The following is a 288,358-nucleotide window of genomic DNA, read 5'->3' as shown; positions in this document are numbered from 1 at the left end:
GAAGTCAGTTTCACATCAAATGACCCTCTCCGTGACATTAAAGGACACTCTCCCCTTCCTGAGACTTTATTCAGTCAGAGAGCAAGTGGACATCAAGACGGATATAACAATCTCCAGCCAACGGGTGGGAGCTGAAACTCACCTCTCCAACAGAAAAGCCGCTAGATGGAATGCAACCTGAGGCCACACGGTGGCATTTCTAGAGATGTCTTAAAAAGCCTTCCACTCAGGTAAGGAGGAAAGCCACAGCCTGAGAGGCAACATTCCCTGCTCTCAGTCTTTTCAAAATTGTGGCAAAGAAGTGTGATCGTTTCAGACCACTCTGGGGCAAAATGGTCCATTAGGCTTCATTTGCAGCACAGTAGGTGTCCAGTAAAAGCCAAGAAAGAAAGCACAAAGCAGACACCTCGAAAACGCAAAAGTGTTGCCCTCCAAAAAGAGGAGAAGGAAAGTCATTTAGCTAAAGTCTCTGTACCGGAGCCATTTAGAAACTTCTGCCCTCTTACCTGCACTAATACTTCTTTGGTTTCCATCAGGCTTTTTAAAACTGAAGCTAGATCTAAGAGTTATTCTCTAAAATAAGTTGGTAGTTCTTTCCAGGGTTCAGTAAAACAGTGAGGTTTGGGATGTTAATTGGAAAATGGCCCTCCACCCAGCTTTGTTTCTTAACTACCTGCCTTGGATTCACACCCCTCTCACTGCGGATCCCGGCATCGTGATGTGACTTGAAAGTAGCCTCTCTCTTCTGCCTGTTCTCCAGCCCCACACCAGAATGGTTAGGAGATGACAGTATCAGTAACCATGATACTTTACAACAAGTGCTGTGCCGGGTGCACTTACCAGCCTTCGTGCTCAGTCACTTCAGTTGTGTTCAACTCTTTTCAAGCCTGTGGACTGTAGCCAGTCAGGCTCCTCTGTCCATGGGATTCTCCAGGCAAGAATACTGGAGTGGGTTGCCATGCCCTTCTCCAGGGGATCTTCCCAACCCAGGTATCGAACCTGAGTCTCCTGCGTTGCAGGCAGATTGTTTACACCTTGAGCCACCTGGAAGCCCGCACTTAACCTAGCTAGTTAACCTCCATTAACTCCATGAAGTAGATACTGTTCCCATTTCACAGATGACATGACTGAGGCTCAGGTCAATTACCCAAGGTAGTCTTGGTTACAAATTGAAAGACTGGGGCTTCACGACAGGTGACCTCTCTCCTTTGTTGGGATGATCAATAGATATGATATATGTAAACCACTGAGCACAGTCTCTGCTCAATGAACAGTGTGATTACTATTTCTAATATTATCGCTGCAAGAAGTGGATTGCCCCAGGATCCATCTCCTCGTCCCCTTACATTTTCTAACAGAGTCATCCTACCGGGGGCATCCTCGAGGACCAGGGGAGGCACCGTGCTCTGATGAGGAGGGGCCAGTCCTGCAGAGCGTGCTGTGAGAGAGCAGGATGTTGTGGGGGGGAATCGGACCTTCAGCCACTGCCACGTGGCACATAGGCCCCCAGGGAGCACACACATGCACATGCATGCACACACACACACACACACACACACACTTGTCTATGTGCTTTCCTTTCGATATGCTTGAAAAGACATTTGAAACTTGCTTACACTGTTCACAATTGGCGCACTAGCTAGACTTTCGCCTACACCGCATTGTAACCCAGAGTTGTGGTTTATGGTATTTAACAATGCTCAACACTTTGTTAACCATGCTTAGCATCGGGCTTCCCTCATGCCTCAGTGGTTAAGAAATCTGCCTGCAATGTAGGAGACACAGGAGATGTGGGTTCGATCCCTGGGTGGGGAAGATCCCCTGGAGAAGGAAATGGCAACCCGTTCCAGTATTCTTGCCTGGAGAATCTCATCGACAGGTTATAGCCCCTGGGGTCACAAAGAAACAGACACGACTGAGAACAAGGCACTTAACACTTTGAAATGCCGCTTTTGAGAAATGAAGATGGTATAACATACTTGATTATGTGTGATACTAACCTTTTAAAAATAAAATATAAATTATAAATATATAGGAAATAGATATATACATATAAAAGCAGGCATCACGGGATTATGGAGTCCAAGAAGCCCTATGATCTGCCTTCTGTAACCTGGAGACCCAGGATAGCTGGTATGAGGCTCCAATCTGAGTCTGGAGACCTGAGAACCATGGGACCAATGCCCCTGTCTGAACAAAAAAGACCCATTTCCTGGCTTAAGCAGTCAGACAGAGAGAGCAAACTTTCCCTCTGTTCTCTGTTCTTTTCAGGCCCTCTAAAGATTGGACGAGGCCCACCCATGCCTCTGTGTGTGCTAAGTTGCTTCAGTTGTGTCCGACTCTTTGTGACCCTATGGATCGCAGCCCGCCAGACTCCCCTGTCCGTGGGGTTTACCAGGCAAGAACACTGGAGTGGGTTGCCATGCCCTCCTCCAGGGGATCTTCCCAACCCAGGGACTGAAAATGCATCTCCGGCATTGGCAGGTGGATTCTCTACCACTGAGCCATGCGGGAAGCCCCGGGCCTACCCGTATTTGGGTGCTTTATTTAGTCTATCAGTTCAGATCCTGATCTCTTCCGCAAACACCTTCACAGACACAGAAATAACGTTTAACCAGATATCTGGCTATCCAGTGGCCTAGTCAAGCTGACACATAGCATTAACCATCACAAGGTCCTAGTCTGATGAGTCACAAACGCACTGTAGGGAATTCCCTCACCATCCAGTGGTTAGGACTCCGAGCATCCATTGCAAGGGCCATGGGTTTGAACCCTGGTCACAGAACTAAGATCCCACAGGCCACACCGTGTGGCCAAAAATTTAAAAAATAAAATAGCTTTTAAAAAAGTGCACAGTAAGTACTCTTGCCTGGGGAATCCCATGGACGGAGGAGCCTGGTAGGCTACAGTCCATAGGGTCTCTAAGAGTCGGACACGACTGAGCGACTTCACTTTCACTTTTCACTTTCATGCATTGGAGAAGGAAATGGCAACCCACTCCAGGGTTCTTGCCTGGAGAATCCCAGGGACGGGGGAGCCTGGTGGGCTGCCGTCTATGGGGTTGCACAGAGTCAGACACGACTGAAGTGACTTAGCAGCAGCAGCAGCGGCAAACACAAGCAGGGACCACATGAGAGGAGAAAGCTTTTGCCATCACTGTCTTAATAATGGCATCATCTCAGTTATATCTGGACGTCCATATTCTTTTTTTAATGTTTATTATTTATTCATCTGCACCAGGCCTCAGCTGTGGCACACATGATCTCTGATCTTCGTTGTACGGTGGGAACTCCCAGTTGCAGCATGTGGGATCTAGTTCCCTGACCAGGGATTGAACTTGGTCTCCCTGCATTGGGAGCATGGAATCTTAACCTCTGAACCTCCAGAGAAATCCCTGGATGTCCATATTGTTTAACACACTAACTTAAACTGAGGACCCTTCAGGGTTCAAGGGATTCAAGCAGCTCCTTTGTGGACAATTAGGTTCCATAGCACTTATTGCAAATGATTACAGGGTATTCCAGATAAAGGAGACATTGGTTTCTGTAGTTTCTTCTCCTCTGACACTAACAAATTATATTACTAATTTCAGAAAAATACTTCAAATAAAAACACATAACATTTTCATAATAAATTTAATAAAAATACTACTTAGAGACTATAGAAAGAAATAGGTATTGAAACAGAAGTTGTTATACTTCCTTGTCGAATACTTGCAAAATTATAGACTTAAGGAAATTCATTCAGGAATAGAAAAAAATGGGATATAAGCAAGATGTAAAAGACAGAAGATGAGAAAACAAAGGAGAATTTATTTTCTTTCCATATTTTTAAATATTTATTTAATATTTTATTTTTAGGTAGAGCAATGCTTATCATCCCTTCTTTTTTAAAATTAATTAATTTACTTTAATTGAAGGCTAATTACTTTACAATATTGTGGTGCTTCTTGCCATACATCAACATGAATCTGTCATGGGTGTACATGTGTCCCACCATCCTGAACATAGAAAACCTTAAAGACACCACCAGAAAATTACTAGGCCTAATCAATGAATATAGTAAAGTTGCAGGATATAAAATGAGATAATTTCTTTTTAAAAATCTAAATTCCGTGCATTTTACAACAACGCTAAGTAATTGTGATAATAAGGTATTTCAAGAAATAACTTTGGAAGCAATGGTGCTGGTGGTTGAATAGAAAAAGAGAAAGAAGGTTGAGAGAAGAGAGAACACTGTGATCCAAAAGGGCGTTTCGAGTAAGGACTGGATGCAGTAAACCTTTTCAGAAAACAGAACAGAGCATCTCCTGTGCCTTTCGGACATCCTCCAGTAAACCATGGGAGGGAGGAAGCGTCTGCAGTGGATTGACAGGTTGATACAATAAGCAGAGGGACAGGCAATCCTGGGACATGTTTATGGTAGGTAAGTTTTTGTGGTTTTTGTTCTGGGTTTTTTGTGGGGAACCCCTGCCTTTTCTAAAATTAGTTTTTGCTGGAACATAGTTGCTTTACAATGTTGTGTTGGTCTCTACTGTACAGCAGAATAAATCAGCTGTACATACACATATGTCCCCTCCTTTTTGGATTTCCTTCCCACTTAAGAGTCACCGCAGAGCACTGGCTAGAGTTCCCTGTGCTATACAGCAAGTTCTCGTCGATTATCTGTGTTATATGTAATAATAATAGTGTATGCATGTCAATCCCAACTCCAGTGCATCCCACCCTTCCTTCCCCCTCTTAGGGTCTGTATATTTGCTCTCTACCACTGTGTCTCTATTTTTGTTTTGCAAATAAGATCATCTATACCATTTGCCAGACATGACTCAGGGACTAAGCAATGAAACAACATACCATTTTTCTAGATCGCACACAAATGCTTTAATAGACGATATTTGTTTTTCTCTTTCTGACTTACTTTACTCTGGATGACAGCCTCTGGGTTCCTCCACATCTCTAAAATGTAACCTTTCTACAGTATTTAGCAAATTATCAACCATCCTGGTGCCTCCCATTTTAAAGCTATTCACACACAGGAACAGAGAAGGAGCTGATCTTTTAATGCTCCAGAGAAAGATGTCCTGAGAGTTTTCATAAATAATGGGGTTGATTAAAAATAGGTCATCCAAATCAATCTAATTGCCTTCTATTTTTAATGCAAGTTCTTTTCATTGATTTTTAAAATGGATAGCCCATTAAAACACATTAATCATGACCCTAAGAATGTATTTCTACTTCAAAAAGCCTAAAGTGAAGAATAAAAAGCAATTTCCCACCACATGAAACTGAGGCAGGACCAGCACAAAAGAGGAGTTGGAGCCCTACTTTTCCCAGGAAAATCATCTCTGGGGATGTGAGGGATCATCATGATAAAACACTGTCCAGCTTTCCAAGAGCAGGTTTGGAAGGTCTGGAGCATGTGTGTCTTCTTTGGATAAATGGTCTCTCATTTTGTAGAGCCAAGGTGAAAACACATTATCAGTTCTGCTGGGATTTTATTATATGAGCAATGCATGCTCACAGTCGCAGAATACAGGTTTAGTCTAGAGAATGCAGCTAAGGGAAACAAGTGCTTAAAATAATCCACAATTCCATCATCCTGAGATAACACTGGGAACATTTTGAGATATACACACTCAAAATTTTTAAATATACAATGCATATATTTTAAATGCAGATATATGATCCATGCTTGTAAACTTCTGTACTAAAAGTCATACACATTTTAGATGCCAATAAAAACATTTCTCCAAAATTACAGGTCGTGGAACATAGATATGTGTGTGTGTATCACCATTTACTCGGAGAAGGCAATGGCACCCCACTCTAGTACTCTTGCCTGGAAAATCCCATGGACGGAGGAACCTGGTAGGCTGCAATCCATGGGGTCGCTAAGAGTCGGACACGACTGAGTGACTTCGCTTTTACTTTTCACTTTCATGCATTGGAGAAGGAAATGGCAACCCACTCCGATGTTCTTGCCTGGAGAATCCCAAGGACGGCAGAGCCTGATGGGCTGCCGTCTATGGGGTCGCACAGAGTCGGACACGACTGAAGTGACTTAGCATAGCATAGCATCACCATTCACTAAAAACTGTCCTTCTAGTGGCATAAAAACATGCCACCAAACTGCCTTCATGAGAAACTGTACAAATTAATGTTCTCTCAGAATATAAGAAAATATTCCTCTGTTCTATGCTGAACTATTTTTTTCTCTTGACTTCTTTTCTTTGTTTCCACATACCCTCATTTCCCTAATTAGTAACTGATTGAATCTGTTCTTTGGAAATCAAGGAAGGCCTAGGAGACTCCTTTTCCTACAAACAAGAAACAGGATACACAGAGGGGCTTTTGTATCTACGAGGGACCCAAAGGGTCCTTCTCAGTGGGGACTTTTCTTTGATCCTCTTTGATCCTCCTCAATCCAGAGGGGAACAGGAGAAGGACAAGAAGGGGAATAAAGGATTGTATAAAGAGGTTCATCATAAACTCAGCAGGGGTACTCGATTTTAGGAGGACTGGGTTTCAAAGCTTAGAAAACTAGAGAATGCTATGTACTCATTTCAACCAATAAACTTGTCAAAATGGATGATCACTTTTTTTAATTTCCATTACTCTAGGAGGTAGGTCACAGAGGATCTTGCTGTGATGTATATCAAAGAGTGCACTGTCTATGTTTTCCTGTAAGACCTTTATAGTTTCTGAATTTACATTTAAGTCTTTAATCCATTTTGAGTTTATTTTTGTGTATGATATTACAAAGTGTTCTAGTTTCACTGTTTTGCATGTAGCTATCCAGTTTTCCTAGCACAACTTATTGATGGGGCTATCTTTTCTCGATTGTATATTCTTGCCTTCTTTGCCAAAAATAAGGTGTCCATAGGTGCATAGTTTTACTTCTGGGCTTTCTATCTTGTTCCATTGTTCTATATTTCTGTTTTTGCCAGGACCATACTGTTTTGATGACTATAGCTTGGTAGTATAGCCTGAAGTCAGGAAGGTTGATCCCTCCAGCTCTGTTTTTCTTTGTCAAGATTGCTTTGGCTATTTGGAGTCTTTTGTATTTTCACACAAATTGTGAAATTTTTTGTTCTAGTTCTATGATTATTGGTTTGTATTGTTGTGTGGCAGAACCAACAGAACATTGTAATTTTTTAAATTTAAATTAAAATAATATAAAAAACAAAAGCATCTTTCATTTGTAAAAAAATGGATGATTACTTAGAGAAATATTTATTCTATAAACTGGTTCCTCCCCAAAGTATGTATTCCTGATTGTGCAACTGACAATTCCAAGGATGATAATTTAGCCTATAAATTTATTATACATCATATATTGATATATTTTAGGCATATTTTAAACTATATAGACTTTAGTCTTATTTAGTCTCTGTTACAATAAGAGAAAACACAAAAGATATAGACTTTTCTACTATCTTAACTATAAAGAAACTATCTTAACTATAGTCCTATAGTTTATAGGACTATAAAGAAAGCTGAACACCAAAGAACTGATGCTTTTGAACTGTGGTGTTGGAGAAGACTCTTGAGAGTCCCTTGGGCTACCAGGAGATCGAACCAATCAACCCTAAAGGAAATAAGTGCTGAATATTCATTGGAAGCACTGATGCTGAAGCTGAAACTCCAATTCTTTGGCCACCTGATGTGAAGAGCTGACTCATTTGAAAAGACCCTGATGGTGGGAAAGATTGAAGGCTGGAGGAAAAGGGGATGACAGAGGATGAGATGGTTGGATGGCATCACTGACTCAATGGACATGAGTTTGAGCAAGCTCTGGGAGTTGGTGATGGACAGGGAAGCCTGGTGTGCTGCAGTCCATGGGGTCACAAAGAGTCGGACATGACTGAGAGACTGAACTGAACTGAACTGAACTATCTTAACAGAAAGAACACTAGAGACAAAAGTTCCCATTATGGCTTCAGCATGGTAAAATAGGAAAATGTCAGTACTTTGAAAGGATAACACCTGGAGAAGGAAATGGCAACCCACTCCAGTATTCTTGCCTGGAGAATCCCAGGGACGACGGATCCTGGTGGGTTGCCGTCTATGGGGTCGCACAGAGTCAGACACGACTGAAGCGACTTAGCATTGGATCATCAAAAAAGCAAGAGGGTTCAAACATCTACTTCTGCTTTACTGACTATGCCAAAGCCTTTGACTGTGTGGATCACAACAAACTAGAAAATTCTTAAAGAGATGGGAATGCCTGACCACCTGACCTGCCTCCTGAGAAATCTGTATGCAGGTCAAGAAGCAACAGTTAGAACTGGACATGGAACAACAGATTGGTTCCAAGTTGGGAAAGGAGTACTTCAAGGCTGTATATTGTCACCCTGATTAATTAACTTATATGCAGAGTACATCATGAGAACTCTGGGCTGGATGAAGCACAAGCTGGAAACAAGATTGCTGGGAGAAATATCAATGACCTCAGATATGCAGATGACACCATCCTTATGGCAGAAAGTGAAGAAAGACAAAAGAGCCTCTTGTTGAAAGTGAAAGAAGAGAGTGAAAAAGTTGGCTTAAAGCTCAACATTCAGAAAACCAAGATCATGGCCTCTGGTTCCATTACTTCATGGCAAATAGATGGGGAAACAATGGACACAGTGACAGACTTTATTTTTTGGCCTCCAAAATCACTTCAGATGGTGACTGCAGCCATAAAATTAAAAGACTCTTGCTCCTTGGAAGAAAAGTTATGACGAACCTAGACAGCATACTGAAAAGCAGACATGTTGTTTTGCCAACAAAAGTCCATCTAGTCAAAGCTATGGTTTTTCCATCAGTCATATATGGATGTGAGAGTTGGACTATAAAGAAGGCCGAGCACTGAATAATTGATGCTTTTGAACTGTGATGTTGGAGAAGACTCTTGAGAGTCCCTTGGACTGCAAGGAGATCCAACCAGTCCATCCTAAAGGAAATAAGTCCTAAATATTCACTGGACTGATGCTGAAGCTCCAGTACTTTGACCACCTGATATGAAGAAGGGACTCATTGGAAAAGCCCCTGATGCTGGGAAAGATTGAAAGCGGGAGGAGAAAGGGATGACGGAATTTCATTCCCAAGCACTCCACCCTCATGTCTTAACCATCTCCCCACAGTTTCATCTTCAGATACTATTATATTGGGAATTAAGCTTCAACATTTGGATCTGAGGGGACACAATCAGTCTAGTCCTAACCTATCTGAAAGAAATATTAAAGACTATGTTGAATTCATTCATACAACCTATGTACATTCAGTACATCAGTTGTTATATAAGTATTCAGGTAGGTACTGTGGATTCTCAAGCATTCCTGCTGTTATGGAGGAGTTTCTTGAGGAAATCTGTATCTTTATAATATTCTTTTTTAAAAAGTCTTTATTTATTAAAAAAAAAAAAAAAAAAAAGGATAACACCAATACGGATGAAAAATAAAGAGACAGGGCCAAGGTCCAAAAGGTCCAAAGATCTGATACAAAGACCTAGATTGAATTACTCTAAACAAAGACTTAATTGGTTACAAACCCTAGTGAAAGTGAAAGAAAGTGAAAATGAAGTCGCTTAGTCGTGTCCTACTCTTTGTGACCCCATGGACAGTAGCCTACCAGGCTCCGCCATCCATGGGATTTTCCAGGCAAGAATACTGGAGTGGGCTGCCATTTTCTTCTCCAGGGGATCTTCCCAAACCAGGGATCGAACCTGGGTCTCCTGCATCACAGACAGACGCTTTGCCGTCTGAGCCACCAGGGAAGCCCTAGGATATTCATTTAAAGGGCTGGTGCTAAATCTAAAAATACTTTGGCCTTCTGATGTGAAAAGCTAACTCACTGGAAAAGACCCTGATGTTGGGAAAGACTGAAGTCAAGAGGAGAAGGGGCAAGAGGGGATGAGATGGTTGGATGGCATCACTAACTCAAAGGACATGAGTTTGAGCAAACTCCAGGAGATAGTGAAGGACAAGGAAGGCTGGCATGCAGCAGTTCACAGGGTCGCAAAGAGTTGGACACGACGTAGCGACTGAACAACAAACAACCTAGGATAAATTCAGGAACAAGAGCTCAAGGAAATTAGTTAGAACTCAGATCACTGCTGAGGAGAATCATCTGGCCCCAGGGATGAAGAACAAACGGAGTTTTGGCTCAAGGGGTCCAGTGAGTGTCCACATTGGTCCAAGGATGCCCTAGAATGTTTCCAAGTGAGGAAACATTGGAACCTTGGAACCATCTCAGTAGAAACTCCAGAGGTGTCATAGAACAGGACCGCCCTCAACAGCTGAACCAAGGGGAGTGTGTTGCTGTCAGCCCTGCATTGTACCAGCTGCAGGACAGCAGTTTTACAGTGTTTGAAGTCTTACCTGGGTGAATAATTTTGTAGAATCAAGAAAAACATACGATGGTTCTGCTGTGGTTTTTTTTTTTTTTTTATCACATGAGTAATCATGCTCATAATAGCAGAAACAATGTTCAATATAGAAAATGCAGCTAAGGAAAACTAGTATTAAAAATAATCTGTAACACCATCATCGAGAAATAACACTAGAAACATTTTGATATATTCATGCTCAAATTTTTTATAATATGTCATGTATACTTTTTACTTTTTTTGAAGTACAAAATTATCTTTTTGAAATATTTTTGAACTTTCAGTGTTCATGTTTCTATTTTTATTGATGTATAATTGATTTATAATGCTGTGTTAGTTTCAGGGTACTCAGTTTTATATATATATATGTGTGTGTGTATATATAATATATTCTTTTCAGATTCTTTTCCCTTATAAGTTATTACAAAATATTAAATATAGTTCCCCACACTACACAGTAGGTCCTTGTTGGTTATTTTATATATAGTAAAGAATCCACCTGCAATGTGGGAGACCTGGGTTTGATCCTTGGGTTGGGAAGATCCCCTGGAGAAGGACATGGCAGCCTACTCCAGTATTCTTGCCTGGAGAATCCGCATGGACAGAGGAGCCTGGTGGGCTGCAGTCCATGGTCGCAAAGAGTCAGACACAACTAAGCCACTAAGCACAGTACAATGTGTATACGTTAATCACAAACTCCTAATATATATTTTTAAATGCAAGTATATAGTACATACGTTTGTAACGTCCAAAAGGTAACATTTTAGGTGCCAATATACACAGTTATTCAAAATTGTTAAATGGAGCACAGTCACATATCTGTTAATATCACCATCCATCACTCAACTATCCTTCTGTTATTGGACTTGATAAACAGTGTTTCACTAGAGATTCTACAGCTAAATCCTTGCCAACCACCTTGGATTATTTAGACTAGGTCTCAAAAAGTAAGTTTATGACTTAAAAATATGTGGGCTATTTTCAAATATCTTTTGATTTTGATTTCTAACATCATGCCACAGTGAAAAGAGAACAGACTCTGTATGATCTCAATACCTCTATACCATGAAAATTTTGCACCTTGTTTTCTGTTCCTGGATATATTCCAGTGTCTCCTGGCTCATAATCTATGGAAACTTGAATAGAATGTGTACCCTGCCATTGTGTGAAAATTGTATAAACCTTAGGAATCAGTGAACTAAAATGGACTGGAATGGGTGAATTTAACTCAGACGACCATAATATCTACTACTACAGGCAGGAATCCCTTAGAAGAAATGGAGTAGCCATCATTGTCAACAAAAGAGTCCGAAATGCAGTACTTGGGTGCGATCTCAAAAACGGCAGAATGATCTCTGTTCATTTCCAGGGCAAACCATTCAATATCACAGTAATCCAAGTCTATGCCACGACCAGTAACGCTGAAGAAGCTGAAGTTGAACGGTTCTATGAAGACCTACAAGACCTTTTAGAACTAACACCCCCAAAAGATGTCCTTTTCATTATAGGGGACTGGAATGCAAAAGTAGGAAGTCAAGAAACACCTGAGTTCATTTCAGTTCAATTCAGTTCAGTCGCTCAGTCGTGTCCGACTCTTTGTGACTCCATGAGTTGTAGGACACCAGGCCTCCCTGTCCATCACCAACTCCCAGAGTTTATTCAAACTCAAGTCCATCGAGTCGGTGATGCCATCCAGCCATCTCATCCTCTGTCGTCCCCTTCTCCTCCTGCCCCCAATCCCTCCCAGCATCAGAGTCTTTTCCAATGAGTCAACTCTTCTCATGAGGTAGCCAAAGTACTGCAGTTTCAGCTTTAGCATCATTCCTTCCAAAGAACACCCAGGACTAATCTCCTTTAGAATGGACTGGTTGGATCTCCTTGCAGTCCAAGGGACTCTCAAGAGTCTTCTCCAACACCACAGTTCAAAAGCATCAATTCTTTGGTGCTCAGCTTTCTTCACAGTCCAACTCTCACATCCATACATGACCACTGGAAAAACCATAGGTTTGACTAGATGGACCTTTGTTGGCAAAGTAATGTCTCTGCTTTTCCATATGCTATCTAGGTTGGTCATAACTTTCCTTCCAAGGAGTAAGCATCTTTTAATTTCATGGCTGCAATTCATTATAGGGGACTGGAATGCAAAAGTAGGAAGTCAAGAAACACCTGGAGTAACAGGCAAATTTGGCCTTGGAATACTGAATGAAGCAGGGCAAGGGCTAATAGAGTTTTGCCAAGAGAACGCACTGGTCATAGCAAACACCCTCTTCCAACAACACAAGAGAAAACTCTACACATGGACATCACCAGATGGTCAACATCGAAATCAGATTGATTATATTCTTTGCAGCCAAAGATGGAGAACCTCTATACAGTCAGCAAAAACAAGACCGGGAGCTGACTGTGGCTCAGATCATGAGCTCCTTATTGCCAAATTCAGACTTAATTGAAGAAAGTAGGAAAAACCACTAGACCATTCAGGTGTGCTTCTGCTGCTGCTAAGTCGCTTCAGTAGTGTCTGACTCTGTGCAACCCCATAGACGGCAGCCCACCAGGCTCCCCCAACCCTGGGATTCTCCAGGCAAGAACATTGGAGTGGGTTGCCATTTCCTTCTCCAATGCATGAAAGTGAAAAGTGAAAGTGAAGTCGCTCAGTCATGTCTGACTCTTAGTGACCCCATGGACTGAAGCCTACCAGGCTCCTCTGCCCATGGGATTTTCCAGGCAAGAGTACTGGAGTGAGCTGCCATTGCCTTCTTCGATTCAGGTATGCTGCTGCTGCTGCTGCTAAGTCACTTCAGTCGTTTCCGACTCTGTGTGACCCCATGGACTGTAGCCTACCAGGCTCCTCCGTCCATGGGATTTTCCAGGCAAGAACATTGGAGTGGGGTGCCATTGCCTTCTCCGGATTCTGGTATGACCTAAATCAAATCCCTTATGATTATACAGTGGAAGTGAGAAATAGATTTAAGGGACTAGATCTGATAGTAGAGTGCCTGATGAACTATGGACAGAGGTTCGTGACACTGTACAGGAGACAGGGATCAAGACCATTCCCAAGAAAAAGAAATGCAAAAAAGCAAAATGGCTGTCTGAGGAGGCCTTACAAGTAGCTGTGAAAAGAAGAGAAGCAAAAAGCAAAGGAGAAAAGGAAAGATATAAGCATCTGAATGCAGAGTTCCAAAGAATAGCAAGGAGAGATAAGAAAGCCTTCCTCAGTGATTGATGCAAAGAAATAGAGGAAAACAACAGAACGGGAAAGACTAGAGATCTCTTCAAGAAAATTAGAAATACGAAGGGAACACTTCATGCAAAGATGGGCTAGATAAAAGACAGAAATGGTATGGACCTAACAGAAGCAGAAGATATTAAGAAGAAGTGGCAAGAATACACAGAAGAACTGTACAAAAAAGATCTTCATGACCCAGATAATCACGATGGTGTGATCATTCACCTAGAGCCAGACATCCTGGAATGTGAAGTCAAGTGGGCCTTAGAAAACATCACTACAAACAAAGCTAGTGGAGGTGATGGAATTCCAGTTGAGCTATTTCAAATCCTGAAAGATGATGCTATGAAAGTGCTGCACTCAATGTGCCAGCAAATTTGGAAATCTCAGCAGTGGCCACAGGACTGGAAAAGGTCGTTTTCATTCCAATCCCAAAGAAAGGCAATGCCAAAGAATGCTCAAACTACCCCACAATTGCACTCATCTCACACGTTAGTAAAGTAATGCTCGAAATTCTCCAAGCCAGGCTTCAGCAATATGTGAACTGTGAACTTCCAGATGCTCACGCTGGATTTAGAAAAGGCAGAGGAACCAGAGATCAAATTGCCAACATCCACTGGATCATGGAAAAAGCAAGAGAGTTCCAGAAAACCATCTATTTCTGTTTTATTGACTATGCCAAAGCCTTTGACTGTGTGAATCACAATAAACTGGAAAATTCTTCAAGAGATGGGCATACCAGACCACCTGACCTGCCTCTTGAGAAACCTATATGCAAGTCAGGAAGCAACAGTTAGAACTGGACATGGAACAACAGACTGGTTCCAAATAGGAAAACGAGTATGTCAAAGCTGTATATTGTCACCCTGCTTATTTAACTTCTATGCAGAGTACATCATGAGAACGGCTGGGCTGGAAGAAACACAAGCTGGAATCAAGATTGCCGGGAGAAATATCAATAACCTCAGATATGCAGATGACACCACCCTTATGGCAGAAAGTGAAGAGGAACTAAAGAGCCTCTTGATGAAAGTGAAAGAGGAGAGTGAAAAAAGTTGGCTTAAAGCTCAACATTCAGAAAACGAAGATCATGGCATCTGGTCCCATCACTTCATGGGAAATAGATGGGGAAACACTGGACACAGTGTCAGACTTTATTTATGGGGGCTCCAAAATCACTGCAGATGGTGACTGCAGCCATGAAATTAAAAGATGCTTACTCCTTGGAAGGAAAGTTATGACCAACCTAGATAGCATATTATAAAGCAATGACATTACTTTGCCAACAAAGGTCCATCTAGTCAAACCTATGGTTTTTCCAGTGGTCATGTATGGATGTGAGAGTTGGACTGTGAAGAAAGCTGAGCACCAAAGAATTGATGCTTTTGAACTCTGGTGTTGGAGAAGACTCTTGAGAATCCCTTGGTCTGCAAGGAGATCCAACCAGTCCATTCTGAAGGAGATCAGCCCTGGGTGTTCTTTGGAAGGAATGATGCTAAAGCTGAAACTGCAGTACTTTGGCTACCTCATGCGAAGAGTTGACTCATTGGAAAAGACTCTGATGCTGGGAGGGATTGGGGGCAGGAGGAGAAGGGGACGACAGAGGATGAGATGGCTGGATGGCATCACCGACTTGATGGACGTGAGTTTGAGTGAACTCCGGGAGTTGGTGATGGACAGGGAGGCCTGGCGTGCTGCGATTCCTGGGGTCGAAAAGAGTCGGACACGACTGAGCAACTGAAATGAACTGAACTGAACTGAACTATTCATGTTGATTGAGTTCAGAGTGCTTTTCAGGTCTACTCTATCCTTCTGCTTTCCTGTCCATTCTATTAATTTTTGATTGATATTGAAATTCCAGCTAAAAACCTTAATTTATCTACTTTAAAAATAATTGTAAATATGGTGGAGCTATATGTAACTTTGTTCCATATTTTCCAAGTCTTCTGTAAATGTGTTATTATACACTCATAATTTTAAAAAAATAAAAAAGAAGGGACAAAATAGGCTCATTAAATTAAAGAATAAACAACCCTTGTGAACTTCGACTGACACCTTTTGGAAAGTCAGTTTGCTGCTGGCTATTTGCAGTCTCTGCTTCCAACAGCTCTGGTAACAGCAAAGGAAAGTAAACCCTTTTCTTGGCAGCCGAGGGCATCAGCTTGATGCTATGGTTGGTAAATTTATCTCCGGCGACGATTTCACTGTTAGATAGCAGTTTCTGTGTCAACAAAGGGACCAGCCAAAAGCTGCACCTCTCAACCACAGAAAAAAGAGGTGGTGACATTTCCATCCCTTTCCAACATAAAACTATGTACATGGCAGCTCTGCGAAGAATAAATTTCCATTTATTATATGAATTGTTTTTAAAAATTGTGGCACATTTTATGAAAGCTGACGTGCAACCATTCAAATGAGAATTGTTTCCTTTGTCTAAATGTCATTTTAACAGCACTTCGAGGATGAAAATTCTGGCTAGGCCAGCAGAGGGCGCAGTGCAAGTGCAACCACGGGCGGAGATGCGGCGGCAGAGCTGAGCACCGCTGACTTCTTTGCCACCTACCAAAAAACCCCGGGGAGACGCCGAGGCGCGGCAACCAGCCACTTCTGCTACCTGACTTATCATCCGTCCTGGGCGTTGGGGAGTGTGGGGAAAGAGTTTGCATACCAGTCTGTTTCCTGAGGCCACATGTTTAGGTTACTAGGGTGGGATTGGTGTTCGGAGAAAGTGAAAGTCGCTCAGTCGTGTCCGACTCTTCGTGACCCCATGGACTATAAAGTCCATGCAATTCTCCAGGCCAGAATACTAGAGTGGGTTGCCATTCCCTTCTCCAGCGGATCTTCCCAACCCAGGGATCGAACCCAGGTGTCCTGCATGGCAGGCAGATTTTTTACCAGCTGAGCTACCAGGGAAGCCCTGGTGTTTGGAGCAATGGTGTCAAATTAGGAGCATCGTGGGGGTGCAGGTTGGTGGGGGGGGGGGTGCTGGGAGGGTCCGTCTTCCTTAGCTGGGCCACCATTTTGGATTGTGGCACGTGGGAAGCTGTCATAGAGGACGGAGACCAGCAGGGTCAATGCACATGCTTCAGCTGGTTCAGAGGGGTGTGGCCAAAGTGGGTATGTTCCATTAAAGGTACCAGTTTGAGATTGAGACGCTGTCCAGGAGCCCCTGGGGTAGAAGCAGATCCTTGGATAAGACCGTGAAGTGAGGGAGGGAAGCCCAGTACTCTGGGAGTGGTTTCCTAGGAGTGAGGACCAAGTCCTAGGAGAGGTCAGTTTGGACCTCTCGAGTCTCTAAATGTGATGAGTTAAATGTCCCAAGCGAATTTATACGGAAACACAGCACGCTAAACTTATGAGCGCTCCCAAGGGAAGAAGGGACAGAAAACTGATACTATTTGTGAAAATTGGGAAAGCTACAAAGGGGTGCATAGATTCAGTGGCCACTTGCAGCAAGGTGCTTGTTACAGGTGGGAATCTCCTGGGAGCAGATGGGGAGAAGGAGTTAACGGTGAAGGATCTTTGCTAGGGAGTATCCTCCAGATTGCGGCTGTGGAAGGAAGGGAAAGACCAGTCCGTTTGTCTCAGGCAAACTAATAGGATGGCCCATAAGATCGATCTTTGTTGGCTGAAAAGACCAACCTGGAGCCCTTCAGGTTCCCACTTGGAGCCCTTATTGGATTTAAGCCGCCTTGGAGTTGCAGGATCTTGGGTGAGGGGCTCTCTACAACTGAGGCAATCTTTGAAGACAGCAGCAGGTGCCCAGGAAAAACTCTCCTGGCCTCTGGGGCCTGGCGCGGAAGGGGGCAGAAGGAATTAGGCAGCATATCTCTGGGTCCATTGCAATATATTTCCTACATGGGCCCCGGATGTTCTCATTCCCACTTCTCCCCTAATATCTGCTGGATCGCATGATAGCATGGGGGTGCAGGCTGAGAGGAGGTGAAGAGCCCCACCTAAGAGTCCTGATCGTGCTCCAAGTTATACTCATTTTTATCCCATATTATGGTATAATCACGGAGAAGGCAATGGCAACCCACTCCAGTACTCTTGCCTGGAAAATCCCATGGACAGAGGAGCCTGGTAGGCTGCAATCCATGGGGTCGCTAGGAGTCGGACACGACTGAGCGACTTCACTTTCACTTTTCACTTTCATGCATTGGAGAAGGAAATGGCAACCCAGTCTAGTGTTCTTGCCTGGAGAATCCCAGGGACGGGGGAGCCTGGTGGGCTGCCGTCTATGGGGTCGCACAGAGTCAGACACGACTGGAGTGACTTAGCAGTAGCAGCAGCATAGTATAATCAGCACAAACACATAAATACGGGCTCTGTGATGGCGCTGAATTATCCATTCTCTAGAGAAAACACTACAAAATTAATACCAATGGAGTCGAGTATGCAATAAAAACCATGTACGAAAATTATGTGCCAGGGGTTAATAAAAATACCGTATGAGAGTTTCCTGGATCGTGGGACGTTTATTTTCTAAAGGCATGTCCACTCTCCTGCCTCCTTGCGCGTTTGTAATCCCGTGATGTCTTTTTCAGCTCTCGTTAACGAGGACCCGAGGCGGGAGGGGCGAGGAAGCCGGCCCACCCGGCAGGGTCTATGGCCACGTTGAGGTGAAGGGCTGGTCCCCCGCAACAGGCGGCGAGTCCCAGAGCAAGTCGCTTGGACATCGCCGGTGCACGACGGGGGAAATCTTACTCGTCTGGCTCTATACTGATGAACAGGCAGAGGACTCGCCCAGGTAACACCAGGCCACCAAACTCCCAGCGAGCCGCTGCAGACCGCTTCCCACACCCCCACCCCTCCTCCTCCCCTAACCGCTCCCGGGGCACTCCCCGGGCAGGGCGGGGTCGGAAACGAGGGCACGGATTGGCCGGGAGGGAGAGACGCCACCTGTTTGAAAGGCCCAATCAGAGGTCGATATTTCAAGAAACAGCCAATGGGAGACTTGAGGGGCGTGTCGGAAGGGCTATTTGAATCGCTACGCGGGCCGATGTTCCTAGTTCGGCTTCCTGCTGGGGTGGGGCTCTGGTCTGCGCGCCATGGAGGGCGAGGTCCTGTCGGAGGACGAGCTGCTGATGAAGCTCCGGGACAGCCGCTGCCGCTTCCAGAGGCGCATGCAGCAGCTGATAGAGAAGGTGCGTCCCCTCCCGCTGGCGGGATGGAGGGGGAAGGAGGAGGGGCGGGAGGAGGAGGCAGGGACCGTGGGGCAGAGGGACTGGTCGGGGTGGGGGACCGAGGGGTTGGGGTGGGGGTGGGGGGGGTGCTTCGGGGCTCCGTAGACTTACAGCCTCGCGCTGGCGCCTTCTCAGCCCGGGTCAGGGGTTCCTCTCCGCCCTCCCATATGATGGGATGCCCCTTCTTCCTCTCCCGCAGTACAACCAGCCCTTCGAGGACGGCCCGGTGATTCAGATGTCCACGCTGACCTACCAGACGCCCCAGGGTACGAATCAGCACCCCCACCCCAGCCTTTCTGAATTATTTATGGTTAAGTGTGTAACTGGAATAGTGTCTTAATAGAGTTTGGAATGCTGTCCCTGCTCTTTTGAAAATAAACCTGTTCACCTAATAAGCATTAATACATCTCTAGTTCCCTTGAACCTATCAATCACTTAAATTACTTATTTCCAATAGTTATTTATGAAGACAGAATTCCGATGACACATAGATGCATCCTGGTTAAAAATGCCCTTGTCTGGGTTTAGCATCCCGGCTGGTCATTTAATAGCCATCTCAGCTTGGGCTATTGCTTTAGCCAGGTTGTGAGTTGGTTTCTTCATCTGTAAAGTGGAAAGATAGTGACAGTAACAGCTGCTTGGCTAGATATTGTGACATTTACAGGAGATGGAGCCTGGCACTAGTGAACACTCTATTGACTGTTATTTGACCTGTTTAACTTGAGGTTCTGAGTACTTTGGAATTTGACCTGCATCCAAGGAGAAGGAGCCATCCTGTTTAATGCTTGATGTTGCAAACAGACTTAAATCATGGATTCTTTTGGGTAAATACCTGGGAAAATTTGCACTGGGTGAGGTCAGTGTCTATCATTCAGCCTTGTGCGTGCGTGCTGAGTCACTTCAGCCATGTCCGACTCTTTGAAACCCTGTGGACTGTAGCCCGCCAGGTTTCTTTGTCCATGGGATTCTCCAGGCAAGAATACTGGAATGGGTTGCCATGCCATCCTCCAGGGGATCTTCCCGACCCAGGGACTGAACCCACGTCTCCTGTGTCGCCTGCATTGTGGGCAGATTCATTACCGCTGAGCCACCCAGGAAGCCCTTCAGCCTTATTACTGACTCAATTTTACCTACTAATGAAAGCAAATCTCAGACCCAGTTCTGCTGTACACTGGACAGACAGACACAAATCAGTTCCTAATGAAATGGAATCCTGGCTCTGCTTTCTTAGCTGGACCAGCCACACCCTAAGTGAAAAGTTTTTATAGACAAGCTAATGTATTCCAACAGAAAGTTTTTTTGTTCATCTGGCCTGTGTCTAACCTTAAGGCTGGACACAGGAGTATGTAGAAATCATCCCTAAGTGTGCTATCAATAGGCTTTAGTGTGTTCTCTTGACTTGTTTATGGAAAGATGGGCAGTGTCTGAAATATTTTGGTCAATCCACGAATCTTAAACATCACTAATTTCACCAGTGAAAACTCATTTCCAACTCCAGTTAGATAAGAACAAGAACAGTAGCCAAAGCAGGAAGCACTTATGTGGAAGACCTCCTGGAGAGCTTGTACAGATTCACTGACAGTAATGCTAAATGTGGATTCCGTGGTTCTTTGTTCCTACAACCTTCTTGCTGATGGGAGCACAGGTCCCCTGACCTGTAGCTTTCCCTGAAGAGGTACTCAGGGAGTGGTCTTCCTGATTACGTGCTAGCTCACCACCCTTGCAGGGCGAATTCCTGTAATTTAAAGCAAGTTCCAATCTACACAGTAGGGTAGGCTTCTAACAGTCACAGGTTTTTGATTCTCAACAACCCTGCAGGGTAGGCACTATTAGGATCGTTGTTTCATAGAAGAGAGTCCAGCAGAGAGAAATCAAGGAACTTGCACGTGTCACTCAGCCAAAGTAGCAAAGATCTGATTTGAGTCCATGCATCTCTGCCAGGGGTCACTCTGTTCTGGAAAGGCCAAAAGGCATAGTAGAGAGTCACTCCTCCCGGGTTCCCAGCCGGGCCATACCATGCGGGCTAATAGCCTGGGCTGGTTATTTCACTTTCTCCTTGCCTCTGTCTCCATCTATACAGTGAACTTGGTGAGTGTCTATCCAAAGGAATTAGGAGTAGCATACAAGGCATGTGTCTGTGAGTTGTGAATGCTGAATGTGGTGTACTTGGAGAAGATTTAGATTAGAGCCTGGACCAGTAAGCACCAAGTGAATCTTTGCTGCTGTTATCAACAACCATCTCAAGCCTTGCAACTCAATGATCCATTCTTTATTCATTTGAATTTACCTAGGAGCCTGTGGAGGTCTGGGGAGTATCTTGCCCAGATTCTGCTGGCTAGTGAGTGCAGGGCTCCAAAACTCGGTGTTTACTCCTGTGCCTGTGACTTGTTCTACAATGTGTAGGTCGCCCCAAGAAAGCACTTATTCTGTCCATGGAGTAGAAAGTTTGCCCTTGGAAAGTGCCTTCAGTATCTCTCTCTCTGTAGTATATAGATTGCTCTCAGTACATGTGTTCTGAGGACAGTGCTTGGCATACATACGTTCCTTGTTTCTGTTTCATTTCTGGCTTAATCCTGGGTTCAACGAGCTGCTCCCTACAGGCAGGAGAGATTTTTGTTCATGATAAATTTGTCTGGTGTGGATTTTTGAAATCTCACAGAGATGAGATTTTCCTCTTTGAGACTTTCAACCTCATGAAGATGAGAAACAAGAGAATGTCAGTAATGTGGTTTGGTTAGATCTCCGTCTAATTAGATCTTTCCTTTGCCTGTCCCTTAGGTTTTCTTTGAGTACAAATTAAGCTGAAGCTCAGTGTTCATGATGACTTAAATGGTAATTACTATTTGTTTTTTTAAGGATTGCGAATTTGGGGTGGAGGACTAGTGAAGAGAAGCACAGGACACATGCAGGTATTTAATGTCAAGTTTTATTGCCAGCATGCCTTGCTGGAGAGGACGGTTGATGTGAATAAAGGTGGAGATGAGCTGGAGCTGCACCCAGGGGCCACTGGGGTGCGTTGTTCCATGGTTTCCCCACCTTGTGTTTTCAGTCGCTCAGTTGTGTCCGACTCTTTGCAACCCTGTGGACTGTAGCCCCCCAGGCTCCTCCACCCATGGGGATTCTCCAGGCAAGAATACTGGAGTGGGTAGCCTATCCCTTCTGCAAGGGAACTTCCCAACCCAGGAACTGAACTGGGGTTTCCTGCATTGCCGGCGGACTCTTTTAGGGTCTGAGCCACCACGGAAGCCCCTTTCTCATGTTAACCACCCTGATTTCTTGTGTGTAAGGATTTACTGAGACGCATGTCTTCTGCTGCAACTGTGACGCTTCCAGACACAGGACAGCTCCGGAAACTCCATCAGGTCCCATTTCTCCCGGAGCAAAGGCAGTGACCTCCCCAGACAGGGTTCACAGACATCGAGGAGGTGATGCCCCAGGGCCGCCCTTAAAGGGACAGGCCTCGCCATGTTCTCACTCCTGCCCTTGCAAGGCTAGGTGGCCTAAAAGATTTTAGCCAATCTGGCATCTTGAATTCTCAAATTTCCCTAACAAGAGCCCATCCATGGCATTAGTTATGGTTACTAGAAAGGCTTGGAGAAAGGGATGGCAATCCACTCCAGTATTCTTGCCTGGAGAATCCCATGGACAGAAGTCTGGCAGGCTACAGTCCATGGGCTCACAAAAAGTTGGACACGGCTGAGCGACTAATGCAATGCAATACAACTACCAAGGCTGGTGGGCAGATCAGGCTCTCGGGGGTGGGTGGGGAGTGTACCACCTCCTTCCAAAAAAAAGGACTTCCACCCTGCAGGCTGGGTCCTGGTCAGGACAGCTGACCGCCCTGTAGCTGGAGTTCAGCTGGAAGGTGGCTCCATATGCCAGGGTCCCACCCACGCTGAAGCTTTTAAATGAATTGTAGGTCTCACGACGTGGAGGTCAAGCCACTGTTAAGATTAAAAGTCACAGAAAGTCCCCCAGGGGCCTCTGGAATTTCCAGCTTCTACCTGAGGGTCTGGGGACCGTGCTATCCTGTTTGGTTTGGGCCCTGAGCTCACCGCCATGCCAGGGCCGAGCTGGACCTGGTCACTCTCACTTTCCTGCTCCCATCAGTCACCATCCAAGTGGTTTCTGAGACAGCAGCCCTGGGTACCACCAGAGGAAGACAGCTCTGTTCCTTCTCCAAGGGGAAGCTCAACTATCTGCTAGGAGTCTTGAGGCCTTAGATGCTGGAATGTTCTAAAAGAGAAGCCCCCGAAAAGCTGCCTTTTCTCTCATACACTAAAGGTGGGGATCGGAGGTGTTTTACTTGACATTTGCTTTGAAATACGTTATGTCTGAACCAAGCTTATCTTATTAAGGGCTCTCCGGTGAAGATGGATGGCAGGACAGATGGGTCCGTGCGAGTCCCAGCCGGAGATCTTGAGCTTCCCCCTCCTGACACACCAGCCGACGGTGAGTGGTCCTGGTGCTGGAAAGCTGTATTGGGGTGTGGGGGCTGATGGGGGGATGTGTCTCTGTCTGCCTCCACCTCCAAGTCTAGGCTCCTCACTCCAAGTCTATTTGAAAAACTAAAACCTCTGAAAAGTCCCTTGGTTCCTTTTCAACTCACCTAGGGAGCCGTCTCACTCACAGTTACGTCACGCTGCTGGACGCAGAAAGACTCCAGAGATGTTTGCTCGTGGGTGTCATTGCTTTACCAGCATTAATCCAGATTTCAACTCCGTAAAGCCTTAGGTCCGTGAATTCCCTGGGCTCCTTAATATAATTAGGTTCTTAAGTTGAACTGTCCAGGTGTCCAGCCACCCATGACTATTAGAATTCATTTAAAATGAAGTCAAATTTAAAATGCAGTTCCCAGCCTCACTAGCCATATTCCAAGTGTTCAGCCGCCACGTGTGGCTCGTGGCTGCCATACTGGACAGCAGGGGGGACTTTTCCATCATTGCAGAAAGTTCTATTAGACGGTGCTGGCCTACAGGCACTCAACTTTCAGGATGAGAGGCCATCGAAAGAGCAGAGGTTTTACAAAAAGCTGCTTTCCCTGGTGTCCCTGACTCGGGGCATATTCCTCTTCTGATGGCTTCTCTGCGTGGCCACAGATGACTGCGTCCCTGTTACAAGGGGCCGCTTGAAGCAACAGGAGTTTTCACAGCAGTATATACTCAAGTAATGCCAAAACTATCCTTAGGAGAAAATATACATGCTTTCTTAAGACATTCTGATGGAAATTTCCTCTTTTGCTTCTAGATTCAAAAAGCAGTGATGCTGATACAACTTTCTTCCAGGGAGAAGTGATTGCTGGGAACTTAATGGTGAGCCCTGTCTTTTGTTAACGAAGGGACGGAGTTGGGGCTTAGGGACAGGTGAACATTCTAGTGACCCGCATGTTCCTCCAGGCCCGCTTCTGAGGCTCACTCTTTGCTAACGCCACCCCTCAAGTCTCAGCACCCCCCATGCAGATCCCCTAAGGCAGCAAGTTGCCCCTTCTCAGGTTAGCACTTACGGCCCAGGATCGAGCCTGTCTTACCGGGCCTTTGTCAATGTTGAGTGCTGCTCTGCACACAGAACAAGCCCAGCTGTGGTTCCCAGCACGCCTTTGGCCTGGACAAACCTCGCCGTGTGGAGAGCTGGGTTCTAGGTCGGTCGTACCCCGTAGAGATGCTGTCACAGGGGAGGTGCTCTGTGGACTGTTTCCGGGTCAGCCCTCGGGATAGACGAGACGCACAGGACAGAATCCACCCAAGTCTCTAACCTGCCCTCCGGGTCAGATGCTAGAACAGCTGGCGTGTGGCTTTCCTCTAAACTCACTCCTTTTGAGAGGTTTCCCATGCACCCAGGTGTGACCTGTCATGTCTAACTAGAATCGGGGGGTGGCCCTGGGCGAGGAGAGGGCTGCTTTTAGAGGTATTTTGTCGGAGTGGTAGTGAAGGGGAGTAGGCAGTCGAGGTGCCAGCCTTTCCCTGGGGTATTAATGTTCCCCCCACACCAGCTGCAGCCCCGGCCCTGACTCCTCACCCCTGCCCCCGCCCCCGGTGCACATCAGAGACCGAGGCCCCTATTTCCAATGCACAGCAGGTGAGGGGCAGGAGAGGCCACCGTCCCTGTCCCCTGAGTCGGACAGTGAACTTCTTTTGTTGTTGTTTTTTCTTTTCTGATTTTGTATTTTGGATGTGGCACATGGGATCTTAGTTCCCTGACCAGGGATCGAACCCATACCCCGTGCAGTGGAAGCACAGAGTCTTAACCACTGGACTGCGGGGAAGCCACTGAACTTCTTGTCTGGTAGACGCAGCAGCTGGGATTGGCCCTAGCAGTTGTGTCCAAAACTCACCTAAGATTATTGATTCTTTTTTTTTTTCTGATGCTAGTCATATTGTCAAAAACTTCTCCAAACTGGTATGTTTTGTTTTTCTATTTCCTTTTGAATTGGTCCCACTGGGTAAATTCCCTAAAGCTGGATCCCAGGTCAGGTAGATTTTCAGAGGGGCTGGAACACTCTGTACTGATAACAGCGGGAAGTGCAGAAGTGACTTTGAGGAACTCCATGTAAACACATATACATTGCTGACTGTGCCAGTACATTCCCGAATCCCAGAGCTCAGCCATGCCCAACAGCACTCACAGATACTGACTTCTGTCTCGGTGTCAGCCTGCAGTGCCCTGGAGCCCTTCGAAAAATGAGCTGAGAAGGAAGTACTTGACGCAAGTGGATATCCTACTGCAGGATGAAGGGTGTTTGGAGGTAATGTGTCCCTGAGTGTGTCCTCAGAGCAAACTGTAGGCTAGAGACCCAGTGAGGTGTGATTATGTCTGGTTTACTCCAGAGCCTGTAAAGACCATCTCAGTTTCCAAACTCTTTGGCTCACAGCCTCCCCGACGCCTGCTCTTCCTGAGTAGACACTCCGGGTCCCCTCAGGCAGCGGAATCGGCTGCCCACCATGTTCTGGGCTGCTCACAGGGTCCACTAGGGCCCCAGCCCTTGGGCAGAGGGTTTTGAAGCTGCACAATTCATCCCGGTTCGGTCATGCTCCATCTGTGGTTGGGGAGCAGTTCCTGTGGGCTTGATACTGGGGGATGGGGCGGCCAGAGCTGACGCTTCGCAAAGCCTTTGTTAAAGTCATTTGCTTTGGCTTCCCTGGTAGCTCAGATGGTAAAGCATCTGCCTCCAATGTGGGAGAGCTGGGTTCGATCCCTGGGTCAGGAAGATCCCCTGGAGAAGGAAATGGCAACCTACTCCAGTACTCTTGCCTGGAAATATCCCATGGACAGAGGAGCCTGGTAGGCTACAGTCTGTGGGGTCGCAAAGAATCAGACACGACTGAGCGACTTTTCTGTTTTCTTTTTGTTAAAGTCATTTGCTTTAGTTTCAGTGTGCTGGTTACGGAGAGGGAAAGGACACCCATGTGACCCTGGCCCCATCATTGGCCTTGCCCACCAGACCTGCCCAGGGTAAGTGCGACATAGAAGCAGACCATTCACTTTCAGAAGCTTGACAGCGCCTTAGCTGGGCACCATCCGCCACCCCACCCCCGTGTTTGCTGGGCACGTTTCATCACCGTGAACTGTCAGAGACACGTGCGCGTCGTAGGTGCATTATTACCAAGAAAGGAAGGCCCCTTTGCTGGCATTCTTCTATAAAACAGGCTGAACTCTGTCCCTTCTGTTTCCTTTTTTCCCCTTACTTTATTCTTCCCAACATGCTTTTCCTTCTAACTTTTCCAGAATCAGTAAGAACTCATGGACTTTTTTTTAATTCACATATTGGAATCTATTCTCCATTTTCAACTCACGTTCAGCCTGGAGGAGCCCCTTCCACTCTGGCTTTGGATCTTCTGACCTGTCCCCAGGGGTTCTGAGCCCTTCATCCCCCACCCTGACTCCAGAGTGGCCTCCCTCCTCCTTGACAGTGGTGCTCATTTGGTTGGTCACAAAGCACCAAGCAGCTTCAGAATCACAGCACCTGGTATAGACTCTACTCGACAATGAGCCAAAGAAGGTTCTGGATCTCCAAGCAGCATTTTTATCCTCAGACCTTGTCCCACAGGGGGACCATGTTCAGGGTTATTTGGATTCTATTTTCTCTTCTGATTGTTGTCAGTTTGACAGAGAGATAGGGTCATTTTTCCCTCCTATGTTCATCTTTAGAGTTATCCTCATCTTTGTTGGTTTGATTTCACTTTTTTAATATATAAAACATTTAACATGATGCAAAAGTCAAAGCTGTGCGAAGAGCTGTATTCAGGAGGCCTGTGTTTTTCTCTGGCTTTCCCACTGACTCAGCTGTAAAGAATCTGCCTGCCGATGCAGGAGATGTGGGTTCAGTCCCTGGGTCGGGAAGATGCCCTGGAGAAGGAAATGGCTACCCATGCCAGTATTCTTGCCTGGGAAATCCCATGGACAGAGGAGTTTAGTGGGTTACAGCCCATGGGGCCACAAAGAGGCAGGCACGACTGAGCGACTAAGCAACAACAAATCCCTTCCCCACACACTCCTGTCGGCAGGCAAGGTCAAGAAAACCATTTCTAAACCGTCATACAGGGAAGAAAGACTCCTTTTAGGAAGGTCAATGGACAGTGAATTGTTTTGATAGCTAGAAAAAAAATCTCTGAGAAGAATCTATTCCCAAATATTTGTGAAATTTTGTTGCTTTTATTTTTTTTGTATTGCTTTAAAAAAAAAATCACAATGTTATACTCCTGAAACTAACATAATGTTATATGTGAATTATATCTCAGTTAAAACTAATAACTTTTTTAAAAAACCCATGCTGGTCATGATCCAGCCTTCATTTCCCTGATCTCTGTGTGTGAAAGTGTCAGTCGCTCAGTCGTGGCCAAGTCTCTGTGACCCCATGGACTATAGCCCGCCAGGCTCCTCTGTCCATGAGATTCTCCAGGCAAGAATACCAGAGTGGGTTGCCACGCCCTCCTCCACAGGATCTTGCTGACCCCAGGCTTGAACCCTGGGTCTCCAGCGTTGCAGGCAGATTCTTTGTCACGGGAGCCACCCAGGGAAACTGATCTCTGCATGTGGATGGCTGTGAGTGGTCATGCGGCTTTGCCTTGTGTGTGTGTTTCTCCAGGATACTGCAAGGACATCTCTGAAGACCGCCCTGGTGGTCCACTCCAGCCACCTCCATCACCCAGGGAGGGTGACGCCTCTCACTCCTGCTCAGCAGGCCAGGCCATGATGCCGAGGGGTGACGGCATCCCCTTACACGGGACCGGTGGCGGCAGCTTCTCAAGCAGCCCCTGCTCCAAGGGGGAGGACGTGTGCAACGCGACGCTCAGCGACCTGTACGCAGGCATGCTGCACTCCATGAGCCGGCTGCTGGGCGCCAGGCCCTCCTGCATCATCTCCACCAAGACGCTCATCGGCCAGAACTGGAGCTTCAGGCGGAGGCACCGGTGTAAGGGCAGAATGAACAGAACAAGCTGCCGAGGAGGGGGGCGCTCTCGGCGGAGCCCCCGGGAGAGACGTCCACCCTGCTCCGAGCCCCTGGAGGATGCAGGGACCTTAAGAGATCGTGGGAACTTGCCCGATGTTTCTGCGCCTAAGACAGATTTAAAATCAGGAAGGGCTCTTCTCAAAGTAAACAAACCCCAGATCCATACATTCACTCCACCTTGGAAGGAGCTTCAGGGAATGCCCCAGAAGCATTCATCATTGACTTACTTAGACTCCAAAGTGCTGTCTCCTCTTGATCAGGAAAACAGATTCGTGACCTTAAAGTGGTTGATTTCTCCTGTAAAAATAGCTTCCAGACCCAGAATCCTACGGGGCCAGGCGGGGAGTCGTTTTAAGGAAATTGAGATCAAATTTGACAAGCTTCATCAGGAGTATTGCTTGAGTCCTGGGAAGCAGCTCAGCCTGACTTACCCACCTGGCTCGGCTGTGGATGTGTACCGAGGTGGTCCCACGAGCCCTGGTAGCCCCCAAGGCTTAGAAGCCCACAGGCTGAGCAGCCCTCTCTGCAAATCAAAAGCTAAGAGGTTGAGTGAGGCCTCTGAAGGCCTGGGCAGAAGATCCATCAGAGTGGGTAGCTGCCTGCCGAAGAGTGAGTCCTTCCCCTCACTTTCAAAGACCAACCCCACCTGCAGCGCGGGCCGCCCAGAGCAGACTGTTGACCTTGTTTGTCTAGGAAGTGATTCGGGAAAGTTTCAGGAATCGGTATCACTCAGCAAAGCCATTTCAGTACCCAGGGTACAACCTCTAGGCTTTGCCAGGGATCGCTACGATGATATTAAAGAAAAATTTGACAAGCTTCATCGGCAGTATTGCCAAAAGTCGCCTCAGCAGACACAGGCGCCTTCAGATAAAGCACGTGCGGGAGTTCGATATCAAAAAGAAGGCTTCTCAGTGAAGTTCAACCCAGACTCTGGCTGTCGGGGTCCCCCAAGCCTGTCATCCTCACCCCAGCAGAGTGTAAAAAGCCCCCTGGCTTCCAACACAGTTGGGGCCCCTCCATCCATGGATGTTGCTCTTGCTGCTGGGTCGGGCCATCAGGTCCCCACAAAGCGATGCCGATTATCAGACCCTCAGGTGTGCGGAGAGGGGGCCAGACCCTGGAGTTTCTCACCTGTGGGCAGAGCCATGCCAAGGCCCGGGGAGGAGGTCGACTCTTAAAGCCCAAATGGGAAGAGAAGAAGGTGTGTTTCCCTTTGCTGAATGTGGGTGTTTGACAACTCTTAGGTGTTAATTTTCCAAATGTTCTCCCAAATTCTTTTCCTTCCTCTAACATCAGCATTTTTACACATTTCCCACTGGAATGCACTTTGGGGGTATTTCTAAAAAGTGTCCCTTAAGACGCTATCCGTCCACGGCAAACTGTCATTTCCAGCTTCTTTATCTCACACTCAGAAAATTGCTGTTGGGCGTGAAACGGATCTGGGAGTTGATGCCTCTCTGCTCACATGTCACTGCTTTGTGAGAACAGAGTAGGAGCCAGCCCGCAGAGAGCCCGCAGCCTCCTGCCCTCCACATCGAAGCCCGTCTGAGCCCCTACCTCGGCCTCGGTTTAGCTTGTGCACGTCCCTTAAGCTGAAGCTTTCTGCTGTCTGCACCATTTTCTCCAGAGACAAGCTGGGGTGGGGGTGGACAGGCTGCTGTGAGTTCCTAAACTTCCTCAGGTGGGAGCCACCTTCCCCAGAGAGCATTCCAGTGCACCACACGTGGGGTCCTGACAACGCATCTAAGTCCGCGTCGCTCCGCAGGCTGATGGGACCTGACTGGGTTTGGTTTGGCAGCTCCTTCCAGAACTATGATACAAACATGCTTAACTGTTTTCTGTATTTTCTTCTTCTTTCAGTTCAGTTCAGTTGCTCAGTCATGTCCAACTCTTTGTGACCCACATGTACTGCAGCAAGCCAGGTTTCCCTGTCCATCACCAATTCCTGGAACTTGTTTAAACTCATCTCCATCGACTCAGTGATGCCATCCAACCATCTCATCCTCTGTCATCCCCTTCTCCTCCCACCTTCAGTCTTTCGCAGCATCAGGGTCTTTTCAGGGCCATGAGTCAGTTCTTCACATCAGGTGGCCAGTCTTGGAGCTTCAACTTCAGCATCAGTCCTCCAATGAGTATTTAGGACTGATTTCGATTGACTGGTTGGATCTCCTTGCAGTCCAGGGGACTCCCTACTTAATATTCTCTGCTAAATATTATATATTTATTGAGGAAAAGGACCAAATCTTCCTGAGCTGTGAGCCCAAACTCCATGCACCAGGCTGTGTTGATCCCTTTTTACACCTTCTTTCTTTAAGCCCCACTTGAACCCTTTGTTTAGATAAGCTCTGTCCAATGGGCGGTGCTAGTTCATCTTTTTATAAATAAGGAAATGTGGTCTTGAGTGTGTGTGTTCCAGCTGTGCCAGGTCTTATTTGCAGCATGAGAGTACTTACTTGCGGCACATGGAATCTTAGCCCCCCCCACCAGGGATTGAACTGGGTCTCCAGCATTGGGAGTGTGGAGTCGTAGCCTCTGGGCCACCAAGGAAGTCCCCAAGGAAACGTAGCGTTAACTTCTGAATCCGTGCAGGCATGCATGGCTGGGCCAGGATTTGAAAGCCCATGGTCTTAACCGCCAGTTTGCGTTGCCTGCTTGAGGAACTACCGTTACTATTGTTCCTTTACATTCCTTCAGGTATTTATAATGACTCAAATATTCATGTACATTCAATGGAGTAAATATATCTTCCCCTGGAAAAGAGAATGGCTACCCACTCCAGGATTCTTGTTTGGAGAATCCCATGGGCAAAGGAGCCTGGTGGGTTCCATGGTTTTGCAAAGTTGAACACAACTGAATGACTAACACAAATAACAGTTAAGTTTTGGGGGGCTGGCATTGGGAATTCTAGTGAAATTGAACTGAATTTTTTTTTTCCCCTAGAGGAAAGAATGACACATCTTTCAGGATGGAAGAGACAAATGATTTCGTGTCAGAAAAACTCAAAGCTGAAAATCTATTGCCAAGTTATTTTGGAGTATTCCCTCTGCACTAACTGATTTTTGTGTATTTTTTAATTCTCAAGAAAATCCGAGAACTTGCTTCACTTATCTGTCCTTCAAAGCAAATTTCAATGAAATTGGTTCCATTGACGTGACTCTGGATTTTTGGAAATTATTTGAATAAAGTTGCTCAAATAAAGTTTTAATGTTATTGTTTACAGGCCTATTTTTCTCATATTTTCTTTGTTAAATTTACACGTGACCAGAAATCCTCCTTTACCTTTCCTATTTCCTCAGAGAAGTTTTTTCTGAAACCTAGTTTTAAGCCATAGAAAGAAAGTCCAGCTGCTTAGCCTTTTAAATTCAGGCCAGCAGGACTTGGCATCTTCCGTATTTGTTATTGCTATTCAGTCGCTAAGTCATGCCCAACTCTTTGCAACCCCATGGACTGCAGCACAGCAGCCTTCCCTGTCCCCCACTGTCTCCCAGTGGAAGTCGCTCAGTGGTGTGCAACTCTTTGCGACCCCATGGACTATACAGTCCATAGCATTCTCCAGGCCAAGAAACTGTCTCCCAGAGTTTGCTCAAATTCATATCCATTGAGTCAGTGATGCTATCTAACCATCTCATCCTCTGCCACCCACTTATCTTGCCTTCAATCTTTCTCCAGCATCAAGGTCTTTTCCAATGAGTCGGCTCTTTGCATCAGGTGGCCAAAGTACTGGAGCTTCGGCTTCAGCATCAGACCTTCCAATATTAGGAGGTAGCAGATTGAATCACTGTTCAACTCACCCATGAAAGTAACGCAAACAGCTTAATATTTTTAGGTGAAAACATAAACGGTCCTGTGATGTCCCAAAACACCTGCAGCCACTTAACACCTATGACAGCTCATGATTTTTATTAGAGCTGTTTATAATAGAGTATCACAGTGACTTTTTTTTTAACTTGTGTACCCTTTAATTTTGTTTACTTTTTTGATACACATAGTATTTTAAAAATTTAATAAATGCAAATATCCCTTTTTAAAATACTTATATATTTATTTGGCTGTACCTGTTGTTACTTGCAGCATGCGGGATCTTCAGTCTTCCTTGTGGTACGTAGGATCTAGCTCCCTGACCCCAGCCCCCTGCATCAGGAGCAGAGTCTTAGCCGCTGGACCACCAGAGACATCCCAACATTTAAAAGTTTTAATTCTTGTTTTAATTTTTTTCAGTTGTAAAGACAGTTTCTCATCTAGGTCATCATAAGATACAGACGGTTAAAATTTATTTATTTTTAATTGGCAGATAATTGCTTTACAATACTGTGCTGTTTTCTGCCTTATATTAGCGTGAAATCAGCCATAGGTGTATATATGTCCCCTCCCTCTTGAACCTCCCTTCCACCTCCCACCCCATCCCACCCCCTCTAGGTTATCACAGAATGTTGGATTTGAGCTCCCACATCGTACGACACATTTTGACTGGCCATCTATGGCAATGTGTGTGTTTCAATGCTACTCTCTCAATCCATCCCACCCACTCCTTCCCCTCTGTGTCCACAAGTTTCTCCTCTGTGTTTGCATCTCTACTGCTGCCCTGCAGATAAGTTCACAAGTACCATCTTTCTAGGTTCCATATATATGTGTTAATATGTGATATTTGTCTTTCTCTTCTTGACCGACTTCATACTGTATGACAGGCTCTCGGTTCATCCACCTCATTAGAACGGACTCAAATGCATTCCTTTTTATAGTTGGGTAATATTCCATTGTGTGTATGTACCACAGCTTCTTTATCCATTCATCTGTCAATGGACATCTACATTGCTTCCGTGTCCTCGCTATTGTAAATAGCGCTGCAGTGAACACGGGTACACGTGTCCTTTTCAGGTAAGGTTTTCTCAGGGTATACGCCCAGTAGTGGGATTGTTGGGTCATATGGTAGTTTTATCCCTAGTATTTTAAGCAGTCTCCATACTGTTCTCCATAGTGGCTATATCAAGTTGCATTTCTGCTAACAGTGCAGGAGGGTTCCCATTTTTCCACACATTCTCCAGCATTTATTGTTTGTGGATTTTTCTGATGATGGCCATTCTGACCTCAGTGTGGTGATACCTCATTGTAGTTTTGATTTGCATTTCTCTACTAATGAGCGATGTTGAGCATCTTTTCACGTGTTTATTAGTCATCAATGGGTCTTCTTTGGAGAAATGTCTGATTAGATCCTCTGCCCACTTTTTGATTGAGTTGTTTTCCTGGTTTTGAGCTGAAGGAGCTGCTTGTATGTTTTGGAGATTAATCCTTCATCAGTTGTTTCGTTTGCTAAATTTTCTCCAATTCTGAAGGTTGTTTTTTCATCTTGTTTATAGTTTCCTTAGTTGTGCAAAAGCTTTTTAGTTTACTTAATGGACAGTAACTTTTAAATAGGAGAAGGCAATGGCACCCCACTCCAGTACTCTTGCCTGGAAAATCCCATGGACAGAGGAGTCTGGTGGGCTACAGTCCATGGGGTCGCTAAGATTCGGACACGACTGAGTGACTTCACTTTCACTTTTCACTTTCACACATTGGAGAAGGAAATGGAAACCCACTCTGGTGTTCTTGCCTGGAATCCCAGGGACAGGGGAGCCTGGTGGGCTGCCATCTATGGGGTCGCACAGAGTCAGACATGACTGAAGCGACTTAGCAGCAGCAGCAGCAACTTTTAAATAAAATCTTGCAAATATTCACAATACAGTGACAAAACCCATGTACCAACATCCTGAGTAAATGGTTGTCAATACATTGCTGTGTATAATGGTGTTTTAAGTTGATTAAAGATTAAGTTGCACACCTTTCCTTCCCATCCCCCTACCGGAGGTGACGCTCTCCCTGTATGGATGTGCCCTTTCCGCCCACATCTTTACACTGCAACATCACCTGCGGCCATCACAAAACACCAGAGTCCGGGTACTTAAACAACAAAACTTTGCTTCTGGAGATGAAGGCTGAGATCCAGGAGAGGGCACAGCTGGACTCTGGGAGGACCCACTTCCTGGCCTGAAGACGGCTTCCTTCTCATGTCACGTGGAGAAAGAAGGAGCTACCTAGTGTCTTTTATAAAGGGCACCAATCTTGTCTCGGAGGCCCCACCCTCAGGACCTCATTCAAGCCCAGTCACCTCCCAAACCAGCCTCCTACTGGCTTTTCAAGCATCCTCTTGTGACACTGTTTTTTTTAATTTGCTGTATTACTGATTTGGGTATATTCTGTTTACCAATCTGGTTATATGAACCAACCTAGTTTTATATAAATTGCAAGTAACTTCTTCCAACTGTGACTTACTTAACTTTATGATATTTTATTGTACAGAAGATAAATTTATTTTTAACTTTTATGTTGATATGTTATATTTTCATTTTTATTCAAGAATTTTTTTTTTAATTGCACTGCATGGCATGAGGCTCTTAGTTCCCCAACCAGGGACAGAACCTGAGCTCCCTGCAGTGGAAGCATGGAGTTTTAATCACTAAATCACCAGGGAAGTCCCAGAAGATATATTATAACTTAGGAAAGTTAATCCTTTATTTTTAACTGGTTTCTCTTATTACTTTTAAAAGACATCCTACCCTACTCTCATGATCAAAATGACTATATTGTCTTAAATTTTTGCTTTCTGAGTTTAGATCTATAAACCATCTGGAGATGTTTTCCACAGGCATGAATGGAATTGATCAGAGACCTGACTGTGCAATCGTACGGCTTCCCCCAGGACCTATAGTGAAGGGCACATTCCTTTCCGGCTGTGTCACTGGGACTTGAGTCTTCCAGCAGCCACCATCTTCATCACTTGGCAGGAAGTAACTTCACTGTCTATTCCGTGGCATGACCAAGAGTGTGAGACCAGTCTGCCCGGAAGCCTCCGATGCAGGTTGGTTTTCTGGACGGCTTTGCAATCCTCCCACCCATGGGCCCAGGGTGGTGACCGCCTTGGGCTGTTACAGGGGGACTGGTTTGGAAATCCCACCTTCATCTGCTCTGGGGACAACCCAAGACTGTCCTGCTGGCAGCATGAGTATAGGAAGAGTTTCCCTGCCCTTCTCCCCCTGCCTGTTTCTTGGACTTGGAGGTAATTCCTCCCTTTGGCCCTTCATGGGTTCTGCTCCAGGCCTCACTGGGTCCCTTCCCATCCTGGCCCAGTGGACCCTGATATGAAAGAGACGAGGGTGGACGGTGTGGTGTCACTTCCTCCCTGAGGCCCCCCTGAGTGACACCCTGTGGACGGGCACCAGCACTGCCCCCACTGGAGGCCACCCTCCCTCACCCTGGGTGCATCATGGTCGCTGGGAGACGTCTCCTTTCCCTTTAAGAGCGGGGCTCCTGGAAGCAGGGCTGGACAGCAGCAGGGCTCCCCTGGCCACCCCAGCACAGAGCCTGGCAGTGGACACACCATCCATGTGGGAGGAACTGAAATGCAGTGAAGACACAAAGGGGACCCAGATCCTCTGGCCGCACACACACACACACACACACACACACTCAGGGGACACAAGAATGAAATCCCCGCTAGGACTGGAATTTCCCTTCACCCCACTGTCTCAGCTCTGGGGTGTCATCTCCTTGCAGTCAGGAATCTGCTCCCCAAATAGCAAGGGAGGTTTATTTCAAAGGGAGAAAAGAAAGGCGCACTGATTATTTAAGTACAGTACTTTTTCTTACAAACAGAATTAACAGTGGTTTGCGGTGCTGTGGTGGGGTTTGCCCCCAGGAGAAATGTAGGTACGTTTTGCACTTAGACCATCTAGGAGATTCCTTCAGGTGAAGCCAAAAGCCGCTGCTGACTGCAGGTATCCAAGATGTTGAGCGTCTCCAGAGCTGCCCTCCAAACCCCAGGATCTGAGTCCAGCTGTAGCTCCTGGAGCGCTGAGAGTGAGTGTACGAGGAGGGTGGGGACCCTGCAGCCAGGCCCTCATCCTCCGCCCACCCTGAGTGGTGCGTGCTGATGAGAGCTGACTGAGGGGCGAGGGGCTCATGGGGGTTTGAACTTCATCCCTGCCCTGAGCGTGAATTCGGAAGATGGCAGGTACAGTCGTGTCTCCACATGCATCTCCCATTCCTTGGGCCTTCCATCACGTCAACAGGGACAGGAAGATGACCCCCAGGCCCCAGCTGCTACAGGGAGCAGGCAGAAAGCACAAGGAACCATGAGAGCTGTCTTCCTAGAAAGCCCCCTGCAGGTTCATCCACCTCTGTGTGCCCTGGCCACCCACGCCTCCCATCCCAAATACAACCAGGGTCAGCTGACTCTCCCCTCGGGCGGTTTCACCAAGCTCCCAAATTAACAGGGTGGACTCATTTTTGACTCACACTTGAAGCTCCACTATTTACAATTCCGTAATGCTGGAAAATCCAGCTTTTTCAAGTAATGCAAAGACATCTGCTTCATAATCATTCCTAAAATGACAGTCAGAAATGCCCATCACATGAATATTAGGTCGGCGAGAGATTGGACTGCAAGGAGATCCAACCAGTCCATTCTGAAGGAGATCAGCCCTGGGATTTCTTTGGAAGGAATGATGCTAAAGCTGAAACTCCAGTACTTTGGCCACCTCATGTGAAGAGTTGACTCATTGGAAAAGACTCTGATGCTGGGAGGGATTGGGGGCAAGAGGAGAAGGGGACGACAGAGGCTGAGATGGCTGGTTGGCATCACTGACTCGATAGACGTGAGTCTGAGTGAACTCCGGGAGTTGGTGAAGGACAGGGAGGCCTGGCGTGCTTCGATTCATGGGGTCACAAAGAGTCGGACACGACTGAGCGACTGAACTGAACTGAACTGAGAGATTTGGTTTCACCTGATGAGAGTTTCTGTTAAGGGTTTAGTTCCAGACGTCTAGTTCAGCATCAGGCAGGTATGAAGCACCATGGGACACACGGGGGACTTCTGCCCAAGCATGACTCCCAACACCTGTCCCCACTCCAGACCTGGGTCTGACCAGATGGTCTTCAAGGTCCCTCCTGCATCAGGAGACCTGCCTGCTCACCTGCCAAGTTACATGCAGCAATTCTGATCCGTGACAAGTTGCTTTTAACATAGGTCATTGTTTCTAGCAAGAAGTTGTAGAGAACAGCAGGCTTTTTCTGAGTCTGCAAAAAGAGATCCTGCAGACTGGCTACTCACAGATGGCGGTCATCTGCTCACAGATGCCTATCCATCTGATGCTAGAGGGTCTGCCCAGAGAGGACAAGTGCTCATCTCAAAGTCACCCAGGAGAGTAGCAGGTAGGCAACTTAAGGACCTTCAGGTTTCCGTTACTCTTCTCTGGCCCAGAGAGATCACACTCGCCCACAGTATGCACTGTCCGATAGGGTAGCCACTGGCCACACGTGGGCCTTGAGCACCTGAAGCGTGGCTTGCTGTTGTTCAGCCGCTCAGTTGTGTCCAACTCCCTGGGACCCCATGGACTGCAGCACGCCAGGCTTCCCTGCCCTTCACTATCTCCGGAGTTTGCTCAAACTCAAGTCCATGGATTTGATGATTCCATCCAATCAACGAGGCTAGTCTGAATTAAGTGTAAAGTGCCTCCTGGATACTGAAGACGTTATCCCAAACAGCTAAACTATTACATTAATAATTGTCTATTGATTGCCTGTTGAAATGGCAATGATTTGGAACTACTGGGTTAAATAAAATCTATTATTAAATTTGGTTTAACCTCTTTTCATGTTTTTCAACATAAATCTTAAAGATGGGTGTTTGGTTTGCATTCTCTTTCTGTCGGACAGAGCTGGTCTCGACACCTCATGTCTAGCAGGATCACAGGATGAAGCCCCAAGCCCCTGGGGCTGGGCCCTGTCTCAGCTTCCTCACCAGGACGGAGCACAGGGTCATCTGGAAACCGGTCATCTCCTTGGGGGCAGCGACATCACTGTGGTCCGTGGAGCTCTCCAGGGCCTTCCAGCCCCAGAAGTGCACACACTGAAACATGGTAGCCATGCAGGCCTGGAGGACACAGGACAGGATGGCAGGAGAGGCGGCAGGCGGCCCGGGGGGGCCACACGAGGGGTGGGGCTGGGGGCTGGCACTCCATCAGTAAGCTAGGGGGCAGCCCCCCAAAGGCCTCAGGAAGCCAAAGAAGGGCGGGCTGATGAGCCCCAGGGGGCTGCCTGGGACTCAAACCCTACTGGCCCGTGTGACACCTTGGACACGTTTACTGAGAAGCCCCATGGGCGCAGGTGCAGCCCCAGTGCCCCCTCAGCCATTGGCCAGCACTGGGTGCCCTCAGCAGCCCTGCCGGGACCTACCACCTCCAGGAGCCTGGGGTTTGGGGCCTGGCTGCAACTCCCCCAGATCCCCTCTCCCCAGATCTCCCTCGCCCCATCCCCTGCAGTAACCAGGTCACTGGTCTCTGGCCTCTGCTGAGGTTGGGCCACAGGAAGGTACTGGAATGGAGGGCAGGGAAGGAGGTTGGGGTGTCTGCTCCCCCAGGAGCAGGAGAGGCAACAGCACCCATGGGGGCCCCGGCCGTGCTGGCCTCTCCTCTTTGTGGCTCCTTCATTAAGGCCTTTCATCCCCTTTGGGGGTAGGCAGTCACTTTCTTCCCTGAAGCCCTGCCTCCAGGAAAGTTGCTGATAAAACACTAAAGGATTGTGAACTTTTGATAGAGGCAGTGAGGATAATGAAAGTCATGTCCGACTCTGAGACTCCATGGACTGTACCTCTGTCCATGGGATTCTCCAGGCAAGAATACTAGAGTGAGTAGCCATTCCTTCTCCAGGGGAACTTCTTAATCCAGGGATCGAACATGAGTCTCCTGAATTGAAGGCAGATTATTTTGGGGGACTCCAAAATCACTGCAGATGGTGATTGCAGCCATGAAATTAAAAGACTCTTACTCCTTGGAAGGAAAGTTATGACCAACCTAGAGAGCATATTAAAAAGCAGACACATTACTTTGTCAACAAAGGTCCGTTTAGTCAAGGCTATTGTTTCTCCAGTAGTCATGTATGGATGTGAGAGTTGAACTATAAAGAAAGCTAAAAGCCAAAGAATTGATGCTTTTGAACTGTGGTGTTGGAGAAGACCCTTGAGAGTACCTGGACTGCAAGGAGATCCAACCAGTCCATCCTAAATGAGATCAGTCCTGAGTGTTCATTGGAAGGACTAATGCTGAAGCTGAAACTCCAATACTTTGGCCACCTGATGTGAAGAACTGACCCATTTGAAAAGACCCTGATCCTGGGAAAGATTGAGGGCAGGAGGAGAAGGGGACGACAGAGGATGAGATGGTTGGATGGCATCACCAACTCAATGGTCATGATCAGGTAAACTCCAGGAGTTGGTGATGCACAGGGAGGCGTGGCTGTTGCAGTCCATGGGGTCACAAAGAATTGGACGTGACTGGGCGACTGAACTGAACTGAACTGAAGAGCCTTGGTTGGGGGGCTGAGAGCACCATTCTAAGAGGCTTCCAGAGAGCTGAAGATGGAGCAAGGGCACCTCACCTGCCAGGCACCGATCTGCCAGAACTGCTCCGACTCCTGGATCCTCTCTTCAAAGTCATGGAGCATGCCCAGCACCGTCTTCGCCTGGCCCCGGGCACACAGGCCAAAGCACAGGATGACGCCCTGTGGGGAGACCCAGCAGGCAGGTTGAGGGTGGGGATGCTGGGGAGCACCCCGCCCTCACACAGATAAACGCACAGGTGCGCACACAGCACATTCTCCTGAGAGAGTCATTTCCTAGGCAGGTTGATAGGGAGTCTAGGGGTCCCCAAGGAGAGAGGGGTCTGGAATTCTCAAGGAGGAAGAAAGGACAAACTCTTTTTCTTTCTCCACAGTCCTTAGGATTATATAACAATAATGTATCCTGCCTAAGGACAGTCTTTGGATTCAACCTTCTGTTATCTTAAAATGTTAATTATGGGAGTAGACCTCGTCTTTACAAGGATGTATCTTGCCTGAGGACAGTGTTATCTTAAAATGTAAATTATGGGAGTAGGTCTGATGAGGTCTTTACAACCTCCAGATATTCTCTGGATTATATAACTTCACTGTTAACACTAGCAAGCGGGTACTCTTTCTGCCCCCTTCTGATGCCTATGTCAGAAGCTTTTTTATCTCCTTTATACTTTAATAAAACTTTATTACACAAAAGCTCTGAGCAATCAAGCCTCGTCTCTGGCCCCGGATTGAATTCTCCTCCGGGGGCCAAGAATCCCGGTGTATTCGCGTGATTCAACAACAACCTTTCATCTTGGGAGCTCATCCGGGATCCTTCAAGACAAGGTAAGGATACTTGGAGCTTTAGTTCTTCGTTCTCTTAGCGAACACGTTTTCTGCCGTGCTTTACTAACTCTACGGTGTGCTTGTGTGAATGAATGACATGCCCTGCGTGAAGCAAGTAAGGAGCCCTGCTCTGAGGTTCCACGGTGATCTCATACGGCTTATGGCAGAAACCTGTCAGGCGTTATACCGACCTGCCAATGCCGAGAGGCACCCAATGTCTCCTTCAGGAGCCGACCAGAAATGGGCAAAGCATGTGGACCAAACTCTCCTTTCTCGGTCAAACTTTTTGGTCTCTTTGACCATTTCATAACTCCTTGGGAATTAGAAGTTCTAACCTAATCTATCGGATCATAGACTTTCAAGGGACTTGTGATCTATACTGTTATTGTGTACTGCCGCTTAGGTCCCAAACTTAGATTGGTAGTCAAGAAAGCGCCTAGCCTTGCTAGGAATCGAAACTTCGGAAGCTAGATGGAGCTCTAGCTCCCAGAACATCTCTGAGGTTAAAGGTTACTCAGATTGGGACTACAATGGGTTTTTTTCCTTTGGTAACGCTGGCTCTTAGTAGATCAGAGGAGGCTGTTATACTGATGTGGTGATGCTTGGAAAGAACATCTCAGTTTTATGTTAGTGTCAGTCTTATTGTAGTCAGGAAATACTCAGGGTTGTGCACAGGCACTCAGGTGACAAATGTTTCCCACAGCGGTCTTAGCTTGAGAGGCATTCCGGAAGGTTACTCTGATTCACCCCGGGTGACATCAGAGGCAAGCAAGGTTAAGGGTGAAGAGCTGGACGTCAAGTAGGGATGCTATCAAGTCTACCCCTGGTACATCCCCACCCCATCCCGGTGGTAGAACCGGGAGGGACGAGTACGGCGCCTGCGTCGGTAAGGGACAGACTAAGTCCGACCAGGAAGGAAAAGCTTTTGGTGTAACGTCTGTCTACACCCCCACCTAGAGCAGGGAGGGACGCCTCCGGTAGAAAAATGGCGCTGGTCGCTTTTTTCTCTCTTACAGATGGGAGCTAACAATTCCAGCCTCACTCCTTTGAACTGTATCCTGAAAAACTGGGATAGATTTGATCCCCAGGGCTTAAAGAAGACACACCTGGTCTTCCTATGTGATACTACATGGCCACGGTATCCATTGGAGGATGGCGAACGGTGGCCAGTTGGAGGGTCTCTTAAGTATAATACTGTTCTACAATTAGACTGGTTCTGTAAGGAACAAGGGAAATGGGTAGAAGTAGCATATGTGTTGCCCTTTTTCTCTCTGCGAAATATGCCAGACTTATGTCCTAAGGGTATAGATTTGGGCGTGAAATCTTCAGCTCCCTCCTGTCCTCTTACTTTGCCCCCATACCTGGGACTCCAAACTGGGATTCAAACTGCCCACATGGAGGTCCAAACAACTCCTGTCTCAGTACGACCTCAGACTACTCTGGTTTCAGTAGAAACTCAGACCATCGAAGTAAGAGATGAGATGGAGGACAGGAGACAAAGAGAAGAGGAGAAACAGGTTTCTCCAATCTATCCCTGGGATCATATGCGCAGAGCGGCCAGAGAGACTGAGGAAAAGCCACACAAGCTGTTGCCTCTTTATGAAACACCCACCGGGAGAAAGTCTGTGAGAGTTAATAAGCCTTTCTCTTATTAAGAAATACAAATTATCAAGGAGGATCTGGGAGACTATTTAGAGGACCCAGAAAAATATATCAGAGCTTTTAAAGGTGTTACTCTGCTTTATGACCTCACTTGGAAGGATGTGATGTATATCTTGGGACAAACGCTGACTCCTGAGTCAAAGACTCGAGTTTTGGGAAAAGCGGTTGCTTATGGAGATGAATGGCTTGGTAATGAATCAGTAGGGAAGAGGGAGAACGAGATAGCGGCCCTCCCCACTGGGAATCAGGCGGTCCCAACTATAGAACCAGACTGGGACTACAACACAGCTAAAGGAAGATGGGATCAGAGTCATTTTGTTAGATGTATTCTTGAAGGACTTAGGCAGGCGCGTTCTAAGCCTTTAAACTATGGCAAATTGGCAGACATAGAACAGGAGAAGGAAGCTCCTGGTAAATTCCTAGATAGACTGAGAGAAGGCCTTCGCAGATTCACTGAGATTGATCCCGAAAGTGAAGAGGGAAAAGTGATCTTAAAGGATAGATTTCTCACTCAGTCGGCTCCAGATAGCCGCCGTAAGCTATTAAAGCAGGCGTATGGACCAAATCAGTCTTTAGATACTCTGTTACAACTGGCTCAGACAGTCTATTATGGTAGGGAATATGAGGAAAAGAAAGAAAGGCAAAAAAGGACAAAGAAAAAGGCAGAAGCCTTCGCCATGACTATGAAAAACGTTCTTAAACAGCCTGAGAAAAATGCCCAGAGGGACCCAGGTAAAAAGGGATGGGCTTGGTATTACTGTGGAAAGGAGGGACATCTCAAGCGGGATTGCCCTCAGGCATTTAAGCCACCCCCAGCTGCATGTCCGGTCTGCAAAGGACCACACTGGAAGAGAGAATGCCCCCAAAGGCGTAGGTCTCCGGGGTCAGACTCTCAAGACAATCAGGACTGAAGGTGCCCGGGGGTCCCCACACAAGCTCCCATCCTAATTACACCTGAGGAACCCCGGGTATTAATAAATTGTGGGGGGCCAATCCATCGATTTCCTTTTAGATACTGGGGCAACTTATTCTGTGCTTACTGAAGCCCCTGGCCCACTTTCTTCCCGATCCGCTTCCCTAATGGGTCTGTCTGGACGAGCCAAAAGATATTATTTCAGTTATTCTTTATCTTGCAACTGGGATTCTGTGCTGTTTTTACACGAGTTTCTGATCGTGCCAGAACCTCCCTCACCCCTTTTGGGAAGGGATATACTGAGCAAGGCCCATGCCTCTGTTTTCATGAATATGGAGCCCTTCCTTTCTCTCCCTTTAGTTGAACAAAATGTAAATTCTAGAGTACGGGCTGATGGAAAATCTGTGGGTCGAGCACAAAATGCTATTCCTGTAGTTGTTAAGCTCAAAGACCCACATGTATTTCCACATAAGAAGCAGTATCCACTGAAACCTAGTTAAGGAAGGGTTAAAACCCATCATCGAAAATTTCAAGGAGCAGAGACTATTAATTCCCTGCAACAGTCCTTGCAACACTCCTATTTTGGGTATAAAGAAATCGAATGGTAAATGGAGACTAGTTCAAGATTTAAGAATAATAAATGAGGATGTAATTCCTTTACACCCCGTGGTGCCTAATCCTTATACTCTTATACTCTATTGTCTGAAATTCCTGAACGGGCCAAATATTTCTCAGTAATTGATTTAAAGGATGCCTTCTATTCAGTGCCTTTGGCGGAAGAAAGTCAATTCCTATTTGCCTTTGAAGACCCTACGCAGCCAGCTTCTCAGTTAACCTGGACAGTTTTGCCCCAGGGATTTCGTGACAGTCCTCACTTATTCGGACAAAGTTTGTCACGAGATTTACAAAACTTTAATAGCTCTGAAGCAGTGGTGTTACAATATGTAGATGATATTTTGCTCTGTGCTGAGACAGAGGAAGCTTGTTCGCGAGCCTCAGAAGATCTTAAACTTTCTGGCAGGCTGTGGTTACAAGGCATCAAGAGAAAAGGCTCAGCTTTGTCAACCATCGGCTAGATATCTGGGCCTAATCATATCAGAAGGGACTAGGGCCATAGGCCCTGAGAGAATTAAACCTATACTAAATCATCCCCTACCTATGACTTTAAGACGATTGAGAGGATTTTGGGGAATCACAGGTTACTGTCGCATTTGGATTCTGGGTTATGGGGAACTTGCCCAGCCTTTATATAAACTTATAGCTGAAACTCAGCAGGCCCAAACCGACAAACTGGTTTGGTCTCCAGAAACTCAAAAGGCTTTTAAGGTTCTTCAGACTGCTCTCCTGCAAGCTCCAGCTCTGAGCTTACCCACAGGGTCAGAATTTGTTTGTCACTGAAAGAAAAGGTGTGGCATTGGGAGTTTTGACACAACCCCAAGGGCCTCACCAGCAACCTATTGCTTATCTAAGCAGAGAATTAGATGTAGTTTGCAGTGGGTGGCCCCACTGCCTAAAAATAATTGGGGCAGCGGCTTTATTAGCACCTGAAGCTTTAAAAATAATTAATGGACGAAACCTTACTGTACTGACTTCTCACGATGTGAGTGGAATCTTAAATTCTAAGGTTAATATTTGGATGACAGACAGTAGGCTTCTTAAGTATCAGTCATTGTTATTAGAAGGACCAATAACTAAGCTTAAAGTTTGTGGAAATTTAAATCCTGCCACTTTCCTTCCTGAGAAGGAAAATGAAACGCCTGATCACAATTGTTCTCAATTCCTAACTTTAAACTATGCAGCTCGGGAGGATCTAAAGGATACCCCATTAGACAATCCTGACATGGAAATATTTACAGATGGCAGTTCTTTTGTTCAGGATGGAAAGCGTAAAACAGGTTACGCCGTGGTGACTGCTGAACAGGTTTTGGAAGCAAAATCTCTCCCCCAGGAAACCAGTGCTCAGTTAGTGGAGCTTGCAGCTCTGACCCAAGCTCTAGAGTTAAGCAAAGGGCAGTGGATGGGCCTGATAACCAATGTGAGCTTACTTCTGCTGACTCCAAATATCCTGAGTCTGCCGTTGGATCCTCAAGACAATGTCTTCCTGTCCTGGGCTCACTCCTATGCTGCATTCCACAATCGGTCTAACTGCTGGGTCTGCGGAGAGCTCCCCTCTTCATCAGTGGAAGGCTTCCAGAGGTAGACATCTCCACTTCAAGGAAAAGACTTTCTCCAAGTCTATGAATATCTTCGACAACAATCACATGCGATGCCTCTTCTTCATCTGATGACATCTACCAACCCTAAAATGGACTGGTGCAACACGTTGCACTTTAACTATGGACATAATGTGACTTTTAATTTCTATTTTAACTTGTTTTAATGACTATGTTGCCTGCATCTGTAACTGTATAACTGGATTTGTTTCTAGCCGCATGAAAGCTTTTAAGTTACAAATGGTTGCTCAAACTCCTGCTACTGCTGTAGCTTTCCCCAGATATCCTCAATATGAGGATTAGGAGAATATGTTGCCTCACCAATTTAGGAAAAACGCCCCTTGTCAGCTCGGAAGTAGTTATGGAACGAGAACGGTGCCCCTTTTCCCTAGGCAACATAATTCTCCTAAAAGAAAAGGGGGGAATGAGTCATTTCCTAGGCAGGTTGATAGGGAGTCTAGGGGTCCCCAAGGAGAGAGGGGTCTGGAATTCTCAAACAGGAAGAAAGGACAAACTTTTTTTCTTTCTCCACAGTCCTTAGGATTATATAACAATAATGTATCCTGCCTAAGGACAGTCTTTGGATTCAACCTTCTGTTATCTTAAAATGTTAATTATGGGAGTAGACCTGGTCTTCACAAGGATGTATCTTGCCTGAGGACAGTGTTATCTAAAAATGTAAATTATGGGAGTAGGTCTGATGAGGTCTTTACAACCTCCAGATATTCTTTGGATTATATAACTTCATTGTTAACACTAGCAAGCAGGTACTCTTTCTGCCCCCTTCTGATGCCTATGTCAGAAGCTTTTTCTATCTCCTTTATACTTTAATAAAACTTTATTACACAAAAGCTCTGAGCGATCAAGCCTCGTCTCTGGCCCCGGATTGAATTCTTCTCCTCCGGGGGCCAAGAATCCCGGTGTATTCGCGTGATTCAACAACAACCTTTCACTCCCAAGGCCCGGAGGGGACCCCGGGGCACCCTCACCTCCCGGTCGAAGTCGTTGCTGTAGTCCGTCTTGTACAGCAGCTCCAGCAGCAGCACCTCCACCTTGTCGGCCTCCAGGCCTGTGGCCAGGGTGAAGCTCAAGGCCCGGTACAGAAAGCCCTGGCGAGGCGGAAGGGACAGAGGGAGCTTCAAGCCGCCAACCCGGCCCTCTGGGGTCACTGCCAAGGGGAGGTCTCTACTCGTCCCTCCAGATTTTTAAAAAATACGTTTGTATATTTTCAAAAACAAGCATCCAGGTTAGTCTGAGAGGTTAGGCTGTAGCAGGGCAGGCATGTTACCAAGAGAGGGGGCCAAGTTTCTCTCCTATATAAACTGAGAGGTGGGATGTTTGCATCTTGGTGAGTCATCTTTGCATCTCCTCACTGTCCAATTTTGGTACTTCTGCCTCTATTCTTTCCCCATTGTTGGATTACTTCTCTCATTTTTTGTTTAAAAGGACATTGTGTGTACATTTGGGAAAAAATAGCAAGAACAGACATCAGTTCAGTTCAGTTCAGTCACTCAGTCGTGTCCGACTCTGCAACCCCATGAACAGCAGCACGCCAGGCCTCCCTGTCCATCACCAACTCCCAGAGTCCACCCAAACCCATGTCCATTGAGTCAGTGATGCCATCCAACCATCTCATCCTCCATCGTCCCCTTCTTCTTCTGCCCTCAATCTTTCCCAGCATCAGGGTCTTTTCAAATGAGTCAGCTTTTTGTATCAGGTGACAAAAGTATTGGAGTTTCAGCTTCAACATCGGTCCTTCCAATGAACATTCAAGACTGATCTCCTTTAGGATGGACTGGTTGGATCTCCTTGCAGTCCAAGGGACGCTCAAGAGTCTTCTCCAGCACCACAGTTCAAAAGCATCAATTCTTCGGCGCTCAGCTTTCTTTAGAGTCCAACTCTCACATCCATACATGACTACTGGAAAAACCATAGCCTTGACTAGACAGACCTTTGTCCATCTAAAAAGCAGGACTGTCTCTGCTTTTTAATATGCTGTCTAGGTTGGTCATAACTTTCCTTCCAAGGAGTAAGCATCTTTTAATTTCATGACTGCAATCACCATCTGCAGTGATATGGGAGCCCAGAAAAATAAAGTCAGCTACTGTTTCCCCATCTATTTGCCATAAAGTGATGGGAGGAGGCCATGATCTTAGTTTTCTGAATGTTGAGCTTTAAGCCAACTTTTTCACTTTCCTCTTTCACTTTCATCAATAGGCTCTTTAGTTCTTCAATATTATCGCATTTCATCTGCACATCAACTTTAAATGCAAATAGGTATTTTGAGACAAGCAAACTAGCAGGAATTAGTAGGACCGGGGCTTAAAATCAAGCAGTCAAAAGGCCAAAACATAATACAGAAACAATACCATCACAAATCAAAAAAGACTTCTAAAAAATGGTCCACATTAAAAAAGAATCTTAAAAAAAGAATAAAACCAAGCATAGCCTGAGGCTGTGCTTGGTTCACTCCAAGCATAGCATGGATCACTCCTGTGGTCCATTTCCCCAGTGTCTCATTTCTCTTTTGATTTTATTCATAGTGATTTCATTTGGTCATGCAGACAATTTTCATTTTCACAGAGTACAGTCTCTTTCTTTTCCTTTGTCTTTCTAAAAGATTCTTTTTATGCATATGAAGGTCTGTTCTATTCCATGGTAAGTCTATAAAAATATTCATCAGTATATTCTTCCCGTCACTCCATGGTTGTATTTCATTTCATTCACTTACATCTTTGTTCTGGGAGAATAAATCCTTCTCTGATGAGCTTTTTAAAAAACATGCTCTTAGCTATTATTCTCTTACATTTTTTTCATTAGGGCAAACGTGGAAATAATCTCGTCAAATAAAACTGTCAGATTTCCACAAATTTCCCTTTTGGGAAAATTAGAAGTAAATTGCATTGCAGATTTTTTTTTTTTTTTTTGGCCGCATCACTTGCTGAGCAGGATCTTAGTTCCCTGACGAGGGATCAAACCCTTCCCTGCTGCAGTGGAAGCACGGAGTCCTTACAGTGGACGCCAGGGAAGTCCCTGCATTGCAGGTTAACTTGAGAAAAAAGGACACCTGAGCACACTGAGCCTTCCTGTCCAAGAAGCAGAGAGTGTACGTTTGGTCAGGCTTTCTCCCAGCCTCTCTGCCCCTTCTGTAGTTTGGGGTCCCCACCTTGGTCCCACGTGTTTCATACACTCACTATTTTATTTGCTTACATATTTTATATTGTGTTGCTGCTTTGAATAGGGTCTCTTTTCATTACGCCATATTTTTGTTTTGTTTGTTTATAGGAGAGATGATGGTTTTGCCTGTTACTTTTGGGGAAAGAATGACTCTATCTACCGGAATTACAAATCTGGAGGCTTCAGCAGCCTTGCTCCCCGTACCCCCAGAGGATGCCTGTCTGAGTGATGAAGAGTCTGGGAGAGTCCTGAGGAAATTCCTTAAGACACTGTATCCAGTCGTGACTTTTTAAGCTATCTGAGCCAATGAAACCGTATTTATTTGTTTACTTTCCTTTAAGCTAGGTGAGTTATTGTAATAAGGTTGAATTATATGCATTGGCTTACTAAATACTACATACAAGTTAACTGACATCTGATAAAATCTTGTACCCATAAATCTATAGCATTTAACTACAGAAGATATACATTGCTGTGTATATTTTACATATGGTATTATGAAGGGTGCATATTTGAACAAATGAAAACTTAAGTTGATACTTTTAAAAATCTTTTTTAAACATTTTTCAGTTCAGTTCAGTCACTCAGTCGTGTCCGACTCTTTGTGACCCCATGAATCGCAGCACGCCAGGCCTCCCTGTCCATCACCAACTCCCAGAGTTCACTCAGACTCACGTCCATCGAGTTGGTAATGCCATCCAGCAATCTCATCCTCTGTCGTCCCCTTCTCCTCCTGCCTCCAATCCCTCCCAGCATCAGAGTCTTTTCCAATGAGTCAACTCTTCACACGAGGTGGCCAAAGTATTGGAGTTTCAGCTTTAGCATCATTCCCTCCAAAGAACACCCAGGGCTGATCTCCTTCACAATGGACTGGTTGGATCTCCTTGCAGTCCAAGGGACTCTCAAGAGTCTTCTCCAACACCACAGTTCAAAAGCATCAATTCTTCGGCGCTCAGCTTTCTTTAAACATCTTTATTGAAGTATAAATCACATACCGCTAAATGAGCCCATTTAAGTTTTACAAATTTTAAGCTCACACATTCACCAAGTTGTGCGATGGCCATCACAGCCAAGGTTAGGACATTTTCATCACCCCCCAAAAAGAAATCCTGTACACACTGGCAATCACCCCACATTCCCCTCATCCGTGACAACCACCCGTCTAATTTTCTTTCTCATTAGATTTGCCTGCTCTGGATATTTCAAATAAGTAGAACCATATCATTCATGGGCCTTTGCATCTGGCTCCTTCACTTAGTGTAATGCTTTCAAGGATCATCCTTTCTGTAGCAGATGTAAGCACTTCACTCCTTTTCATGGCTGAATAATACTCTGTTGTATGGATAGAGCACATTTTGTTTACTCATCATCGACTGATGAACACTTGAGTTTTTTCCACGTTTTGGCTATCCGAATGATGTTTCTCTGAATATTTACATACAAGCTTTTGTGTGGACATATGTTTTCATTTCTTCTTGGCATATATAATTAAGAGCATAATTGCCAGGTCATAGGTAGCTCCAGATTTAACATTTCAAGGAAATGGCAATCTGTTTTTCAAAAACACTGTACCATTTTGTATTTATACCAGCAATATATCAAAGTTCCAGTTTTTCCATACTCTTGTCAATATTTGTTATTATCTGTGTTTTTGATTTCAGCCATCCTTGTGAGTGTGGAGTAATGTCTTGCGGTTTTGATTTGCATTTCCCTAATGGTAATGATCTTGAATATGTTTTCATGTGATTACTTTCCATTTGTATATCTTTCCTTCACCCATTTTTAAATTGGCTTATTTGTCATTGTATTAATGAGTTCTAAGAGTTCTTTATATATTCTAGACACAAGTCCCTTCTCAAGGACTAGATTTGCAAATATTTTCTCTCATTCATTGGGTTGTCTTTTCACTTTCTTGATGGTACTATTTTTAGCACAAAACTTTTTAGCTTTGATAATGTCCAGTTTATCTATTTTTTCTTTCATCACTTTTGCTTTTGGGTGTTATTTCTCAGAAGACTTTGCTCAAGCCAAGATCATGAAGATTTATATTTATGTTTCACTCTAAAATTTTTATAGTTTTACCTTTTGTATTTACATATATGGTCCATTTTGAGTTAATTTTTGTGTATGGTATGAGGAAGGGGCCCAACTTCATTCTTTTGTAAGTGGCTATGCAGTCTTCCCAGCATCATTTGTTGCAAGGACTACTCCTTCCCCACTGAATTGTCTTGGCACTCTTGTTGAAAATCAATTGACAGTGAATGTGAAGTCTGTTTCCAGACCCTCGATTCGATTCCATCAACCTGTTACCTGTCCTGATGCCAGGATCGCCCTGTCTTGTTTACTGTAATTCTGCAAGAAGTCTTGAAATTGCAAAATCCGAGTCTTCCAACTTTGTTCGTTTTTAAATCATAACGGTGTTGGCTATTCTGTGCCCCTTATATTTTGACAGGAATTTTAGGATCACCTTGTCAGTCTCTGGGGGTGGGGGCGGGAAGCCAGCTGGGATTATAGTGGGGGTCGTGTTGAATCTATAGATAAATTGGCAAGTGTCACCATCTTAAATATATTGTCCTCCAATCTGTGAACATGAAATGCTTTCCACTGGTGAAGACCTTCTCTGATTGTCAGCAATGTTTATAGTTTTGTAAAGACCCCTTAACAATGAAATACACACATGTGGTGGTCATGAGCCAACAGCTGGATGAGACAGGGAGGAGAAACTGGTGTGTGGGGAGGGGTGGGGGTGGGTGTGCAGCAGGTCTGAGAGAAGGTGTTCTGCTCTTCCCCCCCGTCTGCCAAAGGTGGAGGCCCACCACCAGGCCCCAGCTCTGTCCCCCTGCAGCCTTGTCCTCCCCTTTGGCATCCTGTGGTTCGGCGTCACCTTCATCCTTTGCACTATTTACCAAAACACGTTCAGACATCTCATTCCTTGCCTTGGACTCTGCAGGGGCGACGCTGCCAGGTGGGGGGCGAGGTGAGAGGAATGGGGAAGCGGGTGACTGGAGGGGAAATGCCCCCCAGCTCCAACAAAGCAGATTCTTGAGGGAAAAACAAGACAGAGCAAAACACTACAGGCCTCGGGCCCAGGACAGCCAGCCGTCTCCCCTCCCCGGGCGCTGTGGACAGCCGCAGGCGTACTGGTCTCACACGCGCTGTCCCGGAGTCCCCTCCCTGTCTGAACAGCCCTGCCTCTGGGAACCAACCTTCTCCAGGGAGGGGCTGTCGAAGCTCTCGATCTGGTTGTTCAGCTCTTTGCTCAGACGCAGGCTCCAGTTGGAACCCCGAGTCTTCTTGAGGGAGTTTCTCAGAAACTGGGGGTGGGGGAAGAAGGCACAGGTGCGCAGTGCTCCAGAGGGCGGTGTGACCTTGAGCAGTGACTTTCCCTCCCTAGCGCCTTCCCTGGTCTCTAGATGGCTTCACCCTTTCAGCCCCGACCCAGCGCTAGTGCTGTGTGGGCTTGTGGGCTGCCGGGAGGGGGTCCCCTGGGCCGCCTCGGGGCTCTTGGTTTCCAGGGTGGGGTCTCCTGCTGTAGCTGCTTGTGCTCCCCAAGTCTTCTGACAGGAGGGGAACATGTTCCCTAGGGGCTCCTAAACTCCCCACACGCCAAACCCACCAAGAGCTGCCCCCACCGCCCCCCACCCTGGCCTCAGGCGGCGGGATCGCCTCTACCTGAATCAGCTTGTCCTCCCACGTCTTCTGGTTCCACGTAAACTCGGTGTGTTCTGCAGAGAGAAGGCCACCCGTGCTCCTCTCTCCCACTGCTCCTCCATGCCGCCTCCTAAATACAGCAGCTGGGTCCTCCGTGGACGGGCTCCCCACACGCCGTACTTCCCTCCCCACCCTCCCAAGGACCAGAGTAGGCTGTGCCGGCCACCTGGAGCCTGGGCGCCTTGGCTCAGGCCACGTGACTTGTACACGGCATGTACACTGCTTGGGGGTGGCTCACACACCCCGCTCCTTTGCTCAGACCAGGTGGTTAGTACATTGCATGTACACTATGGGTGTGTGTGAAGACATCACACGCGCATCTGAGCTCCTTTGCTCAGGCCACAGGACTAGCACCCAGTGGGTACCCTGAAGGCGGGGGAGTGACCCACACAAGCACCGCAGGCTCCTTTGCTCAGGCCACAGGACTAGCACCCAGTGGGTACCCTGAAGGCGGGGGAGTGACCCACACAAGCACCACAGGCTCCTTTGCTCAGGCCACGTGTTTAGTACCCAGCGTGTATACTAATGGGGTGGGGTTGCTGGCTTGCGAACTCACCTTGGGCTCCTTTGCTCAGAGCCAGGTGATTAGTACACAGCATGTACACTAGGGGTGTTTGTGGGGTATCACACATGCACTCTGGGCTCCTTTGCTCAGTTCACATGAGTAGCACCCAGCAGGTACACTGCAGGGCCGGGGGGTGACTCACACAAGCACCGCAGGCTCCTTTGCTCAGGCCACATGACTATACCCAGTATGTACACTTAGCGGGTAGCTTACACACACACCCCGGACATCTCACCTTCCAGGTACTTGACCAGCAGGGGGATCTCCAGCTCCCACATGTTGGCCATGGAGGGGGCGATGCTCTGGCTCAGGGTCTTCAGAAGGTTGAGCATGGCAATCCCATGGCCCTCGTCCTTGTAGGGGGATGACATCAGTACCTGGGGAACACCGAGACTTCAGTGGGGCCTCTCCTGGGCTGGGCAGCCCCAAGCCTCGTGCACCTCAACCTGGGGTCTCGCTGTCAGAGCCCTTAAAGGGAGAGTTGGACAGGATGGGGCCTTTCAAGCAGAGCTCCAAGGATTCCCAGGATCAGAGTATCCCTGCAGAGGATGCTGAAGGGAGGAAAGGAGACGCGAGAACTCAGGCTCCCTCCCCACCCAGGGTTCCATGGACCTCGGAGCAGGGTCAATACAAGGAGGAAGATGCATGGGTGCAGGGCGGAGCTGACCCCCAGGGAAGGGCAGGCTGCTGACAGTGTCCTGCGGATGCTTGGGGCCATTCAAAGGGCCAGCAGAGAAATCTGGGCGCCTGCTGCCCTTGCCGCACCTCCCCAGAGGGACGACGGGAGCCTGGAAAGCTCTGTCCTGCCAAGCATCCAGCTCCAAGCTCCCCCTGGAGGCCCTGGGGATTAGGAACCCATGGGAGGGGCACCGCAGGACACAGCGGGGGCCAGGCCAGTGCACGGCCCCCGTGAGCCACTCACCAGGAGACGGGCCAGCAGCTTCTGTGGTGCGGGCAGGTCCACTGGGGAGAGAAAGATACAGGATACTGAGGCTGCCCCTCTCCTGTGCCCCGGGGGAGCTTCTCCCTGCACGGTGCTGCCCCAACAGCATCCCAGCGCCCCCCAGGATGCAGGAGGGGTCAAGACAGGGGCTTTCCCACAAAGAACATCATTACAACTGGCCATCCTGGGAAGGAGGAGCCTGGTGCTACAGGCTGGGGCTGAGAAGATGCTCTTTTTTTTTTTTTTTTTTTAATTAATATTTATTTTAATTGGAGTCTTTACAATATTGTGGTGGTTTTTGCCATACATTGACATAAATCAGCAATGGGTATATGTGTGTTCCCCATCCTGACCCTCCCTCCCACCTCCCTTCCCATCCCATCCCTCAGGGTCATCCCAATGCACTGGCCCTGAGCACCCTGTCTCATGCATGGAACCTGGATTGGCAATCTATTTCACATATGATAATATACATGTTTCAATGCTATTTTCTCAAATCATCCCACCCTCGCCTTCTCCCACCGAGTCCAAAAGTCTGTTCTTACATCTGCATCTCTTTTGCTGTCTCACATATAGGGTCATCGTTACCATCTTTCTAAATTCCTTATATATGCGTTAATATATTGTACTCTTTTCAGGACTTGCCCACTTGGGAGTGCACACCAGGCCAGTGTGAGAATGTTTCTCTCCTACTGTGAATCTCGGCCTTGTTGAGCCAACAGTAACTAGAGACCCCTCCACTCCCCTCCCCTCCCCCTGCAGGCTTTGGGAGGCTGTGAGCCCAGGAGTAGCAGTAACTCATAGCATTTGGACCAGCAGGCGAGAGAGGGGCAGGCCTGCTAAGAAGCTGCAGGGAGGGGCAGCACCCAGGAGGGAGCCAGCCCCAGACTCAGGGTTGGGGCAGGAGGCAGACCAGGGGGTGGTCTAGCCAGATGCTCAGAGCTGGCTCTGCCCTTCACCATGGCTCGGTCCTGTGAGGCTCGCAGTCACCTCCTGTCACCAGCCACATCCATCCTCAAAGCCCCAGGACCATGACAGCAGCCCCCTTGGACAGCAGGGTCCCCTGTAAGTAGGTCAGTCTCGTCCCTTTCTTGAGGGTCTGGTGCTAACAAGTGTATCATCAGGGGCGAGTGGGAGGGCCTGGTGGGGGTGGTTCCAGAGGACTCGGATGGGATATACAGTCCTTCCAGAGGGCTCCTGGGGGCCAGAGAGCTCACACCTGGGGGAAGCCTGAGCCAGGACCCCTGCCCCGAGGTCTGGGCCAGGGTTGGGGGGAGGTGGGGAGGAGAGGAGTGGGCTGCCAGAGGAAGAATGTATGATTTTAACCTCCTCAGATTTCGGCAAGGGCAGCCTCTTTGGCAAGGCCTGGCTCTCTGAGCTCCGGGCTGCTTCCTGGAGAGGGAAGCCTGCTCTTGCTTGCATTGGCCTCCTCTTCCTTGGCATGCAGCTAGCATTCGGCCAGGTTGGTGAGGCTGACGCAGATGGGGGTCAAGGCCTCTGTGTAGTCCGTGTCCATGATGTAGCACAGGAGCCTCACCCAAAATTCCTGGGGCGGGCAGTAAGGGGGAGCTGGGATCAGCCATCCTGGGCATTGCACAGCCTTGTGATGAGATGGTTGGCCCCCCCACCCCTGCCATTGCCACAACAGCATTGTCTCAGCCTCGCTACTCCAGAACCACACTCCGACCCGCTGACTGACTGCCTCAGCCCTGCCTGGCTCCACTGCCCAGCCTGGATCTCTGCCAATGCCATCTAAGCCACACCCACCTGACATGGCCGAGGGGGTCAGCTAGTCCTGGGCCCTTGACCGCTGTGCCCGCTGGCCTCACTCCAACCCCTGCATCCAGCACATCCTCTTTGACCAGCCCTCCCTAGAATGGCAACCCACTCCAGTATTCTTGCTTGAAGAATCCCATGGACAGAGGAGCCTGGCAGGCTGCAGTCCATGGAGTCTCAAAGATCTGGACACGACTTAGCTACTGAAACAATAACAAATGCATTACAGGTCAACAAAGCAAGGCCCAAGGCTTTTAATTAAAATTCCCACTCAGTGTCTGCCCACACTGCCCCAGCCTCTGCCTCTTGCACCAGTGAGCCCATAACCCGCAGCAGTCCGTTTCTCCTTCACTGAATCCAGGTGGTCAGAAAACAAGGATCCTCACGTAGTGCCCCACACTCACCCCCACAAAATTCTCTCATCATTCCCCAGTGCCTTCTGTGGACCTGCTAACCAGTACGGAGCAGATCCCAGAAGGCACTTATCACATGCCCCTTCTTTCACAGCCCACATTTGCTCTACCTTCCACTCTCCTCTGTCTTTTTCTTTCAAAGATTATTCAAGTGACATGATTGCAATCTGATCCCAAAGACCCTGACTGTGTGCCTGCTGGGTGCAACTATGGCTCTCCATGTGGTGGATACAGAGACCGGTGGTTGTTGCTCATTCGGGTCTGACTCTTTGTGACCCAACGGTAGCCCGCCAGGCTCCTCTGTCCATGGGATTCCCCAGGCAAGAATACTGGTGTGGGTTACCATTTTCTTCTCCAGGGGATCTTCCCAACCCAGGGATCAAAGCTGCATCTCTTATGTCTCCTGCATTAGCAGGCAGGTTCTTTACCACTTGCTCCATCTTGGAAGCCCACACTCTCTTGTAGCATTCTGTATTTCAGAAAGGTCACAGGTCAATAACTTTAGGGACACCAGACCCAGTGGCTGAGTTGCCTGATACCAGCTGTGGCCATTCTGAAACTCTGAGGAAGAAAAAAAAAAGCATGACCTTCTAGAAGATATAAAACGTCTTTCTATTCCCAAGGGAGGGGCACAGCTCTCAAGGTGCTAGCCTGCTGTTTCCCTTTTGCCTGGAAAAAATAATTTACTCTTTTCTATTTCTTCCAAACTCTGTTTCCGTATTTCTATTTGGCATCTGTTGACCAGGAGCCAAGATTTTGGGAACATAACTGGTGTGAACAGCTTGTGTTCCCAAAGCCACCTAGGGAAGGATTAAAGAGGGCTGGGGTCAGGAGCAATCCTAGCTAGTATGACCCCAGCTCCAATTAGAAACCCACATATTTGAAACTTCTATGTGTAACACAAAGAAGAAAACAAGCCAACAAAGGTGTGGACAAAATTAAAGAACAAGTGGAGAAAAAGATGCACATGGATAGAAGGGTATTTTCAGCAACAACAGTTCAGTTCAATCGCTCAGTCGTGTCCGACTCTTTGTGGCCCCATGAACCGCAGCACGCCAGGCCTCCCTGTCCATCACCAACTCCTGGAGTTTACCCAACCTCATGTCCATTGAGTCGGTGATGCCATCCAACCATCTCATCCTCTGTTGTCCCCTTCTCCTTTTGCCTTCAGTCATTCCCAGCATCAGGGTCTTTTCTAATGAGTCAGCTCTTTACATTAGGTGGCCAAAGTATTGGAGCTTCAGCTTCAGCATCAGTCCTTCCAATGAAGATTCAGGGTTGATTTCCTTTAGGATTGACTGGTTTGATCTGTAATGGATAGAACTTCATCATTTTATTGCTCAAACTGCTGATCAGGGCTCTCTCTCAGCTAAAAATGACAAGGACATTCTTCAAGCCTGACTTTTGATTCAGGGTCCTTTCACTTGTCTTTGAAATTCTTTATATTCTACTTATTCTGTCAGTGGGACCACCCTGTCCCATCCTGCAAGCTGTCCAGTCCTTGGAGAAGAGGACTCTTCTTCTCAGGACCCCTCTTGTCCACCCATCTCCTCCAACTGCCCAGACCACACCTCCCCACCCTGGGCTCCTATGCCTATATCCTCAGGGGTTTTGGCTGTGAATACCCACCCCACCAATTTTCCTTTCCCCCAAAAGGCCACCATACCTCACTACACATGTGGGTGACAGAAATATTGAGTAACAAAGTAATGTGAGTGTTTAATCACCGGGACCTGTGCACTCCTCCAAGAGTGGGTTCACAGAGCTCAGGGAGGCAGTTGGATCTGAGAGTTCCAAGGCTCTGGGACCCAACGGTGATGGTTCCAGTGAAACCCACCCCCCACCCTGCCAGGGGAGCTGCTCCCCACTGAGTCATGACTGAGGACCCCAAAGGGCTCCTCCTTTGTCAACCCATCCTGCCGAATCCACATTACCGTTGATGTGTATCGGGCAGAGAACAGAGCCTTTTCTTGTGGTGTATTTTTGTTCTGTCCAGGAGAGAAGTTGGAGGAAAGGTCAGTATATAGGTCCCAGGCTTACTCCTTACAGGACTCCCAAGAGGAAGGGAGCACAGGATAGTGAAAGATGCTGAGATGGAGTTTGAGAAACTTGGGATGGGAGGAAAAAGGATCGGGAGGTTTTAATCCTCTGTGTTAACATCTGTGTTGGGGTTTGTCAGCAATTCAGAAGCTGCTGGTGTGGAGGGAGCCCCTTGAGAGGTGCAATGGGTGCAGCTCAGGGGGATTCCTCACTAGTCATTAGTTTTCTGTGTCCAGAAGAGAGGGAGCAAAGGCCCTTCCTCAGCAGGGGTGGTGATCTGTCACTGCGTGGCAAATCACCTAAATGTAATGGCTTAAAATGACACTGTTTATTATCTCACAGTTTCTCTAGTCAGGAGTCCATGGTTCAGCGGGGTCATTCGCCTGGGGTCTCACAGGCTGCACTCAGGATGTCACCTGGGCTACAACCTTTCTGAAGCCCAGTCATCTTCCATGTGGTTGTTGCCAGAATCCAGTTCCTTTTGGTTGTAGGACTGAGGCCCTTGGCTCCCTGTGACGCAGGCAGTTTACATCACTGCTGTTTGCTTTTCAAAGACAGCATGAGAATTTCCAGTCTGCTAAGATGGAGTTGTGTGAGACATAATGTAATCATGGGAGTGAGACCATCACGGGAGGTTCCCCTCACCTTTGCCATATACTATTGGATAGTGTGTGTGTGTGTGTGTGTGTGTGCGCGTGTGCACACACGCACGCGTGTATGTTCAGTCATGTCCGACTCTTTGCAACCCTTTGAACTGTAGCCCACTAGGCTCCCTTGTCAATAGGATTTTTCAGGCAAGAACACTGGAGTGGTTGCCATTTCCCCCTCCAGGGGATCTTCCTGAACCAGGGCTCGAACACGAGTCTCCTGCATCTCTTGCCTTGCCGTCAGATTCTTTACCCACTGAGCCATCACTAGAATATGGGTCCAACCAAGTTACAGGTTCCTCCCACACTCTAGGGAAGGGGTTATGCAGGGTGGGACTCACTGGGGGTTGTCCTAGAATGGGTGACATGCCAAGTATTTTATCAATCTTACTTCCAAAGACCTTGAAGAAGAGATGGCAGAAGCAGCAACAGAGTCACATGAGGACCCATCAGACGAAACAGAGGACTTGGGGCCTCTGGAACCAGATGACAGCGGTAAGAAAACCGCCCCTCTCCCTGCACTTCTGCCTCATGTTCTCTACTAACTCCTTGAGGGTAAGCCCCAACCAAGGTCTCAGTTGTCCCCATCTATACAGTGGGCAGGAAGGTCCCACCCATGCCCCAGGTGGAGCTAGGGCTGGGCTGGTGTCAGGGAGACTGGGACACCAGGGACACCCCTGTAACAGTCATCTTGCCATCACATCGACCACCTTTGTCTCAGGTACCTTCCAGCAAGTCACAAACCTCCTCAACATCATGGAGAGCGAGTCGACCAAAACGGACACCGAAGGGGCAGGTTTTGACATGAGGAAGAGGCTGGCCTCGGTGATTATCACAGAGAAGGCCACCACCGAGCCTTCCGTGGTGATGAATGCTCTTATCCGCTGCCTGCAGGTGCCAGAGGTAGGGCCTCCTCCCCCAGGTGCTTCTCTGAGCTTGGCCACCTGCTTGCACATCCATCCACTGCTCAGCACACATTTACTGACTGTTGTCAGGGCAGGGCTAGGTGCTGGGGCCCCTGAGGACCAACTGGGCCCTGGGGTGCTCACAATTTTTCAAAGCTCCTCTGTATTCTGATTCGGTGGGTTTGGGAGTCGTCATCTTAGAGCAGGTGAGCCAAGTGACAAAGATATTGAGTAGCAGTGAAGCAGGTAGGTGTGGGGGAGCAGAGACACAGCAGACGCAGGGCAGCAGGGTGCTTGCCAGTGGGGAGGTTGTTTCGTGGGGCAGAGGGTGTTGATAGGAGTATTGGGGAATGTGCCCAAGATCACACTGGGGCTGGTACAACAGGACCAGAGCATCAGCATCCTCTGAGTGCTTGGTACAACTCAGATTTCTGGGGCCCATCGTGAGAGCTTCTGATTCAGTGGATGTATGGAGTGGAACCCAAGACTTAGCATTTTTAGCAAGTTCCCAAGTGATGTGTCTACTGGTCTGCAGAGCACACTTAGAGAGTTGCTGGATTTTAGACTATCCTTGAGCTTTTGAGGGTGGGTAGCAAAGGAGTTGTTCCTTATAGGAGTTCTTGTGTGTGTGTGTGTGTGTATTTTAGCCCCGTCACGTCACTGTCATGCAGGAAGTTTCCCTGACCGGGGACTGAACCTGGGCCTGTGTAGTGAAAGTGCTAAGTCCTAACCACTAGGCCACCAGGGCATTCCTTTTAGGAGTTCCTTCCTCCTCCTCCTGGTTTTTTTTTTTTTTTTTGGCCACTCTGAGCAGCACGTGGGAGCTTAGTTCCCCATCCAAGGATTGAACCTGGATCCTTCCATCAGAAGCTCGGAGTCTTAATCACTGGACAGCCAGGGAAGTCCCTAGGAATTCTCCATAGCAAGCTTATTTTACAGAAAGACACGTGGCAGCCGTGAGGAAGGCGTGCCAGGGTCCAGGAGCATAGGAAAGAGATTTGCAAAACAGATTTTAAAATCTAGGTTTTATTATTACTCAGGCATAGGAGACCCCGGTTCAATTCCTGGATCAAAGATCCCCTGGAAAAGGGAACGGCTACCAACTCCAGTATCCTGGCCTGGAGAATTCCATGGACAGAGGAGGCTGGCAGGCTAGAGTCCACAGGGTCACGAAGAGTCAGACAGGACTTAGCAACTTTCACTTTCATAGTGAGCCCAACAGCTCAGGAGAGGATAATCTTGAAAAACTAGTCTGTTACGCACAGATCCCCAGAGACAGGGGTGTGCCATGCCATGCAGTCCCACAGGAAAGCACCAGCTTGGGCAGGAGGCAGAGGGACCATGGGGGAAATGTGTGCAGGTGTGGCTTCTCTAGGGGAGAAGCCCTAGATTAGCTAGTCAGCTCCGGGGTGTTGGGACTCCCTGAGTGGTCTGGTCCCTGGCCCCAGGGTGATTAGAGCAGGTGTTGCTTTATTGACTATGCCAAAGCCTTTGACTGTGTGGATCACAATAAACTGGAAAATTCTGAAAGAGATGGGAATACCAGACCACCTGCCTTGCCTCTTGAGAAACCTGTACGCAGATCAGGAAGCAACAGTTAGAAGTGGACATGGAACAACAGACTGGTTCTAAATAGGAAAAGGAGTATGTCAAGGCTGTATATTGTCACCCTGCTTATTTAACTTATATGCAGAGTACATTATGAGAAACGCTGGGCTGGACAAAACACAAGCTGGAATCAAGATTGCTGGGAGAAATATCAATAACCTCAGATATGCAGATGACACCACCCTTATGGCAGAAAGTGAAGAGGAACTAAAAGCCTCTTGATGAAAGTGAAAGAGGAGAGTGAAAAAGTTGGCTTAAAGCTCAACATTCAGAAAATGAAGATCATGGCATCTGGTCCCATCACTTCATGGGAAATAGATGGAGAAACAGTGGAAACAGTGTCAGACTTTATTTTTCTGGGCTCCAAAACCTGCAGATGGTGACTGCAGCCATGAAATTAAAAGACGCTTACTCCTTGGAAGAAAAGTTATGACTAACCTAGACAGCATATTAAAAAGCAGAGACATTACTTTGTCAACAAAGGTCCATCTAGTCAAGGCTATGGTTTTTCCAGTGATTATGTATGGATGTGAGAGTTGGACTGTGAAGAAGGCTGAGCGCCAAAGAATTCATGCTTTTGAACTGTGGTGTTGGAGAAGACTCTTGAGAGTCCCTTGGACTGCAAGGAGATCCAACCAGTCCATTCTGAAAGAGATCAGCCCTGGGATTTCTTTGGAAGGAATGATGCTAAAGCTGAAACTGCAGTACTTTGGCCACCTCATGTGAAGAGTTGACTCATTGGAAAAGACTCTGATGCTGGGAGGGATTGGGAGCAGGAGGAGAAGGGGACGACAGAGGATGAGATGGCTGGATGGCATCACTGACTCAATGGACGTGAGTCTGAGTGAACTCCAGGAGTTGGTGATGGACAGGGAGGCCTGGCGTGCTGCGATTCATGGGGTCACAAAGAGTCGGACACGACTGAGCAACTGAACTGATAGTGGTCCAGTGCTTCCCAAATGAGGCTCCATGGAGAGAAGCATCCACCTTTCTTTCTTGGTGGTGTACCATCCCTGGTTGAATGAGAGTCATTGTCAAATCTGACTCTCCAGGAGTGATCAGGTTGCAAAACCTATTTGTCAAATCCCATCCTCATTCGGGTCACTTAAAATGGTGACCAGAGCTATGTAGGAAGCAAAATAGAGCATGTTGTCTTGAACTTTGCAAGAGGGTCAGTGCCAAGTCTGTGGAGGACCCTGTATGCTGACCGTTTGACCCCTGTCTTGCTGAGTAGCGAGGACAGATGCAGGCCATGGGGGCAGGGCCAGTTGGATGAGTCTGATGGGGGAGGGGAGAGGGGTGTGAGACAGGCTGGAGGTGGGGGCAGAGCTGGGGCGGTTTGAGGATCATGGGTTCATCGACCAGCTGGAGTGTTAATCATACGGCATCCAATTTCAGTGTATGGATTCCCCGCCTCAAGCCAATCTGCTGACACCAGCTGGGGGTGGGGGTCCTACAGTTTTACTCAATTCTGACAATGTCTGCCTGGAGATAGTGTCAGATTCCATGGGTTAAGGGCTCAGTCCCATTAAGGTAGCATTAGTGGTAAAGAACCTGCCCACCAATGCAGGAGACATAAGAGACATAGGTTCAGTCCCTGGGTTGGGAAGATCCCCTGGAGGAGGGCATGGCAACCCACTCCAGTATTCTTGCCTGGAGAATCCCATGGACAGAGGGGCCTGGCGGGCTATATATAGTCCATAGGGTCACAAAGAGTTGGACACAACTGAAGTGACTCAGCATGCACGCATGCACCCATAAGACCACCCCAGCCTGGCCCGTGCTTCAGATACCAGTGGTAAGTTTGGCCAGTTGGCTATAGACTGGAGGTTCCCATGACCCCCTCCTCAAGTTTAATGAATTTGCTAGAAGGGCTCACAAAATCCAGAGAAATCTTTTAGTTACCAGTTTCTTATAACTCAGGACCAGATAGATGGAAGAGATGCATAGGGTAAGGGTATGGGAAAGGGCATGAAGTTTCCATGTCCTCTCTGGGCCTCCCGTCCCCTCTAAATCTCTGTGTGTTCACCAGTCTAAAGCTCTCTGAACCCTGTCATTTTGGATTTTTATGGAGGCTTCACTATCTAGGCATGGTTGATCAAATCACTAGCCATTGGCAATTGATTCAACTTCCAGCCCCACTCTCCTCCTGGGGGTCCGAGTGGTTGGGACTGAAAGTGCTAGTGCTCTAGTCAGATGATGGGTTCTCCTGCCAACCATTCCCCAGCCTTCAAGTGAAAGGGAAAGTCGCTCAGTCTTGTCTGCCTCTTTGCAACCCTGTGGACTACAGTCCACGGAATTCTCCTGGCCAGAATACCGAAGTGGGTAGCCATTCACTTCTCCAGGGGATCCTCCCAGCCAGCCCAGGGATCGAGCCCAGGTCTCCCACATGGCAGGCGGATTCTTTACCAGGAGCCACCAGGGAAACCCTCCCCATCCTTAGGTGTGGACCAAAAATCATCTCAATAATACAACAAAAAAAGACATCTTTGTCACTCTCATTGCTTAGGAAATTCCAAGGATTTCAGGCTTCTGTGCTTGGGTGAAGACCAAACACACGTCTTATTATAAATCACAGTCTCCTAGGTATTAGGGGGAGGGCCAGCAGGAGGGAGACCGCAGTGGATCTGTGGGCTCCCAGGCCCCACTGCCTGGTCCTGGACCTCCCCACCCGCCACACTTGTTCCCCAGATTTCCACTCAGCGCAAAGTCAACATCTACAACATCCTCCAGGAGATCATCCAGCAGGAGGGAGAGCTGGAGGAGCGCTGTGTCCAGAGGCTGGTCACCATCGCCTCCAAGGAGATGAGGGACATGTTGGAGGTAGTGGATGTCCTGCCCCCGCCCGCCTGGCCGCCACCCCAGGGGGCTGGGCTCTGGTGGGCGAGGCATGGGAGGCCCGAGGCCCTTGTCCGGTTATCTCACGGGAACAACAGTAGGCTGAGGGGGCCCATGGGACCCCAGCAGGGCTGGAGTAGGTGAGGGGCAGGAATGCTGGTGAAGCCACGTATTCTCCCGTGCCCTGCAGATGGAGGGCTACATGAGGGCAGAGGTGGCCAGCGACACCCTGGTGGCCCTGTCCCGAAACCACTTCAGCTTGGTCATGTACGAGCTGCAGCACCATCTCAAACCCCTCAACCTCACGGAAGAATTTGTCATCGTCACCCTGGCCAAGCTGGCCAACGGCAATGGTAGGGCTCGTGGGGACTGGGCCCCGGCATCTGCCCGTCTGGCCACCCCTGTGCCTCTGCCCTGGTCCCTGCCCCCACGCCCTCCCATTTCTCCCTCTTCTTGCCTTCCTCTGGCGTTCCTCCGTTTCACTTCTGGTGTCTCTCCCTCCCTCTCAGCTGCTGAGATCCCCTCCCCGTGCCTCCCATCCTGTGTCTTTTCTCCTGCCCGCCCTTCTCTCACACACCTCTCTTTCCTCGCCCCCCACCTCTGGCCCCGTTCTCTCCCTCGCTCCCTCCCCTTTTCCCTTTTCAGTCTGCGCACACGTACTGAGCATCCGCTCCACGCAGATCTTGTGGGGCAGTGGGCCGCGGATGAGTGAGGCACTGGGAACCAGTACACGAGAAAACGGAGTGTCACAATGGGAGAGGGCACGCGGCTGTCCTCCTCCTAACCGCCATCTCACTCAGTGTCTGGGTCATCATTCTAGAATGTTTCAGTTCAGTTCAGTCACTCAGTCATGTCCGACTCTTTGTGACCCCATGAATCGCAGCACGCCAAGCCTCCCTGTCCATCGCCATCTCCCAGAGTTCACCCAAACTCATGTCCATCGAGTCAGTGATGCCATCCAGCCATCTCATCCTCTGTCGTCCCCTTCTCCTCCTGCCCCCAATCCCTCCCAGCATCAGTCTTTTCCAGTGAGTCAACTCTTCACATGAGGTGGCCAAAGTACTGCAGTTTCAGCTTTAGCATCATTCCTTCCAAAGAAATCCCAGGGCTGATCTCCTTCAGAATGGACTGGTTGGGTCTCCTTGCAGTCCAAGGGACTCTCAAGAGTCTTCTCCAACACCACACTTCAAAAGCATCAATTCTTCGGCACTGAGCTTTCTTCAGAGTCCAACTCTCACATCCATACATGACCACAGGAAAAACCATAGCCTTAACTAGACGAACCTTTGTTGGCAAAGTAATGACTCTGCTTTTCAATATGCTATCTGGGTTGGTCATAACTTTCCTTCAAAGGAGTAAGCGTCTTTTAATTTCATGGCTGCAGTCACCATCTGCAGTGATTTTGGAGCCCCCAAAAATAGTCTGACACTGTGTCCAGTGTTTCCCCATCTATTTCCCATGAAGTGATGGGACCAGATGCCATGATCTTAGTTTTCTGAATGTTGAGCTTTAAGCCAACTTTTTCACTCTCCTCTTTCACTTTCATCAAGAGGCTTTTGAGTTCCTCTTCACTCTCTGCCATAAGGGTGGTGTCATTGGCATATCTGAGATTATTGATATGTTTAGGAGACAACAAGGAGTGGCGGCTTGGGAGGCCCACGCCCTGCCTCCTCTCTGTTCCCTGGGGCCCCAGGAAGAGCAGGGCTCTTCCTTCTTTTCCTCCGCCCCTCCCCTTCCCCCATCACCTATCCCCGCCCCTCCCCCATCTCCCCTCCCTCACCTCCCTTTTCCTCCCCATTTTCCTCTTCCCTCCTTCTCTCCTCCCCCCTTCTCCCCTCCCCCCATCTCCCCTCCCCTTCACCTGCTCCCAGCTCACACTTCTTACCTCGCCTGACTCCTACCATCTCCTGTGGCCCAGCCCATGCAAAGGGGCTCCCTGGCCTTGTTCTGGGCACTCACTGGAAGTGTGGGTGGTGGTGGTGTCCTTTCTGCTGACCCTTCTCCTCCAACTCCTGAGACCTCTGCCCACACCTCGCAGTGTTTGAGTTCATGCCATACATGGGCATCACCCTGGCCACCATGTTCACCATGCTGAGGCTCGCCAATGAAGCCAAGATGCGCCAGGTGATCTGTGGTGGTAAGTGTCCCACCTGGGCCTGCAGGTCTGCCCTGATCAGGGTGCGGAAGGAAGGCAGTGGTAGACAGGTAGAGACGAAAGGGCAGTGGGAATTGCAGGAGAGGGAGACCAGGGAAATGGTCCCAGCTTGGGCTTGACCTGGGCCATGTATATCTGATCACCTTGCCCCAGGTTTTAATTATGTCATGGTTTTGTGAGCCCCAATCCCCAGTACCTGAGAAAAGTAGGACAAAACGCGTTTACCACTCTTTGCTTTGGAGTCCCCAGGATCTGAGTGAAAAGTCTTCTTCCAGGTCTCACCCTTGACCTTGCCACATGAACCTCAGGGCTGGGGGCCCAGTCACACCTGTGTGCTCCACCCCTCAGGGGAGTCTTTCACCATCAGTCAAGGAGGGGCTTCATGCAGGACAAAACAGGGAGCTGGGAGGGGGGTTGGAAAGGCAGACAGACAGGGACGCAGGAGATTTTTCAAGCAGCATCTTTGACCGTCTCAGTAACCTGCTGGTTATGGAAGTGTGAGGGCTCCTCCTGAGGAGGCAGCCCTGGAAGGCTTTGTTCTGCGTCCTGCCCCCTGGGGCTCACTGCACGTCCCCCAGCAGCCATGGAGACCTTCTGCGAGACGGTGCAGTTTTACCTGAGGCACCTGGAGGACAGCGTGTACCCCGTGATGACTGAGGACCAGTTTGCGGTGAAGCTGTTCCCCATGTATCGCTACTTCGTGACGGTGTGGCTGCGGAACAACAACCCGGAGGTGAGACAGGCCCTGCTGGGTGGGGGTGGGAGCCCGTGGTCCTCGGGTCATCGCTCTCCAGCCTGTGCAGCTGGTGGAGTTGAGACACCATGGGGTCCAAGGAGGTGGAGACCTGATTAATGGCAGAGTGATGGGGGCCCTGGAGGTGTCTTGATAAAGGTCCCTGGAGTTGCTGGACCAGGGTCCCTGTTACACGTGTGCCGGGCCCTCTCCAAGCGGTTCACTTGTAGGAGCCACTTCCACACCAACTCTGGGCCACAGGACTGTTTTACAAATGAGGAAACGCAGACACAGAGAGGTTGAATACCTGTCCAAGGCTACCTGAGTGACAGATTAGGACTTGGGGGACAGGCTTCACACTTGCGGGGCCTGGGGGAGGCCTGGACTCTACTCCAAGGTCCCCTCTGTCACCTGTCCTTGATTTGAGGCTGGGGCTGATGTCACAGGGGGTCCTGGCTGAGGCGTCTAGAGACCCGGCTCCTGTGCTAGGTGAAGCTGGGGGTCATCAAGTCCCTGAAGCCCATGCTGAGCCTCCTCCTGCCCAATGATGACCTGCGGGAGCAGGTGTACGACTACATCCCCCTGCTGCTGGCGGAGTACCAGGGCAGCCTGGAGGCGCTCTTCATCACGCAGGTGAGGGGCCTGGGCTGGGGGCTCCGGGTATTTAGGGCTCCTGAGTGTCCCATGGGGTGTCGTCCGGGTGGGAGATGGAGCCACGGGACCTGGCACTTGTCCGATTTCCGAGAAACAGATGCTGCTGTTCCACGTATGTTAGTCACTCAGTCACGTCTGACTCTTTGCAACCCTGTGGACTGTATCCCACCAGGATTCTCTGTCCATGGGACTTCCCAGGCAAGAATACTGGAGTGGGTTGCCTGTTCCTTCTCAAGGGGATCTTCCCGGACCAGAAATCAAAGCCAGGTCTTTCATGTTGCAGGCAGATTCTTTACTCTCTGAGCCACCAGGGAAGCCAGGCAGAAAGGATGATACCTCAAAGGGTTCTGGGACCCACAGTGAGGTCACAACTTTCATATCGGTTTCCTAAGGCTGTTGTAACAAAGAACCAGGAGGCAGGTGGCTTAAAACAACAGAAATGTGTTCTGTCATGGTCCTGGAGGCCGGCACTCTGAAATCAAGGTGTTGGCAGTCTGTACTCCTGCAGGTTCTAGGGGAGAATCTTGCCCTTCCAGCTTCTGGTGGCCCACGCACTGCATCACTCCAGTGTCCTCCTCCGTCGTCACATGGCCATCTCTGTGTCTCTCTCTCTGTGTCTTCTCTTCTCATAAGGACAGCGGTGCTTGGATCTAAGGGGTTGTCAGGGTGATCTCATCTTGAAAGCCCTAACTAATTACGTCTGCAAAGACCCTATTTCCAAGTGACCTCACATTCTGAGGTTCTGGGTGGACATGGATTCTCGGGGGGAACACCATTCAACCTCTTACCAGCCTTGAACGTGTGCGAGATGGAGTTTTTGCAAGATTCTGAGCTGAGTTGTGACCTGGGCTGGTGTATATTGTGAAGGGGGTCACTCATTCACAGATGAGGCGAGACCGTTCGCCTCGTGAAAGCTGGGAACAGAAATGAACGTGCCAGATTTGGGGAGCCACCAGCAGATCTTCTGTCTAAAAGTTGGAATGCACCTCCCGGTGACTAGAAAAGAGAGGGAAAGAAGGCCTTGAACGCCCACGCTCAGTGGCCTAGAGCAGCCCTGCCGAGCTGAAGTGTCCACCGCAATCCTCAGAGGCGGCTGGAAACAGAGTCGGACTCAGGGGTCTGGGCGGAGCTTGAGAAGTGGCCTCTCTGCCCAACTCCCAGGGGATACTGATACCTTCAGAGGAGGGAGAAAGTCAAGGAGCAAAGGTCTGGCGAGTGACCTGAGTCGGTCGAAGGTCACCTGCCACCGTTTCCCGCCCGCGACAGGTCTTGAGGCAGATCCTGGAAATGTCCGTCATCACCAACAGCCCCGTCCCGCAGATGCAGCTCCACACCATCTTCACGGAGCTCCACGTCCAGGTGAGCCCCAGGGCCGCGCGGGGCGGGGCCTTCTCCGGGGCGGGTCAGAGGAGGCTGGGGACGGTCAGGGAGGCGGGCTGGGGGCGGGTCAGGGAGGCGGACTGGGGGCGGGTCAGGGAGGCGGACTGGGGGCGGGTCAGGGAGGCGGGCTGGGGCGGGTCAGGGGAGGTGCGCTGGGGCGGGTCAGGGGAGGCGGACTCAGGGCGGGTCAGGGGAGGCGGGCTGGGGGCGGGTCAGGGAGGTGCGCTGGGGCGGGTCAGGGGGGCGGACTCAGGGCGGGTCAGGGAGGCGGGCTGGGGAGGGTCAGGGAGGCGCGCTGGCGGCGGGTCAGGGAGGCGGGCTGGGGGCGGGTCAGGGAGGCGGGCTGGGGGCGGGTCAGGGGAGGTGCGCTGGGGCGGGTCAGGGGAGGCGGACTCAGGGCGGGTCAGGGAGGCGGGCTGGGGCGGGTCAGGGGAGGCGGGCTGGGGGCGGGTCAGGGGAGGCGGGCTGGGGGCGGGTCAGGGGCGGGCTGGGGCGGGTCAGGGAGGCGGGCTGGGGGCGGGTCAGGGGAGGCGCGCTGGGGGCGGGTCAGGGGAGGCGCGCTGGCGGCGGGTCAGGGGAGGCGGGCTGGCGGCGGGTCAGGGGAGGTGCGCTGGGGCGGGTCAGGGGAGGCGCGCTGGCGGCGGGTCAGGGGAGGCGGGCTGGGGGCGGGTCAGGGGAGGTGCGCTGGGGCGGGTCAGGGGAGGCGGACTCGGGGCGGGTCAGGGGAGGCGGGTTGGGGGAGGGTCAGGGGAGGTGCGCTGGGGGCGGGTCAGGGGAGGCGTGCTGGGGGCGGGTGGTGTGCCGACCAGAGCTCCGGGTGGCAGGGTGGCGGTGGGGCCCACGTCCCGATGCCAAAGGCCTCCTGCCTCCTGCCGGGGGCGAGGCACAGGTGGGGCTCCTGCTCGTGTGCCCCTCTGCGGGGCTTACCTCTCCATCCCCTGCCCGCCCCGCCCTAGGTGTGCTCCAGGGCCCCCGCCCAGCAGCAGTACAGCAGCCAGAACCTGATGGAGATCGTGCACTGCTTCATAGCCCTTGGTGAGGCGTCCCCGGGCCCCCGGGAGCCCTCGGGAGTGCCGGCCCCCTCTGAGCGCCGGGTCCCGGGGCTGCCTTGTAGCGCTGCTGCTCTTGACTCGGGGCACGACTAAAGACGTCCTTCCCCCCAACCCCCTGCAGCCCGCTCCTACCCCAAGGAGCTGATGAAGTTCTTCCTCAGCCAGATGGAGATGAGCAAGGAGGCCGTCCGCGTGGGGACCCTGGCCCTGATCAGGGCAGTGGTGAGCGCAGATGGTGAGCACTCACGCCGCAGGAAGACGGGGCAGGAGCTAGGGTGGCAGGTGTCACTCATATCTGGCCTTTTTTTTTTTTCTTAAACTTTTGGCCGCACCCTGCGGCGGCATGTGGGATCTTAGTGCCCTGCCCGGGGATCGAACCCGTAACCCCTGCGTTGGAAGCACAGAGTCTTAAGCACTGGACTTCCAGGGAAGTCCCTGGATCATTTCCTCTCTTACAGACCCTGCTGGGTGGGCCACAGAGTCAGGGCTCTCCGTAGCTTCATGTTTCCTATCCTTGAACCTACACCGGCCTGTGTCCCACCCTCCACACCCTCGTCCCTCTCCTTCAACCCTGAACCCCAGCTTCTACCTGAGCCTGAATTTCAAACTGTTTGCCCCAATCCTAGTATAACTCCCAAAGCTAAATGAAAGGCTGCAGATAAAGCCTAGATACACAGTATAGATGTAGCCCTAAAGCACCATTGACCCAGAGTCAAAACTTAGTCTGAAACCCTGCTTCCGAATCCCTAAGCCCAAACCCTAAACCTGGCCTTGCTATCCACAGGGAATCACGGTTCCCAAGAGCACCGGCTCAGAGCATCCGCTTGAATTTGAATAAGGTGCCCTCTGCTGGCAGCATTTGTTTTTGCATGATTTGAGAACCACACGCGCTGTGCTCAGTTGCTTCAGTCCTGTCCCATTGTTTGCCAGGCGACGGACTGTAGCCCGCCAGGCTCCTCTGTCCATGGGATTCTCCAGGCAAGAATACTGGAGTGGGTTGCCATTTCCTCCTCCAGGGAATCTTCCTGACCCAGGGATCAAATCCACATCTCTAATGTCTCCTGCATTGGCAGGCGAGTTTTTTTCCACTAGCACCACCTTGAAAGCCCTGAGAAGTGCATGGTTGGCTTCAGTTCAGCCTTTCAGCTGCATATCCTTGTGCAGTACACAAACTGAGCAACTGTATGTGAAAGACCTTCTCCTGACAGTAAACCCATCTCTTACAGAAATGAAAATTTAAGCAACAGTGAAAGTGAAAGTTGCTCAGTCGTGTCTGAGTCTTTGTGACCCCACGAACTGCACAGTCCTTGGAATTCTCCAGGCCCCAATACTGGTGTGCCACAGTGAGACTCCTTTTTACCTATCTGATGGGCAGAGATGATAATGACTAGAGTTGGCCTACCCATTTTTCTGCAGAAGGGCAGATAGCAAAAATATTTTCAGCTTTGCAGACCACACAGTCTGTGACAATTATGCAAATTGGCCATTGTAGAGCAGAAGCAGTTATAACTTCAGAGCATGGCTGTGTTCCAATAAAGCTGTGTCTACAAACACAGACTTTGGGCTGGAATTAAACTTAGGGCTAGACTTTGCTAGTCCCTGGTCTAGAATACAAGAAACAAGCCACCGATACTTCCTTGTCAGGGGTGTAAACTGATAAACCATTTTGGATGCTCACTTGGATAGGGCCCAAAACACGGGCTCAAAATCTAACATTTTATCAGCTGCCTGAAGAAATTAATTGCCCAAAGGCAATTGGATAAAGATGTTCCTTATAACACTGTGCATAGAAGCAAAACATTAAAAACAATCTACAGGTTTTTCTACAAGAAATTTGTGGACTTAGTGATAGTATAGCCTTATGTGGGCTTCCCAGGTAGCACTAGTGGTAAAGAACCTGCCTGCCAATGCAGGAGACGGAAGAGATGCAAGTTCAGTCCCTGGGCTGGGAAGGTTCCTGGAGGAGGGCATGGCAACCCACTCCACTATTCTTGCCTGGAGAATCCCCATGGACAGATAAGCCTCGAGGGCTACAGTCCACTGGGTCGCAGAGAGTTGGAAATGACTGATGCAACTTCACATACAGGCATGCATAGCCACATATGGAATATTATACCATCTTTTTCATGGAAAAGCCGCTCTTTGTATATTAAGTATAGCAGTACAGTGTGGGACAGTTATATATAGCATGACCTCGGTTCAGTTCAGTTCCGTTCAGTCACTCAGTCATGTCCAACTCTTTGTGACCCCATGAACTGCAGCATGCCAGGCCTCCTTGTCCATGACCAACTCCTGGAAGTTACCCAAACTCATGTCCGTTGAGTCGGTGATGCCATCCAACCATCTCATCCTCTGTCATCCCCTTCTTCTGCCCCCAATCCCTCCCAGCATCAGAGTCTTTTCAGGTGAGTCTGCTCTTCGAATCAGGTGGCCAAAGTATTGAAGTTTCAGCTTCAACATCAGTCCTTCCAATGAACACCCAGGACTGATCTCCTTTAGAATGGACTGGTTGGATCTCCTTGCAGTCCAAGGGACTCTCGAGAGTCTTCTCCATCACCACGGTTCAAAAGCATCAATTCTTTGGCGCTCAGCTTTCTTCACAGTCCAACTCTCACATCTATACATGACCACTGGAAAAACCGTAGCCTTGACTAGACGGACCTTTGTTGACAAAGTAATGTCTCTGCTTTTGAATATGCTGTCTAGGTTGGTCATAACTTCCCTTCCAAGGAGTAAGCGTCTTTTAATTTCATGGCTGCAATCACCATCTGCAGTGATTTTGGAGCCCCCAAAAATAAAGTCAACCACTGTTTCCAGTGTTTCCCCATCTATTTCCCATAAAGTGTTGGGACCGGATGCCATGATCTTGTTTTCTGAATGTTGAGCTTTAAGCCAACTTTTTCACTCTCCTCTTTCACTTTCATCAAGAGGCTCTTCAGTTCTTCTTCACTTTCTGCCATAAGGGTGGTGTCATCTGCATATCTGAGGTTATTGATATTTCTCCCGACAATCTTGATTCCAGCTTGTGCTTCTTCCAGCCCAGTGTTTCTCGTGATGTACTCTGCATATAAGTTAAATAAGCAGGGTGACAATATATAGCATTAACTTACTCCTTTTCCTATTTGGAACCAGTCTGTTGTTCCATGTCAAATTATAACTATTGCTTCCTGACCTGCATACAGGTTTCTCAAGAGGCAGGTCAGATGGTCTGGTATTCCCATCTCTTGAAGAATTTTCCACAGTTTATTGTAATCCACACAGTCAAAGGCTTTGGCATAGTCAATAAAGCAGAAATAGATATTTTTCTGGAACTCTTTTGCTTTTTCGATGACCCATCAGATGTTGGCAATTTGATCTCTGGTTCCTCTGCCTTTTCTAAAACCAGCTTGAATATCTGAAAGTTCACTGTTCACGTATTGCTGAAGCCTGGCTTGGAGAATTTTGAGAATTACTTTACTAGCGTGTGAGATGAGTGCAATTGTGTGGTAGTTTGAGCATTCTTTGGCATTGCTTTTCTTTGGGATTGAAATGAAGACTGACCTTTTCCAGTCCTGTGGCCACTGCTGAGTTTTCCAAATTTGCTGGCATATTGAGTGCAGCACTTTCAAAGCATCATCTTCCAGGATTTGAAATAGCTCAACTGGAATTCCATCACCTCCACCTCCATGACCTCGGTCATGTGAAAGAAATCTAGGTGCTCATTTATGCATAAATGAGTTTAGAAGGATACACCTAAACTGTGAAGACTGGTTGTCTTTTATTTTAATTTCTCAGTGAACACAGACTTTTTATAATCAGAAAAAAAGGTTTCCATTTTAGAGATGAAAAACTCTTAAGTGTAACATCGTCCCTTGGTGCCTGAATTCCCGCCATCTTCCACCCTGACCTCCTTTCCTCTTATTCCTCCTCCTGCAGTGATGTCTAGTAACACCTAGACTTGAGTGTAACAACACTCTGAGTGCCTGACTGTGCTTCTGTCCAGGCCAACCTCTCAAGAGCCTTCTCCAGGCTCTTTCTCACCTCCCTGATCTTCCCCATCAGCCTTCCCTCCAGCACACACAGAGCACTCTTGCACACCAGGCCCTGTGTGTTTTAACTTGTGTCACTGCTCACAGAGATTTGGTGAGGGACGTGCTCTCAGGGTCTACCTTTTATAGGGAAGGAAGCTGAGGCTCAGAGGGGCTGAGTAAGTCCCCGAGGTCACACAGCTGGGATGCGGTGGGGCCAGAGACTGAGCGTAGCAGCCTGGCCCCAGAGCCCCGGCCTCCGCAGCTGGGCGCCATGGTCTCCGTGTGTCCACTGTGTGTCTGGCCCTGTGTGTCCCACTAAGGGAACCACCAAGCTCTTAGGAGGAGACCCTGCCCTCAAGGAGAGTCCACTAGTTTCCAAAGAAACCCACACGATGCAAAGGCCAAGGGAGTGAGGCATGAAGACGACGGCCCCTGGGCTGCAGGGCGGGCACTGAGAGCACCGGGTGGCTTCTGAGGGTAGCGGCCCTGAGCTTGTAGGGGGTCAGAGGCTCTCAGGAGGCATGGCATGGACGAGTCCCCGGACCCCTGTTTCCCATGGAAGGTGGCAGGTGAGGCCTCACCACTTCTGGGTATCTCCTCAGAGCCCAGCCCTGAGGCCAGTGGACCTCCAGATGGGTTTCTCTCTTTCAGAGCCCAAAATGAACATCAGAACCATCTACCTGGCCGTCCGGGTGGTCAAGAACACACTCTCTGACACCCGGTCCAAGGTAACAGGGTGGAGGGACCCAGAAAGGGGGTGTGTGCTGGGCCTCTGCGGGGCAAGTGGAGGGAAGTCAGGGCGCCTTCTTCATCAGCTGCAGCCTGCTTGCCCACCCCTCCCCTCCAGCTCTGTGTGTGGAAGTGGGGCTGCCTTCTCAAGGAAGGCCCTTTGATCGAAAACCTACCTTCCCAGCCAGTCCTGAGTGGGGCTAGAGAAGAAAGTCTCCTCGAAGCTGTGGCCCTCCCTCCAAGACCCTCCCTGTCATCAAGAACCTGGAGTTTTCCTGTAAAGGGGCTCCGACACCACCCTGGGCAGAGGAGAGGCCAAACACACCCAACGTCAGCCCAAGCTGCTTGGCTAGCTAGGTGTTTTGTAAGGTCATTACCACATTTGAGAAAAGCAACTCTGCAAATAAAGGTTAAAAAAAAAAACCCACCATCTTGGCCACTGCAGCCTTGGCCCCCTGGAGAATAGCTTGGCTTCTGGACATGGCCCCTGCGGCTGACCCCTCATGTCCTGGGGGTGCAGTTCAGGACAGTGAGGGTTTGCACAAACCAGGGAGGGAACAGGGGCACTCGGTCTAGAGCCTGAGGCAGAGCCATCTTCAATACCTAGAGGATGGCAGGAGTAGAGGGAATAGGCTTGTTCTGTGTCATCCCCATGTATGAGCCCTGGGGAGCCCAGGAGAAGAATCAGGTGGTTCTCACTAGGGCTTCCTGAGGATGGAGCAACTCTACAGAGAAAGCACTGTGCTCATGTCTCAGGGGCTTAGATGAGGCTCCTGGGTAGGGTTGCTGCTGAGCGGGGTCCCCTGGATGAGGCAGGCGGAGTCACCTGGATGAGGTGGTGGACAGAGTGGGCAGCAGCCAGGTAGCCCCGGAAACCCCTTCCAGACCACCGCACCCTCAGATCCTAGCTGTCTCATGTCACGGGGTTGGGTGCAGGAGGCGGAACCTCTAGCGCCAAGCACGTCTGTGCTCTGTCCTCTCAGGTGAGGATGGCCATTCTCCGTATCATTGGGCAGCTGGCCCTGTCCGGCTTCCAGGACAGGATCAAAGGTTGGGGCCTGAAGTACGTGTCTGTGCAGCTGACCTTGTCCACCTACAAACTGGTGAGTGACGGTGGAGCAGCTGGGCTTTGGAAATGGTTTCCACTGCATTGAGGAAAGAGCACTGCTCGAGGAACCTGCACGCATGTACATGCGCACAGACACACACAGCAAGCTGCCAGGGGTCTAGAAAATAGTGAAACATGTGCACAGCTCTGGGCATCTGGGAGACTCAGTGTCTGGGAGTCAAGCCTCTTGCAGGAGAGGAAACCACAGCTGAGACCATGGCAAGCCCCTGCCGGCCCACAAGCAGGCACTCCTTGGTTCTGTCTTCCAGACCAACCGCAGGGACAACTTTTACCAGAGGGACCTGGAGGAGAAGATGGTCCACAAGGTCACCATGGACACCGTGAGGATCATAACGTCTTCTGTCAGTGGGATGACCAATGTGAGCTGGCACACTGGGCTGGCACACTGGGGCTGATGGCTCAGGTCTGTGCGGTGCTAGGCTGTGAGGGGACGATAGCACAGGTCCAGAATTCTGCACTGTCGCTTCTCCCATTCCCACTACTTGAGAGGATGGGGAGCCCCAGATCTTCCAATTACCTGAGCTTATTTTTCAAGATTCACTTCCTTGGGCCCTTATTACCTTCACCAGGGCAGTGCTTGGCACATAGCAGGCCTAACACATGTCACTTGACTTATTGCTGGAAATGCATCCGTCACCTTCCAGCCCCTCACTCCAGGCGTGTGCATGTGTGTGCACATGTGTGCGTGTATTCAGTCGCTCAGTTATGTCTGATTGATTGTGGCCCCATGGATTGTAGCCCACCGGGCTCCTCTGCCCATAGAATTTCCCAGGCAAGAATACTGGAGTGGGGTGCCATTTCCTACTCCAGAAGATCTTTCTGACCCAAAGATCAAACCTATGTCTTCTGCATTGGCAGGCAGATTCTTCACCACGAGGGCCACTTGGGAAGCAAATGCATATGCATGGAAGTGTGTATATGTGTGAGTGTGCAAATAAATGATTCTAAGGATTATATTTCACAAACATTCATGAGTTCCAACTATGTGTAAGTCATCAGGGCATACACAGGAAGGCTCAGTATGACCCCCAAGTTGTTCACAGGCTTTAGGGGGAAAATATGTGTCAATTTTTAATTGCATTACAATGTGACATAGAAATAAGATAGGAAAAGTTTATCATCACTGCATATGGAGGGAATCATTGTCTGTTAATTGAGGCCATGGGCCAGATGCTCCCCATCCAGTGGCAGCTTCTCTTAATTACAGAAATAATAGTTATAGTAATAATAATGGTTACAATTCATTGATCACACGTGGCAGGTACTGTACTAGATGTGTAACATCTAGAGTCTTATTTAATTATCCCAACCACCCTGTAAGGTAAGGTCTGTTGTTATTATTACCTAGCTTTTATAAATGAGGAAACTGAGGCTCAGAGGGACTCATTAATTTGCTCAAGGAGTCTAAGCTGGTAAAGAGTGGAGCCAGGATAAAAATGCTCTTTCCTGTTCATTATGCTGCATCCCTGGGGGAGCCCAGTAGCCAGGGATTCTAGTCCTGATCGCTAGAACACATCAAGCAACTTCACTTGTTAGTAGCACAGGAGCTCACCCCAAACTCCTAGGGGTGGGAGTGGGGCTAAAGGGAATCAGGGTCACTGGGGGTGTTCAGTGATCATCTGGTGAGATGGGAGATGGCAGAGTGAAGCTGGAAGGCTAGAGTCACGGCTCTAAGAATCTGTAGAGAAATAGAACTAGTAGGAGATATGTGTGTGTGTGTGTATCTCAAAAATATCAATAAATTCAGATATGCAGATGACACCACCCGTATGGCAGAAAGCAAAGAGGAACTAAAGAGCCTCTTGATGAAGCTGCAAGAAGAAAGTGAAAAGGCTGCCTTAAAACTGAACATTTAGAAAATGAAGATCATGGCATCCGGTCCCATCACTTCACAGCAAGTAGATGGGGAAACAATGGACACAGTGACAGATTTTATTTTCTTGGGCTCCAAAATCACTACAGATGGTGACTGCAGCCATGAAATTAAAAGATTCTTGCTCCTTGGAAGAAAAGCTATGACAGACCTAGACAGCATATTAAAAAGCTGAGACATTACTTTGCAGACAAAGATCTGTATAGTCAAAGCTATGGTTTTTCCAGGAGTCATGTACAAATGAGACAGTTGGACCATAAAAAAGAGGGAGTGCCAAAGAACTGATGCTTTAGAATTGTGGTGTTGGAGAAGACTCTGGAGAGTCCCTTGGACAGCAAGAAGGTCAAAACAGTCAATGCAAAAGGAAATCAACTCTGAATATTCATTGGAAGGAATGATGGTGAAGTTGAAGCTCCAGTACTTTGGCCACCTGATGGGAAGAGCCAACTCATTGGAAAAGACCCTGGTGCTGGGAAAGATTGAAGGCAGGAGGAGAAGGAGACAACAGAGGATGAGATGGTTGGATGGCATCACCGACTCTCTGGACATGAGTTTGAGCAAACTCCAGGAGATGGTGAAGGACAGGGAGGCCTGCCGTACTGCAGTCCATGGGGTCTCAAAGAGTCAGACATGACTGAGCGACTGAACAACAACATATATATCGTACAGCTGTGAAGGCTGGCAAGTCTGAAATTTAGGGGGTAGGCCGGCAGGCTGAAGACTCATGCAGTAGCTGAGGCTGCAACCTTGAGGCAAGCTCTCTTCTTCCTCAGGGAAACCTGTTTTTTACCCTCAACTGATTTGATGAAGTCCACTCATATTATCCAGAGTAACCTCCTATATAGATTATGGACTTTCATCCGATTGCATCAAAATACCTTCATTGCCACACCTAGATTAGTGCCTGATTGAATAACTGTGTGCGTTCACTCGCCAAGTTGACACATAGAAACTGATCATCACAATTGGCAAGGTTGTACACCCAGTGTGCCTCTCTAGGGGATCGGGGGTTAGAGGGAGGGCTGGTCAGAGAGGATGTGCTGGATGCGGGGTGGAGGAGGCCAGTGGGCACAGCGTCGCAGGCTGATCCCAGCACCCCCTTCCTGCCCGCCCCCAGGAATTTTGGGTGAGGCTCCTGTGCTACATCATGGAGACGGACTACACGGAGGCCTTGACCCCCATCTGCGTCAGCCTCACCAACCTGGCCGAACGCCAGCTGCACGCCAAGGACGAGGAGGCCAACGCAAGCAAGAGCAGGCACGGTGGGCAGCCCCCCTGTGCCAGCTGGAGGGACTGGGCAGGTGGGCCGCCTCGTGACTCGGACTGTTCCCCCTTCTCCAGGAAGCACCCTGGAGCCCAGAGAGCCAGGCCTTCCCAAAGAGGCTGCCCTTGCTGAAATCTGAGGAGGTTAAAATCGTACACTCTTCCTCTGGCAGCCCATTCCTCTCGTCCCCACCTCCCCACAACCCTCGCCCAGACCTCAGGGCAGGGGTCCTGGCTCAGGCTTCCCCCAGGTGTGAGCTCTTTGACCCCCAGGAGCCCTCTGGAAGGACTGTATATCCCATCCGAGTCCTCTGGAACCACCCCCACCAGGCCCTCCCACTCGCCCCTGATGATGCACTTGTTAGCACCAGACCCTCAAGAAAGGGACAACACCGACCTACTTACAGGGGACCCTGCCGTCCAAGGGGGCTGCTGTCATGGTCCTGGGGCTTTGAGGATGGATGTGGCTGGTGACAGGAGGTGACTGCGAGCCTCACAGGACCCAGTGATGGTGAAGGGCAGAGCCAGCTCTGGGCATCCGGCTAGACCATCCCCTGGTCTACCTCCTGCCCCAACCCTGAGTCTGGGGCTGGCTCCCTCCTGGGTGCTGCCCCTCCCTGCAGCTTCTTAGCAGGCCTGCCCCTCCCTCGCCCGCTGGTCCAAATGCTATGAGTTCCTGCTACTCCTGGGCTCACAGCCTCCCAAAGCCTGCAGAGGGAGGGGAGGGGAGTGGGCGGGTGTCTAGTTACTGTTTGCTCAACAAGGCAGAGACTCACAGTAGGAGAGAAACACTCTCACACTGGCCTGGTGTGCACTCCCAAGTGGGCACGTCCTGAAAAGAGCACAGTATATTAATGCATATATAAGGAATTTAGAAAGATGGTAACGAAGACCCTATATGTGAGACAGCAAAAGAGACACAGATGTAAAGAACAGACTTTTGGACTCTGTGGGAGAAGGTGAGGGTGGGATGATTTGAGAGAATAGCATTGAAACATGTATATTAGCATACGTAAAACAGATCGCCAGTCCAGGTTCCATGCATGAGACAGGGTGCTCAGGGACAGTGCATTGGGATGACCCTGAGGGATGGGATGGGGAGGGAGGTGGGAGGGAGGGTCAGGATGGGGACACATGTCCACCCATTGCTGATTCATGTCAATGTATGGCAAAACCCACCACAATATTGTAAAGTAATTAGCCTCCAATTGAAATAAATAAATAAATTGAAAAAAAAAAAAAAAAGAGCATCTTCTCAGCCCCAGCCTGTAGCACCAGGCTCCTCCTTCCCAGGATGGCCAGTTGTAATGATGTTCTTTGTGGGAAAGCCCCTGTCTTGACCCCTCCTGCATTCTGGGGGGCGCTGGGATGCTGTTGGGGCGTGCGGGGAGAAGCTCCCCCGGGGCACAGGAGCGGGGCAGCCTCAGTATCCTGTATCTTTCTCTCCCCAGTGGACCTGCCCGCGCCACAGAAGCTGCTGGCCCGTCTCCTGGTGAGTGGCTCACGGGGGCCGTGCACTGGCCTGGCCCCCGCTGTGTCCTGCGGTGCCCCTCCCATGAGCTCCTAATCCCCAGGGCCTCCAGGGGGAGCTTGGAGCTGGATGCTTGGCAGGACAGAGCTTTCCAGGCTCCCGTCGTCCCTCTGGGGAGGTGCGGCAAGGGCAGCAGGCGCCCAGATTTCTCTGCTGGCCCTTTGAATGGCCCCAAGCATCCGCAGGACACTGTCAGCAGCCTGCCCTTCCCTGGGGGTCAGCTCTGCCCTGCACCCATGCATCTTCCTCCTTGTGTTGACCCTGCTCCGAGGTCCATGGAACCCTGGGTGGGGAGGGAGCCTGAATTCTCGCGTCTCCTTTCCTCCCTTCAGCATCCTCTGCAGGGATGCTCTGATCCTGGGAATCCTCGGAGCTCTGCTTGAAAGGCCCCATCCTGTCCAACTCTCCCTTTAAGGGCTCTGACAGCGAGACCCCAGGTTGGGGTGCACGAGGCCTGGGGCTGCCCAGCCCAGGAGAGGCCCCGCTGGAGTCTCGGTGTTCCCCAGGTACTGATGTCATCCCCCTACAAGGGGGAGGGCCGTGGGATCGCCATGCTCAACCTTCTGAAGACCCTGAGCCAGAGCATTGCCCCCTCCATGGCCGACATGTGGGAGCTGGAGATCCCGCTGCTGGTCAAGTACCTGGAAGGTGAGATGTCCAGGGTGCCTGTGCAAGCTACCTGCTAAGTGTACATACCGGGTATAGTCATGTGGCCTGAGCAAAGGAGCCTGCGGTGCTTGTGTGGGTCACTCCCCTGCCTTCAGGGTACCCACTGGGTGCTAGTCCTGTGGCCTGAGCAAAGGAGCTCAGATGCGCGTGTGATGTCTTCACACACACCCATAGTGTACATGCAGTGTACTAACCACCTGGTCTGAGCAAAGGAGCGGGGTGTGTGAGCCACCCCCAAGCAGTGTACATGCCGTGTACAAGTCACGTGGCCTGAGCCAAGGCGCCCAGGCTCCAGGTCCTTGGGAGGGTGGGGAGGGAAGTGCGGTGTGTTCACGGAGGACCCCAGCTGCTGCATTTAGGAGGCGGCATGAAGGAGCAGCGGGAGCGAGGAGCACGGGTGGCCTTCTCTCTGCAGAACACACCGAGTTTACATGGAACCAGAAGACGTGGGAGGACAAGCTGATTCAGGTAGAGGCAATCCCACCGCCTGAGGCCGGGGTGGGGGGCGGTGGGGGCAGCTCTCGGTGGGTTTGGCGTGTGGGGAGTTTAGGAGCCCCTAGGGAACACGTTCCCCTCTTGCCAGAAGACTTGGAGAGCACAAGCAGCTACAGCAGGAGACCCCACCCTGGAAACCAAGAGCCCCAGAGGCGGCCCAGGGGACCCCCTCCCGGCAGCCCCCAAGCCCACACAGCACTAGCGCTGGGTCGGGGCTGAAAGGGTGAAGCCATCTAGAGACCAGGGAAGGCGCTAGGGAGGGAAAGTCACTGCTCAAGGTCACACCGCCCTCTGGAGCACTGCGCACCTGTGCCTTCTTCCCCCACCCCCAGTTTCTGAGAAACTCGCTCAAGAAGACTCGGGGTTCCAACTGGAGCCTGCGTCTGAGCAAAGAGCTGAACAACCAGATCGAGAGCTTCGACAGCCCCTCCCTGGAGAAGGTTGGTTCCCAGAGGCAGGGCTGTTCAGACAGGGAGGGGACTCCGGGACAGCACGTGAGACCAGTACGCCTGCGGCTGTCCACAGCACCCGGGGAGGGGAGACGGCTGGCTGCTCTGGGCCCGAGGCCTGTAGTGCTTTGCTCTGTCTTGTTTTTCCCTCAAGAATCTGCTTTGTTGGAGCTGGGGGGCATTTCCCCTCCAGTCACCCGCTTCCCCATTCCTCTCACCTCGCCCCCCACCTGCAGCGTCGCCCCTGCAGAGTCCATGGCAAGGAATGAGATGTCTGAACGTGTTTTGGTAAATAGTGCAAAGGATGAAGGTGACGCCGAACCACAGGATGCCAAAGGGGAGGACAAGGCTGCAGGGGGACAGAGCTGGGGCCTGGTGGTGGGCCTCCACCTTTGGCAGACGGGGGGGAAGAGCAGAACACCTTCTCTCAGACCTGCTGCACACCCACCCCCACCCCTCCCCACACACCAGTTTGTCCTCCCTGTCTCATCCAGCTGTTGGCTCATGACCACCGCATGTGTGTATTTCATTGTTAAGGGGTCTTTACAAAACTATAAACATTGCTGACAATCAGAGAAGGTCTTCACCAGTGGAAAGCATTTCATGTTCACAGATTGGAGGACAATATATTTAAGATGGTGACACTTGCCAATTTATCTATAGATTCAACACGACCCCCACTATAATCCCAGCTGGCTTCCCGCCCCCACCCCCAGAGACTGACAAGGTGATCCTAAAATTCCTGTCAAAATATAAGGGGCACAGAATAGCCAACACCGTTATGATTTAAAAACGAACAAAGTTGGAAGACTCGGATTTTGCAATTTCAAGACTTCTTGCAGAATTACAGTAAACAAGACAGGGCGATCCTGGCATCAGGACAGGTAACAGGTTGATGGAATCGAATCGAGGGTCTGGAAACAGACCTCACATTCACTGTCAATTGATTTTCAACAAGAGTGCCAAGACAATTCAGTGGGGAAGGAGTAGTCCTTGCAACAAATGATGCTGGGAAGACTGCATAGCTACTTCATAAAAGAAAAGCTGCATTCATAAAAGAATGAAGCTGGGCCCCTTCCTCATACCATACACAAAAATTAACTCAAAATGGACCATATATGTAAATATAAATTTAAAACATGAAATTCTTAGAATGAAACATAAATCTTCATGATCTGGGCTTGAGCAAAGTCTTCTGAGAAATAACACCCCAAAGCACAAGTGATGAAAGGAAAAATAGACAAACTGGACATCATCAAAGCTAAGAAGTTTTGTGCTGAAAATGGTACCGTCAAGAAAGTGAAAAATCAACCCACCGACTGAGAGAAAATACTTGTAAGTCTAGACCCTGAGAAGGGACTTGTGTCTAGAATATATAAATAACTCTTATAACTCAATAATACAATGACAAATAAGCCAATTTAAAAATGGGTGAAGGAAAGATATATAAATGGCAAGTAATCACATGAGAAATTTTTCAAGATCATTTCCATTCAGTTCAGTTCAGTTCAGTCGCTCAGTCGTGTCCAACTCTTTTCGACCCCATGAATCGAGCACGCCAGGCCTCCCTGTCCATCACCAACTCCCAGAGTTCACTCAGACTTACATCCATCGAGTCCGTGATGCCATCCAGCCATCTCATCCTCTGTCGTCCCCTTCTCCTCCTGCCCCCAATCCCTCCCAGCATCAGAGTCTTTTCCAATGAGTCAACTCTTCGCATGAGGTGGCCAAAGTACTGCAGTTTCAGCTTTAGCATCATTCCTTCCAAAGAACACCCAGGGCTGATCTCCTTCACAATGGACTGGTTGGATCTCCTTGCAGTCCAAGGGACTCTCAAGAGTCTTCTCCAACACCACAGTTCAACAGCATCAATTCTTCGGCACTCAGCTTTCTTCACAGTCCAACTCTCACATCCATACATGACAACTGGAAAAACCATAGCCTTGACAAGATGGACCTTTGTTGGCAAAGGAATGTCTCTGCTTTTTAATATGCTATCTAGGTTGGTCATAACTTTCCTCCCAAGGAGTAAGCGTCTTTTAATTTCATGGCTGCACTCACCATCTGCAGTGATTTTGGAGCCCAAAAAAATGAAGTCTGACACTGTTTCCACTGTTTCCCCATCTATTTCCCATGAAGTGATGGGACCAGATGCCATGATCTTCATTTTCTGAATGTTGAGCTTTAAGCCAACTTTTTCACTCTCCTCTTTCACTTTCATCAAGAGGCTTTTTAGTTCCTCTTCACTGTCTGCCATAAGGGTGGTATCATCTGCATATCTGAAGTTATTGATATTTCTCCCGGCAATCTTGATTCCAGCTTGTTCTTCTTCCAGCCCAGCGTTTCTCATGATGCACTCTGCATAGAAGTTAAATAAGCAGGGTGACAATATACAGCCTTGATGTACTCCTTTTCCTATTTGGAACCAGTCTGTTGTTCCATGTCCACTTCTAACTGTTGCTTCCTGACCTGCGTATAGATTTCTCAAGAGGCAGGTCAGGTGGTCTGGGATTCCCATCTCTTTCAGAATTTTCCACAGTTTATTGTGATCCACACAGTCAAAGGCTTTGGTGTAGTCAATAAAGCAGAAATAGATGTTTTTCTGGAACTCTCTTGCTTTTCCCATGATCCAGTGGATATTGGCAATTTGATCTCTGGTTCCTCTGCCTTTTCTAAAACCAGCTTGAACATCAGGAAGTTCACGGTTCACATATTGCTGAAGCCTGGCTTGGAGAATTTTGAGCATCACTTTACTAGCATGTGAGATGAGTGCAATTGTGCGGTAGTTTGAGCTTTCTTTGGCATTGCCTTTCTTTGGGATTGGAATGAAAACTGACCTTTTCCAGTCCTGTGGCCACTGCTGAGTTTTCCAAATTTGCTGGCATATTGAGTCCAGCACTTTAAGAGCATCATCTTTCAGGATTTGGAATAGCTCAAGTGGAATTCCATCACCTCCACTAGCTATGTTCGTAGTGATGCTTTCTAAGGCCCACTTGACTTCACATTCCAGGATGTCTAAGGAAATGAAATCAAAACCGCAAGACTTTACTCCACATTCACAAGGATGGCTGTAATCAAAAACACAGATAATAACAAATATTGACAAGAGTATGGAAAAATTGGGACTGACATATTGCTGGTATAAATACAAAATGGTACAGTGTTTTTGAAAAACAGATTGCCATTTCCTTGAAATGTTAAATCTGGAGCTACCTATGACCTGGCAATTATGCTCTTAATTATATATGCCAAGAAGAAATGAAAACATATGTCCACACAAAAGCTTGTATGTAAATATTCAGAGAAACATCATTCAGATAGCCAAAAAGTGGAAAAAACTCAAGTGTTCATCAGTCGATGATGAGTAAACAAAATGTGCTCTATCCATACAACAGAGTATTATTCAGCCATGAAAAGGAGTGAAGTGCTTACATCTGCTACAGAAAGGATGATCCTTGAAAGCATTACACTAAGTGAAGGAGCCAGATGCAAAGGCCCATGAATGATATGGTTTTACTTATTTGAAATATCCAGAGCAGGCAAATCTAATGAGACAGAAAATTAGACCGGTGGTTGTCATGGATGAGGGGAATGTGGGGTGATTGGCAATGTGTACAAGCTATGGTTTTTCCAGTGGTCATGTATGGATGTGAGAGTTGGACTGTGAAGAAAGCTGAGTGCTGAAGAATTGATGCTTTTGAACTGCGATGTTGGAAAAGAGTCATCAGAGTCCCTTGGACTGCAAGGAGATCCAACCAGTCCATTCTAAAGGAGATCAGCCCTGGGATTTCTTTGGAAGGAATGATGCTAAAGCTGCAACTCCAGTACTTTGGCCACCTCATGCGAAGAGTGGATTCATTGGGAAGACTCTGATGATGGGAGGGATTGGGGGAAGGAGGAGAAGGGGATGACAGAGGATGAGATGGCTGGATGGCATCACCGACTCAATGGATGTGAGTCTGAGTGAACTCTGGGAGTTGGTGATGGACAGGGAGGCCTGGCGTGCTGCGATTCATGGGGTCTCAAAGAGTCGGACACGACTGAGCAACTGAACTGAACTGAACTGAACTGAAAGATGTTTAAAAAGACTTTTTGGAGAAGTCAACTAAAGTTTTCATTTGTTCAAATATGCACCCTTCATAATAGCAGATGTAAAATATACACAGCAATGTCTATCTTCTGTAGCTAAATGGTATAGATTTGTGGGTACAAGATCTTATCAGATGTCACTTCAGGGCCAGATGCCCATTTGAAAGAAACTTGTATATAGTATTTAATACGCCAATGCATATAATTCAACCTTATTACAATAACTCACCTAGCTTAAAGGAAAGTAAACAAATAAATACGGTTTCATTGGCTCAGATAGCTTAAAAAGTCACGACTGGATACAGTGCCTTAAGGAATTTCATCAGGACTCTCCCAGACTCTTCATCACTCAGACAGACATCCTCTGGGGGTAGGGGGCGCAAGGCTGCTGAACCCTCCAGATTTGTAATTCCGGTAGATAGAGTCATTCTTACCCCAAAAGTAACAGGCAAAACCATCATCTCTCCTATAAACAAACAAAACAAAAATATGGCATAATGAAGAGAGACCCATTCAAAGCAGCAGCACAAGGTAAAATGTGTAAGCAAGTAAAACAGTGAGTGCATGAAACACGTGGGACCAAGGTGGAGAACCCCAAACTACAAGGGGCAGAGAGGCTGGGAGAAAGCCTGACCAAACGTACACTCTCTGCTTCTTGGACAGGAAGGCTCAGTGTGCTCAGGTGTCCTTTTTTCTCAAGTTAACCTGCAATGCAGGGACTTCCCTGGTGTCCACTGTAAGGACTCCGTGCTTCCACTGCAGCAGGGAAGGGTTTGATCCCTCGTCAGGGAACTAAGATCCTGCTCAGCAAGTGATGCGGCCAAAAAAAAAAAAAAAAATCTGCAATGCAATTTACTTCTAATTTTCCCAAAAGGGAAATTTGTGGAAATCTGACAGTTTTATTTGACGAGATTATTTCCACGTTTGCCCTAATGAAAAAAATGTAAGAGAATAATAGCTAAGAGCATATTTTTTAAAAAGCTCATTAGAGAAGGATTTATTCTCCCAGAACAAAGATGTAAGTGAATGAAATGAAATACAACCATGGGGTGACGGGAAGAATATACTGATGAATATTTTTATAGTCTTACCATGGAATAGAACAGACCTTCATATGCATAAAAAGAATCTTTTAGAAAGACAAAGGAAAAGAAAGAGACTGTACTCTGTGAAAATGAAAATTGTCTGCATGACCAAATGAAATAGGTATGAATAAAATCAAAAGAGAAATGAGACACTGGGGAAATATGGACAACAAGAGTGATCACTTAAGAAGTGAGCCTCGGGCTATGCTTGCTTTTATTCTTTCCTTTAAGATTTTTTTTTTTTTATGTGGACCATTTTTTTAGAAGTCTTTTTTGAATTTGTGATGGTATTGTTTCTGTATTATGTTTTGGCTTTTTGACTGCTTGATTTTAAACCCCGGTTCTACTACTTTCTGCTAATTTTCTTGTCTCAAAATATGCATTTGCCTTTCAGAGTTGTTGTACAGATTAAGTGAGATAATATATGTCCGTTCTCGTTATTTTTTCCCAAATGTACACACAACATTCTTGTAAACAAAAAATGCGAGAAATAATCCAACAGTGGGGAAAGAATAGAGGCAGGAATTCCAAGGTTGGACGATGAGAAGATGCAAAGATGACTCACCAAGGTGCAAACATTCCACCTCTCGTGGATGATATCCTAAGGCAGAGAGAGGGCAGGAGGATAAGTGCTCCTAGGTTTGTTGGTGGGAGTGTAGATTGATTCAGTTTATATAGGAGAGAAACTTGGCCCCCACTCTTGCTAATATGCCTGCCCTGCTACAGCCTAACCTCTCAGATTAGCCTGGATCAGATCAGATTAGTCTCTCAGTCATGTCCGACTCTTTGCGACCCCATGAATCGCAGCACGCCAGGCCCCCCTGTCCATCACCAACTCCCTGGATACTTGTTTTTAAAAATATACAAAAGGCATATTTTTAAATCTGGAGGAACAAGTAGGGACCTGCCCTTGGCAGTGACCCCAGAGGGCCGGGTTGGAGGCTTGAGGCTCCCTCTGTCCCTTCCGCCTCGCCAGGGCTTTCTGTACCGGGCCTTGGGCTTCACCCTGGCTACGGGCCTGGAGGCCGACAAGGTGGAGGTGCTGCTGCTGGAGCTGCTGTACAAGACAGACTACAGCAACGACTTCGACCGGGAGGTGAGGGTGCCCCGGGGTCCCCTCCGGGCCTTGGGAGGACATGCTGTGTGCGTGCCCGTGTGTGTGTGCGTGCCTGTGTGTTTATCCGTGTGTGGGGGGGCAGCGGACAGGGTGTTCCCCAGCACCCCCGCCCTCAGCCTGCCCACGGGGTCTCCCTGCAGGGCGTGATCCTGTGCTTTGGCCTGTGTGCCCGGGGCCAGGCGAAGACGGTGCTGGGCGTGCTCCATGACTTTGAAGAGAGGATCCAGGAGTCGGAGCAGTCCTGGCAGATCGGCGCCTGGCGGGTGAGGCACCCTTGCTCCATTGTGAGCTCTCTGGAGGCCTCTTAGAATGGTGCTCTCAGCACCCAACCAAGGCTCTTCAGTTCAGCTCAGTTTAGTTCAGTCGCTCAGTCATGTCCAGTTCTTTGCGACCCATGAACCACTGCACACCAGGCCTCCCTGTCCATCACCAACTCCCAGAGTTTACTCAAACTCATGTCCATTGAGTCGGTGATGCCATCCAACCATCTCATCCTCTGTCGTCCCCTTCTCCTCCTGCCCTCAATCTTTCCCAGCATCAGGGTCTTTTCAGATGAGTCAGCTCTTCGCATCAGGTGGCCAAAGTATTGGAGTTTCAGCTTCAACATCAGTCCTTCCAATGACTATTCAGGACTGATCTCCTTTAGGGTGCACTGGTTGGCTCTCCTTGCCATCTTACTGGATCTCAATAAGAAACTCCCCTCTGTGTCTCCTTCACCAAAGTGGAGTGGGGAATTGGACCGAGGCAGCCAAGGGCTGGTCTCTGGAGGCTGTCCATTCCATCCGCAGGGCACAGTACCCCGGGCTGGCTGAGCCCCCAGGGGGCCACCAGCTGAGTCACTGATGCCTCAAGTTTTGGCCTTGACCTTGGACCCTTGCCCTGGGGATCTGCTAGTTTAGAGAGAGAGAATTGGGAGTGTCCCAGCTTCTCCACAAAGTGGTGCCTGAAACCTGGATTTCTATTCAAAGCCTGGAGAATGTGGGCTCCCCTGCCCCTCCTTCCATGGTGGGTTGGGTGGCCTCCAACACCTCCTCCTGGAAGAGCTAGTCTGAGGCTCTCTGTTCCCAGTGAATCACCAGTGACTCAGGAGTCCCTGGCCCAGAGCAGGTGCTCAGTAGGTGAAGGCATGAAGGCACGCACAGCTGCCTCTGGTTGGGGTGTCTGCACAAAACCCCTGCAACCGGGCGGGCAGTCATGGCCAAGTCTGACTTGCTCACCACACTACAGCCAGGGCACAGCGTATAGCAGGAGGTCAATAAAGGTGTGCCCAATGATTGAATACATGACTGAGCACTTCAGGTGCCCAGGAGACACCTGAAGGAATAGATCCCCTCCCCAATGGCCACAGTGGTTTCTTCCCCTTCTCATTGACCTCACAGAAGGACCATCCCTGGAGGCGGGAGACGGTGAAGGGCGCGCTCATGGTGATGTACAGCTGCGTGGCCTCGTACTGCCACCCGCAGATGCTTCTCATCCACGTGGACAACCCCATCACCGCCAAGATCATCCACCACTACTCCAGCAGCTGCCAGGTAACCCCGGGATCCCACCGACACGCCTGCCCTGGCGATGCCCTCCTTGAGCTCCAGGCTGGGGCAGGGGGAGAGCCACCCTGCATCATTATCTGGGCACTGCCAGCCCCACCCAGGAGATTCGAGTCCTGGAGTCCTGTCGGTCACTCAGCATTTGGGGAGATCATTGCCCCAATCTCTGCTGTTCTCTGCTGCAGGGGCGGGGGGAGTGTGGGGTATCAGCGGTGGGGAGCAGCCCTTCCCCCATTACTGAGTAGGGGTAATTGTGGGTTGCTGAAGTCATAGGACAAGCCCTTGCCCAGCCCTCGCACATGCCTTCTCTCACCTCTGCCCCTATCCTGACATCTGACCCCAGGCCCTTTCATAAGGGTCAAGAAAGGGGCTGTCTTCAGAGAGGCAAAGGGACTGGCTGCTTTCTTGGAAAGGCAAGGAGGAGAAAATCAGGGAATAAAGGAGAAATGACTTTATTATTACTGTTTTGAAAACTGTGGTGAAGTACAAGATGTGAAATTTGTCATTGTAACCACTTTTAAGCATGCAGTTCATTGGTTCAGTTCAGTTACTCAGCCGTGTCCGACTCTTTGAGACCCCATGGACTGCAGCACACCAGGCCTCCCTGTCCATCACCAACTTCTGGAGTTTACACAAACTCATGTCCATTGAGTCGGTGATGCCATCCAACCATCTCATCCTCTGTCGTCCCCTTCTCCTCCTGCCTTCAATCTTTCCCAGCATCAGAGTCTTTTCCAATGAGTCAGTTCTTCACTTCATGTGGCCAAAGTATTAGAGTTTCAGCTTCAGCATCAGTCCTCCCAATGAATATTCAGGACTGATTTCCTTTAAGATGGACTGATTGGATCTCCTTGAAGTCCAAGGGATTCTCAAGAGTCTTCTCCAAAAGCATCAATTTTTTGGCACTCAGCTTTCTTTACAGTTCAACTCTCACATCCATTCATGGCCACTGGAAAAACCATAGCTTTGACTAGACAGACCTTTGTTGGCAAAGTAATGTCTCTGCTTTTCAATATGCTGTCTAGTTTGGTCATAACTTTCCTTCCAAGGAACAAGTGTCTTTTAATTTCATGGCTGCAGTCACCATCTACAGTGATTTTGAAGCCCCCCCAAAATAAAGTCTGTCACTGTTTCCACTGTTTCCCTATCTATTTGCCATAAAGTGATGAGACCAGATGCCATGATCTTAGTTTTCTGAATGTTGAGCTTTAACCTACTCTTTCACTCTCCTCTTTCACTTTCATCAAGAGGCTCTTTAGTTCTTCTTCGCTTTCTGCTGAGGGTGGTGTCATCTACTTTTCTTAGGTTATTGATATTTCTCCTGGCAATCTTGATTCTAGCTTGTGCTTCATCCAGCCCAGCGTTTCTCATGATGTATTCTGCATATAAGTTAAATACACAGGGTGACAATATACAGCCTTGATGTACTCCTTTTCCTATTTGGAACCAGTCTGTTGTTCCATGTCCACTTCTAACTGTTGCTTCCTGACCTGCATACAGATTTCTCAAGAGGCAGGTCAGGTGGTCTGGATTTCCCATCTCTTTCAGAATTTTCCACAGTTTGTTCTGATCCACACAGTCAAAGGCTTTGGCATAGTCAATAAACGAGAAGTAGATGTTTTTCTGGAACTCTCTTGCTTTTAGATGATCAAATGGATGTTGGAAATTTGATGTCTGACTCCTCTGCCTTTTCTAAATCCAGCTTGAACATCTGGAAGTTCACGGTTCACGTACCGTTGAAGCCTGGCTTGGAGAATTTTGAGCATTACTAGTGTGGCATTAAGTGCATTCAAACTGTTGAGCAGCCATCGCCATTATTCATCTCCAGACCTTCATCTTCCTAAACTGAGACTCTGTCCCCACTAGCATCAACTCCCCAGTCCCCCACCCCTAGCTCCTGGCATCCACCCTTCTACTTCCTGTCTCTATGATGGTGATGCTCCAGGCATCTCATATAATCTGAAATCACAGTGCTTGTCCTTTTGAGATTGGCTGATCTCATTTCGCACGATGTCTTGTGCATGCCTTAAAAGCAAAACTGATTTGACCTCCATAACTTGCTCTGCCCCTACAGTGATGCACAGGGCTCAGATCCTCTGGTCAGTGAAGGTGCCCCTGACTGGCATTGCTGTACTCGGGCTCAGGATGGAGGGGTTTTAGGATGCAGCACCTTCTGGGGGGCCACTGGGGGGCTGTGCCCTGTCCAGCGCGTGGCCCATGTCCCCACCAGGTTGCTGAAGGGCAGAACGGGGCGGCCGTCTCTCAGCATGCCCCTGATACTGATACTTTCCCAGCAGGGGAGAGGGTGTTCTATGTGGCCCCAGGGTCCGGGAGCAGGGGCTTGGTCTTGGGGTCTTTGGGGGCTCACCCACACAAGGTCCTCCCTGCCCCTCATCATGGTCACAGGACATCTGCCTCAAACTGGCCTTCATGAAGAGCGTGGTGCAGGTCACGGATGCCATCAAGAACATCAAGGACCTGGAAGACTTCCAATTTGCCCAAAAGGCAACTCTGACTGGCATTATCATGGTAAGCCATCTGGGGGCTTCCTCCATCCTGGGCAGTTTGGGAGATCTCACTCTGCTGACCTGAGGCCATCTGAAGCCCAAGCGGTGACAGGGGTCTCCGAGGCACCGCCTGTCTCTCTGTTTGGCTTTGACCTGACTGTAGGTGTTCTGCATGTGACATTCTTATATCTGATAAAGGTTTTCATGGCCAGGAAACATTCTAGAAGCTGGGGCTGAAGACCCCTGCCCTCAAGCCTGGTAATGCCCCTGAGGTGTCTGGTTCAGGGCTGGGAGACAAGCCCCATGGGTCAGCCCTAGCTAACCCAACATTTCTCCATAGTCAGGACCAAGAGGTCGGGCTCTGCCGTAGGCAGGACTTATAGCTACTTTTGCCCAGAACTTTGTTAAGATCTAGAAAGTACCAGCTGTCCAAAGGCAAGAGGCAGTGACAGAGGCTGCTGAGGCTGTGGGTCAGCCCCTGTCCCTCATCCCCAGACCTCTCCACTCCCTGCAATGGAAACCCTGGCCCCTGGACACCCTCTGGCTGCATTGGCAGCAGCCTGGAGGGAAGGGAGATGCAGATGGAACAGGAGGCCCTGAGAAAGAATCCGACATTCATTAGGTTCCCGCTCGGGGTCGAGAGCGACACGTATGTAATTTCACACCAGCCTGGCACAGCCCTGTGGACCAGGCCCCAAGTCCTCATGTCACACCTGAGCAAGGGCCCAGGCTGAGGAAGTGATTTGCCCAAGGACACACAGTAACTGGCAGAAATGAGCTAGAGGCACCGGCCCATCTTAGCTCCACTCCTCCCCTGAGATTTTGCTGCTTCCCCTGGGCTTCCCTCATAGCTCAGCTGGTAAGGAATCTGCCTGCAAAGCGGGAAACCTGAGTCGATCCCTGGGTTGGGAAGATCCCCCGATGAAGGGAAAGGCTACCCACTCCAGTATTCTGGCCTGGAGAATTCCAGGGACTGTATAGTCCTTGGATCACAAAGAGCTGGACACGACTGAGCAACTTCGCCTAAAACGTCAAAGGCCAACTGATCATGAAAAGAATGAAAGTGCATGCGGTATCGGAGCCCATCGCACAACGTCAGGCCCTCCTGGCTGTAACCCAGGGAATGCCCCTGCCATCGTGGTCACTGTGCGCCCGAGGCCCTCCCTGGCCATTGCGGGACTCCGGCTGGCCTGGCGGCTCACTGCCCTGCCATCCCGGCAGGCAATCATCAAAGCAGAACCGACTGACAGCCTGGTTTCTCCCGTGCGGACCATGGCCATGGATGCCCTCTCATACTTGAGGTGAGCCGGGCCCTGACCAGGCCCCAAGTGCCGCCCTGGGCTGGAGACAAGGTCTGAGGCCCCCTCTCAGAGCCTCTGGGGAGGTTGCACCTCCTTCAGGGCTTTCCTGATGGCTCGGACAGTAAAGAATCTGCCTGCAATCAGAAGACACAGGTTCGATCCCTTGGTCGGGAAGACCCCCTGGAGATGGGAATGGCAACCCACTCCAGATTCTTGCTTGCAGAACTCCATGGACGGGCTATAGTCCATGGTGTCAAAAAGAGTCGGATACAAACACTTTCACTTTAAACAAAATTACTGGATTTGGGTAGGAGCAGAAGGTTCCTAGAAAGGTGAAACACAGGACCCCTTTGGAAGGCAGGAGTTTGAAGTTCAAGAAGGAGGTGGCTCTCCCTTCTGAAGGCAAAACAGAGCCAATGAGGAACTTGTAACAATTCTGATACCCTGCCCCACCAAAGACTTAAATAAGGATCCCTGGAGCTGGGCATGGCCCCTGGGGCCCTTCGAAAGCTCTCCTGTGATTCTAGTATGCAACTAGGCTTGAGATCCACCTATGAAGGGGACAGAAAGAGAATCAGCTAGCGTGCATCACGCAACTAGCTACTACCACCAAAGGTTTATTAAAACACAGATGGCCTCCAATCCAGAAGTTTTTTGGGTTTTTTTTAAGATTTTTTTTTTAAAATGTGGACCATTTTAAAAAAAGTTTTGTTGAATTTGTTACAGTATTGCCTCTGTTTTATGTTTTGGCTTTTTGGCCACAAGACATGTGGGATCGAACCTGCACCTTTGGCACTGTATGGCAAAGCCTTAACCACTGGACTGCCAGGGAAGTCCACTACAGAGTTTTTGATTCAGCAGCTCTGAGGTGGAGACGTAGAGTTTGCATTTTCTAATAAACTCCAAGGGGATGCTGCTGCTGCTCCTGGTCCAGGTATTACATTTGAAAACTCCTGGGCCAGGACCAACCAGAAGCAAAGTCTGCGGATGCGATCAGGGAGGACCAATGGAATGTTTCTGAACAGGAGAGAGAGACTCAGAGCAGGCAGTGATAGGAGAGGCAGCTGTGGACACCTGAGTCTCCCCTTCAGTCACAGACAGACAGTGGACACCAGTGGGTGGAGCCAGGGCCCTTGTGGGGGGACAGACACCTGAACCCCCAAACAGAGAAGCTGGCCCCTTCCTTATTCTGTGATATGGCTCCTCCCACCACCCCCCAGACTGGGCAGAGCAGGTCTCAGTTCCCCACTGATCACTCCTCTTATCATTTCTTTCTCTAGCAAACTGAAGCCTTTCTACGCCACAGAGGAAAGCAGTGAGCTGATGGATATTAGTATACACTCTGTAATTTCTCTCCAACCCCCAGGAGACAGCAATGAGTCCATTAAGGTAGTTCCCTCCTGGCCACCTCATTTTCTGGATCAGTACTTGGAAGTTGATGTTAACTTCCAAGTTAACAGTGCTGGGAGCCCACCGTCCTGGACCATCTGGGAGTGGTCGGGGCAGCAAAGTACAGCAGCCTCTGTCAGTAATGTAAGGTGATGCTAGCTGCTGTAACATATACACTGAAATCTTCATGGTTTAACATGATTGTTTTCTTACTCAAATGATGTCCAGTTGGCAGCAGAGGTGGAGAGGGGGCTGCTTCCTGCAGTTGTTCAGGAATGTGGACTGACAGAGGCCCCATGGCTCCTCAGGTGGGCAGACCCAGCTCCAGAGAGAGTCTGGAGGATTTATGAGCCATTTGGCCCTCCTTATTGGCCAGAACTTGGTCACATGGCTCCACCTAGCTGCAAGGAATCCTGGGAAATGTAGTCCCTGACTGGATGACCGTTTCCCAACAGTCATCTGTGCCTCCAGGTCCTGGCCCTGGATGCCAGGGGTCAGGAGAGCTGGGCTCTAGGAGTCCAGTTTCCTGCTTTGCAAAATGGGTTCCTCTTGAGGTTGTCTTATATGTCACATAAGGAGCATAAAGAACTCAGTCTGAGCAGAAGTCAAAAGGAAGTTATCAGACCATCTCACAATATATGATCCTGGCATGGGCCACCCAGAGTCCTGGCAGGTGGCTCTTCCCCGACTGCTGCCGAGCTCTCCCTTCTCTTGGCCACAGACCCTGTATACGAACGCCCTGCATGCCCTGGAGCAGCTGATGGAGGGCCTCATGCAGAGACACCTAGACCCCAAGGGGCTTCAGGAGATGGTGCATGTGAGTTACCTGGAGGAGGGCCAGGAGCCAGTGGTGGCCCAGAATGCTGGTCCGAGGGCCAGACTCTCAGTGGGAAACAGGCATGCGTTAAGAATTGATTTGGTAATTTTCTTTAGACAAAGCTTCAAGCTGGCTGAAAAGTTGCAAGGACCAGTACAAAGAAGTCCTGTATGCCTTTCACCCAGATCCACAATTCTTAATATTTTGTGACATTTCAATATCACAAAATGTTCTTAAAAGTTGAAGTTAAATTCTTAAAAGCTGAAAAGTTGCAAGAACAGTACAAAGAACTCCTGCATGCCTTTCACCCAGATCCACAACACAATTCTTAATATTTTGTGACATGTTCTTTTTCCCTTTTTTTTTCCTCTTTACATTACACACCCACACACACACACACCCCTTTTGAATCATGGAGAGTTAGCTCTATACATCAACAACAAGAATCTTCTCTTATATAACAATATACTGTTCAAAATCACGGAATTTAACACTGATACCAGCTGTAGTCAATCAATTTTCCATATTCATATTTCACAAATTGCCCAATAATGACCTTCATAGTTATTTCCTCCCAGAACCAGGATCTAATCTGGATTATGAATTGCATTTAATTGTCTTCTCTCTCTTGTCTCTCTCCTTCAATTTGGAACAATTTATCAGTTTTTGTCTTTCATAATTTTGGTATTTTTGAATATAGTATTGCTAGTGCAGTCCATGGGGTCGCTAAGAGTTGGACACGACTAAGCAACTTCGCTTTCGCTTTTCACTTTCATGCATTGGAGAAGGAAATGGCAACCCACTCTAGTGTTCTTGCCTGGAGAATCCCAGGGACGGGGGAGCCTGGTGGGCTGTCGTCTGTGGGGTCTCACAGAGTCGGACATGACTGAAGCAACTTAGCAGCAGCAGCAGCAGCAGGGCTTTTTTAAAACTTGGATTGTTTGCTTTCTTATTATTGATTTTTTGGAGGTTGTATATATTCTAGAAGTAAATCCTTTATCAGATATGTGATTTGCAAATATTTTCTCCTGGTCTGTGACTTGCCTTTTCATTAATTTCACAGATTCTCCTGAAGAGAAAAAGTTTTTAACCTTGATGAAGTCTAATTTATTATTTTTTCTTTTATGTATCGTGTTTTTGGTATCATGACTAAGAAATCTTTACTAACCAAGGTCACAAAGATTTTCTCCTAGATTTTCTTCTAGAACTTGACAGTTTCAGGCTTTACATTGAAGTCTATGATGTATTTTGAGCTCAGTTTTCAAATATGGATCAAAGTTTAATTTATTTTAATTTTTTTGCACATGGTTAACTGTTTCAGCACCTTTGATGGAAAGACTATCTTTTCTCCACTGAATTACCTTTGCATATTTGTCAGAAATCAATTGACTGCATATTCGTGGGTCTATTTCTAGATACCTGTTCTGCTCTACTGATGTTTTTACCCTTCTTTACACCACTGCCATCCTGTCTTCATTATAACACTGTCAACATTTTAGTAAGTCTTGAAATCAGGACCAGATAGTATAAGTCCACTGACTTTGTTCTTTGAAGCTATACCCCACAAATATCCATATGTTCTGTTCTAATTTTAGTTCCAAGATGCATTTTCATTTCTCTTTTGACTTCTCCTTTGACCCATGGGTCATCAAGAAATTTCCAAATATTTGAGAGTTTTCCAGAGACCTTTTTGGTTTTGATTCTAGTTTAACTCCACTGTAGTCTGAGGACATACTTTGTACAATTCAAAGCCTTTTAAATCCATCGAGACTTAATTTGTTGCCCACGTATGATCTATCTTGGCGAACGTTCTGTGTGTGCTTGGGAAGTGTTCTGCTGCACTGAATGATATGTTCCCAAATATCACTTAAGCCAGGTATGGTTGGAAGTGTTGTCCAAGTTTTCTATATCCTTCCTGCTTTTGTCTTCTCTGCATCAGTTACAGAGATGGAGGTCGGAAATCTCTGTCACTGTGGATTTGTCCACTTCTCCCTTCAGTTCTATCAGTTTTTGCTCCCTGTTTTGCTAAGCCGTGTTGTTAGGTGCAGGGGCACGCAGGTGCTGGAGCGCAGGATGGACTGAGCTAGTGGCGTTTTCCCCTACAGTCCAACACTCGCAACAAAGCCAAACTCTTCAGCCAAGCGCCAGCTTGCTGAGGATGTTGGCCTTGTTCTCCGTTTGCTCGTGGCCTCATCTCCCTAGTGTCAGGGGCGGGGGAACCTGGGAACCTCCCAGAGCTTTGAAAATCAGGCTCTGAGTGGGAGAGAGGAGGAGAGCAGCAGCTGGCGAGGAAAGGCTGGCCTCGGGATTTTGAAGGCCCCTCTGTGTTCTGGGCTATCCCCATAGCTCCTGGAGAAGTGGATCTTGTCGGAGAAAGAATGGGAGCGGGAAAAAGCAGTGAACCTCCATCTCCATCTCATGAAAATCTATGTCCAAAGCGTCGGCGTCTGCGTGAGTCCCAGAGACCGGCCCCGCACCCCCACAGCCTGCCCCGCTGACACCCACAGGGAAAAGCCAGTCTCTATCCCAGGAGAGGAAACACCTCTGAAATCCAGTTCTGCCCCTGGAGAGACCCTTGGGAAGAGGCTGCATCACTGGGGAATGTTGAAGGTGACCCAGGGGGAGCTGGCCCTGGGCCTCTGGGGTCGTGAGAGAGGATGGGCAGGGTGTGGTGTGGATCTGGGTTTCGAGGGGCCTGAGGTTCACACAGTGTGAGGGCCCTCTTTAAGAGAATGGGGCACATGATTATGAATATCACATTGATTAGGAAAGTATTTACTTAGAATGAGAAAATGAATCCCTACAAAATGACAAATTTTACAAAGCTTAACAAATACCATCAACATCGCAAAATCTAGAAAAGCAATGAGGTTTTTTTGGTGATGGAGCCTCTGACACGGCTCCACAAGACCTCTCTTCCTTCCTTTGTTATCCTCCTACTCTTCGACTGTCTGGTCTTCAGGGATGGCCTTGGGAGGAGGACAAGCTGGGGGGCCTGGGGATGGAAGCTTGGGCTCGGGCAGATGGTAGCATCCTCTCCCTTCCCAAATAGGGGTGCTTTCAGAGCAGGGATCACTCTCTTTGGCCCCTGGTTGCACTGCCCTTGGGCATCACCAGGTGAGCTTGGCCAGACAGAGGATGTGAACTCTGAGGTCTCCCATCCCTCAGATCCCACTGAAGCTGGGGCAGTTTGGCGGCCTGGTGGGACTCATTGCACCAGGCACCTGCGACTCGCACAGAAAAACCCGCCTGGCCTCCATGGATGTCCTGGCCAGCCTGCTGGATCTTCACGGTACAGGAAGGGTGGTGTGGGTGGGCAGGACTGGGGCTCTCCAGGCCCAGAGGGAGGACCAATATCAGGGAGTTGGCTGTGGGGCTGTCCTGGGGGTCGGCAGGGATTGTGGCCTCTCTGTAGACAAGCAAGGGTGACCAGCGGGGACAGGGGTGCAGAGTTCACTGAGAGATCATGGAAGCTTCTAGAAGGAGAGGCTCATTGTGTCAGCACGACTCGCTGAGGGCACATGAAGGGCCCCACTGGACAGGGTTGCCTCACAGATACTAAGGATGCGGCAGAACTGGCCAGAAACGAGCTCAGAGGGGAAGGCAGTTGGGGCACCTTCAAGGTGGGTTGCCTCTGGCTCGGCAGCTGGCAGAATGCCCATCTGAGCTGTGCACAGAGATGGTTCCCGGGGCCAAGCAAGAGAGGTGGGAATGTAGATGCTGGAGAGCTGTCCAGGCCCAGGGAACCAAGGCAACCCAAGGGGCGGGGAGGTGGGAGCGTTGGGGGCGGGGGTGGGAAAGGGGGCCACCACGATGTGGGCCCTTGGTTCTGGACCGTCGTGCCTGACATTGTATCCCAACAGCAAGCCAGACCTGCTCCTCCTGGGGCGCCTCCAAAGAGCTGGAGCTTGAGAAATGTAAGGAGGACCTGCAGGGCTCAGACATGGAGAAGATTTTCAGCATATCCTCCAGAATCTCCAAGGTGATGAGCGGGAAGGCTGTGTGGGAGTAGCCTCCGGGTGCCTGGGCCATCTCTGGGGGGCGGGACCGGCTCCTCCTGGTCTTCCACAGACCTTGGTCCAACTCAAGTCATGTGTATTTAAGTGACCTGTGATATGTACAGTCCCCACCGTGGTGCCTGGCACACAGTAGGTGCATCACAGACCCCAGCTGTCTTCTCTTTTCCATATCATATGCTACACTGCGGGGGTCCTGGAAAGAACTGAACAGGGGCCCTGCACACATGTGTCAGCCCATGGGCAGGCTGACGGCACCCGGTGACTGCAAGTGTCCAGGGCCGCCCAAACCCTCAGGGCTGCAGAGAGGCGAGGCCTATTCTGCCTCAGGGGCCAGAGGACACTCCCAGGGAAGGCTGCAGGGCCGTAGAGGCAGGACTGGGAGGGTCTGGGGAGAAGCTCCCTGTGCGGGATTCGGAGGGGTGGGGGCAGGTGATGGGGTGAGGGAGGAGTTGGCCAGCGTCCTCCAGGCTTTTACACTGAGTGATCTCCAAGCCGGCCCGTGGTTGACAGGGCCAGAGGCTGGGTGAGGGGGCGAGAGGAGGCTCAGGATGGTTTGCGGGAGGATGGGGCTGGGCTGAGCTGGGCTGGGCTGGGACACTGAGCAGAGCAGGGCAGGCAGGGGAGCCCCTGGGCTTAGAGTCGGACCCAGGAACAGCCTGCTCTGGCTGTAGGTGGCCTGCTTGCAGTTCAACTGCGACGAGGTGGTCTCGCTGGTCCAGAAGCTCTGCGAGAACTTCGGGGCCATGGACCTCCAACATGACAAGGCCTCTGTCACCTGGATATGCACCTTCCTCCAGATGCGGGTCAAGGAGCTGGAGGACAAGGTGACAGCTTGTGGCCCAGCCCACCAGGGCCTGGGGCTGCCTGTGCATCCAGCCTAGAGGGCCAGGCAGAGGGGCCCAGCCTCGCTTGCTAAGGGCTCCTCACCATCCCCGAGTCCGTGATTATAAAGAGTGGGAGGAAGTCGGGTTCTGGAAGGGGAAAGAACCTATTGAAGGAGGCTTGGTCAGTGAGTGGACGCTGGGCTGGAGGCCTGAGGCTGGCCCTCCTGAAGCGCGGCACCTCCCACGTTAAAATGTGATAAAATCTCCGAAGAGACCAGAGGATGCTCTGGAAGGGCCGAGCTGTGCCTGGCCCCCGGTGGACTAGCCTGCCCAGCGTCCACCTGGGCAGGAGGAGGGGTGTGCGGCAGGGGGAGGGCAGGAGCCCCCCGAGGGCCGGGCTGCCTGGTGACGCCCCGCCCCCACCCCAGGTGCCCGAGATCCTGGGCGCCATCCTGGCGCACCTGCCCACGGTGGACCACCGGGAGGTGCGGCGCCTCCTGATCGAGGGCCTCCTCCTGCTGGCCCACTACCACCAGGAGACCGTGCTCACGGCGCTCCTGCGGCAGCCCCTGCCCATGGAGAGGTGGGTTCCCAGGTGCGGGGCCTCTGCCTCCCGTGCCCCTCAGACGGCCACCACGGACATGTCCCAGGAGCCCGGGGCCTTGAGCAGTGCCTCGTCTGACCTGTGTCAGGGGAAGGGGGTGGTCGGACCCTCCCACTTGCATCTCTGTGGCTGGTACAGCCTCTGAGAACCTCGGACCTGGAGCCTTGAAGCTCCAGCTCCCTCCTATCAAGCTGGAGCCCGGAGCCCACATCTCACAGGTCCTGGCCGCCCCCTCTGGGCTCTCCCCTCGATGGCCCTCTCCTCCCTGCAGAGTATAGAGCTCCAGGCCGGACAGACCACAGGACGTGGTCCCCAGGGCCCGAGCAGGCCTCTGGAGAAGCTCCCTTCCCCCTTTCCAAATGGGGCCCTGAGAGGGAAGTGACCCAGGTGCCTGAGGGGTGAAATGACAGACCCCCCAGGCTCTCAGGTGGCCTCACAGGGAAGCAGGGCAAGCCTTCCTCTTCCTGTTATCTTGAACTGTGCCCAGCCCCCTTGTCTGTGTCACGGCATCACGCAGGCAGCCGGTAGGAGCTCACCAGTTTGACGAGTGAGTGTGCTGGGATCGAACTGGTATATACTGGGGAAGGCCCAGAAAGAGGGGAGCAGGCGTCCCCAAAGCAGCAGAGACCAAGGAGCAAAGGGCAGCCTTGAGGCTTGGTGAAGAGAGATGTGGCCGATGCTGGGAGCAGACAAAGGAGAGTTTCGAGCACAGGTGTCAGACACGTGAAATGCAGGCCTGGCCCCACTTCACAGGGAGCTGCTCCTCCAGAGGGCAGCCCTTCCCTGGGTGCAGGTAGGGCAGTGCCATGCAGGTGGCGTGCTTTAACGAGGTTTAGCCCCTCTCAGAGCAGTGCTGGGCTGGGGCCTCTGGCAGGCTGGCTTTCGCTGTATTAGTTAGCTATTCCTGCATAACAAATCGCTTCCAGCTCAGGAGCTTGGAACAGCAACCCGGTTATCATCTGGTTTGTGTGGTCAGGAGCTTGGGTTGGCCAAGCTGGGGCTTTGGCTCAGGGTCTCAGACACATCAAGGTGTCAGCCAGTCTGCATTGTTTCCTGGAGCCCAGGGCCGCCTTCAAACTCATTCAGGTGTTTCTTGAGTTATAGGGCTGAGGTCCCCACGCCCTGGTTTCCTTGCACTCCTGTGGCTTCTTTCTGAGTTGATTTTAATGAGCATGCTGTGCCCACCCTTCTATTCAGTTCCTGCCACTGGGCCCCCTGCCACATTTTCCCCATCCTCGACAAAACTCACTTATCTGCACTTACGTGTTTGGTTTTGTGGATTCGAATAGGCAGGCTGATCCTGTTGGAGTCATGGCTTTAGCCCTTTAGTGCCCCCCAGACCCCACGTGCCTGTACCTGCGTGTGTGCAGAGGCTCGTTAAGTCACTGTCCCTCCCCTTCTCAGCAGGGCTGCAGGCTTGGACTTGGGGTCAAGAAGGCTGCTCCAAGCTGTAGTCTGGCAGCTTCCCTGACCTTCTTGGGCAGAATTTCCTCTTCTGTGGAATGGAGATGAAGGCTCCTTCCACATAGATGTGTTGGGAGGAGGAAGTGATAGGTATCAGCAAGCTGCCTGGTGCTGGCCTGATACACCAAGCACTGGGAGGCTATGACCCGACATGTCCATGAAGTCATCACACAGTCGGCCCGGTGGGGATTCCTGGGTCCCCTAGCAGCAGAGCTGGACCTTCCGTGAGAGAGACAGAGAGGGCCGTGGTTTCCCAGGAGGACCGTGGGCAGAGGTGCGGGGCGGGACTCGGCCTCTGGCTGTGCAGCCTTGGTGGCTCTCCCACCTCCCTGAGACCCCGCCTCCAGGCTCCAGCCCCTACTCTGGGGGCTGCCCGGGAGTCCCCAGGGGGCTTTGACTTGCCAGGGCACATGACCCCAAACCCACAGTCCTTGTCCCCTGTCTCTGGCTAGCCACCTGACAGAGGTGTGGCTGGCTGTGGCTGAGAACGTGCCCTTTGCCCGGACGATGCTCCACGCGCTGATGGGCCGGCTGCAGGCGAGGTTCACGCCCAGGGCCAACGCTGCCTCCAAAGCTGACATCTGGCGCCTGGCCGCGGTGGACCCTCTGATGGTGAGGCAGGGGGAAGGCCCGCCTCGGGGGCTCGGTGGGACCCCTGCCGCCTCCGGCTCTCCTCTCCGCAGACCCTGTGCACCATCCACCTGCTCGTTGAGAGGATGGACTGGGACAACAGGCTCCTGGATCTCTTCCCGGACCTTGTCTACACGCTCCTCCTGCAGCTGGGCAGCAGCCAGGGCCCAGAGGCCGTGTCGCCCGTCCTAAAGACATGGAGACTCATCCACACGGGGACTCTGCCTGAGGAGGTCAACCTGCAGAGGTGTGCTCGAGGGTGGGAAGGTGCGGTGTGGTGAGGCTGTGGTCCTGGGCTGGATGCAGTCCCTCGACTGGGGACTTGCCTGGTGGTCCAGTGGCTAAGACTCCAAGGTCCTAATGTAGAGGGCCCAGGTTCAACCCCCGGTCAGGGAACTAGATCCCATGTGCTGAAACTAAGACCCTGTGAAAGTGAAAGTGTTCATTGCTCAGTAGTGACCAACTCTTTGCAACCCCATGGACTGAATGTAGCCCACCAGACACCTCTGTCCATGGGCTTCTCCAGGCAAGAATACTGAAGTGGGTAGCCATTCCCTTCTCCAGGAGATCTTCCTGACCCAGGGATTGAACCTGGGTCTCCCACATTGCAGGCAGATTCTCTACTGTAAGACCCTGTACAGCCAAATAAATAAATGTTCTTAAAAAGAAGAAGAAGAAGAAGTCACTGGACTACAAGTGTCACCTCCACTGAGAGGTCCTCGTTTTCCCTTCCTGGTGGGGAGGAGAAATTTCTGGAAGCTCAGCTTACAACCCTCCCTTGTGTGGGTCCAGCACTTTGTGGTTTTCAGAGTTTGCAGACCCACTGTCTCCCACGGCTGCTCTTGGGTCCTGAGCAAGTCTCCCCGCCTGTGTTGGGCACCCCTTCACGGGCCTGGGTGCGGAGCTTACCCAAGAGCTTATTGAAGGCAGGGCAGGTGCTCCCAGTAGGGCAGCCTCAGCCTCACGCGGCCCCACCTTCTTCCAGGGTCACGATCAGATCCATGCAGCTCTTGTTCAGGAGACTCAACAGTGAGTCTCTGCTTTGCACCCTGGAGGAGCAAGGCGTGTGGACACTTCTGGAGAGCAGCTCGACGTTCCTGCAGGGAGTCAGCCAGCTGGCCAGGTGGGTGCCCGGCTCCCCAGGGCTCCACTGTCTGGCTGGAAGGTCTGGGCCTGATGGCTAAATGCCTCGCTCCAGGGTGTGCATGTCAGGGGGTGGGGGTGGGCGCAGATTGCCATGTTGACCCACATCCCAGACTCTGAGTGGCAGGAGGGTCCAGGGCAAAGGAAATCTTTTCTTCCAGCCCTTCCTGCTCCAAGGCAAGAAAGCGAGGTCCCAGGTGGGTGGGGTGTGCCCAGGGTCACAAAGGGCTTCCGAGCCAGGCCAGGACGGCAGGACCGAGAGTTCCTTCCTGGGTCTAGACCCTCATTCTGGTCCCCTTTTTATAAAAAGGAGACCTGGGTTCGATCCCTGGGTTGGGAAGATTCCCCTGGAGAAGGGAGTGGCTCCCCACCCCAGTCTTCTTGCCTGGGGAATTCCATGGACAAAGAAGCCGGGCAGGCTACCGTCCATGGGGTCGCAGAGTCGGACACGACTTGCACTTTCACCTTTTATAAAGAGGAGGTGGAGGGTCCGTACTTCAGTGACCCCCTGACCTGGGAACCCCGCCCCGGGCACCCTGCTGCAGAGTGGCTGTGCCGGGCAGGAGCTGAGAAGCCCCTTCGGTGGTGCTGTCCCTGCAGGCTGTGCGTGCAGAGCCCCCAGGGCTATTACAGGCAGAGGCTGTCGGAGCTGGTGCTCAGGGGCATGGCCTCGGAGGCCCTGAGTTGCCGCATCAGCAGCACGGCGGTCTGCATGGAAGTGAGGCCACAGAGGGGGCTGGGCGGGCGGTGGGCGTGGGCTGGGCGTGGGGCGTGTTGGGGGCTGGGCGGGGGGCGGGCAGGGATGTGGGTGGGTGCTGGGTGACCCCCCTGGCTGTCCTGGGGGCTCATCTCAGGGCAGGCACGCGTGCTCTGAGTCCGGGGTTGGAGGAACAGGCAAACGTCCCTCATGCCCTCTTCCACTCATTCACTCATCAAGCACATGATTCAGGGCAGCACTGAGGGGAAACGGGTTGAGACCCGTCCTGTGCCCTGTAGTACGGCCGCCAAGGGCTGCGTGATGTGGTGAGCACCAGCATCACGGGCCAGAAGAGGGCTTTCCTGGGAAGGCCAGGCAGAGGGCTCTGAGAGGCGAGCCAGGCTGAGCCAGGCAGGAAGGCCCCAAATGGGGGTCAGAGCCACTGATGCCCAGCCACCCTTCCTTATGTGGTCCTGAGGGGATTGGCCAGAAAACTTTTGGGGGGAAATCCTGATGGCTGTCTGACACCCAGAGTGTCATTGGAACCAATCATTGCCCAAGGGAGGGCTGGCAGACTTGCTCTGTAGAAGGCTGAAGAATCAGTTTTCCATTCCGGGGTCACCTACTGGGTACTTAGTTTTCTTCTGGGTCAGGAAGATCTCCTGGAGACGGAAATGGTAACCCACTCCAGTATTCTTGCCTGGAAAATCCCATGGATGGAGAAGCCTGGTAGGCTACAGTCCATGGGGTCGCAAAGTGTCGGACACGACTGAGCAACTTCACTTTCTAAGTTTTATAACGGGGCTTCCCTTGTAGCTCAGTCGGTAAAGAATCCACCTGCACTGCAGGAGACCGGGGTTCAACCCCTGGGTCAGGTAGATCCCCTGCAGGAGGGCATGGCAACCCACTCCAGTATTCTTGCCTGGAGAATCCCATGGACAGAAGAGCCTGGCGGGCTACACTCCATGGGGTTGCGAGAGTCAGACACGACTTAGCGACTAAACCACCACCACCAAGGTTTATAAAACACACGTGCACCCAGGCACGCCACAGGGCGCCGCATCATCCCGAGGGCCCAGCGTTTTGGGTGGGAGCCCAGAATTGACCCTCGGAGGCCCAGGGGAGTGGAATCCGTGCATTTTGTGCATTTCTGCTCTGACTCAGTGGGCATGGCTCTTGCACACCATGGCCGCTCCCATCACGTGAACGGAAGGAACAGATGATGAACGGATGCGTTCCTTTAGATAACGACCCAGAGGGAGGGTATGGGGACGGAGGAGGGAGGAGGGTTCAGGATGGGGAATACAGGTATACCTGTGGCGGATTCATTTCGATATTTGGCAAAACTAATACAATATTGTAAAGTTTAAAAATAAAATAAAATTAAAAGACAAAAAAAAAAACCACTCAACTAGAATTTCCCCACGTATGTCTGCATCGGAGCCTCACAGCGACCCCATGAGGCAGGTACTGCTGTTGCCCTTTTTACAGGTGAGGAAGCTGAGGTTCCGAGGGGTCCAGGGACTTGTCGGGGTCCCACAGCTGGCGGCGGAGGACCCCATAGCCGGTCCTGGGAGGTGGAGCTCCGAATCCTCTCCTGTTCCCAGGGACGCCGCTCCGGGCACCGAGTCGTATCACCTGTCCCGTTTTGAGGCAGAGGAACGAGAGCCTCTCTCGGGGATGACTGTGAACAGTTCTCCTTTCCAGTTCATGAGTGACCCGATCCTGCACCAGGAGAAGCTGCTGAAGCGGGCAGTGCTGATGCTGGAGAAGGGCGCAGAGCAGGAGGACGAGGTCCTGCGGGTGCTCTCCCTGCGCGCCCTCGGCAACATGGCCCTCGGCGCCCCAAGGAAGGTCCGCGGGGGCCAAGGCAGGGATTGGGGGTGGGGGGCCCATGCCGGCCTGTTCCGGGCAGCCAGGCGGGGCCTGAAAGCCCTGTGCCCCGCAGGTGAGGCAGTACCGGAAGCTCTTACTGGAGAAGTGCCTGTGTTCCCTGCGGGGGCCAGGCGTGAGCACCAGCGTGACCTCTGAGGGCCTGGAGGTCCTGGCCAAGGTCTTGGTCGAGCTGCGGGAAGGGGACCTGGGGTCCACCTTCAACGCCATCTCCGAGCAGTGCAGAGCCTTCTTTGACAACGTGAGTGCACACTGGCGCCCTGCTTGGCCCTGGCCCTCGTGGGGGTCCCCACGAATGGCTGCTCGGTAGGAGGTGGCCACTGCTCACCCCCTAAAGGAGAGAGGTGCTCTGGAATGAAAAGGGCTGCAGTTCGCACTTGGGTGCTGATGTACCGATTGGCTGATCACGGGACCTGGTTAAAAAATTAAAATCTTGTTCTGCCTTGTATGGGATCACACAGAGTCGGACACGACTGAAGTGACTTAGCAGCAGCAGGGCCCACAGGACCCTTCTCCCCTGACTTTAATTCATCGCAGCCGCAAATGCTCTTTGGACACCTGTGATGTGTGGGCTGGGGACTCTGCTAGGTTGGGTTGGTAGGCGATCAGATCCAGCACAGCCCCCATCTAGGCAAGAGAAGGTCACAAACCCCAGAATACTGCCCAGTCCCCAGAGCCCTGCAGGAGACACTCCATCATGATGGAATGATCCAGAAGGCTTTGCAGGCACCAAGGCGTTTAAGAAGGTCCACAGCAAATGGCTGGGGTTTTGTTGGGCTTCTTGCTTCCCATGTTTCAGAAATAGCTTGTGTGTTCTGGCTGCAGGAGAGCGAGCTGCTGCGTTTAAAAGCCTTCATCGTCTTCGGGAAGCTGGCACAGGTGGTCAGGATTTCCAAGAAGCATTTCTTCAAGCAGGAAGTGAAGAAAGCCTGGGTCCCCCTCATGCTACATTGCCAGGACCCCTGCTCCGATGCCGCCCAGGTGAGACACACCTGGGCTATGTGCGCGATGCCCAGGGCCTGCTGTCCCCACAAGGAACACGTGCTTCGGGGCTGCCGCCCTGGCTAGCTGGGGTGTCCCCCACCTCGCTCAGTCTTCCTGGGACCCCAGAAGCCACCATCTTCTGGTTCCTCCCACCAGGCTGAGAAAGGGACCAGTCAAGACACCCCACACACTGGCTGATTGAGGAGTCTCGGCTCTGTGAGGGGAAACATGGCGTACTTTCCTTCTTCTCCGATGCCTTCACCAGCCACCCTTTCTTCTGCCTTTCAGTCACTAGGTCGTGTCCCACCCTGTGACCACAAGGACTGCAGCACACCAGGCTTCCCTAGCCTTCACTGTCTCCCGGAGTTTGCTCAGACTCACATCCATTGAGTCGATGCTGCCATTTAACCATCTCATCCTCTTCACCCCCTTCTCCTGTCCTCAGTCTTTCCTGGCATCAGAGTCTTTTCCAATGAGTCAGTCTTCACATCAGATGGCCAAAATATTGGAGCTTCAGCTTCAGCATCAGTCTTTCCAATGAATATTCAGGGTTGATTTCCTCCTTTAGGATTGACTGGTTTGATCTCTTTGCAGTCCAAGGGACTTTCAAGGATCTTGCCCAGGACCACACTTTGAAAGCATCAATTCTTCACTCAGCCTTCATTATGGTCCAGCTTTCCCAATGGACTGGAAAAACCATAGTTTGATTATACAGACCTTTGTTGGCAAAGGGATTTGTCTCTGCTTTTTAATATGCTGTTTAGGTTTGGCATAGCTTTTCTTCCAAGGAGTAGGCATCTTTTAATTTCATGGCTGCAGTCATTGTCTGCAGTGATTTTGGAACTCAAGAAAATAAAATCAGGCACTGTTTCTACTTTGCCCCCATCTATCTGCCATGAAGTGATGGGAACAGATGCCATGATCTTAGTTTTTTGAATGCTAAGTTTTAAGACAGATTTTTCACTCTCCTCTTTCACCCTCATCGAGTGGCTCTTTAGTTCCTCTTCACTTTCTGCCAATAGAGTGATATCAGCTGCATATCTGAGGTTGTTGATATTTCTCCTAGCAATCTTGATTCCAGCTTGTGATTCATCCATCCCAGAATTCCACATGATGTACTCTGCATATAAGTTATTTAACAGGGTGACAATATACAGCCTTGACGCACTCCTTTCCCAATTTTCAACCAGTCTGTAGTTCCATATCTGGTTCTGTTGCTTCTTCTCTGCATACAGGTTTCTCAGGAAACAGGTAAGGTGGTCTGGTATTCCCATCTCTTTAAGAATTTTCCACAGTTTTTGTGATCCACAGTCAAAGGCTTCCCGCATGGCTCAGACAGTAAAGAACCTGCCTTCAATGCAGGAAACTCATGTTCAATCCCTGGATTGAGAAGACCCCCTGGAGAAGGGAATGGCTACACACTCTAGAATTCTTGCCTGGAGTATTCCATGGACAGAGGAGCCTGGCGGGTTACAGTCCATGGAGTCTCAAAGAGTTGGACATGACTGAAGCAATTAACACTTTCATTATCCTCACTACCTCTATCAGAAGTTCACAGTCCTTTCATGTTTTAACAGCAACTCTGCTGGAGGCAGGGCTTCAGGGAAGAAAGTGACCACCTACCCCCAAAGGGGATGAGAGGCCTTAATGAAGGAGCCACAAAGAGGAGAGGCCAGCACAGCCTGGGCCCCCATGGGTGCTGTTGCCTCTCCTGCTCCTGGGGGAGCAGACACCCCAACCTCCTTCCCTGCCCTCCATTCCAGTACCTTCCTGTGGCCCAACCTCAGCAGAGGCCAGAGACCAGTGGCCTGGTTACTGCAGGGGATGGGGCGAGGGAGATCTGGGGAGAGGGGATCTGGGGGGGGTTGCAGCCAGGCCCCAAACCCCAGGCTCCTGGAGGTGGTAGGTCCCGGCAGGGCTGCTGAGGGCATCCAGTGCTGGCCAATGGCTGAGGGGGCACTGGGGCTGCACCTGCGCCCATGGGGCTTCTCAGTAAACATGCCCAAGGTGTCACACGGGCCAGTAGGGTTTGAGTCCCAGGCAGCCCCCTGGGGCTCATCAGCCCGCCCTTCTTTGGCTTCCTGAGGCCTTTGGGGGGCTGCCCCCTAGCTTACTGATGGAGTGCCAGCCCCCAGCCCCACCCCTTGTGTGGCCCCCCAGGGCCGCCTGCCTCCTCTCCTGCCATCCTGTCCTGTGTCCTCCAGGCCTGCGTGGCTACCATGTTTCAGTGTGTGCACTTCTGGGGCTGGAGGGCCCTGCAGAGCTCTGCGGACCACAGTGACGCCGCTGCCCCCAAGGAGATGATCGGTTTCCAGATGACCCTGTGTTCCGTCCTGGTGAGGAAGCTGAGGCAGGGGCCAGCCCCAGGGGCTTGGGGCTTCATCCTGTGATCCTGCTAGACATGAAGTGTTGAGACCAGCTCTGTCCAACAGAAAGCAAATGCAAACCACACACCCATCTTTAAGATTTATGTTGAAAAACGTGAAAAGAGGTGAAACCAAATTTAATAATAGGTTTTATTTAACCCAGTAGTTCCAAATCATTGCCATTTCAACAGGCAATCAATGGACAATTATTAATGTAATAGTTTACCTGTTTGGGATAACATCTTCAGTATCCAGGAGGCACTTTACACTTAATTCAGACTAGCCTTGTTGGTTGGGTGGCATCATCAAATCCATGGACATGAGTTTGAGCAAACTCCGGGAGATAATGAAGGGCAGGGAAGCCTGGTGCGCTGCAGTCCATGAGGTCCCAGAGAGTCGGACACAACTGAGCGACTGAACAACAGCAAGCCACGCTTCAGGTGCTCAAGGCCCATGTGTGGCCAGTGGCTACGCTATTGGACAGTGCAGGCTGTGGGCGAGTGTGATCTCTCTGGGCCAGAGAAGAGTAACAGAAACCTGAAGGTCCTTAGGTTGCCCATCTGCTACTCTGCTGTGTGACTTTGAGATGAGCACTTGCCCTCTCTGGTCAGACCCTCTAGCATCAGATGGATGGGCATCTGTGAGCAGCCAGTCTGCAGGACCTCCTCTTCCATGGCACTGGATGTCACTTGTTTTTTGCAGACTCAGAAAAAGCCTGCCGTTCTCTACAATTTCTTGCTAGAAACAATGACGTATGTTAAAAGCAACTTGTCACGGATCAGAATTGCTGCATGTAACTTGGCAGGTGAGCAGGCAGGTCTCCTGATGCAGGAGGGACCTTGAAGACCATCTGGTCAGACCTAGGTCTGGAGTGGGGACAGGTGTTGGGAGTCATGCTTGGGCAGAAGTCCCCCGTGTGTGTCCCTTGGCGCTTCATACCTGCCCAATGCTGAACTTGACGTCCTGAACTAAACCCTTAACAGAAACTCTCATCAGGCAAAACCAAATCTCTTGCTGACCTAATATTCATGTGATGGACATTTCTGACTGTCATTTTAGGAATCATTATGAAGCAGATGTCTGCGCATTACTTGAAAAAGCTGGATTTTCCAGCATTACGAAATTGTAAGTAGTGGAGATTCAAGTGTGAGTCAAATGAGTCCACTCTGCTCATTTGGGAGCTTAGTGAAACTGCCTGAGGGGAGAGTCAGCTGACCCTGGTTGTATTTGGGATGGGAGGCGTGGGTGGCCAGGGCACAGAGAGGTGGATGAACCTGCGGGGGGCTTTCTAGGAAGACAGCTCTAATGGATCCCTGTGCTTTCTGCCTGCTCCCTGTAGCAGCTGGGGCCTGGGGGTCATCTTCCTGTCCCTGTTGATATGACGGAAGACCCCAGGGATGGGAGATGCATGTGGAGACATGACTGCACCTGCCATCTTCCGAATTCACACTCTGGGTGGGGATGAAGTTCAAACCCCCATGAGCCCCTCGTCCCTCAGTCAGCTCTCATCAGCTCGCACCACCCAGGGCGGGCAGAGGATGAGGGCCTGGCTGCAGGGTCCCCACCCTCCTCGTACACTCACTGTCAGCGCTCCAGGAGCTACAGCTGGACTCAGATCCTGGGGTTTGGAGGGCAGCTCTGGAGACGCTCAACATCTTGGATACCTGCAGTCAGCAGCGGCTTTTGGCTTCACCTGAAGGAATCTCCTAGATGGTCTAAGTGCAAAACGTACCTGCCTTTCTTCTGGGGGCAAACCCCACCACAGCACCGCAAACCACTGTTAATTCCGTTTGTAAGAAAAAGCATTTTACTTAAATAATCAGTGCCCCTTTCTTTCCTCCCCTTGAAATAAACCTCCCTTGCTATTTGGGGAGCAGATTCCTGACTGCAAGGAGATGACACCCCAGAGCTGAGACAGTGGGGTGAAGGGAAATTCCAGTCCTAGCGGGGATTTCATTCCTGTGTCCCCTGAGTGTGTGTGTGTGTGTGTGTGTGTGTGAGGCCAGAGGATCTGGGTCCCCTTTGTGTCTTCACTGCATTTCAGTTCCTCCCACATGGATGGTGTGTCCACTGCCAGGCTCTGTGCTGGGGTGGCCAGGGGAGCCCTGCTGCTGTCCAGCCCTGCTTCCAGGAGCCCCGCTCTTAAAGGGAAAGGAGACGTCTCCCAGCGACCATGATGCACCCAGGGTGAGGGAGGGCGGCCTCCAGTGGGGGCAGTGCTGGTGCCCGTCCACAGGGTGTCACTCAGGGGGGCCTCAGGGAGGAAGTGACACCACACCGTCCACCCTCGTCTCTTTCATATCAGGGTCCACTGGGCCAGGATGGGAAGGGACCCAGTGAGGCCTGGAGCAGAACCCATGAAGGGCCAAAGGGAGGAATTACCTCCAAGTCCAAGAAACAGGCAGGGGAGAGAAGGCAGGGAAACTCTTCCTATACTCATGCTGCCAGCAGGACAGTCTTGGGTTGTCCCCAGAGCAGATGAAGGTGGGATTTCCAAACCAGTCCCCCTGTAACAGCCCAAGGCGGTCACCACCCTGGGCCCATGGGTGGGAGGATTGCAAAGCCGTCCAGAAAACCAACCTGCATCGGAGGCTTCCGGGCAGACTGGTCTCACACTCTTGGTCATGCCCACGGAATAGACAGTGAAGTTACTTCCTGCCAAGTGATGAAGATGGTGGCTGCTGGAAGACTCAAGTCCCAGTGACACAGCCGGAAAGGAATGTGCCCTTCACTATAGGTCCTGGGGGGAGCCGTACGATTGCAATTAGGTCTCTGATCAATTCCATTCATGCCTGTGCAAAACATCTCCAGATGGTTTATAGACCTAAACTCAGAAAGCAAAAATTTAAGACAATATAGTCATTTTGATCCTGAGGGTAGGGTAGGATAGCCTTTAAAAGTAATAAGAAAAACCAATTAAAAATAAAGGATTAACTTTCCTAAGTTAAAATATATCTTCTGGGACTTCCCTGGTGGTCCAGTGATTAAAACTCCACGCTTCCACTGCAGGTCCCCTGGAGGGAGCTTAGGTTCTGTCCCTGGTTGGGGAACTAAGAGCCTCATGGCATACAATGCAATGAAAAAGAAAAAAAAAGAAGACAATTTCTTGAATGAAAATGAAAGTACAACATATAAACATAAAAATTAAAAATAAATTTATCTTCTGTACAATAAAATATGGTAAAGTTAAGTCACAGATGGAAGAAGTTACTTGCAATTGATATAAACTAGGTTGGTTCATATAAGCAGATTGGCAAACAGAATATGCCCAAATCAGTAATACAGCAAATTAAAAAAATCAGTGTCACAAGAGGATGCTTGAAAAGCCAGTAGGAAGCTGGTTTGGGAGGTGACTGGGCTTGAATGAGGTCCTGAGGGTGGGGCCCCCGTGACAAGATTGGTGCCCTTTATAAAAGACACTAGGTAGCTCCTTCTCTCTCCACGTGACATGAGAAGGAAGCCATCTGCAGGCCAGGAAGTGGGTCCTGCCAGAGCCCAACTGTGCTGGCTCCTGGATCTCAGCCTTCATCTCCAGAAGCAAAGTTCTGTTGTTTAAGTACCCAGTCTCTGGTGTCTTGTTATGGCAGCAGAGCTGGCTAAAACACTCAGGTGATGTTGCAGTGTAAAGCTGTGGGTGGAAAGGGAACATCCATACAGGGAGAGCATCACCTTGGGTAGGGAGATGGGAAGGAAAGGTGTGCAACTTAATCTTTTATCAACTTAAAACACCATTACACACAGCAACATATTAACAACCATTTACTCAGGATGTTGGTACATGGGTTTTGTCACTGTATTGTGAATATTTGTAAGATTTTATTTAAAAGTTACTGTCCATTAAGTAAACTAAAAAGCTTTTGCACAACGAAGGAAACTATAAACAAGATGAAAAAACAACCTTCAGAATTGGAGAAAATATAGCAAATGAAACAACTGACGAAGGATTAATCTCCAAAACATACAAGCAGCTCCTTCAGCTCAAAACCAGGAAAACAACTCAATCAAAAAGTGGGCAGAGGATCTAATCAGACATTTCTCCAAAGAAGACCCATTGATGACTAATAAACACGTGAAAAGATGCTCAACATCGCTCATTAGTAGAGAAATGCAAATCAAAACTACAATGAGGTATCACCACACTGAGGTCAGAATGGCCATCATCAGAAAAATCCACAAACAATAAATGCTGGAGAATGTGTGGAAAAATGGGAACCCTCCTGCACTGTTAGCAGAAATGCAACTTGATATAGCCACTATGGAGAACAGTATGGAGACTGCTTAAAATACTAGGGATAAAACTACCATATGACCCAACAATCCCACTACTGGGCATATACCCTGAGGAAACCTTACCTGAAAAGGACACGTGTACCCCAGTGTTCACTGCAGTGCTATTTACAATAGCGAGGACACGGTAGCAATGTAGATGTCCATTGACAGATGAATGGATAAAGAAGCTGTGGTACATACACACAATGGAATATTACTCAACTATAAAAAGGAATGCATTTGAGTCCGTTCTAATGAGGTGGATGAACCGAGAGCCTGTTATACAGTGAAGTCAGTCAAAAAGAGAAAGACAAACACCACATATTAACACATATTTGGAAAACTCAGCAGTGGCCACAGGACTGGAAAAGGTCAGTTTTCATTCCAATCCCAAAGAAAGGCAATGCCAAAGAATGCTCAAACTACCGCACAATTGCACTCATCTCACACGCTAGTAAAGTAATGCTCAAAATTCTCCAAGCCAGGCTTCAGCAATATGTGAACTGTGAACTTCCTGATGTTCAAGCTGGTTTTAGAAAAGGCAGAGGAACCAGAGATCAAATTGCCAATATCCACTGGATCATGGAAAAAGCAAGAGAGTTCCAGAAAAACATCTATTTCTGCTTTATTGACTATGCCAAAGCCCTTGACTGTGTGGATCACAATAAACTGTGGAAAATTCTGAAAGACCTGGGAATACCAGACCACCTGATCTGCCTCTTGAGAAATTTGTATGCAGGTCAGGAAACAATAGTTAGAAGTGGACATGGAACAACAGACTGGTTCCAAATAGAAAAAGGAGTACGTCAAGGCTGTATATTGTCACCCTGCTTATTTAACTTCTATGCAGAGTACATCATGAGAAACGCTGGACTGGAAGAAACACAAGCTGGAATCAAGATTGCAGGGAGAAATATCCATAACCTCAGATATAGAGATGACACCACCCTTATGACAGAAAGTGAAGAGGAACTCAAAAGCCTCTTGATGAAAGTGAAAGAGGAGAGTGAAAAAGTTGGCTTAAAGCTCAACATTCAGAAAACGAAGATCATGGCATCTGGTCCCATCACTTCATGGGAAATAGATGGGGAAACAGTGGAAACAGTGTCAGACTTCATTTTTTGGGGCTCCAAAATCACTGCAGATGGTGACTGCAGCCATGAAATTAAAAGACGCTTACTCCTTGGAAGGAAAGTTATGACCAACCTAGATAGCATATTGAAAAGCAGAGACATTACTTTGCCAACAAAGGTCTGTCTAGTCAAGGCTATTGTTTTTCCTGTGGTCATGTATGGATGTGAGAGTTGGACTGTGAAGAAGGCTGAGCACTGAAGAATTGATGCTGTTGAACTGTGGTGTTGGAGAAGACTCTTGAGAGTCCCTTGGACTGCAAGGAGATCCAACCAGTCCATTGTGAAGAAGATCAGCCCTGGGATTTCTTTGGAAGGAATGATGCTAAAGCTGAAACTCCAGTACTTTGGCCACCTCATGCGAAGTGTTGACTCATTGGAAAAGACTCTGATGCTGGGAGGGATTGGGGGCAGGAGGAGAAGGGGACGACAGAGGATGAGATGGCTGGATGGCATCACTGACTCGATGGACGTGAGTCTGGGTGAACTCTGGGAGTTGGTGATGGACAGGGAGGCCTGGCGTGCTGCAATTCATGGGGTCGCAAAGAGTCGGACCTGATTGAGCGACTAAACTGAACTGAACTGATGGAACCTAGAAAGATGGTACTTGTGAACTTATGTGCAGGGCAGCAATGGAGATGCAAACATGTCCAAAAGTTTGTCCATACAAACTTGTGGACACAGAGGGGAAGGAGTGGGCGGGATGGATTGAGAGAGTAGCACTGAAACACACACTTTACCATAGATGGCCAGTGAAAACGTGCTGTATGACACTGCTCAAATCCAGTGCTCTGTGACAACATAGAGGGGTGGGATGGGGTGGCAGGCGGAAGGGAGGTTCAAGAGGGAGGGGACATACATACACCTATGGCTGATTTCATGTTAATATAAGGCAGAAAACAGCACAGTATTGTAAAGCAATTATCTGCCAATTAAAAATAAATAAATTTTAACCGTCTGTATCTTATGATGACCTAGATGAGAAACTGTCTTTACAACTGAAAAAAATTAAAACAAGAATTAAAACTTTTAAATGTTGGGATGTCTCTGGTGGTCCAGCGGCTAAGACTCTGCTCCTGATGCAGGGGGCTGGGGTCAGGGAGCTAGATCCTACGTACCACAACGAAGACTGAAGATCCCGCACGCTGCAACTAACAACAGGAGCAGCCAAATAAATACATAAGTATTTTAAAAAGGGATATTTGCATTTATTAAATTTTTTAAATACTATGTGTATCCAAAAAGTAAACAAAATTAAAGGGTACACAAGTTAAAAAAAAAGTCACTGTGATACTCTATTATATATAAACTCTATTATAAACAGCTCTAATAAAAATCATGAGCTGTCACAGGTGTTAAGTGGCTGCAGGTGTTTTGGGACATCACAGGACCGTTTATGTTTTCACCTAAAAATATTAAGCTGTTTGCATTACTTTCATGGGTGAGTTGAACAGTGATTCAATCTGCTACCTCCTAATATTGGAAGGTCTGATGCTGAAGCCGAAGCTCCATCACTTTGGCCACCTGATGCAAAGAGCCGACTCATTGGAAAAGACCCTGATGCTGGAGAAAGATTGAAGCCAAGAGAAGAGGGTGGCAGAGGATGAGATGGTTAGATAGCATCACTGACTCAATGGATATGAATTTGAGCGAACTCTGGGAGACAGTTTCCTGGCCTGGAGAATTCTATGGACTGTATAGTCCATGGGGTCGAAAAGAGTTGCACACCACTGAGCGACTTCCACTGGGAGACAGTGGGGGACAGGGAAGGCTGCTGTGCTGCAGCCCATTGGGTTGCAAAGAGTTGGGCATGACTTAGCGACTGAATAGCAATAACAAATACGGAAGATGCCAAGTCCTGCTGGCCTGAATTTAAAAGGCTAAGCAGCTGGACTTTCTTTCTAGGGCTTAAAACTAGGTTTCAGAAAAAACAACTTCTCTAAAGGAATAGGAAACGTAAAGGAGGATTTCTGGTCACGTGTAAATTTAACAAAGAAAATATGAGAAAAATAGGCCTGTAAAGGATAACGTTAAAAATTTTAATTGAGCAACTTTATTCAAATAATTTCCAAAAATCCAGAGTCACGTCAATGGAAACAATTTCATTGAAATTTGCTTTGAAGGACAGATAAGTGAAGCAAATTCTCACATGTTCTTGACTATTAAAAAATACACAAAAATCAGTTAGTGCAAAGAGGGAATACTCCAAAATAACTTGGCAATAGATTTTCAGTTTTGAATTTTTCTGACACAAAATCATTTGTCTCCTCCATTCTGAAAGATGTGTCATTCTTTCCTCTAGGGGGAAAAAAATTCAGTACAATTTCGCTAGAATTCCCAATGCCAGCCCCCCAAAGCTTAACTGTTATTTATTTGTGTTAGTCATTCAGTCGTGTCCAACTTTGCAAAACCATGGAACCCACCAGGCTCCTTTGCCCATGAGATTCTCCAAACAAGAATCCTGGAGTGGGTAGCCATTCTGTTTTCCAGAGGAAGATATATTTACCCCCATTGAATATACATGAATATTTGAGTCATTATAAATACCCGAAGGAATGTAAAGGAACAATAGTAACAGTAGTTCCTCAAGCAGGCAGCGCAAACTGGCGGTTAAGACCATGGGCTTTCAAATCCTGGCCCAGCCATGCATGCCTGCATGGATTCAGGAGTTAACGCTACGTTTCCTTGGGGACTTCCTTGGTGGCCCAGTGGCCAAGACTCCACACTCCCAATGCTGGGGACCCAGTTCAATCCCTGGTGGGAGAACTAAGACCCCATGTGCCACAACTAAGAATTCCCATGCTGCAAATAAGACCCAGGACAGCTGGAACACACACACATACGCACACACACACACACACACACACACACTGTGCTGCAACTAAGAACTCCCATGCTGACTGTCTAGGATCTCATGAGCTTCTCAGAAGTGACTTTGTGCTTAATTTCCCGAGGCCCATCATGCCCAACATAGTTTTTGTTGGTGGGATCAACTGCGCTAGCAAAAAGCCACTCTCTCAGGTGTGCATTCGAGTGGGAACTTTATATACCTGTATTCTAGCAAGAACTTTGAGTGGATGAACTTGTCATGGATCTGCTGAGATAGCCTCATTGATAAAAAGAACTAGCACCGCCCATTGGACAGAACCTATCTAATCAAAGGATTCAAGTGGGGCTTAAAGAAGGAAGGTGCGAAAAGGGGTCAACACAGCCTGGTGCATGGAGCTTGGGCTCACAGCTCAGGAAGATTTGGTCCTTTTGCTCAATAAATATATAACATTAGGTGGAGAATATTAAGTAGAGAGTCCCCTAGACTGCAAGGAGATCCAACCAGTCCATCCTAAAGGAAATCAGTCCTATACATTCACTGGAAGGACTGATGCTGAAGCTGAAGCTTTGGCCACCTGATGTGAAGAGCTGACTCATTGAAAAAGACCCTGATTCTGGGAAAGATTGAAGGCAGAAGGAGAAGGGGATGACAGAGGATGAGATGGTTGGATGGCATCACCGACTCAATGGACACGAATTTAAGCAAGCTAAGTACTGGAGTTTCAACTTTAGCATCAGTCCTTCCAATGAATATTCAGGACTGATTTCCTTTAGGATGGACTGGTTGGATCTCCTTGCTGTTCAAGGATGGTAAATACCACATGAGAACGGACAGAAGACATTCTCCAAAAAAAGAAATACAAAATGGCTCATAGGCTTGGGAAAAAAACAGCCTTTAATAATAATGTTACTGACTAGGATTTTGCCTTCCCCAATCAAGAGAAATTGACTAGATGCCAGACAAGAAACTCAAGCAAGGCTTTACTGGGGCCCCTGCTGCAGCAAGGTGGGGGAGTGAAAACAGACAACTGTTTCCCTTGCTGGCTCCCAGCTGCCGGCATAGCTTATCCCTTACATGGGGCAAGGGTAGGGGTGTCCTGCCCACCTCTTAGGCAGTGCTGTGTGCAGGGGGCATTCACAGTACCTACTTTTACTCCCAATCCCCTTCTTTCCATGGTGGCTCAGGTGGTAAAGAATCTGTCTGCAATGCAGGAGACGGGTTCGATCCCTGGGTCGGGAAGATCCCATGGAGAAGGGAATGGCTACCCATTCCAGTATTCTTGTTCCAAGAATTCCAAAGACAGAGGAGCCTGGCTTGACTGGCAACTAACACTTTCACTTCACTTTCCCTGCTTTTGCTCCAGGCTCTTCAAAAGTGGCATTTAGGGTGGGTTTTTTTTTTTTTTTCATCTTTTGGGGCCAGAATTTGCCACAACTGCTGCATGCAGGCAGTTATTTTTAGTTCCATACAATTTCTTTGTATTTGGTTACTCAGAGAAGAGGCGTGTCCAAGTGCAAGCATTGCTACACTGCAGCAAGGTCCCAGGTCCCAGCCTGTCTCCATAATAATAATAATAAAGCAAATTTAAAACAAAATCCCACTTTTGCCTATCAAACTGATACTGTCTTTTTTTCAAGATTATACTTTAGACCGAAGATGGTGAGATCCTGGCTCTCTCAAGACCGACCGAACCTCTCTGGACACACTTTGGGACTGTCTCAAACCATTTACTGGAGGGAACCATGCATCAGTGCCCCACCCAGATCCCTGTGTTCCTATATCTTAGTGCACAGGGCCTGATCTCCAACACGGCATCTGCATTTCTCTCCCGTGGGTCCTCTCTGGATTTTAAAGCCCTCTTACCTGCCCTTGTGGACCCCCGGAAGTACAGGGAAATGAATGCCACCTGGGAGCAGCCAATCACCAACAAGAACAAGTGCCGGGATCCCCAAGGGCCTTCTGCCTCCAGTGGGGTAAATCCACCGTGTTTTCTGCACTGGCTGCCCACGGCAAGCAGCAGGATTGAGCTCCAGCTGCCCACAGAGAGCTGCCTTCTTGATGGTCATCACTCCCCACCCTACTCCCCACTCCTCTTCAGGCTTTCCTTCCCTTTGCAAATAAACTGCTTGCCCATGAATCCTCACATTAATGGAGCCAAAACAAACAACCATTGATCTGTTGGAAGGCCCTTTCCCATGGAAACAGTCATGGATATGTATGTACAAAGACTCAGCTACTGGAATATTTAGTGATGTCTTTTTTATAAAGGAAAATAAAAATGAATATACCTGGGGGTTGTGGTTATATAAATTTTGGTATATTCATGCAATAGAGTATTCCTTGGCCACTTAAAACAAATTAAATGTTATATAAAGACCTGGAGAAAGCATTCACAATAGGGTAAGGTGAAGGAAGAATGTGTTTTCTAAATTCTTCCTTCACTTTACCAATATACCAAATACGGTAGCGTTCTTTCAATATACTAAGTATGGTGTATTTGCAGTATTTTATAACTACACATATTTGCCAAAAAAATAAGTGTGGTTATTTTGGCAAACATGAGGGAACATGAGTAATGGTGACTTTAATCTCCTTGCACGTGTGTGTGTACACCTTTTTCAAATTTTCTGTCAGAATCACGTATTACTTTTGTAGTTAAAACATGTAGTTTAATAATAAATAAATGCAACACCCATAAAGAGAACACCTAACCAATATAATTAACGTAAATTTATTAATGTATTTTTAGTTATCACATCAGAAAAAAATATACTTTCCAGTCACTATAATTTAGGCATCTGTCAAATTCAGATCTGTTTGGGACAAGCAATGATTATCTACTCAGGCATATCACCCACCAATTTTATACATCATTCTTCCCCCAGTAAAGTCAGAAATCATACACTGTCTCAGAAGAACTCTATACCATTCATTCACATCACATCAAGGACAAGGAAGAGACATCTTCTTTAGATGCATAGTGGTATCTGTGAAACATGAGCATAATTGAGAACCAGCCATAACTGGTAACCGAATGAATCTACCGATGCTGGACACATTCCTGGGGGAGGGGGAGGAAGACACGCTTCCCAGACAGGTCCCATTTCTGGGCAGGAACAGTATTGTAGGTTGAGGAAGGACCTACCAGTTCTCTTAAGTCAATTGAAAGATGACAAGTGAATTCCAGATTAAGGTACTGGAGGAAACAGCAAAGAGACTCAAATATCTCTACCTGTGTGTGTGACTAGGGATTGGGTCATTTTTACTTTTCAAAACGCACTCTGGGGCGTCATTTTCTGGCAAAGTAGTTCTTGAGTGAGCATAACATGAATTTAACCTTTCTCTAAAGTTTCCAACCCCGTTCTCAGTGTGTCTTGGATTTATGAGATTTCTTCACTCGCTCTTTCTTCCCAAAGCATTTCCGGAAGGCGAAGGCACAGGCCTTAAAGGTGATGAAGATGACCGTCAGCGTGACCGCCAGGAGGAAGCCAATCACATCCAGAGAGTGGTACTGGTACCAGGTGAGGTCATGGGCTGCAGGGCGCAGGTGGGATGCCCCCTTGTGCCTCATCACAAACTCCACCCAGAACACAGCCAGGTCCAGAGGCTCTATGGGGCGGTCCTTGTGAAGTCTGGAGAGGCGCATGATGTTTTCCTTATAGCTGAACACAAAGACAGTTATGTGAATGCCTGGAACACCAGCAGTAGTGAACCATCCTCCCTCTATCCTTGCTTCCAGATTTTCCAAACGTGGTAGAGTTTCTATTGTAATCAGAAACACACACACACACACACACACACTAAATATTTTTTCTCTTAAAACTGGAAGCCAAAATTTTAAGTTATTTGAAACTTGCTTCCTACTCTTCTTCTTCTCTTTTTAGTGATATCCTTATAGGAAATTAGTCATACTTTGTGGTAACAAGATAAAGAAATAAAGGAACAGGTCATCTCAGAAATTATTAATGATTTCCCATTCAATGAGATTGCAAATAATCACTTCTAGCCACCGTAAAAGACAGTTTAAAGTGCCGTATCCAGGACAGTGATATACTTTCAACTACTGAGGCATCAGACCATCCAAGTGCTAAATTCTGCATGAGGGAGTGTCTATGCAGCCTGTTAAGGAAAAAATGGGTTCCTGTTTATTTTGGACTGTGTGAACAGCTGAGTCAATATCCAAATCCAAAATGGGTTGGATACTTCCTCCCTTAGTATGGGTGCACTAGAAGAAGGAAGAGAAGGAAGAGAAGGGGAAGGAGGAGGTGGCAAGGGGAAGAGAAGGGGAGAGACGGAAAAGCAAGACACTTATTCAGGAGTGATTATGGTCATATCTGACCTTAAACATGACCATCATCTCATATGGGTACATTATTATAATGTACTACTAATATTTGGCCATAAATTCTGTTAAACACCTTCTTTTTATATAAATTGTCTCATACAAAATAGATTTTCTTGGACTTTCACTCATTAATTTATTAAGCACCTGTTATGGCCTGGTTTTATAACCCGATGTTGGAAACTTTTTCACTTCTCTTTATCTTCTCTTTATCTCTTTATCTTTCCACTTCTCTAAACTGGGTGTCGTCCCAGTTTAGAGTTTTGGGAACACGGAGATTCACATGCGATGGGTCAGAAAGGAATAAAATTAGTAACTTGAAATGACTGATTAGTGTGGGTTTTTTTTAGATAGTAATGTACTAGAGAACTTCTACCAAGTCACTTTTGGATTACAAGTAGTTGTCCATACCACTGAACGAAAGGTCAAAGTTACGTTACTAATACGAACCTCAAGAATAAGTTACCAGCATATGGAAAGAAGTCAGGCTTTAATTGTAGTGATGCATGAGCAGCATGACCTAATGCTGACAAGTTGGGCTGCCAGAAGCCAATTGAAATGATGGATAAGAATCACATCAACTGCTGTGTCCAAACACTGTGGGCACTTTACCCTGGGGTTATGTAGATAATTCTTTTTCAATCAGAAGCATCACATACATGTGAGCACCATCATTTCTTGCCCATTTTCCCTTGTCTAGGCTTGGTTGTTCCCCTGTGTAGTGTCTCTTCCTATGTGAACACATTCCAGTCTTTTTACATCTGTCTTCCTGACTGATGTCTCCTTCAAAATGAAGAAACTATGTGTAAAGGTTCCTGATACTCTCGTAGATACACACACATACACACACATGCACATATGTGCACATACATAGCTGACTGTTGGATGAAGTCCACGCCTGTCCATAATTTCTTCCTAGAAGATTCTGATCAGCCTATTACTTGTAGCAATTGACAGCAATACAATAAAGTTCACGCAGAGATAATTTGATCTAATGGCTTTTGCCTATTGATTTGCTTTCAGAGCCACATTTGAACAACCTTGACTTTGCTATTATCATGAGCCTTTGTCATAGCACATCACACACACACACAGATTTTTAAACCCCCATGGACAAAATTTCTCACAGGTTTCAGTGCTGAGAAAAACCATACCTTAAGTAACTGATTTGTTTTTATCTTGGACACTATGCTTCTTCTGTTTCTTTCTTTGCAGGAACTTAGAGATCAGACATTTATTATATTGACATTTTTTAAATAAATGGAAATTTTAAGTACACCAGGGGAAATAATATTTAAAATCATTTTTATGATAAATTCTATAGAAATTAAAGCACGTTTGTGTAAAATGAGTGGTAATAACCCCAAGTCATCTTACTTATAAACTAGATCTTGGGGTATTTGTTTTTGCATCTGAACGGTTATTGTGAGGCGATGGCCAAAATACAAGTAGCAAGTATTCCTGGGTAGTTTTTCTCTTACGTCTTTTCATTGATGACAGCTTTCAAGGCTTTTTCTAAATCTTCTGAACTCATTTCCAGGACATTCAAAGTCACTCCAGCTCCCCGGGTCTCCATGCGCTTTGCATTGTCCATCTGATCACCAAACAAGGGCATCATCACCATGGGAACGCCATTGCATATTCCTTCATAAATGCCATGGGAGCCGGAATGTGTGATAAAGGCCCGAGTCTTTGGGTGACCTGAGGAGAAAAGCAGGGGGTGATGCCACCAGTCAAGCCACCGAGTTTCACCATCTGACATCGTCTGGGTCCTCCAAGCGTGCTCAGGGCCCAGTGCCATCCACACATGGCCCCTGCAGAAATGTGCAGAAGCGCACGTGGGTTGAGATATCCTACCAGGTAAAAGGCAATGTGGGATATGTTGACAATAATCCTTTCCAGCTAAATAATGCTTTAGAATAGCCCTGCCTGAGCCACTTTCTTAACTTAACCTTGGTTAGACCCTACATGCTAAGTCCTCCCCACGTACCGAGCAGATCGTTCTGGGGCAGCCACTTGACGAGCTTTGTGTTCTTCGCAAGGTTTGGTGGTGGAGTCCCAGTGTATCGCCACAGGACCTTGCAGAAGGAAAAAAACAAAACAAAACAAAAAAAACCCCCGAGTTTAAGAACGTACACATACCATTTTTATTTTTTTCAATAAATACCTGCTTTTTGTCTTTATCCACCTCCTAGTGACCTGACACAACAGCCTGAAAGGAAGTACCCATTCCATCCCTAGCTGGGACCTGGGAGTGCTGGGCTGTGGGACCTCAAGTCAGGTCCCAGAACTGAGCAGGTATGCAGGCCTAGAACTCAAGAGGGAACCAGCCCTACTATGGCCCCCTGTTGAGAACTGGGGAGTCAGAGGCCTGAGACCTGTCTTGGCCCTGATCCGGGTCTTCAGCCGTCAAGGCTCGGAATCACCTCCAGTCACCAGCAGGGATCCTGGAGTCCTTCCACGCTCCGCAGACCCAGGCGAGCGCTGCATCCTCACTCCATGGTGACGGGAACATCTTCTACATCTCGGGGGACGGCACTCTGCAACTCACGCCTGATCTCCGGGGACAGCTGGGGGTGGGGCTGCAGCCGGAGCAGTTCCAGGAGGGCCTCCTTCTGCTCCGTGGCTAGGTCGGCCTTGTAGCGCTGGACCAAAGTCAACAGGCACTGGTGCCAGAGCACGGGCAGCTCACGCTTCTCTGTCCAGAAGCCCAGGAAGTGGAAGACCAGGGCGTCCAGCACTCGGTAGGGCAGTGCGTACTTCTTGTCCAGCAGCAGCCACAGGAAGATGCTGTTGGCCCCGCTGTACTCCATCTCTGCAATTTTCAGCATGGCCGCACTGGAGTGCAGCACGGGGATGGAGCACTTGGTGATGATGCTGCCCACGATGATGGCTTCCAGGAGGGTACAGGTGCCCGACTCGCACAGCGGGATCAGGATGCCTTTAAACCAGGCTCCAGGCTTGAACAGGGCCTTCTTCAGGGCCATGTAGAGGTGGAAGTTGAGTCGTTTGTACTCAGCAATGTCATCTCATACCCGGGGGAGCAGAACCAGGTTATAGAAGCGCTGGGCCATCCGTTCCTTTAGGTTAGAGGCAAAAATCCTTGTGGCTTGGTACATGGCAGCAGCGGTCCTGGCCTCAGGCTCTGTGACGTAGAGGATCTGCTCCCAGTTGGAGAGAGCAGGGATGATCTTAAATGCCTTGGGCAGTTTCCCACTGCGGTACTTAGACAACACCTCCTGAACCCCTCTGTAGACCTCTAGGACGCGGGGGTCCAGCTGGGGCACAGGGAAGCCTGAGACCTCGGACATGACCGTTTCGACTTCCGTCTGCTTCTCAGTTAACTGCTCCATGATGATGTCAGCCAGGGTGCGCCTGGCAGGAGGGTTCTGGTTCATGAACATCTCAAGGGCACACTCATCCTCGGGGTCCACGACCACCTCCGCCTGATAGCCCGGCCCTGCCATTGTGGCAGCCTTCTCCAGGGTGGGCCACTCCTCGTCATCTGATCCATCCTGCGGCACTCCTGGACCAAGCCGCGTAGCGCGCTCCCACGGCACCGCGGGTCTGTCCCCGCTCCCATGCTCTGCCTTGAGCTCCTCTTGCTGCTGCCGCGCTTGCTGCAAAATCCGTCGGGTCAGCCGGGGCCCCACGTACTCTTCCTCCTCGTCTCCGGTTCCGCGACCCTGCCCTTTTTCTCGGGTTCCTGCCCGCACCGCGTCCCCAGCCAGGATCTGCTCGGCCAGCGGCGCATGCTTTTCCTGACCCCCGGCCCCGCGGGCCGCCTTGAACTTGGGCATTTTTCTAGAAAACCGGGCCGTGAATTTTCCCACGTGGGTATGGACGGAAAAAGGCCCCGAGTGCGACATATACAATTTTTAAAACAAGACAAGACATCAGCTATAGTAGCTAGAAACTGGAGTCTCTGAATGAATATAACCTTGGAAAAGGTAGGAGGTATGATGATTAAGAAGGCTTTTGGGGACAGGTAACATTCTGTGTCTCGTTCCAGAGGCTTGATTCCATGGGTGTGTTCACTTCGTGAATCTGTGAAAATTCAGCAAGTTGTATATCTATGATTTTTGCACTTTTCTGAACTTCAAGGGAAATTACTTAATAAAATGAGTGGGCATGGAACTATAAAAGCAGAAATATAAGAAATGAATCCAGTGTCCTAACCAACTGCTTTCTGGAGAAATATTCTTATGCAATATGAAGAAACACTATCCTGCTCATTTTATTTTAAAAAAATAAATTCTCTTTAATACACTTTTGAGTCAGTTAAGTGAGAAAGAGTCCTCCTCGTGCAGTGGATCATGGTTTAACAGTGTAGTTGAGAATGAAATAGCAAAAAAAAAAACCTTTGGATTACTAGTAATAATTGGGAAGTGAAAGGGAAATCCAAATTTAAAGCCCAACTCATAAATTAATTTAGTTATTGCAAGTCTGGGGTTAGAACTCTTGTGAAGATAGATATTAAAAAAATCATATAGAATCTTCTTACTGTTTGAGGTATTTTGCCCAAAGCATCAGCAATTTCCATAGCTTTCTGCTCCGGAATCTCCGAGACCATTGAGCCCAAAGAGAAAACCACAATTCCGTGTTCTCCAGAAGCATTTACATAGGCTTCAAATTCCTAGAAGCAGAAGAGAAATTTCCAGTTAATTTTTTCTCATATTTTTTGATGACTATATGCATTCAGCTCTGAATAAGGTATCTTCCTCATAAGAAAGTGATTACAGGAGTGTGTATTTGTGTGTGTGTGTGTGTGTGTGTGTGTGTGATAGAGACACAAAGTATTAATGTGTGTTGTAACACCCTCCCTCCCCAAGTCCTTTCCATCCCCAAGGAGGAATGTTTCCTGCTTACAGAGTTATCACCCAGGTTCTCCTCTGAAATGTAGATTCCAAGTCATGTGTCAAGTTTCTGAGAGAAAAGTGATCAGAGGTAAAGCCAGATCCTTTTCCCCAGGGCTTCATGCAGCTGGGAAAGTTTGGAAGAAAGCAGGCTTTGGGGAGGAGGGCTGAACGAAAGAGCTGAAGGCAGTAGTAAGAAGGGAGGAAAGGGGAAGGAGCCTCCTGGAGAGAGGAGTGAGGTTTCAGCAGATTCCGTGAAAGGAAACATGGGAGGAGAGAAACACTGTCCAAATAGAATTTCAGCAAACTCTCTCCGGCACTTCCTCTCTAAGAAAATCTATGTAAAGACCCGTATTACTTTTCAAGACTTCTAGAATATTCTTTTTATGCTGAAAGAATGAATGGAGTCAAAGCACAAAGCTACAGAGGGCATTAAGAATTAGACTCATGATTAAGGAAAAACCTCAAATAGCAAAAAATCCTTCCACAACAAAAATCCTTCTGGCTTCCCTGCAGCCTGTGGCAGTCAATACACTTGAACGAGTAAAGCTCATATCCGTGTCAACTCCATGCTGAAATGTAACCAGTTAACCATGCATTTTCCCAACCTTTTCCTGGATAAGAGTTTCTAAGGTGTTTAAGTCAACGTGCCTGCTTTAGCATAAAGAATATACAGAAACGTATTTTAATCTTTCTCTGCTGATTCCGTACGTACTGTAAAATGTAAACTGTTCCTCCCTAGGTATGAAAAACACAAAATAAGGGACAGAAACCCTTGCCAAGTGTGTCCCAGCGACCTGAGCCCCTTCTGTGGGGTTCAGAGAAGGTGAAGGGCATGTGAGTAAACCTTGACCACCAAAGCCTCTTGGTAGGAAGGAGAAACAGGCATAGTTTTCACCCACGCAGCATATGACCCTTACCTAGAGCCCGCTTCCTATTCTTAGTTCACTATGGCCCTCACGGTCATCCAAGGAAGGCTGCACGTGCAAGGCTGCTCCATTGTCTCAGGAAGCATCCAGCAAAGATCACCAGCAGGCAGACAGCCTTGGCTACTTAAGGACACAGTTCAAGACAAGGCAACGAGACTTTCAGAAGAAACTTCAGGGCCAGATGACCCAAGGAATAAGGAATGGAGAACAGAGACAGGGTGGCATGCCGACCCCTGTGTGGATTACACCAGCTTGTTCTCCTCTGCATGTGAGACAGGATCATCCGAAAACTAGGGCCTGAGTGCATTCAAAGTCCTTCCCTTTACTAACGGCATCCTATTGTCATTATGATGACTTTTTAAGTCAAGGAGTAATTGGGGGGGGGGGGCATGCCATGTAGCTTGTGGGTTCCTGACCAAGGACTGAACCCATCAAGTGAGTTTTGGTGTATTTGAGCTATCAACTATGATTGATTTGCCAGTTAACAATGACTCTTACAACTACTAGAACCCGAGTAATCTGTGGTTCCTTGAATGAAGCAGAAAGTTGGATATTAGAAAATGTCTGTGTGTGTAGGGTGAGAATCAGACATGGCAGGGATCCCAGCTAGTAAGTACAGGTTAGTTTACGACCTGGCAAAGGCCTATCCCTTAAGGAATAATGGATAGACTTAGAGATCAATGTCAAATGAAAGCTCTGAAAATGATAGGGATAGAATGAAGGGACATAATAGATGATTACATAGTTAATCCCACTAGCAGATTATAAGTAGAAAAACATAGGAGACCCCTGTAAGTTCATGATTACTTGAGAAAGCAGGTTTCCTTAACCACAAAACCAAGCAGGCTTGCGTAACAACAAAACCAGGCAGCAAAAGCATGGTGTGTCCCAAAACACTAAAACAATGGTAGCGTGAGACCAACGTCCTGCCCAGTGAGTTCAGTAAGTTAATGATTCCTAGGACTTGCTGTCTGCACACATAACCGTGACCCTAGCTTGACCATATAGGGACAAGAAAACGCTCCTGGAGGAGGAGCCGATGATGGAAGCATGACGTCTACTCAAGAAAGACAAAGGTCTTCTCCCCCTCCCTGCTTTTCCTTTGATCATAAAGCTGTAGCACATTAAGTTCTCAGGTGTGGCATTTCTCACCCGCCCTCTTGTAAGCCTCAAGTGTGTGTGCTTAGTCACTTCAGTCATGTCCAGTTCTGTGAGACACTATGGACTGTAGCCTGCAGACTCCTCTATCCATGGGATTCTCCAGGCAAGAATACTGGAGTGGGTTGCCATACCCTCCTCCAAGGGATCTTCCTAACCCAGGGATCAAACCTGCAGTGTCTCCTCCATCTTCTGCATTGCAGGTATATTTTTCTTTACCACTGAGCCACCCAGGAAGCCCCATGTAAGCCCCACAAGCATCCTACCCTAATAAATCACTCTGCCTCTCACTGGATTCTTCTCTATACTGATACATAAAGAACTATGGTACCAGAACTCTTTGGAGTCCTCCTGAAATGATGCCAAACTTTTCAGCAAGATGCAACAGGAATAATGCAATCAGAAGAATAGCAGCATTAGTCACAGCGTTGAAACTAGAACCTGGAGATGAATGGTGGGTGTATCTCAGGAAGAAAGGAAGGAAACCCCTAGATTTAGCCTTGGGCAATAATCTTAGCATGGCGTGATCTGTTCCCAAACTTCAGAGCCAACTCCAGAGCGCTCCAGGCTTCAAGACACACACACACTACCCGTGCACGCACACACACGCAGTGGTAATCTACTTGAAGGAAACAGAGCAAGGCACAAGTAGGGCAATTTTCCCTGAACTGTTGGTTATTAATGATCTAATTCACTCCCTGAGAGTCTCCAGATGGTTTTATATGTCTCCAAAGAATGCCACGGAGAAGGTGATAGCACCCAACTCCAGTACTCTTGCCTGGACACCCTGAGAGCTGGTGTCCAGAGGTAAAGAAGCTGGGTACCAAGTGCCATTGCGATGGGACACGGACCCCTGCCTCCATCACTGCCGTGTCTCAGGTGACTGAGAACCATGGCATTTAGTGTAGTATTGTTGACCTTTCTAGGTTCAAAAGCAGTTGTAGTGTTATCAGGCATCCTGGGCCTTGTTAATCTCCTGTTTGTCAAGTGTACTGACTTCGAAACCCAGGAGGCTTTTACTAGAAGTCCTGACTTTGGCTGTGAGTTTAGTATTTTGAGTTCTAGGCTTTTATTAGATTTTTCCTTCCCAAATGCCTTTCATTTTGCAAGGAGACTCATGAAACAGTATGTTGGAAATGTGTTGCTGTCTCATTGTACATTCAGAGCCACTTAGGAACACTTTGAGCTTCCTTGTCACCACTCTCTTCTCTTCATCATCTTCAAGTCTGTTCTTACTGATCCTCTGTTTGACTGTTTTCCTTACAACCATTGTGGATGTGTGGACACCATCTCTGGACCTCTGTGTATTCTGAGATGTTCTCAGCCTGAGAGGGGACTGACATCTTGGAATTCTTGAGTGTCATGCCTTTTCTCTCAGCATTGCTCTACCATCTTCATTCTTTGATGGCATCCCGAAGGTATGCCCAACACCAAGCTGTGCTTTCTCTAGGGACTCTCATTAACAAAGATTTCATCTTTATACTTGAAAAGTTCAGGACTTTTACCAAGAGCATTGGGAATAGTATGATCCCCAATAGAAGGAAGGAAGTGCAGAGCAGCACTCTCTAACTAACCAAGGGGAAAAAAGATAACAGCAATGTGACAGACCAGCATAAATCAAGAAAAAGGGAAATGACAAAGCAAAGTAAAAATAAACTGCAAGAGTTATAATCATATCTGTTGATTGTTAAGTGCAAACAGGTGAAATTCAACTGTTAAAGGAATCTGCCTGACTAGGTTAACAATATTGGCTCTGTAGAGCTTTCGGGTTTATTTTGTTGTGTTTATCTTTTGCAGCACAGTATGTGGGGTCTTAGTTCCCTGACCAAGAATCAAACCCACGCCCCCTTCATTGGTAGCACAGAATCTTAACCACTGGACTGCCGGGGAAGTCCGTGCTTCATGTTGTTTAAAGAGAAGGAAGAAGGTTGAAGACCTGGAGTATTAAGGAGGCACTAGAGAAATGTAAACAAAAGCAGTGCAGGAATGGTGATATTAGCATCTAAAAATGGAATTTCAAATTAAAAGCATTTCAGTAAGACAATGGGAACTGCTATCAGGCACAATTTACAGAAATATTCTCACATCGAAGCTCACTTGCAAAAAACAAGGCAGCAACCAACACACATCCAATACAATTTACCACTTAAGGGGAAAATATGTCAATAAATGATATAAAGATGTGATGTCAAGAAAGACCTTTGATAAAGTTCTGCAGTCTCTCCCATGAAACATCCTAAATAAAGAAGAAAATCACTTAAATAAATAAGAGCTGTTTTCCAAATGCAACAGCAAACATGCAAAAATATCTTGCTCGGACCTGCTGGCTAACTTTCTTTCCTTTGATCTGAGATATGACTGTTGGTTTCATGACATTTCACCCCTTTCTTTTTCTCTGTCTGAAAAAGAACCATTAACGGATTTCTACACTCCTGGATTTTCTCATCTTGCTTTCAGAAAATCCACAGCACACCTTCTTTCTTCACCAGACCACCCCACTAGACACAAATGTGTCCAGCAGACCATGGGGGTCTCAGAATCTTATTGCCAGGGGTCTTCGAGGGCTTACGAGATCTCTCCTCACATTACAGGGGTGGAATCAGAGCCCCATTCAGGAGCCCCTGTTTTGCAGCAGTGGGATGGAGGTATCCAGGTAGCACCCGACTCCTCACCTGGTATTGCTCCTGCTGCCAGAAGTTTCAGCTGGCTATGACAATTATATAATCATTTAAAACATGAGGGCTGCTCTGCTGGCTCAGCGATAAAGAACCTGCCTGCTGGTGCAGGAGACTCGGGTTCAATCCCTGATCTGGCCGAGGAGCAACTAAGCCCGTGTGCCACAAGTACTGAGCCTGTGCTCTAGAGCCCAGGAGTTACAACTACTGAAGCCAGGCCTCCCTAGAGCCCGTGCTTCTCAACAAGAGAAGCCACCGTCATGAGAAGCCTGTGCACCGCAATGAAGAGTAAGCCTCTCTCGCTGCAACCAGAGAAAAGCCTGGGCAGCAACAAAGACCCAAGGTCAAAAATTATTATTTTTAAAATATTATAAAATACGAATGTCAGAAGCTCACTGGAAATAAGATTCATCACTCTATGAGGGTGATAGTAGCCCCTCGTAGGAGCCAGACTCAGCATCTGGAAAGTACTTGGGCTACCAGCAGATCCCAAACCAATACTTGAATAAATGAAGGAACGCCCACTGAACTGTCACCTACTTGAAGAATCTTTCCCAAATCCCCATTAGAAGGAAACTCTCCTGCTATTCTCTATCCTCTCTGTCGAGATTTGGAAGAGAATGTGAATGCTACTTTTGTTTTTTTTCTGCAAACTTCCAGTTGCAGAGGGTGAAAACATTAATATATAAGCATTTAAGAGAGTGAGATGCATGAGCTTTGAATCCAGCATCAGAACCTGGCTGTCTAGTGATTTGCTTTATTATAGGAAATGGAACTGCCGTATTCAGCTTCTTATTATCTAGAAACTGGACTTTTAACCAGGAACATAAAGGCAATTTTCCCTGCCACGCAGGATCTATCTATTGATGCCAAAGAATTATTTCAGCAATCTTGACTTTTGTGAGCCTGACCTGACCATGGGCAAAGTGCACGCTGCACAATTTTGTTCTCTGCAAGGAACCCTGGACCCAGGGCCCTGTGTTTATGGCATTTAACCCATGTCACATCTAATCAATTACTATCCACTGGAGTGCACAGAATAAAATGGCCAAAGTACACTTTCCTAAAATCTCCGATTAAAAAAAAACAAAAAACAAAAAAACCTAGAAGAAGATGCCAAAGAGTTATAAATTACAACTCACTCCTAAGAGACTGGTGAAATAGAAATGAACAAGAGAAGGCATTTGAGGCTGTCTCAGCAGATCCATGACAAGTTCACCCACTCAAAGTTCTTGCTAGAATACAGGTATACAAAGTTCCCACTCAAATGCACACCTGAGAGAGTGGCTTTTTGCTAGCGCAGTTGATCCCACCAACAAAAACTATGTTGGGCATGATGGGTCTTGGGAAATTAAACACAAAGTCACTTCTGAGAATCCAGACAGACCCAAAACTCATGAGATCCCGAACAGTCATGTCTTTCTGAAGGATTTCCGAGGCAAGCAGCCCGTATGGGGAATAAACCATATCGCACAGCAAACTCTCTGACAAGGTGATGAACATGTTCTTCACCCGCTGCAGGAAGGTCATGTGATCTGAGTTAAAGGACAGATACCTGGGCACGTAGGATGGTGGACTGGGGCTCTGGGTACCCTGAAAGTCCAGGCTGCATGGCAGTCCATTCAAGAAGAACACGGCAGGCACAGACAGGTACTGGGCCACGATGGGGCCGCAGGGAAGGAAAGGGTCTGTCAACACGGCATCGAAGCTACTTGCCGTCAGGGAGGCCATCAGTTCCTTGTTGTGCAGTAAGTGGGAGCAGGCGGATAAGAGCAGAGCCGAGTCCTTTTTGATTTTCTGGTAGGTTTTGATCACGCGCTTCAGGAAAGGATCATCCTCAAAAACAGTACGCCCAAGGCTGATAAAAGTCTCTTCCAAGTCCTCCCTTCGGAATGGCACAGGGTACCTCTTCAAGGTGTAAAATGCTTCCTCTTTAATGTATATGGAGGCGTCAGGTGCCAGGACCACTATGTCATGTCCCTTCTGCTGCAATGGCTGGAGGGGTCCGACCAAACTCAGCCAGTGGCTGCCATCTACCGGGACCACCAGCAGCTTCCCACCCTGGGACACGGAGGGGCCGAGTGCCCACAGCAGCAGGAGCAGGATGACTGGGCGATCCCCCTGGGACCCTGCTGTCATGCTTGCTCTGCTGTTACTACCGAGACAGCCACCTGCCGGAGGTCTGCCCCCTCTCACTTACATAACTCAGGAACCAAACTAAACACCAAGTTAGTGTTTGCTTGTGTCATGTGACCATAGCTGTCAGTCAGCTACAGACTGCTGGGCGTTTACTTTTAGAGATAAAGAGGGCAGGACTTTCTAGGTCTCGCCACAGGCAACAGTTTAACTGTCTGGAAGCCCCTAAGCACGCAAATTCTTTTTTTATCTTTTCAATTGAACTATACCATACTGTGTTAGTTTCAGGTGTAGAAGTGATTTAGGCATATGCATGCTCACGCTTCTGCACTCTTAAGCTCCCTCCCCACCCTCCCCTGCCCAGGAGTTCACCAAGATCAAGATTCTAGGTGAGAAGAAAAAAGGTGGCAAGGGTTTGGCTCATAGGTGTGTGCTTATCTGTCATTCTGAAATTCATAGTCCAATTTAAACAATAAGGGCAGTCGTTCTTCTAAAGTCTCAATGTCACAAGCGTTCATCTGTAGATTACATAGAGCAAAGGGGCTGTAAAACACATAGTCACCACGTTAATGATTTTATGACTTTACTGCATCAGGCAGAGCCTCAGAACTTTTTGAGGCCGCTGTGCACTTGAATGGTTTAAGAGTGTGACTCTGTCCAAGACCAGAAATTGTTCTTTACCAAAATGAATAGCAGGCAGTCCACACCCACTCTCAAAAATTATGACCAAGAACCATGACTAAGCAATCCAATAAAACTTCTTCCCTGCAGCCTGTGGAGACCTGACCCTCAGAATCCACTGTGAATTCCCCCACTCATCAAAGATTTATGGCAAGTGTTGGCCCTCCCAGCATGATGCGAAGAGCCAGGGCCCGAAATCCAAGTTAGACACGGTCTGTGCCTGTCAAGAGGGCTCTGGCAGACAAACAACAAGGCAATTACAGGGCAGGCTGAGATGTGCTGGGGTCGGGGAGCATGGGTAGCCAAGGAAACCGAGCAGGGCAGTGATGTAGTCTTGCTCTGGTGTCTACTAAAGAGTGGGGTGTCTGCAAGAGCGTTCCTAGACTCCCTGGAAGGTGATTTCTTTTAAAGCTGAAGCCATGCTGAAGTGAAGAAACTCACCGTCCCAACTACTCTTAGCTCTTTTGATGGAATCAAACCGGAGCTGCTTGTTACTAAACTGAAAAGGGCTACATAAACAGGTCCACTGCCTCTGGATAATCTGTGGGGCCCTCCAGGGGAAACAAAGTCACCTTCATTGACTTTCCATAGCATTTTGCTTTATTCTGCCTTGTCACTGTCGCCATTTACTCAGTCAGTCGTGTCCAATTCTTTTGCGACCCCGTGGACTGTAGCCTGCCAGGCTCCTCTGTCCATGAGATTTCCCAGGCAAGAAAACCAGAGTAGGTTGTCATTTCTTTCTCTGGGAGAGCTTCCCAACCCAAGGATCGAACCCACGTCTCCTGCATTGACAGGTGGACTTTTTTTTTTTAACCATCGAGCCTCCAGGGAAGCCCCCATTCTGCCTTGTATCCTTCAGCAATTTGCCTGAGTTCCCTACTAGACTCCCTCTCTGCCTCTATCTCTACCTATCCACGGCTTTGCAGACAGTAAGACTCAGTAAATGTTTCTGTTTGGATGTGATGCCCCTTCTCCCTTTGCTCTAGGCCCTCTATTCAACCCAGCAAGTGCCAAATCGGGATCATTCTACCACTGGTTCTCAGACCCAGCTGCCATGGTTTTGTTTCTAGGCCTCAACCTCCAAGGCTCTTAGTCCCTACCTCTCTTTTGATTCCCTGCATCGGCCATCCATCGCACAGTCCCAGCCGCCACCATCCCTGAAACCTTGGTCAGCACATTCCTAGGGTCCAGAATAAATGCAGACTCCACAGCTTTGCCTTCAAAACGCCCTGGAATGGACTCCATTTCATTCCACTTCTCTAGCCTTTCTGCTTAACTGCTCTCTCTGCCCCTTTCCTTCCTGCCATTTTGAATCACTTAACCTACCCCAAACACACCTTGTACTTTTCCATATTGCTTTGTTCACAGTGGACTCTATTACCAATCTCTACTTTCTACTATTGTTTATTGCATGCTTCCCAAGTGCCAGGTTGGCTTGAGTTTCTCAAGGTGATATGGAATCAGCAGTTTGTTCTGGTGAAAAGGTGAACCCTTTTGGATCTATTACCTTTTATGATGAAATATTGAGTTCATTGGTTAATCATTTCCTCTTAGAACTAAGTGAACTTCATTGGTGTTGCCTCACCATTTATCAAGGAAATTAATATAGTGTCATAGAAAGAAAAAGGAGGGAGTGGAAAAGTCAAATATCAAAAAGAAAAGCATGGTGATACAGCAGTTTTAGCAGAAATAATCACGAAATCCCAAGTTTACATGCAGCACTTAAACATGGCCAGCAGTTTTCATCATTTTGATATACTGGGTCAGGAGTTAACAGACTATGAGCCAGAGCACCCTGGGGATCCCCAAAAAATGTTCAGAGAATTTTTCAAAGTTAAAATTGTTTCTAAGATAATGATATTTGACTTTTGAATACACTGGAGTTTCCCAGTGGCTACATGACACGTGATATAGCAATACATTGAATGCAGAAGCAGATATAAAAGTCGAGCTCTTCTGTTAATCCAGAGAGATGTTAAAAAAAATAGAAAATAATGGCACTGTTTGTTAATGTTTTGAAAAAGTTATTTTCCATAAATATATGATTTATATTAGCATGTAATGGGTTTATCGTTATTAAATTGACCTTGTTTTAATTTTTGCTGGAGCAAGTACTGATAGATATAACTCACATAAACAAAAGCAAAAGGGTCCTGAGGAAAAAAAAGTTGGAGAAATGCTGTTCTAGACAAATGGTAAGAGTGTTTGTTTCTCAGACAAGGATCAGACTAAACTTACTCTGATTACTCTACTCTACCCCCAACTTAGATATATCAATAACCTCAGAAATGCAGATGACACCACCCTCATCTCAGGAAGCGAAGAGGACCAAAGAGCCTCTTGATGAAGGTGAGTGAAAGAGGAGAGTGAAAAAGGTAACTTAAAACTCAACAGTCAAAAAACAAAGATCAAGGCAGAGATCCCATCACCTCAAGGCAAATAGATGGGGAAACAATGGAAACAGTGAGAGACTTTATTTTCTTGGGCTCCAAAATCTCTGCAGATGGTGACTACAACCATGAAATGAAAAGATGCTTGCTCCTTGGAAGAAAAGTTATGATCAGAGACAGCATATTAAAAAGCAGAGATGTTACTTTGCCAACAAAAGTCCATCTAGTCAAAGCTATGATTTTTCCAGTAGTCATGTATGGATGTGAAAGCTGGACTATAAAGAAAACTGAGCACCGAAGAAATTGATGCTTTTGAACTGTGGTGTTGGAGAAGACTCTTGAGAGTCCCTTGGACTGCAAGGAGATCCAAGCAGTCCATCCTAAAGGAAATCAGTCCTTAATATTCATTAGAAGGACTGATGCTGACAGAAGCTCCAATACTTTGGCCACCTGATGCAAACTTATTGGGAAAGACCCTGATGCTGGGAAAGACAGCAGGCAGAAGAAGGAGAGGATAAAGGATGAGATGGTTGGATGGCAATGGACATGAGTTTGAGCAAACTCTGGGGGATGGTGAAGGACAGGAAAGCCTGGCTGCAGTCCACGGAGTCGCAACAAGTTGGACACGACTGAGCGACTGAACAACAGGACAACACCCCTCACCTCCAGCCAAGCGGAAGCCTGATGTCAAGCCTACTTTAAGAAAATGACTTTCTTGTTTTGGGTTCGAGTTTATACACCATTTTTGTGTTTCCTGTCTAGAGAATATCCTTTAGTATTTGTTGGAGAGCTGGTTTGGTGGTGCAGAATTCTCTCAGCTTTTGCTTGTCTGAAAAGCTTTTGATTTCTCCTTCATACTTGAATGAGATCCTTGCTGGGTACAATAATCTGGGCTGTAGGTTATTTTCTTTCATCATTTTAAGTATGTCTTGCCATTCCCTCCTGGCTTGAAGAGTTTCTATTGAAAGATCAGCTGTTATCCTTATGGGAATCCCCTTGTGTGTTATTTGTTGTTTTTCCCTTGCTGCTTTTAATATTTGTTCTTTGTGTTTGATCTTTGTTAATTTGATTAATATGTGTCTTGGGGTGTTTCTCCTTGGGTTTATCCTGTTTGGGACTCTCTGGGTTTCTTGGACTTGGGTGATTATTTCCTTCCCCATTTTAGGGAAGTTTTCAACTATTATCTCCTCAAGTATTTTCTCATGGTCTTTCTTTTTGTCTTCTTCTTCTGGAACCCCTATGATTCGAACCCAAAACAATAAAGTAAATGGCAACGGGATCATATTTATTAGTAATTACCTTAAACGTAAATGGGTTGAATGCCCCAACCAAAAGACAAAGACTGGCTGAATGGATACAAAAACAAGACCCTTACATATGTTGTCTACAAGAGACCCACCTCAAAACAGGGGACACATACAGACTGAAAGTGAAGGGCTGCAAAAAGATTTTCCATGCAAATTGGGACCAAAAGAAAGCAGGAGTCACAATACTCGTATCAGATAAATTAGACTTTAAAACAAAGGCTGTGAAAAGAGACAAAGAAGGTCACTACATAATGATCAAAGGATCAATCCAAGAAGAAGATATAACAATTATAAATACATATCCACCCAACATGGGAGCACCGCAGTATGTAAGACAAATCCTAACAAGTATGAAAGGAGAAATTAACAATAACACAATAATAGTGGGAGACTTTAATACCCCACTCACACTTATGGATAGATCAACTAAACAGAAAATTAACAAGGAAAAAAAAAAAAAACATGTATCTATAAAGCTCACTAAAGCAAAGCACAGTAAAATGAGGTATGGCAATAAAAGGCATTAAATTTATCAAATAAAAAATAAATAAAGTGCTGAAAAATTAAAGCTGTCAATTCTGTAATAGATATTCATTGAAAGTATCTTTTGAAATGGGAGTGAAAACACCTTCAGAGAAATGAAAGCTAAGGAAGCATGCACGAGCTATAAAAAATGATAAAGTCCTTTATGAATGATGATAATATCAAAACAAAACTGGGAAATACAGGAAGGAGTAAAGAGCACTACGAACAGTCAATACATGGATAAACATTAGAAACTATTCTCTTTTCTTAATTTCTTCATGGTAAACTATCAACATTATATTGTGAAATTTTTCAGAAAAAAAAAAAAAAAAAGAATATGGTATGACATAGTTCTGTCTTAGATATTATGCAAGTGGGATGAATACTGAAAATAACTAAAGTACCTCATGGTAAAAAATAAAAATAAAAATAAAAATAAAAAAATAAAGACAGAGATAAACTATAAAAAAAAAAAAAAGAATTTCTACTAAATTAAAAGTTTTTCTTTCAAAGTTGTGAAATTGCAATGTTGTGGTTAAAATAGACCAAGTCGGGAATTAAAAAAATAAAATAAAAAAAAAAAAAAAAAATAAAAAGTAATGTCAACTAAAAAAAAAAAAAAAAAAGAAAATGACTTTCTTTCTTGATCCAAGACCTTGATTTCCTGACCAGAGATGGAACCAGTGCTCCCTGCATTGAGAGAACAGGGTCATAACCACAGGACCATCAGAGAGATACCTGTGAGAACTATCTGCTAAGGTAGTCAGAGCCACATCTCCCCATTTGGTGATAACCGCTCAGTGGAGGTCGGGTGGGCGGAACAAATGAGTGGGCGGGGCCTCTGCGGCTGCGTGAAACCGGTCACAGAGCACCGCGTGAGCAATGCATTCTGGGCTCGCCCAATGAGACGCGGCATCATCACAAGGGGCGCCCACTCTGGGCAGCCTGGCCTGGTGGGCACTCGGGTCCGCGCCCCGGGGGCTGCCAGCCAGCACCTGTCCTTGGCCCGCGGGGCCGTTCCCGGCCTTCCAATATGGTAGACTACTACGAGGTGCTGGGCGTGCCCCGCCAGGCCTCGTCGGAAGCCATCAAGAAGGCGTACCGCAAACTGGCGCTCAAGTGGCACCCGGACAAAAACCCCGAGAACAAGGAGGAGGCGGAGAGGCGATTCAAACAAGTGGCCCAGGCCTACGAGGTGTTGTCCGACGCCAAGAAAAGAGACGTGTACGACCGCTACGGCGAGGCGGGAGTGGAGGGCGGCGGCGGTGGCCGCGCCGGCGGCGGCAGGCCATTCGAGGACCCCTTCGAGTGCATCTTCACCTTCCGGGACCCGGCCGACGTCTTCAGAGAGTTTTTCGGCAGCCGGGATCCATTTTCGTTTGACTTCTTTGGAGACCCGCTGGAGAACTTTGTGGGGGGTCGGAGGAGATCCCGGGGAAGCCGAAGCAGGGGGTCCGCGTCGCTCTTCTCCGCCTTCAGTGAATTTCCACCATTTGGAAGTGGTTTTTCTCCTTTTGATACAGGGTTTACCTCATTTGGTTCCATTGGGAATGGGGGCCTCTCTTCCGTCTCCATGTCCCGTGGTAGTGGGGGGACGGGCAACTTTAAATCCATGTCGACTTCCACCGAAATCATGAACGGCAAAATGATCACCACCAAGAGAATCGTGGAGAATGGCCAAGAAAGGATAGAAGTGGAAGAAGATGGGGAGCTGAAGTCCCTGATAATAAATGGCAAAGAGCAGTTGTTAAGCACTGACACCAAGTGATCCTGGTCCACGTTGAACTTAGAGCACAACTTGAGGAATAGCAGGGCGTTCTTTGTTTGTTTTTTTAAGATTGCAAGCGAGCTCTACTTGCAAAACAACTGTACTCAAGAATTTATGAACAGTTCGTGCCAACGCCTATTTGTTGCTGCTGTTGGGCCACAGAATAGGACCCCTGTTTTTCTTTAAAACTGTTGTAAATATCTGTATGCACTTTGCTATTTATTAAACATAACCCCAGGGCAGACGCTGCTTATTTCGTGTTACTGAGACAGAATGTTCACCAGGGCACCTTCAACCTGGCTTTTCTACTTTATTTGCAATGTGAACCTAGTGGTTTGCTCTGATGTTAATGTTGCCAAGATAAATCAGTTTACTTCCATTTTTTAGCACAAAGTAGTAAGAGATATGAATATATTAATAATACTTTTGGTTTAAAGACGGCATTTAGTTCCACATATTGCTGGTGACCCACTGAGAGTTAACTGTTTAAATAAAACATTAAGCCTAGGCTTTTTAAAAACAGTTAAACCTGGTTTCCCTGGTGGCTCAGAGGTAAAGCGTCTGCCTGCAGTCCAGGAGACCCAGGTTTGATCCCTGGGTCGGGAAGATCCCCTGGAGAAGGAAATGGCAACCCACTCCAGTACTCTTGCCTGGAAAATCCCATGGACGGAGAAGCCTGGTGGGCTACAGTCCATGGGGTCCCAAAGAGTCGGACATGACTGACTGACATCACTTAAGCCTGGTAAAGGTAATGTATTTAGTTTCTCATGCTTGCGCTAACAATTTACAATTTACCACAAATTCAGTGACTTGGAACAATGTGTATTTATTCTCTTAAAGATCTGGAGGTCAGAAATCTGAAGTTGGTTTTGTAGGAATGAAGTCACTACTAACAGGGAACACAGGTGGGCGGGCTGTAGTCCAAATAGTTGCAGAGTCTAATATAGCTGAGTGACTACACACACACGCACATACACATTGTCTCTCTCCGCACCCCCCCCCCAACTCATTCTCCCTTCAGTGCTATGCTAAGTCACTTCAGTTGTGTCTGACTCTGTGCGACCCCATAGACGGCAGCCCACCAGGCTCCCCCGTCCCTGGGATTCTCCAGGCAAGAACACTGGAGTGGGCTGCCATTTCCTTCTCCAATTTCCTTCTCCCTTCAAAGGCTAGGGCGAAACACTTAAGTGAATTCCTCACAGTTACACAATTGATTATGAGCAGCCTCAGGACAGTATTCAGATCGCTTGGCTTAAGCAATAATGAAAAAAAAGAACAGTGGTGGTAATGACCAAAAACAATGAAAATCTCATTGCTAGCTTTTGATTGGTTCTGCAACTAGGACGGCTGGAAATGTACAAAGCATTTCCGTAAGGCTAAACACAATTTTCCCATTGCCACATGCACAGTGTATCTCATCTCAGGTTGACAAAAGCCAGAAATTTTGGAAAGCTTTGAATAGTGGAAAATTTGGAATATTGATTGAGTGGTGCAACATACACAGATCTGAGAGGTAGCTTTCTGTTGGCACATTTTCTGCTCTCAAAATCTTTTTGGGCATAGTTGCTTGAGGATATTCCATTACAAAGTGTGCGACCCCCATCCGTTGCTGCTGCTGCTAAGTCACTTCAGTGGTGTCCGACTCTGTGTGACCCCATAGACGGCAGCCCACCAGGCTCCCCGGTCCCTGAGATTCTCCAGGCAAGAACACTGGAGTGGGTTGCCATTTCCTTCTCCAATGCATGAAAGTGAAAAGTGAAAGGGAAGTCGCTTGGTCGTGCTCGACTCTTAGAGACCCCATGGACTGCAGCCCACCAGGCTCCTCCGTCCATGGGATTTTCCAGGCAAGAGTACTGGAGTGGGGTGCCGTTGCCCCCACCCGTTGGTCATCTCCAAAGAAAGGTTTGCATAAGGCATGAGAGTGAAAAGATATCTGAACTGGACAGGCTAAAAATGCAGCTTGTTCTCTCATCTGAAATTATAATCACTCTATTTGTGAGTCTACCACCTAGGGTACGGGTCTTGATTATACTGTATCTTCATCTCTCCTACACATCTCATTGTGGTTCCTTCTTTATATCTTTAATTATAGACTTGTCTTTTCTGCTAGTTTTCAGGCCTTTCACATCAGTATTCTATAAATGGTAATACTGGTGTTCCCTGGTATCAGCTGGTAAAAAATCTGCCTGCAGTGCAGTAGACCCTGGTTCCATTCCTGGGTCGGTAGCTCAGCTGGTAAAAAAAATCCACCTGCAATACAGGAGACCCCAGTTCAATTCCTGGGCCAGGAAGATCCCCTGGAGAAGGGATAGGTTATCCACTCCAGTATTCTTGGGCTTCCCTGATGGCTCAGATGGTAAAGAATCCACTTGCAATGCAGGAGACCTGGGTTTGACCCCTGGCTTGGGAAGATCCCGTGGAGGAGGGCATGGCAACCCACTCCAGTATTCTTGCCTGGAGAATCTGCATGGACAGAGGAGACTGGTGGGCTACAGTCCATGGAATCACAAAGAATTGGACACGACTGAATAACTACAGCACGGGAGGGTGTGAATTTGAGTTCTTCCTTCAACATATTGGCCACTGCCCTCAATATAAAATTAATGAGATGTTTCACATTAAGTCTTCAAATCATGCTATGTATTTTACACTTACACCTATGTCAGTTTGGACTATCCTCATTTTAAGTGCCCAGTAGTCATATGTAGTTAGTGGCTACTTCATCAGATAACATATGATCAATGTTTGTAAATGTTCCATTAATCCATCTAAAAATGCATATTTTTGATTTTCTAATTAAAAAGCTCAACACACCTAATTCTGAAAGTGATGTCTTAAAATATTTCCCCATTTAACTGAATTTTGCTCAATTTACATTTGTAATATTTAATAGTTTTTACTTTAAACATATAGCTGCTGAATTGGCACACATAGGTTTGACTGTTTCCTCATAAAGTTTGCCTTTTAAAAATGTTTAATCATGATAAAATACCCCAACATAAGATTTAGCATCTTAACCATTTTTTAAGTGTACAGTTTGGTAGTGTTCATTACAGTCATATTGTTGTGCAACCAGTCTCCAGACTGTTCATCTTGAAAAGCTGAAACTGTATACCCCTTAACATCTCCACAGTTTCCCCCACTTCATAGTCCCTAGCAACCTCCATTTTACTTTCTGTCTCTATGAATTTGACTACTCTAGGTTCCTCATATTAGTGGAGTCATACAGTATGTGTCTTTATGATACTGACTTATTTCACTCAGCATCATGTCCTCTAGGTTCATTCATGTGGTCATATATGTTGTCAGAATTTCCTTCATTTTTAAGGCTAAATAATATTCTATTGTATAGATGGACCACATTTTGCTTATCTGTTCATCTGCCAATGGACATGGGTTTCTCTCACCTTCTGGCTGTTGTGAATAATGCTGCTATGATGGGTATACAAATATCTCTTCGAGATGCTCCTTTCAATTATTTTGGGTATATACCCAGAAGTGGAGTTGCTGGATCATCTGGTAATTCTATTTTTAATTTTTTGAGGAGTTGACATACTGTTTTCCACAATGACTGTACCATTTTACACTCCCACCAACAGCACTATGAGGGTTCCAGTGAAGGAACCCTGTGGTGAGGGATCTGAGCCCCATATCAGGTATCCCAGACCAGGGTTCTGCATCAGGAAGAAGAACTTCCAGAATATCTGGCTTTGAAGGTCAGTGGGGCTCACTTTTGGGAGAACCAGAGGGCTGTAGGAAATCGAGACTTTACTTTTCAAGGATTCACACAAAATCTCATACACTCTGGGGCCCAGAGCAAAAGCAGGAATCCGCTAGTCTTGGAGAACCTTCCAGAGAGGCAGGAGGCAGCAGAGATCATCCTGGGGATGTGGACACTGACAGCAGCTCTTTGGAGCGCTCCATTCTCTCATGATGACACTGAGTTGGCAATGGCCATTTGGGGATCAACCCTCTAGCTTATTAGTACCAGGACCCAGCCCCACTCTCCTTGCTTATAGGCACCAGTACTATGATGCTTCAGGTCAAGCAGCTAGCCAAGTGGGGACAGAGGCCCACTTGCTAACAGGCCAGCTGCCTAAGACCCCCTGAGTTCTCAGCCACCCAGCACCTGGACCCATTCACCAGAGGGCCCAGGACCTGGACTCCTACCAGTGCACCAGCACTAGCCCAAGGATGCCTAGGGCCCAGGCCCCATCCTCCAGTGGGACAACACCAAATCCAGGACCCCCAGGCCCTGCAGCCAGAGACCCTGGGTCACAACTCCACCCACCAATGAGCCAGCACTAACCCTTGGATTACCTGGACCCTGACCCTATCCTCCAGCAAGCTGACACCAGATCATGGACCCCTGGGCCATTCAATCAGAGATTCCAGGACCCAGCTCCACCTACAAGTGGGCCAGCATTAGCCCCAAGACTCAACCCACCCACAAGCAGGCTGGTACAAGCCTCAGGACTCCCTGGGCCCTGGCTCCATGTACCAGCAGGCCAAAACAAGTTTTGTGACACTCCAGACCCCACAGCCAACCCATCAGATTATAAGCTGACTTTGCAGCAGAAATTCTGCAGGCTGGAAGGAAATGGCATGATATATTTAAAGTGATGAAAAACAACCAGAAGTGCCCTACTTGACACAGCTTTCATTCCGATTCAAAGGAGAGGTCAAAAGTTTTACAGACAAGCAAAACTCACAGTCTAGCACCATGAAACCAGGTTTACAAGAATTTTTAAAGAGTGTTCTCTAAGTGGAAAAGTAAAGGCCACAATTAGAAATATGAAAATTACAAAAGAAAAATTTTCTTTGGTAAAGATAAATATACAATAAAGGTAGTACATCAACCACATATAAGGCTAGCAGGAAGGTTAAAAGACAAAAGTGGTAAAATCATCCGCAGTGAGTAGCTAAGGGATACACAAAACAAAAAGGTGTGAAATATGTCAAAAATAGTAAATGTGGAGGGAGTTTGAAAACAGAGTTGTTAAAATGCTTTTGAACTTCAAATATTAACAATTTAAAATAATCACATATATATAGAGACTGCTACCAAGAAACCACATGGTAACCACCAACCAAACATCTATAACACACAAAAAAATCCAAATTAGAAAGGAAGAAGTAAAACTGTCACTGTTTTCAGATGACATGACACTACACATAGAAAACCCTAAAGACGCCACTAAAAAAACTATTAGAACTCATTAATGAATTTGGTAAAGCTGCAGGATATACAATTATTAACAGAAACCTGTTGCATTTCTATATACTGACAATGAACTATCATAAAGAGAAATTAAGGAAACAATCTATTTCCAGTAACATCAAAATAATAAAACACCTAGGAATAAATATAGGAAGATAAAAGACCTATACTGAGAAATTTATAAGGCACTGATAAAAGTAATTGAAGACAACACAAACAGATGGAAAGATGTACCATATTCATGGATTGGAATAGTTAATATTGTTAAAACGACTGTACTACTTAAGGCAATCTATAGATTTAATAAAATACTTAATACAAATGGCATTTTTCAAAGAACTGTTACATGTACATGGTGATTAAGCAAATAACAAAAGATGATGAGATAAAACATTTTAAAAACACAGGTTGGTAAGAATGTAAAGAAAAGGGAACTGTAGTGCACTGCTGGAGGCAGTGTAAATTGGCACACCCACAATGGAAAACCGTACAACTGCCGCATGGTGCAGCAACTCTACTCCCGAGTATTTACACAAAGAAGACAAAAACAGGAATTAGAAAATACATACGCACCCCGAGGTTCATCGCAGCACTATCTACAATAACCAAAAATATTGGCTATTGAATATTCAGTTCAGTTCAGTCACTCAGTCGTGTCCGACTCTTTGCAACCCTATGAATTGCAGCACGCCAGGCCTCCCTGTCCATCACCAACTCCCAGAGTTCACTCAGACTCATGTCCATCGAGTCAGTGATGCCATCCAGCCATCTCATCCTCTGTCGTCCCCTTCTCCTCCCTCCCCCAATCCCTCCCAGCATCAGGGTGTTTTCCAATGAGTCAACTCTTAGCATGAGGTGGCCAAAGTATTGGAGTTTCAGCTTTAGCATCAGTCCTTCCAATGAACACCCATTACTGAGCCATAAAAAAGGATGAAATCTTGCCATTGCGACAACATGGATGGACCTCATGGGTATTACACTTAGTGAAGTAAGACATATAAAGATAAATATGTATGATTTCACTTACATGTGGAAAATAAAAGGCAATGAAAATGAACAACCATAACAAAACAGAAACAGACTCACAGATACAGAGAACAAACAGGCTATTGACAGGGGATCAGAGCAGGGAAAGGAGAGTAAAGGGTGAGGGGGATTAAGATCCAAGCTTCCAGTTGCAAAATAAGTGTCATAGGTATGAAATGAGTGTGAGATACAGTCAATAGTTACATAATACATTTCTGTGATGGATATCATAGCTGGATTTATGGTGATTATTTTGAAGTGTGTAGAAGGACTGAATCACCATGTTGTGTAATAGGAACAAGCATAGTGCTGCAGACCAATCATACTTTGAAAACTAAGAAGCAAACTCATAGAAATAGAAATCAGCTTTGTGGCTACCAGAGGCAGGGAATGGGAGGAGGGGGAGCAATGAAGAATCTGCCTGCAATGCAGGAGATAGAGATTCGATCTCTGGGTTTGGAAGACCAGCCCCTGGTGGAGGGCAAGGCAACCCACTCCAGTACTCTTGCCAGGAAAATCCCATGGACAGAGGGGCCTGGGAGGCTACAGTCCATAGGGTTGCAGAGAATCGGACATGACTAAAGCGGCTGAGCACACAAGCAGTCTATGTACTAATTTCCGGTCATCAGTTCAGTTGCTCAGCCATGTCCAACTCTTTGCGACCCCATGGAGTGCAGCACGCCAGGCTTCCCTGTCCATCACCAGCTCCCAGAGCATGCCCAAACTCATGTCCATAATTTCCAGTTATAAGAGAAATAAATACCAGGACTGTAGTTAACAACATTAATTCCTTTAATTTTGTACTTATATGAGATGATGCGTGATCACTAAACTTGTGGTAAAAGTCTCATGATCTAGAAAGTCAGATCACTCTGCTATCCACCTTAAGTTTAACCAAGGTTGCCTGTCAATTATGTCTCAATAAAACTGGAAGAAACCATGGCAAACAAGCACCTGAACACAATTTTATATTGAGCATATGTTTAAAGGATAATATTTTAATATATTTGATTCAATAAAATATATTATGAAAATTAACTGCAATCCTCTTTTTACTTTTTTTTTAATATACATACTAAAAAGCCTTCAATTACATATATGACTTACATTAGATTCCTATTGGACAATTCTGTACTAGACCATAAAGAAAACATATTAAGAAATTTTTAAAAATAGTGACTCACAAGAAACATTCTCTGATTATAATTCAAAATAATTAGAAAAAAATAAGGGAAAAATGACTGCAATAATCTTAATTATATGGGAATTAAGAAACAATCTTCTTTAAAATAAATAGAAGCCACTGACAAAGAGCAAATCAAAAACATAAATTAAAGTAAAAAAAATGAGAGCAATTTATGCAAGATTCTAAGGGATTGAGAAAAATGTTTTATTTATGAATAAAGAAACTTCAGTTCCTCATTATTAAGAAAACATAAAAGAACTTAATGCTTACCTAAGGAAATTAGAAAAGCAGCTATAAATTAAACCAAAGGAAACAAGGATGATACCATTAGCAAAAACAATAAAACAACAAGCTACAATTAATGAAATAGTAAACAAAAAGAGTAAAACGAAAGAGCAAATCCAAAAGCTATTTCTTTGAGAAGACCAATAACGTAACTCAACATATCATAAATTATAAGAAGGAGAGGAACAAAAATATTAAAAATTTAAACTTTAATCTTTCATATTTTGATGAAAATTTCCATAAACATTTAAAGGAGTCACATCTAAGGGTAAACCAAATCAAATAAATGAGAATGACAAAAATTTCAAAATAAAAATTTAACGGAACAAAAATGATAACTCTTGAGAATTACAGGGTAAATGTTCTTACATGTACCAAATAAATTGGCACAAACATATCTAAATGCTTCCAGATGACATAACTTGTCATGCTGGGCACCCTTTAATAATGATACTAGATACTATTTGCATGTTCACAGTGACAACATTAAGGTCAGAAGGGTTAGGTCTGCCACCCATGGACATTCAACTACAAAAATGAGGGTGAAGATGTGAGCAAATACTATTAACTCTAGAGAATATATTCACACCGGAAAACTAAAAGGAAAACAGCAGCATTTGCTCTTCAAACTCTTCCCTCATTTTCACTATTTACAAATCTAATAGATACATACATATTTTATAATTGAACAAATGCATTGCACGAAAAAAGAAGAAAACAAAGTAGAATAAATCTTTTGTGGTGTGGGCAAAAAAAAAAGAAAACTGAAGTTAGAGTCCTGTGCAATAATGAATGCATTCATATAAAGAGATACAAAAATATGACTACAAAAACTCTAAGAGATCTAAAGTCATGGAAATTAATATAAATCCAGTATATGTCATATAAATGGGCAAAAAAAAAAAAAAGAGGGCTAACTAAGTAGATTAAAAAACAAATCCTGCTCCAAGAGTCCTATTTTGATTAAACCCAAATATTCAGGGTTAACATAGGAAGACTCTGAAACCATGAAGAAAGTGGTAGTTTCCATCATGGAAATTTGGGGTGCAGTGACCAGGGCTGGGGTAGGTGTGGTGATGCGGTCAAACGCTTCCTCTTTGAGACTCAGTTCTCAACCTCACTGCCTTCCTCCCGTCCACTGTGTTCAAAGCCTCAGATCGACCTCCTCTCCAGCCCCCACCACCAGCCTTTGATGACTTCAGCGTCCCGTGAAGGAGAACTACCTGACATGGAATCCAACTGTGCACATCCCCACATTTTACTCCAGACCCCAACTCCTGGTCAAAAGACTTCCGGTCAGCACAGCTCCATCTCTGAGGAGCTGGACTCAGCTATTTCTTTCTCTGATCACAGAGACCGCAACTTCTCTCTCTGGTATGGTCTCACTTCCACTTGATTTATTCAGTCCCTCTGAAACTTCTGCTTCCTTTCGGGATCTAGGTCTCCTGTGACCACACCTCAGCGGCTTCCAAGCCAAAACCCATTAAAACGATCAGGTCAACCAATGCAATCTGTCAGTTCTTCCTTTTGAAGTGGAGTCAGACCCCATGGTCCTTACTGGCCATGTCCTCTGTCTACCTTTTGTCTGTGGAAAAACCTTTAGTCAAAGAATGAGTATAGTCAGAGAAATGAGAAAATGCAAAAACAAAGGAAAACAGTCCAACAAAACTAAATAGTCGGTAAGCAAAGTCAAGGACCTTTAGATATAGATAGATAGATATAGATATGCTATAGATAATGCTCTGAGCCATATCCCATGAGCTGTCATAGATACTGAAACCCCCATGAGGTGGAAGAAGTTAACCCCGTGATAACCAGACTGTAGCCACGACATAGAAGCTGCCACTATTCTGAGAACTGGCCTCAAGAAAATGGGAACAAACTGGCCCTGGGACAGATTAACTGTACTGAAAGCAATCAAAATGATGGTGGTCAGACCACTGATTTTGAGATGACTGTCAGAGCTGACTGTGCTGTTTCTACACAGAGCCCCCTCCCCTCTGTCAATAAAAGCTCTTGCCCCTGATTGTCCAAGGAGGGAATAAGTGTTTGGACAGGACTCGCCTCTCTGCATCCCCATCCCGGGAACATTCATCCAAGCAAACTTTCACATCCACCAGTCTTGCTTCTTTATTGTCTTTTGAGCCGCAAGCAACCAGACTCCACTTTGCTTACACGTCTATTGAACACCCTCAGGCAAAATCCCCTGAAGGATAAATTCACAGCTCAAGTTCCTGCTCCTACTCCGCTGGAGAAAACCGCACAATAGTTAAACCGATGCCTTTACAAAAGGGCAATCATGGTGGAATCACACCACTGCCTGTGGATCCTATCACACACCCTCAACCCTGCCTCCCACTCCTCTCAGAGATCATTGGAAGCCTTTACTGCCCTCCTGGAGGCACGTTAACAATGCATCTCACCACAGATGGTGAGCAGGAGAATGAGAAGGGGAAATCATCAGAAAAACCAGTACATAACAAAACACCCTGAACTATTATTGTTTTTTAAAAAATAAAACGTGCTCCACTGGGAACACTGATTGAACAAAAGCAGCAGTACACACCTGAGATAAAGGTTTCTTGTTGGCACAGTTGATGCCCCCAATGAACACCATGTTGGGCATGATCGGCCGCGGGTAGTCCATCACAAAGTCTCCTCTGAACAGCCACACCGATCCAGAGGCAAGAATCTCCACCAGTGACACCTCTCTCTGAAGAAGCTCAGAGGCCATACGTTCATAAGGAGTGAGAGAAACCTGGCAAATGTACTTCAAGCCCAAAGGGTAGAGCATGTTCTTGACCCTTTGGAAGAATGTCATGCGGTCTGAATTCATTGTTAACAACCTAGGAATGTATGAGAAAGGGTTTGGGCATGCTGTGCTCTCAACATCTAAGTCACAGGGAAGGAAACGCAAGAAAAACACAGCAGGAATGGACAGGTACTTAGCCAGCACTGCCCCACAGGGGTAAACAGGGTCTGTTAAAACCACGTCGAAGGAACTGGCATTCAGGTCTCTGATCAGGTCCTTGTTATACAATAGTGCCTCACAAGACCTTGCAAAGAACAAAGACACATTTTTCAATGTTGCCATAGTTTCCAAAAACCATGTTAGAAAACGTGCTCTTTCAAAAAACTCATCAGGACGGCCCTTCATGATGGAATCAAACTCGTCCCGGGTGTACGGAATGGCATAGGTTTTCATGGTGAAAAAGTCGTCTGCCTTGATGTGCAGGTTCACCTCCGGAGCAACGACCACTGCCTGGTGACCTCTGGCGTGGAGCTCCCGCACAGCCTCCCGCATGCTGAGCCAGTGGCTGCCCTCCATGGGGACCACCAGCACCTTCCCAGCCTCAGCCCATCGCCCGACGCACAGACAGAGCAGGAGTCCAGCCAGCACCTGCCGCCGAAGCTGCAGTCCCAGGGCCATCTCCGCACAAACCAGAAGCTACTGAGTCTCTGGTTGGGCTGTGCCACTTATATGTGTTCCCTTATCTTTATTTTATCATCAAGTCACTTAAGCAAAATGGCATGTCATTGGAAGGCAAGGATTGATGATTACACCATATATTACAGGATACGTCTATGCCTGTGTCTTATCACCTCTGCTTTCACCCAGAAAGAACACTCCCCCTTATCTTGGAAAAACTCCTCTGACTCTGCTGCTCCCTCTGGGGAACATTCTAGTTCACTCTCTTGTTCTTCATCCAAGACCCATAGCAAGACTGTGCCTGTCCTTTCCCTTGGTCACCTCCTACCTCTCTGCTAACCGTGTTGTCTGGGGCTGGACTGAACGCTGAGGAGTCACCTCTGCCCCAGTCCCCATCCAGAACCTCTTCTGGATGTGACCTTATCTGAGAACTCTTGAATCTCTTTCCCCGCCCATTCATGGGTGAACACAGAACACATCCAGGGAAACATATAACATTGCTAAGACAGCTTTCTCTCAGCCAAAAGGGGATGGTGGCTCTCTGGTTTGTTCCTGTTCCACACTGGACACCTCTTGTACTATGCAGGAGACAGTCATTGGAGCAGCCATCAGATATGGAAACATCTGAAAAGATCTTTGATGGAGACAGCAGAAGGATTGGTTAAGAATTCTTTATCTGTCATATGGAATACATGTTGCTGTTACCTAAAGCATTGGTTTTTCCAGTAGTCATGTTCAGATGTGAGAGTGGACCATAAAGAAGGCTGAGCACCAAAGAGTTGATGCTTTCTAACTGTGGTGCTGGAGAAGACTCTTGAGAGTCCCTTGGACTGCAAAGAGATCAAACCAGTCCATCCTAAAGGAAATCAACCCTGAATATTCATTGGAAGGACTGATGCTGAAGTTGAAACTCCAAGACTTTGGCCAGCTGATGTGAACAGCCGACTCATTGGAAAAGACCCTGATTCTGGGAAGGATAGAGGGGAAAAGGAGAAGGAGGTGACAAAGGATGAGATGGTTGGAAGACATCACTGACTCAATGGACATGCGTTTGCGCAAACTGCAGAAGATAGTGAAGGACAAAGAAGCCTGCCATGCTGCAGTTCATGGGGTCACAAAGAGTTGGACAATACTTGGCAACTGAAGAAGAACAACAAAGCATCAGTGGGCAAGCAGACCTTAGTAATGACACAGCAGGGTTCAAAGGGTGCTGGCCCCCGAGGTCTGGTCACCCTGGGATAGGAGGGTTTCCCCTGGCTTCAGAACAGGCTCTCTGAACTCCTCTTCTGATGCTGAAGGGGCCAGTTTTCCACTACAGTGTTTAGGGACTGAAGTGGACATTAACCTGGGCCTTCATTACACCTTACAGCTTATGTTCAGATAACAGATATCCATCTCTATATATAAAATAGATAAATAGCAAGTTCCTACTGTATATCATGGGAAGTTATTCAATACCTTGTAATAATCTATAATGGAAAAGAATCTGAAAAAGAATACATATCTGAATCACTTTACTGAACAACAGAGACTAACACAAGATTGCAAATTAATTATGCTTCAAGTTAAAAGAAGGAACAGAACTAGAGGCATCATGCTTCCTGGTTTCAAACTGTACTACAAAGTAAAGTGATCAAAACAGTATGGTACCGATGCTAAAACAGACACAGAGTCAACGGAACAGAATATAGAGGAGAGATAACTCCACACTTATACAGGCAATCAATCCGTGACAAAGCATGTAAGACAATACAGTGGGGAAAGACATTCTCTTGAATACATGTGTTGGGAAAATTTGACAGCTACATGCCAAAGAATCAAACTGGATTAATCTCTCATGCCATGAGCAAAAACAAATTCAAAATAGAGTAAAGACTTAAATGTAAGACCTAAAATCATAAAATTTCTAGTAGAAAACATAGGCAGTATGCTCTTTAACTTCAATATTAGTAATACATATTTTGGGAGGATATGACTCCTCAGACAAGAGAAATAAAAGTAAAATAAACAAATGGACTTTATCAAACTAAAATCTTTTGATCAGCAAAGAAAATTACAAGCAAAAGGGAAAGGCCACTTACCGAATGGAAGAAGATATTTGCAAATGATATATCTAATAATAGGCTAATATCCAAAGTACACAGAGAATTCATACAAGTCAACAACAACAAAATATGATTAAAAATGGGCAGAAGACTCAAACACACATTTTTCCAGAGAAGACATACAGAAGGACAACAGGCACATAAAAACATGCTTACCATCACTAATCATAAGAGAAATACAGACCAAATCATAAAGAACTATTGCCTCACACCTGTCAAAATGACTATTATCAAAAAGACAATAAATAACAAGTGCTGGCAAGAATGTAGGAAAAAGGGAACTCTAGGGCATTGTTGGTGTCAATGCAAACTGGGAGAGCCACTACGGAAAACACTACGAAGATTCTCAAAAAGGTAAAAATAGGACTACCATATGATCCAGAAATTCTACTCCTGGGTATTCCTACAAAGAAATGGAAAGCACTAATTAGAAAAGCTATATACACCCCTGTGTTTGTTGTATTGCTGTTTGCAATAGCCAAGACATATTGGCTATTGAATATTACTCAGCCATAAGAAAGAAAGAAATCTTATCACTTGCAACAACATGGATGCACCTAGAGGGTATTATGCTAGTGAAGTAAGAGAAAGACAAATGCTGTATGATTTCACTTACATGTGGGGAAAAAGACAAAGCAAATGAACAAGCATGACAAAACAAATGGACTCATCGATACAGAGAGCAAAGAAGCAGCTGACAGAGGGGTGGGGAGGGGAAAGGAGAGAGAAGGGTAAGGGGGGTGAAAATGCAAACTGCCTTGTGGTATATGCACAATGGAATATTACACAGCCATAGAAAAGGACACATTTGAGTCAGCCCTAATGAGGTAGATGAACCCAGAGCCTGTTATACAGAGTGAAGAGGTCAGAAAGAGAAAACAAATATATATTAATGCATATATTGGAGAAGGACATGGTAACCCACTCCAGTATTCTTGCCCAGAGAATTCCACGGACAGAGGAACCTGGTGAGCTACAGTCCATGGAGTCACAAAGAGTGAGACATGACTGACTGCCACTTTCTTTCAATGCATGTACATGGCATCTAGAAAGCCGGTACTGATGAGCCTATCTGCAGGGCAGTGATGGAGACGCAGACACAGAGAACAGACTTGTGGACACAGTGAGGGAAGGAGAGGGGCCTGAATTGAGAGAGTAGCAGGGAAACATATAAATTACCATATGTGAAATACATAGCCAGTGGAACTTTGCTGTATGATGCAGGGAGCTCAAATCAGGCACAACCCAGAGGGGTGACAACCTAGAGGGGTGGGGTGGTGTGGGAGATGGGGAGGGGTTCAGAAGAGAGGAGTCATACGTATACCTATGGCTGATTCATGTTGATGTATGGCAGAAACCAACACAATTTTGTAAAGCAATTATTCTCAAATTAAAAAGTTTTTTAAAGGATCCAAACTTCCAGTTGCAAAATAAATGTCACAGGTATGAAATAAGAGTGTATGAAATAGAGTCAAAAGTTATGTAATACCTTTCTACTGTGAATATCATAACTGGGTTTATCATGGTGATTCTTTTGACGGGTATGGAAGTACTGAATCACTATGTTGTCTAACAGAACTAACATAGCACTGTGGTCAATTATATTTCAAAAATCAACAAATGCATAGAAATGGAAATCAAATTTGTGGCTACCAGAGGCAGAGAGCAGGGGCAAAGGGGAGTTGGATGAAGGCAGTCTAAGCGGACAAGCTTCAATTATGAGAGAAACAAGGACAGGGGTGTAATGTATAACATGATAGATATATTTAACACTGTTGTATGTTACATATGAACATCATTAAGAGAATATTCTAATAATTCTCATCACAAGGTAAAAAATTTTTTCTGCTCCTTTAATTTTGTATCTATATAAGATGATGAGCGATCACTAAACTTGTTATAGCAATCACCTCATGATCTAGAAAAGTCAAATCACTCTGCCATCCACTTTAAGCTTATTCAGGGCTGCCTGTCAATTATATCTCAGTAAAACTGAAAGAAATAATAGTAAACGAACACCTTAAAATTTTTTACACTGAGTATATCTTTAAAGGACAATATTATATATATATATATATATATATCTGATTTAATAAAATATACTATTAAAATTAATGTAACCCTCTTTTTGCTTTTCTAAATATGCCAACTACAAAGCTTTCAGTTACACATGTGGTATGCATTATACTTCTATTGGATAATTCTGTAATAGATCAGAAAGAAGACCTATTAAGAAATTTTTATAGCAATGACTTCACACGGAGAAGGCAATGGCACCCCACTCCAGTACTCTTGCCTGGAAAATCCCACGGACCGAGGAGCCTGGTAGGAGGCCGTCTATGGGATCGCACAGAGTCGGACACAACTGAAGTGACTTAGCAGCAGCAGTGACTTCACAAGAAACGTTCTCTGATTACAATCCAAAATAAATAGAAAAAATAGGAGAAAGGTAACCACAATAAATCTTAACCACATGGGAACTAAGAAGCAACCTTGTTAACACCAGCAACAACAAACGGCAGGGCTCCCCTAGTGGCTCAGTGGTTAAGAATCCACCTGCAATTGCAGGAGACCCAGGTTCAATCGCTGATCTGGGAAGATCCCACATGCCTCAGAGCAGCGGAGCCCGAGGGCCACACCTACTGAGCCTGTGCTCTAGAGCCTGGGAACCACAACTGATGAACCCATGTCCCACAGCTACTGAAGCCGGCACGCCCTGGAGCCTGTGCTCCCCGACAAGAGAAGCCACCACAATGAGAAGCCTGAACATTGCAACAAAGAGTAGACCCTGCTTGCGGCAACTAGAGAAAGCCTGAGCAGCAACAGAGGTTCAGCGCAGCCAAAAATAAATAAACAACTAATAAAATTATTTTTCAAAAGCAGATAGTCACTGACTCAAAGAGGAAATCAAAAACAAAAGTTTGAGTTAAGAAATAGAAAGAATATGAGAACAATTTATTTCAAAATCTAAGGGATCTAAGAAATGCTTTATTTATGACCATCAATTCTTTATTATTAGGAAAACAAAAGAAAATTAATGCTTACCTAAGGAAAGCAGAAAAACAGCTATAAAATTAACTAAGCAAGGATGACATCATCAATAAAAAAATAAGTGGCAATCAATGAAATAGAAAACAAAAATAGTAAAAAGAACAAGCAAACCCAAAAGCGATTTCTTTGAGAAGACCAGTAAAATAATTCAACGTGTCATAAATCTTAAGAAGGAGAAGAAACAAAAATGCAAAAGATTTAGATTTTAATATTTCATATTTTGAAAAAATTGTCCATTAACATTCAAAGCCATCACCTCTAAGGGTAAAGTGAAAGTCGTTCAGTCATGTCCGATTCTTTGTAACCCCATGGACTGTAGCCCACCAGGCTCCTCTGTGCATGGGATTCTCCAGGCAAGAACACTGGAGCGGGCAGCCATTCTCTTCTCCAGGGGACATTTCAGACCCAGGAATGAAACCGGGGTCTCCTGCATTGCAGGCGGATTCTTTACCATCTGAGCTACCAGGGAAGCCCACCTCCAAAGGTAAACTTCTAAGTGTAAACACACTACATAAATGAGTGACAAAATCTCAAAGTAAAAACAACAGTTTAGTGGAGCAAAAGTAATTAACAGTGTGTGTACCGTGGTAACACTTGGAAATTTCAGTGTACATGATTTTTCACGTACCAAAGAAATCGGCACAAACATATCCAAATGCCTTCAGATGATACACCATGTCTGCTGGGCACGTTATAATAATGATAATAGATACTATTTGTGTGTTTACAATGACAGTATAAAGTCAGAATAGTTAGGTCACACGGCCAAGGTAATTCAGCTAGAAAAACGGGAGTGAGGATTTGAACCAATGCAGTTACCTCTAGAGAACATATTCACACAGAAAAACTAGAAAGAACGGAGTGGCAAATGCTTTTTAAATGCTTCCGTACTTTCCACCTTTTACAAATCTAGTCGATACATACATATTTTACAATTGGACAAATGCATTGCATACAGGAAGAAAACCAAGTATAATAGATTGTGGTGTGAGCAAAAATGAAATGTGAAGATAGAGCCCTTTGCCATAATAAATACAGTAATGTAAAGGGATATAAAAGTAAGAATACAAAAACCATAAGAGATCCAAAGTCATGGAAATTAATACAAACTCAGTACAAGTCATATAAGTGGGCAAAAAAAAAAGGGGGCTAAGTAGATTAAAAGACAAACCCTGCCCCTATGAGTCCTATTTCAATTAAACCCAAATATTCAGGGTTAACATGGGAAGACTCTGAAACCATGAGGAAAGTGGTAGTTTCCATCATGGAAACTTGGGGTGCAGTGACCTGGGCTGGGGTAGGTGTGGTGATGTGGTCAAAAACTTCCTCTTTGAGACCCACTTCTCAACATCACTGCTCAGTCTTCCCTGCTCTCCAGGCCTCATCACTAGTCTTTGATGACGTCCCACCTTAAACACCTACCTAACATGCCATTCAGCTATGTATATCCCCACATCTTACTCCAGACCCCAACTCCTGCTCAGAGACTTATGGCAGGCACAGCTTCATCTCTGAAAAGTTGGACCCAATTATTTCTTTCTCCAATCACAGAAACCCAGACTTTTCTCTCCACTATGGTCCCACTTCCACTTAATTTATTCAAAAACTTCTCCTTCCATTTGGCATTTAATTCTCCTGTAACCACACCTCAATCTCTTCCAAGACAAAACCACTAAGAACTATCAGGTCAACAGATGCAATCTACCAATTCTTTCTTGGTTTTGATGGTGCCAGACCCCATGGTCCTTACTGGCCATGTCCTCTGTCTGCCTTCTGTCTGTGGAAAACCTTTAGCCCAAGAATGACGTTAGTCAACGAAGTGAGAAAATGCAAAAACAAAGGAAAACAGTCCAACAAAACTAAATAGTCAGTAATCAAAGTCAAGGACCTTTAGTTCCTCCTCAGGGGCCATAGATAATGCTCTGAGCCGTATCCCGTGAGCTGTCATAGACACTGAAACCCCCATGAGGTGGAAGAAGTTAACCCCATGGTGACCAGATGTAGCCATGACATAGAGGCTGCCACCATTCTGAGAACTGGCCTCAAGGAAATGGGAACAAACCGGCCCTGGGACTGAAGATTAACTGTACTCAAAGCAATTAAACCTGGAGAAGGAAATGGCCACCCACTCCAGTATTCTTGCCTGGAAAATTCCATGGAAAGAAGAGCCTGGCAAGCTACCATCAATGGGGTCACAAAGAATTGGCCACAACTGATCGACTGAGCACCAAAAATTAACATGATGGTGGTCAGACCACTGACACCAATTTCAAGATGACTGTCAGAGCTGACTGTGCTGTTTCTACACAGAGGCCCCTTCCCTCTGTCAATAAAAGCTCTTGCCTCTGATTGTCCAAGGAGGAAATAAGTGTTTGGACAGGACTCTCCTCTCTCCATCCGCTTCCCGGAAACATTCATCCAAGCAAACTTTCACATCCACCAGTCTTGCTTCTTTACTGTCTTTTGAGCTACAAGCAACCAGACTCCACTTTGCTTACACTTCTGTTGAACACCCTCAGACAAAATCCTCTGAAGGATAAATTCACAGCTCAAGCACCTGCTCCTACTCCGCTGGAGAAAACCGCACAACAGTTATACCGATGCCTTTATTAAGGGGCAATCACGGTGGAATCACACCACTGCCTGTCAATCCTATCACACACCCTCAACCCTGCCTCCCACTCCTCTCAGAGATCATTGGAAGCCTTTACTGCCCTCCTGGAGGCACGTTAACAATGCATCTCACCACAGATGGTGAGGAGGAGGAGGAGAGGTAGAAATCATCAGAAAAACCAGTACATAACAAAACACCGTGAACTGTTGTTTTTTAAAAAATAAAATGCACTCCACTGGGAGCACTGATTGAACAAAAGCAGCAGTACACACCTGAGATAAAGGTTTCCTGTTGGCACAGTTGATGCCCCCAATGAACACCATGTTGGGCATGATTGGCCACGGGTACTCCACCACAAAGTCTTCTCTGAACAGCCACACGGATCCAGAGGCAAGAATCTCCCCCAGTGACACCTCTCTCTGAAGAAGCTCAGAGGCCATACGTGCATAAGGAGTGAAGGTAATCAGGCAAATGTACTTCAGGGCCAGAGGGTAGAGCATGTTCTTGACCCTTTGGAAGAATGTCATGTGGTCTGGATTCGTTGTTAATATCCTAGGAACACATGAGAAAGGGTTTGGGCACACTGTGCCCTCAGCATCTAAGTCGCAGGGAATAGACGCAAAAAAATACACATCAGGAATGGACAGGTACTTAGCCAGCACTGCCCCACAGGCATAAATAGGGTCCATTAAAACCACATCAGAGGAACTGGCATTCAGGTCCTTGTTACACAGAAGCCCTTTACAAGACCTTTGAAAGAGCAAAGACACATTTTCAAAGCCCCCATAGTTTGCAACATCATCGTTACAAAATGTACTCTTTCAAAACTCAGAATAAAATGGCCCTACATGAGGAAATCAAATTCATTCTGGGTATACAGAACGGTGTAGCTTTTCGTGATGAAAAAGTCCTCTGCTTTGATGTGCACATTGACCTCCAGAGACAGGACCACTGCCGGTGACCCCTGGCGTGGAGCTCCCGCACGGCCTCCCGCATGCTGAGCCAGTGGCTGCCCTCCATGGGGACCACCAGCATCTTCCCAGCCTCGGCCCATCGCCCGGCGCACAGACAGAGCAGGAGTCCAGCCAGCACCTGCCGCCGAAGCTGCCATCCCAGGGCCATCCCTGCACAAGCCAGACTGTCTGGTCTGTGCCATCTGTATTTGTTGCCTTTATCTTATCACCAAGTCACTTAGGCAAAATGGCATGTCATTGGAAGGCAGCGTGCCCTCCTTACATTAATCATTACAGGATAAGTCCATGCCTGGGTTTCATCACCTCTGATTTCACCCAGGGAAAGGTTACCCACCTTATCTTGGAAAAACTCTTCTGACCTGCTGCTCCCAATGGGGAGCATTCTAGTTCACGCTCTTGTTCTTCATCCAATTTCTAAAGCAAGACTGTGTCTGCCCTATTCCCTTGGTCACCTCCTACCTGTCTGCTAACCCTGTTCTCTGGGGCTGGACTGAACGCTGAGGAGTCACCTCTGCCCCAGTCCCCACCCAGAACCTCTGCTGCATGTGACCTTATCTGAGAACTCTTTAAACTCTTTCCCCCATCATGGGTGAATATGGAGCACATCCAGGGAAACATATAACATCCCAAGAACAGCCTTCTCTCAGCAGGGAGGGGATGGTGGCTCTCTGATTTGCTCTGGTTCCAAACTGGACACCTCGTGCACTCCCCAGAGAGAGTCTGTTGGAGCAGCTGCCCGATATGGAAACATCTGGAAGGATCCTTGAGGACAACAGCAGAAGGGCTGCTTGAGAATTCTTTCTCTGCCTCATGGAGTAGAACTTCCTGTTACCTAAACCATCAGTGGGCAAGGCAGCTTTTTGTAATGACAGTGGGGTTCAGAGGGTGCCAGGCTCCAGGACCTGCTGCACTTTGGACAGGAAGGACGGCCCCATGCCTCCGTGCAGGCTCTGTGAATCCTCTTCTGATGCGGACCCCACTAGGCTTCCGCTGCTCTGTGTAGGGACTGAAGTGCGCATTATTCTGGATCTTTATTACATCTTGAAGTTTATGTTCAGGGCTTCCCACGTGGCACAGTGGTAAAGAATCCTCCTACAAATGCAGGAGACACAGGACATGTGGGTTCAATCCCGAGGTTGGATGTAGGAAGATCCCCTAGAATAGGAAATGGTAACCCACAATAGTATTCTTGCCTGGAAAATTCCACAGACAGAGGAGTCTACACAAACTGTACAAAAAAGGTTTTAATGACCCAGACAACAATGAAGGTGTGCTCACTCACCAAAGCCAGACATCACAGAGTGTGAAGTCAAGAGGGCCTTAGGAAGCATTACTACAAAAAAAGCCAGTGGAGGTGAAACAATTCCAGCTGATCTGTTTAAAATCCTAAAATTGAGGCTGTTAAAGTGCTCTACTCAATACCCCAGCATATTTGGAAAACTCAGCAGTGGCCACAGGACTAGAAAAGGACAGTTTTCATTCTCATCTCAAAGAATGGCAATGCCAAAGAATGTTCCAACTACTGGACAATTGGGCTTACTTCACACGCTAGCAAAGTAATGTTCAAAATTCTTCAAGCCAGGCTTCAACAATACATGAACCATGAACTTCCAAATGTTCAACCTGGTTTTAAAAAAGGCAGAGGAACCAGAGATCAAGTTGCCAACATCTGCTGGATCATCAAAAAAGCAAGAGAATTCCAGAAAAACATCTATTTCTGCTTTATTGACTATGCCAAAGCCTTTGACTGTGTGGATCACAATAAACTGTGGAAAATTCTGAAAGAGATGGGAATACCAGACCACCTGACCTGCCTCCTGAGAAATCTGTGTAGCTCAAGAAGTAACAGTTAGAAGTAGACATGGAACAACAGACTGGTTCCAAATAGGAAAAGGAGTACGTCAAGGCTGTGTATTGTCACCCTGTTTATTTAACTTATACGCAGAGTACATCATGAGAAATGCTGGGCTGGAAGAAGCACAAGCTGGAATCAATTGCCCGGAGAAATATCAATAACCTCAGATATGCAGATGACACCACCCTTATGGCAGAAAGTGAAGAAGAACTAAAGAGCCTCTTGATGAAAGTGAAAGAGGAGAGTGAAAAAGTTGACTTAAACTCAATATTCAGAAAACAAAGACTGTGGTAATCCGGTCCCATCACTTCATGGCAAATAGATGGAGAAACAGTGGAAACAGTGGCAGACTTTATTTATTTGGAGCTTCAAAATCACTGCAGATGGTGACTGCAGCCATGAAATAAAAAGACACTTACTCCTTAGAAGAAAAGTTATGACCAACCTAGACAGCATATTACAAAGCAGAGACATTACTTTGCCAACAAAGGTCCGTCTAGTCAAGGCTATGGTTTTTCCAGTGGTCATGTATGGATGTGAGAGTTGGACTATAAAGAAAGCTGAGAGCCAAAGAATTGATGCTTTTAAACTGTGGTGTTGGAGAAGACTCTTGAGAGTCCCTTGGACTGCAAGGAGATCCAACCAGTCCATCCTAAAGGAGATCAGTCCTGGGTATTCATTGGAAGGATTGATGTTGAAGCTGAAACTCCAATACTTTGGCCACCTGATGCGAAGAGCTGACTCATCTGAAAAGACCCTGATGCTGGGAAGGATTGAAGGCAGGAGAAGGGGACAACAGAGGATGAGATGGTTGGATGGCATCACCAACTTAATGGACATGAGTTTGGGTGAACCCTGGGAGTTGGTGATGGACAGGGAGGCCTGGCGTGCTGCGGTTCATGGGGCTGCAAAGAGTCAGACACGACTGAGTGACTGAACTGAACTGAGGCTTCAACACTATGTGAACCAAAAACTCCAGATGTGCAAGCTGAATTTAGAAAAGGTAGAATAAGAGATCCAATTGCCAACATCTGTTCGATCATAGAGAAAGCAAGGGAATTCCAGAAAAACATCTATTTCTGCTTCATTGACTACGCAAAAAAGCCTTTGACTGGATCACGACAAACTGAAAAATTCTAAAAGAGATGGGAATACTAAACCACGTTACCTGCCTCCCAAGAAACCTGTATGCATCTCAGGAAGCAACAGTTAGAACTGGACATGGAACAACAGACCTGTTTCAAATTGGGAAAGGAATACATCAAGGCAGTATAATGTCATCCTTCTTATTTAACTTAGATGAAAATACATCATGCAAAATGCAAAGGCTGGATGAATCACAACCTAGAATCAAGATTTCTAGGAGCAATGTCAACAACCTCAGATATGCAGATGATACCACTCTAATGGCAGAAAACAAAGAATACTAAAGAGCCTCTTGATGAGAGTTAAAGAAGACAATGAAAAAGCTGGCTTAAAACTCAACATTCATAAAACTAAGACCATGGCATCCAGTCCCATTACTTCATGGCAAATAGATAGGGAAAAATTGGAAACAGTGACATGTTATTTTCTTGCATTCCAAAATCATTGTGGATGTTGACTAAAGCTTCAAAAATAAAAGACACATGTTCCCTGGAAGAAAAGCTATGACAAACCTAAACAGAGTATTAAAAAGCAGAGACATTACTTTGCCAACAAAATTCAACAGAGTCAAGCTATAATTTTTACAGCGGTCATGTATGGATGTGAGTGCTGGAGCATAAAGAAGACTAAGTACCGAAGAATTGATTGTGCTGGAGAAGACTCTTAAGAGTCCTTTGGACTGCATGGAGATCAAATCAATCAATCCTAAAGAAAAGCAATCCTGAATATTCAATGGAAGGACTGAGCTGAAGCTGAAGCTCCAATACTTTAGCCACCTGAGGTGAACACCTGACTCATCGGAAAAGACACTGATGTTGGGCAAGATTGAAGGCAGGACGAGAAGGGGACGACAGAAGATGAGATGGTTGGATGGCATCACCAAGTTAATAAACATGATTTGAGCAAGCTCCATGAGATAGTGAAGGACGGGGAAGCCTGCTGTGCTGAAGTCCATGGGGTAACTTAGCAATGGAACAACAGCAACAATTCAGGATTAATATAAGAAGACTTTGAAATGATGAGGAACACAGTAGTTCCCACCATGGAAATGTGGGGTGTGATGACGGGGCTGGGGTAGGTGTGGTGATGAGGTCAAACCCTTCCTCTCTGAAACTCAGTTTTCTTCATTACTGTGCCCTCTGCTACTGTGTTCATAGGCTCAGTTTTTCCTCCTCTCCAGCTGCCCCCCCAGGCCTTTTACGATCTCAGTGTCCCAAGTTGGTGACCCATCTCGCATGCATCTAACTATGTAACTCCCCGCCACCCCTCCAGACCCCAACTCCTGGTCAGAAGATTTCTGGTCAGCACAGGTCCATCTCTGAAAAGTTGGACTCAATTATTTCTTTCTCTCATAAGAGAGAGCCCAACTTCTGTCTCCAATATTGTCTCACTTCCACTTAATTTATTCAACCTCTCTGAAACTTCTGCTTCCTTTCAGTGTTTAGATTTCCAGTGACCACACCTAAGACCTTTCCAAGACAAAACCACGATAAACTATCAGAACAACAAATGCAGTTTGCCAGTTCTTTCCTCCTCCTATTGAACACCCTCAAGCAAAACCCATGATGGATGGATTCACAGCTCAAGCTCTTGGCTCCTACTAGATTGAGAAAACTGCACGACCATCACAACAGTGCCTTTACAAAAAGGCAGTCACAGTTGAGCCACACAATTCTTTCTCAGACCGAATACGGACCCTCAGCCCTGCCTCTCAATCCTCTCAAAGATCATCACAAGCCTACACTACCCTCCTGGAGCACTTTAACAATGGATCTCACCAAAGAGTGTTGGAAGGAGAATGGGAGGTAGCAATCTTTAGAAAGATCAGTAGATAAGTGAGCATGTGCAAGTAGGTTATTTTTTAAAAATATGTTCCACTTGGGAATTCCCTGTCAGTCTAGTGATTAGGACCCACCATTTCACCGCAAGGGCCTTAGGTTGCAGTGTGGTGAAAAAGTTTTTAAAATTTTTTTATGAAAAGATCGTGCTCCACTGGGAGCACTGATTGAGCAAAAGCAGCAGTACACACCTGAGAACCTGAGGTTTCCTGTTGGCACAGTTGATGTCCCCAATGAACACCATGTTGGGCATGATCGGCCGCGGGTAGTCCGTCACAAAGTCTCCTCTGAACAGCCACACGGATCCAGAGGCAAGAATCTCCCCCAGGGACACCTCTCCCTGAAGAAGCTCAGAGGCCATACGTGCATAAGGAGTGAAGGTAACCAGGCAAATGTACTTCAGGCCCAGAGGGTAAAGCATGTTCTTGACCCTTTGGAAGAATGTCATGTGGTCTGGATTCATTGTTAATAACCGAGGAACATATGAGAAAGGGTTTGGGCATGCTGTGCCCTCAGCATCTAAGTCACAGGGAACAGAACGCAAAAAAAACACAGCAGGAATGGACAGGTATTTAGCCATCACTGCCCCAAAATAGGGTCTGTTAAAACCATATCAAAGGAACTGGCATTCAGGTCTCTGATCAAGTCCTCGTTATACAACAGTGCCTCACAAGACCTTGCAAAGAGCAAAGACACATTTTTCAAAGATGCTATAGTTTCCAGAAACATTGTTACAAAGTGTACTTTTTTAAAAAGTAGACGTACATGAGTCTTCAGGAAGGAATCATATTTGTCCTGTGTGTAGGGAACGGCGTACGTTTTTGTGGTGAAAAAGTCCTCTGCCTTGACGCACACATTGATCTCCGGAACAACAACCACTGTTTGGTGACTTCTGGCGTGGAGCTCCCGTACGGCCTCCCGCATGCTGAGCCACTGGCTGCCCTCCATGGGGGCCACCAGCACCCAACGCCCGGCGCACAGACAGAGCAGGAGTCCAGCCAGCACCTGCCACCGAAGCCGCAGTCCCAGGGCCATCTCCACACAAACCAGAAGCTACTGAGTCTCTGGTCAGGCTGTGCTGCCTATATTTGTTCCCTTATCTTATTGTATCATCAAATCACTTAAGCAAAATGGCATGTCATTGGAAGGCAGCATGCCCTCCGAACATTAATCATTACAGGATAAGACTATGCCTGTGTTTCATCACCTTTGATTTTACCCAGGGAAAGATCACATCCCCTTACCTTGGAAAATCTCCTCTGACTCTGCTGCTGTCTCTGGAGAACATTCTAGTTCACTCTCTTGTTCATCCAAGACTCGAAGCAAGACTGTGCCTGTCCATTCCCTTGGTCACCTCCTACCTCTCTGCTAGGGTTCCCTGGGGCTGGACTGAATGCTGAGGAGTCACCTATGCCCTGTTTTCTTGTGTTCCAAAATCACTGCAGATGGTGACTGCAGCCAAGAAATTAAGGACATTTGCTCCTTGGAAGAAAAGGTATGACAAACCTAGACAGCATATTAAAAAGTAGAGACATTAATTTGTTGACAAAGGTCCATCTAGTCAAAGCTATAGCTTTTCCAGTAGTCATATATGGATAAGTTGGACCATAAAGGAGGCTGAGCACCAGAGAATTGATACTTTTCAACAGTGGTGTTGGAGAAGGCTCATGAGGGTTTCTTGTACTACAAGTAGATCAAACCAGTCAATCCTAGAGGAAATCAGTTCTGAATATTCATTGGAAAGACTGATGCTGAAGCTGAAGCTCCAATACTTTGTCCACTTGAAGAGCCAACTCATTGGAAAAGACCCTGATGCTGGAAAAGATTGAGGGCAGGAGGAGAAGAGGACGACAGAAGATGAGATGGTTGGGTGGCATCACTGACTCAATGGACATGAATTTGAGCACACTCCAGCATATGGTGAAGAACAGGGAAGCCTGGTGTGCTGCTGTCCATGGAGTCCCAAAGATTTGGTCACAAATGAGCAACAAATGGCTGATTCCTGTGGAGGTATGGCAGAAACCACCCAATATTGTAAAGCAATTATCCTCCAAATAAAAATAAAATAAAAAATTTTTAAACTACAATGAAAAGTCACCTCACACCATTAGGATGACTATCATAAAAAAAAAGAAAAAAAGCCAACACCCAGAAAACAAGTCTTGAAGAGGATGTGGAGAAACTGGAACCCTGGTGTACTGTTGGTGGGAATGTAAAATGGTACAGCCACTGTTGAAAATATATCCAGCCCCTCAAAAAATAAATAATAGAAATACCAAATGATCCAGCCATTCCTCTTATGGGTATATACCCAAAAGAATTGAAAGCATGGTCTCAAGAGGTATTTGTACATCCAGGTTCATAGCAACATTATTCACAACAGCAGAAGGTAAAAGTAACCCATGTTCATTGGCAGATGAATAGATAAGCCAAATGTGCTCTATCTGTAAAATGGAATACTATGCAGTCTTTTAAAAGAAGGAAATTTTGACAACATTGCTGAACCTAGAGGAAAGGAAAGTGAAAGTCGCTCAGTCGTGTCCGACTCTTTGCGACCCCATGGACTATACAATCCATGGAATTCTTTAGGTCAGAATACTGGAGTGGGTAGCCTTTCCCTTCTCCAGGGGATCTTCCCAACTCAAGGATCGAACCCAGGTCTCCTGCATTGCAGGTGGATTCTTTACCAGCTCAGCCACAAGGAAAGCCCTAACACAGATACCATAAGCTAAGTAAGGAAACACAGTTCACTTAGGGGATTGGAAATGGTGGTGTTTTTTCTGCTATAGCTAGGGATATAAATCTAGACTAGGATAAAATAAATGTAGAGGCATGCAACATCATGCATGGGAAGATTTAACTCTCTAACACTCTTGATTTTGCCCCATGCTAAGCTACACATGTAGTGACAGACCAAGTACAATGTCACTGGGGTTTGTAATATTACAAAAAAAAATTTTTCAATCCACCTAGAAGCATGTGAGGCTTCTGATAGGAGTAATTCCTATCAGACCAATACTACCAAACATATGTGTCAGCCAATGTTTGGATAAATTTTTCAAGTTAAAAGAGATAGACTTCATATATATGGTAAGTTATTTTTGGAAAATTGCAAATAATATTCAATAGAGAAGGTCTTTTCAACAAATGGTGCTTGGAAAACTAGATGTCTGAATGCAAACAGTGCATTTGGACACTTACAAATGACATATAAAAGTTGAACTCAAAATGGATCAAAAACATAAATGTAAGACTGAACACTATAAAACTCTTAGACAAAGACATATGACAACATTTCACTATCTTGTATTTGGTGAAGATTTCTTGAAAATTACAACAAAGCATAGCTCATAAAAAAACAACACATTGGACTTTGAAAAATTTTAAGTGCATGTATTAAAAGATATTATCAACAGAGTACAAAGGCAAACCATAGAATGGAAGAAAATATTTACAAATCATATATCTGATAAGGGATTAATATATCCAGAATATATAGAGAACTCCTATAACTCAACAACAACAAAAAGACTTGATTCAAAAATGGACAAAGGACTTAGACATTTCTTGAGAGAATATGTGCAAATGACTAATGAGCAATGAAAAAGATGCTCAATATCATTAATCACTAGGGAAATCAGATATCACCTTACACCATTAGGAAACTGATCATTTAAAAAAAAAAAAAAACAGAAAACAGGTCTTGAAGAAAATGTGGAAAAATTAGAACCCTCATGTACTGGGAATGTTATGGTGATGGGAATGTAAATGGTGTAGCACTGGTACATCAATGTAATGTACAAGTGTAATGTACAATGTGTAATGTACAATGTAATGTACATCCCATCTGTGTAATGATGATGGGAATGTAAAGGGTGTAGCCACTGTGGACATAGTATGGAAGGTCCTCAAAAAATTAAGAACAGAAATACCAGGTGATCCATCCATTCCACTTCTAGGTATACACAGAAAAAAAACATTGAAAAAAGTCTCAAAAAGATATTTGTACATCCATATTCATAGCAGCATTATGCACAACTATAGAAGGGAAAGCAACCCTTTCATTGGCAGATAAACAGATAACAAGTTTGGTCTAGCTATATAATGGAATATTATTTGGCCTTAAAAAGGAAAGAAATTCTGACAACATGATTGAACCTACAGGACAAGATACTAACGGAAATATGTCAGTATCAAATATGAAAATATTGTATGACTCCACTAATATGAGGTACCTAGAGAAGTCAAACTTATAGAGACAGGAAGTAAAATGGTGGTTACTACAGACTATGGAGTGTGGGAAACTGCAGAGATGTTGTTTAAGGGGTATACAGTTCCAGCTTTTCAAGATGAAGAGTTCTGGAAAATGGTTGTACAACAATATGACTGTAATTAACACTACTAAACTGTACACTTGAAAATGGTTAACAGGGCAAATCTTATGTTAGAGGTATTTTATCACAATTTAACATTGTTAAAAAGCAAATTTTATGAGGAAACACAGCAGGCATAAACCTGTGTGCAACAACCCAGCAGCTATATGTTAAAGTAAAAACTATTAAAAATTCCAAAAGCAAATTGAACAAAATTCAGTTAAATGAAGATATATTTTAAGACATGATTTTCAGAATTGGGCACATTGAGCTTTCTTTAATAAAAAAAATTGAAAATGTACATCTTTGGACTTATCTATGAAACATTGTGTGTGTGTGTGTGTGTGTGCACACGCTAAGTCACTCACTTGTGTCTGACTCTTTGCAACCCCATGGACTGTAGCCTGCCAGGCTCCTCCATCTATGGGATTTTCCAGGCAAGAGTGCTGGAGTGGATTGCCATTTCCTTCTCCAGGGGATCTTCCCGACCCAGGAATTGAACCTGGGTCTCCCGCATTGTGGGCAGACGCTTTACCGTCTGAGCCACCAGGGAAGCCCTAATATGCCATAGATATGATTCAAAAGTGGCACTTTCCAGTGCAGTGTTTTGGGGTAAAATGTAGCTTCCCAAAAAGGCTACTGTCAGTATCTATATCACCATGATGATCTCTATTTGCCTTCTGCCTCTCTGGGATGCTCTTCTAAATCATCAGGTGGGTCTGATCCAGGCTCCTTTCAGAATATTGTTTATTCCCTGGGTCTTAGAGTGTGTGAGATTTTGTGTGCACCCTTTGAAAGTGGAGTCTCTATATCCTATAGTTCCTTGGCTCTCCAAGCGGAGGAGGCACAGTATAATCAAGACCAATACACCTGGGCAGATGATCCACATATAGAGGATAATTATAATTGCTGAGGCTTTCCCTAAGGAGTAAAGCCTATGAACCCACACTGAGCCTCCCAGCTTGGGGTCCAGAACCAGGAAGAAGAGCTCCCAGAATACTGGGCTTGGAAGGCCAGTGGGGCTTACTTTTACTTTCAGGAGAGTCATATATGACTGAGCGACTTCACTTATGCCATATTAGCCTTAGGACCCAGCCCCACCCATCAGCCTGTCAACACCAGTACTGTGTTGCCTCAAGTATAGGAGATAGTTGAGTGGAGACACAAACTGGCTCACTAACAGGACGACTGTCTTAAGACTTGCTGAGATCCCAGCTACCTGGGACATGGACTCATCCACCAGAAGCCCCAGGACCTGGCCCTGTCCTCCAGGGGGCCCAGGGTGTGGAATCACCTACTAGTGCACTAGCTCCAGCCCAGGGAACTCTGGGCCGCAATCCACCCTCCAGCATGCTGACACCAGGTCCATCCCCCAGGCCTTACAGCAAGACACTCCGGGACCCAGTAACCAGCGTGTCACCATTAGATATATATGGAGAGACAGATACGGCCACAACAGAGGAGCACCCGAATGCAAAAAGCAAGCATTAACAGACATAGAAAGAGAAGTTGACAGCAAACAACCATATTGGTGTACTTTAAAATTCCACATACATTAATAGACACGTCATTCAGATAGAAAATCAATAAGGGAACACTGGCCTTAAACAACACATTAGATCACTTAGATTTAATCAACATACATAGACCATTCCATCCAAAAGCAGCAGTAAACACATTCTTTTCAAGGGAACATGGAACGTCCCCTGGGATAGATCACATGTAAGGCCACAAAACAAGTCTCAGCAGATTTAAGAAGACTGAGATCACATCAAGCACATTTTCCAATCATGACGTTATGAAACCAAAACTCAACTACAAAGAAAAAACTGGAAAAACACAAACACATGGAGGGTAACCCATGTACAACAACTTATCAATGGGTCACTGAAGAAATAACAAAGGAAATTAAAAATAACCCATGTACAACAACCAATCAATGGGTCACTGAAGCAATAACAAGGGAAATTAAAAATAACCCATGTACAACAACCAACCAATGGGTCACTGAAGAAATAACAAGGGAAATTAAAAATAACCCATGTACAACAACCAACCAATGGGTCACTGAAGAAATAACAAGGGAAATTAAAAATACTTGGAAACAAATGAAATTGAAAACTCAATAGTCCAAAATCTGTGGGAAACAACAAAAGCAGTTCTAAGAAGGAGGTTTATAGCAATACAAGTGTACATCCAGAAATAAGAGAAATCACAAATACATAACCTAACCTTATACCAAAAGTAAATAAAAGAATATATGAAATCCAAGACAGTATACAGAAAAAAATACAAATAAGAGCTGAAATATAAAAGCTAAGTGAATGAAGAACTCTTTCTTTGAAGAAATAAATAAAATTGATACACCTCAATTTTCTGAAACTTCATCCAGATTTATCAGGAGAAAAAGAGAGACGGTCAAAGTAAATCAAATCAGAAATGAAACAGAGAAGGCACAACCAACACCACAAAAATGTAAAGGATCATAAGATCTTTTTGTGAATAACAACAAACCAAAAAATGAACAAGTAGCAGACATGGACAGATTCCTAGAAATGCACAATCTCCCAAAGCTGAACCAGGAAGAAACAGAAAATAGCAACAGTCTAATTATTGTTCAATTAGTATAAAAAGATTCAACAAAAAATGAAAAAAACCAAAAACATTAAGAGACCAAAAGTCGTGAAAGTTAATATAAATTCACTGCGTGTGACATAGATGGGCAAAATCATGATTAACTTGGTGGGTTAAGAAACAACTGCCCCCAAGAGTCTTATTTCAATTAAACCCAAATATTCAGAGTTAACATAAGAAGACTCAGAAACTATGGGGAAAGCAGTAATTCCCATAATGGAAACTTGGGGTAGGGCGGACTGAGCTGGGGTAAGTTTGGTGATGTGGTCAGAATGCTTCCTCTTTGAGACTCGGTTCTTGGCATCACTGTCGCCAGCGCCACTGTGCTCTTAGGCTCAGCTTTACCTCCTCTCCAGCCCCCACCACTAGCCTTGATGACCCCAGTGTCACAACTGAAGATCTACATGACATGCAATCCAACGCTGTATGACACCACGGTTTTCTCCAGACACCAATACCTAGTCAGAAGACTTCTGGTGAGCACAGCTCCATCTCTGCAAAGCTGGGTCTATTATTCCTTTCTGTGATCACAGAGAGCCCAAATTCTCTATCCAGCATTGTCTCACTTCCACTTAATTTATCTGACCTCTCTGAAACTTCTGTCTCCTTTGGGTGTCAGGTCTCCTGTGATCACACCTGTCTCTTCCGAGACAAAACCACTAAGGATTATCAGGTCAGTAAGTGCAGGTGGCCAGTTCTCTCATCCTTCAGTTGAATACCTCAGTGAAAAATCCCTGGTGGATGGATTCACAGCTCAAGTTCTCTGCTTCTACTCATCCGGATAAAATTTCACACAGTTATAACAGTACCTTTACAAAGGACAATCATGGTTGAGTCACACCATTTCTTACCAACCTATTATTGCCATTACCTCTGCCTCTCATTCCTCTCAAAGACTATTACAAACTTTTACTACACTACTGGACATACTTTAACAACTTATCTCACCAAAAATTGCTAGAAGGACATTGAAAGTTAGAAATCTTTAGAAAGATCAGTAGATAAGAAAGAACCTGGAAGTAAGTTTTTTTAAAAATATATGTATTTCACTAGGGAATTCTCTGCTGGACCAGGTTTGCATTCCAAGCGCTCACTGCCAAGGGCTTGAGTTCAATCCCTGGCAGGTGAACTAGAATCCCACAAGACGCGTGGCAAGGCATAAAAAGTTTTCTTAATTTTTTTCATTAAAAATAATGTGTTCCACTTGAAACATTGATTGAATAAAAGCAGCAGTACAGACCTGAGATAACTGTTTCCTGTTGCCACAGTTGATGCCCCCAATGAACACCATGTTGGGCATGATCGGCCGTGGGTAGTCCATCACAAAGTCTCCTCTGAACAGCTACACAGACGCAGAGCCAAAAATCTCCACCAGCGACACATGTCTCTGAAGAAGCTCAGAGGCCATACGAGCATAAGGAGCGAAAGAAAAATGGCAAAGGTACTTCAGGGTCAGAGGATAGAGCATGTTCTTGACCCTTTGGAAGAATGTCATGTGGTCTGAATTCCTTGTTAAAAACTTAGGAACATAAGAGAAAGGGTTTGGGCATGCTGCGCCCTCAACATCTAAGTCACAGGGAAGGAAACGCAAGAAAAACACAGCAGGAATGGACAGGTACTTAGCCAGCACTGCTCCGCAGGGGTAAACAGGGTCCGTTAAAACCACATCGAAGGAACTGGCATTTAGGTCTCTGATCAGGTCCTTGTTATACAGCAGTGCCTCACAAGACCTTGCAAAGACCACAGATGCATTTTTGGTAGCTTCAATAGTTTTCCAAAACATGGTTAGAAAATTCACTCTTTCAAAAAACATATTAAAACTGCCCATCAGGAAGTAATTAAAATCATCCTGGGTGTATGGAATGGCATAGGTTTTCTTGATGAAAAAGTCCTCTGCCTTGACGAGCACATTGACCTCTGGAGCAACGACCACTGCTTGGTGACCTCTGGCATGGAGCTCCCGCACGGCCTCCCGCATGCTGAGCCAGTGGCTGCCCTCCATGGGGGCCACCAGCACCTTCCCAGCCTCGGTCCAACGCCCGGCGCACAGACAGAGCAGGAGTCCAGCCAGCACCTGCCGCTGAAGCTGCAGTCCCAGGGCCATCTCCACACAAACCAGAAGTTACTGATTCTCTGGTGGGGCTGTGCTGCCTATATTTGTTCCCTTATCTTTATTTTATCATCAAGTCACTTAAGCAAATTGCATGTCATTGGAAGGTGGTGTGCCCTCTATACATTAATCATTATAAGGTAAGTCTATGCCTTTTTTTCATCACCTCTGGTTACACCTTGTGGGAAAGATCCCTTCCCCTTATCTTGGAAAAAGTCCTATGACTCTGCTACTTGCTCTGGGGAGCATTCTAGTTCACTCGCTCGCTCTTCATCCAAGACCCAGAGCAAGGCTGTGTCGGCAGAATCCCTTGGTCACCTCCAACCTTTCTTCTAATCAACTTCTGTTGGGCTGGACTGAACTCTAAGCGGTTACCTGCGCCCCAGCCCCCACCCAGATCTTCTGCTGATTTTGACCTTATCTGAGAATTCTTTAAACTCTTTTACCCCAATTCATTGGTGAATTTGGAGCACATCCAGGGAAATACATGATATTCCTAAGACAGCTTTCTCTCAGTAGGGAGGGGACACTGGCTGTCAATTTTTCTCCTGGTCCACCCTGGGATACCTACTGCAATGTTCGAGGGAGAGTCTTTTGATTGGAGCAGATGTCAAATATAGAAACACCTGCAGTATAATGGCTGTTGGACAATTTTGTAGCTACTTCATGGAATAAGAGCTACTGTAATCTAAAAGTATCAGTGGGCAAGATAACCCTTAGCAATGACACACGGGGGTCAGAGAGGGCCAGCCCCCAGTGTCAGCTCACCCTAGGACAGGAGCGAGCACTCTCCCGGCCTCAGAGAAGGCTCTCTGAGTTTCTCTTATGATGCTGCTATGTTAATCTTCCAACACTCTATTTAGGAACTGGGGTGTACATGAATCTGGACCCCAGTACACCATATACTCTGTGTTCAGATTTTTCTCCAAGGTCATTTACAGACCTAAGTCCTGATAAGGATAGATTCTTCAGAACTGAGGGGCTCCTGAATTTGTGGGAGCCTTCTCAGGTGGGGCCTGTGCAACAGATTGTGTCTCAGGCCCATGATGTAGCCCTGCTACAGAGACTGATGCCCACATGTGCTCAGCAGGACACGACATCTCCGTGTCCTGTCCACCCTGGGGATGATAGGGGCAGGCTCCCTGTGCTGCCCAGTGATCTCTCTCACTGAGCACCCTCTTATGCATACATCAGTTCAGATCAGTTCAGTCGCTCAGTCGTGTCCAACTCTTTGCGACCCCATGAACCACAGCACGCCAGGCCTCCCTGTCCATCACCAACTCTCAGAGTCCACCCAAACCCATGTCCATTGAGTTGGTGATGCCATCCAATCATCTCATTCTCTGTCAGCACCTTCTCCTCCTGCCCTCAATCTTTCCCAGCATCAGGGTCTTTTCAAATGAGTCAGCACTTTGCATTAGGTGGCCAAAGTACTGAAGTTTCAGCTTCAGCATCAGTCCTTCCAATGAATATTCAGGACTGATTTTCTTTAGGATTGACTGGTTGGATCTCCTTGCATTCCAAGGGACTCTCAAGAGTCTTCTCCAACACCACAGTTGAGAAGCATCAATTCTTCAGTGCTCAGCTTTCTTTATGGTACAACTCTCCCATCCATACATGACTATTTCAAATACCATAGCTTTGACTAGACGGACCTTTGTTGACAAAGTTATGTCTCTGCTTTTTAATATGCTGTCTAGGTTGATCATAGCTTTTCTTCCAAGAAGCGAGCGTCTTTTAATTTCATGGCTGTAGTCAACATCTGCAGTGATTTTGGAGCCCAGAAAAATAAAGTCAGCCACTGTTTCCATTGTTTCCCCATCCATTTGCCATGAAGTGATGGGGCTAGATGCCATGACCTTAGTTTTCTGAATGTTGAGCTTTAAGCCAACTCTTTCACTCTTTTCTTTCACTTTCATCATGAGACTTTTCAGTTCCTCTTTGTTTTCTGTCATAAGGGTGGTGTCATCTGCATATCTGAGGTAATTGATATTTCTCCTGGCAATCTTGATTCTAGCTTGTGCTTCATCCAGCCCAGCGTTTCTCATGATGTACTCTGTACCTAAGTTAAATGAGCAGGGTGACAATATACAGCCTTGACATACTCTTTTCCCTATTTGGAACAAATCAGCTGTTCCATGTCCAGTCCTAACTGTTGCTTCTTGACCCGCATACAGATTTCTCAAGAGGCAGGTCAGGTAGTCTGGTATTCCCATCTCTTGAAGAGTTTTCCACAGTTTATTGTGATTCACACAAAGTCTTTGGCATAGTCAATAAAGCAGAAGTAGATGTTTTTCTGGAACTTTCTTGCTTTTTCAATGATCCAACAGATGTTGGCAATTTGATCTCTGGTTCCTCTGCTTTTTCTAAATCTAGCTTGAACATCTAGAAGTTTATGGTTCATGTACTACTGAAGCCTTGCTTGCAGAATTTTGAGCATTACTTTGCTAGGATGTGAGATGAGTGCAATTGTGCGGTAGTGTGAACATTCTTTGGTATTGCCTTTCTTTGGGATTGGAATGAAAACTGATTTTTTCCTGTTACGCCCACTACTGAGTTTTCCAAATTTGCTGGCATATGGAGAGCAACACTTTCATAGCATCATCTTTTAGGATTTGAAATAGCTCAACTGGAAATCCATCACCTCCTGTAGCTTTGTTAGTAGTGATGCTTCCTAAGGCTCATTTGACTTCGCATCCAGGATCTCTGGCTCTAGGTGAGTGATCACACCATCATGGTTATCTGGGTGATTAAGATCTTTTTTGTGTAGTTCTTCTGTGTATTCTTGCCACCTTTTCTTAATATCTTCTGCTTCTGTTAGGTCCATACCATTTCTGCCCTTTATTGAGCCCATCTTTGCATGAAATGTTCTCTTGATATCTCTAGTTTTCTTGAAGATATCTTTAGTCTTTCCCATTCTATTCTTTCCCTCTATTTCTTTGCATTGATTGCTGCAGAAGGCTTGCTATTCTTTGAAACTCAGCATTCAGATGGATATATCTTTCCTTTTCTCCTTTTCCTTTAGCTTCTCTTCTTTTCTCAGTCCATGGAATTCCCCAGGCCAGAAAACTGGAGTGGGTAGCCTTTCCCTTCTCCCAGGGATCTTCCCAATCTTGGGATCAAACCGAGGTCTCCCACATTGCAGGTGGATTCTTTACCAGCTGAGCCACTAGAAAAGCCCAATCTAGCTCTGTACACCCCCACATTTTTCTCCAGACACCAACTCCTGGTCAGAAGACTTCTGGTCAGCACAGCTCCATCTCAGAAAAGCTGGATCTGTTATTCCTTTCTCTGATCATAGAGAGCCCAACTTCTCTGTCCAGCATTATTTCATTTCCACTTAATTTATTTGACCTCTCTGAAACTTGTTTCCTCTGGGTGTTAGGTTTCCTGTGATCACACCTCAATCCCTTCCAAGACAAAACCACTAAGAATTATCAGGTCAATAAATATATTTTGCCAGTTCTCTCATCCTTCATTTGAAGACCTCAATGTAAAATCCCTTATGGATGGATTCATAGCTCAAGTTCTCTGCTCCTACTAAGCTGAAGAAAGTTGCACAACAGTTACAACAGTACCTTTACAAGGGACAATCATGGTGGAATCACACCATTTCTTGTCAACCTGTTACTGAACATAATCTCTGCCTCTCCTTCCTCTCAAAGTGAAAGGAAAGTGAAATTAGCTCAGTCGTGTCCAACTCTTTGCACCCCATGGATTTTCAGGACTGTAGCCTGTCCATGGACATCTCCAGGCCAGAATACTGAAGTAGGTGGCCGTTCCCTTCTCCAGACGGTATTCCCAACCCAGGGATCAAACCCAGGTCTCCCACATTGCAGGCAGATTCTTTACCATCTGATCCACCAGGGAAGCCCCAGAATACTAGAGTGGGTAGCCTATCCCTTCTCCATCAGATCTTCCTGACCCAGGAATCAAACTGGAGTCTCCTGCATTGCAGGTGGATTCTTTACCAGCTGAACTAACAGGGAAGCCCCCTCAAAGACCATCACAAACTTTTACTACACTACTTGAGGCATTTTAACAACTTATGTCACCAAAGACTACCAGAAGGAATTTGAAGGTTAGACTCTTTAGAAAGAACAGTAGATAAGAAAGAAGCTGGAAATAAGTTGTTTCCTAAAAATACATTTCACTTGGGAATTCCCTGGTTGACAAGTGGTTAGGACTCCAAGTGTTTACTGCCAAGGGCTTGGGTTAAATCTCTGGTGGGTGAACTAGGATCCCATAAGATGTGAAGCATGGCATAAAATTTTTTTTAATTTTTTCATTGAAAATAATGTGTTCCACTTGGAACACTGATTGAACAAAAGCAGCAGTACAGACCTGAGATAATGGTTTCCTGTTGCCACAGTTGAAACCCCCAATGAACACCATATTGGGCATGATCTGCCATGGGTTGTCCATCACAAAGTCTCCTCTGTACAGCCACGCAGATGCAGAGCCAAAAATCTCCCCCAACAACACCTCTCTCTGAAGAAGCTCAGAGGCCATATGTGCATAAGGAGTGAAAGAAAAATGGCAAAGGTACTTCAGGGTCAGAGGGTAGAGCAAGTTCTTGACCCTTTGGAAGAACGTCAAGTGGTCTGAATTCCTTGTTAACAACTTAGGAACATAAGAGAAAGGGTTTGGGCATGCTGCGCCCTCAACATCTAAGTCACAGGGAAGGAAACGCAGGAAAGACACAGTAGGAATGGACAGATACTTAGCCAGCACTGCCCCGCAGGGGTAAATAGGGTCCGTTAAAACCTCATCGAAGGAACTGGCATTCAGGTCTCTGATCAGGTCCTTGTTATAAAACAGTGCCTCACAAGACCTTTCAAAGGCCAAAGACAGATTTTTTGTAGCTGTCATAGTTTTCCAAAACAGTGTTAAAAAAGGCACTCTCTCAAAAAACATATTAAAACTGCCCATCAGGAAGTAATCAAAATCATCTGGGTGTATGGAATGGCATAGGTTTTCATGGTGAAAAAGTCCTCTGCCTTGATGTGAACGTTGACCTCCGGAGATAGGACCACTGCCTGGTGACCTCTGGCGTGGAGCTCCTGCACGGCCTCCTGCATGCTGAGCCAGTGGCTGCCCTCCATGGGGACCACCAGCACCTTCCCAGCCTCGGCCCATTGCCCGACACACAGACAGAGCAGGAGTCCAGCCAGCACCTGCCACCGAAGCTGCAGTCCCAGGGCCATCTCTACACAAACCAGAAGGTGCTCCGTCGCTGGTGGGGCTGTGCCACCTATATTTATTCCCATATATTTATCTTATCATCAAGTCACTTAAGCAAAATGGCATGTCATTGGAAGGCGCTGAGCCCTCTGAACATTAATCATTACAAGATAAATCTATGCCCAGGTTTCATCACCTCTGGTTTCACCCAAAAAAAGATCACTCCCCCTTATCTTGGAAAAACTCCTCTGACCTACTGCTTCCTCTGGGGAACATTCTAGTTCACTCTCTTGTTCTTCATCCAAGACCCAAAGTAAGGCTGTGCCTGCCCATTCCCTTGATCACCTCCTACCTCTCTGCTAACCATTTCTCTGGGGCTGGACTGAACACTGAGGAGTCACCTCTGCCCCAGTCCCCACCCAGAACCTCTGCTGAATGTGACCTTATCTGGGAACTCTTTAAACTCTTTCTCCCTATTCATGAGTGAACTCAGAGCACCTCCAGGGAGATATTAATACATGACATTGCTATGATAGCTTTCTCTTAGCAGATAGGGGATGCTCACTGTCCATTTTTTCCTGTTCAACACTGAGATACCTCTTGCAATGTTCAGGGAAGAGTCTATTGGGACAGCTGTCAAACATCCAAATATCTGGAGAGATCCTTAAGAAAGAGAGCTGAAGAGTTGGTTAATTCTGTTTCCACTTCATGGAATTAGAATTGCTGTTATCTAAAGTGTCAGTGATTAGATTGCTTAGTTTCTGTGATTATGGTTTCAGTCTGTCTGCCCGCTGATGCCCTCTCTCAGTGCCTACCATCTTACTGGGGTATCTCTTAACTTGGATGTGGGGTGTCTCTTCATGGCTGCTCCAGCAAAGTGCAGCCACTGCTCCTTACCTTGGAGGTGGGGGACGTGGAGAATCTCTTCTCAAGATTATCTCCAATCTAATCACATGGACCACAGCCTTGTCTAACTCAATGAAAACTAAGCCATGCCTTGTAGAGCCACCCAAGATGGATGGGTCTTGGTGGAGAGTTGTGACAAAATATGGTCCACTGGAGAAGGGAATGGCAAACCACTTCAGTATTCTTGCCTTGAGAACCCCATAAACAGTATGAAAAGGCAAAATGATAGGACACTGAAAGAGGAACTCCCCAGGTCAGTAGGCACCCAATATGCTACTGGAGATCAGTGGAGAAATAACTCCAGAAAGAATGAAGAGACGGAGCCAAAGCAAAAACAACACCCAGTTGTGGATGGGACTGGAGATAGAAGCAAGGTCCGATGCTGTAAAGAGCAATATTGCATAGGAGCCTGGAATGTTCAGTTAAGTTCAGTTCAGTCACTCAGTCGTGTCCAAATCTTTGCAACCCCATGAACCGCAGCGAGCCAGGCCTCCCTGACCATCGCCAACTCCCGGAGTCCACCCAAAGCCATGTCCATAGAGTCAGTGATGCCATCCAACCATCTCATCCTCTGTTGTCCCCTTCTCCTCCCGCCTTCAAACTTTCTCAGCATCAGGGTGTTTTCCAATGAGTCAGCTCTGTGCATCAGGTGGCCAAAATATTGGAGTTTCAGCTTCAACATCAGTCCTACCAAAGAACACCCAGGACTGATCTCCTTTAGGATGGACTGGTTAGATCTCCTTGCAGTCCAAGGGACTCTCAAGAGTCTTCTCCAACACCACAGTTCAAAAGCATCAATTCTGCTCTCAGTTTTCTTTGTAGTCCAACTCTCACATCCATACATGACCACTGGAAAAACCATAGCATTGACTAGATGGACCTTGGTTGACAAAGTAATGTCTCTGCTTTTTAATATGCTGTCTAGGTTGGTCATAACTTTCCTTCCTAGGAGTAAGCGTCTTTTAATTTCATGGCTGCAGTCACCATCTACAGTGATTTTGGAGCCCAGAAAAATAGCCACTGTTTCCCCATCTATTTGCCATGAAGTGATGGGACAGGATGCCATGATCTTAGTTTTCTGAATGTTGAGCTTTAAAGCCAACTTTTTCACTCTCTTCTTTCGCTTTCATCAAGAAGCTCTTTAGTTCTTCACTTTCTGCCGTAAGGGTGGTGTCATCTGCATGTCTGAGGTTATTGATATTTCTCCCAGCAACCTAGATTCCAGCTTGTTCTTCCTCCAGCCCAGCGTTTCTCATGATGTACTCTGCATATAAGGTAAATAAGCAGGGTGACAATATATACAGCCTTGACATACTCCTTTCCTATTTGTAACCAGTCTGTTGTTCCATGTCCACTTCTAACTGTTGCTTCCTGACCTGCATATAGGTTTCTCAAGAGGCAGGTCAGGTGGTCTGGGATCCCATCTCTTTCAGAATTTTCCAAAGTTTATTGTCATCCACACAGTCAAAGGCTTTGCCATAGTCATAAAGCAGAAATAGATGTTTTTCTGGAACTCTCTTGCTTTTTCTATGATCCAGCAGATGTTGGCAATTTGATCTCTGGTTCCTCTGCCTTTTCTAAAACCAGCTTGAACATCTGGAAGTTCATGTCCATGAATCAAGGCAAATTGAAAGTGATCAAACAGGAGATGGCAAGAGTGAACGTCAACATTTTTTGGAATCAGCGAACTAAAATGGACTGGAATGGGTGAATTTAACTCAGATGACCATTATGTCTACTACTATGGGCAGGAATCCCTTAGAAGAGATGGAGTATCCATCACAGTCAACAAAAGAGTCTGAAATGCAGTACTTGGATGCAATCTCAAAAATGACAGAATGATCTCTGTTCATTTCCAAGGCAAACCATGCAATATCACAGTAATCCAAGCCTATGTTCCAACCAGTAACACTGAAGAAGCTGAAGTTGAATGGTTCTATGAAGACCTACAAGACCTTCTAGGACTAAAACCCAAAAAAGATGTCCTTTTCATTATAGGGGACTGGAATGCAAAAGTAGGAAGTCAAGAAACACCTGGAGTAACAGGCAAATTTGGCCTTGGAGTACAGAATGAAGCAGGGCAAAGGCTAATAGAGCTCTGCCAAGAGAACACACTGGTTATAGCAAACACCCTCTTCCAGCAACACAAGAGAAGACTCAACACATGGACATCACCAGATGGCCAACACTAAAATCAGATTGATTATATTCTTTGCAGCCAAAGATGGAGAAGCTCTATATAGTCAGAAAAAACAAGACTGGGAACTGACTGTGGCTCAGATCATGAACTCCTTATTGCCAAATTCAGACTGAAATTTAAGAAAGTGGGGGAAACCACTAAACCATTCAGGTATGACCTAAATCAAATCCCTTATGATTATAAAGTGGAAGTGAGAAATAGATTTAAGGGATTAGATCTGATAGGTAGAGTGCCCATGAACTATGGATGGAAGTTCGTGACATTGTACAGGAGATAGGGAGCAAGACCATCCCCAAGAAAAAGAAATGCAAAAAAGCAAAATGGCTGTCTGGGGAGGCCTTACAAATAGCTGTGAAAAGAAGAGAAGTGAAAAGCAAAGGAGAAAAGGAAAGATATAAGCATCTGAATGCAGAATTCCAAAGAATAGCAAGGAGAGATAAGAAAGCCTTCCTCAGCGATCAGTGCAAAGAAATAGAGGAAAACAATAGAATGGGAAAGACTAGAGATCTCTTCAAGAAAATTAGAGATACAAAGGGAACATTTCATGCAAAGATGGGCTCGATAAAGGACAGAAATGGTATGGACCTAACAGAAGCAGAAGATATTAAGAAGAGGTGGCAAGAATACACAGAAGAACTATACAAAAAAGATCTTCACGACCCAGATAATCACGATGGTGTGATCACTGACCTAGAGCCAGACATCCTGGAATGTGAAGTCAAGTGGGCCTTAGAAAGCATCACTACGAACAAAGCTAGTGGAGGTGATGGAATTCCAGTTGAGCTATTTCAAATCCTGAAAGATGATGCTGTGAAAGTGTTGCTCTCAATATGCCAGCAAATTTGGAAAACTCAGCAGTGGCCACAGGACTGGAAAAGGTCAGTTTTCATTCCAATCCCAAAGAAAGGCAAAGCCAAAGAATGCTCAAACTACCACACAGTTGCACTCATCTCACATCCTAGCAAAGTAATACTCAAAATTCTCCAAGCCAAGCTTCAGCAATACGTGAACCGTGAACTTCCAGATGCTCACACTGGATTTAGAAAAGGCAGAGGAACCAGAGATCAAATTGTCAACATCTGCTGCATCATCAAAAAAGCAAAAAAGTTCCAGAAAAACATCTATTTCTGCTTTATTGACTATGCCAAAGCCTTTGACTGTGTGGATCACAAAAAACTTTGGAAAATTCTGAAAGAGATGGGAATCCCAGACCACCTGACCTGCCTCTTGAGAAACCTATATGCAGGTCAGGAAGCAACTGTTAGAACTGGACATGGAACAACAGACTGGTTACAAATAGGAAAAGGAGTACATCAAGGCTGTATGTTGTCATCCTGCTTATTCAACTTATATGCAGAGTATATTATGAGAAACGCTGGGCTGGAGGAAGCACAAGCTGGAATCTAGGTTGCTGGGAGAAATATCAATAACCTCAGATATGCAGATGACACCACCCTTATGGCAGAAAGTGAAGAACTAAAAAGCCTCTTGATGAAAGTGAAAGAGGAGAGTGAAAAAGTTGGCTTTAAAGCTCAACATTCAGAAAACTAAGATCATGGCATCCTGTCCCATCACTTCATGGCAAATAGATGGGAAAACAGTGAAAACAGTGGCTGACTTTATTTTACTGGGCTCCAAAATCACTGCAGATGGTGACTGCAGCCGTGAAATTAAAAGATGCTTACTCCTAGGAAGGAAAGTTATGACCAGCCTAGACAGCATATTAAAAAACAGACACATTACTTTGTCAACCAAGGTCTGTCTAGTCAAGGCTATGGTTTTTCCAGTGGTCATGTATGGATGTGAGAGTTGGACTATAAAGAAAGCTGAGAGCAGAAGAATTGATGCTTTTGAACTGTGGTGTTGGGGAAGACTCTTGAGAGTCTGCAAGGACATCCAACCAGTCCAGCCTAAAGGAGATCAGTCCTGAGTGTTCATTGGAAGGACTGATGTTGAAGCTGAAACTCCAATACTTTGGCCACCTGATAAGAACTGACTCACTAAGAACTCAGTGACCCCTGTTATTGTCTGGCTCTTAACTGCATGTCATACAGATTACAGGACAACTTTCTGGCTTCCCTCACTGTGATAAGCTGCCCTGTGTTTGGCACTCAACCTACATGGATACTATGAACCAAGTGAGGGTACACAGTGCACTTACGGGATTGGCAAGGAGTGTGGTGTTTTCTCTGCTACAGTTAGAAATACACATCTAGACTAGAATAAAATAATTGCTGGGAAGATTGAAGGCAGGAGGAGAAGGGGACAACAGAGGATGAGATGGTTGGACGGCATCACCCACTCAATGGAGATGAGTTTGAGTAAACTCCGGGAGTTGGTAATAGACAGGGAGGCCTAGAGTGCTGTGGCCCATGGGCTCATGAAGATTCTGACATGACTGAGCAACTGAACTGAACTGAAAGTTCCAGTGGGCAAGAGAACTCTTAGCGATGACACAGTGGCGTCAGTTAGGGCCAGCCCTCACGATCTACACGCCATAGGACAGGAGGGAGCCATCCCCTGGCCTCAGAGGAGGGTCTCTGAATTCCTTTTATGCTGCTAAAGGTGCCAGTCTTTCACTACTCTATTTAGGGACTGGGGCCTTTACTTATCTGGGCCTTTATTACATCTTGGAGTTTATGTTCAGATTTTTCTCCAAGGTCAGTTACAGACCTAAGTCCTGTTCTGGATGGATTCCTCTAAAGCCAATGGGCAATTCTGGAGAGCTTCAGTCACGATGATACTGTGCCAGCAAGTGCCGTTTGGATCATCCTCTACCTTATTAACATCGGGACACAGCCTCACCCATCAGTTAGTCAGCACTAGTACTAGGATACTCCAGGCCAAGTAGCTAGTTAAGTGGAGACACAGAGCCATCCATTAGTAGGCAGCTGCATTAACCCTCTAAGAACAAGCCACCTGGGACCTGGCCCCATCCACCAGAAGGCCCAGGACCAGGCCCCGTGCACCACAGTGCCCAGGACCTGGACTTACCTACCAGTGCACCAGCACGAGCTCAGGACACCCCTGGACCTCACCCCACCCTCCAGCAGACTGACACCAGCTCCAGGAAACCTGGGCTCTACAGACAGGGACTCCAGGATCCGGATTAACCTACCAGTGGGCCACCATTAGATACATATGCAGACATATGTGGCCTCAACATAGGAGCACTTAAATACAAATGGCAAGTATTAACAGACATAAAAAGACAAGGTGACAGTAAACAACAATATTAGGGTGATTTAAAATCCCACATACATCAATGGACACAGCATTCAGACAGAAAACCAATACAGAAACACTGGTCCTAAACAACACATTAGACCAGTTAGGCTTAATAGATATATGCAAAACATTCCATCAAAAGCAGCAAAACACACATTCTTTTCAAGTGTATATGGTATATCAGTCTCGGTAAATCACACAGATCAAGTGTCACTAAACTCAAGAATACTGAAATCACATCAAACATCTTTTCCAACCATGATGTTATGAAACTAAAACTGAACTACAAAAAAAGCTGCAGAAACGCATGGAGGCAAAACAATGTGTCACAGTCAGTGGGTCATTGAAGAAATTAAACAAATACCTCAAGACAAATAAAAATGAAAACGTGATAATCCAAAATCTATGGGAAACAGTAAAAGTAGTTCTAAAAGGAACGTTTTTAGCCATACAAGCATAGATCATGAAATAAGAAAAATCTGAAATAACCTAAACTTACACCCAAAGTAACTAAAAAGAATAACCAAAATCCAGAAGAATATAAAGAAAAAAAAATCATAAAGCTTAAGCCAGAAATTTAAAAGATCAATGAAACAAAGAACTGATTCTTTGAAAAAATAAAGTTGATAAACTTTCAGTCAGAGTCATCAAAAAGAAAGGAAGTCCAGGTAAATAAAAGCCAAAATGAGAAAGACGAAGTCCCAAGAAACACACAAAACATATAAAGGATCATAAGAGATTACTGTGAACAGTTATATGCCAATAAAATGAACAATTAGAAGACATGGACAGTTTCTTAGAAATGGACTACATCCCAAGACTGAACCAGGAAGAAATAGAAAATATTAACAAACCAATTACCAGTAATGACACTGAATCAGCAATAAAAAGATCTCCCACAATTGAAGAATACAAAAGCTATAAGAGACCTAAAGTCATGGAAGTTAATATAAATTAAGTACATGAGACACAAGGTCAGCAAAAAAACAAACAAACGGCTAACTCAGTGGATTAAGAAACAAATCCTGCCCCCAAGAGTCCTATTTCAATTAAACCCAAATATCCAGAGTTAACATGAGAAGACTGTGAAACTGTGAGGAAAGCCGTAGTTCCCATGATGGAAACTTGGGGTGGAGTGGTCAGGGCCGGGGCAGATTTGGAGGTGAGGTCAAATCTTTCCACTTTGAGACTCAGTTCTCAGCATCACTGCCCCCACCTTCACTGCATTCACAGTTTACCTCCTTCCAGCCCCCACCACTACTTTTTGATGACCTCAGTGTCCCACCTTGAAGACCTATATGACACGCAATCCAGCCCCGTACATCACCACATTTTACTCCAGACACCAAGTCCTGGCCAGAAGACTTCTGGTCAGCACAGCTCCATCTCTGAGAAGTTGGGCTCAATTATTCCTTTCTCTGATCACGGAGACCTCGACTTCTCTCTCCGGTATTATCTCACTTCCACTTACCCTACCTCTCTGAAATTTCAGATTCTTTTTGGTGTTTAGGTCTCCTGCAACCACAATCCTTTCCAAGACAAAACCAGTATCAGTTCAACAAATGCCATCTGCTATTCTTTCCTCCTTCTATGGAACACTCTCAGGCAAAAACTCCTGATGGATGGATTCTCAGCTCAACAAACGTGCTCCTTCCTACTCAGCTGGAGAAAATCGGACAATGGCTACAACAGTGCCTACAAAAAAGGGCAATCACAGGCGAATAACAAACACCATCGCTTATCAGTCCTATTGCAGACCCTCATCCCTGACTGTCACTCCTCTCAAAGACCATCACAAACTTTACCACACTACTGCAGGCACTTTAACAATTCACAACAGAGACTGTTAGAAGGAGAATGTGAGGTAGGAACTTTTAGAAAGATCAATATATATTAAGCACCTGGAAGTAAGATATTTATAAAAAGTATGTTTCACTTGGGAACTCCCAGGCAAGCCAGTGGTTAGGACTCAAGCCATCGTTGCCAAGGGCCCAGGTTCAAATCCTGGTTGAGGAACTAGGATCCCACAGGCACTGCAACATGGCAAAAAAAAAAAAAAAAAAAAAGTAATTAATTAATTAATTTTAAAAACATGTGCTCCACTTGGAACACTGATTGAATAAAAGCAGCAGTACAGACCTGAGATAATGGTTTCCTGTTGGCACAGTTGATGCCCCCAGTGAACACCATGTTGGGCATGATGGGCCGTGGATAGTCCATCACAAAGTCTTCTCTGAACAGCCACACGGATCCAGAGGCAAGAATCTCCCCCCGTGACACCTCTCTCTGAAGAAGCTCAGAGGCCATACGTGCATAAGGAATGACAGAAACCTGGCAAATGTACTTCAGGCTCAGAGGGTAGAGCATGCTCTTGACCCTTTGGAAGAATGTCATGCGGTCTGAATTCATTGTTAACAACCTAGGAATGCATGAGAAAGGGTTTGGGCATGCTGTGCCCTCAACATCTAAGTCACACAGAGGGAACACGATAAATGAATAAATAAATACAGCAGAAATCAACAGGTACTTAGCCAGCCCCTGTGGGGAAAACAGCTAATCAGCCAGGATGGCACGTTCAGGAAGGACTGCTGCTGAAGCTGAAACTCCAATACTTTGGCCACCTGGTACAAAGAGGTGACTCACTGGAAAAGACCCTGATGCTGGGAAAGATTGAGGGCAAGAGAAGGGGGAGACAGAGGATGAGATGGTTGGCTGGCATCACCGACCTGATGGACACGAGTTTGAGTAAGCTCCGGGAGTTGGTGATGGACAGGGAGGCCTGGCCTGCTGCAGTCCGTGGGGTCGCAAAGAATCGGACATGACTGAGCGAGAGAACTGAACTGAACTGAACAGCTAAGCGCGTTGTCTAGCACTGAGCATGCGCCTCAGGAGGTACTTGCTTGGTCCTGGGCTACTTTGTGCGGTGTACCTGACTGAGCTCCACCTAAAGCCTCATGGCTGTGTCCGTCGGGTCAGCCACGAGAGGAGACAATATACTGTGTCTGCTGCTACGGCTGCTGTGCCAGCCAGGAGAGAAGAAACGTGTCTGCAGTTTCCACGGCTTCTTGAGTCTTATTCCAGCCTCTTAGCTCACGCCTTGCCTACCACAGGTTCAACAAACATTGCGCAAGTGAGATACAGCAGAACAGTTCTTGCTGTGAACTGGATCGGCAAGACAGCCCCGCGGCAGTACATAGGGTCCCTTAAAACTGCATCAAAGGGACTGGCATTCGAGTGCCTGATCAGGTCCTTGGAATACCTTAAAAGACCTTACAGAGAGCAAACAGTCGTTACAGACACCGTAGCCCCCAGAAACAGTGCTAAAAAACATCCTCTTTCAAAAAGCAGATGAACATGACCCCTCATGAGAGAATCATATTCTTCCTGTGTGTCAGGAATCGCATAGATTTTCGTGGTGAAAAAGCGCTCCGCCTGGGTGTGTATATTCACCTGCAGAGGAACAACCACTGCTCGGTGGCCTTCGGCCTGGAGCTCATTAATGGCCTCCCTGCATGCTTAAGCGAGTGGCTGCCCTCCATGGGGACCACCAGCATATTCTGAGACTTGGTTATCGCTTGATGCACAGACAGAGCAGGAGTCCAGCCAGCACCTGCCACGGAAGCTGCAGTCCCAGGGCCATCTCCACACAAACCAAAAGCTACTGAGTCTCCGGTTGAGCTATGCCACCTATATTTGTTCCCTTTATCTTATCATCAGGTCACTTAAGCAAAATGGCATGGCATTGGAGGGCAGTTTGCCATCCATACATTAATCATTACAGGATAAGTCCATGCCTGGGTTTCATCACCTCTGATTTCACCCTAGGAAAGTCCCTTCCTCCCTTCTCTTGGAAAATCTCCTCTGACTCTGCTGCTTCCGGTAGGGAGCATTCTAGGTCACTGAAATGTTTGTCATCCAATCTCCAAAGCAAGGCTGCGTGGGCACATTCCCTTTGATCACCTTCTGCCTCTCTGCTAAGCACACTCTACAGGGCTGGACTGAACTCTCAGAAGGCACCTCTGTCCCAGTCCCCACCCAAAACCTCTGGTGCATGTGACCTTATCTGAGAACTCTTTAAACTCTTTCCCCTGATTGATGGGCGAACAAGGAGCCCTTCATTGTTCACTTCCAGGGAAACGTACAACATCGCTGAGACAGCTTTCTCTCAGCAGGAGGGAACCTGGTTGTCTTTTTGTTCCTCTTCCACACTGAGACACCTCTTCCACTGTTTAGGGGGAGAGTCTGTTGGAGGAGCTGTCGTATATGGAAATATCTGATGACATTCCTGATGAAGACAACAGAAGTGATGTTTGAAACATCTGTATTAACTTCCTGGAATAAGAGTTGCTGTTAAGCATCGATGGGCAAGGCAACACTTAGCAATGACACAGTGGGGTCAGAAAGCACAAGTCCTGAAGATCTGCACACCCTGGACATCAGGGAGCTGTCCCTTGCCCCCAACCTGTCTCTCTGAATCCTCTTCTGATGCTGAAGGCATCAGTCTTCTGCTACTCTGTTTAGGGACTGGGGTGTACCTTAATCTGGGCTTTTATTATATCTTATTGTTTATGTTCACATTTTTCTCCAAGGTCAGTTACAGTGTTGAGTCCTGATAAGGATAGATTCCTCCAAAACAGAGGGGCTCCTGAATTTGTGGGACCCTTCTGAGGCGGGGCCTGTGCAACTGCTTGCATCGCGGGCCCACGAGGCGGCCCTGCTACAGAGACTGATGCTCACGTGTGCTCAGCAGGATACAGCATCTCCGTGTCCCGTCTGCCCTGGGGACGATGTGGGAGGGCTTCTTTGGCTGCCCAGCCCTAGACCAGCAAAAATGTGATCGGCTGTCCCATCCTTGCCATTCAAAGTAACACATATACTAAGCCAACTAAGGCACAGTGCACTTGGGGGATTGGAAACTGATGGTATTTTCTCTGGTCCAGTTAGAGCTTTAAATCTATACTAGAATAAAATAAATGAAGAGGCATACAACATCATTCCTGGGAAGAATGAACACTCTAACTCTTGATTTTGCACCAAATTAAGGTATAGATAAAAACGATAGACCAAGTCAAATCTCACTGAAATTTGTAATATGACCCAAAAAATTCACCTAGAAGCATTTCTGTTTTCTAATAGGAGTGACTCCTATCAGATCAATGCTCTCAAACAACTTTTAAATCCAGATAGACTTCACATATATGGTCAAGTTATTTTGGGCAAGGCTGCACAATATTCAATGCTGCTGCTGCTAAGTCACTTTGGTCGTGTCCAACTCTGCAACCCCATAGACGGCAGTGCACCACTGCCTGGGATTCTCCGGGCAAGAACACTGGAGTGGGTTGCCATTTCCTTCTCCAATGCATGAAGGTGAAAAGTGAAAGTGAAGTTGCTCAGTCGTGTCTGACCCTCAGTGACCCCATGGACTGCAGCCCTCCAGGCTCCTCCGCCCATGGGATTTTCCAGGCAAGAGTACTGGAGTGAGGTGCCATTGCCTTCTCCCCAGTATTCAGTAGGGACCATCTTTTCAACAAATGGTGCTGGGAAAACTGGGTGTCTGAATGTAAGCAATGAAATTGGACTCTTACTAACGCCATATATTATTTTATATTTGTTTAATTGCTAATTCGTGTCGGACTCTTGAAACCCCACCAGGCTCTTCTGTCCATGGAATTTCCTAGGGAAGAATACTAGAGTGGGTTGCCATTTCCTTCTCCAGGGATCTTCCTGACCCAGAGATTGAACCTGTGTCTGCTGCATTGACAGGCATATCCTTTACCACTGAGCCACAAGGGAAGCCCAATGCCATATATAAGTTCAACTCAAAATCAAAGGCCTAAATGTAAGACCAAAGCTATAAAACTCTTCAAACTAGACATATGAGAAAACAACACAACATTTGGCAAAGATTTCTTGAAATTACACCAAAGAATAGCTAATAAAAAATTAAAAACTGGACTTCATGAAAAAATTTTAAATGTGTGCATCAAATGATATTAACAACAGAGTGAAAGCACAGAGTTGCTAGAATACATTCAAACTTAAGATACAGATATAAGCATTTATGTATGAACTTCTTGTGTTAGTCGCTCAGTCATGTCCGACTCTTTGCGACCCCATGGATGGTAGCCCACCAGGCTCCTCTGTCCAGGGGATTCTCCAGGCAAGAATACTGGAGTGGGTTGCCATTCCCTTCCCCAGGGGATCTTTCCAACCCAGGGATTGAATCCCAGTGTCCCGCATTGCAGGCAGATTCTTTACTATCTGAGCCACCAGAGAAGCCAAAACCAAAAAGGCACACCATAGAGTGAAAGAAAACATTTACAAATATGTTTGATACAGGATTAACATCCAGAATATATGGAGAACTCATGGAACTCAACATGGGCAAAAAGACCTGATTCAAAATAAACAAACAACTTAGACATTTCTCAAAAGAATATGTGCAAATAACCAATAAGCATTGAAAAGACGCTTAACATAATCATTAGGGAAATGCAGATCAAAGCTACAATGAGATGTCTCCTCACACCATTATGATGGCAATCATAAAACAAACAAAACAGAAAACAAGGAAAAAAATGTGGAAAAATTGGAACCCTCGTGTACTGTTGATGGGAAAGTAAATTGCTGTAGCCACTGTCAAAACAGAATGGCAGCTCCTCAAAAACTTAAATACCAGATGATCCAGCCATTCCACTTCTTAGTACATGCACAAAAGCATCGAAAACAGAGTCTTAAAGAGGGATTTGTACATCCATGTTCAGCAGCATTATCCCCAATAGCCTAAAGGTGAAAGCCAACCATGTTCATTGGCAGATAAACAGATAAGCAAACTGTGCCTCATTTATACAATGAAATATATTTCAGCCTTAAAAAGGAAAGAAATTCTAAGAATATATATGACAACATGAATGAATCCAGAGAACATGATGCCAAGTGAAAAGGCCAGTAGCAAAAAGAAAAATATTGTACAATTCCACTTATATTAGGTATCTAGAGCACTCAAATTCATAGACACAGAAAGTAAAATGGTGGTTTCCAGGGACTGTGAGGTGGGAGAAATGGAGAGATGTAGTTTAAGGGGTAGAGAGTTTCAGTTTTTCAAGACGAAGAGTTATGGAAATTGGTTGCACAACAATATGACTGTAATTAACACTACTAAACTGCACACTCGGAGAAGGCAATGGCACCCCACTCCAGTACTCTTGCTTGGAAAGTCCCATGGATGGAGGAGCCTAGTGGGCTGCAGTCCATGGGGTCGCTAAGAGTCAGACACGACTGAGCGACTTCGCTTTCACTTTTCACTTTCATGCACTGGAGAAGGAAATGGCAACCCACTCCAGTGTTCTTGCCCGGAGAATCCCAGGGACAGGGGAGCCTGGTGGGCTGCCGTACTGGGGTCGCACAGAGTCGGACATGACTGAAGTGACTTAGCGGCAGCAGCAGCAAACTGTACACTTAAATGTGGTTAAAATGGTAAATCTTATGTTAGGGATGTTTTACCACAATTAAGCATTAAAAAGAAAATTTTATGAAGAAAACACAACAGTCATAAACCTATGTGCAACAATCTAAAAGCTATATATTTAAAGGAAAACTAGTAAAACTTCCAAATGTAATTTGAGAAAAATTCAGTTAAATGGGGGGATATTTTTAGGTATTATTTTCTGAATTGGGCACACTGAGCTTTTCTTAATAGAAAAATTTAAATATACCTCTTTAGGTTTACATATGGAATGTTTACAAACACTGATCGTATGCTGTCTCACATAGTAGCCACTGACTATGTACGAGTATTGAGTACTTGGAATGTGTAGAGTCCAAATTGCTATGTGCTGTATGTATAAAAGACATACCAGGTCTTGAGGACTTAGTATGAAATTTTTAATTCTGAAGTATCTCAATAATTTTATATTGAGGAAACTGGCCAAGATGTTGGACTGGGAAGACCTTGGGCTCATTTCCTCTTACAGGCTCACCAATATTACAACTTATAGAGCAAATACTGATGTGAAACACCAAAGACTAGCTGAAAAGATCTTCCACAACTAAGTATATAAAGAAGGAACCACAAGATTTGTAGAGACTCTGGTTCAATTCCAGGGTTCAGAAGACCCACTGGAGAAGGGATAGGCTACCCACTCCAGTATTCTTGGGCTTCCCTGGTGGCTCAGCTGATAAAGAATCCGCCTGCAATGCAGGAGACCTGGATTCGATCCCTGGGTTGGGAAGATCCCCTGAAGAAGGGAAAGGCTACCCACGCAGTATTCTGGCCTGGAGAATTCCATGAACTGTATAGTCCATGGGGTCACAAAGAGTTGGACATAACTGAGTGACTTTCACTTTCACTTCATGGCAAATAGATGGGGAAACAGCGGCTGACTTTATTTTTCTGGGCTCCAAAATCACTGCAGATGATGACTGCAGCCATGAAATTAAAAGATGCTTACTCCTTGGAAGGAAAATTATGACCAACCTATGCTAGGTCACTTCAGTCATTTCCGACTCTGTGCGACCCCATAGACAGCAGCCAACCAGGCTCCCCCGTCCCTGGGATTCTCCAGGCAAGAACACTGGAGTGGGCTGCCATTTCCTTCTCCAACCTAGACAGCATATTAAAAAGCAGAGATGTTACTTTTCCAAAAAAGGTCCGTCTAGTCAAGGCTATGGTTTTTCCAGTAGCCATGTATGGTTGTGAGAGTTGGACTATAAAGAAAGCTGAGAGCCGAAGAATTGATGCTTTTGAACTGCGGTGTTGGAGAAGACTCTTGAGAGTCCCTTGGACTGAAAGGAGATCCAACCAGTCCATCCTAAAGGAGATCAGTCCTGAGTGTTCATTGGAAGGACTGATGTTGAAGTCGAAACTCCAATACTTTGGCCACCTGATATGAAGAACTCATTGAAAAAAACTTTGATGCTGGGGAAGATTGAAGGCAAGAGGAGAAGGGGACAACAGAGGATGAGATGGTTGGATGTCATCACCGACTCAATGGACACAAGTTTGGATAAACTCTGGGGGTTGGTGATGGACAGGGAGGCCTGGCATGCTGCAGTCCATGGGGTCACAAAGAGTCGGACATAACTGAGTGACTGAACTGAACTGAAGATATGGTATAATCAAGACCCACACCCCACGGTGGATGATCCACAAATGGGAGTTAATTAGTATTGCAGAGGTTCTCCCTCAGGAGTGAGGGATATGAGCCCACATTGGGCTTCCTAGCCTGGGGGTCCTGAAATGGGAAGAAGGGTTTCCAGAATGTTGGGCTTGGAAGGCCAGTGGGGCTTACTTTCAGGAGAGCCAGGGGCTGTAGGATATACAGACTCCACTCTCAAAGCGTGCACACAAAATCTCACATACTCTAGGGACCAGGGAAGAAGCAGCAATCAGAAAGGAGCCTGGTCAGACCCACCTGCTGATCTTAAACAGCCTCTCAGAGAGGCAGGAGACAGAGGTCATTCTGGGATATAAATATGGCCGCCAACTGTTTTGGGGGAGCTCAGTTCTAACGATGCCACTGTGCTGGCTAGTGCCATTTTGAAATCCTCTCTCTCTAGATCAATAGTATCAGGACCCAGCCCCACCCATCACCCTGTCAACACCAGTACAAGGATGCCTCATGTAAAAGGGCTGATTGAGTGGAGACACAGACCCATCCACTAGTGACCAGCTACCTTAGAATCTCCTGAGCTCTCAGCCACCTGGGACCTAGAATTGCCTACCAGTGCTCCTGGGCCTCACCCACCCTCCAGCAGGATGACATGAGCTCCACGATTGGTGTTGACAGAATGAAGTAAAATTGTCACTTTTCACAGATTACATGATATGCACTACACATAGAAAATCCTAAAATCACCACCAAAAACTACTAGAACTCATCAGTGAATTCAGTAATGTTAAGGCCAAAATCACTGCAGATGGTGATGGCAGCCATGAAATTAAAAGACGCTTACTCCTTGGACAGAAAGTTATGACAAACCTAGATAGCATATTCAAAAGCAGAGACATTACTTTGCCAACAAAAGTCCGTCTAGTCAAGGCTATGGTTTTTCCAGTGGTCATATATGGATGTGAGAGTTGGACTGTGAAGAAAGCTGAGTGTTGAAGAATTGATGCTTTTGAACTGTGGTGTTGGAGAAGACTCTTGAGAGTCCCATGGACTGCAAGGAGATCCAACCACTCCATTCTGAAGGAGATCAGCCCTGGGATTTCTTTGGAAGGAATGATGCTAAAGCTGAAACTCCAGTACTTTGGCCACCTCATGCAAAGAGTTGACTCATTGGAAAAGACTCTGATGCTGGGAGGGATTGGGGGCAGGAGGAGAAGGGGACGACAGAGGATGAGATGGCTGGATGGCATCACCGACTCGATGGACATGAGTCTGAGTGAACTCCGGGAGTTGGTGATGGACAGGGAGGCCTGGTGTGCTGTGATTCATGAGGTGGCAAAGAGTCGGAGACTACTGAGCAACTGAACTGAACTGAACTGACTGAAGGCATACAAAATTATTATACAGAAATCTACTGCATTTCTATACACTGAGAGTGAACTATCAGGAAAAGAAATTATTAATAATATTACCATTCTATTTTCAATCATATCAAAAAGAATGTAACACCTAGGAATAAATATAAGAAGGTTAAAGAGCTATACTCTGGGAACTATAAGACACTGATGAAAGACATTGAAGATGACACAAACAAATAGAAAGATACACTGTGGATACATGGATTAAAAGAATTAACATTATTAAAGTGACCATACTACCCAAGGCAAGCTATAGATTCAACACAGTATCTATCAAAACACCAATGGCATTTTTCAAAGAACAAGAAAAAATAATTCTAAAATTTTTATGGAAGCATAAAAGACTGAATAACCAAAAAAATCTTGAGAAAAAAGAACAGAACTGGAGCAGCAACATGGATAGGCCTTAGAGATTATCATACTAAGTGAAACAATCAGATAAAGACACATATCATGTGGTATCACTTATACATGGACTCTAAAAAAATGATACAAATAAACTTATTTTTCAAAAGAAACAGACTCACAGGCATAGAAAAGAAGTTTTTGGTTACCAAAAGGGAAAGAGAGGGGAGAGTTAAATTAGGATCTTGAGATTAACAGCTACATATCACTATACATAAAAGAGATAAATAGCAAGTTCCTATGTACAGAATCCCAGGGATGGGGGAGCCTGGTGGGCTGCCATCTATGGGGTCGCACAGAGTCGGACACAACTGAAGTGACTTAGCATGTACAGCAAAGGGAGCTATATTCAATACCTTGTAATAATCTGTAATGAAAAAGAATATATATCTCAATAACTTTGCTGTATGACAGAAACTAACACAACATTGTTCAAATTAACTATACTTCAGTTTTTTCAAAAAGAGTCAAACTGAAGGAATCACACTTCCTGGTTTAAAACTATGCTACAAAACTACAGTGATCCAAGCAGTAAGGTCCTACAGAAACACACATGTATCAGTGGAACAGAATATACGGCAGAAATAACTTCAGATCTATACTGCAGCTGATCTACGACAAAGGAGGTAATAATATACAATGGGGGAAAGAGCCTCTTCAGTAAATGGTATTGGGAAAACTTGGCAGCTGCATGCAAAAGAATCAAACTGGATTGCTCTCTCACACTATGAACAAAAATAAATTCAAAATAGATTAAAGACTTAAAGCCATAAAACTTCGGGTAGAAGACATAAGGCAGTAACCTCTTTAACTTTTTAAATATTACTATTAATATTACTGTTACATTTTTTTGGATATGATTCCTCAGACAAGAGATACAAAAGTAAAATAAACGAATGGGACTTTATCAAACTAAAATCTTTTGAACAGCAAAGAAAATTACTAACAAAAGGGAAAGGCCACTTTCTGAATGGAAGAAGACATTTGCAAATAATATATCTGATAATAGGTTAATATCCAAAAGACACAAAGAACTCCAAGTCAATACCAACCAAAAAAAAAAAAAAAAAACACAACATGATTAAAAATGGACTGAGACTTAAAGAGACATGTTTCCAGAGAAGACATACAAATGGCCAACAGGCACGTGCAAGGATGCTCAACATCACTAATCATGAGAGAAATGCAAATCAAACAACAATGAACTATCACCTCACACCTGTCAGAATGGCTATTATCAAAAAGACAATAAATAACAAAGGTTGGCGAGGATGTCGAGAAAGGGGAACTCTAGGGCAGTATTGTGGGCAATGTAAATTGTTGCAGTCACTATGGAAAACAGTACAGGGTTTCTCAAAAAGTTAAAAACAAAACTGTCATATCATCCAGCAACTCCACTCCTGGGTATTTATCCAAAACATACCCCAAAAAACATTAATTAGAAAAGATATATACACCCCTATGTTCATTGCAGCCTCGTTTACTACAGTCGAAAATACTGGCTACTGAATATTGCTCGGCCATAAGAAAGAAAGGAATCTTGTCATTTGTGACAACATGAATGGACCCAGAGGGTATCACGCTTAGTGAAGTAAGTCAGGGAAAGACAAATACTGCATGATTTCACTTATACAAGAAAAATAAAAGGCAAAGCAAGTGAACAGAAACAGACTCATAGAGAACAAACAGGTAGTTGACAAAAAGCAGGAGAGTGAGAGGAGAGAGAAGGCTGAGGGGGATTAAAATACAAACTTTCGGCTGCAAAATAAATGTCACAGGTATGAAAGGAGTGTGTGAAATACAGTCAGTAGTTATGTAATACATTTCTATGATGAATATCATAGCTGGGTTTATTGTGGTGATTATTTTAACTGTATCAAAGTATTGAAACTCTAAGTTGCATAATAGGAGCAAACAGTGCTGCAGGCCAACCATACTACAAAAACAAGCAAGAAACTCAGAGAGAGAGAAACCAGATCTGTGGCTACCAGAGGCAGGAGACGCGGGGAGGGGGACTGGGTGAAGGCAGTCTAAGGGTGCAGATGTGGAGCTATAAGAGAAATAAACACTAGGGATGTAATTAACAACATTCACTTTCACTTTTCACTTTCATGCATTGGAGAAGGAAATGGCAACCGACTCCAGTGTTCTTGCCTGGAGAATCCCAGGGACAGGGGAGCCTGGTGAGCTGCCGTCTATGGGGTCGCACAGAGTCGGACACGACTGAAGCGACTTAGCAGCAGCAGCAGCAGCAGTATCAGTTCAGTCGCTCAGTCATGTCTGACTCTTTGCGACCCCATGAACCACAGCATGCCAGGCCTCCTTGTCCATCACCAGCTCCCAGAGTCTACCCAAGCCATGTCCATTGAGTCAGTGATGCCATCCAACCATTTCATCCTCTGTCGTCCCCTTCTCCTCCTGCCCTCAATCTTTCCCAGAATCAGGGTCTTTTCCAATGAGTCAGCTCTTCCCATCAGGTGGCCAAAGTATTAGAGTTTCAGCTTCAACATCAGTCCTTCCAATGAACATCCAGGACTGATCTCCTTTAGGATGGACTGGTTGGATCTCCTTGCAGTCCAAGGGATTCTCAAGAGTATTCTCAACACTACAGTTCAAAACCATCAATTCTTCGGCACTCAGCTTTCTTTATAGTCCAACTCTCACATCCATATGTGACTACTGGAAAAACCATAGCCTTGACTAGATGGACCTTTGTTGGCAAAGTTATGTCTCTGCTTTTTAATATGCTGTCTAGGTTGGTCATAACTTTCCTTCCAAGGAGTAAGGTGTCTTTTAATTTCATGGCTGCAATCACCATCTTCAATGATTTTGGAAGCCCCCCCAAAATAAGGTAAGCCATTGTTTCCACTGTTTCCCCATCTGTTTGCCATGAAGTGATGGGAGAATGCCGTGATCTTAGTTTTCTGAATGTTGAGCGCAGGAGCAGCTGCGAGGAGCTACCCCGCATCCAAGGTCAGGGGAGGCAGCTGTGCTTTGTTGGAGCAGCCGTGAAGAGATACCCCATGTCCAAGGTAAGAGAAACCCAAGTAAGACAGTAGGCGCTGAGAGAGGACATCAGAGGGCAGACAGACTGAAACCACAATCACAGACAACTAGCCAATCTGATCACATGGACCACAGCCTTGTCTGACTCAGTGAAACTAAGCCATGCTGTGTGGGGCCACCCAAGACTGCGGGTCATGGTGGAGAGGTTGGACAGAATGTGGTCCACTGGAGAGGGGAATGGCAAACCACTTCAGTATTCTTGCCTTGAGAACCCCATGAACAGTATGAAAAGGCAAAAAGATAGGACACTGAAAGATGAACTCCTCAGGTTGGTAGGTGCCCAATATGCTACTGGAGATCACTGGAGAAATAACTCCAGAAAGAATTAACAACATTAACTCCTTTAATTTTTTGTCTATGTGAGATAACGGGTGATCACTAAATTTGTTTTAGTAAACGTCTCATGATCTAGGTAAGTCAAATCATTCTGCTGTCCACCGTAAGCTTCTACAGGAAAATGACAAGCAAAAGTGTGAGTTGTTCACTCATGTCTGACTCTTTGCAGCCCCATGGACTGTAGCCCACCAGGCTTCTTTGTGCATGGAATTCACCAGGCAAGAATACTGGAGCGGGTAGCCATTTCCTTCTCCAAGGGATTTTCCCGACCCACGGATGGAACTCGGGTCTCCTGCACTGCAGGAGGAGTCTTTACCATCTGAACCTCCAGGGAAGCATGTCAACTATATCTCAATAAAACTGAAAGAAACAAAGACAAACAAGTACCTGAAAATTTTTTATATTGAGTATATGTTTAAAGGTTAGTATTTTTATATATTTGATTCAGTAAAATATATAATTAAAATTAATTTTAACCCTCTTTTTGCTTTTTTTTAATATATCTACTAAAAAAGCTTTCAGTTACGTATGTGACTTGCACTGGACTATTCTGTACTAGACTATAAAGGAACCTATTAACATTTTTTAAAGTAGTGACTCCACAAGAAACATTCTCTGATTATAATTCAAAATAATTGCAAAAGATAACAGAAAGATGGATGCAACAAATGTTAACTATATGGGAGTTTGGAAACAATCTCATTTTTAAAAACTACTCACTGACTCAAAGAAGAAATAAAAAACATGCATTTAAGTTAAAAAAAAGAAAATGAGAGCAGTTTATACCAAAATCTAAGGAATGGGGAGAATGTTTTATCTATAACCTTCAGTTCTTCATTATTAAGAAAACATAAAGGAACTTAATGCTTACATAAGAAATTAGAAAAACAACTATAAAGTAAAACAAAGGAAACAAGATGATATCATCAACAAAAACAATAAGCTGCAATTAATGTAACAGAAAACAAAAATAGTAAAAAGAATGAGCAAATCCAAAAGTTATTTCTTTGAGGGGACCCATAAAATATTTCAACCCATCATAAACCTTAAGAAGGAGAAGGAACAAAAATATTACAAATTTTATCTTTCCTATTGTGAAAAAAATTTCCATAAACATTTAAAGGAGTCACATCTAAGGATAAAACATACCAAATAAATAAGACTGACAAAATCTCAAAGCAAAATCAATTTAGTTGGAACAAAAATGATAAGAGTGTGCTTACCATGTATAACGTTTGAGAATTTCAGGGTAAGTGATCTTTCATTTGGCAGAAACATACCTAAATGCCTCCAAATGACACAACTTTTCCTGCTGCGCATATTTTAAGTAATGATAATAGACAATATTTGTGTGCTCACAGTGACAATATTAAGGTCAGAATGGTTAACTCTGGGCTTCCCTTTTGTGGCTCAGCTGGTAAAGAATCTGCTTGCAATGCAGGAGACCTAGGTTCAATCCCTGGGTTGGGAAGATCCCCTGGAGAAGGGAATGGCTGCCCACTCCAGTATTCTGGCCTGGAAAATTCCATGGACTGTACAGTCAGTCCATGGGGTCACAAAGAGTCGAACATGACTGAGCGACTTTCACTTTCTTCATGGTTAACTCACCCAGTCAAGGTCATTCAGCTAGGAAAATGGGAGTGAAGATTTGAGCCAATGCAGTTAATTCTAGAAAATACACTTGCCGGGAGCCAGCATATTGCATATTGAGTGCATATTGCATATTGAGTGCAGCACTTTCCACAGCATCATCTTTCAGGATCTGGAATAGCTCAACTGGAATTCTATCACTGCCAGGAGCCAGCGTGAGGAGCTCCACCCATGACAAAGGTCATGAGGAAGGAGGCTCGGCATACGCAGGCGGGATCAAGCCTCAGGAGTCCCCCTGGAAATTCTCAAGCATCTACCCCCAAAACCAGAGTCTGCCTACTTTCTGCTTTGTGCTTTCACCTACACCTCTGACTTTACGGGGGGCTGTCCCCCACTACCTCTCTCTGAAAAAAAGAGTTAGCTTACAGTTCCAGTTAATAATTCCTGGGTGTGACAGTGTTTCAACCTACAAACTCCTTTGGAAATCCTCTAGCCTGCCTGAATAGGTTTTTCCGGCCACATGTGATTGTTCAGAGCCTCCCAACTGTGAGAGGCAGGAGATGTTCTAAACTGTCTAAACACAGATTCCTTTGAGTAGTTAAAAGACTGATTAGAAATTGTTTTGGTGAAAGGTTTTTTCACTTATTGGGCCAATGTTTGCTGCTAAGTCTCCATACTCCTTACCTACTGTGTCCTTGGCAGTGTATTGACTGATATAATGGGTGTATAGAAATGTAAGTAGTAGCCTCAGTGTTTGTAACCTTGGACCCTTGAGTTAATTCTTTTCTTGATTGAGCCCACCTCACCTTTGCACTATAGGAATGCAGCTTTGTCCAATGCCTTTTTGGAGGCTGGTGCCTGACTTTGGAATAATCACCTTTAGAGAAAAATAAGTTTCTTAAAATGTTAACAGGCCTCCTGGCCAGAAGATGATGTAATTCACCTGAACTTTTGCATATGATAAGTTTGAAAGCCTGGCTTCGATTAGGACCAGGAACTGCTGCCCTTGCATGACTCCACCCCTTCCCCCATTATCCTCTATGCACAACTTAAGGTATAAAAACTACTTTGGAAAATAAAGTGCGGGCCTTGTTCACCGCAACTTGGTCTCCCCATGTCGCTCTCTCTTCCAAATTCTGGCTGAGTCTCCATCTGGAGCGTGGAACCCGCCATGCTTGCTAATTATGCCTGGGCTTCTAAGATCCGACCGGGGAGGCCTCAGTGTCTCCTCTCCTTCGGGAGAACGGAAGGACGCCTGCAGCCTACATAAGTGGTGCAAACTTCTCGTCTTGAAGTTTTATTGGTCTCCCGCGTAAACCAAGCTACTCAGCCTCTTTTCTCCACTGAATTTTCCTACTGAGCTATCCTCATTCTATTACTCTTTATATCTTTGATAAATATTTAAATAAATAGGTCGCCTATGCCATCTCTCCTTCGAATACCCTGGATCAGCCGGGGCTGGACCCCGGCATACACTCACATAGAAAAACTAAAAAGAACACCACCTCCTTACATTTCACTTTTTACAAATCTCACAGATACATACATGTTTGATCATTGGACAAATGCATTGCATGAAGAGGAAATAAAGTAGAATAAAACTTTGTAGTGTGAGCAATAAAGAAAAATGAAGTTAGAGTTGAGCAATAATAAATACGTTAATGAAAAGAGATGTAAAAATCAGAATACGAAAACTAAATCATGGAAGTTAATATAAATTCAGTACATGTGACAAAAGAGGGCAAAAAGATGGTTGATTCAGTGGATAAGAAAACAAATCCTGCCCACAAGAGTCCTATTTCACTTAAACTCACATATTCAGGATTAACATATGAAGACTCTGAAACCATTAGGAGTACAATAGTTCCCACCATGAAAACTTGGGGTGTGGTGACCTGGGCTACGGGAGGTTTGCAAATGTGGTCAACCCCCTCATAACAAATCTTTCCTCTTTGAGACTCAGTTCTCAGCATCGCTGTCCAGACCTTCACTATGTTCATAGGCTCAGTTTTAGCTCCTCTCCAGCCCCTACAGCTAGCCTTTAATGACCTCCATGTCCCACCTTGATGACCTTTCTGTGGGGAATCCAAACTGTACAGTCCTACATTTTACTCCAGACCCCAACTCCCAGCCAGAAGACATCTGATCAGCACAGCTCCATCTCTGTAGAAATGTTCTCACTTATTTCTCTCTGTAATCACAGAAAACCCAACTTCTCTCCCTGGGATTGTCTCACTTACAATTAATTTATTCCACTTTTCTAAAACTTCTGATTTTTTGGTGTTCAGGTCTTCTGTGACCACACCTCAATCCCCTCCAAGATAAAACTACTCTGAATTATCAGGGCAGCAAATGCAATCTACCAGATCTTCCTTCCTCCTACTGAACACCTTCAACCAAAAACCCCTGATGGAGGAATTCATGGCTCATGTTCTCTGTTTTCCCTCAGCTAGAGAAAGCTGAACAACCTTTACGACAGTTCCTTTTCAAAAGGACAATCGCGGTTGAATCACACATGGCTTGTCAATCCTATTACAGACCCTCAGCCTTACCTTTCATTCTTCTCAAAGACCATCACAAACCTTTACTAACTACTGGTACACTTCAACAAATTTAGCTCACCAAAGACTGCTGGGAGGAGGAGAGGTGGAAATCTTTAGATAGATCAGTATATAATGAAGCACATCGAATTAAAGTTTTTTAAAAAACATGTGCTCCACTAGGAGCACAGATTGAACAAAAGCAGCAGTATACACCTGAGATAAAGGTTTCCTGTTGGCACAGTTGATGCCCCCAATGAACACCATGTTGGGCATGATCGGCCGCGGGTAGTCCATCACAAAGTCTCCTCTGAACAGCCACACAGATCCAGAGGCAAGAATCTCCACCAGCGACACATCTCTCTGAAGAAGCTCAGAGGCCATACGTGCATAAGGAGTGAAGGTAACCTGGCAAATGTACTTGAGGGCCAGAGGGTAGAGCATGTTCTTGACCCTTTGGAAGAATGTCATGTGGTCTGAATTCCTTGTTAACAACCTGGGAACATATGAGAAAGGGTTTGGGCATGCTGTGCCCTCAACATCTAAGCCACAGAGAACAGATCGCAAAAAAAACACAGCAGGAATGGACAGGTACTTAGCCAGCACTGCCCCGCAGGGGTTAAAAGGATCTGTTAAAACCACATCAAAGGAACTGGCATTCAGGTCTCTGATCAAGTCCTTGTTATGCAATAGTGCCTCACAAGACCTTTCAAAGAGCAAGGACACATTTTTCAAAGTTGCCATAGCTTCCCAAAACATTGTTAGAAAATGTACTCTTTGGAAAAAGACATGAATATGGGTCCTCGTGATGGACTCAAACTCATCCTGTGTGTAGGGAACGGTGTAGACTTTCACGGTAAAAAAGTTCTCTGCCTTGATGTGCAGGTTCACCTCCGGAGCAACGACCACTGCCTGGTGACCTCTGGCATGGAGCTCCCTCACAGCCTCCCGCATGCTGAGCCAGTGGCTGCCGTCCATGGGGACCACCAGCACCTTCCCAGCCTCAGCCCATCGCCCGGCGCACAGACAGAGCAGGAGTCCAGCCAGCACCTGCCGCCGAAGCTGCAGTCCCAGAGCCATCTCCGCACAAACCAGAAGCTACTGACTTTCTGCTCAGCCTGCACTGCCTATATTTGTTTCCATACCTTGTCATCAAGTCACTTGAGAACAATGGCATGTCATTGGAGGGCAGTGTGCCCTGTTTGCATTAATCCTTACAGAATAAGTCCGTGCCTGTGTTTCATCACTTGTGTGTTCACCCACGGAAGACCACTCCCCTTTCCTGGGAAAAAGTAAGACTTGCTGCTCTGTCTGGGGAGCATTCAGGTTCACTCTCTTGTTCATCCAAGACGCAAAGCAAGGCTGTGCCTGTCCTTTCCCTTGGTCACCTCCTACCTCTCTGCTAACCCTGTTCTCTGGGGCTGGACTGAACGCTGAGGAGTTACCTCTGCCCCAGTCCCCACCCAGAACCACTGTTGCGTGTGACCTTATCTGAGAACTCTTTAAACTATTTCTCCTCATCATGAGTGAACACAGAGCACATTCAGGGAAACATATAACATCACGAGAACAGCCCTCTCTCAGCAGGGAGGGGATGGTGGCTCCCTGGATTGTTCTTGTTATATACTGCACACCTCATGCACTGCTCAGGAGACAGTCTGTCCAAACAGCTACCTCATATGGAAACTTCTGGAAGAATCCTTAAAGAAAACAGCAGAAGGGCTGCTTGAGAACTCTTTCTCTGCCTCATGGAGTAGAACTTCCTGTTACCTAAATCATCAGTGAGCAAGGCAGCTCTTTGTAATGACAGTGGGGTTCGGAGGACGCCAGGCTCCAGGGCCTGCTGCACTTTGGACAGGAGAGACCGGCCCCATGCCTCCGTGCAGGCTCTGTGTAGGGACTGAAGTGTGCATTATTCTGGATCTTTATTACATCTTATAGTTTATGTTCAGGGCTTCCCAGATGGTGCAGTGGTAAAGAATTCTCCTACAAATGCAGGAGACACAGGAGACATGGACTCTATCCCCAGGTTGGGTTCGGAAGGTCCCTTGAAGTAGGAAATGGTAACTCACTCCGTTTTCTTGCCTGGTATAGCTCACAGACAGAGGAGCCTACACAAAACTATACAAGAAAAGTCTTAATCATCAGATAACCACAAAGGTGTGGTCACTCACCGAGAGCAAAACGTCTTGCACTGTGAAGTCAAGCAGGTCTTAGGAAGAATCACTATAAACAAAGCTATTGGAGGTGATGGAATTCCAGCTGAGCGATTGCAAATCCTAAAATTGATGCTGCTAAAGTGCTGCACTCATTACACCAGCAAATTTGGAAAACTCAGCAAGGGCCACAGGACTGGAAAAGCTCAGTTTACACTCCAACCTCAAAGAAAGACAATGCCAAAGAATGTTCAAACTACTGCACAATTGTGCTCATTTCACATGTTAGCAAGGCAATACTCAAAATCCTCAACAATATGTGAATTGAAAACTTCCAGATGTACAGCTGGATTTAGAAAAGGCAGAGGAACCAGAGATCAAATTACCAATATCCACTGCATCATAGAAAAAGCAAGGGAATTCCTGAAAAAAATCTACTTCTGCTTCATGACTACTTGAAAGGCTTTGATTCTGTGGATCACAACCATGCGGAAAATTCTTAAAGAGATGGGAGTACCAGACCACATTACCTGCCTTCTGAGAAACTTGTATGTGGGTCCAGAAGCAACAGTTAGAACTGAACATGGAACAGCTAACTAGTTCAAAATTGGGAAATGATCATGTCAAAGCTGTATATTGTCATCCTTCTTATTTAATTTATATATAGAGTACATCATGCGAAATGCCACACAGCTTGAATCACAAGCTGGAATCAAGATTGCCAGGGGAAATATCGACAACCTCAGATATGCAGATGATACCACACTCATGGCAGACAATGAAGAAGATGAAAGAGTCTCTTGATAAGAGTGAAAGAGGAGAGTGAAAAAGCTGGCTTAAAACTCAGCATTCAAAAAATTAAGATCATGGCAAATAGATGGGGAAAGTGGAAACACTGACGGATTTTATTTTCTTGGGCTCCAAAATCACTGTGGATGGTGACTATAGCCACAAAATCAAAAGACGCTTGCTCCTTGGAGGAAAAGCTATGACAAAACTAGACTGTGTATTAAAAAGCAGAGACATTACTTTGCCAACAAAAGTTGATACAGTCAAACCTATGGTTTTTCCAGCAGTCATATATGGATGTGAATGTTGGACCATAAAGAAGCCTGAGCACTGAAGAGCTGATGCTTTCGAACTGTGGTGCTGGAGAAGACTGCATAGCCTCCCCTGGACAGCAAGGAAATCAAACCCGTCAATCCTAAGAGAAATCAATCCTGAATATTCCCTGGAAAGACTGCTGCTAAAACTGAAGCTCCAGTGCTTTGGCCACTTGATGAGAAGAACTGACTCATTGGAGAAGACCCTGATGCTGGGAAAGACTTAGGGAAGAAGAAGGAGAAGGGGAATACAGAGGATGAGATGGCTGAATGTCATCACTGACTCCATGGACATGAGTTTGAGCAAACTCCGGGAGATAGTGAAGGACAGGGAAGCTTGGTGTGCAACAGTCCATGGGGCCACAAACAGTTGGACACAACTTGGCAACTGAACAACAACAACAATAATTCAGGGTTAATATAAGCAGACTCTGAAACTATGAGGGAAGCTGTAGCTTGCACCATAGAAATGCAGGGTTGGTGACTGGGCTGCGGTAGGCGTGGTGATGTGCTCGGTCCCTTCCTGTTCTCAGTTCTCAGCATCCCTGTCACCACCTTCACTGTGCTCTTGGCTCAGTTTGACCTCCTCTCCGGCCCCCACCACTAACCTTTGAGGACCTCAGTTGCCCATGCTGAGCACCCATCTGACACGCCATTCAACTCTGTACATCCCCCCACATTACTCCAGACCCCAACTCCTTCCTGGTCAGAAAACTTCTGGTCAGCATAGCTCCATCTCAAGAAACTTGGCTCAATTATTCCTCTCTCTGATCACAGAGAGCCCGACTTCCATCTCCGGTTTTGTCTCCCTTCCACTCTATTTATTCAACCTCTCTGAAATTCTGCTGCCTTTTGGGGTTGAAGTCTCCAGTGATCACACCCAATATATTTCCAAGACAAAACCACGATGAAGTATCAGGACAATAAATGTATTTGCCAATTCTCTCCTCCTCCAGTTGAACACCCCCAAGCAAAAAACCCATGACGGTGGATTCACAGCTCAAGTTCTTGGCTCCTACTTGATTGAGAAAACTGCACGAACATTACAACAGAGGCTGTATGAAAGGACAATCATGGTCAAACCACCCCATTCCTTGTCAAACCTAACATGGACCTTCACCCCTGCCTCTCATTCATCTCAAATTCCATCACAAACCTACACTACACTCCTGGAGCACTTTAATAATGTCTCAACAAAGACTGTTCAAAGGAGAATGCAAGGTAGAAATCTTTAGAAAGATCAGTAGCTAAGTAAGCACGTGGAAGTAGGCTGTTCTTTTTAAATATGTTCCACTTGGGAATTCCCTGTTGGTCTAGTGATTGGAACCATCCATTTCACTGCAAGGGCCTTAGGTTGCAGTGTGGTGAAAAAGTTTTTAAAAAATTTTTTAATTCAAAGATTGTGCTCCACTAGGAGCACTGATTGAACAAAAGCAGCAATACATACCTGAGATAAAGGTTTCCTGTTGGCACAGTTGATGCCCCCAATGAACACCATGTTGGGCATGATCGGCCGCGGGTAGTCCATCACAAAGTCTCCTCTGAACAGCCACACGGATCCAGAGGCAAGAATCTCCACCAGCGACACATCTCTCTGAAGAAGCTCAGAGGCCATACGTTCATAAGGAGTGAAGGTAACCTGGCAAATGTACTTCAGGCTCAGAGGGTAGAGCATGTTCTTGACCCTTTGGAAGAATGTCATGTGGTCTGGATTCATTGTTAATAACCGAGGAACATAAGAGAAAGGGTTTGGGCATGCTGTGCCCTCAACATCTAAGTCACAGGGAACTGAACGCAAGAAAAACACAGCAGGAATGGACAGGTACTTAGCCAGCACTGCTCCGCAGGGGTGAACAGGGTCCGTTAAAACCACATCAAAGGAACTGGCATTCAGGTGCCTGATTAGATCCTTATTATACAGCAGCCCCTCACAAGACCTTTCAAAGAGTAAAGACGCTTTTTTCAAAGATGCCATAGTTTTCAAAAACATCGTTACCCAATGTACTCTTTCAAAAAGCATATGTACATGAGTCTTCATGAGGGAATCAAATTTGTCCTGTGTGTAGGGAATATCGTAGGTTTTCATGGTGAAAAAGTCCTCTGCCTTGATGTGCATATTCACCTCCGGAGCAACGACCACTGCCTGGTGACCCCTGGCGTGGAGCTCCCACACAGCCTCCCGCATGCTGAGCCAGTGGCTGCCCTCCATGGGGACCACCAGCACCTTCCCAGCCTCGGCCCATCGCCTGGTGCACAGACAGAGCAGGAGTCCAGCCAGCACCTGCCGCCGAAGCTGCAGTCCCAGGGCCATCTCTGCACAAACCAGAAGGTGCTCTGTCACTGCTCAGCCTGCCACCTGCCTTTATTCCCATATATTTATCTTATCATCAAGTCACTTAAGAAAAATGGCATGTCATTGGAAGGCAGTGTGCCCTCTTTGAACATTAATCATTACAGAATAACTCCATGCCTGTGTTTCATCACCTGTGATTTCACCCAGGAACGACCACTCCCCTTATCTTGGAAAAACTCTTCTGACCTGCTGCTCCCTCTAGGGAACATTCTAGTTCACTCTCTTGTTTTTCATCCAAGACCCAAAGCAAGGCTGTGCCTGTCCATTCCCTTGGTCACCTCCTACCTCTCTGCTAACCCTGTTCTCTGGAGCTGGACTGAACGCTGAGGAGTCACCTCTGCCCCAGTCCCCACCAGAAACCACTGCTGCATGTGACCTTATCTGAGAAAGCTTTAAACTCTTTCCCCCCATCATCAGTGAACACAGAGCACATCCAGGGAAACATATAACATTCCAAGAACAGCCTTCTCTCAGCAGGGAGGGCATGGTGGCTCTCTGGTTTGTTCCTGTTCCACACTGCACACCTCTTGCACTCCCCAGAGAGAGTCTGTCCAAACAGCTGCCCAAAATGGAAACATCTGGAAGAATCCTTGAGGACAGTTGCAGAAGGGCTGCTTGAGAATTCTTTATCTGCCTCATGGAGTAGAACTTCCTGTTACCTAAACCATCAGTGAGCAAGGCAGCTCTTTGTAATGACAGTGGGGTTCGGAGGACGCCAGGCTCCAGGGCCTGCTGCACTTTGGACAGGAGAGACCGGCCCCATGCCTCCGCAGGCTCTGTGTAGGGACTGAAGTGTGCATTATTCTGGATCTTTATTACATCTTATAGTTTATGTTCAGGGCTTCCCAGATGGTGCAGTGGTAAAGAATTCTCCTACAAATGCAGGAGACACAGGAGACATGGACTCTATCCCCAGGTTGGGTTCGGAAGGTCCCTTGAGTAGGAAATGGTAACTCACTCCGTTTTCTTGCCTGGTATAGCTCACAGACAGAGGAGCCTACACAAACTATACAAGAAAAGTCTTAATCATCAGATAACCACAAAGGTGTGGTCACTCACCGAGAGCAAAACGTCTTGCACTGTGAAGTCAAGCAGGTCTTAGGAAGAATCACTATAAACAAAGCTATTGGAGGTGATGGAATTCCAGCTGAGCGATTGCAAATCCTAAAATTGATGCTGCTAAAGTGCTGCACTCATTACACCAGTAAATTTGGAAAACTCAGCAAGGGCCACAGGACTGGAAAAGCTCAGTTTACACTCCAACCTCAAAGAAAGACAATGCCAAAGAATGTTCAAACTACTGCACAATCATGCTCATTTCACATGTTAGCAAGGCAATACTCAAAATCCTCAACAATATGTGAATTGAAAACTTCCAGATGTACAAGCTGGATTTAGAAAAAGGCAGAGGAACCAGAGATCAAATTACCAACATCCACTGCATCATAGAAAAGCAAGGGAATTCCTGAAAAAAATCTACTTCTGCTTCATGACTACTTGAAAGGCTTTGATTCTGTGGATCACAACCATGCGGAAAATTCTTAAAGAGATGGGAGTACCAGACCACATTACCTGCCTTCTGAGAAACTTGTATGTGGGTCCAGAAGCAACAGTTAGAACTGAACATGGAACAGCTAACTAGTTCAAAATTGGGAAATGATCATGTCAAAGCTGTATATTGTCATCCTTCTTATTTAATTTATATATAGAGTACATCATGCGAATGCCACACAGCTTGAATCACAAGCTGGAATCAAGATTGCCAGGGAAATATCGACAACCTCAGATATGCAGATGATACCACACTCATGGCAGACAATGAAGAAGATGAAAGAGTCTCTTGATAAGAGTGAAAGAGGAGAGTGAAAAGCTGGCTTAAAACTCAGCATTCAAAAATTAAGATCATGGCAAATAGATGGGGAAAAGTGGAAACACTGACGGATTTTATTTTCTTGGGCTCCAAAATCACTGTGGATGGTGACTATAGCCACAAAATCAAAAGACGCTTGCTCCTTGGAGGAAAAGCTATGACAAAACTAGACTGTGTATTAAAAAGCAGAGACATTACTTTGCCAACAAAAGTTGATACAGTCAAACCTATGGTTTTTCCAGCAGTCATATATGGATGTGAATGTTGGACCATAAAGAAGCCTGAGCACTGAAGAGCTGATGCTTTCGAACTGTGGTGCTGGAGAAGACTGCATAGCCTCCCCTGGACAGCAAGGAAATCAAACCCGTCAATCCTAAGAGAAATCAATCCTGAATATTCCCTGGAAAGACTGCTGCTAAAACTGAAGCTCCAGTGCTTTGGCCACTTGATGAGAAGAACTGACTCATTGAAAAAGATCTGCTGCTGGGAAAGACTTAGGGAAGAAGAAGGAGAAGGGGAATACAGAGGATGAGATGGCTGAATGTCATCACTGACTCCATGGACATGAGTTTGAGCAAACTCCGGGAGATAGTGAAGGACAAGGCAGCCTGCTGCAACAGTCCATGGGGCCACAAACAGTTGGACACAACTTGGCAACTGAACAACAACAACAATAATTCAGGGTTAATATAAGCAGACTCTGAAACTATGAGGAAAGCTGTAGCTTGCACCATAGAAATGCAGGGTTGGTGACTGGGCTGCGGTAGGCGTGGTGATGTGCTCGGTCCCTTCCTGTTCTCAGTTCTCAGCATCCCTGTCACCACCTTCACTGTGCTCTTGGCTCAGTTTGACCTCCTCTCCGCCCCCACCACTAACCCTTGAGGACCTCAGTTGCCCATGCTGAGCACCCATCTGACACGCCATTCAACTCTGTACATCCCCACATTACTCCAGACCCCAACTCCTGGTCAGAAACTTCTGGTCAGCATAGCTCCATCTCAAGAAACTTGGCTCAACTATTCCTCTCTCTGATCACAGAGCGCCCGACTTCCATCTCAGGTTTGTCTCCCTTCCACTCTATTTATTCAACCTCTCTGAAATTCTGCTGCCTTTTGGGGTTGAAGTCTCCAGTGATCACCCCCAATACCTTTCAAGACAAAACCACAATGAAGTATCAGGACAATAAATGTAATTTGCCAATTCTTCCTCCTCCAGTTGAACACCCTCAAGCAAAAAAACCATGATGGATGGATTCACAGCTCAAGTTCTTGGCTCCTACTTGATTGAGAAAACTGTATGAACATTACAACAGATGCTGTTGAAAGGACAATCATGGTCAAACCACCCCATTCCTTGTCAAACCTAACATGGACCTTCACCCCTGCCTGTCATTTGTCTCAAATTCCATCACAAACCTACACTACACTCCTGGAGCACTTTAATAATGTCTCAACAAAGACTGTTCAAAGGAGAATGCAAGGTAGAAATCTTTAGAAAGATCAGTAGCTAAGTAAGCACGTGGAAGTAGGCTGTTCTTTTTAAATATGTTCCACTTGGGAATTCCTGTTGGTCTAGTGATTGGAACCATCCATTTCACTGCAAGGGCCTTAGTTTGCAGTGTGGTGAAAAGTTTTAAAAAATTTTTAATTAAAAGAATGTGCTCCACTAGGAACACTGATTGAACAAAAGCAGCAATACATACCTGAGATAAAGGTTTCTTGTTGGCACAGTTGATGCCCCAATGAACACCATGTTGGGCATGATCGGCCGCGGGTAGTCCATCACAAAGTCTCCTCTGAACAGCCACACGGATCCAGAGGCAAGAATCTCCACCAGCGACACATCTCTCTGAAGAAGCTCAGAGGCCATACGTTCATAAGGAGTGAAGGTAACCTGGCAAATGTACTTCAGGCCAGAGGGTAGAGCATGTTCTTGACCCTTTGGAAGAATGTCATGTGGTCTGGATTCATTGTTAATAACCGAGGAACATAAGAGAAAGGGTTTGGGCATGCTGTGCCCTCAACATCTAAGTCACAGGAACTTGAGCATAAGAAAAACACAGAAGGAATGGACAGGTACTTAGCCAGCACTGCTCCACAGGGGTGAACAGGGTCCGTTAAAACCACATCAAAGGAACTGGCATTCAGGTGCCTGATTAGATCCTTGTTATACAATAGCCCTCACAAGACCTTTCAAAGAGTAAAGACACATTTTTCAAAGATGCCATAGTTTTCAAAACATTGTTAAAAAATGTACTCTTTCAAAAAAGCATATGTACATGAGTCTTCATGAGGGAAATCAAATTTGTCCTGTGTGTAGGGAATATCGTAGGTTTTCATGGTGAAAAAGTCCTCTGCCTTGATGTGCATATTCACCTCCGGAGCAACGACCACTGCCTGGTGACCCCTGGCGTGGAGCTCCCACACAGCCTCCCGCATGCTGAGCCAGTGGCTGCCCTCCATGGGGACCACCAGCACCTTCCCAGCCTCGGCCCATCGCCTGGTGCACAGACAGAGCAGGAGTCCAGCCAGCACCTGCCGCCGAAGCTGCAGTCCCAGGGCCATCTCTGCACAAACCAGAAGGTGCTCCGTCGCTGGTGGGGCTGTGCCACCTATATTTATTCCCATATATTTATCTTATCATCAAGTCACTTAAGCAAAATGGCATGTCATTGGAAGGCAGCGTGCCCTCTGAACATTAATCATTACAGAATAACTCCATGCCTGTGTTTCATCACCTCTGATTTCACCCAGGGAACGGTTACCCGCTCCCCTTATCTTGGAAAAACTCTTCTGACCTGCTGCTCCCTCTAGGGAACATTCTAGTTCACTCTCTTGTTTTTCATCCAAGACCCAAAGCAAGGCTGTGCCTGTCCATTCCCTTGGTCACCTCCTACCTCTCTGCTAACCCTGTTCTCTGGAGCTGGACTGAACGCTGAGGAGTCACCTCTGCCCCAGTCCCCACCAGAACCTCTGCTGCATGTGACCTTATCTGAGAAAGCTTCAAACTCTTTCCCCCCATCATCAGTGAACACAGAGCACATCCAGGGAAACATATAACATTCCAAGAACAGCCTTCTCTCAGCAGGGAGGGCATGGTGGCTCTCTGGTTTGTTCCTGTTCCACACTGCACACCTCTTGCACTCCCCAGAGAGAGTCTGTCCGAACAGCTGCCCAAAATGGAAACATCTGGAAGGATCCTTGAGGACAGTTGCAGAAGGGCTGCTTGAGAATTCTTTATCTGCCTCATGGAGTAGAACTTCCTGTTACCTAAACCATCAGTGAGCAAGGCAGCTCTTTGTAATGACAGTGGGGTTCGGAGGACGCCAGGCTCCAGGGCCTGCTGCACTTTGGACAGGAGAGACCGGCCCCATGCCTCCGTGCAGGCTCTGTGTAGGGACTGAAGTGTGCATTATTCTGGATCTTTATTACATCTTATAGTTTATGTTCAGGGCTTCCCAGATGGTGCAGTGGTAAAGAATTCTCCTACAAATGCAGGAGACACAGGAGACATGGACTCTATCCCCAGGTTGGGTTCGGAAGGTCCCTTGGAGTAGGAAATGGTAACTCACTCCGTTTTCTTGCCTGGTATAGCTCACAGACAGAGGAGCCTACACAAAACTATACAAGAAAAGTCTTAATCATCAGATAACCACAAAGGTGTGGTCACTCACCGAGAGCAAAACATCTTGCACTGTGAAGTCAAGCAGGTCTTTGGAAGAATCACTACAAACAAAGCTATTGGAGGTGATGGAATTCCAGCTGAGCGATTGCAAATCCTAAAATTGATGCTGCTAAAGTGCTGCACTCATTACACCAGTAAATTTGGAAAACTCAGCAAGGGCCACAGGACTGGAAAAGCTCAGTTTACACTCCAACCTCAAAGAAAGACAATGCCAAAGAATGTTCAAACTACTGCACAATCATGCTCATTTCACATGTTAGCAAGGCAATACTCAAAATCCTCAACAATATGTGAATTGAAAACTTCCAGATGTACAAGCTGGATTTAGAAAAGGCAGAGGAACCAGAGATCAATTACCAACATCCACTTCATCATAGAAAAAGCAAGGGAATTCCTGAAAAAAATCTACTTCTGCTTCATGACTACTTGAAAGGCTTTGATTCTGTGGATCACAACCATGCGGAAAATTCTTAAAGAGATGGGAGTACCAGACCACATTACCTGCCTTCTGAGAAACTTGTATGTGGGTCCAGAAGCAACAGTTAGAACTGAACATGGAACAGCTAACTAGTTCAAAATTGGGAAATGATCATGTCAAAGCTGTATATTGTCATCCTTCTTATTTAATTTATATATAGAGTACATCATGCGAAATGCCACACAGCTTGAATCACAAGCTGGAATCAAGATTGCCAGGGGAAATATCGACAACCTCAGATATGCAGATGATACCACACTCATGGCAGACAATGAAGAAGATGAAAGAGTCTCTTGATAAGAGTGAAAGAGGAGAGTGAAAAAGCTGGCTTAAAACTCAGCATTCAAAAATTAAGATCATGGCAAATAGATGGGGGGAAAGTGGAAACACTGACGGATTTTATTTTCTTGGGCTCCAAAATCACTGTGGATGGTGACTATAGCCACAAAATCAAAAGACGCTTGCTCCTTGGAGGAAAAGCTATGACAAAACTAGACTGTGTATTAAAAAGCAGAGACATTACTTTGCCAACAAAAGTTGATACAGTCAAACCTATGGTTTTTCCAGCAGTCATATATGGATGTGAATGTTGGACCATAAAGAAGCCTGAGCACTGAAGAGCTGATGCTTTCGAACTGTGGTGCTGGAGAAGACTGCATAGCCTCCCCTGGACAGCAAGGAAATCAAACCCGTCAATCCTAAGAGAAATCAATCCTGAATATTCCCTGGAAAGACTGCTGCTAAAACTGAAGCTCCAGTGCTTTGGCCACTTGATGAGAAGAACTGACTCATTGAAAAAGATCTGCTGCTGGGAAAGACTTAGGGAAGAAGGAGAAGGGGAATACAGAGGATGAGATGGTTGAATGGCATCACTGACTTCATGGACATGAGTTTGAGCAAACTCCGGGAGATAGTGAAGGACAAGGCAGCCTGCTGCTACAGTCCAAGGGGCCACAGACAGTTGGACACAACTTGGCAACTGAACAACAACAACAATAATTCAGGGTTAATATAAGCAGACTCTGACACTATGAGGAAAGCCGTAGCTCACACCATAGAAATGCAGGGTTGGTGACTGGGCTGCGGTAGGCATGGTGATGTGCTCGGTCCCTTCCTGTTCTCAGTTCTCAGCATCCCTGTCACCACCTTCACTGTGCTCTTGGCTCAGTTTGACCTCCTCTCCGGCCCCCACCACTAGCCCTTGAGGACCTCAGTGGCCCATGCTGAGCACCCATCTGACACGCCATTCAACTCTGTGCATCCCCCCACTTTACTCCAGACCCCAACTCCTGGTCAGAAAACTTCTGGTCAGCATAGCTCCATCTCAAGAAACTTGGCTCAACTATTCCTCTCTCTGATCACAGAGAGCCCGACTTCCATCTCAGTTTTGTCTCCCTTCCACTCTATTTATTCAGCCTCTCTGAAACTTCTGCTGCCTTTTGGGGTTGAAGTCTCCAGTGACCACCCCTAATACCTTTCCAAGACAAAACCACAATGAAGTATCAGGACATTAAATGCAATTTGCCAGTTCTTTCCTCCTCCAGTTGAACACCCTCAAGCAAAAAACCCATGATGGATGGATTCACAGCTCAAGTTCTTGGCTCCTACTTGATTGAGAAAACTGTATGACCACTACAACAGATGCTGTTGGAAAGGGCAATCATGGTCAAATCACCCCATTCCTTGTCAAACCTAATACGTACCTTCACCCCTGCCTGTCATTTGTCTCAAAGTCCATCACAAACCTACACTACACTCCTGGAGCACTTTAATTATGGATGTCGCCAAAGAGTGTGTGAAGGAGAATGAGAGGTAGAAATCTTTAGGAAGATCAGTAGCTAAGTAAGCACGTGGAAGTAGGCTGTTCTTTTTAAATATGTTCCACTTGGGAATTCCCTGTTGGTCTAGTGATTGGAACCATCCATTTCACTGCAAGGGCCTAGTTTGCAGTGTGGTGAAAAGTTTTTAAAATCTCTTTAACTAAAAGAATGTGCTCCACTGGGAACACTGATTGAACAAAAGCAGCAGTATACACCTGAGATAAAGGTTTCTTGTTGGCACAGTTGATGCCCCCAATGAACACCATGTTGGGCGTGATCGGCCGCGGGTAGTCCATCACAAAGTCTCGTCTGAACAGCCACATGGATCCAGAGGCAAGAATCTCCACCAGCGACACCTCTCTCTGAAGAAGCTCAGAGGCCATACGTGCATAAGGAGTGAAGGTAACCAGGCAAATGTACTTCAGGGCCAGAGGGTAGAGCATGTTCTTGACCCTTTGGAAGAATGTCATGTGGTCTGGATTCCTTGTTAATAACCGAGGAACATAAGAGAAAGGGTTTGGGCATGCTGTGCCCTCAACATCTAAGTCACAGGGAATTTGCCGCAAGAAAAACACAGAAGGAATGGACAGGTACTTAGCCAGCACTGCTCCACAGGGGTGAACAGGGTCCGTTAAAACCACATCAAAGGAACTGGCATTCAGGTCTCTGATCAGGTCCTTGTTATACAATAGTGCCTCACAAGACCTTGCGAAGAGCAAAGTCACATTTTTCAAAGATGCCATAGTTTTCAGAAGCATTGTTAAAAAATGTGCTCTTTCAAAAAGCAGTTGTATATGAGTCTTACCAAGGAAATCAAACTCGTCCCGGGTGTATGGAACAGTGTAGGTTTTCGTGGTGAAAAAGTCCTCTGCCTTGATGTGCAGGTTCACCTCCAGAGCAACGACCACTGCCTGGTGACCCCTGGCGTGGAGCTCCCACACAGCCTCCCGCATGCTGAGCCAGTGGCTGCCCTCCATGGGGACCACCAGCACCTTCCCAGCCTCGGCCCATCGCCTGGCGCACAGACAGAGCAGGAGTCCAGCCAGCACCTGCTGCCGAAGCTGCAGTCCCAGGGCCATCTCCGCACAAACCAGAAGGTGCTCCGTCGCTGGTGGGGCTGTGCCACCTATATTTATTCCCTTTTCTTTATCTTATCATCAAGTCACTTAAGTAAAACAGCATGTCATTGGAAGGCAGCGTGCCCTCTGAACATTAATCATTACAGGTTAAGACTATGCCTATGTTTCATCACCTCTGATTTCACCCAGGGAAAGATTATGCCCCGTTACTTTGGAAAATCTCCTCTGACTCTGCTGCTCCCTCTGGGGAGCATTCTAGTTCACTCTCTTGTTCTTCATCCAAGACCCAAAGCAAGGCTGTGTCTGCCCTATTCCCTTGATCACCTCCTACCTCTCTACTAACCCTGTTCTCTGGGGCTGGACTGAACGCTGAGGAGTCACCTCTGCCCCAGTCCCCACCCGGAACCTCTGCTGAATGTGACCTTATCTGAGAACTCTTTAAACTTTTTCACCCCAATTCATAGGTGAACTCGGAGCTAATCCAGGGAAATGCATTACGTTGCTAGGGCTGCTTTCTCAGCAGGGAGGGGATGGTGGCTCTCTGGTTCGTTCCGGTTCCACACTCGACACCTCTTACGCTGCTCAGGAGAGAGTCTATTGGAGCAGCTGCCCCATATGGAAACATCTGGAAGGATCCTTGAGGACAACAGCAGAAGGGCTGCATGAGAATTCTTTATCACCTCATGGGATAGAACTTCCAGTTATCTAAATCATCAGTGGGCAAGGCAGCTCTTTGTAATGGCAGTGGGGCTCAGAGGGGGCCTGGGCCCAGACCTTGCTCACCCTGGCAGGAGGAAGCTGGCCCCGTGCTTCCATGTGGGTTCTCTGAATCCTCTTCTGATGCAGAAGGTACCAGTCCTCCACTACTCTGGCTAGGGACTGAAGTGAATTAATCTGTACTGTTATTATATCTTATAGTTTATGTTCAGATTTTTCTCCAAGGTCAGTTACAGACCAAATCCTGAAAAGGACAGATTCCTCAGAAGAGAGTAGCTCCAGAATTTGTGAGACCCTTCTGAGGTGGGGCCTGTGCAATGATTGTGTCTCAGACCCATGAGGTGATCCTACTACAGAGACTGATGGTCACATGTGCTCAACAGAATGTGACATCTCCACGTCTAATCTGCCCTGGGGAAGATGGGGTAGGACTTTCTGGGCTGCCCAGCTTTCTCACTGAGCACCCTCTTCTGCATCCATGGCTTCTGCCATAAGGACATCCTGCCATGATCCACATGTCTGGCCAGGCTGACGTTTTCCTTTGGGAGAAAGCTTTCCCTCATTCAGAATCCACGTTGATAACAGATTTCATCACGGGGCAAATGCACGCAGGCCAGTGTGCCTCCTGTATCACACAGGCTGCCACCGTGCTGGGGGCATTTCCTTTAACCATCCTTGGAGGCTGTGGTCCAAGATCCTGGATCTCCAACAGCAACATCTCAGCTCTTTTTCTGGATCCTCTTTCTGTCCCAGCTATATTCCTGCATGTTTTCCCCAAGGCTCACTTTCTGACCTCCATTCCCAGCTTAAATCCTATCATACCTGTCAAGCAGATTACAGGGCACTTGTCAGCAAAACCAGAGCCAAGCACCAACTCCGTGGGGAATAGAAAAGGTCATCACTATGCCAGTCGCCAGGAGTGGAAGTCCAAACACCCCTGCCCACTGCATCTTGGTATCTGAATCACCAGGAAGAGCACGGCCAAGCACTGGATGGAAGAACACTTTCCTTACACAGAGCACGAGGAGCCCCAACACTGGGCATTGGTACCCACAACCAGCCAGTCTCCCCTGATGGCCGACACAGAGCAATTTGCCTACGTGCATCCCTTTTATGCCCAGTAGAAAGACCCTGCCCCCTCCCTGAGGAGGACAGTGTAACAGCAGGGTTGGCCAAGTTCCATAACATGCGTGCACTTCAAAGACAGAAGAGCAGTCATTGAACCTGAAACAGGGAAATACACTCTCACACAGTGTGATAAGCCTAGCATAGGCTGGTTGGCTCCTATTGAGGAAGAGTTCCAAGCCCAAGGCCCACTCTTATGCTGCCAAGTGAAGGCCAAAACACTACATGCATGGGAGTTCCCTGGTGGTCCAGCAGCTAATAATCTGCCTTGTAATGCAAAGGACATGGGTTCAATCCCTGATTGAGAAACTAACATCCCACGTACCATGGGGCAACCAACTTTGTGTACCACAGCGAAGATCCTGCCTGCCACAACTGAGACCTGATACAGCCAAAAACAAATAAATAAATTTAATAAATATTTTATTACTTATTTATAAATAATTTAATAAAAATAATTTATAAATAAATAAAACTGCTTCCATGAGACTGCCTTTCCCAACACTAAGTTTTATGATTTTTTACATGAAGGCAAGCCACAGTTGGTGCTTTGATGGGCCCCACCTTCCCCTGCACAGAGGTACGAATAAGCAAGAAGCATTCTTGACAGTGAGAGAACTCTACACCATGGGACTTTCATGGAACTTGCAAGAGCAGGTCGCAGGGGACTGAAAATGGAGAGGGCTGTGTTCACCTCAAAGTGCCTGGAACAGGGTGACTTGGAACAACAAAAATGTACTGCCTCCCACTCTGGTATCAGAGTTGAAGGACATGCGCTCATCTTCTCCTGCGAGAACTCCAAAATTGCAACTCCCTGCTGAACAATCATCGACAGGAGAATGTTGGACCCCACAAAAAAAAAGGTACCCCACCTCCAAGGGCAAAGGAGAAGCCGCAATAAGATGTAGGAGGGGCAAAATCACATTTAGAATCAAACCCCATACCCACCAGAGACGCTCAGAGGACTCAAACAAAACCTCGTGTGCAACAGGATGCAGAGACCCCCAGAGACTGAGCCAGATCTGCCTTCGAGTGTTTGAGTGTCTCGTGCAGAGGCACGGGCCAGCAGTGGCCTGCCATGGGGACAGGCACTCTGGCTGCAGCAGACCTGGGTCACCCAGCATGTGGCATCAACCCTCTTGGAGGAAGTTGCCATTAGCTCCACCATAAAGCCACCGAGCAGACGACCCACAAGCTGCAGAACAATGATACCAAACAAAGTCTCGCACTGTTAAGAAAGCTCTAGGACCCACAACAGATTTCCCAACCTGGGATCTGGCAAAGGGATGAGGACCCCCAGGGAATTTGACTTTAGAGGCCAGTGGGAGACTGAGCCAGACTTGCCTACGAGTGTCCAGGAATGTCCGGTGCAGGCCTGGGAGGACAGTTTGGCCTCAGGCCAAACAAGAGTGAGGGAATACAGCCCCACCCTTCAACAGAAATTGATTAAAGATTTACTGAGCTTAGCCCCGCCCATCGGAACAAGACCCAGTTTCCCCCATCAGTCTCTCCCATCAAGAAACTTCCATAAGTCTTATCCTTATTCATCAGAGGGCAGACAGAATGAAAACCACAATCACAGAAAACTAACCAAACTGATCACATGGACCACAGCCTGTCTAACTCAATGAAACTGTGAGCCATGCCGTCTAGGGCCACCCAAGATGAACAGGTCATGGTGGAGAGGTCGGACAGAATGTGGTCCACTGGAGAAGGGAATGACAAACCACTTCAGTATTCTTGCCTTCAGAACCCCATGAACAGTATGAAAAGGCAAAAAGATAGGACACTGAAAGATGAACTCCCCAGGTTGGTAGGTGCCCAATATGCTACTGGAGAAGAGTGGAGAAATAACTCCAGAAAAATGAAGAAACGGAGCCAAAGCGAAAACAATACCCAGTTGTGGATGTGACTGGTGATAGAAGCAAGATCCAATGCTGTAAAGAGCAATATTGCATAGGAACCTGGAATGTTAAGTCCAGGAATCAAGGTAAATTGAAAGTGGTCAAACAGGAGATGGCAAGACTGAACATCAACACTTCAGGAATCAGCGAACTCAAATGGACTGGAATGGGTGAAATTAATTCAGATGACCATTATATCTACTATTGTTGGCAAGTATCCCTTAGAAGAAATGGAGTAGCCCTCATAGTCAACAAAAGAGTCTGAAATGCAGTACTTAGGTGAAATCTCAAAAACAACAGAATTATCTCTGTTCATTTCCAAGGCAAACTATTCAATATCACAGTAATTCAAGTCTATGCCCTGACCAGTAATGCTGAAGAAGCTGAAGTTGAATGGTTCTATGATGACCTACAACACCTTCTATAACTAATACCAAAAAAGATGTCCTTTTCATTATAGGGGACTGGAATGCAGAAGTAAGAAGTCAAAAGATACCTGGAGAAACAGGCAAGTTTGGCTGTGGAGTACAGAATGAAGCAGGGAAAAGGCTAACAGAGTTTTGCCAAGAGAATGCACTGGTCATAGCAAACACCCTCTTCCAACAACATAAGAGAAGACTCTACACATGGACATCACTAGGTGGCCAACACCAAAATCAGATTGATTACACTCTTTGCAGCCAAAAGTGGAGAAGCTCTATACAGTCAGCAAAAACAAGATCAGGATCTGACTGTGTCTCAGATCATGAACTCCTTTGCCAAATTCAGACTGAAATTGAAGAAAGTAGGGAAAACCACTAGAGTATTCAGGTATGACTTAAATCAAATCCCTTATGATCATACAGTGGAAGTGACAAATAGATTCAAGGGATTAGATCTGATAGACAGAGTGCCTGAAGAACTATGGACAGAGGTTCATGACATTGTGCAGGAGGCAGTGATCAAAACCATCCCCAAGAAAAAGTAATGCAAAAAGGCAAAATGGTTGTCCGAAGAGGCCTTACAAGTTAAATTGAGAAAAGAAAAGAAGCAGAAGGCAAAGGTGAAAAGGAAAGATATACCCATGTGAATGCAGAGTTCCAAAGAACAGCAAGGAGAGATAAGAAAGCCTTCCTCAGTGATGAATGCAAAGAAACAGAGGAAAACAATAGAATGGGAAAGACTAGAGATCTCTTCAAGAAAATTAGAGATACAAAGGGAACATTTCATGCAAAGATGGGCACAATAAAGGACAGAAATGGTATGGACCTAACAGAAGCAGAAGATATTAAGTAGAGGTGGCAACATACACAGAAGAACTATACAAAAAGGATCTTCATGACCCAGATAACAAGAATGGTGTGATCACTCACCCAGAGCCAGACAGTATGGAGTCCAAAGTCAAGTGGGCCTTAGGAAGCATCACTACAAACAAAGCTAGTGGAAGTTATGGAATTCCAGTTGAGCTATTTCAAATCCTAAAAGTTGATGCTGTGAAAGTGCTGCACTCAATATGCCAGCAAATTTGGAAAACTCAGCAGTGGCCACAAGACTGGAAAAGGTCAGTTTTCATTCCAATCCCTAAGAAAGGCAATGCCAAAGAATATTCAAACTACCACACAATTGCACTCATCTCACACACTAGCAAAGTAATGCTCAAAATTCTCGAAGCCAGGCTTTAACAATATGCCAACCGAAAACTTCCAGGTGTTCAAGTTAGATTTAGAAAAGACAGAGGAACCAGAGATAAAATTGCCAACACCTGTTGGATCATAGAAAAAACAAGAGAGTTCCAAAAACATCTACTTCTGCTTTATTGACTATGCCAAAGCCTTTGACTGTGTGGATCATAATAAACTGTGGGAAATTCTCAAAAAAATGGGAATACCAGACCTGACCTGCCTCCTGATAAATCTGTATGCAGGTCAAGAAGGAACTGTTAGAACTGGACATGGAACAATGGACTGGTTCCAAATAGGGAAAGGAGTATGTCAAGGCTGTATATTGTCACCCTGCTTATTTAACTTATATGCAGAGTACATCATGAGAAACATTGGGCTGGAAGAAGCACAAGCTGGAATCAAGATTTCCGGGAGAAATATGAATAGCCTCAGATTTGCAGACAACACCACCCTTACAGCAGAAACCGAAGAGGCACTAAAGAGTCTCTTGATGAAAGTGAAAGAGGAGAGTGAAAAAGTTGGCCTAAAACTCATCATTCAAAAAACTAAGATCATGGCATCCGGTCCCATCACTTCATGGCAAATAGATGGGGAAACAGTGGAAACAGTGACAGCCTTTATTTCTTGGGCTCCAAAATCACTGTAGATGGTGACTGCAGCCGTGAAATTTAAAGATGCTTGCTCCTTGGAAGAAAAGCCATGACCAACCTAGACAGCATATTAAAAAGCAGAGACATTAGTTTGCCGCCAAAGGTCCATCTAGTCAAAGCTATGTTTCTTCGAGTAGTCATGTACGGATGTGAGAGCTGGACAATAAAGAAAGCTGAGCGCCAAAGAATTGATGCTTTTGAACTGTGGTGTTGGAGAAGATTCTTGAGAGTCCCTTGGACATTAAGAAGATCCAACCAGTCCATCCTAAAGAAAACCAGTCCTGAATATTCATTGGAACGACTGATGCTGAAGTTGAAGCTCCAATACTTTGGCCACCTGATGTGAAGAACTGATTTATTGAAAAAGAACCTGATGCTGGGAAAGATTGAAGACAGGAGGAGAAGGGGATGGCAGAGGATGAGATGGTTGGATGGCATCACTGACTCAACGGACAGGAGTTTGAGCAAGCTCTGGGAGTTGGTGATGGACAGGGAAGCCTGGTGTGCTGCAGTTCTTGGGGTCAAAAAGAGTCGGACATGACTGAGCGACTGAAGGGCACAGTCCAAATCAAGGTGTCGCAGGGCCACCCTCCCTCCGAAGGCTCTGAAGGGGAACCTCTCCTCGCCTCTTCCGACTGTGGTGTCTGCCTGCAGCTTTGGTCCTCCGTGGCTTATAGATGCATCACTCTTTGCCCATCTTCCCCCGTGTGTCTTTACATTGTCTGCCTTCTGTGCATGTCTGTTGCTGTGACTGAGTCTCTTTTTATAAAGACAGCAGTTGCACTGAGGACTTTCCTGGTGGCTCAGAGGTAAAGAATCTGCCTGCCAATGCAGGAGACCTGGGTTCAATCCCTGAGTTGGGAAGATCCCCCTGGAGGAGGAAATGGCAACTCACTCCAGTATTCCTGCCTGGAGAATTCCATGGACAGAGGAGCCTGGCGAACTTCAGTCCGTGAGGTCAAAAATGAGTCAGACACAGCTTAGTGACTCAACAACAACAGCAAGTCATACCTCAGTTAACTTGACTACCTCTGTCAAGACACTGTATCCAAATACACTCACATTCAGAGGTGTTGAGTGTTAGGATCATCACATTTAAAAAAAAAATTATTATATATATATATTTTCGGCTATCCTGGACATATTTTTGGACTGTAGCACACCAGACTCCTCTATCCATGGGACTTCCCAGGCAACAATACCGGAGTGGGTTCCATTCCCTTCTCCAAGGGATCTTCCTGATCCAAGGATAAAAAAATTATTCATTTATTTATTTTTGGCTGTCCTGGGTCTTAGTTGCTACATGCAGGCTTTCTCTAGTTGTGGTGGGTGGGCGGGGCTTCCCCTTCACTGCAGCACGGGCGTCTCCTCGCGATGGCTTCTCTCGTCGTGGCGCAGGGGCTCTAGGCTCACAGGCTTCAGCTGTCGCAGCACATGGGCTCAGTAGTTGTGGTTCTGAGGCTCTAGAGCACAGGTTCACTCCACAGTATGCGGAATCTCCCCAGACCAGGGATCGAACCCTTGTCCCCTGCATTGGCAGGCAGACTCTTATCCACAGCGCCACCAGGGAAGTCCCATAACATATCTTTTTTGAGGTAGCCTCAATCCAACCTATAACCAAGCACCAGCTCTCCACGGGATGTGTGAGCCAGGCTGGGGCTGGAACTTCATCCAAAAGACTGGGGTAGCTACTGAAGTCGGTGTGGCCAAGTATGTGCTTTTTAAGAATCCCTTTTGCAGAGAAGTGGGGAATAATTCAGAGGGGTCAGCCTGGACCCTAGGGGTCCTCCTCAGAGGCTGTTTGTGTGAGGTGAAGGCCTGTATCCTAGTTGAAGTCATCTTGGGGACTGAGTCGATTGAGAGGCAGTACAGGAATTATTCCAGCAGGGGGCGGTCACAGCAAACGTTCAGTTCAGTTCAGGTCAGTCGCTTAATCGGCTCTGACTCTGCAACGCCAGGGCTCCCAGAGTTTACTCAAACTAATCATTGAATCGGTGATGCCATCCAGCCATCGCATCCTCTGTCATCTCCTTCTTCTGCTTTCAATCTTTCCCAGCAACAGGGTCTTTTTAAATGAGTCAGCTCTTCACATCAGGTGGCCAAAGTATTGAAGCTTCAACTTCACCATCAGTCCTTCCAGTGAACACCCAGGACTGATCTCCTTTAGGATGCACTGGTTGAATCTCCTTGCAGTCCAAAGGACTCTCAAGAATCTTCTCCAACACCACAATTCAAAAGCATCAATTCTTTGGCGCTCAACTTTATATATAGTCCAACTCTCCCATCCATACATGACTACTCAAAAAACTATAGCTTTGACTACACGGACCTTTTTTGGCAAAGTAATATCTCTGCTTTTTATTATGCTATCTAGGTTGGTCATAGCTTTTCTTCCAAGGAGTAAGCGTATTTTAATTTCATGGCTGCAGTCACCATGTGCAGTGATTTTGGAGCCCAGCAAAATAAAGCCTGTCACAGTTTCATCTGTTTGCCATGAAGTGATGGGACCAGATGCCATGATCTTCGTTTTCTGAATGTTGAGCTTTAAGCCAACTTTTTTACTCTCCTCTTTCACTTTCATCAAGAGGCTCTTTAGTTCTTCTTCACTTTCTGCCATAAGGGTGGTGTCATCTGCATATCTGAGGTTATTGATATTTCTCCCAGCAATCTTGATTCCAGCTTGTACTTCCTCCAGCCCAGCATTTCTCATGATGTACTCTGCATATAAGTTAAATAAGCAGGGTGACAATATACAGCTTTGACATACTCCTTTCCCTATTTGGAACCAGTCCATTGTTCCATGTCCAGTTCTAACTCTTGCTTCCTGACCTGCACACAGGTTTCTCAAGAGGTAGGTCAGGTGGCCTGGTATTCCCATCTCTTGAAGAATTTCCCACAGTTTGTTCTGGTCCACACAGTCAAAGGCTTTGGCATAGTCAATAAAGCAGAAATAGATGTTTTTCTGGAACTCTCTTGCTTTTTCGATGATCCAACGGATGTTGGCAATTTGATCTCTGGTTCCTCTGCCTTTTCTAAAACCAGCGTGAACAACCGGAAGTTCACGGTTCATGTATTGTTGAAGCCTGACTTGGAGAATTTTGAGCATTACTTGACTAGCGTGTGAGATGAGTGCAATTGTGTGATAGTTTGAGCATTCTTTGGTATTGCCTTTCTTTTGAATTGGAATGAAAGCTAGCCTTTTCCAGTCCTGTGGCCACTGATGAGTTTTCCAAATTGCTGGCATATTGAGTGCAGCACTTTCATAGCATCAACTTTTAGGATTTGAAATAGCTCAACTGGAATTCCGTAACTTCTACTAGCTTTGTTTGTAGTGATGCTTCCTAAGGCCCACTTGACTTCACATTCCAGGATGTCTGGCTCTAGGTTGGTGATTACACCATCGTGGTTATCTGGGTGATTAAGATATTTTCTGTATAATTCTTCTGTGTATTCTTGCCACCTCTTCTTAATATCTTCTATTTCTGTTAGGTCCATACCATTTCTGTCCTTTATTGAGCCCATCTTTGCATGAAGTGTTTCCTTGATATCTCTAATTTTCTTGAAGAGATCTCTGCTGCTGCCGCTGCTAAGTCGCTTCAGTCGTGTCCAACTCTGTGCGACCCCAGAGACAGCAGCCCACCAGGCTCCCCGTCCCTGGGATTCTCCAGGCAAGAACACTGGAGTGGGTTGCCATTTCCTTCTCCAATGCATGAAAGTGAAAAGTGAAAGTGAAGTTGCTCAGTCGTGTCCGACTCTTAGCGACCCCATGCACTGCAGCCCACCAGGCTCCTCGGTCCATGGGATTTTCCAGGCAAGAGTACTGGAGTGGGGTGCCACTGCCTTCTCCAAAGAGATCTCTAGTCTTTCCCATTCTGTTGTTTTTCTCTATTTCTTTGCACTGATCACTGAAGAAGTCTTTCTTATCTCTCCTTGCTATTCTTTGGAACGCTAGATTCAAAGGGTACATCTTGCCTTTGCTTTTTGCTTCTCTTCTTTTCTCAGCTATTTGTAAGGCCTCCTCAGACAACCATTTTGCCTTTTGCATTTCTTTTTCTTGGGAATGATCTTGATCCCTGCCTCTTGTACAATGTCATGAACTTCCGTCAATAGTTCAAAAGGACATCTTTTCAGGCACTCTATCAGATCTAATCCCTTGAATCTATTTGTCACTTCCATTGTATAATCATAAGGGATTTGATTTAGGTCATACCTGAATGGTCTAGTGGTTTTCCCTACTTTCTGCAATTTGAGTCTGAATTTGGCAATAAGGCGTTCATTATCTGAGCCATAATCAGCTCCTGGTCTTGTTTTTCCTGACTGTATAGAGCTTCTCCATCTTTGACTGCAAAGAATATAATCAATCTGATTTCGGTGTTGACCATTTGGTGATGTCCATGTGTAGAGTCTTCTCTTGTGTTGTTGGAAGAGGGTGTTTGCTATGACCAGTGCGTTCTCTTGGCAAAATTCTATTAGCCTTTGCCCTGCTTCATTCTGTACTCCAAGGCCAAATTTACCTGTTACTCCAGGTATTTCTTGACTTCCTACTTTTGCATGCCAGTCCCCTATAATGAAAAGGACATCTTTTGGGGGTGTTAGTTCTAGAAGGTCTTGTAGGTCTTCATATAACCATTCAACTTCAGCTTCTTCAGCGTTACTGGTCGGGGCATAGACTTGGATTACTGTGATATTGAATAGTTTGCCTTGAAAACGAATAGAGATCATTCTGTCGTTTTTGAGATCACATCCAAGTACTGCATTTTGGACTCTTTGTTGACTATGAGGGCTACTCCATTTCTTCTAAGGGATTCTTACCCATAGTAGTAGATATAATGGTCATCTGAGTTAAATTCACCCATTCCAGTCCATTTAGTTCGCTGATTCCTAAAATGTCAGTGTTCACTCTTGCCATCTCCTGTTTGACCTCTTCCAATTTACCTAGATTCATGGGCCTAACATTCCAGGTTCCTACGGCAGTGCGTGGAGGATGGGCCCAGAGAAGGCAGAGGCAGGGCTGCTGAGGGCATCCTGCATCGCCCAAAAAAGGATGGTTTGGATTTGCGAGCTGTGCATAGACAGGGCACTAAAAAGGGTTTCTTAGCTATGGGTGAAATGTTTCAGCCCCTGAACTAGTCCCCCAAACCCATTAAAATGACTGTGAGTATATGATGGGGGCAGGCACATCTTGTCACGTTTAAGGGTTCTCTCCCCCATTCTAGGTGGTGCAGTGGTAAAGAATCCAGCTGCCAGTGCAGAAAATGCAGCTTTGATCCCTGGCTTGGGAAGATCCCCTGGAGTAGGAAATGGCTCTCCTCTCCAGTATTCTCACCTGGGAAATCTCATGGACAGAGGAGCTTGGTGGACTACAGTCCATGGAGTCGAAAAAAGTAGGGCACAACTGAGTCCTGCCACCACAACTCCCATTCTAAATTAACTCGGTTGCATTTTGTGTAGACACTAGCGTCATCTGATCTCTGTTGGCACTTCTTGAACTCAGAGGCCCTGGGGAGAGTGGGACCCATGGAGGATGCTGGTACCTTCACAGAGATGGAGGCAGGGCTTGGGAAAAGCAGGGTTATGGGGAGGGAGGAGCATGTCTTCCTGGTGCCTATGAAACACCAGAAGGATATGTCCAAGGTAGTTGACTTCATGGGTCTGGAGCAGAGGAGGGTCTCAACTGCACAGATGGACTTGGAACCCTCAGCATATGGTGGAGACTGAAGCCAGGGGTGTGCGTGAGGTCACCCCCAAAAAAGTCCAAAAATAGAAAAGGACATTTCTCGAGCATGACCCCTGAGAGATGGTGTTCCCCCACTTCCAATCTCATAAACCTAAACATAAAACTATTATATTAAACTTTTTGAAGGAAACATAGGACCAAATCCTCACACCTTGTGCTTAGTCACTCAGTTGTGTCTGACTCTTTGCAACCCCAGGGATACAGTCTGCCAGGCTCCTCTGTCCATGGGGATTCTCCAGGCAAGAATACTGGAGTGGGTTACCATCAACTTTTTTGAAGGAAACCTAAGACCAAATCTTCACACCTCAGAGTAGGCAAAGATTTCTTAGGACACAAAAGTACAGACTATTAAAAACTCGATTCATCAGACTTTATCAAAAGTCTGCTCTTTGAAAGATACTTATTAAAAAATGCAAAAGTGTAGACCAGACACTAGGAGAAAGCATCAGCAAGATATGTATCTGATGAAGGACTTGTATACAGAATGGATAAAGAACACTTGTGACTCAAAAATAAGAAGACAAACACCCCAATAAAAATGAGCAGAAGAGCACAGATGATGAGTACAGATTCACAACCGTGAAGGGACAGTTGTGTGAAAGAAAGGTATGCATGTGATCAAAAAGCACGTGAAAAGATGTTATTGGTCATGAGGAAATGCAAGTGAGGAGTTCTCTGGCGGCCCAGCTGTTAGGATTTGTAGCCTTCACAGCTGTGGCCCAGATTCAAACCCTGGTTGGGGAACTAAGATCCTGCCACCCATGCAGCATGGCCAAAATAGGATGGAATGAATGAAGGAGGGAGGGCAGGCAGGAAGGAACACAGAAGATGGGAGGGAGGAAGGAAAGGGAGGAAAGAAGGAAAGAGGGAAATACAAATTAAAACTGGGATGAAATTCCACATTCCAACAAGAGTGGTTAAAATATAAAAAACTGACAATAGCAAGTGTCGCCAAGAGTGGAGGGGCAGGATTATAAAATAGTTTTATATTTTACTACTGCTTTACAAAATAGTTTGGCTGTTTCTCATAAAGTTATACATACACCTACCATATGACCCAGCAATCCTACTCCTAAGTATTTACCCAAGAAATACAAAACAATTTATTCACAAAAACACACGTACTCAAATATTCATAGCAGCTTTTTTCCATTCATATTTGTATAATTTTATTCAGATGAAACTCTAGAAAGTGCATTGTAATCTCAGTGATGGATATAGGATCAGGGGTTGCCTAAGGCTTAGGGAAGGTGTCAGTTGACCAGGATAAAAGACAAGGCCAGTTACTGAAGTGACTGATGGCTTTCAATGAACAATGTTGGATTCATGAGCTCCGAAGAAGAAGATTTAGCTTCAGGACCAGGGACCTAATCACTCAAGAGCTTTTGTGTAGCAGAGTTTTATTAAAGTATAAAATGGAACAGAGAAAGCTTCTGACATAGACATCAGAAGGGGGAGAGAGAGTGCTAGGCTTATCAAGGCCTTATATACTTTTTTCAGGCCCACTGCCACAACATACATCTTAAATTAACAAGATTAGAACTAACAATAGAAAGATCTTACCAGACCCACTCCCATAATATACATTTTAAGATGACAGGATTAGGTTCTTGTTAAGGAGATACATGTCCTCAAGCCAGATACATTATTATATTGACTAGGACAAAGCAAAGTAGAGGACAACATTTGTCCTTATCTCCTTGAGAGCCCCAGACCCCGTTCTCCTTCTCAAGGGCTCCAGGCCCCTTTATCCAACTCGGAGACCCTGGACTTCTTATCAACCTACCTAGGAACTGACTTTCTCATGATGAAAGTGTCCCGTGTCTTGACTGTGGTGATAGCTACATGGGTATACACAATTGTTATAACCCAGAAATGTACAAGTGAAATGGTGCATTTTACCACAGCAAGGGCTTCCCAAGTGGCACAGTGGTAAAGAATCTGCCTGCCAATGCAGGAGACGCAAGAGACACAGGTTCGATCCCTGGAGTGGGAAGTGGCAAACCACTCTAGTATTCTTGCCTGGAAAATTCCATGGGCAGAGGAGCCTGGTGCAAAGACTGAGCACTCACACTACTCTATGCTAAGCTACACTATTGCATGTAAATAATACCTCAGTAGCATTAATTTTTTTAAAAAATTAAAACGATATAACGCAATTGCAAAAGTGTTTAACTTTCCTGAGCTGATGAAGATCAAAATTTACCATGGAAAACATTAACAGAAAAAAACCCCATAGCTAATAGTATTTCTTTCAGCTGCTGGTGAATATTTTTAATTTTAAGTTTAAATTTAAAACTATCTATGAGCATCACAGAAGGGGAAAAAAAAAATCCCTAACGGAGAACAAAAATCAGAGACTTTAAAAACCGAACGCTTATAAGCCCCCAAATGATTACCTTAAAAGCTGATGGATTATCCTTTCCTGGGGACATTTATATTTGGAAAACTCAGTGGTGGCCACAGGCCTGGAAAAGGTCAGTTTCATTCCAATCCGAAAGAAAGGCAATGCCAAAGAATGCTCAAACTACTGCACAATTGCACTCATCTTACATGCTAGTAAAGTAATACTCAAAATTCTCCAAGCCAGGCTTCAGCAATACGTGAACCATAAACTTCCAGATGTTCAAGCTGGATTTAGAAAAGGCAGAGCAGCCAGAGATCAAATTGTCAACATCCACTGGATCATCGAAAAAGCAAGAGAGTTCCAGAAAAACATCTATTTCTGCTTTATTGACTATGCCAAAGCCTTTGACTCTGTGGATCACAGTAAACTGTGGAAAATTCTGAAGGAGATGGGAATACCAGACCACCTGCCTTGCCTCTTGAGAAACCTGTATGCAGATCAGGAAGCAACAGTTAGAACTGGACAGGGGACAACAGACTGGTTCCAAATAGGAAAAGGAGTATGTCAAGGCTGTATATTGTCACCCTGCTTATTTAACTTCTATGCAGAGGACATCATGAGAAATGCTGGGCTGGAAGAAGCACAGGCTGGAATCAAGATTGCCGGGAGAAATATCAGTAACCTCAGATATGCAGATGACACCACCCTTATGGCAGAAAGTGAAGAAGAACTAAAAAGCTTCTTGATGAAAGTGAAAGAGAGTGAAAAAGTTGGCTTAAAGCTCAACATTCAGAAAACTAAGATCATGGCATCTGGTCCCATCACTTCATGGCAAATAGATGGGGAAACAGTGACAGACTTTATTTTTGGGGGCTCCAAAATCACTGCAGATGGTAACTGCAGCCAGAAATTAAAAGACGCTTACTCCTTGGAAGGAAAGTTATCACCAACCTAGACAGCATATTATAAAGCAGAGATATTACTTTGCCAATAAAGGTCCGTTTAGTCAAAGCTATGGTTTTTCCAGTGGTCATGTATGCATGTGAGAGTTGGACTATAAAGAAAGCTGAGCACCAAAGAATTGATGCTTTTGAACTGTGGTGTTGGAGAAGACTCTTGAGAGTCCCTTGGACTGCAAGGATATCCAACCAATCCATCCTAAAGGAAATCAGTCCTGAATATTCATTGGAAGGACTAATGTTGAAGCTGAAACTCCAATATTTTGGCCACCTGATGCAAAGAGCTGATTCAGTGGAAAAGCCCCTGATGCTAGGAAAGATTGAAGGCAGGAGGAGAAGGGGACGACAGAGGATGAGACGGTTGATGGCATCACCGACTCATGGACATGAGTTTGAGTAAATTCCGGGGATTGGTGATGGACAGGGAGGCCTGGCGTGCTGCAGTCCAAGGGGTCACAGAGTCAGACAGGACTGAGCGACTGAACTGAACTGAACTGGGGACATTCCTATTTAATGTTCACTCATATTTTCTTGAAAGAAACTCAATTAGGGCACAGAGAAATCTATATGATAATAGATTTTTAACAAGTTGAAAGCATCTTCATTGTGTCCACTGTAGAAAGTTATTAGGAAGTGACTCATCCCAGCAGACTCCCCTGGACTTCAGGAGGGGCTCTGCAAGCTGCTCTGAGACACAACCTGTGTTACTGTCCAAAGTGATTTTGGAGCTCAAGAAAGTCCATTGCACCACTGTCCACGGTAGTCAAAAGCTGGATACAACCCAACGCCCATCAGCGGCAGAATGGATCAGAGTAGACTTGTGGTGTATTCATACATCGGGCCACTCTTCAGTACTTAAAATGAACAGACTACAACTTGAAAGAACATGTGACATGAATCTCTCATACATAAAGTTGAACAAAAGAAGCGAGAAAAAATCCAGTATGTGTCTATGTAAATAGAGGACTCAAGCAAGTAAAACTCACCTATATTACTTAGTGATGCACAGTTGGATAACAAAACCATAAATAAAGACAAAGAAATGACCATCACAGAGGTCAGAACAAGGATAGAACAGCTATGGTGGGGGAGCTGGTACCCAGGGTAGGTGTCTGTACACTGGCAGGGCACTGTTTCTTGATGGTGGTGGTTTACTTGCTGAGTCATGTCTGACTTGCAACCTCATGGACTGTAGCCCACCGGGTTCCTCTTTCCATGGGATTCTCCAGCAGGAATACTAGAGTAGGTTGCCATTTCCTCCTCCAGGGATCTTCCCTACGCAGGGGTCAATCTTCCCTATGCAGTTTCTTTACCCTGCCTTCCTTTCACTGTTTCTTGACTTCAGTGAAACTTACAGGATACTCAATCTGTATTTTTCTACTAACATGTGCGTATATATTTGATGTATTGTTCTGTGTGTTCTATTTTCTAGTTTTCGGAAATTTAAAAATGTACGTTATTTGTCACAGACACTTTTGCATTCACTTCATACCACAAATAAGCCTGTGGAGGAACACAAGATCTAATCTTTGCCTTTAGGGGAAAATAAACATAAATCATGTACATGCAACAGGAAGTGGCCTACTAAAACATGAATGAATCAACTGTTAAGGATACACAGATGAAAGGACTTGCTTGGAGAAGGACAGATTACAGGCAGAGGATCCAACTTAAGCAAAGGGCTGGAAACTTGAGAGAATGTGGGAACAGTACATAGTCTGGTGTTCAAACAGCCTCAAGAGTGTATTCACTGCCTTCCCCTTGCCAGGCACTGACTAGGTGTACAAAGATGCCCAAGACAGGGTCACTCTCCTGGGGAGGTGGTGCCCAGTGAGAATGGGCAGGTGGTCTGTGCTGCGACATGGGTCCTGCTGTGTCCATGGGTCTGTCCTGGGAGGCGAGATCTCCTAGCCGAGATAGTGGACTGAACCTTGGAGTAACTTGCATGGTGCATTTGTGGGAGGTAGAGAAGGCAAGACTCTGGGGGAGACCCAGATTTGGGGGACTTTAAAACACATTTTAAGGCTTCCCTGGTGGCTCAGTGGTAAAGAATCCGTCTGTCAATGCAGGAGACATGGATTTAGTCCCTGGTCCAGGAAGATCCCACATGCCACGGGACAACTAAGCCAGTGTGCCACAGCTACTGAGCCTTGCTCTAGAGCCTGGAGCCACAACTGAGGAATCAGCGTGCTGCAACCACTGCAGCCTGAGCGCTCTAGAGCCTGTGCTCAGCAACAAGAGAAGCTGCTGCAATGAGAAGCCTGCACGCTGCAACTAGGGAAAAGCCCACACAGCAACAGAGACCCAGCAAAGTCCAATAAATAAATTAATTGAATTACTAAACTATATATTTTAATGTTGCAAAGGAAAAGGGACAACTTAAATGCTCATCAGTAGGAACAGGGCTAAGTGAACAGGGGCTTACTCACACAGTGCAGGTATAAGGAGGGAAATTAACCTAGGTGAACCACCAGGGAGAGAGCTTACAGAAAGTGCTGAATGAAAAATACCTCCAGCAGGAGGATCTAGGCAGTGAGGAATATCCAGGAAAAGTGTCCCGAATTGTTCTTGGCACGAAGTAAGCACTCAACAGATAAATCTCAGCTACTCATGTGCAAGTTTAAGGTATACAACATGGTGATTTAATACATGATGTCTGTATTACAACATGATGACCCCAGTAGGGTTAGCTGACACCTTCATCACATCACATAATTACCATTTCTTCTGGTGGTGAGAATATTTAATATCTACTCTCTTAGGAAATTTTCTTTTTGGCCACACTGCACCGCTTTCATGATCTTCGTTCCCTGACCGGGGATTGAATCCAGACCTCCTGCCGTGGAAGTGCAGAGTTTTAACCATTGGACCGCCAAAGAATTCCCAGAAACTTTCAAGTATATATACAGGGTCATCAACTCGCTAGTTACGCATGCTATACAGTGAGTAGATGTCCAGAGCAGGCATGCATTGCCAGGGGTAAACAAAATAGTGCCACCACTGTGGGAGACGCTTGGACAGCTTCTCAGTGAGTTAAACGTAGAATCACTGCATAATCCAACACTCCTGGGTGTACATGCAGAAGAGCTGAAATAGCATGTTCACTGCATAATCCAACACTCCTGGGCGTACATGCAGAAGAGCTGAAATAGCATGTTCAGACTGGAACACAAATGTTCATAGCAGCACTGTTCACAACAGCAAAAAGTAGAAGCCCAAACAACCACCAACTGATGAATAGATAAGCAAAATGGGGTTCACACATACAGTGGAATCTGATTCAGTCATAAAAAAAAGTACTGATTTCATGTGGATGAACCTTGGAACATTAAGCTAGGTAAAGAAGTCAGATACAAAAAGGCCACCTATTTCATAATTCCATTTCTATGAAATATTCAGAATAGGCAAATCCATAGAGACAGAAAGTGGATTAGTGGTTGCCAAAGGTGTAGTCATAGCAAACACCCTCTTCAAACAACACAAAAGAAGACTCTATACATGGACATCACCAGGCGGCCAACATAGAAATCAGATTGATTATATTCTTTGCAGCCAAAGATGGAGAAGTTCTATACAGTCAGAAAAAACAAGACTGGGAGCTGACTGTGGCTCAGATCATGAATTCCTTATTGCCAAATTCAGACTGAAATTGAAGAAAGTAGAGAAAACCACTAGACCATTCAGGTATGACCTAAATCAAATCCCTTATGACGATACAGTGGAAGTGAGAAATAGATTTAAGGGACTAGATCTGATAGACAGAGTGCCTGATGATCTATGGACAGAGGTTCATGACATTGTACAGGAGACAGGGATCAAGATCATCCCCATGGGAAAGAAATGCAAAAAAGCAAAATGGCTGTCTGAGGAGGCCTTACAAATAGCTGTGAAAAGAAGAGAAGTGAAAAGCAAAGGAGAAAAGGAAAGATAGAAGCATCTGAATGCAGAGTTTCAAAGAATAGCAAAGAGAGATAAGAAAGCCTTCCTCAGCGATCAGTGCAAAGAAATAGAGGAAAACAATAGAATGGGAAAGACTAGAGATCTCTTCAAGAAAATTAGAGATACAAAGGGAACATTTCATGCAAAGATGGGCTCAATAAAGGACAGAAATGGTAGGAACCTAACAGAAGCAGAAGATATTAAGGACAGGTGGCAAGAATACATAGAAGAACTGTACAAAAAAGATCTTCATGACCCAGATAATCACAATTGTGTGATCACCAACCTAGAGCCAGACATCCTGGAATGTGAAGTCAAGTGGGCCTTAGGAAGCATCACTACAAACAAAGCTAGTGGAGGTGATGGAATTCCAGTTGAGCTATTTCAAATCCTGAAAGATAATGCTGCAAAAGTGCTGCACTCAATATGTCAGCAAATTTGGAAAATTCAACAGTGGCCACAGGACTGGAAAAGGTCAGTTTTCATTCCAGTCCCAAAGAAAGAGATTGGGAATTCAGACCACTTGACCTGCCTCTTGAGAAACCTGTATGCAGGTCAGGAAGCAACAGTTAGAACTGGACATGGAACAACAGATTGGTTCCAAATAGGAAAAGGAGTACATTAAAGCTGTATATTGTCACCCTGCTCATTTAACTTATATGCAGAGGACATCATGAGAAATGCTGGGCTGGAGGAAGCACAAGCTGGAATCAAGATTGCCGGGAGAAATATCAGTAACCTCAGATATGCAGATGACACCACCCTTATGGCAGAAAGTGAAGAACTAAAAAGCCTCTTGATGAAAGTGAAAGAGGAGAGTAAAAAAAGTTGGCTTAAAGCTTAAAACATTCAGAAAACTAAGATCATGGCATCTGGTCCTATCACTTCATGGCAAATAGATGGGGAAAACAGTGGAAACAGTGGCTGACTATTTTTCTGGGCTCCAAAATCACTGCAGATGGTGATTGCAGCCAGAAATTAAAAGACGCTTACTCCTTGGAAGGAAAGTTATGACCAACCTAGACAGCATATTCAAAAGCAGAGACATCACTTTGTCAACAAGGTCCGTCTTATCAAGGCTAAGATTTTTCCAGTAGTCATATATGGATGTAAGAGTTGGACTATAAAGAAAGCTGAGTGCCGAAGAATTGATGCTTTTGAACTGTGGTGTTGGAGAAGACTCTTGAGAGTCCCTTGGACTGCAAGGAGATCCACCCAGTCCATCCTAAAGGAGATCAGTCCTGGATGTTCATTGGAAGGACTGATATTGAAGCTGAAACTCCAATACTTTGGCCACCTGATGCAAAGAGCTGACTCATTGGAAAAGACTCTGATGCTGGCAAAGATTGAGGGCAGGAGGAGAAGGGAATGACAGAGGATGAGATGGTTGGATGGCATCACCGACTCAAAGGACATGGGTTTGGGTGGACTCTGGGAGTTGGTGATGGACAGGGAGGCCTGGTGTGCAGCAGTCCATGAGATGGCAAAGAGTCGGACATGAAGGAGTGATGGAACTGAACTGAAAGGCTGTGGGGAGGAGGGTGTGGGGAGTGACTGCTTAATGAGGAAAAGGTTTCCCTTTGGGGTGATGAAAACATTCTGCAACTAGATAGTGGTGAGGGTGTACAACACTGACGATGTACTAAGTGCCACTGAACCGCACCCTTTTAAACGGTCACTTTTACTGTATGTTTATTTCACCACCAGGGATAAGCTACCCACTCCAGTATTCTTGGGCTTCCCTGGTGGCTCAGACAGTAAAATTATCCTCCTGCAATGCAGGAGACCTGGGTTCAACCCCTGGGTCGGGAAGATCCCCTGGAGAAGGGCACGGCAACCCACTCCAGTATTCTTGCCTAGAGAATCCCCATGGACAGAGGAGCCTGGAGGGCTACAGTCCATGGGGCTGCAAAGAGTCGGATGCGACTGAGCAACTAAACACAGCAAAGATGAAATATGCTTCCCTGGTGCCTCAGTGGTAAAGGATCCACCTGCCAGTGCTAGAGACCTGGATTTGATCCCTGGATGGGAAAGATTCCCTGGAGAAGGGTATGGCAACCCACTCCAGTATTCTTATCTGGAGAATCCCATGGACAGAGGAGCTTGGGGGGCTACAGTCCATGTAGTCTCAGAGTCAAACACTATTTGGAGACTGAACAACAAACAACCAAGGTGAAACCTATAGTTACCATACAACCCAGCAATTCTTCTCCTGTGTATATACCCAAGAGAAGTGAAAGCACATGTCCACACAAAACTTGTGATCAAATGTTCGCAGCAACAGTATTCATAAGAGTCAAAAAGTAAAATAAGGCAGAGGTCTGACAAGCACACACACAGAGTACAGTATATCAGGGTCCAACCCAAGCCTCCTGCATTGCAGACTCTTTACCATCTGACCCACCAGAGAAGCCCTAGAACAAAATATTACTCCTCAATAAGAAGTAATGCCACAGCATGGATGGACCTGGAGGATGTGCTGTGTGAAAAAAAATCAACCACATAATCATATTACATATTCCATTTGTATTAAATGATCAGAATAAACAGATCCATGGAGACAGAAAAGGACGGTTGCCAAGGGCTAGGGAGAGGGGAGATTGAGGAATGGCTGTTGATGCTAAAGAGTATTCTGAGGACTTCTTGGAGGTCCACTGGTTAAGACTTCACTGTCTGATGCAGAGGGGAGCTGGTTCAATTCCTGGTCGAGGAGCTAAGATCCCATATGTCTTGCAGCCAAAAAACCCAAACATAAAATAGCAACGACATCATAACAAGTTGTATAAAGACTTTAAAAATGGTTCACATCAAAAAAAAAAAAAGGCTGTATTCTGAGGGTGATTGAAAACATTCTAAGATTAGCTGGGCTGATGGTTGCACAAATCTACAAATGTACTCCAAATCCATCAAATTGTAAATTTTAAAGAGGACTTGTATGGCTTAGGGCTTCCCTGGTGGCTCAGCTGGTAAAGAATCCGCCTACAATACGGGAGACTGGATTCGATCCCTTTGTTGGGAAGATCCCCTGGAGAAGGGAAAGGCTACCCATCCCAGTATCCTGGCCTGGAGAATTCCATGGACTGTATAGTCCATGGGGTCACAAGGAGTTGGACACAACTGAGCGACTTTCACACTGTATGGCTTATAAATTACAACTCAGTAACGTTTCTTTTTTAAACCCACTTTATCTTTCTCCTAGAATTATCTAAATTACTAGCCAACCAAGTTTCTTATATTTCAGACATTCCCACTGAATGCTTTCTTTTTTAACCCTGACTCATTCTAGTACTTAGCCACTCCTTAGAAATTACTTATTAACATAAACAGTGATGTCAAAATTACTGCATGTCTGTTAATCTCTGAGATAACTAAGCATAAAGATAAACACAGAATTTTGAAAGAGAACCAACCTGCTGAAGGCACTGTAGACATTGGCTCAAGTCTTAGATTTTTAAAATCGCCTGTTAAGAATGACTTGGCGTTTTGGAGTTTTTGTTCCCTTGACTTGCCTAAAAGTTAATCCTCAGTTCAACCTGCAAGCCTGAGTGAGTATTACTTGTAGAGACCCCGTCAGGAGACAAGATGAGTTCAGAGGGTGAGCAGAGCACCTTTTCCACCCCCCTCACCACCTAGCGGGGGGTCCTGTGGGAAGAAGTCACTGATGCTCACTTGGAATTTGTTCAGATCAGTGTCTCTCAGCTTCAGCGCTTATACTGTTCTGGGCTCAGATGATTCTTTGTTAGGAGAGGGTGGATGGGTATACTTCTTGTGCTTTGTGGGATTTCTAACAGCAACCCTGGCCTTTTCCTAGCAGATGAAGATGGCGGTGGTTTACTCGCTCAGTCATGGCCAACTCTGTGCCCCCATGGACTGTAGCCCACCAGGCTCCTCTGTCCACGGGATTCTCCAGGTGAGGATACTGGAGTGGGTTGCCATTTCCTTCTCCAGGGCATCTTCCGGACCCAGGGACTAAACCCTCATCTCCTGTGTCTCCTGCACCGTAGGTGGATTCTTTCCCCACTGAGCCATTAGGGAAGCCTATGTTATCCCCCAATTATGACCCCACAGAATGCCTCCAGACATTGCTCCCTGGGGGACAAAATCACCCCTGTTTGAGAACCACTATCTAAATGACTCCAGAACACAAGAGGAGAAAATTTAGGAACAGAAAACTAGTCCAAGAGAAATTGGAATCTGGTTTTCTGCGGGGGAAATGCTCTCCAAAGAATGTGGCAAGAGGGACTTCCCTGGCAGTCCAGTGATGAAGACTTGGCACTTCCACTGCCAGGGAGGCATAGGCTCAATCCCTGGTTGGACTGAAAGTTTCAGCCTGCATTGAGTCAAGGGCCTGGGAAGGCAGGGATGGGGGCCACAGCTTCCTTTGGTGATCTACAAAGTGCTGTAACGTACTGCCCATTCGACCAACCCTCAAATAACCCTGTGAGGGGGTGAGGCAGACCTGGTCAGGCCCATTTCAACTGGGGAAGCCAAAGTTCATAGCCACAAGACCAGGAGAAAGCTGGCCAGATACACTGATTTGTCCTTTGGTTACTTTCTTTCCTCCATGAGGCTGAGCCTTGCCAACTCCTGCCTAATTAGAAAAAAAGAGGGCTGGACCTCAGGGTGGGAGAAGCCAAGAAGTGGGTTCTCATCACGCCTCTGCTCCTGGCTGCAGCCTGCGACCTCGGGCAGCTCCCTCAGCTCTCCTCAAGGCATCCATTTTCCTTTTTACGAGTTGGATGACCTCCTGTCTCTGGCCCCTTCCTGTTATTCCAGCCTAAAGTCACTCTCTCATATTTGAGTTGCACTGACTGGTTTCTAGATTCTCCCATGAACTGAGTCTCACCCACTCAACCCCATGGCTACCTGACTGTTCCCATTTCACAGATGGAGATATGAACACCCAGAGGTAAGCCACTTGCCTCTACCACACAGCCTGTTCAAATCCCAGTCTTACAGCTCTTGTCTTACTGAGGTCATGGGGACTAGGGAGGAACGCTTGGTGCCAGTGGGGGAGGGCAGACTGGGCCCTCCCCTCCGTAATTATGGGCTAGGGCCAAGCGTTCCTTCCCTCCTTCCCCCATGATGAGCAAGGTGGGCAGAGAAGATGTGTTGAGCCCAGAGCCTGAGATCTGGCCAAGACTTGCCTCCATGATCTGTACAACCAAATACAAATAGAAACCTGTCCTTTCCAAGCTCTTTTCCTGTCCTTCCCTGGAGAAGGGAAAGGTTACCCACTCCAGTATTCCAGCCTGGAGAATTCCATGGACAGTATAGTCCATAAGGTAGCAAAGAGTCAGACATGACTGAGCAACTTTCACTTTTCCCAGCTCTCAGCATCTCTCTGAATTGCAAGTGGAAGACACTAGGATTGCTCTCCTTTGTTCTAAGAAAACACGCCGGTGGCTTTTATTTATTTTGGTTGCGCAGGGTCTTACTTTCAGCATGCATGTGGGATCTAGTTCCCTGGCCAGGGATTGTACCCACAACTCCTGCATCACACTGGGAGTGCAGAGTCTTACCCACTGGACCACCGAGGGAAGTCCCTCCCATGGCCCTTCTAATAATGAAGTGTAAGGCTAAAGTCTTCTCTAAGATGGAGACATTTGACCTGAACCTCCCAAAAGGAAAAGACGTTAGCCATGGTAGACTGGTCTCAGCTAAGAAGCATGAAGAAACAACAGAGAGAGTGTTCCAGAAGGTGGTCAGGATCAGAATCCCCGTGAGCAGAGGGGAAGGCATCCGAGGAAATGTTCCAGCAGCAGAACTACTCTGGGGCCAGGTGTCGAGGTGCACAAGGGTGGAACTGAGGGCCTGGGCAGGCACAGGACACATGGCTTCTGAACACGTGGGGCTGCCCCCTTGCCCAGGCTCTGAGGGCTTCCCCATGGGAACCACCTGCCAGACGACCGCGGGCTTCTCCGAAGCATCTTGGCAGAAACAAAGGGGAAGCCCTCGGAGGTGGCTGAGGCACTCCTTGGGCAGAGGAGGCCCTAGGGGCTGTGGTCAGAGTCACACCAACGTGGGCAACTGGGGAGGGGAATCCCCTGCTCTCTCATGTGGTGAGGCTGGGGCCCCCCAGTTACCCTGAGCCCTTTCCTAGATCATGAATTGTAGAGCTTTATGCAAGGAATGATCAGCCGGCTCTGGTTTGCAAAAGACTTGGCCCCTTTTTGAAAGCAATACAGGAGTATTTATTTTCAGCTAGGCCAACAGCTACCTATAAAACATGCTTGCTGATTTGATAAGCAAGTGTAATGTAGTTATTTATTCATTTGAATTCTTGCATTATTTCTGAAGTCAAGTGTGTTTTCAAAATTTTATTGGCCATTTGTGTGGTATCTTTGTATTGTTTGATCACATTACTCACCTGCTAAGGAGAGTTTGGGTTTTTTATTTTAATATTTTGTATTTATTTATTACTTCTGGCTGTACTAGGTCTTCAATTCTGTGAGCAGGCTTTCTTTAGTTGTGGAGAGTGGGGGCTCCTCGCTAGCTGTGTGCGTGAGCTCCTCGTCACAGAGACCTGTCCTGTTGCAGAGCACGGCACTAGAGACAGTGGGCTCCATAGTTGAAGCACATGGGCTTAGTCGCCCCATGGCATGTGGAACCTTCCCCGACCGGGGATCAAACCCGTGTCCCCTGCATTGCAAGGCAGATTCTTAACCACAGGACCACCAGGAAAATCGTAGAGTTTTTAAATTTATTTTTAGCTATATATCAGGCCTTTATTCTTTCTGATCTACACGTACCTTCTTTTTTAAATAATTTATTTAGATGAAGTCACCTAACAAAACTAACCATTTAAAGAAAACAGTTCTCTGCAATTAAGTACATTCACAAGGTCGTGTGGCCACCAGCGCTACAGACTTCCAAAACAACACTCCACAGTGCACATTTTTCTATGGCGTTGAAATAGTTTGATCATTTGTCAAAAGAAACTCCATTTTGATTTCTGGGCACAATAAAGGACAGAAATGGTATGGATCTAACAGAAGCTGAAGATATTAAGAAGAGGTGGCAAGAATACACAGAAGAACTATACAAAAAAGATCTTCTCGACCCAGATAATCACAATGGGGTGATCACTGACCTAGAGCCAGACATCCTGGAATGTGAAGTTCAGTGGGCCTTAGGAAGCATCACTACAAACAAAGATGGTGGAGGTGATGGAACTCCAGTTGAGCTATTTCAAATCGTGAAAGATGATGCTGCGAAAGTGCTGCACTCAATATGCCAGCAAATTTGGAAAACTCAGCAGTGGCCACAGGACTGGAAAAGGTCAGTTTTCATTACAATTCAAAAGGAAGGCAATGCCAAAGAATGTTTAAACTACCACACAATTGCACTCATCTCACACGCTAATAAAATAATCCTCAAAATTCTCCAAGCCAGGCTTCAACAGTACGAGAATGGTGAACTTCCAGATGTAATTAAAGCTGGATTTAGAAAAGGCAGAGGAACCAGAGATGAAATTGCCAACATCTGTTGGATCATCAAAAAGACAAGAAAGTTCCAGAAAAACATCTACTTCTGCTTTATTGACTATGCCAAAGCCTTTGACTGTGTTCCGTTCAGTTCAGTTCAGTCGTTCAGTCCGACTCTCTGTGACCCCATGAACCACAGCACGCCAGGCCTCCCTGTCCATTACCAACTCCCGGAGTCCACCCAAACCCATGTCCATCGAGTCAGTGATGCCATCCAACCATCTCACCCTCTGTCGTCCCCTTTTCCTCCTGCCCTCAATCTTTCCCAGCATCAGAGTCTTTTCCAATGAGTCAGCTCTTCACATCAGGTGGCCAAAGTATTGGAGTTTCAGCTTCAATATCAGTCCTTCCAATGAACACCCAGGACTGATCTCCTTTAGCATGGACTAGTTGGATCTCCTTGCAGTCCAAGGGACTCTCAAAAGTCTTCTCCAACACCACAGTTCAAAAACATCAATTCTTCAGTGCTAAGCTTTCTTTATAGTCCAACTCTCACATCCATACGTGACTATTGGAAAAACCATAGCCTTGACTAGACGGATCTTTGTTGGCAAAGTAATGTCTCTGCTTTTTAATATGCTGTCTAGGTTGGTCATAACTTTCCTTCCAAGGAGTAAGTGTCTTTTAATTTCATGGCTGTAGTCACCATCTGCAGTGATTTTGGAGCCAAAAACAAAAGACCTGCTTCTGTTAGGTCCATACCATTTCTGTCCTTTATTGAGCCCATCTTCACATCTTTGACTCTGTTGATCACAGTAAACTGTGGAAAATTCTGAAAGAGATGGGAATACCAGACCACCTGACCTGCCTCTTGAGAAACCTGTATGAAGGTCAGGAAGCAACGTTTAGAACTGGACATGGAACAACAGACAGGTTCCAAATAGGGAAAGGAGTACGTCAAGGCTGTATATTGTCACCCTGCTCATTTAACTTATATGCAGAGGACATCATGAGAAACGCTGGGCTGGATGAAGCACAAACTGGAATCTAGATTGCTGGGAGAAATATCAATAACCTCAGATATGCAGATGACACCACCCTTATGGCAGAAAGTGAAGAACTAAAGAGCCTCTTGATGAAAGTGAAAGAGGAGAGTAAAAAAGTTGGCTTAAAGCTCAACATTCAGAAAAGTAAGATCATGGCATCCGGTCCCATCACTTCATGGTAAATAGATGGGGAAACAGTGGTAACAGTGTCAGAATTTATTTTTCTGGGCTCCAAAATGACTACAGATGGTGACTGCAGCCATGAAATTAAAAGATGCTTACTCCTTGGAAGGAAAGTGATGACCAATCTAGATAGCATATTCAAAAGCAGAGACATTACTTGGCCAACAAAGGTCCATCTAGTCAAAACTATGGTTTTTCCAGTGGTCATGTATGGATGTGAGAGTTGGACTATAAAGAAAGCTGAGCGCTGAAGAATTGATGCTTTGAACTGTGGTGTTGTAGAAGACTCTTGAGAGTCTCTTGGACAACAAGGAGTTCCAACCAGTCCACCCTAAAGGAGATCAGTCCTGAATATTCACTGGAAGGTGAATGAATTAATGGATCATTCATGGAAGGTGAATGAATCAGCTTCACTGATGCTGAGGCTGAGACTCCAATACTCTGGCCACCTGATTTGATAACTGACTCATTGGAAAAGACCCTGATGCTGGGAAAGATTGAAGGCAGGAGGAGAAGCGGATAACAGAGGATGAGATGGTTGGATGGCATCACCCACTTAATGGACGTGAGTTGAGTAATCTCCGGGAGTTGGCAATGGACAGGGAGACCTGGAGTGCTGCAGTCCATGGGGTCCCAAAGAGTCGGACGCAACTGAGCAACTGAACTGAACCTCCAGTAATTTACAAATATAAGTTGATAATTATGTATTGTAGTACAGAATGTTCTCTATTGTTGAATGGGATTGCAATTCACACATAAATGTAAGTCAAGCACCAGGTAAAGATTCACGGGGCTCAGAAAGTACATCCACTATAATCTGGTTTTTTAATATCTAAATACAACTCTTTTTTTTTTTTTCAAAAATAAAATGATAGGTATCAAGGTAACAAAAACACTATTTTCTTCCCTTCTTATGCCAAATGTTTCTTCGTACATTTTTGCTTATTAATGTCTTAATTAAAATTTCTTAGAACCCATAATTTCTAGTTCATGCTCTGTGTTTCCTGAAACGAGTCTAGTTAAGCTCATCAGCCCCTGCCCTGTTCCCATAGCTGATGCCAACTGTCTAGCGTGTTAATCAGCAGATGTTCAAGAAGGGTGGTGAGGGCCTTTGGGATTTATTTCAGGGTTTCTTTCTGAGGAAAAAAAAAAATCACTTTACAAGAGAATTCCGGTGTGAACAAGTGATTGGAAGTCTTTCAAAGTTGTAAATATTAAAGCAAAACCAAACAATCTCACGAAACTCACAAGTTTTTATTTTCCAGAGTAGCTCTGGGCCCTCTTCCACACATGTCAAGAGGGCATCTAGGGACACTTGCCTTAGGTCAGAGGTCAACACACCTTTTCTGTAAAGAGTCAGATAGTAAATATGCAGGCTCAGCATACCCCACACATTGCTGTCACACACTCTTTGTTGTGGTTTATAACATGCCTTCAGAAAAAAAATGTAGAACCACTCTTAGCTCTGGGCAGATTCTGTCCAGTAGCTATCCTGTGCTGACTCCTGGTTTAGGGTCCACGGAAAAGGCAGTGCACAGAGATGGGAGAATGTACTTCTTTTTTTTTTTTACTTTTTATTTTAAATTTCAGTATAGCCAATTTAAAATGTTGTGGTAGTTTCAGGCGGACAGCAAAGGGACTCAGCCACAGGAAGAAGGTATTTGGACCTGGGCCAGCAAGAAGGTATTCGGACCTGGGCCAGCATGGACAGAGGAGCCCGGCAAGTTACAGACCATGGGGTGGCAAAGAGTCAGACATGACTTACCAACTAAACAACAGCAACAAACAAGCCTCTTAGCTCTGTGTCCTCTTGATCCAGCTTCACCTGTTCCCTCAACAGACAAGCAGAGGATTTGGACTGGAAACTTGTCAGGCTCATTCGAGGATTCTGTGAGTGCCCCCAGATAACCTTGCTCAAGATATCTCCTGCTGTTGCCATGAACCACCTCTGTGTTCCTTCCAGGCCACAGCATCATTCAAAACCTCAGCCTGTCTTCTCCTCCTCAGGCAGCACTCCCTGGAGCCAAATGCTCGAGGGAAGACAGAACACGAAAGAACCACGTCTCCCCAGGAAGACACAGGGCCACCCGAAAGAAAGCCAGCCACTCACCTGAGACAGGACGCCCTGTTTCTTGCAGCTGGACCCTCCGATGAGGACCATGTTGGGCATGACTGGTCTGGGATACTCGAACACAAAGTCGTATCTTAACAGCCAAATGGAGGCCTTCCGATACAAGGCCGGCAAGTGCACCTGTCTCCCAAGGACTTCCCCTGCCAGGTCTTCGTACTTGGAATACAGCGCGTAGAGCAGAATGTTCTCCAGGTAGTTCACCAGGAAATTGCCCACCCTTTGGAGGAAGGTCATGTGGTCTGAGAACTGAGTGTAGTACCTGGGGACATAGGACAAGGGGCTCGGAGTCCTGGTGAAAGTGTTCTCCAGGGCACAGGGGAAGCCCCTGAAGAGATACACGGAGGGCAGGTTCAGGTACTCGGCCAGGATCACCCCACAAGGTAAGGCCGGGTCTGTGAACAGGGCGTCAAACTTGTTCTCCCGGAGGAAGCGCAGGGTGTCTGAGTGCCTCAGGAGACTCTGGCAGTTGAGAAAGTACATATTGATGACAATCATGTTGTTCCTATACTCCACCACAGGGGCAGTCACCAACCAGCGTGGAGAAAAGTGGTGTTTCCCGAAGGAGCGGTAACGGGCTTCCAGCTCCTCCTGGTCGAACGGCACTGGGTGGATTTTCCTTGTGTAGTGCTTGGACTCTTGGAGGAGCAGGTTGACTTCAGGCACCACCACCACGATCTCATGCCCTTTCTCACTGAGATGCTCAACGATGTCCTTCATGCTGAGCCAGTGGCTTCCATCCTGAGGGACCACCAGCAGCCTGTCCCCCAGGGTGAAGCCCCAAAGTGCTAAGAAGAAAACCGCCACGGAAACTCTCCAAAGAAGGCAAGCCATGCTACAGGAGAACTGGCAGGTAGCAACAAGAATAATTTACAGGCTCCAAACTGCCAAGCTCTGGGAGAATTTTTTTTTCTTCAACAAATCCCTGCCCTTCACAGACCCAGCCTACCTCGCCTTGCCCTGAACTGCCCTATTACATGAAGGAATCTAAATTAATGTTTAACCACTTTCAAGCACATGGCTAACTTGCAATGACCAGGCCCCTTACCAGCATTCACCTGAGCCTCTCGATTTATTTTTGTTTTTCTCTGCATCCCTAAAAATGGGTCTGTCCCACTCCCACTGTGGGACATCTCGGAAGGTTCCGGGGGCTAGCTTCAGCCCTCCATCCTGAGCAGTCCACACCCTGGATTCTGCAGCATCCATGACCATGTCCATGGACAAATATTTATCAAGGCTTCCCCACTTGTCAACCTTTCTCATTCCCAAATGCAAGGTGAACAGATGCCAAGTTTAGGCATCTGAACAACACAGCAGAGCTGGTCACTCCAAATCCTGGTTACCTGGTTACCACAGCGACAGCTGGATTCAAGGGGGCATGCAGAAAGCTACCCTGGCACGGAGTCTGACCTTCCTCCCACCCCACCTCTCCTGGTCTCACCACTGTGCCTGGGGGCTCTCTTTTATACCAGAAGACAAAAAGAATCTCAACAAAGGGCTTCCCTGGTGGCTCCGTAGTCAAGCGTCCACCTGCCAGTACAGGAGACCGGGGTTTGATCCCTGGCCCGGGAAGATCCCACATCCCACATCCCACAACTACTGAAGCCTTCATGCCCTAGAGTGCACACTCTGCAACAAGAGAAACCTCCATGATGAGAAGCCGGCGGAACACTAGAGAGTCGCCCCCGCCTGCCACAACTGGAGATAAAAAGCCCCGCAGCAACGAACACAGCAGCACAGCCAAAAATAAATAAATTAAACTATTTTAAAAAATAATCCCAACAGATATGTGCTCAAAGACCACAGCGTCCACTCGGACTGTGGTAAAAACAGAAATTCTAAAGTCTGTAGCCTCCCCTTCCTCACCCTCCTCCGACCCCAGCAGCACAACCCACTGCTCTGCACCTGAATTGCTGCATCTGCCACAGAGGGTTCCATCTAGAATTAGTGAGTTAATCTGCTAATCCGAGAGTGTGGGCACCAGGGCAGGTCCCTCAGAGGGGCTTCCTCTGGCTCTGATCAGGCAGCCTAGTTCTGTGTGGATGAACCGAAAAGCCCTCTGCTGGGCAAAAGCAAATCCTCAGATTGTCTCAAGGAGGACTTCCCTAGCGGTCCAGGAGTTGGGAGTCTGCCTGGCAATGCAGGGATGTGGGCCTGAGCCCTGGTCTGGGAACTAGGATCCCAAATAACTTTGTTGTTATTGCTGCTCAGTTGCTAAGTTTTGTCCTACCCTCTGCGACTTCACAGACTGTAGCACATCAGGCTCCTCTGTCCTCTACTATCTCCCAGATCTTGCTAAAATTCATGTCCACTGAGTCAGTGATGCCATCCAACCATCTCATCCTCTGCTGCCCCCTTCTTCTGCCTTCAATCTTTCCTTGCATCAGGGTCTTTTCTAATGAGTTGGCTCTTTCCATCAGGGGGCCAAAGTACTGGAGCTTCAGCATCAGTCCTTCCAGTGAATATTCAGGACTGATTTTCTTTAGGATTGACTGGTTTGATCTCCTTGCAGTCCAAGGGACTCTCAAGAGTCTTCTCCAGCACCACGATTCAAAAGCAGCAATTCTTTGGCACTCAGACTTCTTTATGGCCCAACTCTCACATCTATACATGACTACTAGGAAAACCACAGCTTTGGCTAGACAAATCTTTGTCGGCAAAGTGATGTTTCTCCTTTTTAATACGCTGTCTAGGTTTGTCCAGATGGCATGCCATGGAGCAACTGGGCCTGCGTGCCACAACTAGAGAGTGTGTGCAACAAAGATCATGGATTCTGTAACTAAGACCCAAGGCAGCCTAATAATTAACTAATTTTAAGATAAAATCTCAAGGAGTGAAAGTTCTAAGTTGTGCACTGCGAATGGAAAGAGGATAGGAGGAGTAAAAGAGGCAGGAGAGAAAGTGGAAAAATGTAAAAGGGGAGAGAATGTAGAAATATAAAACAAAGGGAAAGCAGCAGGTGACAGGGATTTGATGGTGACTCAACCAGCCAGGATTTGAAACAAAAATATGTCTCTAGCATTGGATCCCAGACACCGCAGAACACTTTCTTGGCTTAGAAAGCAATTTCCCATTGGCTTAGGGAATTTCCCACCAATGAGGGCCCCTGAAGCAAAGACTGCACAGTGGGTGGCCTAAACTGCAGAAATTTACTACCAGGGTTCTGGAGACTGAATGCCTGAGATCAAGGCATGGGCCAGGTGGATTTCTTCTGGAGGCTTTCAGGAATGGTCTGCTCCAGGTTCCCTTCTAACCTCTGATGACTTACCCTTTTTTATAAGGACATTGCTGTTGTCATTTAGTTGCTAAGCTCTATCCAAATCTTTTGTGACCTCATGGACTGTATGTAGCCCACCAGGCTGCTCTATCCATGGAATTTCCCAGGCAAGAATACAGGAGTGGGGTGTCATTTCCTTCTCCAGGGGATCTTCCTGACCCAGGAATCGAATACACATCTCCTGCATTGGCAGGCAGATTCTTTACCACTGTGCCACCTGGGAAACCCCGTTGGGGATATGTCTACCCAAGTGATCTACTAGATAGTATTACCAACTCAATAAACACGAATCTGAGCAAACTCCAGGAGTCAGTGGAGGACAGAGGAGCCTGTCTTGCCACAGTCCATGGGATCAGAAAGAGTTGGAAAGGACTTGGTGACTGAACAACAACAACAAAATGATCTGTTTTAGAAATTAAAATCACTTTAAAAAATGCTTCCTCATTAACTGATTTAAGATAATAAGAATAAGTCCATTCTGGGTTAGGATAAATAGCATATTAAAGAAAAATAGCTGCATTTCCCAAAACAAACAAGCAAAAAAATAGAAGAGTGACTATTTTAATTTTTTTTTTTTTGCAAGTGACAGTTTACAGATTTAAACAGTTACAGATTATAGTGTCACTGACCAGCTTCCTCTCCCAAAAGAGTCGATGTTCTTTAGGTGTTCTGCTGCATGTGTGCAAGTCCCCGTGGGAGCTAGCACATGGTGAGAGCCCTGGAGTATGAGTGAGAAAGCCAGGGAGTGACTTCCAGCCCTCCCACCCATCAGTCCAGGATGTGATACGGCTCTTGATTTTCATGTTAGCACTGCCTGATTTACTGCTGAGTAAAGAGAGTCCAGGAGATGACGGGTGTGAGAGGCAAGCTTTCTAAGCAAGAGGTGGTTCCTAGCAGAACTCAAACAGACTCGCCCAGGACTAGTCACACACAACTGAACTGGCACGCAAGGGCCTGTCCTAACCTAGCCCCTCGGGCTCAGGAAGCATGCTGGGACTCAGGAAAAGAAAAGAAGCCCGAGAAACAGCATGGAAGGGGCTGTTGCAAGCACAGGGCTGGTCCCAGGAATCCAGCCAAATCCCAAATTCATTGCAACATCCCAGGGAGAAGAGTGCCAGCAGGGTTTCCCACTCACAGTGATCAGAGTCAGGAAGGAGAGCGTCCTGGTGTGTGTCCATCAAGGTGGCACGGAGACCTGATGGTCCCAAGGGGGAGCAGAGTGAGTGAGAGTCCACCCTCCAGGGCAGGCAGGACCCCACAGGTTCAAGGTAATTCAAGGGTCAACCTTTCTGAAGCAAGAACAGTGCTTCCAGAGGAGGGAAGACTGAAGAAAGTGTGTGGAGGTGGACGCAGAAAGATGCCCTGCAAGCCCCAGGCTCCTCAGCCCAGTCCCCATCCTTCGGAGGACCACTCTGTGCCCTTCCGAGCAGAGGTCTGCTCTGGTCTCTGAGTTGCTGGACAGGAGGCTTGGCCTCCTGTTCTTATTCCCAGCAGGCCCAAAGGGTCATACAAGGAGACAGGAGATGAAAGAAAGAAACTAACACCACTTTGTAAAATGTCACCAGAGAGATAGCCTTGCAAACTAAGAAGGGAGTGTGGAGAAGACTGTTTCTATTCATAAGAATGATGTGTGTGTATGTATGTGCATGTGTATGAACAAGACAACAGGAAGAAGAATGTAGAGTGTCTGCCAGTCACAGCAGGGGAGACGGGTGAGCCACCCTGGAGGGTCAGGCCTGCTCTGGGTAGTGCCGTGGGACGCTGTGTGTCCTGGGGCATCACTGAGTGTCAAGGTGGAAAGCCAACCTTTTCTCAGGGTCTCCTGAAGACCCAACCCCTGAGTTTAGGGCATGTATCCACAGTGGACTACAGTCCTGCTGCTACTGCTGCTGCTAACTCGCTTCAGTCGTGTCTGACTCTGTGCCACCCCATGGACTGCAGCCTACCAGGCTCCTCCCTCCGTGGGATTTTCCAGGCAAGAGTACTGCAGTGGGGTGCCATTGCCTTCTCCGGGACTACAGTCCATAGCGTGGCAAATATTGGACACAACTGAGCGTCTAAGCACAGCATGATACAGCATCCCTGGGGAGAAGGGGGCAGATCCTGGGATGGAAGCTGAGATGTCCCTAAAATTAAATGGAGGACACCTGGCATTTTGAGTAGAGAGGAGGTGAAAAGGTCTCTGTATGTGGAGGTGGCAATGTCATGATAGAAGGAAGATGATTAGAAAGGTTGACCCTTGAATTACCTGCAGCTCATGATAAAGACGGGTTGGATCTATAAGATTTTAAAGGTCCTGCCAAGTGTTTGAGGCCTGAAAAAGACATTTACTAAATCCAGAATCTAAAAAGAGCAAAATCAAATTAATAAAAAGCTATACAAATATAACCTCAGGTCAGTTGGTCTACTGTGTTTCAACTCATCAAGCGACATTGACAGAATATGTGATGCGGGATACGGGGGGCAATTTAATCCATTTGCTAGGCTGTGGGGTGGGGACCCCTGAAGTCAGAGTGCTGTGGGCCCAGGTCTTGGCACAGGTCCCAAAGGGTCAAGTCTGAATCACCCATGGATAGGCCGGCCTGATGTCTCTGGTGGTCACATATCTTACCATAGGGACCTTGTCTGTGACTTCCGGGGTGGGGGTGCGGGGAGTGTGTGTGGCATCAATGTGGGTGGTGGCCCCAGGAGCCAGCAGTAGTGAGGAGGGGGAGGGGGCACAGGTCACTCAGCAGCCATGACAGAGGACCACTCCGAAGAGACAGGAAACTGGACTTCCACTTCCTGCATCTGCTAGAGTAAGGAGACCTCAAAGACATGGGTGAAGGGGGAAGAACGTGCCTGGGTTTCAGCGTGAGATGCCTCGTGATATTTGGGTTTGGGCTGCGGGGCTTGGCACAATCTCTCCCCACCTCTCCCTAAGGTCACTCATCCGGCAAGATCCCCCAGAGTCAGTTCTCTTTGTACCCTCTGCTCTTCACGTGATTTACATGTTAGCACTGCCTGATTTACTGCTGAGTAAAGAGAGTCCAGGAGATGACGGGTGTGAGAGGCAAGCTTTCTAAGCAAGAGGTGGTTCCTAGCAGAACTCAAACAGACTCGCCCAGGACTAGTCACACACAACTGAACTGGCACGCAAGGGCCTGTCCTAACCTAGCCCCTCGGGCTCAGGAAGCATGCTGGGACTCAGGAAAAGAAAAGAAGCCCGAGAAACAGCATGGAAGGGGCTGTTGCAAGCACAGGGCTGGTCCCAGGAATCCAGCCAAATCCCAAATTCATTGCAACATCCCAGGGAGAAGAGTGCCAGCAGGGTTTCCCACTCACAGTGATCAGAGTCAGAAAGGAGAGCGTCCTGGTGTGTGTCCATCAGGGTGGCACGGAGACCCTGATGGTCCCAAGGGGAGCAGAGTGAGTGAGAGTCCACCCTCCAGGGCAGGCAGGACCCCCACAGGTTCAAGGTAATTCAAGGGTCAACCTTTCTGAAGCAAGAACAGTGCTTCCAGAGGAGGGAAGACTGAAGAAAGTGTGTGGAGGTGGACACAGAAAGATGCCCTGCAAGCCCCAGGCTCCTCAGCCCAGTCCCCATCCTTCAGAGGACCACTCTGGGCCCTTCCGAGCAGAGGTCTGCTCTGGTCTCTGAGTTGCTGGACAGGAGGCTTGGCCTCCTGTTCTTATTCCCAGCAGGCCCAAAGGGTCATACAAGGAGACAGGAGATGAAAGAAAGAAACTAACACCACTTTGTAAAATGTCACCAGAGAGATAGCCTTGCAAACTAAGAAGGGAGTGTGGAGAAGACTGTTTCTATTCATAAGAATGATGTGTGTGTATGTATGTGCATGTGTATGAACAAGACAACAGGAAGAAGAATGTAGAGTGTCTGCCAGTCACAGCAGGGGAGACGGGTGAGCCACCCTGGAGGGTCAGGCCTGCTCTGGGTAGTGCCGTGGGACGCTGTGTGTCCTGGGGCATCACTGAGTGTCAAGGTGGAAAGCCAACCTTTTCTCGGGGTCTCCTGAAGACCCAACCCCTGAGTTTAGGGCATGTATCCACAGTGGACTACAGTCCTGCTGCTACTGCTGCTGCTAACTCGCTTCAGTCGTGTCTGACTCTGTGCCACCCCATGGACTGCAGCCTACCAGGCTCCTCCCTCCGTGGGATTTTCCAGGCAAGAGTACTGCAGTGGGGTGCCATTGCCTTCTCCGGGACTACAGTCCATAGCGTGGCAAATATTGGACACAACTGAGCGTCTAAGCACAGCATGATACAGCATCCCTGGGGAGAAGGGGGCAGATCCTGGGATGGAAGCTGAGATGTCCCTAAAATTAAATGGAGGACACCTGGCATTTTGAGTAGAGAGGAGGTGAAAAGGTCTCTGTATGTGGAGGTGGCAATGTCATGATAGAAGGAAGATGATTAGAAAGGTTGACCCTTGAATTACCTGCAGCTCATGATAAAGACGGGTTGGATCTATAAGATTTTAGTGCCAAGTGTTTGAGGCTTGAAAAAGACATTTACTAAATCCAGAATCTAAAAAGTACAAAATCAAATTAATAAAAAGCTATACAAATATAACCTCAGGTCAGTTGGTCCACTGTGTTTCAGCTCATCAAGCGACATTGACAGAATATGCGATGCGGGATACGGGGGACAATTTAATCCATTTGCTAGGCTGTGGGGTGGGGACCCCTGAAGTCAGAGTGCTGTGGGCCCAGGTCTTGGCACAGGTCCCAAAGGGTCAAGTCTGAATCACCCATGGATAGGCCGGCCTGATGTCTCTGGTGGTCACATATCTTACCATAGGGACCTTGTCTGTGACTTCTGTGGGGGTGGGGGGTGTGGGGAGTGTGTGAGGCATCAATGTGGGTGGTGGCCCCAGGAGCCAGCAGTAATGAGGAGGGGGAGGGGGCACAGGTCACTCAGCAGCCATGACAGAGGACCACTCAGAAGAGACAGGAAACTGGACTTCCACTTCCTGCATCTGCTAGAGTAAGGAGACCTCAAAGACATGGGTGAAGGGGGAAGAACGTGCCTGGGTTTCAGCGTGAGATGCCTCGTGATATTTGGGTTTGGGCTGCGGGGCTTGGCACAATCTCTCCCCACCTCTCCCTAAGGTCACTCATCCGGCAAGATCCCCCAGAGTCAGTTCTCTTTGTACCCTCTGCTCTTCACGTGATTTACATGTTAGCACTGCCTGATTTACTGCTGAGTAAAGAGAGTCCAGGAGATGACGGGTGTGAGAGGCAGGCTTTCCAAGCAAGAGGTGGTTCCTAGCAGAACTCAAACAGACTCGCCCAGGACTAGTCACGCACAACTGAACTGGCACGCAAGGGTCTGTCCTAACCTAGCCCCGCGGGCTCAGGAAGCATGCTGGGACTCAGGAAAAGAAAAGAAGCCTGAGAAACGGCATGGAAGGGGCTGTTGCAAGCACAGCGCTGGTCCCAGGAACCCAGCCAAATCCCAAATTCATTGCAACATCCCAGGGAGAAGAGTGCCAGCAGGGTTTCCCACTCATAGTGATCAGAGTCAGAAAGGAGAGCGTCCTGGTGTGTGTCCATCAAGGTGGCACGGAGACCCTGATGGTCCCAAGGGGAGCAGAGTGAGTGAGAGTCCACCCTCCAGGGCAGGCAGGACCCCCACAGGTTCAAGGTAATTCAAGGGTCAACCTTTCTGAAGCAAGAACAGTGCTTCCAGAGGAGGGAAGACTGAAGAAAGTGTGTGGAGGTGGACGCAGAAAGATGCCCTGCAAGCCCCAGGCTCCTCAGCCCAGTCCCCATCCTTCGGAGGACCACTCTGTGCCCTTCCGAGCAGAGGTCTGCTCTGGTCTCTGAGTTGCTGGACAGGAGGCTTGGCCTCCTGTTCTTATTCCCAGCAGGCCCAAAGGGTCATACAAGGAGACAGGAGATGAAAGAAAGAAACTAACACCACTTTGTAAAATGTCACCAGAGAGATAGCCTTGCAAACTAAGAAGGGAGTGTGGAGAAGACTGTTTCTATTCATAAGAATGATGTGTGTGTATGTATGTGCATGTGTATGAACAAGACAACAGGAAGAAGAATGTAGAGTGTCTGCCAGTCACAGCAGGGGAGACGGGTGAGCCACCCTGGAGGGTCAGGCCTGCTCTGGGTAGTGCCGTGGGACGCTGTGTGTCCTGGGGCATCACTGAGTGTCAAGGTGGAAAGCCAACCTTTTCCCGGGGTCTCCTGAAGACCCAACCCCTGAGTTTAGGGCGTGTATCCACAGTGGACTGCAGTCCTGCTGCTACTGCTGCTGCTAACTCGCTTCAGTCGTGTCCGACTCTGTGCCACCCCATAGACAGTACCCGCTTGCTAGTGTTAATAATGAGGTTATATAATCCAAAGAATGTCTGGAGGTTGTAAAGACCTCCTCCGACCTACTCCCATAATTTACATTTTAAGATAACACTGTCCTCAGGCAAGATACATCCTTGTAAAGACCAGGTATATTCCCATAATTAACATTTTAAAATAACAGAAGGTTGAATCCAAAGACTGTCCTTAGGCAGGATACATTATTGGTATATAATCCTAAGGAATGTGGAGAAAGAAAAAAGTTTGTCCTTTCTTCCTCCTTGAGAATTTCAGACCCCTCTCTCCTTGGGGACCCCTAGACTCCCTATCAACCTGTCTAGGAACTGACTCTATCATTCCCCCCTTTTCTTTTAGGAGAATTATGTTGCCTAGGGAAAAGGGGCGTCGTTCTCATTCCATAACTACTTCCGAGCTGACAAGGGGCGTTGTCCCTAAATTGGTGAGGCAACATATTCATAATCCTCATATTGAGGATATCTGATCCAGGGGCCACAAATAGTAGCTGGAGGAAGCTACAGCAGTAGCAGGAGTTTGAGCAACCATTTGTAACTTAAAAGCTTTCATGCGGCTAGAAACAAATCCAGTTATACAATTACAGATGCAGGGAGCAAACAGCAAGAACAAAACAACCAGAATTATTGTAATTAAGATAGTTGTCCACCATGGGGAATTAGTTAATGTCTTCCAAAGTGAAGCAATTGAGGCTTCAGGAGTGTCCACAGCCCTAATCATCTTGTTCATGTGGTTAGTAAAATGAGTAACATTCGTGCTCATATCAGGTATATATGTACAGCACTGGGTATGAATAATGGCACAAGTTCCTCCTTGTGCAGCTGTCAGAATATCTAAGGCCAATCTGTTTTGTAAAACCACCTTTCTAATTTGTGCTTGTTCAGCATTAAGAGCTGAAATAGCCTTTTGAGAATCTTGTAATGCCTGTTGAGTAAAATTAGTCAAAGCATCCACTCGTAACATAACATCTGTAGTTCCCAAAGAGGGAACAAATGCTGCAGCCAAATAATCATACCAATGAAATACAGACCTTGCCCACCGAGTTTTAAGGTGGGGTAAATTAGCAGGCTTTTCTGGAAGCTCTGAAAATATAAAGCCATGAGTAAAGGCTAGACCCAGGGTGCATCTCCCTATCCAACCAGGGGGAAGCCATGCCCATAGGTAAGAGCCACATATCCAATAAGTCCCGTTTGGAGCAAGCCAGCGCGACTGAGATATCCAGTCCCAATTCGTGCCTGGCCAGACAAAGGGAGAACCTGAACTGGGATTGGAAAACACGGGAATGATTACATTGCATGTTTTCTGAGACAAATATCCCACTTGTTTCCAATCATTGTAATTAAGTTGTTGGCTAACTTTTGGGGACGGCTCTGTTTGTTCCCAGCATATAGAGGCAGTAGATATTAAATGTCCTTTTTCAGGAGTTAGCCATGTAACCTCATCCCATATTTGATAAACGTCAGGTAAAAAACCATTAGATCTAGACCTATTTTCCTTATATGTAGCAAAATAGTCATTGAACCGAGACAATGTATAATCAAAATTAAAAGTCACATTATGTCCATAGTTAGAGTGCAAAGTGTTGCACCAGTCCATTTTAGGGTTGGTAGATGTCATCAGATGACAAAGAGGCATCGCATGTGATTGTTGTCGAAGGTATTCACAGACTTGGAGAAAGTCTTTTCCTTGAAGCGGGGATGTCCATCACAGGAAGCCTTCCACTTGATGAAGAGGGGAGCTCTCCGCAGACCCAGCAGTTAGACCGATTGTGGAATGCAGCATAAGAGTGAGCCCAGGAGAGGAAGACATTGTCTTGAGGATCAAACTGCAGACTCAGGATTTTTGGAGTCAGCAGAAGTAGACTCACATAGATTATCAGGCCCATCCGCTGCCCTTTGTTTAACTCTAGAGCTCGGGTCAGAGCCACAAGCTCCGCTAACAGAGCACTGGTTCCCTAGGGGAGAGATTTTGCTTTCAAAACCTGTTCAGCAGTCACCACGGCGTAACCTGCTTTACGTTTTCCATCCTGAACAAAAGAACTGCCGTCTGTAAATATTTCCATGTCAGGATTGGCTAATGGGGTATCCTTTAGATCCTCCTGAGCTGCATAGTTCAAAGTTAGGGAATTGAGAACAATCGTGATCAGGTGTTTCATTTTCCTTCTCAGGAAGGAAAGTGGCAGGATTTAAATTTCCACAAACTTTAAGCTTAGTTACTGGTCCTTCTAACAACAATGACTGATACTTAAGAAGCCTACTGTCTGTCATCCAAATATTAACCTTAGAATTTAAGATTCCACTCACATCATGAGAAGTCAGTACAGTAAGGTTTCATCCATTAATTATTTTTAAAGCTTCAGGTGCTAATAAAGCTGCTGCCCCAATTACTCTTAGGCAGTGGGGCCACCCACATGAAACTACATCTAATTCTCTGCTTAGATAAGCAATAGGTTGCTGGTGAGGCCCTCGGGGTTATGTCAAAACTCCCAATGCCACACCTTTTCTTTTAGTGACAAACAAATTAAATTCTGACCCTGTGGGCAAGCTCAGAGCTGGAGCTTGCAGGAGAGCAGTCTGAAGAACCTTAAAAGCCTTTTGAGTTTCTGGAGACCAAACCAGTTGGTCAATTTGGGCCTGCTGAGTTTCAGCTATAAGTTTATATAAAGGCCAAGCAAGTTCCCCATAACCCAGAATCCAAATGCGACAGTAACCTGTGATTCCCAAAAATCCTCTCAATTGTCTTAAAGTCATAGGTAGGGGGTGATTTAGTATAGGTTTAATTCTCTCAGGGCCTATGGCCCTAGTCCCTTCTGATACGATTAGGCCCAGATATCTAACCGATTGTTGACAAAGATGAGCCTTTTCTCTTGATGCCTTGTAACCACAGTCTGCCAGAAAGTTTAAGAAATCTTCTAAGGCTCGCGAACAAGCTTCCTCTGTCTCAGCACAGAGCAAAATATCATCTACATATTGTAACACCACTGCTTCAGAGCTATTAAAATTTTGTAGATCCCATGACAAACTTTGTCCGAATAAGTGAGGACTGTCACGAAATCCCTGGGGCAAAACTGTCCAGGTTAACTGAGAAGCTGGCTGCATAGGGTCTTCAAAGGCAAATAGGAATTGACTTTCTTCCGCCAAAGGCACTGAATAGAAGGCATCCTTTAAATCAATTACTGAGAAATATTTGGCCCGTTCAGGAATTTCAGACAATAGAGTATAAGAGTATAAGGATTAGGCACCACGGGGTGTAAAGGAACTACAGCCTCATTTATTATTCGTAAGTCTTGAACTAGTCTCCATTTACCATTCAATTTCTTTATACCCAAAATAGGAGTGTTGCAAGGACTGTTACAGGGAATTAATAGTCTCTGCTCCTTTAAATTTTCGATGATGGGTTTTAACCCTTCCTTAACTTCAGGTTTCAGTGGATACTGCTTCTTATGTGGAAATACGTGTGGGTCTTTGAGCTTAACAACTACAGGAATAGCATTTTGTGCTCGACCCACAGATTTTCCATTAGCCCATACTCTAGGATTTACATTTTGTTCAACTAAAGGGAGAGAAAGGGAGGGCTCCATATTCATGAAAACAGAGGCATGGACCTTGCTCAGTATATCCCTTCCCAAAAGGGGTGAGGGAGATTCTGGCACAATCAGAAACTCGTGTGAAAACAGCACAGAATCCCAGTTGCAAGATAAAGAATAACTGAAATAATACCTTTTGGCTCGTCCAGACAGTCCCATTACGGAAGCGGATCGGGAAGAAAGTGGGCCAGGGGCTTCAGTAAGCACAGAATAAGTTGCCCCAGTATCTAAAAGGAAATCGACGGATTGGCCCCCCACAACTATTAATACCCGGGGTTCCTCAGGTGTAATTAGGACGGGAGCTTGTGTGGGGACCCCCGGGCACCTTCAGTCCTGATTGTCTTGAGAGTCCGACCCCGGAGACCTACGCCTCTGGGGGCAGTCTCTCTTCCAGTGTGGTCCTTTGCAGACCGGACATGGAGCCGGGGGCGGCTTAGATGCCTGAGGGCAATCCCGCTTGAGGTGCCCCTCCTTTCCACAGCAGTAGCAAGCCCATCCCTTTTCACCTGGGCCCCTCTGGGCATTTTTCTCAGGCTGTTTAAGAACGTTTTTCATAGCCATGGCGAAGGCTTCCGCCTTTTCCTTTGTCTTTTTTTTTGCCTTTCTTTCTTTTCCTCATATTCCCTACCATAATAGACTGTCTGAGCCAGTTGTAACAGAGTATCTAAAGACTGATTTGGTCCATACGCCTGTTTTAATAGCTTACGGCGGATATCTGGAGCCGACTGAGTGAGAAATCTATCCTTTAAGATCACTTTTCCCTCTTCACTTTTGGGATCAATCTCAGTGAATCTGAGAAGGCCTTTTCTCAGTCTATCTAGGAATTTACCAGAAGCTTCTTTCTCCTCCTGTTCTATATCTGCCAATTTGCCATAGTTTAAAGGCTTAGAACGCGCGTGCCTAAGTCCCTCAAGAATACATCTAACAAAATGACTCTGATCCCATCTTCCTTTAGCTGTGTTGTAGTCCCAGTCTGGTTCTATAGTTGGGACCGCCTGATTCCCAGTGGGGAGGGCCGCTATCTCGTTCTCCCTCTTCCCTACTGATTCATTACCAAGCATTTCATCTCCATAAGCAACCGCTTTTCCCAAAACTGGAGTCTTTGACTTGGGAGTCAGCGTTTGTCCCAAGATATACATCACATCCTTCCAAGGGAGGTCATAAAGCAGAGTAACACCTTTAAAAGCTCTAATATATTTTTCTGGGTCCTCTAAATAGTCTCCCAGATCCTCCTTGATTCTTCGTATTTCTTGATAAGAAAAAGGCTTATTAACTCTCACAGACTGATTATTTCTCCCTGTGGGTGTTTCATAAAGAGGCAACAGCTTGTGTGGCTGTTCCTCAGTCTCTCTGGCTGCTCTGCGCATATGATCCCAGGGATAGATTGGAGAAACCTGTTTTTCCTCTTCTCTTTGTCTCCTGTCCTCCATCTCATCTCTTACTTCGATGGTCTGAGTTTCTACTGAAACCAGAGTAGTCTGAGGTCGTACTGAGACAGGAGTTGTTTGGACCTCCATGTGGGCAGTTTGAATCCCAGTTTGGAGTCCCAGGTACGGGGGCAAAGTAAGAGGATAGGAGGGAGCTGAAGATTTCACGCCCAAATCTATACCCTTAGGACATAAGTCTGGCATATTTCGCAGAGAGAAAAAGGGCAACACATATGCTACTTCTACCCATTTCCCTTGTTCCTTACAGAACCGGTCTAATTGTAGAACAGTATTATACTTAAGAGACCCTCCAACTGGCCACCGTTCAGCCCCCTCCAATGGATACCGTGGCCATGCAGTATCACATAGGAAGACCAGGTGTGTCTTCTTTAAGCCCTGGGGATCAAATCTATCCCAGTTTTTCAGGATACAGTTCAAAGGAGTGAGGCTGGAATTGTTAGCTCCCATCTGTAAGAGAGAAAAAAAGCGACCAGCGCCATTTTTTCTACCGGAGGCGTCCCTCCCTGCTCTAGATGGGGGTGTAGACAGACGTTACACCAAAAGCTTTTCCTTCCTGGTCGGACTTAGTCTGTCCCTTACCGACGCAGGCGCCGTACTCGTCCCTCCCGGTTCTACCACCGAGATGGGGTGGGGATGTACCAGGGGTAGACTTGATAGCATCCCTACTTGACGTCCAGCTCTTCACCCTTAACCTTGCTTGCCTCTGATGTCACCCGGGGTGAATCACAGTAACCTTCCAGAATGCCTCCCAAGCTAAGACCGCTGTAGGAAACATTCGTCACCTGAGTGCCTGTGCACGACCCTGAGTATTTCCTGACCACAATAAGACCGACGCGAACATAAAACTGAGATGTTCTTTCCAAGCATCACCACACCAGTATAACAGCCTCTTCTGATCCACTAAGAGCTGGCATTACCAAAGAAAAAAAACCCATCGCAGTCCCAATCTGAGTAACCTTTAACCTCAGAGATGTTCTGGGAGCTAGAGCTCCATCTAGCTTCCGAACTTTCGATTCCTAGCGAGGCTAGACACTTTCTTGACTACGAATCCAAGTTTGGGACCTAAGCCACAGTACACAATAACAGTATAGATCACAAGTCCCTTGAAAGTCTATGATCCGATAGATTAGGTTAGTACTTCTAATTCCCAAGGAGTTATGAAATGGTCAAAGAGACTGAAAAGTTTGACCGAGAAAGGAGAGTTCGGTCCACACGCTTTGCCCATTTCTGGTCGGTTCCCGAAGGAGACATTGGGTGCCTCTTGGCATTGGCAGGTTGGTATAACGCCCCGACAGGTTTCTGCCATAAGCCGTATGAGATCACCGTGGAACTGCAGAGCAGGGCCCCTTGCTTCACGCAGGGCATGCCATTCATTCACACAAGCACACCGTAGAGTTAGTAAAGCACGGCAGAAAACGTGTTCGCCAAGAGAACAAAGAACTAAAGCTCCAAGCATCCTTACCTTGTCCTGAAGGATCCCGGACGAGCCCCCAAGATGAAAGGTTGTTGTTGAATCACGAGAATACACCGGGATTCTTGGCCCCCGGAGGAGAAGAATTCAATCCAGGGCCAGAGATGAGGCTTGATCGCTCAGAGCTTTTGTGTAGTAAAGTTTTATTAAAGTATAAAGGAGATAGAGAAAGCTTCTGACATAGGCATCAGAAGGGGGCAGAAAGAGTACCCGCTTGCTAGTGTTAATAATGAGGTTATATAATCCAAAGAATGTCTGGAGGTTGTAAAGACCTCCTCCGACCTACTCCCATAATTTACATTTTAAGATAACACTGTCCTCAGGCAAGATACATCCTTGTAAAGACCAGGTATATTCCCATAATTAACATTTTAAAATAACAGAAGGTTGAATCCAAAGACTGTCCTTAGGCAGGATACATTATTGGTATATAATCCTAAGGAATGTGGAGAAAGAAAAAAGTTTGTCCTTTTTTTCCTCCTTGAGAATTCCAGACCCCTCTCTTTGGGGACCCTAGACTCGGATACGGGGGGGGTCAATTTAATCCATTTGCTAGGCTGTGGGGTGGGGACCCCTGAAGTCAGAGTGCTGTGGGCCCAGGTCTTGGCACAGGTCCCAAAGGGTCAAGTCTGAATCACCCATGGATAGGCCGGCCTGATGTCTCTGGTGGTCACATATCTTACCATAGGGACCTTGTCTGTGACTTCCGGGGTGGGGGTGCGAGGAGTGTGTGTGGCATCAATGTGGGTGGTGGCCCCAGGAGCCAGCAGTAGTGAGGAGGGGGAGGGGGCACAGGTCACTCAGCAGCCATGACAGAGGACCACTCCGAAGAGACAGGAAACTGGACTTCCACTTCCTGCATCTGCTAGAGTAAGGAGACCTCAAAGACATGGGTGAAGGGGGAAGAACGTGCCTGGGTTTCAGCGTGAGATGCCTCGTGATATTTGGGTTTGGGCTGCGGGGCTTGGCACAATCTCTCCCCACCTCTCCCTAAGGTCACTCATCCGGCAAGATCCCCCAGAGTCAGTTCTCTTTGTACCCTCTGCTCTTCACGTGATTTTCATCATTTGTAACTGATCAATACCTGCTCCCCATTGGACGGCAGCTTCCAGCAGGCAGTCATGTTCATTTGTTGGTGCCACGTCCCCAGCTCTTAACCAGGCACACAGAAGGATCTTTTATGAAACCAAAAAAGTGCCAACTGCATGTTATTATGTAATACCAAAAAGCCAACAAACACCATGTCCACTGTGAGATTAGAGAGCCATGAGGGTTAAATAATTCATAGATGGTTCCCAACAAGAGGAGAACATTGGCATCTGATCATGTTTCGAAAGTTGTGTCAGTTGGAGATCATTGTCCTGGGAAATATCTAGCATAACCCGTTTTGGGGTTACAGCTGTCACCAATTCTTTGCCACACACTAGGCACTCTACATGCATTATCATATTTGATCTGGAAGAGAATTCTGTGTGCTGGTGCTATTTTATCCGTGTGCGTGCGTGTGTGCTAAGTCAATTCTGTTGTATCTGACTTTTGCGACCCTATGGACTGTAGCCCACAGGCTGCTCTGTCCATGGGATTCCCCAGGCAAGAGTACTGGAGTGGGTTGCCATTTCCTCCTCCACAGGATCTTCCCAACCCAGGGATCGAACCCGTGTCTCTTATATCTCTTGCATTGGCAGGCGGGTTCTTTACAGCTAGTATCACCTGGGAACCACAACTTACTGAGCAGGTGCAACACATACTCAGCAGCAGCTCTTCATTACCCAGAAGGCAGGGAAGAACACTGGTTTATAGCTACAGAGAAGACAGTAGTGAGAGAGGGCCAGGGGAACCTGGGCTCTCCAACCACATCCTCTGTGTTCCCAGCTCTTGTTCTATGTACCTCTGGGCAAAGCTTTACTGCCTCTCTTTACTGAAAGCACCATGTCTGAGTCAGACTTCGGGATGCCCTTTCTTGTTGCCCACTGTGTGGCAGGATTCGTGATGAGAAAGTGATACAGGAAAACATGGGTGGAAGGGAGGTAGAGAAGATGGATGTAATAGAGATAGGAAGAAACAGGGTGCTGCAGGGAAGAGGGAGGCAGGAGACGGTAAAGGAGAAAGTGTTGCAGGGAAGAAGTCAGTTCCAACTGCATGTTGGAGCTGTTTCTTGGACTTGCTTTTCATTGCTTTTGTTATTATAATCATACTTCATAGCTTGCCTCAGAGAATCCTGCCCCTCTGCCTGACTGTCAAGCTAAAGTGCCTTGGTTCACCTGTCCACCTATGGATGGCAGGAAGGGGGAAATGAACACATCCCCTGCCTGAGGCTTGCCATTCTAGGAGATGTTTGCAAGATTAATGGCCTTTTTGCTTTGCTTCCTTGCCTTCCCCCCATCTCTGATCTGTAAGAGAAACTAGCATCCAGACCCTGATAAGACAGTTATTTTGAGGTGCTAGTCTGCCATCTTCTCAGCCAGCTGGCTTTCCAAATAGTCTCTTCCTTGCTGCAAACCTCATCTCTCGGATTCATTGGCCTACCGTGCAGTGATGAGCAGGGTGAGCTCAGATTCAGGAACCAGAGGGATTGTGAGTGACATCTTGAGTCACGCCTACATATCTATCAGCTGACCTCAGCTGAAGTTCTCGTGCTCTTGAAGATCTGCATTGAGTCCAACAACCACTCAGCCTTCTGCTGAGAGCCCCTGGCCCTTCCCAAGCAGAGTGCTGCTTCCCGTCTCCAGTTTGCAGCTTCTGGACTTGCCTTAAGTCTTCAGGATATTCCTTTATTTCAGATCAGACATAGGATCCCATTCCTTGGTGCCACTCACCCCACCGGAGCAACTCTAAATGCCAGGCTGTTTCATGTACCAAAACATCTATGAAGGCCAAGGGTCTCTAAGGTAGAGCTTAGGGGTCAACACAGCACAAAGAAAACCAGGCCACATAGAAAACCCTCTTGTTACTGAAAGTTCTCTCAGCCACTGGCGAGCTCTCACTTGTCACATAACCCTTGACTAGTCTCCTCCGTCCCCTTTCCTAACACTGAGAAGCCTAGAAGAGTAGATGTGAATTTTTTTAGCGTTGTTTTTTTTTTTTTTTTTTTTTTGCCTATGCTGCACAGCATGTGGAATCTTAGTTCCTGGACCAGGGATCAAACCTGTGCCCCTGCATTGGAAGCTCAGAGTCTTAACCACTGAACCACCAGCGAAGTCCATAGATTTCCATTTCTGAAAAGCAGTTTGATGGAAACCTGGGATATAGGCAAGCATTTTCACTTATCCTGTCCTGCAAGGCTCAATGTACTCGTAATGGGAGTGGCAAAAGCCTCAGGCTGACATGAAACAAGTGCCTTTCTTCCTCTTAACATAACTTTCTGGGACATTTTCACATCCTTCTACTCCAACTGTGTTTTAATTCAACCAGCAAATTTGCTCCCGGTACCAGACCAGATGCTAGAGATATAGCAACAGGAAAGGCAAATATGGTTCCTGCCTGGAGCTTACAGCACAGGGAGGTGTAACAGACGCTACAGGATTGCCAGAAAACTCATTAATTGCCGTTGGATTACCAATTTTTTAAGGGTGATATCTGGCCCCATGAGAGCCTATAACTAGAGTGTATGACCTTACATGGGGATCATGGAGAGTTTCCCCCAAAAAACATCATTGAAACCAAACAAAAAAAGGCTAAGAATTTAGCTTGGCTGTGAATGGGAGAAAGAGGATTCCAGAGAGAGGAAGAGCAGGTATGAGGGCCCCAAAGTGGAATGGTGTGAAAGGCTGGAAGCAGGCAGTGGGGTTGGAACATAAAAGAGGAGAAAGATATGGCTGGCAGGGCAGGCAGGGACTAGAAGACACAGAGCTTTGTCAGCTGCACCAGGGATGTCTCGGGTCCACGATTTCGAGCCAAAAGACTGGAGGTGAAAACTTGTCCAACTTCATCCCTACTTGTCACCTGGTCCAAGTTCCCTCAGGACCTTGGAAAGCCACCGCACACACGGGAGAGCATGACTCTGCATTCAGACCAAAGTCAAAATCACTCAAAGTAGAGCAGTCAGATGGCAGTAGGCTGCCATCTGCAGTGATGCAATACCAACCACACAGTGCTACAGATGCCATGTGCTTGTCCAAAAAGGGGAACTTGGATCGATCAAACCTACACTAAATTCCAGTTTACAGGAACGCGTTAATCACGACCACAAGACAGCCATCAGACAAACCAGAACGTGAAACATTCTACAGGACACTGATCCAGTTACTACAACAAGCAATTGCTAAAAGGGAGGGGACAGTTACAGATAGTTAGAAGAAATGATCCAATGCGGGAAACACCTTTGTATCCTGATTCAAACCAATCCGCAGTTAAAAGACATTTTTTTTCCACTTTAAAAAATTCACCATCTTAATCATTTCAAAGTGCACAGGAAAAATACATGATGTCCATAAGTCTTTTCATGAAAATTTGCTTTTGTAGTTTTGCTATATCCAATGATCTTGGTTAAAGGGTCTTCTCTGAGGTCAGAATTCTCTCTGATAATTATGCTTACTTTATGTTTGTACTTAAAAATATATATGTTTTTAATTTATATGTACCATATTATATAGAATTTATATAATGTAAATAAATTTACAATGTATAAATTTTAAAATATCTATATATTGCCTTTCAGATATGTAAAACCTTTCAAATACATGTAATCCTTTAATAGATATAGAAAACCATTTATTTTATAGATGTATTGAGTTGGCCAAAAAGTTCATTTTGAGTTTTTTAGAAAAAGACTTTATAGAAAAACCCAAATGAACTTTTGGCCAACCCAGTATAGACATATGTAACCAAACATATAAACCCTTATATGGTTCAACATGCTTTATAATTCTTTATCTGTAATAGGTAGATATAAAATCCATATGGCTTTACATATCTCTACACCCCTCTGGGTGACCTATGAACCACAATGGACTGGGCAAGGTTTTGGGATGGTGCAATACCCCACCCTCAGATAAAGGGTGCAGATGGTGCTGGGTGGTGCCTGGGATTGCCACAGAAGCTGGGCAAAGGGGAAAGGCCCAGCCTCTCAGAATCCTGAAGTTTGGGCCCATGGCTGACGAGAAGGACTCAGGTTATCTCCCTAATGTTTTAAATTTAAATGGATTACTACTCTGAGTAACCTTGCCTTGTACCAGTAGCATCTACTTACCCTAATATATTTCTTATTAACAAGTGATGCAGTGTTGTTTGGAGGGTGAGGAGAGCATTATAACATATTTAAAACTCACATTTTCCTGCTAGACTCCCCTCTTCTTCCTCACTTGTCTCACGGCTGACTTCACCCTGGGGAGCCCAGCAATCTTGTCTCCCACTTCAAAAGATACTGAAAAATCTGATTTTTTCAGTATCTGATTTTGTATGGCCCATGAACTAAGAATGGTTGTTACTTTTTTAAAGAGTTATAAATAATCAAAGAAGGAAGTCCTTGGCTGTCCAGTTGTTAGGACACTGAGTTTTTACTGCCAAGAGCCCTAGTCAGGGAACTAAGATCCCACAAGCTGCCCAGGCAAGAAAACAAAGACTCTGGCTTACAGAGGTAAGAGCAAGAAGTCAGAAATATATGCAGGTAAAGAAATTAAGGATGTTTAATACAGTTTTGCTTTTAAAAGAAAAAGTGGGGAAAACCATCAATATCTACCCGTATTGGTTAGCTGAATAAACTATGATGCATTCAAAGTAAAGAATTTTATGCGACTATTTAAAAGAGTGTGACAGGGACTTCCCTCGTGGTCCAGTGGTTAAGAATCCGCCTTTCAATGCAGGGGATGCGTGTTCCACCCCTGGTTTGGGAACTAATATCCCACACACAGCAGAGGAACTAAGCCAGCATGCCACAACTACTTAGCCTGCGAGCCACAGACAGAGAGCCCTTGAGCGGTAATTCAAGATCCTGCATGACGCATCGAAAATACCACATGCTGCAGCTAAGACCCGATGCAGCAAAATAATAAATAAATATTTTAAAAAATAAAAAGGATGACACATTTGCGTATATACTGACTGAGAAGATGTACACAATTGGTAAGTGAAAAAAGGAAGATAAGGAATTATATGTCCTGTCTGATAGTATATTGTATTTTAATAAATGTCTATGATAAGTTACATGAGATTCATGCACTTATATAAAATAATTTCAGAAAAACTGGAAGAGATGCATACAAAACTGCTAAAAGCATTTTCCTATAGGGGGTAGCACTGGGTCAACAAAAGGGAAGTTTCATTTCTTACTGGATTTTTTTAGCATTTTTTTCAAAAACAGTATTTACAAATGTAGCCTAGAAATTATAAACAATCACATCAATCATATACACATACTTAGCAAAGAAGGAGCTTTGTAAAATTTGATAATGCACAAATAAATGAACTGGCACAAAATACTTTGTTCAACCGGAAAGAAATTACAAATGCTAAGGATGTAAATGACAAACCAGTTTACTAAGGCATCTTTTTTTAAAATGTCCAAAGCCACATTAATTGTCAATATGCTAAAGAAGTAACTTACCTCTGACAGTGGCTTTTGATTCAACTGCTGACAGTTGATGCCACCAATGAAGACCATGTTGGGCATCACTGGTCTTGGATAGTCCAAAACAAAGTCATTTCGTAACAACCAAATTGATGGTTGACTGAAGAGCTCAGATGCTGTGACAGGCGTCTGGAGAATCTCAGAGGCAATTTCTTCAACATTTTTGTAAAAATAGCGGCAAAATAAACGTTCCTCTAAGTACCGGATAAGATTCCACACTCTCTGCTCAAAAGTCATGGCATCAGAGAATGCCAAAATAGCTCTCGGAACATAAGAAAGGGCCATGGGACTCTGAGTGCCTTCTTCAAAATAATGGCAGAAAACTCCCCTGGTGAAGATCACAGGTGGAAGTGAGAGATACTTGGCTACAATCAAACCACACATATCAAAAGGATCTAGAAACACTGCATCAAAAGAACTCTCTTCTAAGTATTTTACTAATTTCTTGTCCTCAAACAAGCTCTTACAACGTGAAAAAAAGTAATCAAAAATTGTGTTGGCTGAACCCATTAACATAGGAAGTAGACTCTGTGGCCGAACTTTCCACTGAAAATCAGAGAATTTCCGGAACTCAGCATTCAAATCCTCCAGAGTGTAAGCCGTGTGATAAGTCTTTACCGTAATATTGGATGAATTGCTCAGGTGCCAATTCACCTCTGGTATGACTAGGACCACCTCATGCCCCCTTTGGGAGAGTTTCTCCACCACTGAACGCATGGTAAACCAGTGGCTCCCATCCATGGGTACCACCAGCAGCTTGCCTGCCTCGGCGAAGCCTGGTGCCAGCAGCAGACACACACACAGAGGAAAGAAGCCCGTTAACACTGCAGGAGCCATCGGGTAACTGCAGCCCAGACCAATCCAGCTGCCTGGCTTCTAAGCTCAGGTAGCATGAGCAGCAGAAGTTCAGGAATAAAAGCCGTCTCAAGAGAGGGCGTGCATTTAGACATTCATTAAAAAAAAAAAAAAGTGACATTCATTGCCAATGATTTACTCAGAAGAAAGATAGTGAGTGCGAAGCATTTGCTGAAACGAAACAGGTAGTAGTATGCTTTCCAGATGAGGTAGCTTTTGATCTTTGCCATGGGCAGCAGCATTGTCCTGCAATTCCCTTTCAGAAACAGAATTCTTAAGCAATGCTTTTGGAATCTGATGACTCAGAAAGGCAAAAGGAAAGTAAATTTCAATCAAGTTGGTTTTTCAATTGGTCCCAAAGGAAAATTTGGATTTTTATCTTCAGATTACCAAAGATTCTTTGCCCAGAAAGTGATTGGCATCCCAGATTCCAAGGAAAGATCTGAAGCCCCTTGCCACTGACCTCCTCACTGGCAGTGAACTTGAGGTTGACAGGAGTCTCTACTATGACTGATGTTACTGAAATCAACTTAAAAACACAATTAAATTTATATACACATATTCGTCTGGCTAAAATTATGAACACTGACCATACTACATGTTGGTGAACACACGGAAAAGCTGGACCTCTCATAGACTGCTGGTGAGACTATACAGTATTTTGGCAGATTCTTAAAAAGATAAATATATCGAACGCCATATAACCCAGCAGATAAATATATTGAATGCCATATAACCTATCATTCATAGGTATTTATCCATGAGAAAAGAAGGCATACCATTACCAGTAAAACTGGGTGTGCCTCCTGATAAGCGTTGAGCCAAAAGATACAACCAGGCCAAGATGATAAGAAAGAAGGATTTATTACTTGCAGCAAGTAATGAGAAAACTGGAGATTTTGCCCCAAACCGTGTCTCCCCAACAGCCAAACTGGGGAAGCTTCAAGCTAAAGGTACATGCATATTCACAAAGGGGCACGAGCAGAGAATTTAGCATAGAATTGAAGCCAAGGTCAACACTCTGAGTTGACTGATGTTAGAAGAGGTCAACATGGTTATTCCTTACTCCACGTGGTGGGGACCATGGCTCCTTCAGAACTCAGAGATAAGTATCAGAATGTTCTGTCTACCCCTTGAGGAGGAACACGGAGTGTTTTATGGTTCAACTATTATATCTTGGCTGCTTTTCCTTTGCGCCTTCATCCCTACACTTCCCTTAATTCATTATTGACTGGGGCATTTTTGCAGAAACTAATGCCTGTGGCCAGTGATTTGTTATGTAACTGACATTGATACATCTCTGGTCATTAATGTTCCATAACAGAAAACAAAATTCTCCAAGCCAGGCTTCAGCATTACGTGAACCGTGAAATTCCAGATGTTCAAACTGGTTTTAAAAAAGGCAGAGAAAACAGAGATCAAATTTCCAACATCCGCTGGATCATTTAAAAAGCAAGAGAGTTCCAGAAAAACATCTATTTCTGCTTCATTGACTATGCCAAAGCCTTTGACTATGTGGATCACAATAAACTGTGAAAAATTCTGAAGGAGATGGGAATACCAGACCACCTGACCTGCCTCTTGAGAAACCTGTATGCAGGTCAGGAAGCAACAGTTAGAACTGGATACAGAACAACATACTGGTTCCAAATAGGAAAAGGAGTATGTCAAGCCTGTATTTTGTCACCTTGCTTATTTAACTTATATGCAGAGTACGTCATGAGAAACGCTGGGCTGGAAGAAGCATAAGCTGGAATCAAGATTCCCGGGAGGAATATCAATAACCTCAGATATGCAGATGACACCACTCTTATGTCAGAAAGTGAAGAACTAAAGAGCCTCTTGATGAAAGTGAAAGAGGAGAGTGAAAGAGGAGAGTGAAAGTTGGCTTAAAGCTCAACATTTGGAAAACTAAGATCATGGCATCCAGTCCCATCACTTCATGGGAAATAGATGGGGAAACAGTGGCTGACTTTATTTGTGGTGGCTCCAAAATCACTGCAGATGGTGACTGCAGCCATGAAATTAAAAGACACCTTACTCCTTGGAAGGAAAGTTATGACCAACCTAGACAGCATATTCAAAAGCAGAGACATTACTTTGTCAACAAAGGTACATCTAGTCAAGGCTATGGTTTTTCCAGTAGTCATGTATGGATGTGAGAGTTGGACTATAAAGAAAGCTGAGCACCGAAGAATTGATGCTTTTGAACTGTGGTGTTGGGGAAGACTCTTGAGAGACCCTTGGACTGCAAGGAGATCCAACTAATCCATCCTAAAGGAAATCAGTCCTGGATGTTCATTGGAAGGACTGATGTTGAAGCTGAAATTCCAATACTTTGGCCACCTGATGCGAAGAGCTGACTCACTGGAAAAGCCCCTGATGCTGGGGAAGATTGAGGGCAGGAGGAGAAGGGGACGACAGAGGATGAGATGGCTGGATGGCATCACTGACTCAATGGACATGAGTTTGGGTAAACTCCGGGAGTTGGTGATGGACAGGGAGGCCTGGCATGCGGTTCATGGGGTAACAAAGAGTTGGACATGACTGAGCGAATGAACTGAACTGAACTGAACAGAAAACATATTACTTTGTCTCCTATTAATCAAGTGTTTATTAATTACTGGGCTATCAATAATCATGTGTTTATTAATCAGGGCTTCCCCAGTGGCTCAGACAGTAAAGAATCTGCTGGCAGTGTGCAAGACCCAGGTTCAATCCCTGGGTTGGGAATATCCCTGGAGAAGGGAATGGCAACTATAAGGTAAAGGAACTAGAGAAGATGAGGTTCAGAAAAAGAACAACACTGACACTTTACAGAAACACATCACCTTTAATGAGGCGAGAAGGGGCAGCAGTCAGATTAGTGAGGTGCTGCGCTAAGTCAAGAAGAGAGTAGATATATATAGAAAACATATACATGTGGAGATACATCGTTTTGAGGGGGTCTGTTTTTCCTCATGATTATTTTTGATTGGTTAGCTTTCAACAACTGGGGCAAGAAATTCCTGAGACCGGCCGGAGACTGGGATCGGCTGGAAGCTGAATGTAATCAATCTTAACGTCCATTCCTTTCTTCAGGGGAAGAAGTTCTTTATTCTGTATAGAATGGTGGGGAGGACCTGGAGGGGAGTTTTTTACTCCAGGCTATTTTGAGAGGCAGAGACGTTACTTTGCCAAAAAAGGCCCATCTAGTCCAGGCTATGGTTTTTCCAGTGGCCATGTATGGATGTGAGAGTTGGACTGTGAAGAAAGCTGAGTGCTGAAGAATTGATGCTTTTGAACTGTGGTGTTGGAGAAGACTCTTGAGAGTCCCTTGGACTGCAAGGAGATCCAACCAGTCCATCCTAAAGGAGATCAGTCCTGGGTGTTCTTTGGAAGGAATGATGCTAAAGCTGAAACTCCAGTACTTTGGCCACCTCATGCAAAGAGTTGACTCATTGGAAAAGACTCTGATGCTGGGAGGGATTGGGGGCAGGAGGAGAAGGGGACGACAGAGGACGAGATGGCTGGATGGCATCACTGACTCCATGGACGTGAGTTTGAGTGAACTCCGGGAATTGGTGATGGACAGGGAGGCCTGGCATGCTGCGATTCATGGGGTCGCAAAGAGTCGGACACGACTGAGCGACTGAACTGAACTGAACTGAACTGATTTTGAGCCTTGTAGTTTTCCTTCATTCCAGACCCTAAGGAATATATAAAAAGAGAAAGAGGGATAGGCGTTGTCAATGTTCAGGGCTTCTTCGTGCTGGTAAATGAGGGTCGGGGGTTAGTGGTCTGGGAGGAAGGAAGTAAGGCCTGTAGTGTTGATTTTCTATCCTAGCTGCCAGGGTCTCAAGCAGAAGAACAGTCTTGACTTGATCTTGGGAAATGGCTTGGATTCGGTTCTGGAGGAATCTCTGGAAAAGATTAAACAAACAAGGTCCAAATGTGAATAGGAGGATAATAAATATGAATGGTCTGAGAAGGGGCAAAACCCAAGGCATCCAGTTCCAATCCATCAACCATGACTGCCAGGAGTTGCTTACTCTCTGGCCAAATCGAGAGGCTCGATCTGTAAGGTTTTTTTGCAGCTCCCTGGACAACACCCAACTGGTTAACATAGAAGCAGCAGGATTTGTCCAGAAAAAGGCACAAACCTCCCTTTTCTTCAGTTAGTAGATCTAATCCCCTTCTATTTTGTAACACTACAGCCGTCAAGGAATCAAGTTGATTTTGGATAGTTATTAGACCTTGGGCTATTTCCTGGAGGCTGTCTGATAGGTCTTTAGATAGTGCCTGGTAGTTTTGGAGAAGGAAATGGCAACCCACTCTGGTGTTCTTGCCTGGAGAATCCCAGGGACGGGGGAGCTGGTGGGCTGCCGTCTATGGGGTCACACAGAGTCGGACACGACTGAAGTGACTTAGCAATAGCAGCAGTTTTGGATGGAGGTATTTAGGCTGGCAGTTCCTGTTCCAATTCCAGCCACTATTCCTAGTCCCACTAAGAGGGGAATGAAATGAATGACTCGTTTCATTTGCTTGTAAATGAGAGGAATAAGTAGGGGGTTGATCATTGGGGGCTATAAAAATGTTCGGACTGGAATATACCAGGTGCAGATTCTCGTCCAATTAGTAGGTAAACAGAGGTATGTAAACATCCCACACAAGAAAAACAGGCCAGGTGTCACAATACAACAGCTGAAGTTGATGGCAAAGAGGAGTCGGGGCAGGGGATGGGGTTGATCGTTCGTTCAAGAATGGTCAGGGACCCTGCTAAGGTGGCCCCAGTGATGGAAGATGTGGAGGAGTGTGCTTTGGGAAACCATCCTGTAAAGGTAAAAGAGTGTCCTGTAGGATCAGAAACATTATATACAGCTTTTCCAGTGGCAAAGAGAAAAGTGGAGGTATGGTTACACATGGGTTCAGGGATTATGCCCACAGGTTGGTCATATGAACTGTTTCAGGAATTTCTAGATACACAAAAAGGAGCTGGTTGTAATAGTGTTACTCTCAGCAATAGGGCCTCTTACTGGAGGTTTTCTGTTGTAGGAGGGAAGGTCAGTGAGTAAAGATTCTAAGAGTTTGTCCAAATTCCAGATTTGGTCATTAGTGTGAAGATATTTAAGATATGGGACAAATAAAGGCTTCCCATGGTATGAGTGGTATACAGATATGTTACCAGTGGTCCAGTCAAGGATGGATGTGGGGTGGGCTGAATCTCCCAGAGATTCCAGATATGTCTCCCAGACATATCCAGCAGTCTTTAGCCAATTGTGGGTTAGAAGCATTAAGGAGAGTATGGGTTAAATTAAGGGTCCGGAATAGATAGTTGAGGTTAGGGTTTTGAAAGAGTTCTTGGGTCAGAGGAAAGAAAGAAGATAAGAAGATGTTAACCAACATTTGGGGAAGTGATTATAAGATAGACTACTATGGAGAAGAATTGGATTTCAAAAGGGTAAAAGTTATCAAAGGTTCCCTGCAGCCACAGGGTGAAGATGTAATCTTCAACGTGTTTAAATGTGGATCCTCGAGGACTCTCAACACAGATACCGGCCAGGAGTTGTTTCAGAAATAATCGTAGCGTGAAACCAATAGATTCATCCATCGTCAGCTGGGACTGGTGGGAGCCGTGAGAATTTTAGAGTTGTAGGGCCCGTGTGAGAAACTTGATAAGGATTAGTCTGGTAAGCATTCTCATCATTGGGCTGCATAACCTTTTTCAGTTGAGTAATGTGCACCCAGGGGGTGATTTCTTTTAATTTTGCAGTGGTAAGGGTCAGCAGAATTACCATGTAGGGGGATCCTTGCCATTTAGGGGTTAGACCTGAGTGGGACTGAACTGTCATACAGACTGTCTCTTATTTGGAGGGATGGGTACAGGAGATCGGGATGTGGTTGAGGGAGTCGGTTTTTCATATGTTGCCAAAGGGCATCTCGTATCTGGGCAAGTAAAGGAAAAGGAAGGTAGGATGGCAGTTTGGGGCTGTCATGGCAGAGGGTGAGTCCCAAGGGCATTTTGGGCCTCCCGTATCCTCCCTCGAATGGACTGATATTTAGAGGGGTTTTCGGTAAGGCCCGGACCTTTAAGAGGGCTAAAGGGAGGAGTTTAATCCAATCTTGATGAAGTTCAATTGTTAATTTGATCGGAGTTTCTTTTAGGCTCTCTCAACCTTACCGGAGGACCAGGGGTGATAAGGAATGTGAAACTTCCAAGGAATTTGAAGGGTTCATGTTGTTGTCAGACTGGAGGGAGGAAGGCATTCCAAACCTGGTGAGGATTTCAGTAAGATTAAGGTGAGCCACAGTAGGGCTTGTTAGTAGTTGGGAAGTTTCAATACATCCAGAAAATGTATCTACAAAGACTAGGAGGAATTTAACCCTTTTTACGGGTGGCATGTGGGTGAAATCTACCTGCCAGTCTTGTGTGGGAAGATGTCCGAGAATTTGGTGGGTGGGGAAAGGAGTGGGGCGAATGTTAGAATTAGGGTTTGTCCACTGACAAGTGGTACAAATTTGGGTCAGATTATTTAAATAAGTCACATCATTTTTCGCTCAATAAAGTTCTGAAGGAAAGTCTTAAGTACTTTTGCAGAGGGGTGGAAAGGAGAATGTAAATGTGAAAGTAATGTGTGGATGTTAGGCTCGTCAATCTGGGCTACAGTAAAGACAGGACTAACAGAGGCGGCTGCCGCTTTGCCTGTGATCTGCTATGTTGTTATAAAAGGAGATAGGGCCATGTTGCTGATGTCCCCGGCAATGTATTACAGCAGCTTGTTTTGGGAGCTGAGCCACATGGAGGAGTTCAGAAATAATGGATGCATTGAGAATAGGTGTGCCCTTCTGAGTTAGGAATCCCTTCTTCCTCCAGATTATAATGTTAGAATGTAATATGTTATAGACATATTTGGAGTCCGTGTAAATGTTTACCTTTTGGTCTTTGGCTAAGGTCAAAGCTTGTGTAAGAGCTATCAGTTCAGCCTACTGTGAGGATGTGTGAGCTGGGAGTGCGGCTTTGATGAGGCGGGGGGTATAACTTTGTCAGGCTGTCCCTGGACTATAGTGTGAAAGAAAAGTGAAAGTGAAGTCGCTCAGTCGTGTCCAACTCTTTGCGACCCGTGGACTGTAGCCCACCAAACTCCTCCGTCCATGGGATTCTCCAGGCAAGAATACTGGAGTGGGTTGCCATTTCCTTCTCCAGGGGATCTTCCCAACCCAGGGGTCGAACCTAGGTCTCCCACATTGCAGGCAGACACTTTAACTTCTGCACCACCAGGGAAGCTGGACTATAGTGTATCCAGCCCCAAATGGGGCTTCTTTCTGGGAACTGCCATCTGTGAACCAGGGTGGGACTGTGGGGTCAACCATAGGCTGATTGGTTATACGTTCAAAGGGATTAAGTGTCATATCTAAGGTCTGAACACAGTCATGAGATAGGCGTTCTGCTTCTGGATCTGGTGTAGGGAGTAAGCTAGCAGGATTAAGAGATTTACAAGGCATAAAAGAAAGGGATGGGTCGAGGAGGTGTGCGTGGAGGATCTGTAGTCCAGCAGGGGGCAGAGAAAGGAAAGCCCGGTGAGAGAGTAAATCTTTGAAGGAATGAGGAGAGCATACCTTTAAAGGAGTGTTTCGAGTTAGTTTTTGGGCTTCAGGTATTAAGAAGGTAGTTGCAGCTAAGGCCTGGAGACGAGGTGGCCATCCGAACGTGATGAGATCAAGTTGTTTGAATAAGTAAGTTAGAGGTCCCCACATGTCCCCTCGTGTTTGGCACAGAATCCCTAAGGCGTGTCCTTGTTGAGAATGTACAAAAAGGAAAAAGGCTGGAGGGTTCCCTGGGAACCCAGAAAGGACGATAGTCTATGGTGCCCTAGAGTACAGTCCGAGCTTACCTGGGCTACTGGGTCAGTGAGAATTCGTGGTGGATGGAGGGAGGTCGAATGGCAAAAGGCCTCTGTCCTGGAGTTGGTTGGTCTTGCGAAAAAGAGAGTGGAAAGAAAAGAGGAAGAGAGAGAAAGAGAGAGAGAGGCCAATATTCCTCGGGGTACATGGAAAACTAATAAAGTTCTTACACAGGGCTTGTACCGCTCACGAGGGCGCAGGGGTCCTCTCGAGGAGGTCTTGAAAGCCCGGTGGCAAAGTGAGCTCAGCAGGTTTCCACGCTCAGAAGAGCTGGCCATGGAGAATGAGAACGAGAAGGAACCCCAGGCTCCTGGGTTTCGGCACCAAAAATGTAAGGTAAGGGAACTAGAGAAGGCGAGGTTCAGAAAAAGAATGAGACCAGCACTTTACAGGAACGCATCATCTTTAATGAGGTGAGAAGGGGCAGCAGTCAGATTAGTGAGCTGCTGCGCTAAGTCAAGAGAGTAGATATATATAGAAAACAGGTATATGCAGAGATACATCGTTTTGAGGGGGTCTATTTTTCCTCATGATTATTTTTGATTAGTTAGCTTTCAACAACTGGGGCAAGGAATTCCTGAGACCGGTCAGAAACTGAGATCGTCTGGGAGCTGAACGTAATCAATCTTAATATCCATTCCTTTCTTCGGGGGAGAAAGTTCTTTATTCTGTATAGAATGGTGGGGAGGACCCGGAGGGGAGATTTTTACTCCAGGCTATTTTGAGCCATGTAGCTTTCCTTCAGCAACCCACTCCCTATTCCTGCCTGGAGAATCCCATGGACAGAAGAACCTGGTGGGCTACAGCCCATGGGGTTGCAAAGAGTCAGACAAGACTGAGCAACTAACACACACATTAAATACTGAGACCTGTTCAAGTGAGACAAACATTGTAGCCAGGTTTAAGGCCAAAAATGGCTCTTCTTATGTCAAGAAAGCCATGCCTTGTTCCCTCTTTCTGGGGACGCCCTACCCTATCTACATGCAATGCTTCCTGTATTTTTAATTTTCTGTATATTATGATGTTTGGGCATCTTGAAAACCCTTCTGGCTGAGGAGAAACTACCCCCCCATGGGCTGGTCAATTCTCAGACAGCATAAGGCCCAGCTGGGAGCATGCCTTTGATATGCAGAAACAAACCAATCCAGAGCCATAAGTGGCACCATTTCCCTGCCTTCACCATCCTAGGAACAAGGACCAGGCAACCAGAGACCACCCTTATAACATAGAGCCTGTAAAAATCATTCAGATTTGCCAGTCCTAATCTGTTTGCCCTTCCCTGTCTTGTCTTTCCACAAAAACTCCAGTAATGGCCATGGCCTCCTGACCAAACCTGGTGCTTCTCCATATGGCCCTGCATGGGGTGCCATGGCCGTGTCTCTAGGACCTAAGTACAATAAACTTTGTCTGCCTGAGCCTCTCCTTATGCCTGCTAGTGGGGGCAGTGGTGGGTTTAGTCCCTAAGTCACATCGACTCTTTTGCAACCCCACAGACTGTAGCCCTAGACTCCTCAAATTCTGAGAGCCACATTTGTGCACTTTATCATGGGCCAATTTACCTCAATAAGGCTGTTAGGCATCAAGAAATTAACATGAATAGAAGCTCTACGCTCCTATTCTCGTATTTCAAAATAGTTTTGTTCTCCCTACTTGGAGCCCGCCGTGGGCAAAGTTTGACTGTGTTACAGAGGCTGCTGCATGGTCTGTAGGTGGTTGAAGACAGTGACTCTTAAACAACTTAGGTCAGGATCCCCAGCGATATTTTACATAAACACTGCAACTCAGAACAGAAGTCCCCAGTTACTTGTGGGTTTGCTGAAAATACTACATGGAAAATTCCCGAAATACACAATTCCTAAGTTTTCAACTGCGCACCAATCTGAGCAGTGTGATGAAATCTTGTACCATCCCACTCTGTCCTGCTGGGGGATAAATCATCTGGTCAGAGAATCCATGCTGTACACACGTGTATACACTACCTGCCTATCAGTCACCTAGCAGCCAGTTTGGGTTATCAGATACACCATTGTTGTTCTGCAGTATTTATTTTCAAATAACCCTTGTGTAATAATGGCTCCAAAGTGCAAGAATAGTGATGCTGACCATTTGGATATTCTCTAACTGTGCCTCATTTACAAATAAACTTTATCATAGATACATACACAGAGGAAAGAACATCGTTCAGGGTTCCGTGCTATCCACAGTGTTAGGCATCCACTGGGGATCTTGGAACATATACTCCCCAGACAAGGGAGAACCTGCTTATTTAACTTATATGCAGAGTTCATCATGAGAAATGCTGGGCTGGAGGAAGCACAAGCTGGAATCAAGATTGCTGGGAGAAATATCAATAACCTCAGACATGCAGATGATACCACCCTTATGGCAGAAAGCAAAGAACTAAAGAGCCTCTTAATGAAAGTGAAAGAGGAGAGTGAAAAAGTTGGCTTAAAGCCCAACATTCAGAAAACTAAGATCATAGCATCTGGTCCCATCACTTCATGGCAAATAGATGGGGAGATAGTGGAAACAGTGGCTGACTTTATTTTTGGTGGCTCCAAAATCACTGCAGATGGTGACTGCAGCCATGAAATTAAAGGACGCTTACTCCTTGGAAGGAAAATTATGACCAACCTAGACAGCATATTCAAAAGCAGAGACATTACTTTGTCCACAAAGGTCCTTCTAGTTGAGGCTATGGTTTTTCCAGTGGTCATGTATGGATGTGAGAGTTGAACTATAAAGAAAGCTGAGCACCAAAGCATTGATGCTTTTGAACTGTGGTGTTGGAGAAGACTCTTGAGAGTCCCTTTGACTGCAAGGAGATCCAACTAATCCATCCTAAAGGAAATCAGTCCTGGGTGTTCATTGGTAGGACTGATGTTGAAACTGAAATTCCAATATTTTGGCCACCTGATGTGAAGAGCTGACTCATTTGAAAAGCCCCTGATGCTGGGAAAGATTGAAGGTGGGAGGAGAAGGGGACAACGGAGGATGAGATGGTTGGATGGCATCACCGACTCAATGGACATGGGTCTGGGGGACTCCGGGAGATGGTGATGGACAGGGAGGCCTGGCAGGCTGCAGTTCATGGGGTCACAAACAGTCGGACACTACTGAGTGACTGAACCGAACTGACTACACAATGGTGCATCTATGTTTCAGAAACAAAAGTTCAACATAACAACCTTTACTCTTACTACTCTGATTTTTTTTTATTCAATCCAATCCTATCTCTTCTACATTTCTGTTTTTAAACATTCATTAATATATGGCTGCAAGTGGACTTTCTCTGGTTGCGGCAGGTGGGGGTTACTCTTCATTGCCGTGTGCGGGCTTCTCACAGAGGTGGCTTCTCTTGCGGAGAACAGGCTCCAGGTGCACAGACCGCACTAGACGTGGCTTGCAGGCAGGTTCTGTAGCTGTGGCTCCCAGGAATAACTGCTCCAGCTGCTTCGGGGCATGTGGAATCTTTCTGGACCAGGGATCAAACCCACGTTGCCTGCACTGGCAGTCAGATTCTTGACCACTGGATCACCAGGGGAGTCCTTTCTCTCTCTTTAAACGCTGATCACAATCCCCTCTGAATAGATTTTATAACTCACTAATAAGACATAAGTTTTAGTATGAAAGATTCTGGCTTATAGTATTGGGTATAGATCAATATAGTAAATATATCAAGTAACACAAACGTTGTGTTACAGGGAAACAAAGAATACTGATAAATAAAACTGCAAGTTTTTCAGGCCAGGGTCCTGGTTTTTTCCCTGCCTTCAACCATTTGTGGCAAAAATCCCAAAGAATGTGCAAAAGTAACCATGAGCCTCAGAATAGTTGGCCCCAAAAAATGAACACTTTCATAAGTGAGTCCCCAAACATCTATGGGATCTCTGGGGGACTTCTGGCTGGGGTGGGCCTCTGGGTGTGATGTCTGCATCAGCAGGCCCTGCTCACGATGCCCATGGGCAGCACCAAGGGGAAAGTGGATAGCAGAAGAGAAACTTTCACCAGGTCCAGAATCAAGAACCTTAGAGCTAGAGTTTTGAGGTCAGCTAACCTTTCAAATTGTGGTGCTGGAGAAAACTCTTGAGAGTACCTTGGACTTCCAGGAGATCAAACCAGTCAATCCTAAATAAAGGAAATCAACCCTGAATACTCATTGGAAGCTCCTATACTGAGGCTACACGATGGGAAAAGCCAACTCATTGGAAAAGACCCTGATGCTGGGAAAGATTGAAGGCAAAAGGAGAAGGGGGTGACAGAGAATGAGATGGCATCACCGACTCAATGGACAGGAGTTTGAGCAAACTCTAGGAGATAGTGAAGGAGAAGGAAGCCCGGTGTGCTGCAGTCCAGGGAGTCACACAGAGTCGGACATGACTTCGCAACTGAACACACACAACACAACCTGGTGGGCTCCAATCCATGGACTAAAAACTCCTCACCTTCTCTCACCCGGGTCCCTCCCTCAGCTGACCAAGGAGGAAACACAGCGGTTTAGCGCCTCAGAAACTGTGCCCTGTCATGAGGAATCTGAGGGATCATATATTAATAGAATGTTGCATTCTTCTTCCTCTTGCATTGTCTCAAAAACAGTCATAACTGCTGTCAGGTAGCCTGGTAATTGGGTCTGTTTGTTTCTGGTTTATTGCACTGCCACCTCCTTTCTGAAATGCAAAAAGCTACCAATGGTGGTCTGAAGAGAGCATAGTGAAGGACAAGATGTATTTAGCATGGAGTAAGAGGGTAGTAAGTGCAGGATGTAGTTTTGAGGAAAGCAAATTAGTTACCGATTATAAATTAGGAACACTTAAAGTAAAAACTAGGAATAATCAGGTCTGCTCAAGGTTCTTTTAGTCTTCTTTGTTCTCAAGAAAGGGAAAGAAAAAAAGAAAAATTCATTACTCTTTTTTTCCTTTTCACTGTTATAGGATCAGTGGTTAAGAGCACAGCTCCTAGAGCCAGATCAACAGGGTTCAAGTCTTGGTTTGAGATTTACTTGCTGTGTCACTTTGCAGAAACTATTTACCTCTCAGTACCTCAGTTTCCTTATCCATAAAATGGGAATGACATCACTACCCATCTCATGGGAATGTTATGAGAATTAAATGAGATAGTGTTTGGAAACCCTTTGCACCTGCCTGGCACAGAATAAATGCTCACACTTTAAAAAAGCATCATTAATCTTCCTTGAGCAGCACTTTACCTGCTAAAAACACTTGGGTGAAACTTTTATGGCCCAGAGTCTAGTCAACGGCTTTAAAGATCCAACTTCAATTCTCTGTCGAGCAAATAAAAGATTTAAATTTTCACCATAAACTAAAAAGCCACATTGTTGTTCAGTCGCTAAGTCATGTCTGACTCTCTGTAACCCCATGGACTGCAGCATGCCAGGCTTCCAAGTCCTTCACTCTCTCCCAGAGCTTGCTCAAACTCATGTCCATTGAATCGGTGATGGTATCCAACCATCTTATCCTCTGTCGTCCCATTCTCCTCCTGCCTTCAATCTTTCCCAGCATCAGGGTCTTTTTCAATGAATCGCCTCTTCGCATCAGGTGGCCAAAGTATTGGAGCTTCAGCTTCAGCATTAGTCCTTCCAATGAATATTCAGGGTTGACTTCCTTTAGGATTGACTGGTTTGATCTCCATATGTTAGTGTTATTAATGAAAATGCAACTAATATTTTTAGTGTGGACTGCTGCAGGGGCTACAGGGCAGATAGGGTTCAATCTCTGTCTTGGAGATACTGACAAAAAGAGCGTATCTGACTTTGTCAGAGACACGGGTTACAAGAGAGGAGCATATCATCCTGAAGCCTGAATGAAAGGGAAGGTCATACCTTGTTTAGAGAGCTCTGAAAATTTTAAGATGGAAATTTCAGATGGATGATTTAGAGCTTGAGATGGACTTATAATGAAGGAGGGATTTCCCGGTAGCTCAGCTGATAAAGAATCCGCCTGCAATGAGGAAGACCTGGTTTCGATCTCTGGGTTGGGAAGATCCCCTGCAGAAGAGAAAGGCTACCCACTCCAGTATTCTGGCCTGGAGAATTCCACAGACTGTATAGTCCATGGGGTCGCAAAGAGTCAGACACAACTGAGCGACTTTCACTTTCACCTTATAATGAATGGAGTGACAAGGATCTGGGAGGGTGGATGTCCCTTTCAGTGAGGACACAATTCAGGTCACAGCAGCAGAAAGGCATATGGCATATTTGGAAGCACTTTAACTGGAGAATAGTTGAGTCATAAGAAATACAGTATGAAGAGTGTTTGGACCTGGAGGAGTTTCTGCAGTAGATACCAAGGAATCACCAAAGCCTCTTTGGTAAAGAAACATAAGCTTGGGGTGAGCTTCCGATGATCTCATAGTGACATGCAGGATGGGCTGGATAAAGCAGCAGTCCACCCTAAAAGGTTGTCATCCTCAAGTGGATGAGACTTAATGAGAAAGGATCTGACAGGAAGAGAGGGAACCATGGAACAAGCATTGCCCAGGCAATACTCTGAGTCACAAATGATTTGCTTCATGCGGAAAAGATGAAATTTCAAATACAGCTCCAAGACCTGGAAATGACAGTGGTGTTAATAAACCATTCATTCATTTAACACATATCTATTAAGATCATATACTGAGCCAGTCACTGTTGAGATGGCAGGGATAGAGCTGGGCACAAGGGTGAGCTTGTATCCTCAGGAGCTAATCTTCCAGGGCTCATTCTTGAACTGAGAATGGAAATTTGAGGAATATTTACTCAAATTTGAGGAAAAGGGAAATGAAGCACAGAAGGCAAAGAAGAAACGACCAAAAGGCAGTAAGGGAAGTGGCAGAATAGAGTGCCTCAGAGCCAGGGAGGACAGTCACAAAGAGGAGGCTGCCAAGAGAAATGAGACTTGAGAACCAGCAATTCCCACTGTGGTTTCCTGGGCTAGACCTTCAGCCTGCTAGCTGGTTCTCTTCCTCCAGTGCTTTCCCTCTTGACCATCCTGAACACGGCAACCACGGAAATGTCCCTCCTGTGTTCCAAACACAAATCCCTCAGGCTGGCATTCACTTTGATTCCTGCCTTGTGACTTTGTCTATCACTATTGCTGTTCTCAATCTCTGAAACCTTTAGCTTAAGTCAAAATGATTTTCTCTCCGTCTGCCTCATTCGTTCTTGGATGGAAGCTGGATCGGACAGGAGATGCCAGAAGAGCCAAAAAAAAAAAAAAAAAAAAACACAACCCTATCAAAATAGCCCACCAAA

At 46.3% G+C, this 288,358-nt stretch overlaps 7 protein-coding genes, 1 long non-coding RNA gene, 1 other non-coding gene and 6 pseudogenes across 14 annotated transcripts; 4 read left to right on the top strand and 11 right to left on the bottom strand.

Annotated features, from left to right (window-relative positions):
• Positions 1 to 9,687: 9,687 nt before the first annotated feature.
• Positions 9,688 to 9,759, bottom strand: TRNAH-GUG (transfer RNA histidin (anticodon GUG)). The gene has a single exon. It is a non-coding gene; the product is annotated as a tRNA-His (tRNA).
• Positions 9,760 to 18,614: 8,855 nt separating this feature from the next.
• HJURP (Holliday junction recognition protein) lies at positions 18,615 to 31,439 on the top strand. Of its 3 annotated transcripts, none has more exons than XM_070368526.1 (9): positions 18,615 to 18,747; positions 18,986 to 19,052; positions 21,643 to 21,695; positions 23,145 to 23,238; positions 24,034 to 24,098; positions 25,436 to 25,528; positions 26,151 to 26,235; positions 27,869 to 29,435; positions 31,175 to 31,439. In XM_070368526.1, exons 1-8 carry the CDS (start codon positions 18,652 to 18,654, stop codon positions 29,410 to 29,412), a joined length of 2,097 nt encoding a protein of 698 aa, XP_070224627.1. In that variant the 5' UTR covers positions 18,615 to 18,651; the 3' UTR covers positions 29,413 to 29,435; positions 31,175 to 31,439. The 3 variants fall into 3 exon arrangements, with proteins under 3 accessions (XP_070224627.1, XP_070224626.1, XP_070224629.1); XM_070368525.1 differs by having other exon boundaries at positions 30,100 to 31,439; XM_070368528.1 differs by lacking the exon at positions 21,643 to 21,695 and adding an exon at positions 19,512 to 19,610 and having other exon boundaries at positions 18,698 to 18,747; positions 30,100 to 31,439.
• A 24,629-nt stretch (positions 31,440 to 56,068) lies between these two features.
• MROH2A (maestro heat like repeat family member 2A) lies at positions 56,069 to 112,202 on the top strand. The gene is made up of 42 exons (XM_070362546.1): positions 56,069 to 56,099; positions 58,946 to 59,041; positions 59,268 to 59,449; positions 63,751 to 63,882; positions 64,088 to 64,250; positions 65,936 to 66,031; positions 66,631 to 66,785; positions 67,275 to 67,418; positions 68,706 to 68,798; positions 69,776 to 69,854; positions 69,993 to 70,106; positions 74,533 to 74,609; positions 75,594 to 75,713; positions 75,988 to 76,098; positions 78,730 to 78,874; positions 80,327 to 80,367; positions 80,913 to 81,054; positions 81,491 to 81,543; positions 81,903 to 82,010; positions 88,170 to 88,289; positions 88,451 to 88,573; positions 89,690 to 89,842; positions 92,261 to 92,383; positions 93,583 to 93,662; positions 94,943 to 95,051; positions 95,773 to 95,868; positions 98,215 to 98,319; positions 99,037 to 99,160; positions 99,732 to 99,850; positions 100,559 to 100,711; positions 101,140 to 101,294; positions 103,232 to 103,391; positions 103,463 to 103,656; positions 104,395 to 104,532; positions 105,153 to 105,270; positions 106,957 to 107,103; positions 107,198 to 107,383; positions 107,968 to 108,123; positions 110,331 to 110,462; positions 111,195 to 111,297; positions 111,552 to 111,617; positions 112,081 to 112,202. Exons 1-42 carry the CDS (start codon positions 56,069 to 56,071, stop codon positions 112,200 to 112,202), a joined length of 5,064 nt encoding a protein of 1,687 aa, XP_070218647.1.
• Positions 112,203 to 121,436: 9,234 nt separating this feature from the next.
• Positions 121,437 to 273,264, bottom strand: LOC102264665 (UDP-glucuronosyltransferase 1-6). Of its 4 annotated transcripts, none has more exons than XM_070368523.1 (5): positions 272,350 to 273,264; positions 127,568 to 127,699; positions 125,054 to 125,141; positions 124,545 to 124,764; positions 121,437 to 122,383 (listed from the first exon to the last, which is right to left on the bottom strand). In XM_070368523.1, exons 1-5 carry the CDS (start codon positions 273,208 to 273,210, stop codon positions 122,086 to 122,088), a joined length of 1,599 nt encoding a protein of 532 aa, XP_070224624.1. In that variant the 5' UTR covers positions 273,211 to 273,264; the 3' UTR covers positions 121,437 to 122,085. The 4 variants fall into 4 exon arrangements, with proteins under 4 accessions (XP_070224624.1, XP_005895066.1, XP_070224623.1 ...); XM_005895004.3 differs by lacking the exon at positions 272,350 to 273,264 and adding an exon at positions 249,668 to 251,457; XM_070368522.1 differs by lacking the exon at positions 272,350 to 273,264 and adding an exon at positions 151,773 to 152,636.
• Positions 125,158 to 127,557, bottom strand: LOC102264383 (bystin pseudogene; annotated as a pseudogene).
• Positions 140,754 to 141,488, top strand: LOC102288184 (dnaJ homolog subfamily B member 3). Its single transcript, XM_070368524.1, has one exon. The coding sequence runs from the start codon at positions 140,754 to 140,756 to the stop codon at positions 141,486 to 141,488; it is 735 nt and encodes a 244-aa protein (XP_070224625.1).
• Positions 155,767 to 161,528, bottom strand: LOC102268880 (UDP-glucuronosyltransferase 1A3-like; annotated as a pseudogene).
• On the bottom strand, positions 166,353 to 167,254 carry LOC102269158 (UDP-glucuronosyltransferase 1A3). Its single transcript, XM_005895019.2, is given in 2 exon segments — positions 166,353 to 166,810; positions 166,813 to 167,254. Coding segments are annotated over 2 exon segments (900 nt in total).
• On the bottom strand, positions 174,569 to 175,330 carry LOC138986319 (UDP-glucuronosyltransferase 1-2-like). The gene has a single exon (XM_070365385.1). The coding sequence runs from the start codon at positions 175,328 to 175,330 to the stop codon at positions 174,569 to 174,571; it is 762 nt and encodes a 253-aa protein (XP_070221486.1).
• Positions 179,552 to 180,543, bottom strand: LOC102269449 (UDP-glucuronosyltransferase 1A3 pseudogene; annotated as a pseudogene).
• LOC138987287 (UDP-glucuronosyltransferase 1A3 pseudogene) lies at positions 205,470 to 206,399 on the bottom strand (annotated as a pseudogene).
• Positions 209,972 to 210,889, bottom strand: LOC138987286 (UDP-glucuronosyltransferase 1A3 pseudogene; annotated as a pseudogene).
• LOC138987285 (UDP-glucuronosyltransferase 1A3-like) lies at positions 213,883 to 215,365 on the bottom strand (annotated as a pseudogene).
• LOC102270291 (UDP-glucuronosyltransferase 1A3) lies at positions 218,903 to 219,862 on the bottom strand. Its single transcript, XM_005895021.2, has one exon. It carries the CDS (start codon positions 219,860 to 219,862, stop codon positions 218,903 to 218,905), a length of 960 nt encoding a protein of 319 aa, XP_005895083.2.
• LOC138987266 (uncharacterized) lies at positions 242,411 to 249,660 on the top strand. Its single transcript, XR_011463763.1, has 3 exons — positions 242,411 to 242,496; positions 242,716 to 242,811; positions 249,175 to 249,660. It is a non-coding gene; the product is annotated as an uncharacterized lncRNA (long non-coding RNA).
• Positions 273,265 to 288,358: the final 15,094 nt, after the last annotated feature.

The sequence above is a fragment of the Bos mutus genome, chromosome 3 (genome assembly GCF_027580195.1).
Source record: "Bos mutus isolate GX-2022 chromosome 3, NWIPB_WYAK_1.1, whole genome shotgun sequence".
Classification (NCBI taxonomy): Eukaryota; Metazoa; Chordata; class Mammalia; order Artiodactyla; family Bovidae; genus Bos; species Bos mutus.
This window is presented reverse-complemented; position numbering and strand designations above follow the sequence as displayed.

Excerpts from the sequence above, each read along its gene's own strand:
- HJURP (XM_070368526.1), top strand. The coding sequence starts at position 18,652 with ATGGAGGGCGAGGTCCTGTCGGAGGACGAGCTGCTGATGAAGCTCCGG. Across the intron at positions 21,696-23,144 it reads GAAGCACAGGACACATGCAG|GGCTCTCCGGTGAAGATGGA; the intron begins GTATTTAATGTC and ends TATCTTATTAAG. Across the intron at positions 23,239-24,033 it reads TCCTGACACACCAGCCGACG|ATTCAAAAAGCAGTGATGCT; the intron begins GTGAGTGGTCCT and ends TTTTGCTTCTAG.
- MROH2A (XM_070362546.1), top strand. The coding sequence starts at position 56,069 with ATGGCTCTCCATGTGGTGGATACAGAGACCG. Across the intron at positions 63,883-64,087 it reads AGATGAGGGACATGTTGGAG|ATGGAGGGCTACATGAGGGC; the intron begins GTAGTGGATGTC and ends CGTGCCCTGCAG. Across the intron at positions 81,055-81,490 it reads GCTGGTCAAGTACCTGGAAG|AACACACCGAGTTTACATGG; the intron begins GTGAGATGTCCA and ends TTCTCTCTGCAG.
- LOC102288184 (XM_070368524.1), top strand. The coding sequence starts at position 140,754 with ATGGTAGACTACTACGAGGTGCTGGGCGTGCCCCGCCAGGCCTCGTCG.
- LOC102264665 (XM_070368522.1), bottom strand. The coding sequence starts at position 152,636 with ATGGCCCTGGGACTGCAGCTTCGGCGGCAGGTGCTGGCTGGACTCCTG. Across the intron at positions 127,700-151,772 it reads ACAAGAAACCTTTATCTCAG|GAATTTGAAGCCTATGTAAA; the intron begins GTGTGTACTGCT and ends TTCTGCTTCTAG. Across the intron at positions 125,142-127,567 it reads TGGGCAAAATACCTCAAACA|GTCCTGTGGCGATACACTGG; the intron begins GTAAGAAGATTC and ends TCCTTCTGCAAG.
- LOC138986319 (XM_070365385.1), bottom strand. The coding sequence starts at position 175,330 with ATGGCCCTGGGACTGCAGCTTCAGCGGCAGGTGCTGGCTGGACTCCTG.
- LOC102270291 (XM_005895021.2), bottom strand. The coding sequence starts at position 219,862 with ATGGCCCTGGGACTGCAGCTTCGGCAGCAGGTGCTGGCTGGACTCCTG.